The sequence below is a fragment of the Melospiza melodia genome, chromosome 22, assembly GCF_035770615.1.
Source record: "Melospiza melodia melodia isolate bMelMel2 chromosome 22, bMelMel2.pri, whole genome shotgun sequence".
Lineage (NCBI taxonomy): Eukaryota > Metazoa > Chordata > Aves > Passeriformes > Passerellidae > Melospiza > Melospiza melodia.
Window position 1 is genome coordinate 3190400 of NC_086215.1, and position 275726 is coordinate 3466125.

The 275726-nt window shown below is 54.8% G+C and overlaps 13 protein-coding genes and 1 non-coding gene across 30 annotated transcripts in view; 9 read left to right on the forward strand and 5 right to left on the reverse strand.

Moving 5' to 3' along the window:
* Positions 1-30278: 30278 nt before the first annotated feature.
* On the reverse strand, positions 30279-122473 carry RGS3 (regulator of G protein signaling 3). 5 transcript variants are annotated; one of them, XM_063174416.1, is made up of 24 exons: positions 122204-122473; positions 114840-114962; positions 106902-106952; positions 105357-105415; positions 104666-104760; positions 103807-103875; positions 103115-103175; positions 101444-101534; positions 100783-100850; positions 94802-94883; positions 93949-94054; positions 92846-93179; positions 92205-92244; positions 88346-88533; positions 86412-86495; positions 79533-79644; positions 72841-72881; positions 59212-59334; positions 42345-42992; positions 37200-37273; positions 33332-33433; positions 32418-32479; positions 31594-31760; positions 30279-31504 (listed from the first exon to the last, which is right to left on the reverse strand). In XM_063174416.1, the coding sequence occupies exons 1-24, from the start codon at positions 122214-122216 to the stop codon at positions 31319-31321; spliced, it is 2979 nt and encodes a 992-aa protein (XP_063030486.1). In that variant the 5' UTR covers positions 122217-122473; the 3' UTR covers positions 30279-31318. The 5 variants fall into 5 exon arrangements, with proteins under 5 accessions (XP_063030486.1, XP_063030482.1, XP_063030483.1 ...); XM_063174412.1 differs by lacking the exons at positions 100783-100850; positions 101444-101534; positions 103115-103175; ... (4 more) ...; positions 114840-114962; positions 122204-122473 and adding an exon at positions 98775-98926; XM_063174413.1 differs by lacking the exons at positions 94802-94883; positions 100783-100850; positions 101444-101534; ... (5 more) ...; positions 114840-114962; positions 122204-122473 and adding an exon at positions 94722-94731.
* Positions 122474-133130: 10657 nt separating this feature from the next.
* Positions 133131-136890, forward strand: POLE3 (DNA polymerase epsilon 3, accessory subunit). The gene is made up of 5 exons (XM_063174577.1): positions 133131-133161; positions 133319-133394; positions 133977-134062; positions 134724-134842; positions 135312-136890. Exons 2-5 carry the CDS (start codon positions 133329-133331, stop codon positions 135470-135472), a joined length of 432 nt encoding a protein of 143 aa, XP_063030647.1. The 5' UTR covers positions 133131-133161; positions 133319-133328; the 3' UTR covers positions 135473-136890.
* A 1436-nt stretch (positions 136891-138326) lies between these two features.
* Positions 138327-146093, forward strand: ALAD (aminolevulinate dehydratase). Of its 4 annotated transcripts, none has more exons than XM_063174667.1 (12): positions 138327-138408; positions 141522-141663; positions 141828-141878; positions 142569-142665; positions 142998-143133; positions 143530-143613; positions 143769-143857; positions 144151-144206; positions 144844-144931; positions 145564-145650; positions 145775-145904; positions 145984-146093. In XM_063174667.1, the coding sequence occupies exons 2-12, from the start codon at positions 141551-141553 to the stop codon at positions 146055-146057; spliced, it is 1005 nt and encodes a 334-aa protein (XP_063030737.1). In that variant the 5' UTR covers positions 138327-138408; positions 141522-141550; the 3' UTR covers positions 146058-146093. The 4 variants fall into 4 exon arrangements, with proteins under 4 accessions (XP_063030737.1, XP_063030738.1, XP_063030736.1 ...); XM_063174668.1 differs by lacking the exon at positions 138327-138408 and adding an exon at positions 138520-138601; XM_063174666.1 differs by lacking the exon at positions 138327-138408 and adding an exon at positions 138651-138806.
* Positions 146094-146229: 136 nt separating this feature from the next.
* HDHD3 (haloacid dehalogenase like hydrolase domain containing 3) lies at positions 146230-147577 on the forward strand. The gene has a single exon (XM_063174648.1). It carries the CDS (start codon positions 146708-146710, stop codon positions 147422-147424), a length of 717 nt encoding a protein of 238 aa, XP_063030718.1. The 5' UTR covers positions 146230-146707; the 3' UTR covers positions 147425-147577.
* Positions 147578-148859: 1282 nt separating this feature from the next.
* BSPRY (B-box and SPRY domain containing) lies at positions 148860-158373 on the reverse strand. Its single transcript, XM_063174647.1, has 6 exons — positions 158342-158373; positions 157524-157622; positions 156429-156659; positions 154816-154841; positions 153598-153722; positions 148860-149480 (listed from the first exon to the last, which is right to left on the reverse strand). The coding sequence occupies exons 1-6, from the start codon at positions 158363-158365 to the stop codon at positions 148948-148950; spliced, it is 1038 nt and encodes a 345-aa protein (XP_063030717.1). The 5' UTR covers positions 158366-158373; the 3' UTR covers positions 148860-148947.
* Positions 158374-159789: 1416 nt separating this feature from the next.
* Positions 159790-169050, forward strand: WDR31 (WD repeat domain 31). Its single transcript, XM_063174496.1, has 10 exons — positions 159790-159889; positions 161166-161260; positions 161929-162058; positions 163051-163125; positions 163996-164140; positions 164223-164323; positions 165255-165322; positions 165677-165818; positions 166748-166910; positions 168200-169050. Exons 2-10 carry the CDS (start codon positions 161214-161216, stop codon positions 168358-168360), a joined length of 1032 nt encoding a protein of 343 aa, XP_063030566.1. The 5' UTR covers positions 159790-159889; positions 161166-161213; the 3' UTR covers positions 168361-169050.
* Positions 169051-170120: 1070 nt separating this feature from the next.
* PRPF4 (pre-mRNA splicing tri-snRNP complex factor PRPF4) lies at positions 170121-180566 on the reverse strand. Its single transcript, XM_063174554.1, has 14 exons — positions 180386-180566; positions 179648-179825; positions 178120-178306; positions 177332-177419; positions 176528-176607; positions 176132-176225; positions 175203-175297; positions 174952-175010; positions 174245-174368; positions 173038-173127; positions 171822-171944; positions 170736-170843; positions 170533-170651; positions 170121-170396 (listed from the first exon to the last, which is right to left on the reverse strand). The coding sequence occupies exons 1-14, from the start codon at positions 180434-180436 to the stop codon at positions 170203-170205; spliced, it is 1590 nt and encodes a 529-aa protein (XP_063030624.1). The 5' UTR covers positions 180437-180566; the 3' UTR covers positions 170121-170202.
* A 341-nt stretch (positions 180567-180907) lies between these two features.
* CDC26 (cell division cycle 26) lies at positions 180908-181498 on the forward strand. The gene is made up of 2 exons (XM_063175017.1): positions 180908-181050; positions 181118-181498. The coding sequence occupies exons 1-2, from the start codon at positions 180970-180972 to the stop codon at positions 181295-181297; spliced, it is 261 nt and encodes an 86-aa protein (XP_063031087.1). The 5' UTR covers positions 180908-180969; the 3' UTR covers positions 181298-181498.
* A 2346-nt stretch (positions 181499-183844) lies between these two features.
* On the reverse strand, positions 183845-211297 carry SLC31A1 (solute carrier family 31 member 1). Of its 4 annotated transcripts, none has more exons than XM_063175014.1 (5): positions 211250-211297; positions 190781-190933; positions 188521-188593; positions 188014-188182; positions 183845-187444 (listed from the first exon to the last, which is right to left on the reverse strand). In XM_063175014.1, exons 2-5 carry the CDS (start codon positions 190886-190888, stop codon positions 187243-187245), a joined length of 552 nt encoding a protein of 183 aa, XP_063031084.1. In that variant the 5' UTR covers positions 190889-190933; positions 211250-211297; the 3' UTR covers positions 183845-187242. The 4 variants fall into 4 exon arrangements, with proteins under 4 accessions (XP_063031084.1, XP_063031083.1, XP_063031085.1 ...); XM_063175013.1 differs by lacking the exon at positions 211250-211297 and adding an exon at positions 204786-204899; XM_063175015.1 differs by lacking the exon at positions 211250-211297 and adding an exon at positions 195592-195967.
* Positions 211298-211531: 234 nt separating this feature from the next.
* Positions 211532-237366, forward strand: FKBP15 (FKBP prolyl isomerase family member 15). 3 transcript variants are annotated; one of them, XM_063174961.1, is made up of 31 exons: positions 211532-211627; positions 212755-212864; positions 213133-213208; positions 213714-213783; positions 215227-215301; positions 216346-216444; positions 216819-216968; positions 217667-217735; positions 218628-218771; positions 219193-219338; positions 220316-220364; positions 221297-221416; positions 221633-221726; positions 222407-222510; positions 223137-223230; positions 223911-224020; positions 225047-225157; positions 225765-225859; positions 226452-226554; positions 228260-228292; positions 229771-229942; positions 230702-230838; positions 231382-231537; positions 231950-232102; positions 232396-232488; positions 232903-233013; positions 233810-233917; positions 234102-234799; positions 235151-235247; positions 235876-235972; positions 236175-237366. In XM_063174961.1, exons 1-31 carry the CDS (start codon positions 211575-211577, stop codon positions 236183-236185), a joined length of 3738 nt encoding a protein of 1245 aa, XP_063031031.1. In that variant the 5' UTR covers positions 211532-211574; the 3' UTR covers positions 236186-237366. The 3 variants fall into 3 exon arrangements, with proteins under 3 accessions (XP_063031031.1, XP_063031029.1, XP_063031030.1); XM_063174959.1 differs by having other exon boundaries at positions 235876-237366; XM_063174960.1 differs by lacking the exon at positions 228260-228292 and having other exon boundaries at positions 235876-237366.
* Positions 237367-240629: 3263 nt separating this feature from the next.
* On the reverse strand, positions 240630-269088 carry LRSAM1 (leucine rich repeat and sterile alpha motif containing 1). 4 transcript variants are annotated; one of them, XR_010030371.1, is made up of 26 exons: positions 268670-268846; positions 264808-264978; positions 262791-262847; positions 261244-261288; positions 260715-260792; positions 260064-260132; positions 259386-259470; positions 258072-258193; positions 256342-256432; positions 254684-254814; positions 254078-254107; positions 253367-253489; positions 253142-253281; positions 252564-252608; positions 251519-251589; positions 250668-250767; positions 249301-249388; positions 248611-248685; positions 246908-246988; positions 244592-244687; positions 243988-244086; positions 242830-242961; positions 242362-242443; positions 242099-242247; positions 240818-241460; positions 240630-240719 (listed from the first exon to the last, which is right to left on the reverse strand). XR_010030371.1 is itself a non-coding variant. In XM_063174929.1 (25 exons), exons 2-25 carry the CDS (start codon positions 264901-264903, stop codon positions 241335-241337), a joined length of 2211 nt encoding a protein of 736 aa, XP_063030999.1. In that variant the 5' UTR covers positions 264904-264978; positions 269019-269088; the 3' UTR covers positions 240787-241334. The 4 variants fall into 4 exon arrangements, 3 of the variants coding, with proteins under 3 accessions (XP_063030999.1, XP_063030998.1, XP_063031000.1); XM_063174929.1 differs by lacking the exons at positions 240630-240719; positions 268670-268846 and adding an exon at positions 269019-269088 and having other exon boundaries at positions 240787-241460; XM_063174928.1 differs by lacking the exon at positions 240630-240719 and having other exon boundaries at positions 240787-241460.
* Positions 269089-269639: 551 nt separating this feature from the next.
* RPL12 (ribosomal protein L12) lies at positions 269640-272643 on the forward strand. Of its 2 annotated transcripts, XM_063174931.1 has the most exons (7): positions 269665-269786; positions 269872-269945; positions 270283-270381; positions 271024-271105; positions 271685-271771; positions 272348-272460; positions 272549-272643. In XM_063174931.1, the coding sequence occupies exons 1-7, from the start codon at positions 269750-269752 to the stop codon at positions 272552-272554; spliced, it is 498 nt and encodes a 165-aa protein (XP_063031001.1). In that variant the 5' UTR covers positions 269665-269749; the 3' UTR covers positions 272555-272643. The 2 variants fall into 2 exon arrangements, with proteins under 2 accessions (XP_063031002.1, XP_063031001.1); XM_063174932.1 differs by having other exon boundaries at positions 269640-269786; positions 272348-272643.
* On the forward strand, positions 270759-270886 carry LOC134428373 (small nucleolar RNA SNORA65). Its single transcript, XR_010030376.1, has one exon. It is a non-coding gene; the product is annotated as a small nucleolar RNA SNORA65 (small nucleolar RNA).
* A 2844-nt stretch (positions 272644-275487) lies between the features above and the next one.
* Positions 275488-275726, forward strand: part of ZMYND19 (zinc finger MYND-type containing 19) — an 11110-nt gene continuing 10871 nt past the window's right edge. The window contains exon 1 of the mRNA XM_063174650.1: positions 275488-275570. Within this exon, the coding sequence (XP_063030720.1) occupies positions 275520-275570 (51 nt within the window). The 5' untranslated portion in view covers positions 275488-275519. The remainder of the gene's footprint in view (positions 275571-275726) is intronic.

The window sequence follows — 275726 nt, forward strand, 5'->3', positions numbered from 1 at the left end:
GGGCAGTGACAGGTGACATTGCCTTGGTGACACCTTGGGGCCATCTCAGCCCTGCAGAGGGGGTTTGGGGTGTGCAGCCAAGTGTTGGAGATGCCCAAAGTGCTACAAAAGCAGCAAAACCAGCCCTGGCCTGCCCACCTGCTCTGCAGGACCAGAGATGAACCAACCCCTCCCGAGATCTCCCAAGGCTCAGGTGGAGCCACAGTGTGAGGGAGGGAGGGTGTGGGAAAGTGGATTTCAGGATCAAACCTCACCACGGGGCAGCCAAGCTGTTCTGGGAGAAAGTTTCCTGTCAGAGAGTGTGGTCATACTGGAACCAAAACTTTTCTCAAGAGCTGGCCAAAACTGAAGGAGTGATTGCTAATTTCTCCTTTGTGGCAGAGCAGCTTCATTTTGAGCTTATGGGCTGTGCATTTCAGTGCTTTAAATGAATGGTTGGATAATGATAATCATGTCCTAACTCCACAGCAGTACAGCAAATTAAATGTGATGCTCTGGGTGGAGGTTAAATAGACTTAGGATTGCATTAATGTTTATGTTTGGATGTTAACAGAACGAAATAACCTGGTGTTACTGAGTGCAAATCTGTTATCATCTGTCCTGGGGTAAATACCAGCATTTGGGGTTTTCCTTCAGAGTTAGGATTTCAGTCAAAGAAAGATGAATATAATAGAGTGGAATGGAATGGAATGGAATGGAATGGAATAGAATAGAATAGAATAGAATAGAATAGAATAGAATAGAATAGAATAGAATAGAATAGAATAGAATAGAATAGAATAGAATAGAATAGAATAGAATAGAATAGAATAGAATAGAACCTGCCTGAGCGGGACTGACCCAGATTTAAAGGCTGTTGTTAAGGGCATTGTCCAGATGTTTCTTGAGCACTGTCAGACCTGAGGCATCAAGCACCTCTCTGGGGATGCTGTTCCAGTGTTTTATCACCTTCTCACCAAAGAAATGTTCCCTCATATCAAGTGTGAAGCTCCTTGGTGCAGCTTCTCTCCACTCTAGACAAAACCAGTTCTGGGCCAGTCACCAGGGAAGGAATCAGCCAGAGGTGCCCATGTCTGTGTAAAATCACAGTCAGGGGCTCTGTGTGAGGCAAATCATAGAATCACAGAACAGTGGAATGGTTTGGGCTGGAAGGGACCTTAAAGCCCCTCCAGTTCTACCCCTGCCATGTCAGGGACACCTCCCACTGTCCCAAGCCCTGTCCAGCCTGGCCTTGTTCATATTGGCAATGATTTAAAGTTGAGGAAACACAGAGTGCTGTTGCTGAAATACATAAACATTTAGAATCTGTGCATCAACCCAACCATGGAATTACATTTACTCATTTTCAAAAGAGAGAGAGAAGATTCCCACTTCAAAAGCAGTAACAAGGCAGGGCCCTGGTAGGATATTGACTGTGGATCACTCGTTAGCACCATAAAAAGCTGTGTAATTAGACAAAAATTACAAGTAGTTTCACTGAGAGGGATGGAATACTTACTTACATCAAGAGGAAATTATTTCATGATTCCTCTTCTAGATGTTTCCCATATTTTATGGCATTATGGCTTTCATGTTGGTTTAATTGGAAGAGCAGCAGGAAATGAAAGGAGATGTACAAAACATGGTTTTGCTGCGTGTTAAAAGTTGCATTCCTGGAAACTCAGCTCAGAACATTGTCCAGAGACAATTGGCACTGAGAAAGCCTGGATCCAAAGTACCCTAGCAGGGAAGGAGGGTTTCTGTCCTATGGAGCCAGGCTGGCAGAGCTGGGGGTGCTCACCTGGAGAGGAGAAGCTCCAGGCAGAGCTCAGAACCCCTGGCAGGGCCTGAAGGGGCTCCAGGAGAGCTGGAGAGGAACTGGGGACAAGGGATGGAGGGACAGGACACAGGGAATGGCTCCCACTGCCAGAGGGCAGGGCTGGATGGGATATTGGGAATTGGGAATTGTTCCCTGTGAGGGTGGGCAGGCCCTGGCACAGGGTGCCCAGAGCAGCTGTGGCTGCCCCTGGATCCCTGGCAGTGCCCAAGGCCAGGCTGGGCAGGGCTGGGAGCACCTGGGACAGTGGGAGGTGTCCCTGCCATGGCAGGGCTGGCACTGGATGGGATTTAAGGTTCCTTCCAACACAAGTCTGTGATTCTGTTCTGTGATTCCATTCTGTGGCAGCCCAAAATCCCATGACTGCAGCACAAGCTGACAAAGCAGCTGACAAAAGGAAGGGACATCCCTGAGCTCTGCCAGGTGCTCTGTGGGAAGAGGCACAGGGGTTTCATCTACAGAACCTTTCCCAAAGCTCTGGCCCAGCACAGAGACCCAGTGAAGCCCCTTCCTCTGAGCTCAGCCCTGGCTCTGCTCCCCTGCTGCAGCACAGCTGGGGTGCTTTTATCTTTATGCTTTTCTAATTTTGGCTTATAAATTCCAGAAACTCCAGAAAAAAAGGGCTGTTTGTCATCACAACACCCACAATTGGTGCCTTGTGATACCCAACATTCACACCCTTTCCTGGGGATTACAGTGCTGATGTTTTATGGGGGAATCCTTGGCATTCATGGATTTACTGCAGCAGAGTGAGGATAGGCCAGTGCATGGCACTCACAGCTGGACCTCTCAGCACAGTGGGGTTATTTGGCTTGTGATAGCACAGAAAAACCTCTGGATCCATAGAGAAAACATCAGTGGACAGAAGTGTATCACTGCTGGAATTGTCTCCCTGCTCCCAAAATAGAAATTAAAATTACCAAAAGCATTGGAAAGTTTGCATTTTCTCTTTCCCTGTGTGTTGGATTCTATTTCTCTAAAATATCTAATCTTTTTTTACAAAACCATCCTTTAAAACTTACTTCTAGTTCAATTTCTCTCTCAACAATATTCTATAATAGATCTAAGTCCTATTCTATAATATTTCTAAGTCAACATTTCTTATCTTAAAATTTATATACAAATACACACTATATAAACCTTCCACACTATATAAACCTTCTATCAAGTTTTTAAAATTTTCCACAAATTCATTTCCCACACCTGTGCTCATGCTGCAGTGACACTAAATATTTATAGCCAGGGTCCCAGCCAGGTCCTGGTGGCCTTGCAGGGCTCTGGCCCATGTTGGGAAGCAGGGCTGTGGGGACCTGTCTGGGGCTTTGTCACACCCTCTGCCTGCTGCTGGGACATCCCCAGGCTCCCAGGGCTGGGGAGGTCCCTGCTCATCCCCATCCCTGCATTGCCTCAGCTGGATGTGGTGACAGGGGTGACACTCCTGGGTGTGACAAACCAGGGGCACTGCGCCTCCTCACCCACCCCTCCTGTGCCCCCAGCCCCAGAGCCACCCCTGGCTCAGCTCTGCCTCAGTTTCCCCACAGCTGCCAGAGCTCCAGCTCCTCTAGAGAGTGCTGGGCTCTTCTCCTGCTCATTCCTGCAGCCCTGGGCAGCCTCTGGAGCTGCTCCTGGTGCCAGGCAGGGTCAGCAAAGCAACAATTCTGTGTGCTGCAGGGATGCACCCATGGGCTCATACCTGAGCTAAAATTCTTCCAGAAGGCTTCCACACAGGAATCCAAGCTCCTGAGAGAGAGCAGAGCTCCCTGGGCCTGGCTGCTCCTCCAGGTGCTGTCCCAGCCCAGCTCTGGGCTCCCAGCTGGGCACAGCTCTGCCTCCCTGTCCACAGCCAGGCCTGCCAGGGCTGCAGGAGAGCCCAGTCCCTGACTGTGGGCATGGCTGTGCCCAGAGGGATGCAGTGACTCACAGTCTGGCAGCCAGCTGGGAAGTTCCCATGAACATAAGCCAGGCTGATGGTGCAAGCAAATATCTATTCCCAAGAGACAAACAGGAGCAACACATTCACAAGTGCTATAAAGAGACAGAAACAAAAGCAAACCAGACCTGGGCCTGCCAAGATGAGCCAAAAGCTTCTCTCATTCCCCTCTATCCCCTGGCCAAGGGTTCTGGGCAGGCTCTCTGCTCTGAAACTCACAACCACAGGGTAGAGATCACCTTGGATATCTCCCCTTCTTGGAGATGGGTCTGAAGGAACACCCAGGAACATTTACCCCCTTCTCCAAGGGGTACCACACTTCTGGATTAATTAGCAGATGTTCCCAGCATTGTTTTCCATCCCCACACACCTGGCTGGGGACTCCATCACTGCACAGACACACTGGAGATGTCCCCTCCTCCTGAGCCACCACATTCCTGCTGCTCCACCACAGACACTTCCCCACCTTCTGGAAACCCCCTTAGCTTGGCAGCCACACTCAGTGAGCTGTGCAAGACTGACCCAGCTGGCTCCTAGAGTGCTGTGACAGCCATCACCCTCCCTGGGGACACTGTGGGCACAGCCTCTGGCCCTGGGAGAGCTGCAGTGGCACAGCTGGTGTGCCCCAGCACTGCCCACCCATCACTGGGGGCTGTGCAGCTGCCAGGGACAGCCTTGTCCCCAGCTTTGGCCAGGGGACACTTTACCCCTCTGGGAGCCTGTGGGGCCAGAAGTGCAGTGTGAGAGGCTCCAAGCTCCTTCCTAGCCCAGAGGAGCACCTGTGACCGTGTTCACAGGGGTCTTATGTTGAGGGAAGAGACGAGGATCTGATTCCATTTTTCAGAAGGCTTGATTTATTATTTTATGATATATATTACATTAAAATTGTACTAAAAGAATAGAAGAAAAAGTTTCATCTCAGAAGGCTGGCTAAGAATAGAATAGGAAGGAACAAATAACAAAGGTTTGTGGCTCGGGCCCTGTGTCCAAGCCAGCTGACTGTGATTGGCCATTCATTATAAACATCCAACATGGGCCAATCACAGCTGCAACTGTTGCATCCCGCAGCAGCAGATAATCATTGTTTACATTTTGTTCCTGAGGCCTCTCAGCTTCTCAGGAGAAAAAATCCTAAGGAAAGGATTTTTCATAAAAGATGTCTGCGGCATGCACCCAACACCATCCCCCTCTGTGTGAACTCCTCAGGCTGTGCCTGTGCTCAGTGAAAAATTTCCCCTCCTTTGTTGTTAAGTTTTTTTTCCAATTATTTCCTTGCTCTCCTGTGTGAACCAGAGAGACTAGGCAATGTTGCTGTACTGACCCACCTGGATTAGAACCTCTCCAGCTTTCCCTGTGTCAAACCTCAGCCTCTTTACCTGGAGAACACCTGGAGCAGCAGCCTGGGGTGGAAGCCAGGTGCTTGGCCATGGCTCCATTGCTGTTCCAGACTCATCAGGGCAGCTGAAGCAGCCAGGACCCATCTTAGAGCTCCTGCAGACCTGGCCAGAAGGATAAAGTTGGGTAGGACCACGCAGGGGGTGTTTGTTCCAAATTGCAATGCAAGATGTTTTCCATTACCATCTGTATGGCAGATTATCTTTTGTCAAGTGGGCAGTTTGTTTTATCTCTCTCTTTGAGTGACCACAATCACACTTCCCTCAGGAGGGGTCATCTGCTGATAACAGCTATTGAATGTCACTGCATGGCTGATAAGAACTATAACATCCCATTGTGAGATGCTCTGCCCAGAGGGAGGAGCCAAGCATTGCTACCCAGATATAATCCAGAGGGTTTGAGACACCAGCACGGCTTCTTCACTGGATTCCCCAGAGGAACGGCAGCTGCCTCTCCTTCCACTGGATCTTCAGAGGAAGAATACATCCTTCTCTACAGGATCCCTGCTCCAGCAGAACCACCCCTGACACTGCAGGAGGGCTGCAGCCACATTTCCAATGGCACTGCCACCAACACCCTGACCCACAGGGTGTCAGGTTGGGTTCTGACTCTGTCAGTGTTGTTCTACTGTACTGCATTGTTTATTTCATCTGTTTTTTTTCCTTCCCTGTTAAGGAACTGTTATTTCCTGCTCCCATATTTTTGCCTGAGAGCCCCTTAATTTAAAATTTATAGCAATTCAGAGGGGTGGGGAGGGTTTACATTCTCCATTTCAGGGGAGGCTCCTGCCTTCCTTAGCAGACTCCTGGCTTTCCAAACCAAGATAGGGTCCAATGTTTCTGTGCCTTAGCCCTGTGCTAAGGCCCAGCACTGGGGCCACCAGCCCAGGCCACTGGACTGCTCAAGCCTGGAAGCTGCAGGAGGGGCAGCTGGTGGGTCCTTTGGATCCCAGGCAAGATCCTGTCAGGTCTGGGTGTTCCCTGCACATGGGGAGTGATGCCCAAGCTGTCAGCCCTCCCTGCAGATGTTTGGTGTCCATGTCATCCCCCAGCCCTCTCCCTGGCCATGGAAGTGCAGAGCATTTTCCTGTCTGCAGAGGTGGCCTTGTACCAGGCTCTCCCTGGAAGGATTTGTTACTCTGCTCCCCCAAGGACTCAGCAGTGGTAATTTTCCTATCCTGCTCCTATTTCCCACCTGGTATTTGGCATTTCTCTGCACAGCTTCCTCCTCAGCTGGGGATGAAGGTCAGCCAAGACAGCAGGAGCTGAGAGAGACGGAACAGAAACATCTCAGGGTGAGACAGACTGGCACAAGGGCACCTCCAGCACCCACATCCCCACTGAAGGCAGCACAGGAAATGCACTGTGTCCTTGTCCTCAGGGCTGTGGGTCACCCTGCAGCAGCCAGGAGGGGGCTCTGGGCAGGATGACACCAGGGCTGACACAGGAACCTCCAGGCAAGGGCTCAGAGAGCCAAAATCTGAGCGGCAGAGAGAAGGACAGAATCTGCAGAGAGAGGGACAGATCAGGCTCTCCCCACTCCCACACAGCCTCCTGAGATGCTCTGGACAGGGGACCCTGGAGCCAGGACTGGGGGACAAAGGGTCCTGGAATAGCATTGGAGCACCTGAGTCCCCACCCCAGCTCTCTGATGGGAACCAGCTCCTCTCCCAGGGCTGGGTGGCCACAGGGGCTCTCATCCCTTGGGCTCAGCCCTCTCACTCCTCCAGCCATTTTCCTGACAGTCATGGTCCCTTTGGGAGGAAAACAAGAACTTCACCTCCCTTTGGAGCCAGCCTGGCAGCTCTGGCCCAGCAGGGTCATTCCTGTGGTTGCACTGGAGGGTGGATTTGGGTTGGGTTGGAGGCAGAGTGTGGTGCTGCTGGGACCTGCAGATCCAGCAGAGCCCAGGGACAGCAGCTCTTTGTCTGCCCCATCAAAGGATGATCCCATCTGAGGATGCTTGTGGGGCATCACTTGATTGGGAATCACATCCCCAGAGCCCCAGCCGTGCTCGTCTGCCTGCCAGCTCTCCCCACCTCCTCAGAGCCCTGACCACATCTGAGGCTCCCAGAGGAGCTCAGCGCTGAGCAGATGCCAGCAGATAACAAGTCAGGCCCTGCCTGAATCCCTGGTGCTCTGTCCTGTTCCTCCAGCCCAGCTTTCCCTGGAGTTTCCACACAGACATTGTGTAGAAGAGCAGTCACAGACCCAAACAGCTCCTGGCAGGGGCAGCTCCACCAGAACATGGGAAAAGCCTGGAGAAGTTGGATGTCACCAATGGGGAATGCCCCGAGAGCTGGCCTTGAGTCTCACCAGTGAGTCTGGGGTCTGCCTTTTCCTCCAGGTGGATGCCAAGCCCATGATAAATCAGACAACTTGACCATGATCCTCTGCAGCCCAAAAAACCTTTCTGGCATGTAAATAAATGAAAAACCTGATTTTATCATCCTGTCTGGCTGCCTTGCTTGTTCCAAGGTGCATTCTTTCCCAGGAAACACCCAGGAACAGAGCTGAGGAGGAGGCTGGGTGCTGCAGAAAGTGCTCAGTGCTGCAGACATTTGAGCATCCCTCCAACTGCAGCAATCAGCTGTCAGAGCAATCAAAAGGAGCTGGGAAGCTCCTGTAGAGGGTAAATTGAGCTGTTATCACACAGTTAAGGATTGATGAGAAGACTTTGGTTTGCACTTTACCAGCCCCTTTCATCTGCCCAGCTCAGAACACTTAAAATGTTTATAAATAAGCCCATGTCTCTCCAGAGGAGACTTTATTCCCCTTTTAATGTTGGCCAAGTGCACGGGGAAGAGCTGAGCAACTCAGCAGAGATCTGAGCTTGATGCTGGGAGCAGAGACCCCTCTCCTAGGGCAAAGAGCCAAATCCTCACATCTTGATGGCAGACCCAGGGCTGACAAAAAGGACATCTCCAGAGGACTCTAACAAGCCCCCAGAACTGATGTTCCTCACCACTAAGCCCTTTTATCAGATGTCTTCATCTTGTGTTGCTGCCTGAGCCGTTCCCAGTGAGCAAACCTCCCTTGGGAGGCCCAGGGAAGGAACCCACAGCTCTCCCAAAATCTCCAGATAACCCAGGCAAGCCAGCACAGACACTGAGATGTTACCTGCCCTGAGCACAGCTGCTCTCTCATTCCCAAAGCCCATTCTGCTTCAACAGAAGTGTCCCAAAATCCTCTTCAGTGCTCAGGACACTGCTGATGGCACCAAGCTGGGGCTTTGATCCCTCAAGAGTTGGACCTGATGATCGCTGGGGATCCCTCCCAGCTCAGGGTAAGGAAATGTGGGAGCAGAGCAGGCACAGTGGGAGCAGTGGGGCTGGAGGGACAGTGGGGCAGATGGGCAGTGGGACAGGAGGGACAGTGAGACAGATGGACAGTGGGGCAGGAGGGACAGTGGGACAGGAGGACGGTGAGGTAGGAGGTCCCGGCCCCCATCAGCCCTTTCCTGGCCATTGTCCCTGTGCCACCCACAGCAGCCACCCAGCCTCCTCTGGCTCCTCTTCCTGCAGAGCCCAAACTTCCCCAGATCCCATCTGGGCCCAAACCTCTCCAAATCCATCTCAGCCCAAACCTCCCCAGATCCCATCTGAGCCCAAATCTCCCCAGATCCATCTGGGCCCAAACCTCCCCAGATCCATCTGAACCCAAACCTCCCCAGACCCCATTTGGGCCCAAATTCCTCCAGATCCCATCTGGGCCCAAACCTCCCCAGATCCATCTGGGCCTGAACCTCTCCAAGTCCCATTTGGGCCCAAACCTCCCCAGATCTCATCTGGTCCCAAACCTCCTCAGATCCATCTGAGCCCAAACCTTCCCAAATCCCATCTGGGCCCAAACCCCCCCAGATCTCATCTGGTCCCAAACCTCCTCAGATCCATCTGGGCCCAAACCTCTCCAGATCCCATCTGGGCCCAAACCTCCCCAAATCTCATCTGGGCCCAAACCTCCCCAGATCCCATCCAGGGCCAAACCTTCCCAAATCCCATCTGGGCCCAAACCTTCCCAAATCCCATCTGGGCCCAAACCTCCCCAGATCCATCTGGGTCCAACCCCCCCAGATCCCATCTGGGGACATCCCCCAACCCTCAGTGCCAAATCCCCGGGTTGGGTGGGCTCCCATCCCAGGCTCTGTGCTCTCCCAGCTGCCAGGGAGGCTGCAGCAGTGGAAGGAGCAGACCCAGGGACACAGAGGAAGCTCAGCCTCCTGTCCCTGGAGCCTTTCCTGCCCTTCCCAGAACAGCCCCGTTGTTGTGCAGCCCCTTGGCCGCCCCAGCCCGGCCCTCAGTGACTCCTCTGCTGCAGCCTCGGCAGTGCGGGGGATCAATGGGGCCATTGTTCCCCCGAGCCCTCCATGAAGGGGATTTTGTTTATTAAAAAGTCATGCTGCTGGTGAGGAGCTCCTCAGAGCCAAAAATAACTGAGGCTGCCATTGTTTGCTAGCTGCTCCCTTATCGGCTCCGGAGGAGCGGCGGGCACAGCCACAGCCCGAGCAGATGCAGCTCCTGCTAAAAATACCCTGGAGAGAGGAGCAGGGGACTCCAGCAGGGCTGCCAGGGCAGGAGCAGAGCCCTCAGACACCAAGAGGGCTCCAGATGTTTGCAGAGGGTGCCAGGATGGCACAGCCATCTATACATATCATATATATACATCTATCTATAACAGCCAGGTATGCTGTTATAGATACATAATATTGGCTTTTGGCAAATATTTAAATAGATTTTATATGTGTGATGTTAAAGTAACTAAAACTCACTTCCTTGTCAACCCAGGACACTATGTTATAAAGATACAGTTTTTATTTCTGTTGTTAATTAAGCTTAGACATAGTAGTGAAATAGCTATACTTGTATTAAAATGCCTACTTAGATGAGATAACATCCAATGAAGACACCTACTATAGATATGCCAACTATCAGCACTCACTGTCTGAAGAAAATTTAAACCAAACCAAACTAGAAGTATTAAAAAAAAAAAAAAAGAACCAAAACCATAGCCAGGAAACACACGTAGTCTAAAAAAGCAGATCCAAAGAAGAACCATGTAAAATAGTTCCTGGAATATGTAAACTAGTTTATAGATACATATAAAAGTCTAAAAATACGCAAAGGGCTGATGTAATTAAAATAATATTTCAAGAGAATCCCCGAAAATGCCAGTGTAGTCTTAGCTGAATGCCAAGATGCACCCAGCCATAATAACCTTTGCTCTATGCTCCTTGTCTCCTATTGTCCTTTATTATCTTTTTACATTTCCACAAGTGTTTTTCCCAATGGGCTGGCCATCCCTTGGCTCTGGGGTATGCACAGCCCAGCTCAGCCCCCCTGAGGTGCTCCCTGGAGATTTCCTTTGGGAGAACTGCTGAGGGAAGGGAGCAGAGGGCAGAAATCCATCGGCAGGGAGCCTCCAGAGGGGCTGGGACCAGCACAGGGTGTGCCCTGAGCCCAGCATTTCCTGCTCTCTGCTCTTGGGGATGCTCAGGGCTCCCTGCAGATGGGCAGCACAGCCCAAGGGCTCTGAGCCCCACAGCTGGGACACCCAGCCAAGCAGGCTGCACCCACCACGGCTCTGCTTGGCTCTCCCAGAGCCCTCAGCAGAAATGTTTGTGTCTTCCAGCCAGCCCAGAGGCTCTTCCTGCTGCTGGGACAGAGGGTGGGCACTGGAGGATGCACACACAGAGCCTTCCTTGTGCCACCTCTTCCACCCACCCAGCCCAGGGAATCTTTTTGCTTCCCAGAGAGTCTCTTGGCACGAGGTCCAGCGTTTCCTGAGCAGCAGCCCAACCCCAGCCCCAGCCCTCACCCTGCTGGCACCAGTGGTGGGGAGGAGCTGTGTTCCAGCCCTGCTCCATCCTGGCAGCAGGGACAGCAGGAGCCAGGTGAGCAGCAGATCCAAGCAGGTCCAGAGGTGCCCTTCACCCCCTGTCCAAGCCCAGGGAGATCCTACAAACGCTGCACACAGCAGTGACCTCCCATCAGCTCCCTGTGAACCCCCCTCCCCATTTTCCCAGCTGTTCCCTGGCATTATTTAACTGATTTAATGTAAGGCCAAAAGCCCCTGGGCTGCTCTGAGCCCTGGAGGGCAGAGCTTGCCCAGGACACGGTGCTGGTGATGCTCTGCCCATGTGCACTACCCAGAAGGGCAAGACATGAACTCTTCAGAGCAATCTGTGCCAAAAAGAGTGATTCCCCCCCTCATCTTCCCAGGCTTCTGTGGTCTACTCTGGCAGGGAAGGTGTCCTTTCCTCATGGGAGCAGCACATCAGAGCCCCTGTGGCCATCCCTGACTCCAGACACAGCTCCATGCTCCTGCTCCCTCCCAGCTGGGCTTTTACTGCAGGAACACCTCAAGGCTTGGGGTGGGAGAACCTTCCCTGAAACACCCAGCAGCTTTGGAAACTGGAAACTCTCCCTGCTGCTTTTCCAAGAGCCTGATTTTGCCTTTCTGGCTCAAACACACCACTCATTTTTCTGCAGCAATGAAGATAAACGTCAATAAATCTTCTGCAGTCGTTCCACAGGGCCAAGAGTGATCTCAGCCCTGAAGCATTTCAGTGTCCTGCAGTTCCACCCTAGCCCATCCAGCAAACTCACCCTGCTCCAGAGCCTCAAGCACACAAGTGCCTCCTTCAAGGAGGTGCCCAGGCCCTGTGAAGTCAATGACACCTCTGTGCTCCAGGGTTTGCTCCACACAAGCAGCCTGTGTGTGTGCAGCAGAGAGCCCTGGCAGTGCCAAAGCCCCTTGCAGTGCTGCTCCTGGGCTCCCAGGTGTTCTGCTGCCTCTTCTCCTCACAGCAGCCCCAGCCAGCCCCAGCAGGGTGACCCCAGGCTGGGCTGTTTGTCCACAGGCCAAGGCACATCTGTTCTCCTTTGTGCCCCTTGAACAAGGCCTTGGGACGTGGGGTGACCCCCTGTCCTCGTCTGCATGAATTCCCAGCAAATGGCCACTCCTCTGGAAATGGAAAGTCCTTTTCCAGCTGGATGGGAGCTGGGACTGGGGGGATCCTGCACTGGGCCCAGCTGGTGGGCACTTCTCAGCCAGTGGTGAGAGACAACTGCTCCCTTTGAAAATTTAAAGAGGTTTATTAAACCTTAACAAAAACATAACAAAGGACTACACAAGGAAAAAGCTGCAGCACTGGGAGCTGCCCCTTGTGCACACCATGAGGCCAGTTCATCTTCAAGATGGATGCTCAGGCTTTTATACCCCTAGGGTTGCATCAGCCAGCCCTGGTCCTTCCCAAAGTCTGTCAGTCAGCTCTTCTTTGCCATTTATCAGTGGAAACTGCTTTGTAACTGGATTGGAGGTCAGGTGTTGCCATGCCTCACCCCCTGAGCACCCCAAGCTTTTCCATTCCCACCTGCCCCAGGTAAGGGACACCTGTGCAACTTCTTTGTACCTGTCCTGGACAGCCCAGGCTGTCTGATGGCAACAATACAGGGGGAAAGGGAACTGTGGGGAGAACAGAGGACACCTGAACTACAATAACATAACTGTACATCACTAAAGCTTCTCTTAATGTTCACACAAGAGTTATCTTTTAATTGTGAGAGCAAATCTTGTAGGAGCGTCAGGGGGTAGGACGGTCGGGACAGACAGAGACCAGAGATCTCTGGAGCCAGGTCTGGAACTTGGGGTTCATTGCAAAGGGCCTGGGTGCAGGGCCCTGCTGGGAGCTGCCAAACACAGCTCAGAGCAGGCTGAGAGAAGAGAGGGGGAGAGAGGGTGAGAGGGTGAGAGAGCAAAAGCAAAAGAGAGTAAAAGGGGTAAGAGGGTGAAGTTCCCGTTACAATACAATAAATCTTCTTCTGTGTTGAATATTCTGATTCTCACTAACCAATCTAGTACAAGATACAAATCCTACAGCATTTCCATACAGCCTATAAGAATCATTACATCACCACACTGTGTTACATTATAAACCCTACAAACTCCTCTTTGGGCCCCTTCTGCCAAGCTGTAGGGTCTGCTCTGAGCCTTGGGCCTGTCTGCAAGCAGAGGGTGTTGTTCCATCAAAAGGGGATCACCTTCAGCCAGCCACACCATTGTTTTCCAGTTGTTCAGTAACTGAGGGATCTCAAAGCTTGCTTTCATTTCAATCTCACTTCTAGTCTTCATATTCTCAAAATCTTTTGCCAGGCAATCATATTTATAAGGCTTTCCTGTTTCATCATCCCCAACACAGTGGTGTTTTTCCAGCCCCTTTCAGTGGTACCACAGCCCCGTGGGTGATGCAGGGCCCTGGTGCACCCTGCTGCCTTCTGGCTTCTCCCTTCTTCTCCTCACAGACCCCCAGCCCTGGCACGAGTGCCCAGCCATGGGGTCAGTGCCCTGCCCAGCAGGAGCTGTCAGCTCCATGGGATGAGCTGGGAGGGCAGGGAGGGCTCAGCTGGGGCAGGCAGGGCACCCTGAGGGTGCTGCTGTGGGGGACAAGGGACCGAGTCCTGGACTGAGCCAGCACCCGTGGGGCTGGAGCTGGGAATGGAGTTATGGAATGGAGTTATGGAATGGAGTTATGGAATGGAGTTATGGACCTGCAGCACCTGGTGGGGAACCAGCAGCTCCCCATTCCTCCCCTGCTCAGGGAAGCAGGATTGTTCCCCTCCTGGACATGCAAAGATTGGATTTGGCCACAAAATGCAGTGGGGAGAAGGTGTTAGGGTGCAGTTTCCAGGTTCTCATCCAGCCCTAAGGCAGCAAATGTTGCTCTAATTCAGACACAGCCAGGCAGCCTTTGCTGGGCAGGGTGGGTGACCCCAACCCCTGGAGCAGAAACCCCTTCCCCTTGCAGAAGGACAGTGTGAATGTTTCATTCTGCAGTTTTACACTTTGAATTCCCTTCCTTCTCTCTGCTTTTCCTGGACCTGCCTTGTGCCTGAACTGTCATGAGCTGCAGGATCTGCAGTGCCACAGTTTCCCTAATTTCCCACCCTAATTTCAGTCTGCTCTGCCTTATTGGGGGGTGGCCCTGGCTGAACAACTTGACCTTGCACAGTACCCATGAAAACAAACTGTTTCCAACCACCCTGGGAAGGCTCTTATCAGAAAATGAGCTTAGAAATTCCTCAGCACCCAGAGTTGGTGCCAGGTCATGGCTCTTATCTTCTGCAGTTGCTGCAGTAAAGGGAACATCCAGTGTGTTCGAGGGACACACAGAATTAATTGTCCTGGAGCTGGGATGGAGCCCAAAGAAATTGAGGGTAATTTTTTTTTCCATCCTCTGAGTTTGTGATGTTCCAAATGTCTCATTGTTCCTTTGCAGTTGTTCTGCTCTGGTTCAAATGCAGGTTCACAACAAACACAAGCAGCTCTTTGAAATACAATTATTAAAAATTTGCACCCTGGGAAGGAAGGTGAAAGAAATCTGAGGGATCCTCCTCTGAAAGTGACTGTGAACAACGCTCCTGAATGTGTCCATTCCTCCCCAGGACCCCCAGGAAATCCATTTGATAGAATCCCAGATCCCAGAGTGGTTTGGGTTGGAAGGGATCTTAAAGCCCATCCCATCCCACCCTGGGACACCTCCCACTGTCCCAGGCTGCTCCCAGCCCTGCCCAGCCTGGCCTGGGGCACTGCCAGGGATCCAGGGGCAGCCACAGCTGCTCTGGGCACCCTGTGCCAGGGCCTGCCCACCCTGCCAGGGAACAATTCCCAATTCCCAATATCCCATCCAGCCCTGCCCTCTGGCAGTGGGAGCCATTCCCTGCGTTCTGTCCCTCCATCCCCTGTCCCCAGTCCCTCTCCAGCTCTCCTGGAGCCCCTTCAGGCCCTGGCAGGGGCTCTGAGCTCTCCTTGGAGCTTCTCCTCTCCAGGTGAGCACCCCCAGCTCTGCCAGCCTGGCTCCAGCCCTGGAGCATCTCAGGTGTCTCCTCTGGCCCGGCTCCAGCAGCTCCAGGTCCTGCTGCTCTTTGGGTCCCCCAAACTGGAGGCAGCTCTGCACGTGGGGTCTCACCTGAGGGGAGCAAGGGACACCCTCCCCCCTCACAGCAATCCCATTTTCAGTCCAGGGCACGCTGACATGGCCAAAGACCAGTTTGCCACCAAAATGTTGCATTTCCAATTGGTCACCTTATCCCAGGGAACCAACCTGGCCAAGCTCCATTTCCCTGGAGCAATCCCAGCGAGGTGGGGCAGGGCAGGCAGGATGGATCCCTCCTGCTCCTGCCCTCAGGGAGAGCCAGCCCATGGCAGTGCCAGGGGGGCACAAGGGTCCCTGTCCCTGCCAGGGCAATGCCATGGGGCACAGGGGGCACCATGGGGGCACAGCAGTCCCTATCCCTCTTTGGGCAATGCCATGGGGCACAGACGTCTCTGTCCCTCTTTGGGCAATGCCATGGGGCACAGGGGTCCCTGTCCTTCCCAGGGGCACCATGGGGGCACAAGGGTCCCTGTCTCTGCCAGGGCAATGCCATGGGGCACAGGGGTACCTGTCCCTGCCAGGGCAATGCCATGGGGTACAGGGGTCTCTGTCCCTCTTTGGGCAATGCCATGGGGCACAGGGGTCCCTGTCCTTCCCAGGGGCACCATGGTGGCACAGGGGTCTCTGTCCCTCTTTGGGCAATGCCATGGGGCACAGGGGTCCCTGTCCTTCCCAGGGGCACCATGGGGGCACAAGGGTCCCTGTCCCTGCCAGGGCAATGCCATGGGGCACAGGGGTACCTGCACCTCCCAGGGGCACCCTAGGGGCACAGCCAGCCCTGCCTGGTGCAGGAGCAGGGCCAGCCCCATCCCACAGCCCCAGCAGCTGGGGACAAGTGTTCTCCATCCCTCCTGTGCTGCTGGGGGCTGCTCCTGCCCTGCAGACACAGGCCAGCCTGCATTTGCTCCCTGCATTTCACAGAGGCATTTGCTGCTTGCAAACAGCCTTGGGACACTGCTGGCAGTCAGGCAACCACAGGGAATTTTCCCACAAGGTCCCAGCCACAAAGACACCCAAACTCCAGGGCTATTTCCAGCCCTCTCTCCTGCCTGAGCTGGGTGAGCATCACAGGATGCTGGGGAGCTTTGTCCTGTGGCCCAAGCCTGACTGAGCCTGCCTGCAGAGCTGGAGGTTATTCCTTTTGGAAAGTGCTGCAGAGGGAGCTTCAAGAGCCCGAAAGATTGCAAAGGAAACCCAAGAGCCTGGTGAGGGGCACTGAGTGGACAGCAGGTCCTTTATGTTCTGGCAGTGTCTGAACTGGGGCACACAGAACCCCAGAATTGTTTGGGTTGGAAAATCCTTCCTAGCCACGGAGCCCCAGCTGTGCCCAACCCTCACATTGTCCCCAGCACAGGGCACCGAGTGCCAAGTCAACCCCCCTGGGCAGTTCCAAGGCCTGAGCCTCTTTCCATGGGGAAATTCCTGCTGTGCCCACCCTGAGCCTGCCCTGGCCCACCCTGAGCCTTTCTCTCTCCTCGTGTCCCTGTTCCCTCACCCCCCCCGGCTGTCCCCTCCTGTCAGGAGCTGTGCAGAGCCACAAGGGCCCCCCTGAGCCTCCTTTGCTCCAGGCTGAGCCCCTTTCCCCTGGGATTTACCCCCTATACCCTTCAGACATCCAACCCTGTCCCACTCCCCCTCCTGTACCTGGGTGGTTACACTGAGTTCAGCCTTTACTGTAAATCCACTTTCCAGAGCCTGCTGCAGTCCTTGGGGCACACAGGGATCACATCCAAGGGCCAATTGTTGGCTCCCCAACAGGTTCCATCCCCTGAAGGGTCCCAGCAGAGCAGAGCCCCCCTGGCAGGCCCCAAGCCCACAGGTACAGCCTGGAAACAGCTGCTGGACAGATGTGCTGCAGGCAGGCAAAGGCTCTCAGCCTGCCAGGGTTGCTCTGGTAACACCCAAACACAAACTCACCTCCAAAGGCCTCCAGCCTTGCCAGCAGCACAACAGGAGACAACAAAGTGATGAAATCTCCACCCTGCAGAAACCCCCTGGAAGCACCAGCCTGGCTCAGATTTACAGGGAAAAAATGCCAAGAAACTGAGCAGGGACCAGGCAGTGGGAACAGCCCTGGGACAAATCCATGGAGTGCAGCAGGGACAGGAGAGAGGACAGAGGCAGCAGCATGCCAGCAGCAAGAGGAAGGTGGAGGAGAGAGCAGAGGGGTGGCAGGAGCAGGGGGTGACCAGAGGTGGGCTCTGCTCCCACTGGGGGCACTGGGCTCATTGGGAATTGCTCTGGAGCTGCAGAGCCAGCTCTGCCATGTCCTGCTGCAGTCCCGGGGAATGTGTCTGGAGGGACCTCTGGGATCCCCCCAGAGCAGCTGATTCCCAGACCCATCAGATCAGTGCAGTCCCACACGAGGGGTCTCCTGCAGCCCCAGTGTTACCCCCCAGCCCCACCAGGGCTCCAGGGCTGTCACCCCTGTTTGGGACTCATTCCTGTTTGGGACTCATTCCTGTTTGGGACTCAGCCCTGTGTGGAGTGGCCCCTTCCAGCAGCTCCTCCCAGAGCACAGGGCCATGGAGGGGACACAGGGGACATCCCCTGCCATCAGCTGGGCCAGCACACTACACAGCCCTTCCTGTGGAGCTGCCCACGAGGGGCTGGAAGTCCTTGGAGCAGGGACCAGGATTCTCCCACCCCACCCCTGCTGCACCCACAGGGCTGCCTCAGTGGTTTCAGCTGACCAAGCCCCAGCCCCTTTTCTCCACCTCCTGCATCAGCCCAGGGCCTGCTCTGCCAAGCCCCACCCTGTGCTCTGGCACCAGAACCCCTCAGGTTCAGGCTGGGCCCACCAGGACACTCTGTCCTGTGTCCTTCCCTGCAGGTCCAGGAGCTGGAATCACACACAACCCTGGCCTTGGCCTCAGCCCCTGCACTCCCCCTCTGCCAGGCTCCTCCCCAGTTTACAGCCCATTGTTTTAAGGAGAATCAGCCCCCAATCCAAGAGTCAGGAGCTGGCCTGGGGCTCACAGGGAGCTGCCAGTGCCCACCATGCTGCTCTGGCCATGGTTTGCTGAGCACCTGCAGCACAAGGGACACTCGTGTGCCCTGTGCCAGCCCTGCCCATGTGGCACAGGCTGGGCGCTGAATCACCCCGTGACCCTTGTGTGAGTAATGACTGCTCACTTCTAAAGTGTCAAAGGTTTATTAAACCTTAACAAAAAAAAAAAAAAAAAAAAAAAAAAAATACAACAAAAGGACTGAATAAGGAAAAATTGCAGTGCTGGGAGCCCCCATGACTACCAGGCACATGCTCCTCTACAAGATGGATGCTCTGCCTTTTATACCCTCAGCCCCCTCCCAAGGGTTTGTCAGTCAACTCTGTTGGATTAAGCCCTTTTCTGACCCAGAGATGGGGCAACTGAGAGGCCTTTTAAAAACTTTTATTCCTTTTTCAGTCTCATGTGAAGGGTGAGACAATACAGATGTTATAATTCACACCATCACAATCAGAAGTTAACTATTTCCTAATTACAATACACTATAAGTGTTTCTTGGTCTATCAGTGTTTCTTGGTCTATCAGCTTTGCCACACCATGCTGTAAATGCCTTAAAGTCAATTATCTAAAATTACCCCTCCTGGGTCCCACTACAATGCATCTTTCACAGTTCTATTTCTCCAAAGTATCCAGTATTTTTTTCAAGGCCATCCTGTGAAACTTGTTTCTAGTTCCATTGCTCTCTCAACAATGTCTGTCCTATTCCATGGCATTTTGTACAAATCCATTTCCCACAAACTCCTTCTCTGCCATCCCTTGGTGGAGATTCCCTTCCCACATATTGGTTGGAGGTCAGGTGTTGTTGTGCCACCTCTCCTGGTAACAAACCAGCCCTCTCTGAATGCCCTGAGGCTGTTATAAGGGAAAAGAAAAAGGACTTTGGGGGACATATCACTGTACATCCACAGAATCTGTGTCTTCATAGTGAGATCCAGCCATTTTATTACTCACCTGTGACCCTTGTGACTCATCCCACGGTGGCCCAGCAGGGCCTGGCCAGGCTGGCACTCCCAGCCCTGGCTGATAACAGCTCCATCTCCTTCTGACCTGGCTGTTCCAGCTTTGGAGGAGCCCTCAGCAGGGCTGGCTATCAGGGACAGGAGGGGTTGTGACAAGGCCAGGGCACAGGAAGGGCTGTGAGGAGGTCAGGGCACAGGAAGGGCTGTGACGTTCAGGGTGGAGTCGCCTCCATGGTATCCAGAGGAGCCTCATCATCACCTGGGTCAGAGTGGAGGCACTCCCCAGCCCAGCCCTTCACCCTCCACCTGCTGCCCCATCCCTGCTCTTCCCACAGCCCCTGGTGCTGCCCCACGGAGCAGGAGAGATCCTGGGCTGCAGAAATGGGGTGTGCCCAGCAGAGGATGGGGAAAGCAGGGAGGGCAGGAGGGAACAATGGGGTGAAACCACAGCACCATCACCCTTGGATGATGCCAGCCTGAGCTCCAGCTCCCAGCCCTGCTCACAGAGCCAGCTCTGGTTCCAAAAGCCCCAGCAGAGCTCAGTCCTTCCACAGGAAACCAGCACTGAAGCCCTGAGGCTCCAGTTCAGGCCATCCTGGCCAGAGGCTGGGCCTGACCCTCCTTTTCCAGGGCCTTTCTGTAGTTTATGGGAAAAGGAGCCTCAGTGGGCACTGTGAACACACCTGTGCCCGTGGGAGAACAGCCACCCCCAAGGAGAGCCCCCAGGCCCCTCTGAGGGGAGCAGCAGGAGGCCAGGAAAACATTTGTGTACAGGAATTAAAATTAAAAAAAAAAAGCCAAACAATTTGAGGGATTTCACCCAGAGGAACGAGCGCTGTGCCTGTTCCTTTTCCTGACCTGGAACATGCAGGTCTTCAGCACTCCCAAGTCCAAAACAATTCATGTGGGAATCACTGCCTGGACCAAGCGTGGATGTGCTGGGATGGAGCCCAGAACACCCCAAACCCTGCTCTGGCCACGAGTGGGGCACTGCCAACCCCAGAGACAAAGGGTTAAACCTGCAGGGATCCACCAACAACCCAGAGCTGCCAACCTCGTGCTGCCCTTGATTTGTGCCACCTCTGGGGGCTGCTCACACAGCCCTGGGACTGGGACACCCAGGAGCTGCCACAGCAGAGATTTGTCACCATCAGAGTGTGGGGCACGCCAGGAGCTCAGGAGGGTGAGACAGCCACGGGAGATTCTCCCAGAGCTTTATTTCCATTGACAGCTGCAGTTATTTTGGGAGCTTGGCACAATGGAGAGTGCAGGGGCCAGCTGGATCCAGGAAAAAAAGGAGATGTGTTTTTCTTTAAGAAAAATACAACAACATTGCAGCCTGATTGGAAAAAGACCAGGTTTTGTTTTTCTGGTTGTTATTTTTTCCCTTAGTTGGCGTTCCTCTGACTCTCTGCAGCATTTTAAGGTTTTTCCAGAGAATGAGGAGCAGCCCCAGCCCTGCCAGGAGCAGTTTCTGAGCCACCAGGGCTAAAAGAGGCAAAAGCACTGAAGGTTTCCAGAAGCCACAGCTGGAAATAACCGAGCACAGCACCACAGGAGAGCCCAGGGCAGCCAGTGGGGCTCCACACAGCCCTGCTCCAGCCCAGGGGCTTTCCATCCCTGGCTCCTCATCTTGGAGGAGTTTGGCATTTCCTGGTGACTCTGCAGCCATGGAAAAGTGAGGAACAGGAGCAGGATGGGCTCAGAGCAGAGCAAACAGGGGGGGCTCAGCTGCAGAGACTTTGAGTTTGTGGTGCCTGGGGTTGGAATCATGGAATCCAGAGTGGTTTGGGCTGGAAGGGTCCTTTCCATGGGCAGGGACACCTCCCACTGTCCCAGGCTGCTCCCAGCCCTGTCCAGCCTGGCCTTGGGCACTGCCAGGGATCCAGGGGCAGCCACAGCTGCTCTGGGCACCCTGTGCCAGGGCCTGCCCACCCTCACAGGGAACAATTCCTTCCTAAACAACATCCTAAACCTGCTCCTTCAGTCGGGAGCCATCCCCCTTGTCCTGTCACTCTGTGGGGAGCAGACCCAGGTGTTTGTTGTTCCTCCTGAGTCCCACCTGAGCCTGGCTGTGATGCTCTGAGCACAGAGCCTGTGGCAGTGGCCCAGCAGTGTCCCCAGCCAGCCCAGCTGTGTCCCCCAGATGCAAAGCCCCACTGGGAGGGCTCTGCAGCACTGCCAGGGTGAGAATTCCCCCATCTCTCACAGGAAGTCCTGGATTCACCAGCTCTTCTATACCAGGTGCAGGAGCAGAGCTCAGGAGGGGTGGGCAGGGCCAGCAGAATGTGCTGGGCAGGGTGGGGAGGTCCAGGGGTTGGAAGAGGAGCAGAAAAGCCATGGGACACCCTGCTGGGTCTCACTGCTCCTGCAGCATCACTGCACAGAGGGTTGGGTGGTGCCTCTGCCCACTACCCAGGCTGAGCCCAGTTCCAGCTGAGCCCCATTTAATCTGAGCCCAACTTCAGTTGAGCCCTCACGTGAGGGTGCCCATCCAAAGCCCCTCAGCCAGAGAAACACAGCAGAGAACAGAGAGGATGGAAGGCCATGGAGTAGGACCCACATTTGATGGGTTTCAAAATCCCACCCAAGAATGGAGCACTGGGGAGACAGGACCCCCAGGGTTAAAAAAAACAGCAGGATTCCCCAAGCCTGTCTTTATCCAGCAAGCAGGAGCTCTAGCCACCCCCAGAAACAGGAGAGATGAGCAGGACAAGAGGGTGGAACCAGAAAACCCAAGCACTAGTGGTCTTTAAAACCAGAGCCTGGAAAACACCTCCAGTGTCTGACCCACCCCAACAGGGCTCAGGCTGGCTGGGGGTGCCACCCCTGACCCCACAAACCTGTGCAGCCACAAACACAAGCAGGAACTCATCTTCCCACCCTCCTCAGGAGGCTTTGCCTCGCCAGAGCCAGGAGAAATCAAGTTTTGTCCAGGTCTGTGGGGACAAAGTGGCACATCAGGGGTCTCCTCTTCCTCCACGGGGGCAAGTCCGATCCTGGTGGGGTCTTGTGTCACAGAGGTGTCCCTGCAGCTCCCAGAGGGCTCTGCTGACAGCTCAGCTGGAGCCCAGCATGCTCTGGGTGATGGAAGGTGCCTGGATGTCAGAGCTCAGTGCATCCCTCTGGGTGTCCAGAGTTGCCAAGGACCCCGTCAGGGGGCTCAGAGACCCTGGCACACAGCCCAGAGCACCTGGGGATTTGATTTTGACCCTTGGAGCGAGTTACCAGCTTTGTATGAGGACATGAAAGTCACACAGGTTTGAATGGTGTAATAACAAAATGATCACAGGGTGAAAATGTAGATTTTAGGATTTTTGGTGTGGGGGTTACAGGGACAAGATGGAGGAACTTAAGCATGTCTGGCCTTCCTTCTTCTACTTCTTCTTGTTCTCCATTTTCTGCAGTGCTGTTGGCACTTTGGGATTGGTTTAGAGTAGAAGTGCACTGTCTAACACAGGTGATAGGTATTGGGAATTCAGTGTAAATGTGTTATAGGTAGTTTGTAGTATAAAAGGACAACACAGAGTGCCTGTGGCTGCCCTGCTGAGCAGATCTCAGCTGGGCAGAAAGAAAATTTTATAGATAAGAATTAATAAACGACCTCAAGACCGAAAAGTGAAGAGTCCAGACTCGTTCTTCAGCTGCGTGGGCTGAAGCAGAGACACCCTGCACATCTGGGGCAGCAATTACCAACAGCAACCTGAGACATGGATGAGGAGCCAGCCAGGGCAGACCCATTTCCCAGCAAACTTCCATCCCTCTAAAACATCCCTGTGGGAGGGGGCAGTGCCCCTGCAGCCTTTTCAGACACCAGGATGGACCAGGAGGACCAAGCTGAGCCCCCTCTGGCCCTGAAGCTGCTCCCGAGGCTCCTCCCTGTGCAGGAGAGCAGGGACAGGGGGGGAATGTCCCTTGGGAGGTCACTCTGCCACCTGTCACTCTGGTTTTTTAAGATTTTCTAAGCCTTCTGATGCTGACATTCTTGTAGTGAGCTTTCTCACACACTTTCCGTAAATAACTCATTGTTTTGCATTCCATTATGGAAGAGGAGAAAGTTGACACTGTTGGTTTGTCCAGTGTCATTGGAGAGGTGGCACTGTCACCCTCCAATCCACTGCCACTCTTAGAAACCTATAAATGTTGGAGTCAGAAATAAACTTCCCTTTTTCTTCACCTTAAAAACAACAGTGTGAGCTTGTGTTCTTTCATGTCCTATAACAACAGCCACCAGGCTGGGACTCCAGCAGATTCCCCACGGGGTTTGGGGACTCCAAGGTCCCCAAGGTGCCCTGAGGGAGGCAGAGCCTTGCCCTGGGTGCTGAGGGCAGCCAGGCTGTGGCAGAGCAGTGGGAGCTGCCCTGGAATCCCTTCCCTGGCCCCTGGGCACAGCAGAGCCCACCCTGCTCCGTGCCACAGCCATTCCTGGGCTGTGATGGAGCTGCAGTAACGAGTGTGGCCATAATTATCATCTCATTAATGCCGTGCCAGGGCTTCAGGAACTGCGGGTTTATGGCTCGGCCATAAAAGCTGACACTATTTAAAATGTGATTTTCAGGGGCTCCCATCCTACTTCCTTCCTCATTGTTTATTTTAGGAAGGGAAAGATTGGGTGGATCAACTTATCAGACTTCCTACCTCTGGCAACACTTGTGCTCCCTGAAAGATCATCCAGTTAATTAACTGGATTGTTTGCATACAAATGACAAATTAAATAAAACACGTGGGGCAATAGCTGCAGGAGGCATCCAGGATCCCCATCCACAGCCCAGCCTGCACAGCTCTCACTGCTGCTCAGGCCTGGGGAGGCCAAGAAAAGAGATTTTGGGAATGATCTGTAGAAAGCACAGCAATGTGGAGATCAGAATGACCAGTCAGGGAGATGAGCAGAGCAGAGATGTCACCCTGAGCTCCACAGGGACATCCCACAGCCCAACCCAGCCCAAAATCTGGCTCTCAGCTCCCATTTTTTCCCCACAACCAAACAGATTGTGAGTGCTCAGAGGGCAAAGAGAAGGATTCTTCCCTCAGCTCCAGCATTAACTCAGTGCACCCATCCTCAAGCTAAGGAATTTAATTTTTGCCTTGTAGAAAAACACAGGATTTGTCTTCACACGAGGCCTTTGGCCTCCTGCAGCTCTGCCCTGCATCTCCTGTGTGCTGGGGGACATTGCCCATGGCCGTGCCAAGCTCTGGGCTGCATCCCTGGGCTCTGTCCCCACCCTGCCACAAGCCAGGAATGTCCCCAGCACAGCTGGGACTGGGGTCAGGTCTGGTCCCCTTCCAGCAATGGGATCCCTCCTTCTCTGGGGCTGTTTCCTGTTGTGCCATGAGAGCACCTGTCCTGCTGTCCTGCTGTCCCTTGTGATGGTGTTCTCAGGGGTTCTGGGATGAGGGAAGAGACGAGGATCTGACTCCATGGTTCAGAAGGCTTGATTTATTATTTTATGATATATATTATATTAAAACGATACTAAAAGAATAGAAGAAAGGATTTCATCAGAAGGCTGGCTAAACTAAGAATAGAAAGGAATGAATAACAAAGACTCTGTCTCAGACTCTCTGCCCAAGCCAGCTGACTGTGATTGGCCATTAATTAGAAACAACCACATGAGACCAATCACAGATGCACCTGTTGCATTCCACAGCAGCAGATAATCATTGTTTGCATTTTGTTCCTGAGGCCTTTCAGCTTCTCAGGAGGAAAAATCCTAAGGAAATTATTTTCCTAAAAGATGTCTGTGACAGTCCCCAGCTCTGTGAGCTGTCACACGCTGGGCTGCTGTCCCCTTATTGTGTCACCTGGTGCTACCCTGACAACTTTGGCCCTGCTCTGAACCTTTCCTGCTGTCCTTCCCAAAGCTGTGATGCTGCTGCATCCCACCCCTCTCCTCCCTGCACCTCAGCAGCCTCTCCAGGATTCCCCCTGGTTTCCCCTCCGCCTCCTGAGCTGGCTGGAGGGCACAGAACCCACATCCAAAAGCTCCACGCCAAGCCCAGCAGCTCCATCCCAGAGCTTGTTTGGCCCTGGGATCAGCTTTCAGCCCCTTCTGCCCTGGGAGCTTTGTTTGGTGCTCTGTGACCCATCCCAGCTGTCCCCAGGCCCAGGAGCAGCAGTTTCACCTGCTTGTCTTTGTCTAGAAAATCACGTCAGGGCCAGCAGGGCTGCTCCCCCGAGGAGATGACGCAGGGCCCGTGTGGAACTTTCCATGAGAAACACGTGTGGCCCCAAGTAATTGTCCCATTAGTTCAGGAAGGGACAAGAAATTACTTGCAAATGGCTCCTGTGCAAACACTGCATCCACAGCCCCCTCCTGCTCCTGCTTGGCTCTTCTTCCTCCCTGCCAAGGGAGGGGGGCAGGGAAATGGGGGATCCCAGATTTCCCCAAGGTGGGAATCCCAAAATCAGCTTCATCCTTGCCTGTGGGAGATGGAGATTTTGGTATTTTCACCTTGCTGATTTTGGGATTCTCACCACACAAAGAGGATGCAGGTGCTGGCAGGGGTCACCCTGAGGAGCAGGTGCCCCTTGTCCCCTCCCTGTGTGCCACCCCTGCTCAGCCACAAATAAAAGCATTTTCCACCATCCTTTGCTCCATCCTCCCCCGGCTCAGGGCTGGCTGCACTCAGCATTCTCTGCTTTCCTCCCCAGCTCCAGGACATGTGTGAGCTGCATGGGCTGAGTAAAAATGACCTCATGCAGGGAAGAATCAGAAAATGAGCCATGAGAGGGCCACAACAATGCTTCCCCACTGAGCTGGAGGCACCCAGGGGACTCCAGCACCGCTGCATTTCCTGCCCTGGCCCCGGCCCAGCCAAGCTGGGTTTGTGTCCTGGACAGAAACCTCTGAGTCTGGTTTTATTTTTACCTCAGAATCCTTTTACTTTCTCTGTATTTTCTCCCTTGCATTGTTTGGGGGTGACATCGTTGATGCCACCTGCATTGGTGGGGTTGGTGGCACTGGTTCTGCCAGCCCCAGTGCAGGGGTGCTCTGGGAGGGCACCTGTGGCACCCTGGGCAGGACAATGAGCTGAGCACCCCCTCCCCAGCCCAGCCCAGCCCCAGCAGGAAGGACAAACAGACTCTGCACCCTTATCACACCCAGGGCATGCCAAAGGCCCCAGACAAAGCCAGAGCAGGGCTGGCCTCCATCCCCACCCTGCAGACAGAGGGGGGCTCTGTGGTGGGGCTCCAGACAGATCCTGGGCACCTCAGCACCCAAATTAGAGCTCAGGCTGCTCCTGATAAGCCTGAAGGGACTGTCACAGCAGCTCAGCTGGTTACTGCAGGCAGGGAATTCTTGTGTCAGTGGTTTCAGTATCAAACTGCTGAGCTGTGTTTAGTCTGTGGCTGGAAAGCAGCCTTGCTTCTATTCTGAGAACGTTTGTCTAATCAGGGGTCCAAGGAATGATTTTGCTCAGTAGAAAGTTCTGTTTATTTTATTTTAGGTTTGTCCTCCAGGATGGTGCCCTGGAAAAGTAAAGGCTGGGCAGTGCTGGAGTGTCTTGGGGCACAGGACATGCCTGCAAAAAAAGGCAAAGTTGTGTTTCTGTAGAAATAAGAGAAAAGCTTTGTGCTCCTGGCTCAGCCAGCTCTGGAATGAGAATCCTTGCAGCCCAGGTGCTCACCTGCATGGCTACATTCCCTTCTCTCCCTCCTCATTCCCTTCTCCCAATAAATCTTCATGCCAGAGGTGCTCAGCAGCTTGAGCTGCATTTGCAGCTGCCACATTCAGAGCTTCCTTTGCTTTTGTGACTCACAGGTGACCCCAGCACCCATCCCTGGCTGCCAGCCTCGTCAGACAGCTGATGCAACACTGACCTGAAGGGCACCTGCAGGGTCAAGGCCATCACCTGGGACAGGTGACACATTTTCCCACCTCTCCAAGTGCTTTTTGTTCATCCCAACCTCCTCATCCCTGAGGATGTGAGGGAACCATCACATTAAATCCAGGATCTTAGGACATTTTACCTTCTTCAAAAACATCAGATTTTGAAGCTTTCAGCTCTGTCTGGTGATAATTGCCATTTTCCCACATAAATCCCTTCCCTGGGAGCTTTGCCTTCAGCTGGGTGAGCTGTGTGCCATGGATGAACAAGGAGCACCTGGCTGGACTTTGCCCTGTTTGCACACAACAAACACGGCTGAGCTGCTGCTATTTGCAACTCAGCAACCACTAATTTTTAGCCCAGAGATAAATCCTCGTTATCTGCTGAGATAAGCTGCTCCCTGTTTTGGAAGGCACCAGTTTCCACACAAAGGAAATTCCCTTTGGCTGCAGCACCAGTGATGTCCACAGGCAGCTCTTCCCCACATCCCTGAGCCTCGGGATGAGCCCAGGACAGGCAGCAGCTCCTGTGTCACCATTCTTGGGTGGCTTCAGTGCAGGAAATGTCCCCTCTCGTCCCCCAGGGCCACCCCCAGCCAGGTGACCCCCTGATCCCAGCATTGCTGCCTTGGGAATGTCCCTGCAGCAGTGCCACTTGGGTTGTGGCTCAAATTAGGAATTAGGGATATACCTAATTCCCATTCCCTTCACACGGGCTTGTGGCATTGGCATCCATGAGTCAGGAATTTCTTCTATTGGCATGACTGGATTTTGTCCTGGATGTTTGATTTTGTGCTACAGAAGGACATTTCTCTTCCCCTTCTGTGCTGTAGGCTCAGTGTCCCTGAAAGAGCTCCTGTGTCCCCTCAGGGCAGTGGGGCTGGATCTCCATCCCAGACAATGTCCCAGAACAAACCTGGGCTGGATCTTCTTCCCAATCAATGTCCCCAGAACAAACCTGGGCTGGATCTCCATCCCAGACAATGTCCCAGAACAAACCTGGGCTGGATCTCCATCCCAGACAATGTCCCCCAACAAACCTGGGCTGGATCTCCTTCCCAATCCATGTCCCAAGCACAAACCTGGGCTGGATCTCCATCCCAGACAATGTCCCCAGAACAAACCTGGGCTGGATCTCCATCCTAACAAACCTGGGCTGGATCTCCATCCCAGACAATGTCCCCAAAACAAACCTGGGCTGGATCTCCATCCTAACAAACCTGGGCTGGATCTCCATCCTAACAAACCTGGGCTGGATCTCCATCCCAGACAATGTCCCCAAAACAAACCTGGGCTGGATCTCCATCCTAACAAACCTGGGCTGGATCTCCACCCCAACCAACATCCCCCAGCAAACCTGGGCTGGATCTCCTTCCCAAACAACATCCTCAGAACAAACCTGGGCTGGATCTCCTTCCCCCAGCAAACGTGGGCAGGATCTCCATCCCAACCAATGTCCCCCAACAACCTGGGCTGGATCTCCACCCCCACCAATGTCCCAGAACAAACCTGGGCTGGATCTCCTTCCCAAACAACATCCCCAGAACAAACCTGGGCTGGATCTCCTTCCCCCAACAAACCTGGGCTGGATCTCCACCCCAACCAATGTCCCCAGCACAAACCCCCTCCCTGGGCTCACTTCCCTCAGCAGTTCCCATGCAGATGCTCCAAGCTGTTCACACTTTCTGCTCTGCAGCACCAAGTCTTGGAGAAGCTGTCACAGCCTCTCTCCCTCAGCACAGAGAGGACAAAGCTGTGGCTTCAGTGTCACCACAGAGTCCAAGAGGAGACCTGGGTTCATGTTGAGACCTGTCCTGTGCAGGGGCAGTGGCCATCCCAGGAAAACAAGGGAAAAGCATGTGGCTCTTCCAGCTTTGCCCCAACCTGTCCTTCCAGGGAATTGTGTCCTCAGGCACGTGGGGATGGCGTGTGCCAAGTGACTCAGGCCAGCCTGGAACCAGCAATAAATTCTCTTACAGCAATAACCCAGCTCCTGCCACTCACCCAGGGCTATTTCATCTTCCCAGGGAGTCAGCCCAGGTCCTCATTCCCCCACCTTTGTACCCTGCAGGGATCAAAGCCAAACACCAGATTCCCACCCCACACACCCCATGGCAGCCCCAGCCCTCCCTGCCTCTCTGGGCTGGGATAATTCCTGGAGGGAAGGAGGTTTTAGGCTCAAAATCCAGCATTGTTATGGGGTTGGGATGCTCCTGGGCATCAGCAGCACCACGGGATGCACCAGGGGCTGCTGGGGCTGTGCTCAGGGCAGGGAGAAGGGGACAGCAGGGACTGAGCTGCCCAGTGCCCACAGAGCCCCCGAGCCCAGAGCCTCTGGGGGTGCCCCAGTGAGCCTGGGGACATGGGAAAATGGGACAGTGAAGGGACCCTGCTGTGAGTTTCCAACACTGACAGTTTGGGATGGAGAGAGGAGCTCAGGAGGGTGCAGATGGAGAGAGGAGGAGGTGCAAGAAAATCTCTCTTGAGTCCAGGCACACAGGGAAACCCTCCCAGCTGGGAAGGAGAGGAGATGAAAGCTCTGGGCAATGCCAGGAGAAAGAGGAGGGGCTGGCCTGGAGGAGCAGCTGGGAGGGTGCCCCCACCCACCGGGTGCCAGCAGCTCCTGGGGCACCACTGGGACCCCATCCATGGACCCTGGGCTGCCAGCAGCATCTCCAGGAGAGGCACCAGGAGAGGCACATCACCAACCCTGCTGGCCCAGCCAAGCCCTGAGCAGAACCCTCAGCTCTGCCTCACCTGGCAGCACCTGCTGGTGGTTTGGAGAGGGAAAACAGGCAGCTCCCCAGAGATGGTACCTGCTCGGGACAGCTGTGCTCAGGTGGGGCAGCCACACAGCCCTGGGCATCACCAGCAGCTCTGGGCAGCCACACCACAGCTCAGCACAGCCCTGGGGCACCACAGTCACACCCCTGAGCCATCCAAGGCCCACCACAACCAGCTGGCACTTCAGGTACCAAACACACCCTGAACAGCCTTTACAAAGTATTTGCATCCCACACCATCCTGCCCTTGCTGGGGAGGAGCAGCCCTGCCAAGCTGTGCACAGACCTGGGACAGCCTTTTCTTGCTGCTTTTGGTGTGTCCCAGAGGGAGCTGGAGGTGCAGGAGATCACTGGTGTGTTTGGGCATTTCCCTGCTCAGAGCTTTGTGCCCTGCTGTGTTCAACAGCGACCGCTGGCCTTGGGAACGGTCTCACTTTGGGCAAAACTCTGCTCCTACACCCAGACCTGGCCTCTGGCAGCTGCTCCATCATAAAAAACAGCTCAGAAATTCATGGAATCAGATTTTCCCTTCTTTAGGCACACAGTAACAGGATTTTACAGTCCTCAGCAAGGCGAGGGCTGCACGGTTCCACCAGTGCTGACAAACACGGCACGAACAAAAGCCAGCTACAAGAAATGATATTCTCCTTTTATTTACCTATGACCATGACAATGTAGGTTTGTTTCTAGCTGCAGAGATGCTTTGCACTGTAAACTGGGAGGCAGGCAGTGCACCCTGCCCTGCCAGGGCCAGCAGGAACCCCTGCTTCCCAACACAGCATTGTTATCCAGAGTCAGGAGAGCGGCTGCTGCTCAGAGTTGCTTTTCTGCTTTTCTCCACCACCAAACCCTCCGTCGTCAGGGCATCAGTAATTGATATTTACACCAGGCTCCCCCAGCGGCCCGCTGCCAGGGAATGGGTCTGGCACACACAACCTGCTACCTTACAAAATCTACACACCTGCAAAAAGGAAAAGGCATCCACTCCGCCGGAGACTCGGCCGCGACACAAACAAATATTGCACTTGTAACGTGGGGACGGGGAGGACACGGGGCTTTCCTAGCACACAGCAACGTGTCCAGCTACAGGAGGGCAATAAATAAACCAGGGGTGAGGGCAGGAGGGGGTGCTTGGCACCCTCCAGCACAGGGCAAGGGCCCGGCTCTCGCTGCTCCAGGGGGACCCACCACGAGCCAAGGAAGCGCCGGGCTCCTGCCAGAGGCCCCAGGAGGGAAGGAGGAGGCCCACAGGGAAGCACAGCAGCATCCTGGGGCTGCTCCAGTTCACAAGGCTTTAATCCAGGACCACATCTGTGTCGGTGCTGCTGTCCCCTCGCCAGAGCCCTGCACGAGATCCCCTCCTTGCCGAGCTGGGCTCACTCTCCACCTTCCAGCAACGCTCCTGGCTGGGGCAGGTGCTTCACAGTATCTTGTGGGAGCTTCCCTCCAGGCTAAATCCACGCCGGGGCCACCCCGAAGGCGTCGTACCAGCGATGGTGGGGCTGCAGCAGTGCCAGCCTGCCCGGCTCAGTTCCTTCAGCTGCCCCCTGTCCGTACGGCCTGGGGCACGAGCAGCACAGCGAGCTCCCACCAGCTCCTGGGAAGGCCTCCACTGCCCAATTCCATGTAAACACACAGCTCCCAGCTTGCCCCAGACAGTCCTTGGGCCTACAGCGGGGAGCTGCCCTTCTTCTGGTTGATTATGTCCAAGTAGAGGTCGGAGCGGAGGAAGCGGGGGTACGAGTCCTTCTCCATGAGCCCGTAAATCCTCTTCTGTGCCAGGTCGAAGCAGCTGCGGGTGATGTTCTGCAGGTTCTCCTTGGTGTGCTCCCGTGTGTAGGAGTCCAGGTTGACCTGTGGGCAGAGGAACCAGGGTTGGTGAGCAGCTCCCCAGGCAGGCACTGTGCCAGGAGCCGCACGCCAGCGTGGGAGCCAGCCCTCACCTCCTTGCAGGACTGGATGGCAATGTACTCAGCAAAGATCTTCTTGGCCTTGGACACCATCTTGGACTGGGATTTGATCTTCTTGAACTCCTCACAGGCCAGCCAGAACTCCAGGTTCTCCTCGCTGAACTCGGTGCGCAGGAAGGCCCTGAAGGCAGCGAGCCCGTCTGTGGGAGAAGGGACACGGTTCTACCCCTGCTCACAGCCAGGGAGCTGCCCCACAGGAGCCTCAGCCCCACAGGAGCCTCAGCCCCACAGGAGCCTCAGCTCTGGCACGGCACAGCTGCAGCCCAAACCCCCCCCCCTGCACTGCCCAAAAAAGCCCCTTGTGCAAACAGGCAGCGATGGCACTGCCAGGGCAGCACAGCCCATCCAGGAGCTGAATCCACATCCCAAGCCTGGCTGCAGCACCCAGAGCCAGAAGGGAGGCTGGGCTGGAGTGGGGACAGGGCCCCCATGCCACCCCCTGGGCTGGGTGTAGGATGGGGTGCCTGAGAAGGGCTGTCCTCCCATGCTCAGGATGTTCTAAAGCAGCTTCATGGTCCCTCTGCACAGCCCCAAACTGGGCACGGCCATGGATCCCTGCCCCCTCCTCCCCAAGCTGGGGCTGCAGCCCTGACCTGGAGCTCTCCCTGCCCCTGTCCCCAAGATCCCCCCTGGGCCTGGCAGGAGCAGGAGGGGGGCACACGAGGGAGAGGCTAATTTGGCTTTGTGCATCCCCAAACTCCGGAAGGGATTAAAGAGGAAATCCCAGCTTTATCCAGGCACGTGTCTGGATATTCCCCTGGCAGCAAACACAAGGGAAGGGATGGACACACACTCACATTTGTGCAGCAGCAGCTTCTCCAGGGAATCCCCCCATTTGAGTGCTTCCTCGGGAGTGGGCCTGTGGAGAAAGGACGGACGTTGGCAAAGCTCAGCAGCAAAAGCTGCTTGTGCTGCCTGCTAAACATTTCCAGTGGATTAAAAGCCAGGCTGTGAGCCCAGCACAGCTGCTCCCAGCTCCCAAATCAGCTCCTGCTAAATGTTTCCAGAGGATAAAGCCACGCTGTGTGCCCGAGGGGCTGGCCCTGGCTCCCACCTTGGTAGTGGACTGGCAGAGCAGCTGAAGGCAGAGCCAGGCTCTGCACAGGCAGCAACACCGAAAGGAAACCCCTGCCTTTAGGCTGGCAGGAAGAAACTCCAACCCCGGGGGTCTGTGCCACCAGCTGTGGCACTTGGAGTGTCTGAGGAAGAATTGAAGAAGCCCTGGGTGATGCAGAGCTGTGGAAAAGCGGGATTTCAGCTGCCCCATTCAAGCAGCCAGAGAAGCTGCCAGGAGCCAGAGCAGGGAGGGCTTGTCTCCAGCTGCTGGAGCATCTCCAGAGCAAAGTGGTTTTTCAAACCATCCTCTGGCCAGTTAAAGTTCCATAGGCAGGCACTGGGAGAACGCTGCTGTCAGGTAAATTTCCAGCCCGAGCTGCTGCGGCACCTCTCACCCTCCAGCAGGAGACTTTCATCCAAAAAACATTTTTAAAATGCTCCTCTAGACACAAACACTTTGTCCACAGCTTCCCTAAACGGGGTGAGCACAGCTTCCCTGGAGGTGAGGAGCTCCAGAGCACAGCTTGTCCTCAAGTCCGCAAGGTCCCCAAACCCCCACGGTCCCCATCCCCATCCCCGCGGTCCCCAAACCCCCACGGTCCCCATCCCCATCCCCGCGGTCCCCGAGCCCGCACCGCCCGCTCGCAGCACCTACTTGAGCGATTTGAGCACTTTGTCCAGCTTGCCGGAGGGGTTGGCTCCGGGGGACTCGTTCCGCCGCCGAAAAATCCCCAGGCGGTTCTTCATGTCCTTGGCTCTAGGGACAAGAGCGAGTGTGAGCGGGGCGGGCGAGGGGACCCGCGGCTCCCTGCGGCCCCTCGCCCACCAGCACCTACTCCTTCATGGTGTGCCGGCGCTGCAGGCTGCCCGTGTGCGGCCGCTGCACCGCCAGCAGCATCTCGGCGTGGAACTCCAGCGGCTGCGGCTTGGACAGGTCGCGGAAGAAGGGCATGGCAGCGGGGACAGCGGCGGGGACGGCAGCGGGGACGGCAGCGGGGACGGCAGCGGGGACAGCGGCGGGGACGGCAGCGGGGACAGCGGCGGGGACGGCAGCGGGGACGGCAGCGGGGACGGCAGCGGGGACGCTGTGCCGGCCCAGCCGCGCTCCTGCCGCGCTCCAGCGCGAACGGGAAGTGGGAGGGCGCAGCACGGGCAGCTTTAAATGCGCCGCGGGGCGGCCCGGGAGTGTGAGAGAGTGAGTGAGTAAAGGCTGTGTCAGCCCCGCCGCTGGCTCGGACGGCTCTGCCGTTGCTGGGGAAACTTGAGGAAAGGTGGAAAAATCAGCGCCGAGGCGGATAGTGGGGCCTTTCAAGAGACGGCGGGGAAAAATAATCACGGCGAGGATTTATGAGGGTTATTTATAGAGCGCGGGGAAGGCAGCGGGGCCGGCGGCGGGGCGGAGCGGGCTGAGAGCACTGGGGACCTCGCTGCCCCGTGTCCCCGCTGCGTGGGCACCCACACACGGTGCGGTGCCAGCCCGGGCGGGACACGGCCTGGCGACATTTCCCTAAGGGGTGGCCGGGATTGGCAGCGCAGGGCATTGGGCAAAGACGCCCCACTTTGTCACCCGCGCAGCTCCGGCATCCCTGGACAGACAGACTGAGGGACACACGGCCGTGGGGGTCGCGGTTACCCCCGGGAGCTGCAGGCACACAAATCCGTGCGGATTTCGGATTTTTGGGAAGCGCCGTGGGAAAAGGAGCCCCCCCCCCCCCCCCCCCCCCCCATTCAGGAGCAGGGATGGGACGGGCGGTGCTGCCCCCGCGTGGCATCGCGCGGTCACTGCACCCGGACACGGCGGGGACGGCGAACAAACACCGCCAAAAACCCCCCAAACCCCAAAAACCCCAAAAATGCACCAAGGACAATTCTAGCGCTTGGGCCTTGCTTCTCACTCCCTTTTCTGGCAGTCTTCTCCCAATGGCACTGATCTGTCACTCATTAAAAAGCAAGTATATTGCTATCTTAATTACATGTGGCTGGAACGCTTATAACTGGAAAGAATTACAGCTTCCATCTGTGTTTTTAATTTCTTCCACTTAAAATACCTCTCCTCGATCTCATCATAAAGTGCACATAGACAGTGTTTCACTGCTTGTGGGTGTAATTTATTTATCAAAACTTAAGAGCATCACTCTTTTCTCAACACAGGTGGACTCTGCCCCCTAAATCTGAAGCTCCTTATCTGACATCTCATTAGACAAGCGACTTCAGTTTCCACTTCCTGCTCTTTCTGATTCTGCAAATTTAACGTTACAGGATCTGCCACAGGTCGCACAGCAAGGATGCTCAGAGAAGCCACCTCTACCTGGCCAAGCCATGCCCAGGGACACGAGGGGGACAGGAGGAGTTCAGGGCACGGATGCACCACCCCACCCCAGGTGATGTTCTCCAGACCCACAGCTCTCTCCAGTCCCAGGAGGGTAAAATAAAAGGTGCAACAACCCCAGGGCTCAGTCCAATGAGCCACAGAATGATTGTAGAGGGCAATCACTCCCCCAGTCCCCGGTGCCATCCATACCCTCAAGGACAGTTTCACTGCCTTCACACCCCCTGGGCTGTGATCCCAGCAGGACGCACGTCAGGCACCGGCTAATGTGGGAAAAGCAGATCCAAACACGGAGCCTCACGCTCCAAACCCCATCTGCCTCCCATTGCTGCGCCGCCAGCGCCGCCGGCAGCCGGGAACCCGCCAGCACACGGGAGCAGCCATCCACAGCCCCGAGCAGCGATCCCAGCAGGGCTCCCCGTTCAGCAGGGCAGCAGCTCCCAGCTGTTCCCAGCAGTGCCAGTTTAGCAGGGCAGCATTCGGGCTGGCAGAGCTCTGAACACCCCTTGTGTGACACAGGAGGGTCACCCTCACAGCACAACCCTCGGCACTGGGCCAGCTGGAACACACCAGGCAGGTGATCCTGGCCCCTGGGTGGATTTCCCAGCTGGAACACACCAGGCAGGTGATCCTGGCCCCTGGGTGGATTTCCCAGCTAGAACACACCAGGCAGGTGATCCTGGCTCCTGGGTGGATTTCCCAGCTGGAACACACCAGGCAGGTGATCCTGGCCCCTGGGTGGATTTCCCAGCTGGAACACACCAGGCAAACACCTCCTAAGGAAGCTCCCCAACTTCCACATGCCGCTCCTCTTGCACACCCTTGCACAGAAGGAGTGGCACCGACCCAGGCTGTGACAGCCATGGGCAGCACAGCCTCCAGCTGCGGCCACACTGCACAATAAATGCCCCAGCAAAAGTAATTCCACAAAATAATTGCTGATTTCACTGCGGAGTTGCCTCTATAAATCGATCTGCCCCAGCACCCCAGCATGACCACGAGGCCCAGCACATCACCCTGCGCGGTTTCCAAACCATCCCCGGGGCAGCACATCCCCGTTCCTCACAGGACGCTGGCTGTCCTACCTTTCCAGGTATTTTTCGGAGAAGTCCACCATGGCGTGGCACATGGAGGCCGGGAGAGGAGCAGCGCGGAGCGCGGCCCCCGCCCCATAAATAGTCCCGGGGCCGGCGGGGACGGGCGGCGCAGCCAATGGCGCTGCCAGCGCTCCCCGGAGCATCCCCCGAGCATCCCCCGCCGCTCAAGGTGAGCGGAGCCCTCTCCTGACCGGGGGGGGGGGCCCAGCCTCCCCCCGCGGCCGCGGGGACGTCCCTGCTCCAAGGGCTTTGCTTTCATTTCCACTGTTGGGGGGTGGAAATAATAAGAGCCAAAAATAGGCGGCAGCGCTGCGGCAGCGCGGGCCCACAGTGCCGCTCGCTGGCACCGCGGCGTGCGCAGCCCCCTCGCAGCCCGGGCCGCTCCGAACACGTGTGTCGGCTCCGTTTGCCCGCACAGGGCGCAGGGTGGTTGGGCAGCGAGCAGGGCAGCGGGCACACGTGGCACACGGCCCGGGCACCCCCGGCCGGATCCTCGCTCTGCAGAGTTCGCTCCCGCGCATCCTCACCCGTGCCTCTGCCCCCCTCAGCTGCAGCTGTGTTTGAGGGCAGCAAAGGCCACGGCTGCCTTGTCCTTGCTCGCACCCACTTTTTGGCACCCCGAAGCCTTACCGGGGGCAGCAGAGAGCTGCCGGTGTCCCCGGGGGTCCCCGCGGTCCCCGCTCCCACCGCGCTGCCGCGGATGTGCGGCGAGGGCTGAGCCTGACCCTCCCCATCCCACCTCCCCATTCCCCTCCCGGCATGGGGCCAGCGGGAAGGAGGCCCCAGCTCAGATTTCAGCGCTTCCATGTCCTCTCCCTGAACCCGGGCACGCTGTTTCTCCCCAGAGCCCGTGTCCTCGCCCTGCCCGGGCTCGCTGGGATGGGGGCTCCCAGCTGGGCTGGGCAGTGCCCCAGCACACCCCGCACCCTCCCTGGAAACAATTCCCTCTGAACTGAGACCCCAGAGTGTGGCTTTGCTGCTGGAAAAAGTCACGGGGAAGACAGGGATCCTGAGGGCTCCAGCAGGGACAGGCCGAGGTGTCTGATCCCACAGACAGCCCTGGCACCCCCTGGTGCCACCCCCAGTGTGACACTTACAGGCTCTTGCTGCGCTTCTTGCGGGAGGTCTCGTCCCCTTCGTCACAGCTGCACTCGGGGTCTGCTCCACTCAGCTGGGGGAACAGAAGAACAGTGTCTGTCATCACACCAGGACGTGCCCACGGTGTCACTCTGTGTCACCAGCCAGCAGGGCCAGCATCCCCACAGCACCCACAGCACCCAGCCCAGACCCACAGCACCCAGCCCAGACCCACAGCACCCACAGCACCCACAGCACCCAGCCCAGACCCACAGCACCCACAGCACCCACAGCACCCAGCCCAGACCCACAGCACCCACAGCACCCACAGCACCCACAGCACCCAGCCCAGACCCACAGCACCCACAGGGCCCCTTCCCAGGATGGCAGTGACACAGGACAAGCTCCTGACACAGGAACCTCCCTGCCCTCATTCATCCTCTGCCAATTCAGCCCATGGTGCTCCTGGAGCATCCAAGGAGACCCCAGGGCCACAGCCCAGGTACCCTCCAGGCTCAAGGTGCTGACAGTGGAACCTCCTACAGGGAGAGCATTCAATCCCCATTCCTGGTGCTCCTACTCCTGAGGGGGGCACAGGGATCCTGCCTCTGCCCACAGAGCCCCCCAGAACCAGGCTGGGCACCTAAAATCAATCAGGAGTTCCCAGCAGTCCCCAGGCAGGAGAAATCAGAGCAGGTCAACTACAATTGAATCATATCATTGCAGTTTACAATTGTCCTCTCTGACCACTGCTCCAGGGCAGCCTGGACAAACCAAGGGGATCTGGGATGTGCCAAGAGCTCAGGGCAGCACCAGCACAGCCACAAAGGCTGGCACCAGGCAGGGAGACCCACGGGATCACCGTGGCCCAGGGGATTTAGCATTCCATCCATCCCTGCACGCTGCAGATGCTCATGGCCAGCATCCTGATCCCTGGGAGGAACCATGCTGGGGCAACTGGGGTGACTGGGAATGAGTGAGGTCCTCCTGGGGGCAACTGGGATATACTGGGAATGAGTGAGGTCCTCCTGGGGGCAACTGCAACCATACTGGGGAAACTGGGGTGACTGGGAATGAGCATGCTGGGGGCAACTGGGATGTACTGGGAGTGTCTGTAACCATACTGGAGGGGACAACACTGGGAACAGCTGGGACCATACTGGGGGCAACCTGGAGCAACTGGGAGTGACTGTGTCTATACTGGGGGCCACTGAGATCATACTGGCAGCGAGAGGGACTGTACTAGGGGTGACTGGGTGCAACTGGGATCATACTGAGTGGAACTGGGATGACACTAGGGGGACTGGGATCATACAGGGAGTGACCAGGAGCATGCTGAGGGCAGTTTGGACCATGCTGGGGAAAACTGGGATATACTGGGAGCAACTGGAACTGCACTGATGGTGACTCTGAGTAGCTGCGGGCAACTGGAATCATGCTGGAAGCAACTGGGAGGAAGTGGGAGTGACTGGGAGCATGCTGGGGGCAACTGGGATATACTGAGTGAGACTGGGGGTCACTGGGGTCATACTGGGAGTGACTGGAACCAGGGCAATGGCCTGGGCTGGGTGCTGTGGGGCCTCAGGGAGCGCAGGGAGCACTGTGACACTGCGGGGCCTGATGGACCCAAGGGGACACGGTGACACTCGGGGCCCGCCCTGGCCGTGGGGTGTTTCAGAGCCCCGGGGGCTGTGTGTCCCTGCCGGGCGCTTTCCAGGCTCATCCCCCGCGGCCGGGCCGTGGGAACCCAGCGCTCAGCCCCGCAGCCCCGGGCCTGGGGTTCCGGACATTTCCTTCCATTCTGGCCCCGCTTTCCGGAGTTTATCGGCCCGAACAATGCGGCCCCGGCCGCTGCAGCCCCGGCAGACGGGCTGGCCGCGCCTTCCTGCCATTGTCCGCACAGGCTCCGGCCTCGGGGACAAAAGGCAGCGGCAGAGCTCTCCCGAGGAGCCCCAGGCTCCCCACCGTGCCCATAGAACATCCAGCTCCAAACCCCACCGCAGGAAGGAGGATGGGGAGGGACACCGGGCACGATGGGGTTAAAGGAGGCTGTGGGATGAGCCCCTCTGGAACACTCCCAGATGGGAAAATAACCAAGGCTGAGGGATGTGATGGCCCTGCAGCAAGGCCCTGCAGCTGGGTGCAGGTGTTGCCAGTGCTCGATCCTTGGTGGGGAATTCCCTGTGGGAATTGTGCATCAGTGGCCTGCTCCAAAAAGCTGGGAGGTTTTCATTGAACTATTCAAGGGCACAGAGCAATGAAAGTGTTTCAGAAGTGTAGGCAGGGGCTACAATCCCACAGCGGCTCAGCCCCGTGTCTGCCTTCCCTGACTGCTGCACTCCCTCCACAGGCAGCTGGAGAGGCAGGGCCAGGGGAACGGGACAGTGGGAGCACGGTGGGAATGGAGCAGTGGGAATGGGGAATGGGGCAGTGGGAATGGGGAATGGGAATGGGGAATAGGGCAAGGGGAATGGGGCAGTGGGAATAGGGCAAGGGGAATGGGGCAGTGGGAATAGGGCAAGGGGAATGGGGCAGTGGGAATAGGGCAGGGGGAATGGGGAATGGGAACAGGGGAATGGGAACAGGGGAATGGGAAAAGGGCAAGGGGAATAGGGCACTGTGAATGGGGAATGGGAATGGGGCAGTGGGAATGGGGAATGGAAACAGGGGAATGGGAAAAGGGCAGTGGGAATGGGGCAGTGGGAATAGAGCAAGGGGAATGGGACAGTGGGAGCATGGCGGGAATGGGGCAGTGGGGACAGGGCAATGGGAACAGGGCAGTGAGAATGGGGCAGTAGGAATAGGGCAATGGGTATGGAGCAGTGGGAATGGGGCAATGGGAACAGGGCAGTGGGAATGGGGAATAGGAACAGGGGAATGGGAACAGGGCAGTGGGAATGGGGCAGTGGGAATGGGAATGGGGCAGTGGAGACAGGGCAAGGGGAATGGGACAGTGAGAATGGGGCAGTAGGAATAGGGCAATGGGTATGGAGCAGTGGGAATGGGGCAGTGGGAATGGGGCAAGGGGAACGGGACAGTGGGAGCACGGCGGGAATGGGGCAGTGAGAATAGAGCAGTGGGGACAGGGCAATGGGAACAAGGCAGTGGGAATGGGGAATAGGAACAGGGGAATGGGAACAGGGCAATGGAAACAGGGCAGTGGGAATGGGGCAGTGGGAATGGGGCAGTGGGGATGGGGCGGTGGGGATGGGGCGGTGGGAACAGGGGAATAGGAACAGGGCAATGGGAGTGGGGTAGTGGGAACAGGGGAATGGGAATGGGATGATGGGAGCAGGGTAATGGGAGCAGAGCAGTGAGAATGGGGCAGTGGGAATAGGGCAATGGGAATGGGGTGGTGGGAGCAGAGCAATGGGAGCAGAGCAGAGGGAGCAGAGCAGAGGAAATGGGGCAGTGGGAGCAGAGCAGAGGGAGCAGGGTGATGTGAGCAGGGAGCAGGGCAGCAGGAACAGGCAGGGATGCCCAGCAGAACACATGGGCAGGGATTTAGGCTCCAGGCAGCCAGAGCTCCTGCAGGCTTGGAAATGGGAGCTGCAGGAGGTGCAGCCACCACACTGCCCTCTCCACCGGCACAGGCTGCCAGTCCCTGCCCCAAAAATCCCAGTCTAACGTGCACCTTCAGAACAGTTTAACGCAGGAGGAGCTGCGTTCACCTCTCGGGAAAATGTCTCCCCAGGTGAGAGCAGGAAGAGCAGAGGGCGCTCCCCGGGGCAGGGGGAGCACAGCCGGGGTACCCGGCAGGGACACAGAGCCCACCCGGCCCGGGCAGCGCTGCAGGGATGCAGAGATGCAGGGATGCAGGATTGCAGGCTCAGGGCTGCAGGGATGCAGGGTTTCAGGGCTGCAGGGATGCAGGGTTTCAGGGCTGCAGGGATGCAGAGTTTCAGGGCTGCAGGGATGCAGGATTGCAGGGATGCAGGGCTGCAGGGATGCACGGATGCAGGGTTTCAGGGCTGCAGGCTCGGGGCTGCACACACAGCGGCACTGTGAGCTCTCCTTCAGGGCACCGCTCACGGGACGCTCCCAGCCGGCGCTGGCGCTGTCGCTGTCACCGCCTCCCCCGCAAGTGTGACAGGCAGCGACCGCGTCCCTGACACAAGGGTGGCTTTTCTTTATCGGGGATAGGGCGGGTCTGAACCCTCCATCGCCTCCCGCACACAATTAATTGTTGGCCTCAGTCTCCAGGAGAGTTTGGGCTCCCCTGCAGACAGCAGCCCCATCCCAGCAGTCTGTAACCCTGGGAAGGGCTCTCACCAACTGAGCCCAAAATTTCCTCCAGGAAACAGCATCAGGGTGGCTTTTCAAGCAGCGTGGCAGGAAAAGGGTTAACCCAGCCTGGGTTTAACCCCAGGGTCTGCAGCAGCCTCTCCTGCCAAGGAGCCATGGCTCTGGAGCAGAATGTGCCTCTGCAAGGAGCTCCCAAGTAGCAGGGATGGTCCTGGGCTGGGAGCACACCCTGAGCACTGAACTGCAGCCCTGTGCTGAGCACCAGAGCCCTGAGCAGCACCCAGAGCTGGGGATGGGGCAGAGCAGGGTTTGGGGCCACTCTCAGCACCCTGCCAGTGCCACCTGGGGAGGATGGGGACAGCAGCACTCCCATGAATGATCTCTGCACTGGCAGCTCACTCCTGCACCATGCAGCCAGGCCAGCTCTGCTCTGGGGGCTCAGGAGCACCCCAGACCCTGGGACTGCACTGGCCAGTCCTGGGCAGAGCTGCCTCAGCACAGCCTCTGCTGCTCCTCCTGCAGCACAGGGGGTCACACATCCCTGCTGAGCACAGCTTCTGCATGAGATGGACCCACAGTGGCCAAAGCCCTGCAGAAGGCAGCTGGGGCAGAGGGTCCCACTGCTCCTGCACGCTGGGGACTGTCACCAGGGACTCTCCCCTGTGCATTCCCAGATCCCCAGGGGCACTCAGCCACCAGCATCCCAGCAGACAGCGCTGCCCAGGCCATGGGTGCAGCAGTGGCAGTGCCACCCACGGCCCCAGCGCGCTGCTGTGTGTGCCATGCCTGGGTGCTGGCACCTCCAGAGCTGCTGCCAGGGGCAGGGACCCTCAGAAGGGAGCTTTGCCATGGCAATGGAGACAGGGCCCACATGGCAGGACTTCTCCAGCCCAGGAGCTGTCCCTGCACCACGTCCGTACCTTCCTGTGGCCCGAGAAGAGCATGGTCAGCTGGTGGATGGAGCCGCCGTTCTTGACCAGCTCCTTCTTGAGGGTCCTGGGGGAGGGCAGGGCCCAGCGAGCGGCGGTGCCCTGGCTGTCGGGGCAGTGCAGGGTGGTGTCGGAGGTGAAGCAGTGGCCCTTGCTCTCCTGCAGGAGGCTGCCCTCGCTGTGCGTGCGGCGCCGCAGCGAGCCCTGCACGCTCAGGGTGTAGCCGGCCTGCCCGCCCGTCTCGATCATGCTGCTGCGCTTCAGCTCGTTCCTCTCCAGGTACTGCTCGTCGCTGTCCTCCTCCTCCTCCTCCTCGTCCTCCTCGTCCTCATCTTCCTCCTCATCCTCCTCCTCGTCCTCGCCGTCCGTGGCGCCGCTCGTGCCCGCGGCGCTCTGGCTGAAGGTGCTGTCCAGCCGCAGCTCGGGGATCACAAAGGCGGGCAGGGGGCCGGGCTGCTCCTCTCCCTTTGCCGTGGCCACCGGCTGCTTCTCCGCCGGGAGAGGAGCCTGGGTGGCCCCCAGAGCGTCCCAGGGCTCGGCCAGAGCCGCTGCCTTGGCGGCCAGAGGGGCATCACCCACTGCTGCCTTCCCATCCTCCGAGGGCATCTGCCCCGGCTTCTCGGCGTCCGTCTCCAGCATCTGCCACAGGAGAAGATAGAGAAGGATGAAACCAGAAGCACCCCAAATCCCCAGATCTCTCTGGCACCTTCCTGGGGAGCCTTTCACCTCCTCACACCCCACCTACAAGGCTGGCACCGATTTGTACAACGCTAGCAGTGCCCTGCGGGGTGGGATGGCATTGTCCCCGCGTCCCCAGGTGGTGCCAAGTCACCCATTGCTGCCAGCAGCCAGCGCTGCTCCCGAGCCCTGGAACACCAGGTGCCCCGGCTGGCAGGAGCGGGATGGTGGCACTCAGCTCCCACTGAGGGGGTTCTGAGGAATCCCAGGGCACCAGCTGGGCTCCAGCCACAGAGGCAGAGCCATGGCAGCATCCTCACCCCGATGTCTGCTGGAGCTGCTGCCCTGCCGGGATCCCCCAGGGCTGCAGAGAAACCCAGCAGCTCCTCGGCAGCTCTGGCCCCTCCTGCACCGCGTTATCATCAAAGGCCGAGGGGAAGCGCCGGGCTCTGCCCATCCCTGCATTGCCCCAGCTCAGCCCGAGCTCTGGGCAAGCCCCACAAAACCACAGCTGCTCCTGCCAGCCCCTGCCGGGGTTTGTGCCTTTGGGGATGGGTTTCCAGGTCTCTTTGCCTTTTGGGGAAGGCCTGAGCAAGCTCTGTCCTTTCAAAGGGAAAAATCCAAGGGAAAGAACCTCCAAGGTCGTTTTTGTGAGCAGGGGGAGCCTCTGATGAGCCCTCTCTTGCCAGAGCAGGGTCCTGTGTGATTTTTGTGTCTAAGCCAAAGGGGCAAAACCAGCCCAGCAGGGGAAAAAAGACCAAAGGAGAGAAAATCCTCTCTCTAAGAAGCAATTCCCTCCTTCACAGGTCCTGGGGCAGGGACTATTCCACAGCACCACCCCCAGCTAACAAACCACCCAGAAAAGAAGTCACTGTATCCCCAGCTGAGATCCAAGCATTTTCACAAACCCAGTGACACCAGAAAGCTGGAGTTAACAAAAACACCCCTGACTTCAGCTTCAAAAGGGACAGCAGCCCCAGGAGTCAGCCCATCCAGCCACACATCCCATTGGGAAGAGTCACACACAGAGTGGAGGTCCCAGCCTGTGACAGCACCCCAGGGAGAGCCACCCTGCAGGGGACACCCCTCATTCCCCCAAGCACAAAAAGGAGGGATAACCACCCTGGACATCCCCAGCAGCTGTGTGCAGATGTTGGGCTGCAGAACTGCTGTCACCTCCAGGAAACACCAGGGGTGGGGGGTGTGAGCCCCCTGTGCCCAGAGGGGACAGCACAGACACCCCCCCAGCCTGGGCTCAGGGGGCAAAGAGCTGGGTGGGTTTCCAGGAAGATGCTGGAGCTCAGTGCCACAGCCCACATGTGTCCAGCTGTGCCCTGTCCCGGTTTATCACACCCAAAGGGTCCCTGTGTCACCTGCAGCACAGAGAGCAGCAGCTCTGTCCCACCCAGCCTGGCTCACCCAGCAGAGATTCAGCATCACCTGAACTCCCCCAGAGAGTCAGAACACAAATTCAGAGACCACGTTGTGCTTGGTGCATCCATGGCATCGCTCTGCCCATGAAACAGCTGGATTTGGTGTCAGGGACAAAGCAAATGCTCCCTCACCCACCCTTGGGGTGAAATTGCACATTAATTCCCTGTAAGAAGGGAATGTTCCAGCCCTGCCCTGCCAGGCTGCCCATTTGCACCAGAGCTGCCTCAATGATGCTGCTGATGTTTTATTTGTCTTGCAATCACTGTCATCATTATCTCATGAAATAATTAGAGGAAAAACCCACACAGCCCTGGAGTCAGTGCCCACAAAGCCCTCCCCCAACACTGCCTCTCTGCCCAGTCCTGCTCACAGTGCTGGGTGCCTGCATCTGATAAGGTCCTAGAAGGAAATGAACAGGCTCCTTTAAAATGAGAGACATTTGGGGATTAAATTAAATCCTTGCACTAATTCAATCAGAGCCTCTGCTGCTCTTCTCTGGCATGGAGGGGATGAGCAGCAGCCTCACCATGAGCCAGGGTCGGTTCCATGTTGGGCTGAGAGCATCAGCAGGGCTGTGAAATGCTGTCTGCACAGGGCTGAGCTCTGCTCAGCATCACCTGGGCTGGGGAGAGGCAGCAATGCCATCACTGCCAGCCCACGGAGCTGCTCCTGGCTGGGGCTGCATCAGCACCAGGGATTTCATCAGCTCTTCATCAGCCAAGGCCACCTTGCTGCCCAAAGCTGATTGGGACCTCAAGGATGGGGATGTGACCAGGTTTCACAGGCTCACAGGATGGTTTGGGTTGGAAGGGACCTAAAGCCCATCTTAACCCACCTCCTTCCATGGGGTTCACTGCCCCAGGCTGCTCCAAGCCACAGCCAACCTGGCCTTGGGCACTGCCAGGGATCCAGGGGCAGCCACAGCTGCTCTGGGCACCCTGTGCCAGGGCCTGCCCACCCTCACAGGGAACAATTCCCAATTCCCAATATCCCATCCAGCCCTGCCCTCTGGCAGTGGGAGCCATTCCCTGTGTCCTGGCACTCCAGGCCCTTGCCCAAATTCCCTCCCCAGCTCTCCTGGAGCCCTTTAGGCCCTGGAGCCACTGAGCAGCTTCTCCAGTACCTGAGGGGGGCTGACACCTTCTCACCCCTTCATGTGGCCAAGGGGCTGCTGGAGGAGCAGCAGTGGAGGCAGAGCTGGTGCTGTCTGAGGGAGCTGCTGTCCTTCCCCCTCACAGACTCACCCAAACATCCCCTGCTCTCCCTGCAGCAGCTCAGGAGCCAGCAGCCAACATCTGGACTTCTCCATTCCCAATGCCTTGGTCTCACTGCTCTCAGCATCTGGCTGTCCCTGAGGTCCACATGCAGATTTCCCTTTTTTCACCACCTGCATCCTCCCCTGCACCCAACAAAGTGGTTTTGCCATGCCCAGCCTCTGGGTTTCCCTGTCTGCATCGGGGCAGGGCTGAGGGGATTTACTCCATCCTCCCTGGAGGGTCTCACACTTCACTCCTCCAGTTTCTGTCTCAGACCCAGAGGCCAAGGCAGCATTTCCTGAGAAGGGGAAGAGAAAGCAGAAGCAAGAGCTGCCTCCAAAGCCCAGGATGGCTCTCTGGGGTCATTTTAGGGAAGGAGGATAATAGGTCTGAGAGCAGAGCAACAGCAATAGAGTTCCTGAGAATTATCTCCCCATTAAGCAAATATCAACACACTCCAAAAAAAGCCAACACTGCCCTGCCTGCTTCAACATCCTCAAACCTTGCACCTGTTACCCACTCTCTGGGTTCTCTTTGCCATCAAGGATCACTCACTATCTCAAAAATTAGGGTTTCTTTCAAGTTTTTAAAGTTTTATTGAAACCAAGGCAGGGCAGAAGAACTGCAAACCCTCTGCTCCTTGGTCTGTATTTCAAACTCAGGTTTTTCTGAGCTGCTGCTCACATCCAGGACAGTTCCAGCTCACCAGCAGAGAAAATTTCAATAAGTGCCATCACAACCTTGACTTCTCCAGCATTTCTTTTAATAATGTGGCCTTGCTGCTGGGGAAACCCCAGCCATGGAGACAGCACACTGAGAGCTGGAGCCTGCCCTGCCCTTGCCCTGGTGCTGCCAGAAGTTCTGGCACAGGTGGCATTGCCTGGAATCCCCAGCAAGGGGAGGTCAGGGATTTTTGGGGTTTGAGGCTTTCAGCTTCTCATTTCAAAGCCTCTGCTCCTCTCAGTCATGGAGCCACTGTGGCTCAAGAAATACCTGGCCATGGGGATATTTAATTTATTATTTTTAATATTTAATAATTTTAGTACTTAATTGAGCCTTTCCTGGCTCCTGATGGGGATGCTCAGGTTTTCTCTTTCTTTTATGGAGGCAAAACTCAGCTCAGAGAGCTGCCCTGCACCCAGGTACCTCCTCAGCTAAAACCAGGGGTTGGGAAAAACAGGGAAGTCCCTGCAGCTGTTGGACATGGATGTAGCAGGAGAGCAAGGGATGTGCTCTCACCCAGGTGGGTGGATGGACCTCCAGGGACTCTGCAGGAGGAGCCAATCTTGTGGCTGTCCCCAACCATGGCAGCTCCATCCTCCCTGTGTCCCTCTGTGGCTCCTGTTGCCCTTCAAGGACCTTTGCTCTGAGAGGCCTCACCTGTCCCCAAAAGCATTTAACTGCATGGGAATGAGACCAAGGTTATCTAGGGAGAGCTGCAGACAGCAGTGGGTTCCCTGTGCTGGAGGCAACATCCCACCCCACCCCAGCTGGATTGCAGCTGATGCAAAAAAGAGTACCCACATCATCCAGGAAAACCGATCTTTCCAAAGTAGATCTCTCCTAAAGCAGAAGGAAAATATTTTTCAATTTGGGTTCTTAGCATGGGACAAACTGTGCCCAGATCCACCAGATTGGAAACTTCTGTGGAAGGCTGTTGAGCACCTCAGGATTTCAAAGTGACTTCTGAGAACCCAGGAAGCTCCCAGCTACAGGGAACAGCATCTAAAGCACAGCACGGGGCTGAGGGGAAGAAAGCAGAGCCAGAAATGCAAAGCAGAACTACCAAAACTTGAGAAAATCTTGGTGGGAGTCATTGTGAAAGTGCTCACAAGGAGCACTGCCCGAGCTCTGCTCCTCACCCAGCGAGGCCGGCCGGAGCCCAGGGCTCGCTGCTCAGCCGGGTTCTCTACCCTCGCCCTGCTTCATTACTGCACAATGAATAATTGATCCCGGGCAATTAGCGGAACAGCAAACGGGCGCGGGTGTCTGAGCCGAGCAGCAGAGCTGGCAGTGCCCGGGGCAGGGCAGGGCAGGGCAGGGCAGGGCAGGGCAGGGAGGGTGGAGGTGCAGATGGGAGATGGGGGGGGTGTTTGTACCGCGAAGCCGGGCAGGAGAAGCCCTCGGGGGGGAAGCACGGGGGGATCCCTGCCTGTAGGAGCATCGGGACAGACGGAGACCAGAGATCTCTGGAGCCAGGTCTGGAACTTGGGGTTTATTGCAAAGGGCCTGGGTGCAGGGCCCTGCTGGGAGCTGCCAAACACAGCTCAGAGCAGGACTGAGAGAAGAGAGGGGGAGAGAGGGTGAGAGGGTGAGAGAGTGAGAGGGCAAGAGAGCAAAAGCGTAATAGAGCAAGTTTCCTGTTACAATACAATAAATCTTCTTTTGTGTTGAATATTCTAATTCTCACTAACCAATCTAGTACAATCCTCTAGCATTTCCATACAGCCTATAAGAATCATTACATTACCATACTGTGTTACATTTTAAACCCTAAAAACTCCTCTTTGGGGCCCTTCTGCCAAGCTGTAGGGTCTGCTCTGACCCTTGGGCCTGTCTGCAAGCAGAGGGTGTTGTTCCATCAAAAGGGGATCACCTTCAGCTGGCCACACCATTGTTTTCCAGTTTTTCAGTATTAAGGTACCTCAAAGCTTGCTGTCAGTTCATAGTTTCACTTATAGTTTCCATATTCTCAAAATCTTTTGCTAGGCAATCATATTTATAAGGCTTTCCTGTTTCATCTTCCCCAACACCTGCCCAAATCCCGATCCCCATCCCTGCATTCCCGGGGGTCGCTGCTCACAGGGCTCTGCCCAGCCCCAGCCCTGCGGCCCCGGGGCCGCTCCGTGGAGCCCACCCGACGGCAGCAGCCCCGTGCCCGGGGAGAGGAGCTCGGCTGCAGGCTCGGCTCCCACCCCGCATCTCGGTGTCAGCTCACGGTGCCAGCCCCAAATCGGGACCGACCCTCCCCACGCCGCCACCAGGGGCTCGACACCGCCCCGAGCCGCCAGCCCCGACCCGCAGCCCCAGCTCCGCATCGCAGCCCATCCATCCCCAGCGAGACTCCGAGCATGCCACGGCTGCAATTCCAGCCTGAACCTGCTGGTTGGTCCCTAGTGCCAGTCCAGAGACGGTATCTAAAGGCTGCAAAAGTCCCGGAGCAGAAAATCCACATTGTGGGCACATTGCAATGCTGATCCCACAGTAAGAGCCAGCTGGGGCCGACGGCACAGCCGAGCACAGCCCGGATTTGAAGGGGAACCTCAAAACATCCCCGCAGTACAAATGCCCGTTTGCTCTCCCTCAAGCCCAGCCTGGTGGCAGATGAGCCGTGCAGGAGCCACAGTTTCCCAGGAGAGAGCAGGGCAGGGAGAGGAGCTTGGATCCCCAAGGACACCAGCGCTGCTGGCACCCCGTGCGGCTCCCTCAGCCTGAGCCGGATCCTGCCCAGCCCCGGCTCCGGCCCTCAGCTGCCTCCTGGGCTTGTAGCACCTACCAACCGCGGCCCCTGAGCTGCATCCTGGGCTTGTAGCACCTACCAACCGCGGCCCCTGAGCTGCATCCTGGGCTTGTAGCACCTACCAACCGCGGCCCCTGAGCTGCCTCCTGGGCTTGTAGCACCTACCAACCGCGGCCCCCGAGCTGCATCCCCCGGGCCGGGCGAGCGGCTCCTCCGCCGGCTGCAGCCCCCATGTGCCCGCGGCGGCGCTCGGCTGCTGCTGCTGCTGCTGGCTCCGGCTCTGCCCCGCTGTTATTAATGGCCGTGTCAAGCGGCGGCTGAAACCGCCCCAGCCTCCCCCAGACGCGGCTCACTCGTGCCCCCCGTGCTATTTCTGGCTCTGGCGGCTGTCCCCGGAGGTGCTGGTACCTGCTGACAGCAGCGCACGGCCGCTGTGCCCTGAGGAAGGGCCATGCATCACCCTCTGCTCCTTCTGCCCTGTCCTGCCCCCGGCGACACCGAGCAGATATCCCGGTGCTTCCTGCTTAAGGAAATTCTGCTGCAAGTTCGCTGATCGTGGGGTTTTTTTCCCAGACTGTTTTCTGTGGCAAAGTGACGGCTCTGGAGTGGGGGATGCTCTGCAATGGGGAGCTCTGCCCTTGGCATCTCAACCTCTGTGAGCAGCTCGACCCCAACGGGCAGGGACAGGGAGAATAAACAGGCAGGATGGTGGATGGTGGACGGTGGATGGTGGATGGTGTCCATCCAGGGGACAGCCCACGGTGACCATCTGCCCCCTCCCTCTGCTCCTGCAAGGCCAGGGCCTCTCGTGGCACCCCCATGCACATGGGGCTGGGGACCCGACCCCAGTCTGGGCATTTCTCCTGCTGGGATTCCACTTCACTGACAGAGACAGTCAAGTGTTCTAATGGTTCCAGAGAGACAGCAGAGTGAGGGCTGTGTGCACAGCCACTCCCAGACACATGCTGGTTTTATTTGCCCCACAGCCACCCCTCACTGGTGGGTCCTCACCGCTTCCTGCTTAAGGAAATTCTGCTGCAAGTTCGCTGTTCACAGGTTTTTTTTCCCAGACTGTTTTCTGTGGCAAAGTGACGACTCTGGATTGGGGGATGCTCTACAATGGGGAGCTCTGCCCTTGGCATCCCAACCTCTGTGAGCAGCTCGACCCCAATGGGCAGGGACAGGGAGAATAAACAGGCAGGATGGTGGATGGTGGACGGTGGATGGAGTCCATCCAGGGGACAGCCCATGTGTGACCATCTGCCCCCCCTCTGCTCCTACAAGGCCAGTCCCTCTCGAGGCACCCCCATGCACACCGGGCTGGGGACCCGACCCCAGGCTGGGCATTCCACCTCACTGACAGAGACAGGAGTGTCCTGATGGTTCCAGAGAGAGCACAGTGAGGTGTGTGTGCACAGCCACTCCCAGACACGTGCTGGTTTTATCTGCCCCACAGCCACCCCTACTGCTCCAGTGACAGCCTGAGCTCAGCTCTGCCCCAGCACAGACTTTGGGCACACACACGTCCCCTGCTCAGCCAGCTGCAGCCACCTGAATGCTCCTGGGATGAGCAGGACTGTGCTGCCTGTTCTGCCTCACAGGCAGCCACAGCTTTGCAGTGGCACAGGAAATGTGGAAGCTCCCTGGTGTCACTGGACACAGAGCTGAGCTCAGCTACACGTGGTCACCATGGACAGCAGTGACTTGGCACAGCCACCCCCACAGCTGTGCCCAGCTCCCATCCTGCCTGCACTGCTGAAGGGAGATGGGCCTGGGGGGTTTGTGCTGTTCCCCCTCTGAGGCCACCTGGCTGGCTGCAGGAGTGTGGGACACAGGATGTCACCACACTGCGGGGGCCTGGATGTCCCTGAGACTTTGAGCACCCCAGTCCCCGGGGCCTCTCAATGAGGAATGACCCAGCCACCAGCCCAGCCTGCCCACACCCACTGCTCTGTCCCCACTGTGGGGGGATACAGCTCCTGAGCAGGCTCCAGCTGCTGCCTGCAGCCTCATCACTGCAGGGCAGGTGCCGGGGGACCCAGAGCTGTGAGATGATGTCTGGGTCATAAATATCCCTGGCAGTAAAAATCCAGAGTGGTGGGAAAGGGGGAGGAAGGAGCAGATCCTCTCACTGCCATCAGCCCACAGAACCCTTTCCCTTCAGTGCTGCTCAGCAGGAGAACCTGCAGCTCTGTGGGCAGGGCAGAGCTCTGTCCCCTGGGCAGGGTGAGGGGGGTGACAACCACAGCCTGATGCATTCAGTCACTGCAGATCCACTGGGAAGGGCTCATCCCAACACCACTTACACAGGACCAGAGGCTTGTGCTGGAAGCTGTTCCTGTGCTAGCAGAGACCCCTGGAAGGAAACATCCACCGGGAGGAGAGGACCTGGCAGAGCAGCTCTGCTGTGACTGCCTCCAACAGGACCATGGCCAGAGCCACACACAGCAGGGAGGAATCCCAAATGGTCCCAAACCCAACTCTGGTGGCTCCAAAGGCACACACAACCCTCATGCAGTGCTGCTGGCAGGCCTTGCCCTGCTGCTGCATAGGAAGGTGCTCGTTCAGGGCAGGACACCAAGCCTGGTGGAGGGCCAGGGTGCCACAGGGACAGGATGAAGCTGTGCCTACCAGTCCCACACCACTCTGGGCATCACCACCCAAAGCCCCCTGAAATTTTGAATAAATCCTTTAACTCTGCAGAGATATCAGGGTTTGGATAACTTTTGCATGAAGTTATTTCAACTTGGCTTCAGAGTCTGCCCAGTCACACACTCACAGTACTCTGCCATGCCCGGGGGGAAGAGAAGGAGCAGCCACCCGAGGCAGGAGGGGTTTGGGCACAGGCAGGAGGGGTTTGGGCATAGGCAGGAGGGGTTTGGGCACAGAAGAACAGGGCTCCAGGCTGGCAGGCTGCAAGAAGCACTTGCAGCACCTCCATTAAATCACAGCAGCTCTGGCTCAGAGCACTCAGCTCTGCCCACCCTTGCAGATGATCTCACCCTGCTCAGGCGCCGCTGCTGCCAGCACTTTCCCCTTCCCAGCCCTTCTGGGGATGGCCAGGAGCAGCCCTTCAGGGTTTGACACTGCCTCTGGCCATGATGGAAGCGCTGGCAGCTGCTCCTGCCCAGCTGCCCTGAGCCTTGTGCTGCTGCTGGGGGTGAGGGGTGTGGGCTGGCCAGGAGAGATCTGCCCCAGGAACCTCTGGGACAGGGGACAGCCCTGCTCTGCTCATGGCTCAGGAGCACAGCCAAGCAAAGGAACAATCCCAGGGGAGCTGTGGCTCTGGGCCCCTCTGCTCCCTTCCTCCTGCCCCTGCCTCGGGCACTGGGGCCACTCAGTGCCACCAGGAACGGCACCAGGGCTGGCAGCAAGGCCAAGGGGGCCAGGGCTCAGTGACCCAGGGCTCAGGGAAGTGATAAACAGATCAGCACCCAGCCCAGCATCCCATCCAGCCCACAGGCACAGCCCAGCTCCCTGGGGCCTTGGGACGTGTCCTTGCTATGGAGGCTAGAAGCCAACTGATGTGCAGCTGCTCAGCCTGGAGTAGAGAAGGTTCTGGGGAGAACTTAGAACCCCTTCCTGTGTTTAAAGGGGTTCCAGGAGAGCTGGAGAGGGACTTTGGACAAGGGCCTGAAGTGACAGGACAAAGGGAATGGCCTTAAGATGAAGGATGGCAGGGTTAGGTCAGATATTAGGAAAAAATTCTTTACTATAGAGGTGGGCAGGCCCTGGCACACGGTGCCCAGAACAGCTGTGGCTGCCCCTGGATCCCTGGAAGTGTCCCAGGCCAGGCTGTATGGGGCTGGAGTAACTTGGGATAGTGGAAGGTGTCTCTGTCCACGGCAGACGATTTTAAAGATTCTTTCCAACCCAAACCAGTCTGTAGCTCCATGACTGTTTAAGGAGGGACAGACTCCTCCAGATTTTAAGTGGACAGAGCTGCACTGGAGCCTGACTCAGAGAGGAAGAGCATCTCTGGTCCCACATCCTCACAGATCCACGGAGCCTTTGGCTGTCCTTAGCAATGAGTTTCCCCAGTCCAGGATGAGAGCTGCTGTTGGAACAGTGGAACAAGACTTTGTTTTGTTTTTGTGACCTGGCTGCACGTGCTGCCAGCTGATCCTTTGTCCCTCACTGGGGCAGAATCACCCTCAAGGTTTCTCCCCTCTTTGAGCCCCCTGACAGCACAGTTAGGTGCTCAGAGGGTATGGCCAGGTTCAGGTTGGCCCTCCAGGTGCTGCTGTGCTGTGCTCAGCCTTGGCCAGCCTCTCGTGTTGGTGTGTGGCAGGAAAGGCTCTGGTGAAGCTCCAGTTTTCCTGCACCCTTGGCCATGTCCTGCCCCACAGCAGCAGATGAGCAGAACCCCCTGGAGCAGATGGCACCCATGGGGCAGCAGGTTCTCAGCCCAAAATGAGAAGACTTTGGCCAGAAACAAAATCAGAAGGTACAAAATCCTCCCCTCCTTCCCCATCAAAGAGCTGATCACACTCTAGCTAAACTGCTCAGAGACACAGGGAGGAACGGGGCTGTCCACACTTGTCCCCAAGTGTTTGTCACACCCCAGAGCCTGGTGCTGGACTGTGCACTGAGGGCCAGGAGATGCCCCAGTGCAAGGAGAAGGGATTTACTGGGACAGGGGGTGCCCAGGAGCAGGGATTGTGGGGGGACAGCAGGGTGGGGTGCTCGGGATGAGGAGGAGGAGGCAGGGGGTGGGACAGGAGAGGGGTGACCCCCACTGAAGCAGCCGCAGGTGCCCTCCCAGCCCTGGTTTCAATCAGCCCTCCATCACACACTGTTTGCTTTTGCCGACAGCTCATTTACTCGCACTTGTCAAGCACGTTGTAAATAAGTGAGAGAAACAGCCCTGCCCTTCCTGAGCAAGGCACGGCCAGGAAGGGGCCGGTCCCCCCGCCGCTCATTCCCAGCACCGGAGCCAGCGCTGCCAGGAGGGGCCGGGTCATCCACGCTGCTCCCAGCAGGGCTGGGAAAGCGCTGAGCATCCACCACCGCCCTCGGGAAACAAGGGGAGCACCCGTCCTGGACTCCCAAAGTCCACGCCACCGAGTGTCCGTAATTATTTAGCTTAAGGATAATCTGCATCTCTCAGATACAGCCAGCCATCATCTCCGAGGTAATCTCAGGTCACGGAGCCAGAAGGGAAGAGTAATCAGCCGTTCTGAGTGTGGAAGACACAAAGAAACAAGCAGTGAGAATCAGACGGTGGCAGCAGGTCCGTCACACACAGGGGGGGTTGTGCTGTGTGTGGAGCTTTACTATCACACACAGGGGGGGTTTGCTGTGTATGGAGCTTTACTATCACACACAGGGGTTTGCTGTGTGTGGAGCTTTTCCATCACACACAGGGGGGGTTTGCTGTGTGTGGAGCTTTACTATCACACACAGGGGTTTGCTGTGTGTGGAGCTTTACTATCACACACAGGGGTTTGCTGTGTGTGGAGCTTTACTATCATACACAGGGGTTTGCTGTGTGTGGAGCTTTACTATCACACACAGGGGTTTGCTGTGTGTGGAGCTTTTCCATCACACACAGGGGTTTGGTGTGTGTGGAGCTTTTCCATCACACACAGGGGTTTGCTGTGTGTGGAGCTTTTCCATCACACACAGGGGTTTGGTGTATGTGGAGCTTTACTATCACACATAGGGGGTGTTTGCTGTGTGTGGAGCTTTTCCATCACACACAGGGGGGGTTTGCTGTGTGTGGAGCTTTTCCCTGGCAGCCACAGCAGCTGGAGCAGCCCCAGCCCAGTGCCTGCCCTGCCCCTGCTCTCTGCATTTGCCCTCTCTCCCTTCAGCCAGGCTGAATTTCCCCAGCTGGTGCAGCAATGTGAGGGGAGCCCAGCGCTGATGGTCAGCACCCGAGCCAGGGTTAACGCAGTTAAAGCACAAAGCTGCTCCTCTGTAATCTCATTGCCGAGGCTGTGGTTCCTGGCAGCCCCAGACAGCCTCCAGGCTCCTCACAGCCCCAGAGGGGAAGGTTTGCTCCAAGATGGGGATGTGTTTTAGAGGGACTCGCTCAGCACAGTCACAGGGCAGGGGCAGCATCCAGAGCAGACCTGGGCACAAGGATGACAGGGGGAAGGCTCTGCAGGTGCAGAAAATCCCCACAGGGCAATTCCTGAGCTGCCGCAGCCACCTGGGTGGGTTTGCAGCTCAGGGGAGTCCAGCCAAGTCTTACAGTGAAAGCAGAGCCCCATTTGCAGCACATCCCTGACACTGACATCTGACACCAGGGACAGACAGCTGGACCACAACAACAGCCACGCTGTCCCCAGAGCTCCCCCCGCCCTGACTCTGGCAGGAAAAGCCCACTGGGAGCAGGGCTGGACTATCACAGCTGCATCCCTCATGGATGTCCCTTCCTCCATCTCCAGAAGCAGATGCTGCATTTGCTCAAGTCCCCCAGAAATCAACAGCTTTGCTCCAAACCCAGCTCTGACAGCAGCACTGCCAACACAGCCCCTGCAGGGCTCATCCTCCTGGCCTGACACCATCCTCCCTGGGGACACTGCCAGGGGCACTGCCAGAGGCACCGACAGCTCTGCAGAGCCTGGCCCTGAGCCACCTCCCTGCCCTTAGTGCTGCCCTGCCCAGGAGAGCTCAGGGGGGCCTTGAAAAACAGGAGGCACCACCCCAAAGCCCCAAATCTGTCTGATATCTGCACAGCTTGAAGGCTGCAGCCATGGAGGCTCCTGAGGAGCTGCTCTGTGCTCGGACAGTGTCCCTTTTCCTGCCTCCAGCACACAGCTGGCACATGGCACATGGGCTGTGCTGGCCCTTCATCCCCACCCCACAGCAAAGCCCACATCCCCTTGGCCAGACTGTGGCCACAGCAAAATGAGCTGCCTCTTGCTGAGCTGCAGCAGTTTTGAAGGCTTTGCAAATCAGATTCCTGGCCAGGCTGATATTTCCAGCTTAATTTGTCTGTTCACAGAGCACAGACACTGGGCTTTTTCCCTGAATAGCCCTAGTATCAAATGACCGGTAAGCCAAGCTAATGGATCAGTTCTCCCTTGCAAGAAGCAGCTGATTTTCCCAGCTCCTGTCTCCCACTGCTCTGGCATCCCCAGAGAGGTCTATCCTGAGAAACCAGCCTGGACACAGCCCCAGCTGCAGCTCTCCCAGCTCAGGCTCCTGCCCAGCCCTGTGTGCCCACCCTGCCCCAAGCACCCTCCCTGTCCCCTCAGGATCTCCTTCCTGCACTTCACTGCTCCTTCTTGCATTTTATACCAGGTTTGCTTTAAAATTGCATCCTGGGCTCTTTACACCTTGCTGGGACGGAAATGATGTTTAAACTCAATTTACAGTGCCTGGTAGTTGCTGTCACACTCCTCTTCTCCCTCCTGGCCCCACACCCCAGCAGTGGGATTTCCATCAGCTTTGGCAAGCCAAGACAAACACCCTTTGTCACGACTTTGGAGGGCCCATGATGGCTCTCCACAGCACCCAAAGAACACCCTCCTGGCTACTGAGGCACAGAAAAGCTTTTGAAAGAGATGTGATGTCCTCTGGAGCACTTTTTCACCTGCCCAGTGGCCAGGCTCCTTCCAGAGCTCAGGGAGCAGAGGCTCCAGGGCTTTGCTGTGAGCACAGCCCCACACCCTGCCATGGGCTGGGCAGGGCAAACAGCCCCATGCCCTGAAAGCCCCAGAGCCCAGAGCCCCTGCCAGGACGGAGCCCCCAGATGCCCCTTTGAGATGCTCAGATTGGAAATGTCCCTGCACAGCTCCACCCTGGCTGGTCCCCAGCCCGAGGCAGGATCACAGCCAGCCCAGCACAGAGCTGGAATCAGTGGGTTCCAGCAGGGCCCAGTGCCAGCCGGGTGCCCCAGGGCCAGCAGAGGTGGCCGAGCTGTCACCTGTGTGCACCAGCGGCCCGGGGCACCCGCAGAGCGGGAGCTTGGGCTGCTAACGAGGTTCTCAGGCTTTGTGCGCTGCTGTTGCTATTTTAGTCTGCCTGAAACGTGCAGGAAAAGGAATCCGGAGGCTGTGTCTCCTGCGGAGCTGTTTGTGCTGACCCACTTTGGGAGCTGCGGAGCCGCAGCCACAGCGCCGGGAGCGGGGCCGGGCAGCGCCGGGAGCGGGGCCGGGCAGCGCCGGCCGGGCCGGGCCGCGGCGGCGGGAGGAGCCACCGGCCTGGGCCGGCAGGGGACAGCGACCCACACCGGGAGGGGACAGCCACCCACACGGGGACAGCAGGGGACAGCCACCAACATGGGGACAGGGACCCACACGGGGACAGCCACCCGGCCTGGGCCGGCAGGGGACAGACACCAACATGGGGACAGGGACCCACACGGGGACAGCCACCCGGCCTGGGCCGGCAGGGGACAGACACCAACACGGGGACAGCAGGGGACAGCCACCAACATGGGGACAGGGACCCACACGGGGACAGCCACCCGGCCTGGGCCGGCAGGGGACAGACACCAACACGGGGACAGGGACCCGGCCTGGGCCTGCAGGGGACAGACACCAACACGGGGACAGCAGGGGACAGCCACCAACATGGGGACAGGGACCCACACAGGGACAGCAGGGGACAGCCACCAACATGGGGACAGGGACCCACACGGGGACAGCCACCCGGCCTGGGCCAGCAGGGGACAGACACCAACACAGGGAGGCGACAGGCACCCACCCACACGGGGACAGCCACCTGGCCTGGGTCGGCAGGGAACAGGGACTCACAAGGGGACAGGGACCCGGCCTGGGCCGGCAGGGGACAGGAACCCACACGGGGACAGCACCAACACGGGGACAGGGACCCACAGGGGGACAGCCACCGGCCTGGGCCGGCAGGGGACAGCCACCAACACAGGGACCCACACAGGGACAGAGAACCACACAGAGACAGCCACCAACACGGGGACAGAGACCCACACGGGGACAGCCACCTGCCCTGGGCCAGCAAGGGACAGCCACCATACGGGGACAGGGACTTACACAGGGACAGGCACTCACATGGGGACAGGCACCCACCCACATGGGGACAGGCACCCACACAGGGACAGGAACATGGGCCAGAAGCTGCTCCACCACCCTACACCAGCCAAGGGAGGGATCCGGGCATTTTACCCCCAAAATCTTCATCTGCAGCACTTAAAGCTCCTCAAACACCCCACACAGAGGTTTCTCCTCTCCCAGAGCAGTGTCACCCTCCAGGGGTTTCTCCTTTCCTAGAGCAGTGTCACCCTCTAGGGGTTTCTCCTTTCCCAGAGCAGTGTCACCCTCCAGGGGTTTCTCCTCTCCCACAGCAGTGTCGCTCTCCAGCAATCCAAACCCAGCCCCCAGGACACAACAGGACCCAGCAGAGAGTGCCACTGTCCCACACAGCTCCGTGGGGCAGCCCTGGCCCCAGAGGAAGTGGTTTAGGGTGTTCACTGCACCCACAGAGGGCAGGCAGAGCCTCGGAGCCCTGCTCACACACATTTCTGTGCCAGAGCTGCTGAGACAGCGCTCCCGGGCCAGGCTGAAGCTCCTCAGTGTGGGAAAAGTGCTGGGGCTGCCTTGCTGGGCATGAAAAACAGCACTGCCCAAACAAGCCCTCTGTGCATGGAGCACATCTGTGGGGTCAGAATCAAACACCTGAGCCCACCCAAGGGCACAGAAGGGGCAAATCTCTGCCCCAGTGCCCCCATCACCTCAGCCTTTACATCAGCACCCAGAGATCCCAGCTCAAACCTCTCCCTCTGTTCTCCATCCTGCCCCAGAGGCGAGCTCTCAGAGCAGGCTGGAGCCTCAGCTGTCCAAATATCCAAATGCAGATGCTGGGAGGTGTCAGCCCAGCCTGCCTCAGCTCCAGCCAGCAGATGCAATTGCAGCCACTGCTCCCCAGGCAGGGCAGGAAGCTGCAGACACAGCAGTGCCTGAACACAAACTCCCTGCTCACCTGGCAAACAAAGAGCCTCCTGCACACCCTCCTGGCAGGAGCATCCCTGGCAAAGCCCCCCAGAGGCAGAGCCTGCCGTGCTCCAGGCAGGAATCCCCAGCTCCCGTGGCTCTCTTACCTTGCTCTCCGTAGGAGCCGCTGCCGGATGTTGCTGCTTGGTGATGTTCTCAGCCAGACACCAGCAGATCCTCTTCTTCTGCTCCTGGGAGTAAGCCTCCAAACTTAATAAGCACTCCGACTTCTGACGTAAAGGAAACACAGGCAGGGAGAAGGTCATTAGCTGTGTGTCACAGGCCCTGCAAACTCCTCTGTCCCCACACAGCACGGCAGAGCAGGGGACAGCTCTGAGCCCTGTCCTGCGCCCTGGGCACAGGAGAGGCAAAGGCACTGGAGATCAGCTCCCTCCAGGGACAGGGAGAGTGCTGCAGGGGAGCTTCCATGGGCAGAGCACAGGCAGTCCTGCACCCTGTGCCACTGCAGGGGAAACCGAGGGTGGAAATTGCTCTTTGCCATATGCAAACATTAATGAGGCACCAGAGCATGAACTGGTGAGAACGAGAGCCTTTGGGCTGGGTGGGGCTGGGAGGAAGAGCTCAGGGAAGCTCCAGAGCAGCCTCACTGTCCTGCTGCTCACTGAACACCAGGATGAATCTGGGGATAAACGTCAGAGCAGCCCCCATCCTATTCCTCGTTTAACATCAGGATGAATTTGGGGATAAAATCCAGAGCAGCCTTGCTGTCCTGCTCCTCACTGAACACCAGGATCAATTTGGGGGTACACTTCACCGCATCCTCCCCATCCTGCTCCTCACTAAACACCAGGATGAATTTGGGGATAAACTCCAGAGCAGCCTCCCCATCCTACTCCTCATGAACACCAGGATCAGAATTTGGGGATAAACTCTAGAGCAGTCCCCCATCCTACTCCTCATTTAACATCAGGATGAATTTGGGGATAAACTTCAGAGCAGCCTCCATCCTATTCCTCATTTAACATCAGGATGAATTTGGGGATAAAATCCAGAGCAGCCTTGCTGTCCTGCTCCTCACTGAACAGGACGAATTTGGGGATAAACTCCAGAGCAGCCTCCCCATCCTACTCCTCATTTAACATCAGGATGAATTTGGGGATAAACTCCAGAGCAGCCTCCCCATCCTGCTCCTCACTGAACAGGATGAATTTGGGAATAAATTTCACAGCATCTTCCCCATCCTGCTCCTCACTGAACACCAGGACCACAATTTAGGGATAAACTTCACAGCAGCCTCCCCATCCTGCTCCTCACTGAACACCAGGATGAACCTGGGGATAAACTCCAGCCTCCCTGTCCTGTTCCTCACCAGGATGAATGTGGGGATGAAGCTCCAGCTCTGGTCACACACTGTCTGTTAGCAACATGCAACAAGGAAGGAATTAAGAGAAATGATGATAAGTCATCCCAGCTGAGTCCACCTCCTCTTGTGCCCTTCCCTGCACACACCTTCTGTTCCTCTTGGACAGGTTTTCTTTGGGCCAAATCTCACTCACTTAAGGAACTTTCTGACCAAGTCCCTTCAGCAGCTGTCTCCCAGCCCTTCAACTGCTTATCTCTCATGCTAAAAATTAAGCATTATAACATCTGCTGCCTGCTGGGATTTTGCACGTTTCACTTTATAAAGGGTCCAGAAATGCCCAAGGTTGGATCATCTCCTTAAGTGGCCAGAGGGGAAAAGAAAAAAAAAAAAATCAAAGCACAACTTTAGGACAGACTGCAAAGAAAGGAAAAAGAATCGTTCACTAAGGGCCATAAAAAAGACCTTTCCTTTCCCCCCAGAATTTCCTTCCAGAAGGGCAGGTCCCCAGTAGCTGGTTTTTCCCAGAAAGGTCAGAGAGAACCTGCAGCTTTGTGACTCCAGAGACATAACACAGCCAGAAGGGGAAATGCTCTTTAGTCACACCATTTAAATCAGTGTTTGCATTGGATGGGAATTCATTCATGTTCCATCCAAAATCCCCTGAAGTGGTAAATAAACCAAGCTCCCACATCACCTCCTGGGAAAGAGGGCTCTGGCTCAGTCCTTGCCCCTGCAAGGAGACTTCCATGAAGGAAAAAAGTTTGAGCTTTCTTATGCCTGGACATCCCCACACTTATTCCTACTGGTTTTAACACTGAAAATTCCTTCTCAGGCTTCCTGAGCACAATGGGAATGAGCAGAGGTTTGGGATTCAGGGACAGGAAGTGGTGGGGCTCCCCCTTGCCCCCAGATCCTGGGTGGCAGTGATGCTCAGAGCATCCCTGGAGTGTCACAGTGAGTTTTCCCCATCCTGGATGTCCCAGTCTGTCCCAGTCCCACACCAGCAGGTCACCAGGCTGCACCACTGTGACACCCACTCATCCCTAGGAATCATTCCCACTTTAGAGGGGAGGATGGGCACCCTTTGCTGGGATGGAATCCAGGCTGGCACTCCCCTGCCCCACACCTGTGGTCAGAAGAGAACAAAGCAGGAGCTCAGCAGAGCCCCAAAGCCCTGGGGAGCTGTGAGGAGCCCACCCTGGTGCTGGAATTGCTGCACACCCCCAGCCCTGCCAAGCTCCCGTGGCTCCCCTGCAGCCAGGCTCGAAGCAGCTCCAAGGACATCTCTGTGCCCTGGCTGTGACAGACACAGAGCTCACCTAGCCCAGCCCTGAGCCCCTCCCTGATTCAATTACAGCCCATCTCTTTGATTGAATTTAGCACTCAGCCACGCTCAGCTCCTGCTGGCTGCTGGGAGCAAAGTGTCCCCTGCTCCCCCTGAGCTGCTGCAGGCTCCCCAGCCTCGGCCACCCAGGAGTGGCACAGCCAGGAGAGCACAATTCCCTCTGCTCCAGAGCTCAGGGAAAGGCAACCAGCCCAAAGTGTGTGCCAGGTACTGTGGGCAAGGCTGAGGGGGCACATGAACAGCCAAAACTGCATTTGTCCTACATAAATGCACCACAGTGACATTTAACCTCTCCAATGTGCATTTCCCAAGGAAAGAGCTCTGGTTTTCCCTCTCCCATCAACCTGCTTGCCCAAAAGCTTCACCTGGACTGGGGAAAGCCCAACCTGCAGGGGCTGAGCACCCACAGCTGCCTCCAAACCCAGGCAAAGCCCTTTGGGATGCAGCCAGATGAAGGGTTGGGTGTTATTTGGGATAAAACTCGTGTCCCTGGAGCCTGGTCCAGGCTGGGTGCTGAGCTGCCCACCCAGGGGAGGCTGGGGAGGGCTCAGGGAGCTGTGCCTGCACACGCTGCCCTGGGAGCTGGGAACAGCCTCCCCTGATTGTTTTCCTTCAGGGAGGCTGCTGCTGGCCTGCCAATATTTACAGAGAGAAAACAGGGTTTGATCTCCAGGGCTGGGAAAGGAGGATGCAGATGGTGTGAAGGGGGCCTTTGCCACCAGATAAAGGCAGCGACTGGAGTGGCTGCCAGTGGCTTTCTGCCTGCCTTCCCACAGTGACAAACATGTTATTGCAGGTGCTGTGTGCTCAGGGCAGTCTCAGCACCCCACACTGCCCGAGGGAGAGCAGCAGAACACAGCAGGTACTGCAGAGAGTGGCCCAAGCCAGCACCAGCCCCAGCCAGGCCCTGCCACAGCCAAGGAGAAGTTCCTCCTGCTCCATGGGAACAGCTCCTCCAGGCTGGGACCCAACCCCACAGCAGCCAGGGACAGGTCTGGCCATGCAGAGCTCCTGCCTACCCCAGCAGACAGCACACAAGGAGGGGCTGAGCACTCTGCAGCCCATAAATCATGAGAGGAGCCCCAGAGAATGGCAGGAGCCCCCAGACCCCACACCCCGAGCCCCTGACTGCAGACAGCCCTCTGTGCAGGGCCCAGCACACACTGGGGCTCTGTGTGACACTGCAAAGCTGAGACACCACAGGGAGGAGGAGCCAGACTCAGTCTGACACCTCTGGTGCCCTGAGCTCAGTGCCCAGCAGAGCCCAGGGCTGTTCTCACACCACTGTCTGTCCTGGCTGAGTGAGGGACACATTCCCAGGCTGGCAGGGAGGGGTGATGTCACACAATCACTGACTGGTTTGAGGTGCAAGGGGCCCTAAAGCCCACCCAGTGCCACCCCTGCCATGGCAGGGACACCTCCCACTGTCCCAGGCTGCTCCCAGCCCTGCCCAGCCTGGCCTTGGGCACTGCCAGGGATCCAGGGGCAGCCCCAGCTGCTCACAGCTGCAGGGATGCTCTGGTGCTCCTTCCCCGGGCTCTGTCCCCAGGCTGGTGGCAGGGTGCTTTGGGGACAGGCTCCCAGCCCAGCCCTGCCCTCCAAGGCTCAGGGTTGGGTCCTGGCCAAGGGCAGCAGAGATCCCAGAGGGGAAGTACCTCGGAAACTGCTCCAGACTACAATGGCTCCAAATCACAGAGCAAACCTTCCCAGGGAGAAACAGCCAGCCCTGGGAATATCCTGTGCACAAAACAGGCACTGCTGCCTGCTGACTTCATGCTCCACCAACCAAGGGCTGCTGAGAAAGTTCTGTTTGCTCCCTGCTGGGAGAGTGGGGGGGACCAGGGCTCTTCCTGTGCATTTTGGACTGCTGGGCACACTGGTGAGGCCCAAAAAACAAACCCTGGCACTAACAGCAGGGGCCCTGCCAGAGCTAGGATGCCCAAAAGGTGCCAGAGGTGCTGCAGGAGAGGATGTGCATGGAGATAACACTGGCAGGACACAGCAGTCCCTGCAGTCTCAGCAGTCTCCCCATGCATCTCATGCTCTGGGTCTTGTTTCTGGGAGCACTGATGATGGCACAGCCTGGGGGTGTGGATGCCACATCCCTGGAAGTGTCCAAGGCCAGGCTGGACAGGACCCTGAACAACCTGACCCAGGGAGAGGCATCCTGGCCATGGCAGGGCTGGAACAAGATGAGCTCTGAGGTCCAGCCCAAACCATTCTGTTACTCTGGGGTTCTCTGTTAAACCTCCAAGAGGAAAAGCAGCCTGAAGAACCTTTTCCACCCCCTGTGGAGCAGCCAGTGAGGACACAGGGCTGTTTTCCTGGCCAGGCAGTTGTCTTCACGTGGCTCATCAGGTAAAAGCCTTCCCAGGAACCCCTGAGAGGAGCCAGGCACGGAGCTCCCGCTGCAAACACAGCAAACAGAGAGCAGGGCCAGCACCTTCCTGCTCTGCAGACATCCTTTCCTCTCAGAGCTGAGTGGCCCCAGCAGCACCAACCTCACCCACCCAGGGCCAGCACAGCCCCAGAGCTTCCCCAGAGCTTTCCCTGCCTCTTCCCTGGCACAGCCCCATGGGCAGAGAGCTCCAGCCTGTGCAAACAGCCCCAGGGCCCTCTGGAATCCTCAGCCCGTGCTGTCTGGGCCTTTTAAAAATCTCTCTAGCACTGTAACTGCACCATATTAACTCTTCTTTTTGCCAATACCTGGGAAATTACCCCAAAATTAAAGCTGGGGGGGAAAAACTCCTGGTTTTTTATTTGTTATCTCAACACTCAGGGTCAGGCTGAGCTGTGTGAAGATGCACAAAACCAGGAGAGCAGAGTGTCCCTGTTTATCTGCTCCTCCAGCTGGGACACCAGCACTCCCTGCTCTGCTGAGGAGCCCTGAGCTGGGAGCTGGCAGTGCCCAGGAGCTGGCAGTGCCCAGGCTCTGGGTTGTGCCAGCCTGGGGTTTCTGCCATGGTGTCACCCAACATCTGAGCCAGGGAAAGCCCCCAGGCCAAGAGGGGAGCCCAGGGTCTGTCTGCACAGAGCAGCAGCCTGGCCCCAGCTCCAGAGCCACTGCCATGGCTGTCCCAGCTCCAGAGCCACTGCCATGTCCCAGCTCCAGAGCCACTGCCATGGTGTCCCAGCTCCAGTGCCACTGCCATGTCCCAGCTCCAGAGCCACTGCCATGGGTGTCCCAGCTCCAGAGCCACTGCCATGGCTGTCCCAGCTCCAGAGCCACTGCCATGGTGTCCCAGCTCCAGAGCCACTGCCATGTCCCAGCTCCAGAGCCACTGCCATGTCCCAGCTCCAGAGCCACTGCCATGGGTGTCCCAGCTCCAGGGACATCCCAGGAGACAGCAGGGCCAGGGGGACATTGCACTGGAACCTGGGGCTGCCATGGGATGCTGGGCTGGGCACTTTGGGAACACCTCAGCATCTGGGGCAATCTGCACGTGGGCTCATGTCACAGCATCCCCAGAGGGGCTTCTCCACAGGCTGGAACTGCTCTGACCTTGCCTCCCTGCAGCTGCAGCTGGGACTGCTCAGCACCACCCAGACAAATGCAGGGGCTGGGACCTGAGGGCCTTTGGAGGGGGAAATGGAAAGCTCAGTTCAGGAAAGAGTTAAGCTGCTGCTGTGAGTGTGACATGGCAGAGGGACTCAGTGTCCAGCTCTCAGGGGTGGCTCAAGGCTTGGGGAACCTCTCCAGCACCCCAGAAAGGAGCCATGGAGGAAACAAAGGCAATGCCAGAGAGCAGGAAAGGATTTTTCATTGGGTGACATCTCCTGGCCACCAGCAGCAGAATGGAGCACAGGGAGTCCCCCTTCCCCTGAACAGGATGGGAACAGAGGTGCACAATTCTGTTCTCTCACAATATTCATGTCACAGAAGTGGTGAGAGCAAGGAGTCCCCAGGCTGTCTCTGGCCTGGGAATGATCCCAGCCCCTGCAGCCCTGCCTGAGTGATCCCAGCCCTGCTTGCAGTGCCTCCCCCACAGCCCAGGGGATCCTTCCCCTGTGCAGGACAAGCTGATCACACAGATAACAGCCACAAACCTGACAAGCATCCTCTCCTGTCCTCTTGTGAGTGAGAGGAAACTGAGATACAATTCCAGCAGAGCACACAGCCCATTTCCCACACAAAGGCTCACCTCCACTCCCTTCTCACTGAACAAATTCACAGAATCACAAAATCACAGAAATTCAAGGCTGGAAGAGACCTATAAGATCATCAAGTCCAACCCATCCAAATTCCCCTCAGCTTGGGCTCCTAGCTTTGATGTCACCCCAGCCCTGCCCTTTTGCCCTCTCCCTATCACCAAACCATCTGCCCAAGTGCCCTCTAGGTCTGCCCAGACAGTGCCCAAAATGCTCCTTGCAAACTCTGCTGATGATGTGTCCAGAACAGCCAGCTCCAAATTACCCAGGTGTTTAAAATCTGCCAGAGTGTCCCTGAGACTCGTCCTCGGTGCCATCAGTAAATTGCTTTTCCCAGCATTCAGATTTGCTGTTTGGGGACAGAACCTGGGCTCTCCCTGACTCCTCCCTTTGGGACAATGCCACATCCCAAAGGGCACCCAGTGAGCAGAGAACACCTTGGGAAATGAATGCTGCTGTGGAATCAGCTGGGCCATGGATGGAGAGAGGCACAGTACACAGGCTCCAGCATTCTGTGATCCATTTGTCCAAAGCATCCCCTGGGCACAGCTGAGGGTGGGAACAGGAGCAGGGATGTGCCCACACAGAGCCAGGCTGCTGAGCAGCTGTGGATCCCTTGCAGTGTCCAAGCCTGCCCAGTGAGTGCCATCCATGGCCATGGCAGGGCTGGGACAAGATGATCTTTAAAGTCCCTCCCAAGCCAAACCAGTGTGGGATTCTCTGATGGCCAAGGTGGGGGACAGTGGCATTTCACTGGCACTTGTCCAGAGGCTCTCCCATGCAGGATGGGCATGTCCAAGGCAAAGCCAGCTCAGGCACAGAGTCACAGCATCAATTTGCTCAGCTCTGGACGAGTGCTCACCACAGCAGCACAAGGAGTTGCTGCTGGAAGGATTTTCTGTTTCCCAAGACAAACTCCTGTGTCTGCAGATGAAAACTTCCAGAGGAAAAAAAAAAAAAAAAAAAAAAAGATCAAAATTGCCAGTGCTTTTCAAAGGAAAAACTTACTGAGCTGTTTGGTTTTAAGTCGATTTGGTCTGAACATGTTGGGCTGGAATCAAACACTTGTAACAATGCATTAAACCCCTGACCTGCAGTTTCCTCTCAGCAGGATATTTCCGGAGCAGGGAAGGGTGTGAATGCAGCCCTAGAGCACACTCACAGCTCCACACAGCTCCCTCTGAGGCTGCCCATTCCCAGCAGGCAGCAAACATTCCCTGCTGACAGCTTGTACACATCCCATGAGGGGTGTGTGTCCTGCAGGGAATGGGGAAAATGCAGACAAACTCCCACATCCCAAATCCTGTGGGGTGCAGAAATGTGGGTCCACACTGAATCCCAGAAACACAGACTGGTTTGGGTTGGAAAGGACCTTAAAGCTCATCCTATTCCACCCCCTGCCACGGCAGGGACACCTCCCACTGTCCCAGGTTGTTCCAAGCCCCATCCAACTTGGGCATTGCCAGGGATGCGGGGGCAGCCACAGCTGCTCTGGGCACCCCTGTGCCAGGTCTTGCAGTGCCCAAATCAGCCAGAGGCTGTCACAGGCAGGGGCTGTTCAGCTTCAGACTGTGCTCTTTGGATTTGAAATCCTGAAAAGAAAGATGGCCCAGGGCAGGCCTCAGTGCTCTGCCAGGAGTTTTTAACATTTCAGCTGGCAAATAGAAAATTAGAGGAGCTGTAATGGCCATAAACTGAAACACCAGGAGTTCCACCCAACATGAGGAAGAGCAATTCTCCATGAGGGTGGCAGAGCTCTGGAACAGCTGCCCAGGGAGGGTGTGGGGTGTCCCTCTCTGGAGACATCCCAAACCCACCTGGACACCTTCCTGTGCCACCTGCTCCAGGTGCCCCTGCCTTGGCTGTTCTGGGACTCTGTGATCCCAGGTACACACTCAGGCATTCCTGAGATGTAAAGGTGCCACCTCCACCTCCAAAATCCTGGCTCATGTCTGTGCTGAGGCCATGACAGCCACCAGAAGGAACCAAACCCCACAGGGGACAGCTCAGTGCAGAGCCTCCCTCTGCTCTCACATCCTTTCCAATCCCATTCTACATTCAGCCTTTCCAGGATGCCAAGTGCCCCTCCAGAACCGGGTCCATGTTCACTCAGGATCTCCAAACCCTGCAGTTCTCACCTTGCAGAGGCTGTAAAACAAACACCCTTCATGCTGGAACCCACAGCAGGCTCTGCAGCTCCTGCTAGCTCTGCCTGCAAACAGCCACACTGCCCAGGGTTCCAACTCTGTGCAGTGATTTATTACACACAATTAGACAGGATGAGCAGCAGAAGCTTTTTTTGTGACACTTCCTGAAGGTTGGAATTTTCTCTCTTGTTTATAATAAATTAAGGAACTCACAGGTATTAGAACATACTTTCGTTTTGTAATGTGTCAGATCCAAATGCAAATCTGTGACCTTATGGGTCAGAATATTACTCAGAAACCCTCAAGATGAGCAATAGCAGGAGGCTGCAGCTCAAGGCTTCAGCAGAGAGTTCTTCCTGCAGCAAAGGCAGTGGCAGCCCTGCCCCGTGGGCTCCTCTCAGCTCTCAGCATCACTAAACCCATTAGTGCTCATTGCAGATGATTTGTGGGCAACAAACAGCAGCTCAAGAGCTTCCTCCGACCTCCCAGCCCATCACAGCAGCACAATGGATGTGTCTGCCCAGCCCAGGGCGACAGGAGCCCAGCTGAGAGCGGCCACAAACCCCCCTGGGCCGCCAGCAGCAGGGACAGAGCCAGGAGAGGCTCAGGGCACACAGAGCCAGGGATGGAGCAGGTCACGATGGGGAGAGACCCCTGAGGGTGACACGGCGCCAAAATGCCATGAGAGCTCACACATCCTGCCCCTATCCATCCTCATCCCTTCCAGCTGCCACGGGCTGGGCAGCCAGGATGTCCTGACCCCCCCTCAGGAGCCTGAACATGTCCCCAGAGCACAGCCAGCCCCTCTGCAGGGCAATCCCTGTCCCCAGAGCACAGCCAGCCCCTCTGCAGGGCAATCCCTGTCCCCAGGGCACAGCCAGCCCCTCTGCAGGGCAATCCCTGTCCCCAGGGCACAGCCAGCCCCTCTGCAGGGCAATCCCTGTCCCCAGAGCACAGCCAGTCCCCCTCAGGGCAATCCCTGTCCCCAGAGCACAGCCAGCCCCTCTGCAGGGCAATCCCTGTCCTCAGAGCACAGCCAGCCCCTCTCAAAGGGAATCCCTGTCCCCAGAGCACAGCCAGCCCCTCTGCAGGGCAATCCCTGTCCCCAGAGCACAGCCAGTCCCCCTTAGGGCAATCCCTGTCCCCAGAGCACAGCCAGCCCCTCTCAAAGGGAATCCCTGTCCCCAGAGCACAGCCAGCCCCTCTCAAAGGGAATCCCTGTCCCCAGAGCACAGCCAGCCCCTCTGCAGGGCAATCCCTGTCCCCAGGGCACAGCCAGCCCCTCTGCAGGGCAATCCCTGTCCCCAGAGCACAGCCAGCCCCTCTGCAGGGCAATCCCTGTCCCCAGGGCACAGCCAGCCCCTCTCAGGGCAATCCCTGTCCCCAGGGCACAGCCAGCCCCTCTGCAGGGCAATCCCTGTCCTCAGAGCACAGCCAGCCCCTCTCAGGGCAATCCCTGTCCCCAGAGCACAACCAGCCCCTCTCAGGGCAATCCCTGTCCCCAGAGCACAACCAGCCCCTCTCAGGGCAATCCCTGTCCCCAGGGCACAGCCAGCCCCTCTCAGGGCAATCCCTGTCCCCAGAGCACAGCCAGCCCCTCTCAAAGGGAATCCCTGTCCCCAGGGCACAGCCAGTCCCCCTCAGGGCAATCCCTGTCCCCAGGGCACAGCCAGCCCCTCTCAAAGGCAATCCCTGTCCCCAGGGCACAGTTAGCCCACTCTCTGGGGCAATCCCTGTCCCCAGGGCACAGCCAGACCCTCAGGGGAGCCCATCCTTGCAGAGGCTGTTCCCACAGCCAGGAAGGAGGCTGAGCTTTTCAGCAGGGCAGAAGAAGGTGCCACAAGCAGAGTGTGGCACCCACTGGACACCAGAGCTGCCAGGTGCTGGGGAGAGCTGCACTGGGATGGCCCAAGGACTGCTGCAAGTGCCACTTTCCAGCCCCAGCCCCAGCCCTCATCTGAGAGCAGGCCCACTGCAAAAATCACCTTATCACACAAACCCAGCCTCCCACCAGGCCAGAGAGGGACCCACAGCCTCCCCACTGTCCCCCTGCAGTGTTTCTGTGAGAGCCAGCCTGCAGGGACGCCTCTGAGGGGACTGTCCCCTCCCAAGCCTGCCGGTGACACCCCACAGGCCTGTAAGCAAAGATCTGCTCCCAAAATGTGAATGCCAAAAAGAAAAGAGAGATAACCTGAAGGAAATGCTCTTCCTGGCTTCCCTGCAGCAATCAGATGCTGGAATGTTCCCATCCTTTCACTCTCCACCTGGGGCCAAGGGCACAGCCCCTGTGCTGCACATCTGGGGGGTTCCTGCTCTCCTGCCCCATCCCCAGCCCTGCAGCCCTGTCCGCCCTCCCTGTGGCTCCTGGGGAGGTGACCTGCAGCTCACAGGTCACTGCTTCCCAGAAGACACGTCTGAGAGCAGTGTGCTGGGAGAGCCCCATGCTGCCCAGGCTCACTGCTGACTCACAGACACATCCCCACCTTGTTCCCCTTTCAAACCCCAATTTCTCATTGCTGGAGAGCCCCAGGGCACCCACAGCTGGCAGGTTCCTGTCCCCTCCACCTTGGAGCCAGCTGCTCCCTCTGGCCAGGACACAGCAGCAGCCTTGTGTTAGGAAGGATGAAAGTTTGACAAGAAAGTCTCACAGATATGGATGCTTGGCAGAAAGATTTTTAAACGTAGAATCTGAAGAAGGAATAGAGATGGAAGCAAGTTTTGATATAGAAGAAAAGAATTGCTAAGCCAGTCTCACTGCATAACCAAGGAGGCAAAGGGTGTGTGAGTTAGAAGGGGTTTTTATGGCTTAGAGCAAAGGATAAACCCACCCCAAACAAGATGTTTTTACCAAGCAGAAAGAGAGCACAGGCAAACAAGCCTGCTGATGTAGCAAGTAGAAAAAAGGTCTCAGAATTTTCCACTGCAAGAAAACTGAAAAACAACTTCTAGCTTAAACTGTAATGTACTAACTTTTAGTGATTGGAGAACAGTAACATGAATATGGTAATTACAGTAGTTATGATGGGCTATAGATAATAGTTAAGGTATAGATTGGTTCTGCTGTATTCAGATGCTCAGCAAAGAAAAGTCTGTAATGCATTGTAACCAAAACCACAAAAAAGGGTCTCCAGGCCTGCCTGCAGCTGGAGCTGACAGCTGTGGGCACAGCTCTGTCACCCACCACCCTGGACTGCTGTAACCTCTTGGATGGAATACACTGCATTTTGTATACAATAAACTGCATTTTGGATACAATAAACTGCATTTTGGAGAGCCCCTGGAGTTCCACATCTCTCATTTCAGCTCTTACAGCCATGGGGCTGGGAGGGAAGGGTGGCACAGGGCACACGCTGCTTGGCCAGGTGCTGTCCCCAAGCCAGGGCTGCCCAGTGTCACCTCAGAGCTGGGCTGGCAGTGCAGGGGGGATCACCCAGCCCTGGGGTCCAGCACGTGGCAGAGCTGCTGGGAGTGCCCCAAAGCAGCCCAGGAGGAGCAGCCAGGGTTTGCAGAGTCCCACAGCGTGGCCACTCCAGAACTGTTGAAATCTGTGGGGGAACAGGAGGTGGGAAAGCAAAAACCTCACATTTTCTATCCAAGTGCTCCACTCCAGCCACTGCAATGCCAGGGATCTCCATCACCAGAGCTCTCACAGCCAATTAGGCCCTCAGAAGAGAGCCCAGCCCTTCATTACAGCCTGACAAAGACACTCTTCACATCTCAGGATCTCATGAAACACAGCCAGCTCTGTTTTGGTCACTTCTACTTAGGGGCACTAAGCTTCTAAACCAAACATCAGGCTCTGAGTGCATTTTTCCAAGTGCCGGAGAAATGCAGGAGAGGCTCATCCAAGCACCCAGCCCAGCCTGGCTGAGTCACAGCCCAGCTGTCCCCAGCCCAGGGTGACATTGCCTGGGACACACACTGAGCAAAGCCAGGGGAGGCTCAGCCCCTGCCACAGAGCACAGAGCAGACAAGGAAGGAAGGAACAGGAGAGGAGTGCAGGATTCTGCAGTGACTCGTGCCCTGGCCCAGCTCCAGCCTCTCAAGGTGAACAACTTCCACCCTGAGCATTTGCACCCAGCCCTCACAATGGCTCATTATTGCACTCAGCAGTGTTTGCCTTTCTCCTCTGTGCCCTGGGGAGCTTTCCCAGACCCACCTTCCCACCTCAGAGAGTGCAAGGCCTTGAAAGCAGGAACACAGCAAAGTCAAAAGCAAAAAAAAAAAAACCCCGTGGCCTTCAATGGTTAGGGAGGTGCAGTGAGAACCAACTCTGCACAGTCCTTGATTTGACAAAAGGGACTGTGCCAAAGCCTTGGTGACTCCAAAGCTGCTTAGAGCACTCAGCTACATGTGGGTTCACAGCTGTGATTTTGCTTTCACACTGGGCTTCCTTATTTTATTTGAGGGCTCCAAACCTGGATGTTTGAAGACAAGAAAAGCAAGGTGCCTAAAAATAATGACAAAACACTTGGCAAAGAAATCTGCCCCCAGAGGTAAGAATCCTAAGAGAAAACAAAAGTGAGATGTCTCAAGAAAGATCCACAGGGAGAAGGGAAAAAGAAACCTGTCCTAGTGCTGCCCAAGCTCCTTTTAGCAGCTTCTTATTCACATATTCTACAGTCATTACATTTCTTTTCCAGGTTTCTGGCAAATTCATTTAAAGAGAAGTTAAAATCAGTTTTTTCAGTGCTCCTTGCCCAAGGATCAGAGCTGTCAGTACCTGCCCAGCTCTCACTGGAAGGTTAAAGTGGAAATCAGCAGCACTCACCTCTGCCAGGTAAAGGATGCAGAACTTGCGATCTTCTGAACCTGCAGGGAAGAAAAACCAGGATCAGGGCGAAGCTGCAGCTGCATTTCTGCAAGAGGAGCCACTGGCAGAGGAACTGGCTGAGAGACAGCCCTGAATGAGTGCTTGTTGTTGTCCCCAGTACCAGGCTGTGAGCTGGGTGATGTATGTGGCATCTGCCAGGGCCGGGCACGGCGGGGCCCTGCGGGGACTCAGTGCCCTGGCAGGGATCCTCCCGGGGTTCCTCCTTTGGAAAGGGTTTGCTGCATTCAGAGGCACTGCAGGCCCTGCTGCCCAGCCTGCCTTGGCACCTGCAGCCTGTGGGAGCGTCCCAGGGGCTGCACAGGTCCTGCAGCACCCACACAGCCACCCTGGGAATCAGGCATGGGTGTCTCCATCCTATCCCTGGGGGCACTTTGCTCCCAGGAGGACTCACAGAGAAACTCCTGTTCCTGCATCTCATTCCCAGCTTCTTGCCCCAAGTCCTGGTGGTCCTGGGGGTCCTGGTGGTCCTGCTGTCTGTCCCAGCCTCTCCCAGTGCCAGCAGCTGGGGCACTGCCTCTGCAAGGGCATGGAGCCAAATCCCAGAGCAATGGGAAGCAGCAGGATGGGGCAGGGGCAGGAGCTCATCCTGCTCCTTTGGGCTGAGGACAAACTGCCCAGCATGGGGACACCAAGGAGACCCAGCCAAGGGACCCTGGAGGTCCAGTCTTCCCTGCACCCAACCAAAAGGCATTCCTGAGGATTTACCTGGCCTTGGTGTGTCCCCATCCTCGAGGGAAGCCAGCTCCAGGCACACACCAACCCACAGGAGCACATGGAACTGCCCAGGACAGGGTCACCTCAGCTCTGGGCAGGACAGCCCATCTCCAGAGCAGGACAGCCCATCTCCAGAGCAGGACATCCCATTTCTAGAGCAGGATATCCCATCTCCAGAGCAGGACAGCCCATCTCCAGAGCAGGACAGCCCATCTCCAGAGCAGGACAGCTCATCTCCAGAGCAGGATCTCTAGGGCAGGACAGCCCATCTCCAGAGCAGGACATCCCATCTCCAGAGCAGGATATCCCTCCTCCAGGACATCCCATCCCATCTCCAGAGCAGGACATCCCATCACCAGGGCAGAACATCCCATCTCCAGAGCAGAACATCCCATCTCCAGACCAGGACATCCCATCTCCAGAGCAGAACATCCCATCCCATCTCCAGAGCAGGACATCCCTTCTCCAGGAGCTGGCTGGCCCCTCCACAGCAGCTCTGCTCTTGGCAGCACCGTGGGGCTGCTGCTTCCCTGACCCTCCTAATGCCATTGTCTGTGCCAGGAGCTCAGGGCTGCAGCCTGGGCATGGCTACAGATCCCACTGCCAGTGGTGTCAGCACAAGCTCTGCTTCATTTCAGCAGCCTGAGCTGCTGGATGGGAACAGGCTCTGCACAGGGCTGGAAACACCCTGTTCCCTGGAGGAAAACAATTCTCCTGCTGCAGGCAGCAGCCCAAATGTCCAGATAAGAGCTGTGACCCGCTGAGGGACTCGTGTGCCTCTTGAGTCACTCCCCGGGCCACGTGAAACCCAGGAAGAACTGGCCTGGAGCCCTTTGCTGGGTGTCCATTCCAGCTGTCCTTTGTGGGGTCACAGCTCTGCCTCCACTGCCAGCTTCAGTTTTAATGCATTTTGCAGGATTTGGGCTGGAAAATCCCTACAGGGACACCAGGACACTGTGTGACAGTGGCTGCTGGAGGCAGCACCACTGGGAGTGCTGCTGTGGCCCTCTCAGGTGCTCCCAAAATCCTCCCTGTGCTCCCCCAGGGCTGCCCCTCCAAATCCTCATTCCCAGGAGGGGAGGGTGCTGGATCCTGGCAGCAGGAGCAGCTGGGCCTGGCTGGGAGCCCAGCCCTCACCCCTGCACACAGACAAACACCCACTGCCCCCATGGCAGTGCCTGAGTGCTCCCAGCCCCTCTCCCACCACTCCCAGCAGGACCATCAGCAGCATTTCCCTATGGAGCCCTTTGGAGCCCCTCACCCTGTGCTCTTTCCCTTGGGAAAGGCAGAGTTTGGAAGCAGGATCTGTGCCTGTTGCTGGCACACCACGAGCCCACCATCCTCTCCTGCTTCTCCTGAGCTGGGCCCTGCTCTGCCCTGCCCCAGGACCCCTCCAGGCTGACTGGCACAGCAGGTCACAGCACATCCCAGCTGTGTTTCTTCAGGAGCTTTAGCCAGGTTTTCCCTGATGATGTTGCTATAAATACATATTAAAATATTGGCTTTTTGCAAATATTAAAATGGATTTTATATCAGTAGTGTTAAAGTAACTTTGTTATAAATATACAGTTTTTATTTCTGTTGTTAATTAAGCTTAGACATACTAGTGAAATAGCTATACTTGTATTAAACTGCCTTCTTAGATGAGATAACATTCAATAAACACATGAAGAAGACACCTCCTACAGATGTGCCAACTATCAGCACTCACCATAGAGTGTCACAGTGTGGACCAAGGCCCAAAACCTAGAAATAATAAAAATAGACTAAAACCACGACCAAAAAATACACATACTCTTAAAAAACAGATTAGAGGAGCAGATATGCTAAACAATTCTTAGAATATGTAAACTAATTTAAGGAAAAGTTTACTATGCATAAGAGTCTGTGAATATGCAATAGGCTGATGTAATTAAAAGGTATTTAAGGGGTATTCCCAAAGATAACACTTAGGTGCCAAGATGCACCCAGCCTTAATAACCTTTGCTCCATGGTCCTTGTCTCCTATTGTCCTTTATTAAACTTTTTACATTTTCACAGGAGAATGAACGTGCTTTTCATAGTGTGAGGATCCTCATAAAGAAATGTCCTGTTGGAGTGTGCCAGCCCAGGGAATGACCCTGCTCCCCTTGGGCCTCGGGGGATTCTTTCTGCAGTAACAGGTGATCCTGACAAGGTGCAAACCCACCAGAATTAAGTTCCCTTTCAAATTCCTCTCCCCTGAGCTGTGAATCCTGGCACCAGCAGCCTCCAGAGCCAGCAGCTGCTGTTCCTGTCCCTCCAGGACTCACTGCCACACACGGCCCAGCAGGACACACAAAGCAGGGGGCCAGTCTGGGCTAAGGAATGGCTCAAATCCCATTTTTTCCAGCCTTTAGGGAGAACTTCAGTAATGCACTGGCTGCCCATCCCAGCAGCTGGGCTGAGGCAGGGCTGATCCCTGGCAGGGCACAGGGGGAGGCTGGAGGGCAATGGCAGAGCCAGGCAGGGCTGACCTGGGTGCAGATTTCACCACAAACCAGGTTTGCCAGGATTCCTTCCATGTCTCTGGAGGGTCAGGGTGGAGCAGCAGAGCCTGATGTGCCCAGAGCCCAGAAATACACAGGAGAAGCACAAGCTGGCACTGAAGAGGTGGCAGATACCTGGGATGATCCCCAGCTCTGCTCTCGTGACAGCAGCACAGCACATTCCCTCAGCCAAAGTCAGGGAAATGCTAAGAAGAAATAAGCAGGAGGAAAAAGCTCACTTGGAGGTATTTCCTTCTCTTCCTGATGTGCTGAGCTGGGGCTGGTTTGCCTTCCAGAGTGACGTGAACTGAGCCTGTGCCAGGCTGGGCACAAGAATCAGTGGGAGCTCTGTGGGGACACATCCCCTGTCCAGCAAAGCCCTGTCCTGCACACCCACACTGCACAGCAGCTCCTCTCTGCCTCTGCCACTTCCCTGAGCAGCCCATGGACAGCACCTGCTGCTCTCAGGATCTGGGGGTGCATGGCTGGTGTTGGGTCAGAAAGATGGGCAAAGAGGGAAGCTGGTGCTGCGGCTGTGGCAGTGCCCTGCTGAGGGCAGGCACCCCGAGCCCAAACCCTCAGCTCTGCTCAGCCAGGCTGGGACTGCAGCCAGCAGCCAGGACAAGGTGCTGCCAGGCCCTGGTGTGTGGGATATGCTGCTGAGCACATCCAAACCCAGCTGCAGGAGGGGACAAGCTCATGCACTGGGGAGTGTGGCAGGGCAAGCCCTGGGTGCTCTCCAGCATCCCAAGGAAGAACAGCAGGCCCTTAAATCCCACTTTGGCCCCTTGAGCATCTTGGGGCTGCACAACACAGAAGTTGGCATGTCAAGAAGCCCCTGTTTGCAGGATCCCAGAGTGGGGATAAAGGAAAACTCCTCTCTGTCCCAAAGCTGAGCACACCCACTGGGGGGGAACCAGGATCCCAGTGTGTCGCAGACATTTCTCCACAGAAATCCTTTCTTTCAGATTCTTTCATTTCTCCACAGAAATCCTTTCTTTCCAGAGGCCTCCGAAGAGAAGGTAAACAATTATTATCAGCTGCTGTGGAATGCAACAGGAACACCTTGATTGGCTCATTTCTTATGTTTATAATTAAGGGCCAATCACCAGTGCAAGCTAGGGGACTGAGTCCTTGAACACAACTTTGTTGTAGATTTCTTTTCTATCTATTCTTAGCTTAGCTAGCAGCTCTGCAAACCTCTCTCTATATTCTATTAGTATAGCCATAATGTATTATATATAATATCTTAATAAATCAGCCTTCTGATTCAAGAAACAAGATTCACCGTCTCTCTATCACCAGCTGCGACCCACTCAGGCGCGGTAATACTGGTGTGTGGAAATTCCCACAGTGGCTGCTGAGGAAGCCAGCCCTGTGTCACTGCAGCCAGCTCATCAGCCCGTGCTGGGCTGTGAAGCAGGAAGAGGCAGCATTGTGAGGCAGATCAGACTGATTTGCTTTCGCACAGAGCAGGAACAGGAAACAGCACAATGGCCCTGAGCGCACCGGAGATGTCTCAATTGTTGGAGGCAGCCACACGCCTGTTCCTATTCGTGGGCCTCTCAGTCATTCAGGAGAGCAGCAGCAAACCCCTGCCAAGAGGGACAGACAGCTCCCAGCTCCCTCCAGCCGCCTTTGAGGCAGCCCTGCCCCAAGCAGGAGGGTCTGAGCTGCCTGAACAGCAGCTGGGCTGGATTCCCAGTGCACGGGGGGTAGCTCAGGGCTGCAGGGACCCCATCTCCTTTGGAGAGCCTTGGGAAGCTGTTCCAGACAGGATCCAGCCGAGTTATTATGGCAACAAGGAAATAAGTGGCAGAAAACTGCCCATAAATCCCCCATGCCCGAGGTGAGGAGGCACAATCCTGGGCAGAGCCAGGAGCAGCAGCAGGGATGCTGATTTCTCCAAGCAGAGCTATTCCCCAGCCTTTGGGAGCAGCCAGAGGCAGCACACAGTCCAGGAGCTGACCAAAAGCACTTTAACAAGGAACAATTTCTTTTGGCCCTTTCTTAGAAATAAGCAGTGCTGAGAACACACTCAGCAAAGCCCAGGGAGGCTTCAATGGCTTTTCTCAGTGGCTCGTGGCTGTGGTGCCCCATCTCCCTCCCCCGTGCTTCTGCTCCCACCAAATAGGTCAGGGAATTCATCTGGAAACAGAAACGTTGCTGGAAATGGGAAATAACAAGTGACAGGCAGCCTGTGGTGTCCAGCACTGAGCTCAGAGCAACGTGATGCATGTGGAGAGACACAGCCCATCCACAGGGCTCGTGGCTCAGCTGGGGAAAGTCATGGCAAGCAGCAAAATTCACCCAGAAAAGGATCCCTTTGGAGAAGCAGCCCAGATCTGGATTCATTCCTTTTGGTCAGGCCACAGGACTGCATAAAACATTGCTCATCACTTCCAGGGTAATTTGGGTTCTAAGGGGCCTCTCTGGTGGCTCTGGAGTCCAATCCCTGACCAAGCACCCAGAGCAGGGCACTCAGGAGTCCTGAATGCCTCCAGGACTGGAGATCACAACACTTCTCTGGGCCACTCAATATCTGACCAACCTCATGACAGGAAAGTTTCTCCTTCAATCTCATCCTGATTCTCCCTGTGGGGTCCCAGGGCAGCTGCCTGGGCTGCAGGAGGAGCTGTGGCACACTCAGGTAACTGCACATAAAACAAGCCCATACCCAAAAGCAACCACAGCACACAAGGAATAAGGTGAAACTGGGCCCAGGGCCAACAAGTGGCTCCACCATAGCAAATAGGATGTGGTAGAGCAATTCCCTTATTCCTCTTTAGACCACGAGGAGCTAAAGGCAGTCTTTTGTACAGCCTGAATTAACCCATTTCCAGTCACCCCAGCCCTCTCTGAGCCCTCAGCTGACACAAAAGGTGTCAGCCAAAGTGCAGGGTGAGGGCAAGGTCCCCAGCCCTGCTCTGAGGGTTTGCTCTTTCCTCCCCTGAGGGGTGAGCAGGGGGATGGATGTGAGCAACAGGGAAACCGTGGGCAGCTCAAGAGAGAAGTAGCAAAGTCAAGGTCATCAGAGCTTGGCCAGCCACGCTTGGAGCCAATCTCTGAACTCCCTCGAGGCATCATGGGGGAAACCTCAAGGCTTCAGTTCCCTTTCCCAGCCTTGGCCAGTCCCTGCTGTGACAGTGTGACACCAATTGGGGAATGCCAGCCGAGATCCTGAGCCATGCACCCAGAAAGGCTGGAAAGGGCAGGCCCTGGGTGCTCCTGAGGTGTCCCGGGAGATGGAGCTCCCAGGTAAATGCAGGGACAGCAGGGGTGCTGCTGGCACCCCAGCAAGGATCACCTGGAAGCACCACGACAGCAGGGTGCTGCTGGCCAGAAACCTCTGCAGCCAGCAGCCAGAAAAACCCCAAAATGCCTCCAGCTGCTGCTGCAAACACTCACCCTCCTGGAGCTTGACACTGTGCAGGTACAGAGGGTTCCTCAGCACGTTGCAGCGCCCGGGCTCGTCCTCCTTGGTGAAGAGCAGCAGGTCGGAGTAGACAAAGAGAGTCACCTGGAAGCACAGGAGCAGCACAGCAGGAGCTATAGGGAGCTCATCTCTTGGCACTGAGTGTCCTGGAAATGTCCCCTGCCCCGGGGAGAGGCACCAGGGAGCCCAGAGAGCCCTTCCCAAGGGGCTGCTGCACCCAGCGAGCTTTGGATGAGGCTCCCCTCACTTGGCAGCCGCTTCCTGAGGCTGGTGAGTGCTGTGACAGGAGGGATAAACCTGCCTGGCAGTTCCACACCACACAAACACACCCTCTCTGCTCCCTCCTGTCACTTCCCACTTACACCAGTCACAAATCACAGCAGGAGGAGGGAAGAAGTTGCCGACTAATCCCAGCACTCTGCAGAAGTTGCAGCCTGAAAGCAAATCTGATCCCTCTGATCGCCCTCGCTGCTCTCAGTGAGAAAGTAAAGTTTGGTTTTTACAAGAGCAGGACCACAGAGAGCAGCTGCAGGGGACAAACCTGACGCCTCAAACCACTGTGGGGGTGGACAGGAAACACCACCCAAGAGTCTCCCAGAGCTGTGCCCCAGCAGAGCCTTGGGTGTCCCAGGGGCTGGGGGCTCCTCCAGGCCAGGGACAGTAAATGCTGTCCCTGCATTTACTTGCCTGAGGTCCCCAGTGAATCAGTTCAGATTAATGGACCTTGAAAATAAGAATGGGTTTCTCCACTGCACTGGAGATCCTGGACCCAGAAGCCCCCCAGGGATGAGAAGCTTGGTGTGAGCCTGTTCTGGCCTCCAGGAGCTGGGGCACACAGAGAGCCTCAAAGATCACAGAATCATGGAATCACAGAATGTCCTCAGCTGGAGGGACCCCAAGGATCCCCCAGCCCAGCCCCTGTCCCTGCCCAGCACCCCCAGCAGCCCCAGCCTGGGCACCCCTGGCAGCGCTGCCCAAAGGCTCCTGGAGCTCTGGCAGCCTCGGGGCCGTGCCCATTCCCTGGGCAGCCTGGGCAGTGCCAGCACCCTCTGGGGGCAGAGCCTTGCCCTGAGCTCCAGCCTGAGCTGCCCTGGCCCAGCCCCAGCCATGCCCTGGTCACCAGAGAAGCCAGGGAGCAGCTGCAAGGTGGCACTGGCACAGTGGCACAGTGGGTGCCAGACCTGCTCAGGGTGAGGCACTTGCAGTGCCCCCCAAACCTCCCACAACAAAGGGAAAGTTTTGCAACACTGAGCCACAGCAATGAAGGGTTTGTGGTCTTTTAGCAAAAGGAGACAACACCCAGAGCCCCAGAGAGGTGGGAGGGGGCACAGAGAGGTGACTCTGCTCAGCTGACAGCACAGTTTGTGTCTGTGGCTGATGGACACATCCTGAGGAGGACAAGCTGGGTAACAGTTGTCACATGCTGGGGAGTCTCACCTCAGGGAAGAGCATCTGGCTCCAAATCCAAAACCAAGCCCTTGCCACAAGAATTCTCCTTGCAGTGCAAGTTCATTTTTGTGGCATTCTCAGTAAGTACAAAGCTGCTGGTGGAGCTTTAATTGACAGTGAAACCAGGGAGGGGATGTTCTTGTCTGTGTTATTTGGAAAATCCCTTCCTCTGCTCTCAACACTCTGCTGGCCTTGTGCCCACATCCACCCTCTTCATTCCTTCTGATCTTGTTGGTAACACAAGGAATAACCTGGCAGAAACTGCACTACAACCCTCAGCCCATGCCCACCTTGTGCCAAAGCTGTGCCATGCTCTGGGACATGTCTGGTGCCATCTCAGGCCCCTCAACCCCAAAGAAGAGATGCTGAAGGGATTTTGGGAACAGCAACCCAAAGTGAAGGAGATAAAAGCATGATCAGCTAACAGTCACACAGAAATGGAGGAAAGAAACTGAAAACCTACTGCCTCTGGAAGTTTAAAGGGTAGAAAAAAAGAGTGGGAGCAGCAAGAAAATCACTTCAAAGCCAAGCAAGTTTCAATAGGGAATCTTGGAAATGGAATTACATGGCTAAGAATTTACAGGTATTGAACTTTTACAGGAAAATTGGACAGATTGTATTCAGGATGTAGAAGGTAAAAGCACAAAAGTGCAGGTTCTGTAGGAGAGTCTCTGTCAGAGGCTGCTTCCAGGAAGACAATTGATCTGAGAGCAGTTGATAGAGGTGCCTCTGCTCCTCCAGGCTGTTGGGAGGAAAAATAAAAGTGCCCCTTCCATCTGTAGAGGCAGAGACAGGGACGGGGCAGAGGCAGGAACAGGGACAGGGACAGAGGCAGGGACAGCCCAGCACTGTGGGCCTGGGGCTCTGGCAGACCCAGAGATTAGACCTGGACACCTGAGAGCTGAGGAGGGGCCTCAGGGATGAGCCCAGGGCAGCAGGGGTAAGGGCAGACTGGAGGAGTAACATGGAGCTCTGCCCTGGGCTGCCATCCCCCTCTCACAGGCTGTGACCTGTCTGTAACAGCCCTTGGCAAACACATCTACCCTCAGAAACCACAGGGCTCCTAAAAGCCAAGAGCAAACAAACAACAAACACAACGTCTGGGCTCACCCAGGCAAGTCACAGAATTCACCAGAATTGCTCCCTGCAGGGTCAAAGTAGCTTTGGGTATTTAGCAGAATTTCCTAGCCCAGAGTCAGAATTCCAGGAGCTGCCAGGACAGAAGGACTCTCTGAAGACAGGGATGGGCACCCTGGGTCATTGCTGCAGTGGCTGAGGCCAATGGCCATTGTCATGTGGACTTTTAGGGGGGTCTGAACAGATTTTACAGGGGGGAAAGGTTCACAGAGCTGACCCTGATGTCCCCACACTGTTCATCTGGGTGTGCTCTGCACCACAAACAGCAAAGCTCTTCTGCTGAGGGACCTGAGCAGCTACAGGACATGATTGGCAAAGCACTGGCACAGGAGACAGGGACACATTTAAAGAGGGAAATGAGGAGAAACCGAAAGCCAAGAGGGAAGGCAGGAGCAATGGGTCAGTGTGCTGCCCAAGGGGGATAACCTGGGACTGCCACTGAGCCCTGCCCGGGGCAGAAGGGAGCCAAAATCACACCTTGGGAAGAAAAAGGTGGCAACAAAATCACTGTGAAAAGGTGCCCAGAAATGCAGCCTTGGAGAGAGAAAGAGGAGAAAGAGGAGAAAGAGGAGAAAGAGGAGAAAGAGGAGAAAGAGGAGAAAGCCTCCTGCTCTAGAGAGGAGAATTAACCCAGCCAAGCCCACCCACGAGGCTGCAGGACTCAGAAGGAAAGGCTTCTACACAGTTTATCCATCCATCCTGACCTGCAGACCCTGCCAGAGTGGCAGAAAGGAGGGATGAGGAGGGCAGGAGCATGGCCCACACTGAGCAGACACCTCAGGGCTTTGGGAGAACTCCAGGTCCACTGGAGATGGATGGACAAGGCCAGAGGCCACCTTGGACACCCCGTGGGCCATCCCCCGCTGGCTCCTCTGGCACTCCAGGGGCTGGAGGGATTTCAGGAGGCCAGAAAATGGGAATTGCAGCAAAGTCTAGACAGGATGTGATTAAGGCCTGAATGAGGATTGCCCCAGAGGTAAGGTCAGGGAAAGGACAGACCCTGGCAAGCCTCCAGAGAGATAGGTTGACTCCTTCAGGAGATGGGAGAGAGTTTGCTCAGGGACAAGGATGCAGTGCCTGATGTGGAAACTGCCACAGGGAAAAGATTCTGGGGGTTTGGGAAAGAAAGAAAGAAAGGAGCAGGAGCTGCAGCTCTGGTCCTTGCACCCAGGCCCTCCTGTCTTGAGCCTCTCAGGCAAAACAGATTAATAACACACAGAGAACAATCCTGCAAAGCACAGGAGCCCAGCTGGAGAGAGGCTGTGTGGGAAGAGCAGTGGGCAAACAGAAAACCTCATGGAGCAAGGAAGGGAGGAATGGTTGGACACAAGGCAGCCTCTGCCCAGGCATCAGAGAGGGAAAGAACTCAAGCCCAGCAAAGAGAGGAGCCAGAGCCCTCCTGCACCTGTGGTGTCCAGGCTGTTTTAGGCCTTGCTGGCTGCAGAGGTTCAGGTTCTCTCCCCTCACAGCCCAGCAGGACCAAAGCAGAGCCTGGCACTCCAGAGAGACCTGCACAAGCTCCACAAAGCCTTCCATGGCTGTGCCACACACTGGGACAGGACAGAGCCCTTCCCAAGGGCCACAGGTGACATCCCAGCCCTGCTCTCTCCACTGTCCCTGTCAGCCTGGACTCAGCACCACGGGCTGTTCCCTTCAGCACTGCTCATTCCTCACCCACTGACTCAGCCCTGCCCCTGTGCCAGCTCACCCAGACAGCACAGCCACAGGGCAGCAGCATTCCCAAACACTGCCTCACACCCCTGGCCTGCACCCTGCCCTACCCTGGCACCAGCTCCAGCTGGAAATCCTCTCCTGTCAGAGCTCAGTGCATCCCTCCGGGTGTCCAGAGTTGCTGAGGACCCTGCCAGGGGGCTCAGAGACCCTGGCACACAGCCCAGAGCACCTGGGGATTTGATTTTGACCCTTGGAGCAAGTTGTCAGCTTTGTATGAGGACATGAAAGTCACACAGGTTTGAATAGTGTAATAATAAAATGATCACAGGGTGAAAATGTAGATTTTAGGATTTTTGGTATGGCGGTTATGGGGACAAGATGGAGGAATCTGGGCATGTCCAGCCTTTCTTCTCCTTCTTCTCCTTCTCCATTTTCTGCAGTGCTGTTGGCACTTTGGGATTGGTTTAGAGTAGAAGTGCACTGTCTAACACAGGTGATGGGTATTGGGAATTCAGTGTAAATATGTTATATGTAGTTTGTAGTATAAAAGGACAGCACAGAGTGCCTGTGGCTGCCCTGCTGAGCAGATCTCAGCTGGGCAGAAAGAAAATTTTATAGATAAGAATTAATAAACGACCTCAAGACCGAAAAGTGAAGAGCCCAGACTTGTTCTTCAGCTGTGCAGGCTGAAGCAGAGACACCCTGCACATCTGGGGCAGCAATTACCAACAGCAACCTGAGACTCTCCCAGCTCCAGCTCATCCCAAGAGCATCATAAGCAGAGTCCTTTCCCTGAGACATTTTCCTCCTCACCCTGCCCACAGTGGGGTCTCTGCTCCTCCAAACACACCTGCCCTGGGGTTCTTCATCCCCCCCATGTGCACAAATACCCCACCCAGACTGCAAACAGCATTAATTATCCATAAATATTCCAGATGTGGCTGCTGCTCCAAATATCTGTGTCTGGCCTGAAGGCAGGTCAACCAACCCAGCCAGGAGGAGCTCCCTGCCTTCAGCTGCACCCTCAAGCCACCCAGCACAGCTGTGCCACACAACCAGCAGTTTTCCTGAGTTTCAGTCCTGCAGGTGCCCACAAGACCCTGAGCAGCACAGGACAGCAGGGCAGACAGGGAAAGGGGTTTAGTTAAAAGTTAGTACCATGTTTTCCAATCAATCATGGAAATTTTGATGTGCTTTGATGTATTTTCATGTACTTTTGGGCAGAAAAAAAGGAAAAGTTGTTCAAGTCAAAGCAAAGGATGAATTACACAATGAAAACCAGAAAGAGAGAGGAGTCACTTAGCACAACCCTCTGCTGGTTTGTACTGGCCAGTGGTGGGACTTGGCTCAGGCCTTCTGCTGTTGGCCACCCAGAAACTCAAACCAGTGAAGCAGAACTTTCTCTAAGATCTGTGGAGATGACACATTGTTCACTCCTGCTGAATTCAACCCCAGATTACTCTGTGAGATCCTCTGAAATTGCCCCAGAAGAAATGTTTCTGGTTAGCAGTGCACGAGTGGGCTCTGCCTCCCTCCCACATTCCAAGGCTTTGCAGACTTTGCAGTTGGATGCAAGTGAAGCCAGCAGCAAACATGATCAACACATCCAAACCCTGCCAGTTTGGTAAGAGCTGTCTCATCCCCAGGGTGCCAAAGTCCTGTTGTGCCCCAGAGTTCCACCAGCTCTCCAACAACATGGCAGGAAAGTTGAAGTAAGAAGAACCAGAGGAATTTGGGCAGGACACGTGAGCTGTTTCAGGAACTGAAATTCTGAGAACATCTGCAGCAAGTTCTCTGTCTGTTTCTAGTTCTAGTAGATTCTCCTTCCCTAGAGATGCTGCAAAGCCATTTGGACACAACCCTGAGTGACTTCAGGGGATCCTGAACAAGGGGATGGGGCTGGATGACCTTCCCTGGTGCCTTTCAGCCTGAACCACTCTGTGCTTCTCTAACCTGGCACAAAATATCTCAAACCCCCTCCTCCTGAGCCTCAGGGCTGTCACTGATGTGCATTTGCCACCCACAGTTTCCTCTCTGAGCCCAAAGGCAACAGGAACAACAGTTGATTTCTAGCACAAAAGAGTTTTGATATTTAGTTTTTCCCACAATAAACTGTCCAGAATTCTTTCCAAATATCATATCAATATAATCACTGCACAATGAAACATTTCCCTTCTCAATGTAATGAGGAATCCCTTCCAGTCCCTCCAGTGCCTAAAGGGGCTCCAGGAGAGCTGGAGACAAGAATAAGGCTGTGGAATGCCAGGACAGAGGGAATGGCTCCCACTGCCAGAGGGCAGGGCTGGATGGGATATTGGGAGTTAGGAATTGTTCCCTGTGAGGGTGGGCAGGCCCTGGCACAGGTGCCCAGAGCAGCTGTGGCTGCCCCTGGATCCCTGGCAGTGCCCAAGGCCAGGCTGGGCAGGGCTGGGAGCACCTGGGACAGTGGGAGGTGTCCCTGCCCATGGAATGGGACAGGATGAGCATTAAGGTCCCTTCCAACCCAAAGCAGGTGATTCTACAATTCAATCCTCTATATAAGACAGCAGAGCAGCAGGTTTGGAGACCCCAGACAAAGTGAAGAGTTTTACCTGTGTGGTTCTGTTCCTGCTCTCGAGAAGGAGCAGCTCCTCCGACAGCAGCAGAGTCCGGGCTGGGTTGCAAAGATCCAGGGGCTACATTTGGATGGGAAAATAATAAAAAAAAAAAGGAAACAAAAGAAACAGTCACACCTTCCAGTGACAGTGTGGTTAGTGAGATACACTTTCCACCCACCAAACCCTCTTTGTCTCACTTTGAGCTGTAACTCACACGGGGAGACGCCACCCCTCGCTGCGCTCAGAAGGACACAGAGTCTGCAGTCCAGTGAGGGGAGAAAACAGAGCCTTGCACTCACACCTCCAGCAGCCCAGCTGTGAAAAGAGCAGCAGCTGACAGGGGCTGCTCTCAGGGGGGTGATGGGTGTTTGTCAGCAGGAAGCACAACCACAGGGCTGGCAGGCAGGTTCCCACGTCCCTCAGGCACCAGCACTGTACCTGATGGTGTGCATCACTCCTAAAGCAACTTTTAGGAATTCCTGTCCCTTCCCGTGCCACACCCAGCTCAGTGCTGGAGAATGGGACAGGTTCAGGTGTCCTGAGTGCACAACAAACCCTGCAGCAGCAGCAGAGTGGGAGCAGGAGGGATCTGCACAAGGCCCTGCAGGGTGACACTGCAGAGGGACAAAGCAGCTCCTGAAGGGGCAGAATCCCAGGCACAACCCAGGATGAGCTTTGGGAGTAAGGAGGCAGAAAGTTCCAGTTGTGTTCCTGCCAACACAAGCTGAGGGCTCAGCCAGGGGCCATAGGGAGGAGGGGGTGATCAGACACCAGCCCCAGCTCCAGCCCAGCCCACACTGCCCTCAGAGAGGAGGGACAGGGAATGGGGACCATGGCTTCAGGCTGGGCTGAGGTGGCAGTGACACTGCCACTGGCACAGGAGGACAAAGGGCTCCCCACAGGCTCAGAAAGGAAGGGATTCATCAGCAATGTGCTAAAATACATGGAGCAGATGAGATTTTTGGGGTTCTGGCCACATGAAGGACACAGAGGGAGTTAGAGCTACCACCACCAAATTCAAGGCTGTTCTTTTAAAACAGCTCATGGACCTGCAGAGGCAGAATATCCCCTGTGGAGCCATTACTGCTCTGAATCCTTGTCCTCTGCTCTGGAGCCAGGCTGGCAGAGCTGGGGGTGCTCACCTGCAGAGGAGAAGCTCCAGGGAGAGCTCAGAGCCCCTGCCAGGGCCTGAAGGGGCTCCAGGAGAGCTGGAGAGGGACTGGGGACAAGGGATGGAGGGACAGGACACAGGGAATGGCTCCCACTGCCAGAGGGCAGGGCTGGATGGGATACTGGGGAGAAACCCTTCCCTGTGAGGATGGTGAGGCCCTGGCTGCCCAAATTTTAATGTGACCACAGCTAAATTAAAACCCCTTTGCACACACTGACAGCACAAAGAACCATCAAGAAGAACCACACTGATCTGCAATTCCAAAGTTATCTCTGAAACCCAAAAGCTGGGACACCTCTCTTGACCCAAACAATTACCAAGGGCCACATTTGAAAGCTGAAAAGGAGAAACAAAAATCCAACAGAGAATTGCTTGGGCAGGACACAATTCCCTTTGAGACAGCCCCCAGCACTGTCCAGTCTGGTCAGCCCAGCACTGTGCCAAGTGCAGCCAGCTCCAGAGGAGAGCTGAGCATGGCAGGGATTCTGCTAGGAGGGAGATCCTGGCATGGATGCCCAGCTGGACACTCCCTGGAGCTGGGATTGGGCCCTGAGGCTGCACTGACCTGCACAAAGATGGGGAACACCAGCACTTTGGGGTGAGATTGGGCACTGAGCACACCCACTGACCTGCACAAAGATGGGGAACACCAGCACTTTGGGGTGAGATTGGGCACTGAGCACACCCACTGACCTGCACAAAGATGGGGAACACCAGCACTTTGGGGTGAGATTGGGCACTGAGCACACCCACTGACCTGCACAAAGATGGGGAACACCAGCACTTTGGGGGCCAGGGTCACGTAGGTGCCGTAGGAATGGGGGATGTGAGGCCTCACGATGGTGCAGTTCTGGTAGTTCCCAGAGCTCTTCATGCTCTGCACAGTCTTCATCAGCCTGGATTTCCTCCCAGAGCCCGTGTGGGATTTCCCTTTGGAGCCATTCCCTGGATGGACACAGGAGGCAGAAGGAAACACAGGATGAGGAGGGAGCTCCAGCTCTGTCACTCCAGCTCAGTCCTGCTCTCCCAGGCTGGAGCAGGGCTTGGGAACCCTGGGGAGATGCTGGGGCCAGGAGCTGCAGGGACAGGCAGCACTCAGCTACCCAGGAGTCCCAGGGATTCAAGGAATAACAGCACTGATCCATTGTTTCTAATGGCAAACTGTCGCAGACAACTTTTATAAAAAATCCTTTCCTTAAGATTTTTCCTCCTGAGAAGCTGAAAGGCCTCAGGAACAAAATGTAAACAATGATTATCTGCTGCTGTGGAATGCAACAGGTGCATCTGGGATTGGTCTCATGTGGTTGTTTCTAATTAATGGGCAATCACAGTCAGCTGGCTTGGACACAGAGCCTGAGCCACAAACCTTTGTTATCATTCTTTTCTATTCTTAGCCAGCCTTCTGATGAAATCCTTTCTTCTACTCTTTTAGTATAGTTTTAAGGTAATATATATCATAAAATAATAAATCAGCCTTCTGAAACACGGAGTCAGATCCTCATCTCTTCCTCATCCAAGAACCCCTGAGAACACTGTCACAGCAAACAAGAGGCCCCTGGGTGGGTTTGTTCCAGGGCTGTTTGCTTGGTGGCTTGAGGACTCCAGTGGGTGCCACCAGCAGCACAGACACAGCTGGGAAGGTACAAACAGACCCCAGGGAGGGCACAGCAAGCTCTGCTTCAGGCCAGCACATCCCACCAGGGCTCTGCCCTCCGAGTCTGCCCCTGCAGGGCTCTGTCCCACCCTGGGGTCCCAGCCCAGCAAGGACCTGGAGCTGCTGGATGAGTCCAGAGGAGACATCTGAGATGCTCCAAGGGCTGGAGCCTCTGCTCTGGAGCCAGGCTGGCAGAGCTGGGGGTGCTCACCTGGAGAGGAGAAGCTCCAGGGAGAGCTCAGAGCCCCTGCCAGGGCCTAAAGGGGCTCCAAGAGAGGAACTTCAACATTTTTATCCACACAAGCCCTGCCTGCTCTGCATTGTGGGCATGGAATTAGCAAAGTGCAGGAATGCCATGCCATGGGGCAGTGGGTTAATGACAGCTCTCAGGAGATGCTGGGATTGGAGGTGTCAGAGAAAGAGGCAGGAGTCACAAACACTCATGGCTGGATCAATCCCTGCTGCTGCCAGCAGTGGCTCCTCAGACATTGGGTGTATTTATAAAGGATGAGCTCACTGTTCATGAGGCTGGCATCACATCATCCTCTGTTTGTCAGCATTACATTCTGGGCTGGAAAAGGCCCAAGCAGCCTCACTGGCTTTCAGTCTGTCCCTCTTCCCTGAGGAGAGTTATCCTCACCCAAAGGAGGATTACAGGAGCCTTCCTCCTGCACCCTCCCACCCCAGACCAGTAACCTAAAACTGCCCTAAAACTCACAGGCAACAGATCCAACAGGAGCTGCATGGCTCTCTAACCAAAATTCACACCTTCAGAAGGAGCCCCACTGAAAAATCAACCAATATTTCCTTCCTCCCTCCTCCTGTAGCTGATGAACTGAGCCAGCCTGGGGCTGCAGGCAGAGCTCTCCCCTGGGATTGAACACATCCAGGTGAGGAGCTGGAGCATTCTCCTTCTCCCCCACAGGGATGTCCCAGGAACAGGAATGAGCATCCCTCCTGCAGCTCCCTGGGGACCCCAGCACCTCTCCTTCCCTCCCTGCAGCCACCCCAGAGCTCCTGCTCCCACCACAGAGCTTCTGGAGCTGCTGCTCCCACCCTGGAGCTTCTGGAGCTCCTGCTCCCAGCACAGAGCTTCTGGAGCTCCTGCTCCCACCATAGAGCCTTTGGAGCTCCTTTTACCACCACAGAGCCTTTGGAGCTCCTGCTCCCACCACAGAGCCTTTGGAGCTCCTTTTACCACCACAGAGCCTTTGGAGCTCCTGCTCCCACCCCAGAGCTTCTGGAGCTCCTTTTACCACCACAGAGCTTTTTGGAGCTCCTGCTCCCACCACAGAGCTTCTGGTCCCACCCCAGAGCTTCTGGAGCTCCTGCTCCCACCCAGAGCCTTTACCCTGGCACAGTGAGGGATGCCCAGCACCTTCCCAGGCAGAAATGAGCCAAAACACTCCTGACTGTGGCCCAGGGCAGATAAGGTCTGGTCCAAAGCAAACACACAAAGCTGCCCAGCATTACATATTCCATTAAGCATTAGGAAATAGCACATTTACTCCCAGATAAAGGCAGCAGAGCAGCCAGTCTGGGCTGGGAAGCCAGCTTGGCTGTTTACTGCTGGCTGGAGCAGCTGCCTCTGCTGGGGGCACCCTCATGACCTCAGAGCTTGTTTCCACCTCTAAGTGCATTAACCCTGACATTTTCCCTTTTCCCTTTTTCCTGGTTGCACTGGCAGATAACATCAAAGCTCAAGAGACAGCTCAGCACAGGCCAGATAAGATCTGTCTGGGCTGTTCAGGATTTGCTTTTGCTCTTATCCCTAAATCACCTCGTTCTATCAGAGGAAACAATCACCTGCACAGGTCCTGGCACAGAAACACACCCAAATGTCAGCTCTGTGCTGCCACACTTCATCCCTGCTCAGGCTAACTGATACCTCCCTCCCTCTGAACTTAACATTAAATAATTAAAAACAAATCCATAAAAATCCAAAATTTGCTACAGGAAGAAGCCCAAGCCTTTCAAATCCCACCCCACTGTAAGAACAAGTCCCCGTGGTCCAGCTCATCTTTTCACAGGACCCACAAACAGCAGGAAAGAGCTGCAATTATCCACAGAACAAAACATCCCCTGCAGCTGAGAGTGGAAAATTCTCCTGGTGCAGAGCTCCAGGGCTGGGAGCTCCCAAGGCAGGGGGGCCTGGCTCTCAGTGCTCCCTCCTGCCCCCCAGCACTGCCCCATGGCTCTGCCAGCCCCACTCTGGGCTGTCTCTGGACACAGCCCCACCTCAGAGACAGCACCAAGTTTGCCAGACAGGGAATGCTGAGGGGTTCACATCCTCCAGGAGCTCAGCTCATCCTGAGGGCACCCAGCCAGGCCAGGGCGAGCACAGCCTCCCAAAGCTCCCAAATCCATCAGCAGACAGGGGGGATTTCCACATGGACCTGGATTCCTGCAGTGCCCAGCCCTGCCACCACCTCAGGCCACTCTTCCCACAGTCCAACCATCCCCAGGGAGCTCCCACACACACCTCTCACAGCTGTGGTTTGTGTTATGAGCCTATGTTTCAAAGGTTTTTTGAGGAGAGCTGGCCCAGAGACTTTGCAGCATCCCTGGGCTTGAATATTCCCCAAATATGGCACAGCTGCTGGCACTGATGTGAGGCACAGCCACCCTTACTCCTGGGGCACTGCAGGAGCCTCAGAGCAGGGGATCAGCTCTCCCAGCAAGGCCTCATGGACGAGGAGAACACGTGGGAAGCAGGATGTTCAGAGCTCTCACCCTGCCCTGGGAGATCCCCACCATCAGAACCCTCTGAGAGCTCCCCCAACCCCTCATGTGAGGCTCACCCCGTGCCCAGCTCCCCTCTGATTCTGGGTTCAGTGATCCCAAAGCCCCTGGGCTGCTCCTGCCCTCAAGCCCAGCTCTGCAGGGCTGGCACAGGGAGCTGGTGGTGCCAGGAGGCCCAGCTGGGTGCCCTGAGCAGCTGTCCCAGCCCAGGCACACTCACCCACAGCGGTGCTGTCCTCCTGGTACACGGGCCTCAGCAGCTGTGGGGACAGAGACAGGGACACGGTCAGGCCCCAGGGACAGTGACACAACAGCTACAGAGGGTAACGTGCCAAACTCAGCCAGCCAAAGCACTTCAGAAAGGGGAAAAAATAATTTTTGCAGCAGAAAATGAGAGCAGTGAAGGACAGTATGGTCTCATGCAGTGGGAACACGGTCACCTGCAGCAGGCCTCAGGGACAGTGACACAGCCAGAACAGAGGTAAATGCCAAACCCAGCCAAGCCAAAGCAATTCAGAGAGGGGGGGAAATCATTTTTGCAGCAGAAAATGAGAGCAGTGACTGACAGTGTGGTCTTGTGAAGTGGGAACAAAACAGTGGGCTGTGACTGTGAGCCCCACAGGTAATGGATGGAAGGGGTGCTAAAGGCAGTGCCAGATGGAGCCAAGGCTCTCTGGAACACTCCCCACACCCCTGGGTGAGCCCTGAGGGGAGGCAGCAGGAAAATGCTTTAGGAAAACAGTGAAAGGGGACAGAGGTGTGGCTTGTAAAACGGGCAAGCATTTAGAGCTGATGCTGGATAAGGCTGAAGCAAGCCCAGCAGAGGCTGCAACCCCGGGCCTTGCACAGCCCCAGCCGTACCTGGCTGCCGGGGTTCAGCGGCGCCAGGATGATGTAGTTCTGGTCGGCAGCCGAGGGCACCCGGGACAGGGCGGGCAGGGTGTTCGGGCCCCGCTTGCCCAGCTCCGTGTACCTGTCCCAGGTGTGCAGCCCCAGCCCCTCGGTGCCATCGTACAGGATGTGGCAGCTGCGGCGCTGCTCGGCCTGCGCGGGGCCGCTCTTCTCCCGCTTCTGCGGCGGGGACTGCAGGTCGTAGGCGGATTTGCAGGAGGAGCGGCGGGGCATGGCCTCGTGGGCCGGCTTCACCTGCGGCACCAGCCTCCACACCAGCAGGATGATCTCCGAGGGACAGTTCCTGCCACAGATGGGTGGGGAAATCAGGGCTGGAGCCCCGTGTGCTGCACCCAGCCCTGCAGCTTCCTCCCTCCAAAGCCCCTGCCCCTCTCCCGTGCTCCCCAGCCTCTCCTTCCTTCCCCTCCAGGGAATCCTGTCCTGCGTCCTTCCTTCCTTTCCAGGGAATCCTTTCCTGCATCCTTCCTTCTCCAGGGAATCCTTTCCTGCATCCTTCCCCCTCCAGGGAATCCTTTCCTGCATCCTTCCTTCTCCTCCAACAAATCCTTTCCTGCATCCTTCCTTCTCCAGGGAATCCTTTCCTGCATCCTTCCCCCTCCAGGGAATCCTTTACTGCATCCTTCCCCCTCCAGGGAATCCTTTCCTGCATCCTTCCTTCTCCTCCAAGAAATCCTTTCCTGCATCCTTCCTTCTCCTCCAAGAAATCCTTTCCTGCATCCTTCCTTCTCCTCCAGGGAATCCTTTCCTGCATCCTTCCCCCTCCAGGGAATCCTTTCCTGCATCCTTCCCCCTCCAGGGAATCCTTTCCTGCATCCTTCTTTCTCCTCCAGGGAATCCTTTTCTGCATCCTTCCTTCTCCAGGGAATCTTTTCCTGCATCCTTCCTTCTGCAGGGAATCCTTTACTGCATCCTTCCTTTCCAATGAATCCTTTCCTGTATCCTTCCTTCTCCTCCAGGGAATCCTTTCCCAGTGTCCTGCATCCCTCAGATCTTTCCCCTTCCCTCAGTCCCTCAGTGCTCTCCCTGCCCTGGGGTTTTTGGGGAGCACTCACCGGATTTCATGTGCCAGCTCCACACATTTCCAGTGCTCCACAGGCTGCTCGTTCAGCTGCAGCACCGTGTCCAGCTGCTGCAGCCCTGCCTTCTCTGCTGGGCCACCTGAGAGGGACAAATTCCAGTCACTGCCAGGCAGGAGGGTGATGGGAGGGGAAGGAGAAGCCCTGGAGACCCCCAGAGAGCCCTACAGCTTGCAGCCCTCACTGCCCCAAACCCCATCTGACACCCACACCCGAAAATGAAATGGGGTCAGCCAACCTGGAGCTTCACCTTGGAGCACATCCACACACAGAGCACCAGGACAGAGCCAGCAGTGCTCCCTCAGAGCTACTGCATGCAATCCCCATGTTTCCTGGGGTGCAATGGGGAGCAGCAGAGCACACTGGAGACACCAGTCCATCCCACAGGTCCACAGCAAGAGGTTCTGTTCAGGGAACTGAGGATTCCCACAGTCCTGATCCCCTCTGACCTGTTTTCCTCTCAAATGATTTCTGAAGGTCACCCACCCAGACAGTTCTCAGGTTGGAGAGGGAAGGTAACAAAATCTCTGCAAATTACTGCAAAACATTGCCAAAATAGTGACACACTGCTAACCCAGGGGCCTCTGACCTCATTAGAGGCAACAGAGAATTCATCTAATGAAGTTTCTTGGAGGTACCCAGAGTCCTGCGAGGCGTGGGAGCTCCAGAATCACAACCAGCTCTGGGAAGCAAAAAAGGAGCAAGAACTCATTCAAATCAAGAGGGATGGAAAAGATCCAGTCTCTTACCAGAGTCCACAGCCTGGGAAGCAAAAAAGGAGCAAGAATTGATTCAGATCAAGAGGGATGGAAAGGATCCAGTCTCTTACCAGAGTCCACAGCCTGCACACGGACTGGGGCATCGCAGCAGATGGTGAAGCCAAAGCCGTCAGTGCCCCGAGGGATGGTGATCTGCAGGGAGACACCTGTCAGGTGGGAGAGCAGCCACTGGCTGTGATCATCCCTCCCACACTGCCCCACAGCCCTGGCAATGCTGGCACATGGCATTGGAGACGGGGAAGGGCTGTCCCTGACACCCCCAGGGTGGAATGGGGGCTAAAGGCAGTGCCAGATGGAGCCAAGGCTCTCTGGAACACCACAGGAGTGTTTGTTTAGCACACACTCTGCTCCCAGCCCTCCCAAGTGTAAGGAAAGGTCTGAGGAGCCATTGGAAAGGAAAACCTGGCAGTCTGGCCCTGACACTGACTTCTCTAAGCAAATCACTTAAACATTTCATTTCCTGTTGGAGAATACAGAAATAGCAGCACTCCCCTGCTCCGGAGGGAGCTCAGCACGCTCCTGTCCTCCAGACATCTGTGTGCATCACCCCTTCCCTGGGCTGAGAGTGTTTTCCCTCACTGAGTTTGCAGAGGATAGATGCTGAGTTGATTTAGGCTCATTTCTCCCCCTGATTCGAGGAGCATTGAGCTTATTAATAAAATTATCCTTATTTTTTGATGTTGGCTTCCAGCAGCAGCTCAGCGTGACAGATCCTCTAAATACCTGATTAGCCCCCAAGACATCAGTCAAGATGCTTGTTTTACTGACAGAGCAAAGAAAATTACAAATCCTACATCTGACCTGTATTATTTTGAGAACAAACAGGCAGAAGGAAGATGAGGACTTCAGCAGAAGTTGCCAAGGGGGTGATATTGTTCCTCACTCCTTTCATTTCCCTGCACCTTGTCCCTGTGTGATTGCTCAGCACAAAATCAGGCTTCAAAAGAGAAACTGGCTTGCCCTGGCAGGACCAAACACAGATCCAGTCCCATTGCACTATTTTTCTCTCTGGAGTTTGCTGGTTCCTCAACGAGGTGGCACTGCACCTTTGAATGAACCAGGACTCCGTGGTCCCTGTGAGTCCCTTCCAGCTCAGGATATTCCAGATCCTACAATTTCATCTCCAACACCTCAGGAGCCAGCCCAGCATCTCTCCCACCACAGAGACTCCACAGGCATTTCCCAGCCCAAGGTTTTCCCTGTGTCAGATCTCCCACTCCTCCCTGAGCTGGCTGACCTTGCCCCCCACCTGCCCTGTGCCACTTCTCCCTGCTGATGCTCCTCACCTCCCACCACCACGGCTATCACAGGCAGTCATTGCTCATTTTTTGCCCATTTTTGCCCATTTTTGCTGCCATGCACAGAAACTAAAGAACTATGAGCATCTGCCACGAGCTGGGAGGTGGCTGGGGAGGCTTGATGTACCCAAACTTTGCCAAAAAACGCAGAGGAAATTTTCCAAATAAAGACTTAAGGAGCTCTAAGAGACAAGGCAGAGTCAGTTGTTATCCAGCCAAGGCAGAGCAGCTTTCCTGCACCAGATGGTCACCACAGCCCTGGCAAGGAGGGGGCAGTTGGGTTTGGAATTCTGCAGCTTTTGTAATTCCCAGTGTTTGCTGTCCCCCACAGCAGCTTTGGAATAACCTGAACCATGAGCTCAGGAGCACAGGGAGAAGCTGACCCTGAGCTGGGAATCCCAGTCCAGACCACAGAGAGAATATTTATTTGAAATGCAGGAGAATGGGACCTGCACATGGAAAAGCAGCAGCTGGCATTGTGCACTGGGAGAACTGGAACCAGCACAGTGAGCTACTCACAGGAAACAAGTGCTGGGGGCTCCCAAAAACACTAAAATAATTTTAAAAGAGCTTCTGCTTCTTCTCTAATAAGGGGGAAATTAAGACAATACCTTGCAGCTCACCACTGTTACCGTCAGCATGCTACCTGCAAGCTGTACAATAAATTTATTTTTATATTTGCATGTATTTCTATATTTTAATAATTTATATATATTTAAAAAGCACCCCTCCCTGCCCATTTCTCCACTGCAGCAACAAGCAGAGATGAGCCACAGGCACCCATGTGAAGATGCTTTCCTTCTACCCTCACTGTAATTTACAAATTGTAACAATATCAAGTCAACGCCTCACAAACAGCACCCACAGAGTCCATTTGTCAGGTTATGCCCTTTTCTGACCCAGAGATGGGGCAATTGAGAGGCATTTTAAAAACTTTTATTCCATTTTCAGTCTCATGTGAAGGGTGAGACAATAGAGATGTTATAATACACACCATCACAAACAGAAGCTAATTATTTCTTAATTACAATACATTATAAGTGTTTCTTGGCCTATCAACTTTTTGCCACACCATGCTGTAAATGCCTCAAAGCCAATTATCTAAAATTATCCTTCATGGGCCCCACTACAATGCATCTTTCATAGTTCTATTTCTCCAAAGTATCCAGTCTTATTTACAAGGCCATGCTTTGAAACTTATTTCTAGCTCCATTCCTCTCACAACGTCTGTCCTATTCCATGACATTTCTACACCAGCATTTCTTATCTCTAAGTTTATATACTATGTGAGCTTTCTGTCAAGCTTTAAGGATCCTCTACAAATCCATTCCCCATATCCAGCCACAGAAATGCATTCCCCACATGCAGCCCTACAAATCCATTGCCCACATCCAGCCCTACAAATCCATTCACCACATGCAGCCCTACAAATCCATTTGCCACATGCAGCCCTACATAATCCATTCTCCATATCCAGCCCTACAGACCCATTCCCGACATCCAGCCATAGAAATCCATTCCCCACATCCAGCCCTACAAACCCATTGGCTACATCCAGCCCTACAGATTCACTCCTCACATCCAGCCCTACAAATCCATTCCCCACGTGCAGCCCTACAAATCCATTCCCCACATCCAGCCCTACAAATCCATTTGCCACATCCAGCACTACAAATCCACTCCCTATATCCAGCCCTACAATTTCATTCCCTATATCCAGCCCTATAAATCCATTCCTCACATCCAGCCATTAAAAATCCATTCCCCATATCCAACCGTACAAATCCATTCCCCACATCCAGCCATAGAAATCCATTCCCCACATCCAGCCCTACAAATGCATTGGCCACATCCAGCCCTACAAATCCATTCCCTATATCCAGCCCTACAAATCCACTCCCCACATCCAGCCCTACAAACCCATTGGCTACATCCAGCCCTACAGATTCACTCCTCACATCCAGCCCTACAAATCCATTGCCCACATCCAGCCCTACAAATCCATTCCCCACATCCAGCCATAGAAATCCATTTGCCACATCCAGCACTACAAATCCATTCCCTATATCCAGCCCTACAATTCCATTCCCTATATCCAGCCCTACAAATCCATTGCCTGCCCACATCCAGCCATAGAAATCCACTCCCTATATCCAACCATACAAATCCATTCCCCACATCCAGCCCTACAATTCCATTCCCCACATCCAGCCCTACAAATCCATTCCCCATATCCAGCCCTACAAATGCATTGGCCACATCCAGCCCTACAAATCTATTCCCTATATCCAGCCCTACAAATCCATTCACCACATCCAGCCCCTACAAATCCACTCCCTATATCCAACCATACAAATCCATTCCCCACATCCAGCCCTACAATTCCATTCCCCACATCCAGCCCTACAAATCCATTCCCCATATCCAGCCCTACAAATCCATTCACCACATCCAGCCCCTACAAATCCATTCCCTATATCCAACCCTACAAATCCATTGCTCACATCCAGCCATGGCAAGAGAGCTGCCAGGCTCTCAGGGATCTGCCAGGCTCTCAGGGATCTGCCAGGCTCTCAGGGATCTCCCAGGCTGGCAGGGATCTCTCAGGCTCTCAGGGATCTGCCAGGTTCTCAGGGATCTGCCAGGCTCTCAGGGACCTCCCAGGCTCTCAGGGATCTGCCAGGCTCTCAGGGATCAGCCCCAGGGTGGGTGCAGGGATACAGACCTGCCGGTACCGCGGCTCCGAGCACACCTTGCAGAGCCCATGGAAGCGGTTCATGGCTGTGCCCCCCGAGCCCATGAAAACCCCGCAGCTCCCGCGGCTCTCCCGGACTGCTGGCTCTGGAAGGAGCCCCAGTCACGCTGGCATGACCGCCCATGGGAACCCAGCTCCCGAGAAGAATGGCAGGAAGCCACCTTTCACCTCCCCGGCCCCTGCGAGCGCTGTATGCCGCTCCACGATAAGCCAGAGGCTTCCTGAAAGCCCTCACTGACGAGGAAGGGAGAGAGTTTTATATTAAAATTCCTGTCAACTCTTTAGTATTCCCCAGTCCCAGCTCTGTTGATGTGGCTTTTGTTCCCGTGGCATTCTTGGGGCGCACGGAGCGCTTTGTTATTGCGACGTTCTCACAAACACTTGGAGGATGTTTGAGCGGCGTTTCACAGGACTGGCTGTGAGAGCCTCACTCCATGAAGGACATGACTCCACACTCATAAAAAAATCAGAGGTTTGGGTTAGTAGAAGCAAAAAAAAAAAAAACCAAGAAAAAGTTTGTTTTTGAAAGCACAGACCCAGAGGATATGCACGTCCCTGTGCTTTGTGCTCACAAAGTCACCGAGGGGGAAGCACCGAGGTCAACTGAGCTGCATCCATGGTGGAATTTGGGAATTAAAGGCCAAGAGGAGCTCTGAGCACAGGCAGCAGCAGGGCTCAGCTGCCCCTCTGCCAGAGTTGGGAGATGGGGTTCCAACAGGAGAGAACACCTTCCACACTCCTACAGGGGGATGATAAAGGAGGGAAGGCTGGAGGGAACCCAAAATCCAGGTTCTCCTGCACAGTAACCAGGGTGGCAGGGCCAGGCAGGGAGCTGAGGAGCCTCAGCACTGCCAGGAGAGCCATGGTGGCAGAGCCATCAGAGCATTGTCAGGGCAGCCACAGTGCCAGGCTGGGGCTGGAGGAGGAGGAGCAGCTTTCCTTCCCAGCCAGCTCTGCTCAAGCCAGAGGCGACTGCCGGAGAGGAAGGGAGGAGAGGGGCGCTGGCTTTGTTTGTCTTGCTCAGCCCTGCGCTGTAAAACAAATAACTGCAAATGCAGCTGAGGGAAGCGCGGGGAAGGGCGGAATTCGGCACAGATAAATCACGGGGCCGCCCGAGCCCCGTTTCCGATGCAAACCATGTGTTTGTGTTCCCATTTCCCATCCTTGCCTCTCCTATAAATCACCCAGGCTCCACCGTGGGCCTTTCCCTTCCCAGAGCACACGGTCCTGGAAGGAGGAGAGGAGCAGACGTGTCCAAGGAGCCACAGAACCGGGCAGGGCCCGTGGGATGGGGCAGGAGCCTGCCAGCCCAGCCCTGCCAGCCCAGGCACTGCTGGGGCTTTGGCTGGAGTGGGAATACTCTGGAAAACAGGAGATCCCTGGGGCAATGGGGGTCAGCACCCAAATCACCAGCTGGGGCCTGGCAGGGGTAACAAATTGCCTGTGACAGCCATGGTGTGACAGGGAGGTGACAGAGCTCCCTCATCCCAGCATCAACCCCACTAAAACACTGTCCCTTGGTGTAGCCAGGATGTTTTCTGAAAAATCTTTTCCTTAGGATTTTTCCTCCTGAGAAGCTGAAAGGCCTCAGGAACAAAATGTAAACAATGGTTATCTGCTGCTGTGGAATGCAACAGGTGCATCTGGGATTGGTCTCATGTGGTTGTTTCTAATTAATGGCCAATCACAGTCAGCTGGCTTGGACACAGAGCCCGAGCCACAAGCCTTTGTTATCATTCTTTTTCTATTCTTAGCCAGCCTTCTGATGAAATCCTTTCTTCTATTCTTTTAGTATAGTTTTAATATATCATAAAATAATAAATCAAGCCTTCTGAAACATGGAGTCAACATTCTCATCTCTTCCCTCAACCTGGGACCCCAGTGCACACCACCACACCTTGGTTCCCTGAAAACCCCTCAGGCAGGCACTGACCCCACATGTTCCCCATGCTGTGGGTCACAGCCCTGTCACACCCACCTTCAGCTGCTGCAGGCTCACAGCGTCCTGGCTCTCCTGGGCTGCACCTTGACTTCCTGGCTTGACTTCTGAAATGATTTTTAAAACATTTTTTTAAAAAGGAAAAGTCCCCATGAGTGTGACAGCACATCTGACAAGCCCACACTGCACATGGACCTTTACATGGCATGGGCACATCCCCCCAGGCACACCTGGGACAGGCACTGCTGCCCACCCTGACCTGTGCCAGCCTCTGGTCCTCCATCCCTGGCAAGACCAAGGCAGCAGAAAAAGCCCCCAAACATCCAGCCCAGACCCCAGGGACAAAGAGAGAGTGGCCACAGCAATGAGCCCCAAGTCTGAGAGGCAGGAGGCAGCATGAGGACAAGCCAAGCAAGAGAGAGAGGGACATGGCTGCAGGGCTGGGGTGCCCAAAGAGCTCCAGAAGTGAGGCTGAATGGGAGAGCAGGGACTGCTGAACCAGCCAAAATCCCCACCCCACAAAGATTTTGGGATGCCAGGGCCCACTGAGCACCACAGGGCAGAGCAGTGCCCACAGGGCAGAGCAGAGCCCACAGGGTGAATGGGGCTGGGGCTGCTCCACACACGGGCTCAGACACAGCAGTGACTGCTCCTGCAAGCCTTGCCAACACCCCTGGGACATTCCTGTGCTGGGACACACCTGAGCTCTGCTTCAGCCTCCTCATGGCCACCTTCAGGTGCTTGGTCCTGCCCAGGTCCTCCCCGAGGAGATAATACCAGCCACTGATCTCCTGTGGGGAGGGAAGCAGCTGTGCATCAGGGCAGATGTGCTTCAGAGCAGATGTGCTTCAGAGCAGATGTGCATGCAGGGCAGATGTGCATGCAGGGCAGCTGCTCTGCCCCCTGCACCCATCCAGGGCAGGAGCTGCCCCAGCTACAGCCCCAGAGGTGCCCAGATTTGCTCACACACACACAGCCCACAGTCCTGCTCAGCCACTGCCAAAATTCCATCCTCCCTGAAAGGGGGAATGAGCAACACTGAAGCACCAAGACTCCAGGATCTTACTGAAGCACCAAGATTTCAGGTTTTTAGAGGGATATCCAGCAGATTCCAGGTTTTTAGAGGAATATCCAGCAGATTCCAGGTTTTTAGAGGGATATCCAGCAGATTCCAGGTTTTCAGAGGGATATCCAGCAGGATCATGCAGCAGCCAGGGCACAGGACCTCATCTCAGCCGTGCTGAGACCCTGTGAGCACCAAACTTTTTAAAAAGCTGCACCTCATTTGTCCAAATTTCAGAGGAGGTCATGCTTCACCCACCTCTCAGGAGACCACCACCAGCTCCTTTTTGTGTCCTGCTATGCAGAAAACATCCACACCTCAGCTTTGAAACTTTAAAAAATCAGGGAGCTTTTGGACAACGCCGTCAGGCACTGGGTGGGATTGTCTGTGCAGGAGCTGGACTTAATGATCCCCGTGGAGATAATCTGTGACTCTGTGAGCTCAGGGGATGTATTAATGCTTCCATGAAACCCCTGCAGCCTGCTGAGACATTCTGCTGCCCAGGGACAGAACTGGGCACTGGGATGGAGCATTCCCATGGGCTGGAGCATTTCCTTGGGATGAAGAGCTCCCATAGGATGAAGAGTTCCCTTAGGATGGAGCATTCCCCCGGGATGGAGCATTCCTCTAGGATGAAGAGCTCCCTTAGGATGGAGCATTCCCCCGGGATGGAGCATTCCTCTAGGATGAAGAGCTCCCTTAGGATGGAGCATTCCCCCGGGATGGAGCGTTCCCAGGCTGCGGCGCTCGCTGTGAGCCCTGCCCGGGCAGCAGAGCCGGCTGTACTGACCAGCAGCAGCCAGGCTGGGGCAGCAGCACTGTGACCAAACCCTCGGCAGCAGGGCCGGGGATTCTGGCACAGAACTCCTGCAGGAACAGCCATAAAAACCTCTGTGGCTGCCCTGTGCCCATCAGCACACTGCTGGGAATCGGGCAGACTCCTGAGTGTGTCCCACGGGTCACATGTGACCCGTGCCAGCCTGGCCCCATGTCCTGTGTCCCCCCCCTGCAAACTGGGGGGGAGGGACAGCTCTGTGCACCCCCAGTCGCTGCCACTCTGTGCCCCTGCCAAAGGGATTGACACCCCCTGTGCCAGGATCCCTGCTTGAACAGCCTCCCCATCACCCCGGCACCCACACCAGCCCCAGCCTCACACTGGGAATGGGAGCAGGGAACTCCCCAGGCACCTTCTCCCACCATGGGAAAAGCCTTTTCATCCACCCAGAGAGCCCCGAGAGCCCCAAGAGCCCTGGCCCAGCCCCACAGCCCTGCCCCAGCCCCACAGCCTGCACTGGGACACGGAGGTACCTTCTCCGGGGACAGGAGGGACTTCACACCAAAGCTCATGCAGCCAATGAGTTCACTCTGCCTGCAGGACAAACCAGAGTTCAGGGACTGTCAGCAAACGCCTGTTGGAGCACCAGATCCCCCCTGGCATCCCGTTTCATCCCAACCATCCCTGCCCATGCTGGTGCCAGGCAGTGCCCAGGACATGCCCCTGGTGTGAGCACACCTGCAGGGCAAGGAGGAGCTGGGCTGGAGCCCCTGGTCACCTCCAGCCCACCTGGTGCTGGCAGGAGCTTGGCCAAGGTGGCATTGCTGGGCTGGCAGCACAGCCTGCAAGGTGCCAGCCCCCTGTGCCCCCCCTGCACTGTCCCCACAGGGAGGGCAGGTCCCAGGCCACCCCAGCCCCACCTGGCTTTGGCCAACAGTGCAGGCACGAGTGGCCACAGGGGTTTAAATGCTGGAGGCCACCAGGCAGCACCAGCAGAGTGCCAAGGGCAGGGTTTGCTGCCCGTGATGCTCCCCAGCACTGGCTGCCCACGAGTGTGACCAGCTGGGACATCCCAGGCCCAAGGCCTTGAGCAGAGCAGCCCTGAGGTCAGGGCCAGCCCTCAGGCCCTGGAGGAGCTCACACGGGGTGACCAGGGCAGGGGACAGGGTCTCTGCCACAGCAGCCCCAGCTGAAAAGGATCCTGTGACAGCTGGCAGCCCCTTACCTGGAATTGCTCTCTCTGTTCCAGACTGTGACCAGGAGCCGCTTCTGCTCATCCTCCTCCTTCACGGGGCTGTAACAGGAGGGCACAGCCCATCAGCCCCCCCAGGAGCACCCAGAAAGGGCTGCTCTCACAGCCACAGCCTCCTCACAGCCAGGTGTCCTCCCCCAGTCCCTGCACAGAGCCCTGCAGCACCTCCCCAAGGAGCAATCTGCTCACCCTGACAGCTGCAAGGGGATGGGACCCCTCCTGGGCAGGTGTGGGGACACCACTCACGTGGCTTCAGCGGGAAATAATCTTGCAGGAAGACACATCCAGCACCAAAGGGTAAATAAATGCAAGGAACAAGCCCCAATTCATGCAGTGAGAGCAGCACCCTGTGCCAAACCCAGCCCTGCATGGGTCAGAGGGCTGGCACAGCCCCTGTCACCAGCAGGGACAAGCTCTACTCAAACACTAAGCCATGCACTCTTCCCCATGCAGAGACGTGCTGGAGCTGTAGGAAACCCTTTTACCTTCCTCAGTCACACCACTGCAGGTGCCAGGTTTGGAAATGCAGTGTGTTTGTCCAACTCCTGCACAGCAAGAAGGTCAGAGCATGCAGGAGCAGCAGTGCCATGCTGGGTGTGCTGAGAGCTCTGCCCAAAAGTTCAAGGCACTCCAGCCACAAAAAGCAGCAGAATAATGTCTGTCACTCCTCATCTCAGCAGCAGGGCTGCTCAGGCGTGCTCAGTGTTTATTAGAGATCACAAAGCAGAAGCAAACACAGGGCTGTGGCGTGGGGAGGGAGCCCTGGGACAGTGGCACGGGCTCTGTGTGACACGGGGATGGCCCAGAGCTGCCCCTGCCCTGCCATACTCACAACACAAAGTGCTCATGGAACACAGGGTTTTTGCTGTCTGGCACTGTCTTCGTCTTCTGCCTGCACTTGCAGCCAGCATCTGGCACAATGGACATCTTTGGGAGGAAAACAAGCAGGGTTAACATTCCCAGAGCACACCCCAGCTGCCCTGGCAGGACACTGGCACAGGCACTGGGATGGATGGCTGAGCTCAAAGATCCTGCTGAGCCCATGCTAAGGCTGGCTGGGATCACCCCACCCTTCTCCTGCCAGGTAATTGCATTTCAAACCCCTCGGGGCAGGGGAGGGAGGGAACAGAGCAGAACAATCAGGAGTGATGCACACGAGTGTGGCTGGCTGGGTCTGACCCACAGCCCTGTCAGGAGCTGCCTCCTGCACTGTGCCCATCCCAGCATCACCCACCCTGTGCCAGCAGACACCCCCAGCAAGCCTGGGGCACCCTCTGGGGGGTTCTTGCAAGGAATGGTTGGCACAGCCCTCAGCAGGGTCCTGCCCTCCCCTTTTCTGCTTCACCCAGACACTGCCAACAAAACCCACGAGCTGTCCCTGCATGCTGGGGATGCTCTTCCAGAGCAGGATGGAGAAAGGAGGGGAAGGGAAGAACAGTGCAGAGCAAGCTTGGAGGAACCAACCCCAAAATTGTCCCCCAAAAAGCACAAAGGTCCCTGAGCAAAGCCCCAGGAGCACCCACCTTCACATAGGAGTTGCACACACGGCACTCTGCTCCCATCAGAGCTTTGGCTTCCATGACTGCAAAGGAAATGAAATGTTCACATCCCAGAGCAGCAGGGGAGGCATCTCCTGCCCCACAGCCCTCTGCTGCCCAGGCTGGTCCCTCACACAGGGGCAGGGGTTGATGGTTTCCCTCTAACCCACCCGTGCTATAAATGCACCCGGGCTGAGCTGGGGCAGAGCAGTTCAGCATCCGGGTGGCACAAACTGCAATTCCCCGTGCCCGACCTCCCCTGGAGCCAAACACATCCCCCAGTTAAACACCAATGGCCCTTCCTGGCACTGCCCTGGCACTGCCCTGGCACGGCTGTGACACTGCCCTGGCGCTGACACTGCCTTGGCACTGCACTGCCACTGCCTTGGCACTGCCCCACGCTGCTTGGCCCCGCTGCCTCAGCCCCACTGCTGGGACCCTGGGGCAAGGCGTGTGCCAGGGATGTGCCAGGATGTGCCAGGGGCATGCCAGGGATGTGCATGGGATGTGCCAGGGATGGGCTAGGATGTGCCAGGATGTGCAAGGGATGTGCCAGGGGTGTGCCAGGGATGTGTTGGGATATGGCAGGGATGTGTATGGGATGTGCCAGGGGCGTGCCAAGGATGTGTATGGGATGTGTCAGGGATGTACCAGGGATGTTGCCAGGGATGTGCCAGGGGCATGCCAGGGATGTGTTAGGGCTGTGTCAGGGATGTACCAGGGTTGTGCCAGGATATGCAAGAGATGTGCAAGGGATGTACCAGGGATGTGCCAGGGGTGTGCCAGGGGTGTGTCGGGATATGGCAGGGATGTGTTGGGATGTGCCAGGGGCGTGCCAAGGATGTGTATGGGATGTGCCAGGCCTGTGCCCAGGATGTGCCAGGGGCATGCCCGGGATGTGCCAGGGATGTGTTAGGGCTGTGTCAGGGATGTACCAGGGATGTGTCGGGATGTGCCAGGGATGTACCAGGGATGTGCCAGGGGTGTGCCAAGGATGTGCCAGGGATGTGTTGGAAAGTGTTGGGATGTGCCAGGACAAGACCCCACCACTCACACCCAGCTCACATTGGGGCTCCTCCAGATGGAGGGATTTGGGGTAAAGCCTGTGCCAGACCCCCAGACAGGTTTCCCAAAAAAAAAAAAAAGAGATAATTCTGACACTCCCATTGGCCTCTCTGACAATCACCATCAAAACACCTTTATTGAAGAAACACTGCTGGTGTTAAAAATGCAGCATTTGGAGGCAACAGAAGAGTTTGGAAATCCTGGCAAATATGGCAAAAGAGTTCTGGCAGAGACAAAGCATTCCAGACTTTCCTTTCCTTTGTATTTGCCTTTTTTCTCTTCATGTGGAATAAAAGTAATTTATACACATAGGTGGAAACACACGAAAGAAATTTCAGTTTGGTCTCTTAATCAGAGATCTCCCAGTTGTGCCACTGCACCACAGGGCTGTTCCCACCAGGACCAAGAAGGAGGAGCGTGCAGTGCTGTCCCACCCCAGCCCAGGGATGCCCAGGGCACACTCACCGTGCAGCGCCAGCGCCCGGCCCCGCGCCTCGATGGACAGCTTCAGCTGGCCTGGGGACACAGGGGACACAGGGGACAGGCTGAGGCATGGACAGCTTCAGCTGGCCTGGGGACACAGGGGACACAGGGGACAGGCTGAGGCATGGACAGCTTCAGCTGGCCTGGGGACACAGGGGACACAGGGGACACAGGGGACACAGGGGACACAGGGGACACAAGGGACACAGGGGACACAGGGGACAGACTGAGGGATGGACAGCTTCAGCTGACCTGGGGACACAGGGGACACAGGGGACACAGGGGACACAGGGGACAGGCTGAGGGATGGGCAGCTTCAGCTGGCCTGGGGACACAGGGGACACAGGGGACACAGGGGACACAGGGGACAGGCTGAGGGGCACGCTGAGGGACCCAGCCACCCCTCAGCTGCAGGGCTCACACAGGGCCAGGCACATCCTGCCCTCCCCCAGCTCACAGAGGCTCAGGCTGGAGATCAGCACTGCCAGCCCTGGGCAGGAGAGCAGAGTGTGCCCTGCTGGGCGAGGGCACAGCACCCAGGGCACTGCTCTGCCAGCCTGCTCACACCCATCCCCTCGCTTTTCCATGCACTGGCAGCTCTGCATCGGCCCAGAAATCCCCCCAAAGGCCCAGACTGACAGAGGGCTCAGCCCAGGGTGACTTCAGGGTTGGGGTGTGATGGTTACAGGGTGTGATGGTTATGGGGTGTGATGGTTATGGGGTGCAGGGTGAGCTCCTCCCCTCTGGGTGTGATGGTTATGGGGTGTGATGGTTATGGGGTGTGATAGCTATGGGGTGTGATGGTTATGGGGTGTGATGGTTATGGGGTGTGATGGCTATGGGGTGTGATGGCTATGGGGTGTGATGGCTATGGGGTGTGATGGTTATGGGGTGTGATGGTTATGGGGTGTGATGGTTACAGGGTGTGATGGCTATGGGGTGTGATGGTTACGGGGTGCAGGATAAGCTGCTTCCCCTCTGGGTGTCCTCCCTGAAGGCTCCCCGGGAGCTGGGCCTGCCAGCCTCCAACAGGATGTGCAGATTTTAATGGCACTGAAAGGTCTCTAGTCATGTAACTGTTCTAGATCGACCCAAAATTAAACATTTCCCAACACCCCTGGAGAATCCAAGGACTGAAAACATCATTGCCACAATGTTTCCCTTAGTCCAAAGCAAAGATCCTATTTTTGTCTCTTCCCCAGTTTACAAAACACAGCAAACAAGTGAGTAAACATCATTTGCAGGCGAGTAAACATAACGTACAGACACATAAACACCTTGCAAGTTAAAACCCAACATTTCATTTTGTCAAAGACACACCCAAGGGCTTGGGCTTGCTTGGGAGGGGATATCTGATGGGATTGTTTAACCTGAAACAATTCAGAGAACACATTTTTCACTCAAAATAAAAAAAAAAGGTCCAAGCTCTGAGCAGTGCACGTGTGCATGGACACGTGGAAATGGTGTGTGTGTGCATTTGCACAAGGGAAAGGTGAGGGAGCAAAGGGAGGAGTGGAACCCCTCTGCCTCCTGCAGACCTCTGGGGCTGTGGGAACCCTCTGGGGACAGCTCTGTGCAGCCCCAATCGCTGCCACTCTGTGCCCCTGTGCCAGGATCCCTCCTGTGACAGCCTCCCCACCACCCCGGCACCCACACCAGCCCCAGCCTCACACTGCCCATCTGTTGTGGTGTGCTGTAATGCCCCATTTTGGCCTTCCAGGTCATTCCCCCAGGTGTGCCTGTGCCTCTCTCCCTTCCCCCTTGCCCCCATGCTGAGTGAGTCCTGTCAATCAGGCTGAACATTCCAGCAAGGCCTCGTGTGCTTGGTCAAGTTCAAAGGATGCCCCTATGCCCAGGGGTCATTGGCCTTTCTGGGTGTCATCTTCCCCTGAGACCCTGCCCCTCTCACCTGGTTGGTGGCTCACCTGTACCTCCCCTCCCCCTGTCCCTGAGCTTAAAAAGGTGATCAGACCATGCGGCCGAGGTTCTGTTGGAGCAGGTCCTCACGTTCAGACCTCTGTGACCATGGAATAAACCTCTGGACATTAAACCCTCCAGCAGAATCCTCTCCTTTTTCTCTTCACCATCACCTGAAGCCATTCCTCCTGAGGTAAACGGGGTTCCTAACAAGCCTGGACTTGTTCAGTGCCCAGCTGCAATCTCCAGCAAGCCAAGGTGTCTCTGGGGTGACACACCGCAGTTGCTGCCTTTGGCCCAGCAGCGAGGGTCAGACTGGCCCAGGCACAATCTAACTGGGAATATTGGGAGCCTTATTCCAATACCCATCCACACTGGGAATGGGAGCAGGGACCTCCCTAGGAACCCTCTCCCACCATGGGAAAAGCCTTTTCATCCACCCAGAGAGCCCCGAGAGCCCAGGGAGCCCTGCCCCAGCCCCACAGCCTGCACTGGGACACGGAGGTTCCTTGTCCAGGGACAGGAGGGACTTCACACCAAAGCCCTGCCCCAGCCCCACAGCCCTGCTGCTCTGCTGTCAGCACACCACAGATGTCACAGCACAAAGGAAACTGCCCCAGTGCAGCCCAGTGAGGAGGAGTCAGGGGAATGAAGGGAGAGGGGAAGGAGAAGGGAAGTTTTTGTGCTGGTTAATCTGGGGGGTGCCAGTTTGGGGACTGTCCTGTCCTGTCCTGTCCTGGGGTGGCTGGGGCTGCTCCTGGGGAGCTCAGGGGCCAAGGGTTGGCACAGAGAGGGATGGGGTCACCCTGCCCCCTGTGTGTGTCACTGCTGTGGGGACAGAGTCCCTGGCACAAGGACAGGAGAGCAGGGAGAAGAGGGGCAGCTCTGCCTTTTTGGGGAGAAACACAAATTGGCCATGGTAGGGTTTGGGATTTTAGGTGCTCTCCCCTCTGTGAGGAACAGAGGATGTTTCTCTCTTAATCCATTTGCTCCTGAGTGCCTCCCAAGCACATGAAGGGACAAATCAGAGCCCCCAGCACACCCCAGCCCCTGCCTGGCCCCAGGCACTCAGGATCAGAGAGGGAAGCTGCTCTGGGAGCAATGATCCAGCCAAAGCTGGTGTCAGGGATGTGCTGTGCCAGGGCCTGTGCTCAGACAGAGCTGGGCACTCTGCCAGAGGAGCAGAGCAGGGACCTGGTGCCACACCTGGGTGGGCAGGAGCACAAACCCTGCCAAGGCAGGTCCATGGGCTGCATTCCCACCTCAATCTGATGCAGAGGGTCAGGAAAACCTTTCCCCCTGGTTTATCTCCTGATACATCCCCAACAAGAACTGAGGGAAACAAGCCCCAGCAGAGAGTCCCTGACACAGCTTGCCCAGGCCCTCTCTGTGAAATAAAGGTTAATGCAAATTAAAATAAGTGCAGAAGAAGGGCAGAGGGAGAAGCCACATGCAGGTCCAGGGTGAGCATCCCATCACAGAGCTCAGCCAGGCTTGCAGAGCACAGAGAGCTCCCAGCCCCATCCACCTGCACCCACAGGGCCAGGAGAGGCAATGCCTGCCAAGGAACAAAGCTGGCACAAGGAGAACAGGGCATGAAAATGGGCATGAACAAGCACAAGATGGTAATCAAACAGGTTCCCACCCATGAGAGAAGTTTGCCAGGCTAAGGGAGGGGACAGGGCAACCTTCTATGGGAGCAGAAAAGCAGGGAAACCTGTTCCTTACTGATGGTCTCTGACAAATGGAAAATTTGGGGTTCTTCATAAATGCTTTTCTGGTTTACTGTAGGAAAAACACAGCGTTGGGCCTGGCTGGGACAGCCAAGAGCATCTATCAAATGCCAGAGGGGATCCTGCCAGAGGACACAGTGCCAGATCTGCCTGGGTGGGAGGTCCCCATGGGCACAAGGCACCCCAAAATAACCAACTGCAGTCTCTGCCCTGGCACAGCCCTTTGGGAGACTCTCTCCTGGTCACCCTCAGTGAGAGGGCAGTGCTGGCCCTGCCCTGCCAGGCTCTGCAGCCCAGAACAGAGCTCCACATCTCAGCAGTGATGCTCAGCCCATGAGGGGAACTGTGGCTGCAGAGATGATGTTTGGCCTGCATTTGGTACCAGAGCCAGGAGGCACCACAGAACACACATCATTTGCCCTTTATCCTACAGACAGAGACAGGAGGATTTCAGCTTCCAGGCACTTTGGTACTCAGAAGGACAAAAGGGGAAGGTGCAGCATCCCTGGGAAGGGACAACATCCCTAGGGAGGAGCTCAGTGCATGCTCACCTGCTCTGCTCACGAGAGCAAGAGGAGCTTTGAAAGCAGCACCCAGAAGGGGCACCCAGCTGCCTGTGTGTGACACTGCTGCCAGGACAGTCCTGACACAGTGTGACCGTGTTCACAGGGGTCTGAGCATGAGGGAAGAGATGAGGATCTGACTCCATGTTTCAGAAGGCTTGATTTATTATTTTATTATATATATTATAGTAAAATTACACTAAAAGAATAGAAGAAAGGATTTCATCAGAAGGCTAGCTAAAAACAGAAAAAGAAAGAATGATCACAAAGGTTTGTGATTCGGACAGAGAGTCTGAGCCAGCTGACTGTGATTGGCCATTAATTAGAAACAACCCCATGAGACCAATCCCAGATGCACCTGTTGCATTCCACAGCAGCAGATAATCAATGTTCACATTTTGTTCCTGAGGCCTTTCAGCTTCTCAGGAGGAAAAATCCTAAGGAAAGGTTTTTTCATAAAAGATGTCTGTGACAACACAGCGGCCAGGACATCCACAAGACATCCACAAATTCCAGGACATCCACAAGACATCCAGATTCCCCTGGGGCCCGCAGCTGAACGAGGGTCGGGCCAGCTCCGCCCGCAGAGCCAGCGCTGCCCGGGGCCACCAAACCCACCCTGCACACCTGAGGCAGCCACAGAGAGACCCCGAGGAGAGGAAAGGAAAGCGGGGCTCTGTCCGGACGGGGCACAGCTCCAGGCAGCCCTGCCCCAGCCCGTGTCCATGCAGGCAGATCGGGCTGGGTTTGGGACACCGGGAGCGCTCCAGCTCCGGCACTGCCGCCGCTCAGCGGGGCAGGAGCTGCTGCCCGGCCCCGGCTCCTGCGAGGAGCAGCTGTCGCAGACATCTTTTCAGGAAAGATCCTTTCCTGAGGATTTTTCCTCCTGAGAAGCTGAAAGGCCTCAGGAACAAAATGTAAACAATGATTATCTGCTGCTGTGGAATGCAACAGGTGCATCTGGGATTGGTCTCATGGGGTTGTTTCTAATTAATGGCCAATCACAGTCAGCTGGCTCGGACAGAGAGTCTGAGACACAAACCTTAGTTATCGTTCCTTCCTTTCTATACTTAGCCTAACCTTCTGATGAAACCTTTTTTTCTACTCTTTTAGTATAGTTTTAATGTAATATATATCATAAAATAATAAACCAAGCGTTCTGAAACATGGAACCAACATTCTCGTCTCTTCCCTCATCCAAGAACCCCTGTGAACACCGTCCCAAGCAGCTCCCGAGCCGCTCCCCGGCCGGGCTGGCACCCCCGGCTTGGGGCTCCGCGCTTACCGAACGTGCTGAGGCAGAAGGACGAGCCCGGGACGGGAGCGGCCCGGCGGGAGCAGAGCGAGACCCCGCTGGCATCCATGGCACGGCACGGCACGGCACGGCACGGCACGGCAGCGCTAATCGGAGCCGCGGTGGTTGGAGCCGGCCTTGCCACGGGACGCGGAACAACCGCCGCGGTTTGAACGGAGCGGCTCCCATCGGCCCCGGGGTGGAACGGGAGCGCACCTGGGACACGTGCCAGGGCGGGACAGTGCCAGGGACAGGGCGGGACAGTGCCAGGGTAGGATAGTGCCTGGATCGGGACAGTGCCAGGGGCAGGGCGGGACAGTGCCAGGATAGGATCTTGCCTGGATGGGGACAGTGCCAGTGCCAGGGCGGGACAGTGCCAGGGACAGGGCAGGGACAGTGCCGGGATCGGGACAGTGCCAGGACAGGATAGTGCCTGGATGGGGACAGTCCTGGATGGGGATATTGATATGGTGGGGACAGTGCCAGTGCCAAGGCGGGAACAGTGCCTGGATCGGGACAGTGCCGGGATCAGGACAGTGCCAGGGTAGGATAGTGCCTGGATGGGGACAGTGCCAGTGCCAGGGCGGGGACAGTGGCAGGGTAGGATAATGCCTGGATGGGGACAGTCCTGGATGGGGATATTGCTACGGTGGGGACAGTGCCAGTGCCAAGGCGGGGACAGTGCCTGGATTGGGACAGTGCCGGGATCAGGACAGTGCCAGGGTAGGATAGTGCCTGGATGGGGACAGTGCCAGTGCCAAGGCGGGGACAGTGCCTGGATCGGGACAGTGTCCTTCCCCACCTGTGGCAGTGCGGGGCTAGTGCCTGGATGGGGACAGTGCCAGGGCTGGGACAATGCCAGGAAGGGGACAGTGCCTGGATCGGGACAGTGCCAGGGCGGGGAAAGTGCCAGTGCCAGGTTCGGGACAGTGCCTGGATGGGGAGAGTGCTGGGGTGGAGACAGTGCCCTTCCCCACCTGTGGCAGCATGGGGACAGTGCCTGGATGGGGAGAGTACCAGGGAGGGGACAGTGCCTGGATGGGGACAGTGCCGGGGTGGGGACAGTGCCACGATGGGGGCAGTGCCAAAGTGGGGACAGTGCCCTTCCCTACCTGTGGCAGTGCGGGGACAGTGCCAGGGTGGGACAGTGCCAGGACAGGGACAGTGCCACGATGGGGACAGCGCCATAGTGGGGACAGTGCCCTGCCCACCCCCGTGGACCCCGGAGCCACCCTGCCAATGGTGCCCCAGGAATGAGCTGCAGGGCAAAGAGAAGACCCTCGCTGGTGTCAGCAGCCCCTCGGCCTGCCGGTGCTGGCACATCTCAGCTGCTCAGCACGGGGCGGGAGCCAGCACAGCGCCCTGGGGACATTGCTGCAGCAGAACTGCTCTGGGACAATGAGCTGAAGCAGGGGATGGCAGGGCATGGGTGACATGCTTGGCTCTCATGTGGCAGGGGAAGAGCCTCACAGCACCCCAGGTTTATGGGGTCACCCTGCAAGAGCCCAGAGCAGCCCATCCCATCACCCGGGAGCTGGGTGCACCCATCAGCTCTGGGTGCTGCAGCACAGCTCAGTGGGGGTACCAGGGCTCAGCTCCAGCTCCAGAGGGTGTGGAGGAATGGTGGAGATGGTTCCTGGGAGAAAAAACCCTCCCTAAGAGCTGGGGATCCCAGATCTCTCTGGGATGGAAAAGAACGAGATCTCCATGCAGCCCAGGCTGCTGAGCACACACACACCCCAATCCTGCCCACGGTGACCCCTCCACAGAGCCCTGGCCAGGGATGAGCCCAGAGCCCCCCTGCAGGAGTGAAGGGGGTAGGATGGTTGGGATGGACAGAGATGAGAGATTTCTGAAGTCTGGGTTTGGAACTGCGGCCTATTGCAAAGGGCCTGGGGGCAGGGCCCTGCTGGGAGCAGGCCTGAGAGAGGCAGGCAGAGTGATGAAGAGAAAGAAGGCAAGAGTGCAGTAAAGAGGATGAGAGAGAGCGAGGTTCTTGTTACAATACCATAAATCTTCTTCTGTGTTGAATATTCTGATTCTCACTAACCAATCTAGTACAAGATACAAATCCTACAGCATTTACATACAGTCTATAAGAATCATTACATCACCATACTGTGTTACATTTTAAACCCTAAAAACTCCTCTTTGGGCCCCTTCTGCCAAGCTGTAGGGTCTGCTCTGAGCCTTGGGCCTGTCTGCAAGCAGAGGGTGTTGTTCCATCAAAAGGGGATCACCTTCAGCTGGCCACACCATTGTTTTCCAGTTGTTCAGTAACTGAGGTATCTCAAAGCTTGCTTTCATTTCAATCCCACTTAGTTTCCATATTCTCAGAATCTCTTGCCAGACAATCATATTTATAAGGCTTTCCTGTCTCATCTCCCACAACACCCTGACACCCCTCACTCACCTTTCCCTCTCACTCGGGCACGGCTGATCCTCCTCCTGCTCCCCGGGGCTCCCGGCTGCCCGGCCCGCTGTGGCCCCCTGGATGATGGGAGAGGCTCCAGCACCGCGGGGCTCTGCCCTGGACCTGCCGGGAGAGAGGAGATGAGAGCAGGGAAGGGGGCAGGGACAGCAGGGAGCTCACAGGCTCTGCTGCAGCCTCAGCTTTCTCTGCCCCGGGGGTTTGTGCCCACCTTGGCCCAGCCTTCCCTGTGAGCACAGAGGAGAGGAGCGATGGCAATGCACTCGATGCAGTGGCACAGAGGGGACAGAGCCACCTTCAGAGGGACTCACCCCAGCAGGAGCCCCAGCTGCAGCCTTGGCCCATGGCCCTTCCCATCCCACACTCCAAGTGCATCCCAAGGCTCTGCTCAGCAGTTTCATTTTATTTAGAACAGATGACCAGCCCTGTCAGATCTTTATTAATGTGTAAGCTGCTGTCCAGGACACTGGAGATGCTGCCCTGAACTGGGTGTTCAGGACAGGCTGAGAATCACAGAATGGTCTGGGTTGGAAGAGAACTTAAAGACCATCCAGTTCCATGTCTGCTTCAGCTATCCCAGGTGCTCCCAGCCCTGCCCAGCCTGGCCTTGGGCACTGCCAGGGATCCAGGGGCAGCCACAGCTGCTCTGGGCATCCTGTGCCAGGGCCTGCCCACCCTCACAGGGAACAATTCCCAATTCCCAATATCCCATCCAGCCCTGCCCTCTGGCAGTGGGAGCCATTCCCTGGGTCCTGTCCCTCCATCCCCTGTCCCCAGTCCCTCTCCAGCTCTCCTGGAGCCCCTTCAGGCCCTGCAAGGGGCTCTGAGCTCTGCCTGGAGCTTCTCCTCTCCAGGTGAGCACCCCCAGCTCTGCCAGCCTGGCTCCAGCCCTGGAGCAGCTCCGTGGCCTCCTCTGGACTCATCCAGCAGCTCCAGGTCCTGCTGTGGGTGGCCCCAGAGCTGGACACTCCTGCAGGACTCTGGCTCAGAGCCAGCTCCAGCCCAGCCCTGCTGATGTTTTGAGGCTCAGAGGAGGCTCCACAAGGGGGAATTGGATGCTTTCCTAATGTCCAGCACCCTGACAAAGCCCCAGCAGCCCCAGCCTGGCCCTCCTCACTCACAGCCATCCCAACCTGCCACAGGATCTGATGCTGAGACAGACAAAAGTGCTCAGACCCAGAACTGGGGGCCTTGGAGGAGAGATCTCCCAGCCCAGCACAGCCCAGGAACATCTGCCCAGGACCAGGAACATCTGCCCAGGCTTGTCCACAGGGACGAGCAGGGTGGCACTGGTGAGGCTGAGCTGTTTTACACTGCCCTGAACACAGGGTAGCTGTGGAGCCCCAGACAGGGGGTCTGCAGTTCTGAACCCCAGAACTCCCTGGAGGGGCAGAGGGGCAGAGCAGTCCCTCAGCCCTGGTGGAGCCACTCTCACAGCAGCTGTAAAGGCAAAAGAGCCTCAGATGGGATTTTAGTGTCCCTCAGCCCTGTGCCAGTGTGCACCAGGATGGACAGATGGACAGCACCCACCACACCCTGCCCAGTGCCTCCAGTACCCCAAAATATCTCTAAAAAATAGATCCATCCCCACAGCCCCTGGACAGAGGCAGCAGCTTGGAGAGGCTCTTTGCTCACTGGAAAAGCTGATTTTTCTCCCAAAGGCTGCCAGGGGCACTGGTTTGATTCAGCTGAACTTCCACCAGCAAAACTGCCTCAAACTGAAGGAAAAGCAGCAGGAGGGACACAGAGCAAACAAGGGAGGGAAGGAGGGAGGAATGCTCTGCACAGCTCAATCCATCACTGCCACGGACACCTATTGTACCACTGCCATAAATCCAGGCCCCTTTGGGCACTGCTGGGGACAAAAACCACCCCAGCAGCTTCCAAAGCCTCCAGACAAAGAGCAGAGCTCTGCCTGTGCCCGCAGTGCCAGCCTGGCCCTGGCACCCTGCAGGAGCCCAGAGCAGCCAGCACTGCCCAGGCCTGGGGGTGCTCACAGCTGGGGAGGGCCTGGCAGGGATTCTGCTCCTGCTCCCACCCCAAACTCCTGCTGAGGGCCTGGCAGGGATACTGCTCCAGCTCCCACCCCAAACTCCTGCTGAGGGCCTGGCAGGGATTCTGCTCCAGCTCCCACCCCAAACTCCTGCTGAGGGCCTGGCAGGGATTCTGCTCCTGCTCCAACCCCAAACTCCTGCTGAGGGCCTGGCAGGGATTCTGCTCCAGCTCCCACACCAAACTCCTGCTGAGGGCCTGGCAGGGATTCTGCTCCAGCTCCCACACCAAGCTCCTGCTTTCCTGCTGGAGAGGGGCAGGAGCCTCCTCTTCCCTCCTCCCCACAGCACAGCAATGAGGCACCAGCCAGGATGGGAGCAGGGCAATGTGCAGCTCAGGAACCAGTGGGGTGGGAAAGGCCCAGAGCTGGGTCCCCTTGGGCTGTGAGAGTCCCTCTGCAGCCCTGGGAAGCACCCAGAACTGTTGGGGGAGATGAAACAGGAAAGCCTTATCAATATGATTGCCTGGCAAAAGATTTTGAGAATATGGAAACTATAAGCGAGATTGAAATGAAAGCAAGCTTTGAGATCCCTCAGTTACTGAACAACTGGAAAACAATGGTGTGGCCAGCTGAAGGTGATCCCCTTTTGATGGAACAACACCCTCTGCCTGCAGACAGGCCCAAGGGTCAGAGCAGACCCTACAGCTTGGCAGAAGGGGCCCAAAGAGGAGTTTTTAGGGTTTAAAATGTAACACAGTATGGTGATGTAATGATTCTTATAGGCTGTATGGAAATGCTATAGGATTTGTATCTTGTACTAGATTGGTTAGTGAGAATGAGAATATTCAACACAGAGGATGATTTATTGTATTGTAACGAGAACCTCACTCTCTTATGCTTTTACTCTCTCACCCTCTCACCCTCTCTCCCCTCTCTTCTCTCATTCCTGCTCTGAGCTGTGTTTGGCAGCTCCCAGCAGGGCCCTGCACCCAGGCCCTTTGCAATGAACCCCAAATTCCAGACCTGGCTGCAGAGATCTCTGCTCTCCATCCATCCCCACCATCCTACCCCCAACACTCCTACACAGAACCATGGCCATGGCTGCTGTGCTGCTGGAGCCCCTGCACACACAGCCCAGGGCAGAGGCACATCTGGGGGCACAGCTGGGCTGCTCAGCACTCCTCAGCTCCCCATCCCCTCCTGTGCCCCCAGCCTCGGGATCCAGGGCTCAGGGAGGGCTGAGGAACAGAAATGTGATTTATTCTGTAATTGCTGATTTATAAATGTGATTTATTCTGTAATTGCTGAGTGTCTGTGCAGCACAGCAGGGCCTTTGCTGCCCCCATCACAGGGCAGGGGGTGCACAGGCAGGGCAGGGAGCAGGAGCAGCTGTGAGACAGCACCAGGAGCTCCTCAGCAGCCCCAGCACGTCTGGCTGCTCCCACAGCACATCTGGCTGCCCTCACAGCACATCTGGCTGCCCCCACAGCACATCTGGCTGCCCCCACAGCACATCTGGCTGGAGCCCAGGAGAAGCTGGATCCCCTTTCCCAGCTGGCAGTGCCAGAGGTGTGGGAGGTGAGCAGAAGGTGCAGCCTGGTCAAACTGATCCCTGCAAGTCTGGGCCACCACCTAAATTCTCCTGTCTGCCTGGCATCCCCAAAGCTCCCAGAGGTGCCCTGCAGCCCCTGGAATCCTTCAGGGGCCAGGAACACCCAGGGCAGCCACAGCTGCTGCCTCCCCACCAGCAAGCCCAGGGTGAGCTCTGGTGGAATGTGGGGACACAGGAGGGGAGAGGCTGCTCCAGCTGCTCTGCCAGAACAAAACCTGCTCCCCACATCTGGCACAGCTGCTTTGCAGGTCCTTGAGGAAGGGATTCATGCAGTCATCTGTGGGAACTCAGTGCATCCCTCCAGATGTCCAGAGTTGCTGAGGACCCCATTGGGGGGCTCAGAGACCCTGGCATGCTGCTCAGAACACCTGGGGATTTGATTTTGATCCTTCTAAAAAATTGCCAGCTTGGCATGGGGATGTGAAAGCCACACAAGTTTGAATGGTGTTGTAATAAAGTATTCACAGGGTGAAAATGTAGATTTTAGGATTTTTGGTATAAGGGTTATGGGGACAAGATGGAGGAATCAGGGTGTGTCTAGTCCTTCTTCTTTCTTCTTCTTGTTCTCCATTTCCTGCAGTGCTGTTGGCACTTTGGGATTGGTTTAGAGTAGAAGTGCACTGTCTAACACAGGTGATAGGTATTGGGAATTCAGTGTAAATATGTTATAGGTAGTTTGTAGTATAAAAGGACAACACAGAGTGCCTGTGGCTGCCCTGCTGAGCAGATCTCGGCTGGGCAGAAAGAAAATTTTATAGATAAGAATTAATAAACGACCTCAAGACCGAAAAGTGAAGAGCCCAGACTCATTCTTAAAAGCGCAGGCTGCCACAGAACCACCATCCCACACATCTCAGGGCAGAGAACAGAGAGCCAACCCAAGAGTCATCAAAACCCAGAAGCTCAAGGAGGGGAGCACAGAGAGGGAAGGGGCCCTTTTCCAGCGGGCAGGAGCAATCCTGCATCCCAGGCAGCTCTCCAGCCAGGAGCCAACCTGGCCAGGCACACAGCCAGTGCCACAGCATCCCCCAGGGATGTCCCAGCTGCCCAGGTTGATATTTGCACCCTGGCATTCCCAAACACATCCCATGGCTGCTCCAGGCTCTCCCTGCAGATGGGGAAACAGCCAGGGGAGCAGCTCTGGCTCTCCCAGGAGCAAACCCTGAGCTCCAGCACAGCTCCAACATCAGAGCTGCTCCCAAATATCACAGGCTGGCACTGGGGGGGTTACATCCTCTGCACATCTTGCTGAAAGACAAGAGAGCCCAGGATACAGAGCTGGGGTGGGGATGGACCCTTTAATCCCACCTTCATTTTCATCCCACCCTCAACAGGCAGTGCTGGGGAGGAACTGAAGTGTGTTTATGTTACAGAATGTTCCAAGAGCTCTCCTGTCCTGCCCACGGGGAGGGTCTGGGGGCCCCTCATCATCCCAGCCCTAGGGTCTGCAGAAAAACCCCACAAAGGCTCAAACTCCCTCTCTCATGGGTGTGTTTGTAATGCAGAGGAGAGGCCCTGGGCTGCCTGGGGTCACAGTCAGTGCTGCTGTCACCTCCTGCACAGGAGGGCTGAAGGACAACCCTGCCACAGCCCCCTCTGTCCCTCTGCTGATGCCAGAGCCCCACAGACACAGACAAATGGCACCAAAGCTCTGACCTGGACAGGCAGGAGCCAGCAAACAGCTGGGGTGGCCCTGCTCAGGGATCCAGGTCATTCCTAAGGCACTTCTGAGTGTTCCTCCTTTCAGGATAATCAAAACTCTTCATTTGCTCAGCTGAATCCATTTGCTAACATTCCCAGTGATCTCCATGTGCCACCCAGCAAAATTAAAGCTTTTTCCCAGCAACTTTATTTGCACCTGGGAAATACCAAACCAATCTGGGATTGCAACTGGGAGAAACCAAACCAAACCAAACCAACCAAACCAAACCAAACCAAACCCAACCCAACCCAATCTGGGATTGCACCTGGGAAAAACCAAACCAAATCAAACCAAACCAATCTGGGATTGCACCTGGGAGAAACCAAACCAAATCAAACCAAGCCAAACCAATCTGGGATTGCACCTGGGAAAAACCAAACCAAATCAAACCAAACCAAACCAAACCCAATCTGGGATTGCACCTGGGAAAAACCAAACCAAACCAAACCAATCTGGGATTGCACCTGGGAAAAACCAAACCACACCAAACCAATCTGGGATTGCACCTGGGAAAAACCAAATCAAACCAAGCCAAACCAATCTGGGATTGCACCTGGGAAAAACCAAACCAAATCAAACCAAACCAATCCAATCTGGGATTGCACCTGGGAAAAACCAAACCAAACCAAACCAATCTGGGATTGCACCTGGGAGAAACCAAACCAAACCAAACCAATCTGGGATTGCACCTGGGAAAAACCAAACCAAACCAAACCAAACCAAACCAAACCAAACCAAACCAAACCAAACCAAACCCAATCTGGGATTGCACCTGGGAAAAACCAAACCAAACCAATCTGGGATTGCACCTGGGAGAAAACCAAACCAAACCAACCCAAACCCAATCTGGGATTGCACCTGGGAGAAAACCAAACCAAACCAATACGGATTTTTCACTGCACAGCTCAGCCCACAGGACAGGCATCACCAAGCAGCTTCCTGAGCAAGCATCAAACAATTCCCTCCACAATCCCAGGCATCCTGAACCTCTGGGATGGGGCAGGGTTTGTACCTGCCCAGCCCTGAGTGTCCTGGTCCCTGTGGCAGCCCCAGCACCGTGGTTTGTGTGGCTCCTCTCAGCAGCTCTCCCAGCACTCAGAGCTGTTTATTTACACTCCCCTGTCTCCCAGGAGCTCCCCAGGCTCACACAAAGCCTCCTCTCTCTCTTTCTCATTGCAAAAGGCTTTTAAGAGGCAAACAGAGCAGTAATAAATGCTCTGTCTGTCCAGCTAAAGCACAGCTTGGGGTGAAAGTCCCAGGGGACAGGGCTTTCAAACTAATAATAAATAAATTATAGTAAAGGGTCTCTGTGGGGCTCCCAGGCCCAGAGCTTCCCCTGCCCTGCTCCCAGAGGGTTTGAGGCTCTCTGGCTGCAGAAATCACTCCTAACACACAACCCCAGTGGATTCAAATCCCCTCTGTCCTGCAGCACAGAGAGCCCTGAGATCAAACACGATCCCACGGGAAGCTGGGCATCTCCAGCCCCCCATAACAGGAACAGGGCAGACACAGACCCTCATCTCCTCCAGGCTCCAGATCTGGCTGCCATGAGCAGCCACCCACAGAGCCACCACCCATCTGTGCCCGTGCTCACAGGGGTCAGAGGATGAGGGAAGAGATGAGGATCTGACTCCATGTTTCAGAAGGCTTGATTTATTATTTTATGATATATATTATATTAAAACTATACTAAAAGAATAGAAGAAAGAATTTCATCAGAAGGCTGGCTAAGGATAGAAAAAGAAAGAATGATAACAAAGGTTTGTGTCTCAGACTCTCTGTCCAAGCCAGTTGACTGTGTTTCTGATTAATGGCCATTAATTAGAAACAACCCCATGAGACCAATCCCAGATGCACCTGTTGCATTCCACAGCAGCAGATAATAAATGTTTACATTTTGTTCCTGAGGCCTTTCAGCTTCTCGGGAGGAAAACTCCTAAGGAAAGGATTTTTCATAAGAGATGCCTGCACACCCATCCATCCCCCTGCTCCCCAGGGAACGAGCAGTGCTCAAAGGCAGAGGAACCCCCAGCACTCACGGGGCTGCTCCATGGCTCCCTCGCAGGTCAGATCCTCTCCAGCTGAGGAGATTCAGCTCCCAGAGCCTCTGCTCGTGGTACCACTGCAAGGGGAGGGGGAAATCCCAATCCAAACCAGTATAAAAATGTCCCAAGGGAGCAGAGATCCAGCTGGGGAGGTACAAATTAAACTGTGAGCTGGGGGAGATGGTGGTCCTGCAACAGCTCTGTTCTCTCCTGGCTCCCAACAGCAAAAATCAACTCCTCCTGACTTCCCCCCTCACATTCCAGCCTGGGTCTGACCTTAACCTGCAGTTCTCTTGGAGTCCCCAGCAAACTGCCCATTCAGCTGGTTGGCCTGGGAGTTAATGACTTTCTTTTAAAATTTAACACCGTTCTCCATCACAGATTCCAGCCTGCCAGCACCAGGGTCTGCCTTTGGCTGGATATTCAAATCCAAACACGTGCTTAGACAGTTATTCCAGGCAAAAGGGCAACATATGCACACAGAAAACCCACAGGCTTGGGGCTGCCTTTGGAACTAGAGAAACTCAATCAGGCTGGGAAAAATTATCTGGCTGCCCAGATGGTAAGAGGATTGCAGGAAGGAGGGTTTGGGCTATTTCAGGGCAATCCTGAGGGCAGATTTCTGGGATTAGGAGAGCCTGGCATATAGGGCAGGCACAGAAACCATTCCAGCAGTGGGAACAGTGCAGCCCCTCTTCCCCAGGGCCCAGCTGAGGTGCTGCTGTCCCTGGCACCACCTCTGCACAGGCACAGCTCAGCTTCTCCCTGGAAAACTCCAGTTAGGAGCCCAACAAAGAGGCAGACTGGCACATTGCAAATCCTTTTCCAGTCTGAGGCACAAAAAAGGTTTCTCCTCCTTCCAGGGTATTTTAGGTACACCACCCCTTCTCTGCCCACATCCCAGGGTGTGAGCATCCTGTTGGAGCCCAGATCTGAGCCAGAGCAGCAGCAACATCCCCAGCGTGGTCTCTGCTGCTGCCTTTGCTGTCCTGCAGCTCCCTTGTCTCCTCCTTTCCAGGCTGATGCACTCAGGACTCCACACTCCTGGAAAATGGAGCTGGGAGAGGACAGAGCCCTGGGTGTCAAACCAGCACTGCCCCAGCCTCATGGGCTGCTCCTGCTCACAGAACCATCCATCCCCTTCCACGGGGTCCCCACAGCCAGCACAGGATCCCAGCACAGCACTCAGCTCAGCTGCTGCAACATATCAGAGTCCTGGCAACATCCAGAGTCTGACACAAACTGTGTCCCTGCCTCTCCACAGCACTTCATGTGTTTGGCCTTTTGCACCCATCATTTAGGGTAACAAGTTTATGCTTTGGCTGATCTCTTTTCTAAACCTCCCTCTGTGCCCCTTCCCTATGAAATGCAGACTCTGAACATGCAAAGGGAGCAGCCACAGCCCTGCCTGGGCTCTGAGGGGTGTCTGCAGGAGCTCAGGATGGGAGCACAGAGCATTTCTAGGGCAGTCTGTGACAAACCCCACGTGAGCAGGAGCTGGCACAGCCCCTGGTGCCTCCCCAGGGATGCAGAGCACAAAACAGTCTCCATGCACAACCACTTGTGCTGTGCTCATCCTCCAACAGGGCCAGGCTTGCTGGAAACAGTTCATCTTGTCCCTTTGCCATTGCCAAACTGGCTGAAACCAAGGCAGCTGTGAGCACAGCATGGTTTGTGTAAGAGCTGCTCCATAAACCAGCTCCTGTCCAGGAGGAGAGCAGCAGGGAAAAGATGGGAGAGCAAGAAACTCTTGTTTTATTTCAGTTCAGGTTTTCACCCATCTGAACACTGTAAACCTGCAGAAACTGCCTGGCTTCTTCCCCTGCTGCCCTGGGGCTGGTTAGGGAGATATCCAGCTGGAATTCAGGAGAGGGATCCCTTTGAGCACAGGGATGCTCCCTGATCCCTCCAGACACATCCTGTACAGAGCATCTCCTCTGGGCTGGAGGAGCCTCCACCGTGAGGAGCAGCAATCACAGGGAGCAGCAGCCACCAGAGCACCACAGGCTGCCTGTGTGGGGTGGGTTCCCATCCTTGGCCAGGCTGGGCAGGGCTGGGAGCCCCTGGCACAGGGGGAGGTGTCCCTGCCATGGCAGGGGTGGCACTGGATGGGCTTTAGGGTCCCTTCCACCCCAAAGCAGGCTGGGGTTCCATGATTCTCTCCCCATTAAAGGCACACAGCTCAGTCTGATTGCAGGCTGAGAGGCTGCTCTCACTAATGGGGCATCATAAACTATTCTTTTGTTCTTTTTTTTCATCCTTTTTCCCCTTTTTCATCCTTTTCCCCTTTTGCCATGCCTAGCCGGCAGAATAACAGTGGGTTGGGCCCACACCTGACAATTTTCCCAGCTCAAGGCTTTGTCCTTGCTTTTGCATTTCCCTGGGGCAGTGGGAATTCCTCAGGCCAGGTGTTTAACACACACCTGTCTTGCACCTTAACCTGATTAAAAACCCAGTGAATTACAGCAGCACATCAGCTCACATCAGCACCATTCTCCTGCACTCTGAACCCTCAGTGACACACAAGAGCAGCACCATGAGACATTCCAGGTCTCTTAGAGGATGTCTGATCTGAGCATCCAGTCCTGCTGCAGCATTTTGACAAATGCTGAGTATTAATCCATTGTTGATTTATTTTAATGCAATAAAAACAATGTAATAACCAAGCTGGGTCTTTAGTGACCCTTCTCATAAAAGAGATCAGTTTCAATATAGCAAAAGGTCTCTTGGGAATTATGCTTTTGGCCTTAGAATGGTCAAATGGATCAAAGTAATGAAGTTAAAACAGCTTAGGAAGTTATTGCCTGTCACCTGAGCTGAACTGCAGTCTGGAGCTGCAGGAAATCGCTGAGCTCTCCTCTCAGGTACCTCTGCTCCCCAGCTCTGACACTGCTCTGCCTCCCAGTGAGCCAGGTTAGCTCACTGATTTCACAGAAAATCAAATATTTCTGGCATTTGGCACCCAAACAGATTTGGCATGTGATGGGGAGAGACAGATCAAATGCCAGAACTCTTAGACTGGTTTGGGATGGGAGAGACCTTAAAGCCCATCCAGTGCCACCCCTGCCATGGCAGGGACACCTCCCACTGTCCCAGGTGCTCCCAGCCCTGCCCAGCCTGGCCTTGGGCACTGCCAGGGATCCAGGGGCAGCCACAGCTGCTCTGGGCACCCTGTGCCAGGGCCTGCCCACCCTGCCAGGGAACAATTCCTCCCCAATATCTAACTAAGTGTATCCTCCTTCAGTTTAAAGCCATTGTCCTTTGTCCTGGGGCACAACAGAAGGGAAAAGTTGCCCTTTCTCTTGACAGAGATCTCCTTTGTCATCTGGATCATCATTATCTTCCCCATTGCCAGGCTGGACAGAGTAAACCAAGGGTCTCTGACATTTTTCTGTTCAGTTAAGCTGGTGTTAGAGTGAAGCTGCTGCTCCAAGGGCAGCTGCCTCATTTCTCCCCCAGAACTCTGATCCTGACTCCCCCCTTCAGCCCAGGCATGGGAACAGGCACACAGAGTCTCTCCAGCTGCAAGGGATCATAGCCCCACTCCCTTGCAGGACTAGAATGAAACCCTGTCACTCATCACATCCTCCAGATGTCCTAGGAGCTCTGGCAGCCTTGGTGCCGCACCACTTCCCCAGGGAGCCTGTGCCAGTGACCACCACCCTCCCAGTGAGGAGTCTTTACAAGAATATTTAAGGAGAAAGGATATTCAAGAATATTAAAGAAAATAAAAGCAGGGTCTGACAAAGCTCCTGTTTCATGTCAGAAGGTGATGTCTAGGGGAGAACACAACAGAGCAGGCACAAGACATTTTCCAAAATAGCTGCCCAGCCCTAAGCCACTTTCAATTCAAGGACTTTCCACTCCTGTAGGGTCAACTTTAATGTGCATTTGGCAGACATAGGAGGAGCTGGATCCCATTTTGTAGTGGCACACTACACCATTAGCCCACCTTACTGGGGCACCTTTAAGCCACTCTGTGGATTAATTGTTATGCTGGATCAATTAGCTGAGCACAACCTGATTATTGCCCATATTGTTTGAGTGTGATCCCATTACCCAGAATCAGGAAGGCATTCCCTTCCCTGCTCTCAGGTTGCTGTTGGTAATTGCTGCCCCAGATGTGCAGGGTGTCTCTGCTTCAGCCCACACAGCTGAGGAACGAGTCTGGACTCTTCACTTTTCGGTCTTGAGGTTGTTTATTAATTCTTATCTATAAAATTTTCTTTCTGCCCCGCTGAGATCTGCTCAGCAGGGCAGCCACAGGCACTCTGTGTTGTCCTTTTATACTACAAACTACATATAACATATTTACACTGAATTCCCAATACCTATCACCTATGTTAGACAGTGCACTTCCACTCTGAACCAATCCCAAAGTGCCAACAGCACTGCAGAAAATGGAGAACAAGAAGAAGGAGGAGGAGAAGGAGGAGAAGGAGGAGAAGGAAGAGGAGGAGGAGAAGAAGGAGGAGAAGGAGAAGGAGGAGGAGGAGGAGAAGGAGAAGGAGAAGGAGAAGCAGAAGAAGCAGAAGAAGAAGCAGAAGAAGAAGCAGAAGAAGAAGCAGAAGAAGAAGCAGAAGCAGAAGAAGAAGAAGAAGAAGAAGAAGCAGAAGCAGAAGCAGAAGAAGCAGAAGCAGAAGAAGCAGAAGAAGAAGCAGAAGAAGCAGAAGCAGAAGAAGAAGAAGAAGAAGAAGAAGAAGAAGAAGAAGAAGAAGAAGAAGAAGAAGAAGAAGAAAGGCTGGACATGCCCAGATTCCTCCATCTTGTCCCCATAACCCCCACACCAAAAATCCTAAAATCTACATTTTCACCCTGTGATCATTTTGTTTTTACACCATTCAAACCTGTGTGACTTTCATGTCCTCATACAAAGCTGGTAACTTGCTCCAAGGATCAGAATCAAATCCCCAGGTGTTCTGGGCTCTGTGCCAGGGTCTCTGAGCCCCCTGACGGGGTCCTTGGCAACTCTGGACACCCAGAGGGATGCACTGAGCTCTGACACCCGGGGAGCTGGGAGCACTCACTGTCCCTGTGTTACTGCAGAGCACCAGGATGGTCTGTGCAGGTGAGAGCACAGATGTCTGACCCTGCTGCAGAGCCCTGGCTGGAGCAGGGCACAAACAGAGCAAGATTCATGGTGCCACAAACCCGAGTGAACACCACCAGAGGTGACACAGAGGTCACCCTACAGCTTCCCTTCCCAAAGCACTTTCCAAAGGGAGTAACAAAGTTACAGTTAATGCAATAGTCCATCCACGCAGCTGAAAATAGCTCCTGACCTGGAACACAGGATTTGTCCAAGTCTCTGGCTTAGGTCACATAGGAAGGTCCACTCAATCAGCAGAATTTCAGGCTGGCACTTTTTTGACAGCTGAAACTGCTGAATTAGTTTACGGCTAAAAAAAGAATGCCAGGAAGATATTTTGAAAAGTGCTGCACTCGGAGGCCTTCATCAGAGGTGAGCTAAACTTAGAGGGGCTGAGGTAGGAAGAGAAGAGTGTGAGTGACACCTCTGAGGGACAGCTCCATCCTCTGGGGACCGGGCTCCTGCCTGCAGTGCCTGGCCTGTCCTGAGGGGAAGGAAAAATGGGATCATTCCAGGCACCAGCTCTGTTAGAGCCCTGATGCACTTAAACATTTAGAGATTATAATGACCAAGCAAAACCTTGTTTCCTTTTAAAAAGGATACTGCCAAGTGTTTCACATTCATTCTTCTTCCATAGCCAAAAGGAAAATGAATTTTAAAAACGGAGCAGTCGTAGACAGTCTCCCAAGGAAATTTAAATTGGGAAGTGCAAACCATCCAACAGCAGTTTGGGATGAGTCCTTGTGTCTCTGAGTTATCCAACATCAGTTTGGGATGTGTCCCTGTGTCTCTGAGTTATCCAACACCAGTTTGGGATGTGTCCCTGTGTCTCTTCCTTCATCCACACCACTTTTGGGATGTGTCTCTGTGTCCCAGCCTTCATCCAACATCAGTCAGGGATGTGTCCCTGTGTCCCTGCATTATCCAATCCCAGTTTGGGATGAGTCCCTGTGTCCCTGCATCATCCAACACCAGTTTGGGATGTGTCCCTGCATCACCCAACACCAGTTTGGGATGTGTTCTTGTGTCCCTGAGTTATCCAACACCAGTTTGGGATGTGTCCCTGTGTCTCTTCCTTCATCCAACACCAATTTGGGATGAATCCCTATGTCCTTGCATCCTCCAACACCAGTTTGGGATGTGTCCCTGTGTCCCTGAGTCATCCAACAGCAGTTTGGGATGTGTCCCTATGTCCCTGCAGCATCCAACACCAGTTTGGGATGAGTCCCTGTGTCCCAGCCTTCATCCAACATCAGTCTGGGATGTGTCCCTGTGTCCCTGCATTATCCAATCCCAGTTTGGGACATGTTCCTGTGTCCCTGCATCATCCAACACCAGTTTGGGATGTGTCCCTGTGTCCCTGCATCACCCAACACCAGTTTGGGATGTGTCCCTGTGTCCCTGCATCACCCAACACCAGTTTGGGACATGTTCCTGTGTCCCTGCATCACCCAACACCAGTTTGGGATGTGTCCCTGTGTCTCTTCCTTCATCCAACACCAGTTTGGGACAAGTCCCTGTGTCCCTGGGTTATCCAACACCAGTCTGGGATGTGTTCCTGCATCACCCAACACCAGTTTGGGATGTGTCCCTGTGTCCCTGCCGTGTGTCCCCTGTGTCCCCTGCTGTTGGCTGTGCCTCCTAAGGGCTGTCCTGTCCCCCTGAGTCACCCGAGCCCCGGCTCCGTTCAGCACTAACGAGGGCAGAGGTGTGAAGTGACTCAGGGCACAGGAAGGCACTGAACGCTTCTCAGGCCCTCACAGTGAATCCTGCAGCCCCAAAACATTCTGAGCAGAGCAGGCAGAGCCCAGAGGGAAGGGTTTGCTCCCATGTCCTGGCACATCTCATCCCTGATTCTACAAGAGGAAGAGTTACTGCATCAGCAGCCTCTTATTTACAGGGCTTGGATGGCTCCCATCCAAACAGGGCTTCAGGAGTGCTGGAAACAATTCAGGTGTTCCACCATGACTGTTCTACATCAGAATACTCTGTATTTTTGTAGTAATATTTTTTCTTTGGCCAAGATAATACTGAAGTGTCATTTTCACAGAAGTCAAGTGAGATTCAAGCCCCTCTGTGCTAACAGTGGGTTCTGAGGAGTACAAACACTGCTGGGTCAGCTCTTTGCCTGCAGCTAAACCATAAATGTCACATTTTCGTGCAATTTTGTGAAAAACAAGGAGGTTAAAGGAGTGCCCACCCTCACTGCAGGCTTAAAACTCACAGCGTTCATCTACTGACACCAGTGCAGAGGCATTGAACAGAATCACAGAATCACAGAACGTGGAAGAGACCTTGAAGATCCTCTCATTCCACCCCTGCCATGGCAGGGACACCTCCCACTGCCCCAGGCTGCTCCCAGCCCTGCCCAGCCTGGCCTTGGGCACTGCCAGGGATCCAGGGGCAGCCACAGCTGCTCTGGGCACCCTGTGCCAGGGCCTGCCCACCCTCACAGGGTGTTTTCTTAATATCTAACTCAAAGCATTTAAATCTAAATCTGTTATAGCCTTTCCCTGGGGTACAGAAGGACAATATTGATTGTCCCATGGTTTTGCTTTCCCTCTCAGGCTGGGCTGAGCTGCTGCTCCTCTGTCACTGTATTTATACCTGTGCTATGTGCAACAACATTTTTGTTCCAGTGTAAAATGTGACTCACAGCAGTAAATTTGAGCACTGCATGCTCAACATCCTCTGTGTTTTACACATGACAGTGAAACAAGACTAGAAAGCTGATTTAATATAAAGGCTCTGGACCTACAGGATATAAGGCCAGGATGGATGGCTGCCCCCGGATCCCTGGAAATGTCCCTGGAAGTGTCCCAGGCCAGGCTGGACTGGGCTGGGAGCAGCCTGGGACAGTGGGAGGTGTCCCTGCCATGGAATGGGCTTCAATGTCCCTTCCTGGGACTCAATGTACCAACCTCCAGACATTGTCATTAAAAACAAATACAGACTCACACCAGGGGCCAGGGAGGAGAGCCTGCTGTGTCCAGAGGACTCACAGAGCTGGATGAATGGAGCAGCTTTGGGTTGAATCCCTGGATTTGAGCAGCCCCCATTCCTGGCTCTGCTCCATCCCACCCCTTCCCCAGGCATTCCCACACCACCACCTCGCTTGGTTCTCAGTTCATGGACAAAAACACCTCATGCTCTAAAAAAGCTTCTTTTTCTAAGAAACCAAAATGAGCAGCAGTGGCTCCCAAGGGCTCTGAGCCACCCTCCCTGTGTGGCATTCACATCCTCTGATGAAATCCCTTCACCCAAGATTTTTCTCCTGGGAAACTGAGAAGCCTCAGAGAAAAGGAAAACAATTCTTATCTCATTTGCTTCTCCTGTGCTGTGCTCATGTGCAATGTGTTTGGAGATTGTTTACCCACAGGTGATTGTTCCATTGCATTCTGCTGGGAGTTGTTTTCACTCTTTGGCCAATCAGGGCCAAACTGTGCTAGGACTCTGAAAAGAGTCATGAGTTTTCATTATCTTCTTAGCATTCTGTAAGTATTCTTTCTGTATTCTTTAGTATAGTATTCTTTCATAGAATATAGTATATTCTTCAATAGAATATAGTATTATATATAATTAATATATAATTATATCAACATATTATATTAAAATATATTAAATATATTCTTTAACATAATATAGTATTATAAAGTAATAAATTAGCCTTCTGAGAACATGGAGTCAGATGCATCATTCCTGCCTTCATTGGGGCATTCCCAACAAATACAAAACCCCTGTCCAGGATCTGAGTCTGCCATGGGCACTGTCACAATAGGACACAAAATGAACACTCACATGCTGAGATGTCCAAGGCAAAAAAGGTGCATTTATTTCCAGACCTCACTATTTATAGAATTCCAAAAGTGACCATGGATTAGAGGATGAGATCGCCACCTCTCCGACCACACTGGTCAAACCAACAGTCCAATTCTCTCCTCCTCCAGAAAGGACTGCAAAACAATCATTATTTACATGAAAAGTCAGTGAGAAACTCTATTTTAAAAATGTAAACATCAGAAGGCTTAGAAGAACTTCAGAACAGGGTGACAGTCGCTGTCACAGCAGCTCAGTGTGCCATGGTCACAGCCTCAGTGTGCCACTGTCACAGCAGCTCAGTCTGCTGCCTGTGAATGTCCCTCCCCAGTGCCAGCACTGCCCCACCAAACAGGTGGGGAGCAACAGAGCACATGGAAAGGAGCTAAAACCAAAATGTACACACCGTTTGTACAGCAGGGATGGAGTTTATTAATCCAGTGGAACTGGAACATTTGTGCTCAGTGTGTGCTTCCCACAGCACAGCGTTATGTCCACCACTGTTGCCTTCACCTGGGCTCACAAGCTTCTGTCAACTCTCCCTGCAACAGAAACGCTGCCCTTGATAACAGGGAATTCCCATTTCCCATGGAAAAGAGCTCTGCCGTCAATCACTGCTCACAATTTCAAGTATCACAGCATTAATCTGCTTTCTTGCACTCTGAGCTTATTTAATTACCTGGTCAGGTTATCAACAGGGATAAAGTCTCGTGGAATTACAGGGTTTAGGCCAGGCATGGGGTCAGTGGGGCAGGGATGGAGGAGCTCACAGCCCTGTGCCCTCACACAGCAACAAGGGAAGAGGCCAGACACCAGTGTGGGGTAAAACAGCTGTTATTTCCCATTGGAAATGATGCAACTTTCCGAACTAATTGTTTTAATTAATTGCAACCAGTGCCCACTTTCAGCTAGCACTATTTAAGTTTCTTCACAGGCTCTTACAATTTCTTTGATCACTAAATAACCAAAACCTCAAGTTTGCTAAAAGTAACCCTGCCAAGCTTCAATAAACAAAGCCAAAGGGAGTTGGAGATTGGACATCTGGGATCTTAAATTTATGACCCTTCAAGGGTGTTGAAGCAAGCAGAAAATGCAGATGAGATTAAGGCCTGGAAAACTGGAGATTCCCTGACTGAGAAAAAGATTATAAAAGTAATAAAGTATGGGGACCAGATTAGCGTGAAGTGTGAGAAATTAACAACCAAGAGCAGAGAAAACGGTAACTAATGAAGAGAATTATGTAACCTAGAGCCAATGAACACTAATTTGTTTGCTAAAAATATATAAATAAATTGAAAAGGTTTGTATTAGTGTTGGTGCAGAGGCTGGAGCTTTGTCAGCCACGCACAAGGATACAGTAATGCCTTAGTCACTAACAGTGTCACACAGCCTTGGAGCGAGCCTTACTGATCCCAGGGACTTTGGGGCACCTTGGGAACAATCCCAGAGGCACCAGCTCTGCCCAGGGCTGCCCCAGCTCTGCCCCAGGCTGTGCCTGTGCCTGGCCCTGCTCCGAGCCCTGACAGCCCCTCAGGGACAGCGGTGTGACCACCTGAGCCTGTCCCTGCACCTGAACCTGTCCTGTACCTGCACCTGTCCTGTCCTGTACCTGTCCCTTCACCTATAGCTGAACCTGCCCCTGCACCTGTCCTGTCCCTGCACCTGAACCTGTCCTGCACCTGAACCTGTCCCTTCACCTACAGCTGAACCTGCCCCTGCACCTGTCCTGTACCTGCACCTGAATCTGTCCTTGTTCCTTCACCTGAACTTGTCCCGCACCTGTCCCTGTCCCCTCACCATCACCTGGCCTTACACCTACACTTGTACCTACACCTATAGCTATGCCTGTCCCTATCCCTGCCTTTATCTTGTTCCTATTCCTGCTTCTCCTCCTTGTCCTTCTCCCTCTCTTTCTTTTCCCTTTCCTTTCCCTTTCTCTTTCCCTTCCCGCTGCCCGCCCCTCAGGCGCCGCCGCCATTTCCCGCCGTGTGGGCAGGGCCGCGGTGCGCGCCGGGAGCGGGCGGGGCGGCGGCGGAGCGCGGGCTGGGTACGGCCGGGCCGAGAGCGCCGAGTCCCGAGGGGATCCCCCTGTCCTGAGGGGAAAGCGCCTGTCCCACCGCGATCCCCCTGTCCTGAGGGGATCCCGCCTGTCCCACCGCGATCCCGCCCATCCCCGCGCCCCTGACGCCGCGTTTGCCTTGCAGGAGGCCCAGGATGGCGGAGAGACCGGAGGACCTGAACCTGCCCAACGCCGTCATCACCCGCATCATCAAGGAGGCGGTGGGTGCCGGGCCCCGCGGCCCAGCGGAGCCCCGGGAGATCCCGGCCCTGGAGGCCCCGGCCCCGGCCCGTGCTGTGTCCCCGCCCGCGGGCCTCTGCCCTGGGCTGTCCCCCTGGGGTACCGGGGCTGCGGCCCCCTCACTGCAGCTGTACCGGTGCAGCTCCCGCAGTGGCACTGTGAGAACCAGGCCCCCTAAAACTTCAGCACACAAGTCCGTGTCTATATAAAAATCCAGAATAATTCCCAGTGGTTAGTTTACTTGGTTTGGTCTGGAGCTGTGAGGTGTTGCTGGGTGGGCCTGGGCCTGGCAGGCATGTCAGGAGCTGGGCAGTCACAGGATGAGTTACCTGCAGACAGCGGCCAGACCCCAAATGCCAGAGTCACTGGCTTCTGCTCAGCTCTGTACCTTTGGGGGACACATTCCCACTGCCCTGGGCTTCCACTGGGAGCAGAGCTCCTGTGACAGCACCCCAGAGCAGTTCCCAGTTCTTCTGAGCCCTCTGAGTGCCTTAACACACTGGCACTTCAGTTTTGGAGTTTGTTTTATGCAGCTGCTGATAAAAGTTGTATTTGTTTTTCAGCTTCCTGATGGAGTCAATATTTCCAAAGAAGCCCGGAGCGCGATCTCCCGAGCAGCGAGCGTGTTTGTGCTCTATGCAACATCATGGTAAGGACTTGGTGCAGCAATCACTGGGGCACTTGATTGATAATTCATCTCTGCTGGCCTGAGGACTCTTTCCCAGTGTTGTTTTTCTGTATTTTCTGTTTATATAAATAAACCAGTCTGCCAGGCTGCAGCAGGTGGGTTGGACTGCTCAGAGCAGCCCGTGGGAAGGTAGCTGGGCTCTGAACACAGCCATGTCCCAAAAAGAGGGGTCCCAAACTGCCATTAGCCTTAGAATGTGGCTGCACAGCCTTCCTGGCAAAGGCAGGGGCACTTGACTCACTGTCAGGCTCTTCATCATGAAGCTGTGTTAGGGCAAGAGCTGCCACAGAGGGCACAGTCACATTTTGGGGTGGTTTGGCATAATCTCTGCAGGCAGTCACTTCTCTTGTGGCAGGTGCTTCTAGGGCTGTGTGGAACTGTCACAGTCAAGGTTCAGGCTTTCTCCTGCTCATAGAAAAGGTCTGTGCAAGCAGAAACTAACACTGTGAGAAAGCACAGACAGCCAGTGTAAACAAAAATGTCTCAAACCTTCTTTAGTAAATGATAAAAAAACCCTAAATGTTTTGTGGATGGCTTCTTTAAGTTGCTTATGACTTGATTATTAAAGTCAAGATGGAATTGCTAACAGTTCCCTATTACCTCTCTTTTTGGTTCTCCCTAGTGCAAATAACTTTGCCATGAAGGGGAAGAGGAAAACCCTGAATGCTGGGGACGTGCTCTCTGCCATGGAGGAGATGGAGTTCCAGAGATTCGTGGCCCCTCTGAAGGAATCCCTGGAAGGTACCGTGCTCCATGGGTGCCCAGGGACTCTGAGGCACTGAGTCCTGTTTCCTCCAACGCTGGACAAGCAACACTTATTGCCTGTCTTGTTTCTCTTCTCTTTGCCCAGCATCCTACACTGCAGTTTGCCTGGGGAGTAACTAATGTGCACCTTAACGGGACTGGGATAACATTATTGCACAACTGATGAGGATTGAGAAAGTCTCATCTGCTCTCACTCCCCTATTATGTTATCTAAGGAAAGCCGTAGGTGCTGCCTGTAAATGTGACCTCCTGCATCCTTTTCAGCATTTTTCTGCTGAAATTTAACCTGATTTCCTATGGAGCTGCTCAGCACAGCTCAGCTCGTAGGGTGAGTTGTGCTCTGAGTCCCCTGCTCCCCTCCAAAGCCAGGAGAGCAAGTGGATGTTGGATCTCAGCCACTGACCTGTCTGTGCTGTGCCAAGCCCTCACTGTTCTCTCTCCTCAGTTTACAGGCGGGAGCAGAAAGGAAAGAAAGAGGCCAGGAAAGATAAAGACAAGAAGGCAGACTCGGAGGAGCAAGATAAGAGCCGAGAGGAGGACAATGATGATGATGATGAAAGGATGGAGGAGGAAGAACCAAACGATGAGGAAGAGGTGGACAACTGAGCTGGCTCGTGGGCAGGGGCTGGGGTGTGTTCAGAGGGATGTAAAGGCTGTAAATCGACCTTGCTGCATCCCCTTTAGAGCTTTGCACTGCCCCTCTGTGGCCTGTCCCTTTTGGCTGGAATTTGTACATAAAGGACTGTGCTGAAGCTTTTCCCTGGCACGGTGGCTCCTCCCTGTGCCTGGTGGGCTTTGGCTCTCCCCAGGCTATGGGCAGGCACTTCCTGGGCTTTTGATGCTGGGCTGGCTCTGAAAGAGAGGAAAAAAGCAGTGGTGGGTGCTCAGTGCAGAAACTGGCCAGGAGAACATGAGAGTCTTGAAGATGAGGGGCTGACTCCATTCACAGATCACTTCTGGGGTGTAGAATGTAGGTGATGATGTCCAGAGGCTTGGGAGCTGCACATTGAAGCTTTTGATCCAGTTGAGTTGTTTGTTTCCCTTTGTTTCCTTGCATCCTGGCTGAGCCTCCTCTGCCTGCTGTGCTGTGACAGTGACACTGTGTCCTCCAGCCTCAGGGTGGCTGCACAGGGACCACGAGTTCACTCACTGACTCACCCAAACTAACCCAAATCTGAAAAACACGGGGTAAACTGTGCAGTGACAGTGCATTGAGAGACAAAGAGGAGATGATTCAAAATGTGGAGCACAAGGAGGGCTCAGATGAGGAGCAGGGCTGAAAACAGGTGGCTTTGTGCCATGCTGGGGGTGTGACAGCTCAGTGCCACACTGGGGTCTGGTGGTCTCACCTGCAGCAAGCTGAGATGTGCTGGAGCAGAGTGGGGAATTGTGGTTGTCTTTTCCCCTTTTCCCAGTTGGGATGGGCTAATTCCATCCCAGGGGTGCCTCAGGGAGGGCAGCGGGGCAGGGGCTGTGTGCCCACCCAGGGGCCCTTGTGGCTTCACAAAAGGCCCCTGCAGGAAGGAAGGGTTGAGAGAAGCTCTTGGTGTCCCTTGTGCTGGTGTAGGTTTGTGCTTTTCCACTTGAACTCTTAGTTCTGATGCCTTTTCTCCCTCAGGAAGTTTTAGATACATTTAAAACCCCCAGGTTTTGATGATGTGCAGTTTTGAAATAGCACTTGTGAGGAATCCTGGATCCTTTCCACCAAAAAATGGTGGCAGCTGCCCACAAGAACCACCCTGCCCTCCTGCTTTTCTGGCTCACTAGATTTTGACACGCACACAAGCCCAGCTTCTGAAAAGAACTGAACCAACACAGATTTTCTGCTGTCTAGTTTCTGCTGGCATCCAGTCAGGCTGTTCAAAGCCTGAGCTGATGATGTGTTCCCTGATGATTTATTCTGATAAACACCCACCTTCCAGCTCTTTTCCTCTTTTTTTATTTTTTTCTCTTCAGCACATATCTGGGGTGCATATTCTGGAAGGGAATGAGATCTAAATAAAACCAGCTTTTTTTTACAGAAATGGGTGTCTCATATTTTGGTCAGTTATAAAATGAGCAGGTTGTGGTTGCATCAGTGGGATGGGAGCAGGAAATGCTCTGGTTTCTGGAGCAACCGACATGGAGGAGGATGAAGGGACGATGAAGGCTGCTGCAGCCTGGCCTGTGTGAGAGGAGGAGGGACTGTGGAAAGGAGGAGGGGATTTCCAGGTCGCTGATGTTTGCTGGGGGAAGGAGCTGTCAGCTCCAGGGAGAGGCTCCAGGCTGGGGGGATCATCCAGGATCTGGATCCAGGGTTTCTGCACCGGAGTGAGCCAGGGAATGGTGCTTTGGTGGGGGAGCTGCAGAATTCCTGCACTAAACCTGATCCTGGCATCTCCCCTGCTCTGAGAGACCAAGGCAGGGCTCTGGGCTTCCCCCAGCACCCCAAACCCTGCTCCAGGTGCCTCTGCAGCACCCCAAACCCTGCTCCACACCACCACAGCCTCTCAGCCATGCTCCTTAAACCAAACACTGCAGCACTCCAAACCCTCACAGCAGCCCAACGCCCTGTCCCAGCCACTCCAGAATCCTAAAACCTGGCTCCAGGTCCTCCCACAGCACCCTAGAACTGGACTGCATAGCCCTCCAGCACCCCAAAACCCTGCTCCATGTCCCCCTCAGCACTCAAAACCTAGCTCTGGGTCCTGCAGCACCCCAGAACTTTGCTCCAGCCTCCATGAACCCCCAAAACCTGCCTTCTTCCCCCCATCATCATCCCAAAAGCCCTGTTCCGTGTCCTCCAGAACACCAAAACCTGGCTGTGAGTCCCCCTGCAGCACCCCCAAACCTGGCTCCAGGTGCACCCCGGGACTGGATTGCTTGGCCCCAGCACCCAGAGCTGCCCCCGCAGCACCCCGAGGCCGTGCCCCGTGCCCCCCCTCCGGGCCCATCCCTGTCCTAGACCCCAAATCCCGGCCCCAGACCCCCAAATCCCGGCCCCAGACCCAAATCCCGGCCGCAAACCCCCAAATCCCAGCCCCAGACCCCCAAATCCCGGCCCCAGACCCCCAAATTCCAGCCCCAGACCCCAAATCCCAGCCCCAGACCCCCCAAATCCCGGCCCCAGACCCCAAATCCCGGCTGCAGACCCCAAATCCCAGCCCCAGACCCCCAAATCGCGGCCCCAGACCCCAAATCGCGGCCCCAGACCCCAAATCCCGGCCCCAGACCCAAATCCCGGCCGCAAACCCCCAAATCCCGGCCGCAGACCCCAAATCCCGGCCCCAGACCCCCAAATTCCAGCCCCAGACCCCAAATCCCAGACCCAGACCCCAAATCCCGGCCGCAGACCCCAAATCCCGGCCCCAGACCCCCAAATTCCAGCCCCAGACCCCACATCCCGGCTCCGCCGCCGCCCCCGTCCCCCCGCGCCGCCTTTCCCGCGCTCCGCCGCGAGACTTCCCGCCAGCCCCTCCGCGGGGGGCGGGGCTATGCTGATTGTGGGCGTGGTTATGCAAATCACGGACACTGTCGCACGGCCGCAGAGGACGCGCTGATCGGTGAGTGCCGGGACCGGCACCGGGAACCGGACCGGGAGCGGGGCTGGGAGTGGGCACCGGAGCTGGGGCCGGGGCGTCCGCGCCTCCTCCGCTCCCCGAGCTCGGCCCCTTGCAGGGCTGCCGGAAAATGACTGCAGGGACGGGGCCCGGCCGTGCTTGGGTGCAGGCAGGAAGCGCAGCCCCGGGTAACGCAGTAAGGACAGCCCGGGTTTTGCTCCGTTTTTGCTCCGTTTTTGCTCCGTAACCGTGGCAACGGCGGGGCACGCACCGAGCAGCGTGTGATGCTGCGAGCTGGCGTCGGTCCGGAGATCCCTCTTGTCCTGGGGTGTAATTCCAGACCCCGGAGCATCCCCGCTCCCGTCCTGGAGCGAGAAACCTGCCCTAACAGCTTCACCTTCGTAGGTAGCTCTTAATTAACCCTGTAACAGCTTGGCCTTCATTAGTGGCTGTTAATTAACCCACGGCTCCGTTTTGTGCCTGGGGAGCTCCACTTTCCTAGAAACACTCCAGTCCGTCCCCAGCCCAGCTGGGATTTTGGGATCCTGCATGTCCGTGGGATTTAGCTAAATAATTGTGCTGACGTCTGAGGCCACGCGTGCTTGTGTGTCCTGAAATGCTGGGACACCTCTTGCTGCCAGGATGAGGGGAGAGGAGGGAACGAACCCTGCCAGCTCCTGGGAGCCGGAGCAGCGCCGGCTCTGTCTCCAGCCCGTCCGAGGGCCGGCGTGTGCCGGGTTCTCCCGTTGGGAAGGCGCTTCCCGTCCCTGGAGAGCAGCGAGGAACCGGGGCAGTGCCGCGGGCACGGGCCGGGCACGGGCTGGGCACCGCTGCGGGTTCGGCTGCTGCGGCTTTGGACCGGCCCCAGTGGAAGGAGCAAAGGTGAAGCCGCTCTGCTGCCGACCTGTCCCTGAACTCCTCCGGTGTGCGCGGAGCAAAGAGCTTTAGAAAGTCCGGTTTGGGCCCTGGGTGTTGGGGAAAGGTTAATTTGCTCTGCCGGGATCTCGGGAGGGGCAGCCCCAGCCCAGGGTGGCGCAATGTCCCCGTGGCCGTGCCCTCCTTCCCCGCTGTGCCCCCTGGTCCCGCCGGGTGCCCTGGGTGGGCAGCAGCTCGTCCTGGCCGTGGGGCTGGGAAGGAGGACCCGGGACCCGCCCGTGCCGCTCTTATCTCGGCCCTGCAATCCCGGCCGGCGCCGTCTCCTCCTCCTCCCGAGCGCGGTTTCGGCAGCTGTGGCCTCTATCTGTCCCATGCAGTCAGGTGCCGCTGGTCCCACCCGGCCCCCTCCCCTCCCTCGGCTGGGATTAACTGTTTAAAGCATTTTTTGGATTCTCGAGGTGGGTTTTGTTCACTGAGCCCTTTGTTTGCCATTGCCGGGAGCCCTGCCTGGAGCCAGGCGCCTGCTGGAGCTGCCAGCTCCGGTTCACCCGAGGGCTGTCCCCTTCCCTGGAGCAAGCAGCGTTCCAAGGGCTAAAAATGGCTTGCCAAGGGATGCCATGACGCTGCCAGGTTCCTGTCAGCTGCTCTGTATCCCCCATGAGCACCACCTGATGTTTTTATTGGGGTTTTTATACGTGTAAGCCTCTAACCAAGAGGGGCCTTTCCTCATCCCCAAGCAGAAGCGATTCCCTGGGGTATGAGAGGCTCGATTCCAGCCCTGGACTGAACACAATTCCCCTTTGTTCCAAGTGTCCTGTGCACTGGGCTGCTCTGACAGAGTTTGGCTCCACATTAGAACATCTTAAGGGTTTTGAGTGTGTAAAATAGGTGAAACACTTCATATTAATGGTTTTCCAGAAGAACTGAGCCATCTCCCAGCTCTGTTACTGGCTGATGTCGTGAGTGCTGGTGTAAAACTTTGTGTCCTGGATTCTGTGCTGGGAGCTGGAGCTGTGCCTCCAGGGGCACTCTGATCGCACTCTGTTCTCCAGGGACAGTTTGGACACAGGCTGGGCGTCAGAGAGGTTTAATGACCCCTCCTGGGATGGACCAAGGCTGCTCCATCTCCCTAGGGAGGCCCTGCCCTGCCCAGGACCCTCACAGGAACCCACCTGCTCTTTCAGAATCCCATCTCAGCTCCCTCAGGCTCAGCTCCCCAAACCCCACACTGTCCAGCAGGCACTTTGCTTTGTCTCCCAGGGCACCCCAGCTCCTCTGCACGGGGCATTCAGGGGATGTGGCCCTGTGTGAGCAGCCAGCAGTCCCTGGAGCTGCTCTGCACAAACAATCCCTTGCTGGGGTCGTGCAGCTGCTGCTCTGCACTGCAGCCAAACACCTCGTCCCAGGAGAGCTCCCTTCCCACGGCCCTCCCACCACATCCACCAGCAGCCTGGTGGGGGGAATTGAGCCCTCATGGAAATGTAATTCTTAATGGGCTGATCACAGAATTATTACTAGATCTGCTGGAGAGTAAAACATTGCTACAAAAGAAGCTTCAGCCATGAGATAACTAATGATCAATTTATGTGTGAATTTTGTTATCTCTGAAATCAGCTTTGCCTAACTCCATGGTTTTCTTTATCCAGCAGTAAGTGGCCATTGGAGTTGTTTAACTGTGAGAGTTGTGTGAGAGCTTTAGAGCCCTGGATGGTCCCGTGCCTCCAGTGCCCCTGCTCTTCTGGAACTGCCCCTTCACACTGCAGCCATAAATACGTGGTGCTGCACAGAATCATGGAATGGTTTGGGTTGGAAGGGACCTTAAAGATGACCCAGAGCAGCTCTGTATCCTTCCCATACAAAACCACAATTCCTCAGCACTAAGGAAAAGTGAAATGAATGAAGAATGACCCTCTTGGGGCTCAAGGAAAGGAACCTGCAGAGGGTGAACGTGGTTCTGCTAGGGGGGTTGTCAGTGGCTGGAAATGGGGGTTTCATACACAGAACTGGGGGGTTTGTAGGGAGGAGTCAGTGACACCCCTGTTAATGGGAAGGGCTGTGACTGCTGATGGCCGTCCTGCAGCACCCAGAGTGCCCGGGGTAGGTGGGGCTGCCTGGGCTGCAGCTCATGGCCTGGCACGGGACAGGGCCAGTCCTGCAGGGCTGCCTGGATCCCAGCCCCTCCTCACGTGTGCCAAGAGCAGCAGCTCACCAGGGCCCCTCTGTTTGTTTTGGCGTTTCAGAGTCTCCCTCCCTGACAGCAGAGCCCACCATGCAGGCAGACTCTGTTCTCCACAGTGGCTACTTCCACCCCGTGCTGCGCTCCTGGCAGGGCACAGCCACCACCTTTGATGCCTCCAACCTCATCTACCCCATCTTTGTCACGTGAGTGAGCCCCAGCTCTGGGGGCAGGGGTGGACCTGGCTCAGGGGGTCTGGCTGGGCCCATCCCTGCACGCCCTGAGCTCCTAAACAGGTGCAGAGCTGCTGTGGACAAGTCTGGGGGAGAGGCTTCCTTCTCACATCTCTGTCCCATCCACCTCCCCACAGTGACAGCCCTGATGCCGTGGAGCAAATTCCCAGCCTTCCTGGACAAGCCAGGTATGAATCCAGCCCCCCAGTCACTGCTGTGCTGTGTCTGGGGAGGGTACATTTATGCCCTGAGCATGAGCCAGGGGGAGGCTCCCAACCCTCTGGTTCCTGCTTTGGAGATCCCCACATCAGGCAAGGTGGGAATGTTCATCCACTGAGGGAGTGGAGGGAATCATGCAGGGAATGCTGGCAAAGTGTCAGTGCTGGGAGGGACAGCACCAGGGGCTGGCTGTGTCCCAGAGCACTCCCAGGCTGTGTGGGCTGGGCACACAGGGAGGCTGGAAGGGTTTCCAGCAGCAGCCAGAAAAGCTCTGCAAGGATGTGGGGTCTGGTCCTGCACTGGATCCCACTGGACTGGCAGCTCCCTCTGCATCTGCTGAACATGGCAGGGCTGTGGGCAGGGGAGCTGGGATGGGAAAGGGGCCTGGAGCTGCACCAGGGCCACCAAGATAAGGGATCCAAGGGCAGGGTATGCCCATCCCTCCAGAGCAGTGTCCCTGCTGGGCTGATAGCATTCCTGGAGCCCCAGATAAGGGCTCAGATTGTTCCTCCCAGTGTTCAGGCAACACCTCCCCTGTAGCTGCAGGCACTGCCTGGAGATGCTGGATTGCTCCCAGGGCAGCAGCATCCCAGTGCCAGGGCAGCTGTCCCCACGGGGCAGCTCTGGGTGCCTGGCAGCTGCTGCCCTCTGCCCTGCAGGTATGGAGTGAACAAGCTGGAGGGGATGCTGCGGCCCCTGGTCGAAGACGGCCTCAAGTGTGTGCTCATCTTTGGGGTGCCCAGCAAGGTGCACAAGGTCAGTGCATGGTGTGGGGGTGCTGGGAGAGCCACAGGGCTGTCAGAGCAATGGGGGCTGGGTGGGAGTGGTCTCCTGATCAAACAGGAGCAGTTCAGGGTCTCTGGCTGTGATATGATAGGATATTATCACACCCAGAAAGTCCCCAGAGCTCTGCAGGTGACCCCAAAACCTGCCCTAGCTGCCCATCACCCTTTTCCCTCAGTGGAGTCCCACCATCCAGCCTTACAGCGTCCCACAGTTCAGGAAATGCTTCCTGGGCAGAGCTTCTGCCATGGAGGAGCCAGTGGGAAGTGTCAGCTGTGCATGCTGAGGTGTTTGTGTCCTCACAGGATGAGAGAGGCTCTGCTGCTGATGCCGAGGGCACTCCTGCCATCCAGGCCATCAGGAAGATCCACTCCACCTTCCCAGAGCTGCTGATTGCCTGTGATGTCTGCCTGTGCCCTTACACTTCACATGGGCACTGTGGTGAGCAGGGGCCTGTGAGAGCCTCTGGGATTTGCCATTTTCTGCTGAGGGTCTGGCCAGCTCCTGCTCCAAGACTTGGCTTCCCTGTACTGCTGTAGTTGAGTCTGGGTGACCTCTCCTGGGTTTTGACCACAGCATGGGAGGCATGGGTGGTTCAGACCCTCCCTTAGGCCATGAGTCTGAGCACCTCTCCATGTGCCCCATCTCTGCCTTCCCTTCCCTGAAGCATCCACATGCTGTGTCCAGTCCCCAGCAGGCTCCTGGTCCTTATCCACCTCTCTGAACACAGCAGGTTCCCCACTGCTGCTCTGAGCATCTCCTCAGCTTGTCCCCAGAGCCCCACTCCCCTGGGGAGTGAGCTGTCCCTGCACTGTGTAACCCAGGTTTGTCTCCCAGGCATCCTGCGTGAGGATGGCACCATCCAGAACGAGCTCAGCTGCCAGCGCCTGGCCGAGGTGGCACTGGCTTATGCCAAAGCAGGTGGGGAGCCCTGGCGGTGACACCCCAGAGTGGCTCTCAGAGCTGGCCCTCTCTGCTTTGGGCAGATCCAAAAGCAGCCTGGGCCTGGCTCCAGCTGGGAGTGCTCCCCTGCAGGGTGTGAGCCTCCAACAGCCCTGTGCTGTCTGTCCCTGCAGGCTGCCACATCGTGGCCCCCTCGGACATGATGGACGGGCGCATTGCAGCCATAAAGCAGGCACTGATCTCCAACGACCTGGGCAACAAGGTGAGCCAGGGTTCTGTGTGTGCCACAGGCACCAACCACCCCCATGGAGGCTGCAGCACAGCGGGACAGGGCAGGGGGCAGGAGGGACAAACCCCCCTTGGTGCCACGGGCACTGCCCTGCCCTGGCACGCACAGAACAGGAATGTCCTTGGCTGGGGGGGAGTGCCCAGGCATGGTGAGGTGCCAGACGTGTGGCAGGGGGAGGGTGAAGCTGTGGGAGGGAATCTCTCCTGTCCCAGCACTGGGATGTGGCCCTGAGCTCCCTGCCCTCACAGCCCCTCTCTGCCCTGCAGGTCTCGGTGATGAGCTACAGTGCCAAGTTTGCTTCGTGCTTCTACGGCCCCTTCAGGTGGGTCTGTGTGTCCAGCTGGGGCCAGGCTGGCTGGGAGTGCATTCCCAGGTAGTTATTTGGGAAAGGGGCTTGCCAAGAGCCTGGGCTGTACTTGGGGCACACTGGTCACTTTGCAGCACCCTACTCCTACTTCTCCATGCAAAAGGACTTGCCCAGAAGAGGCTGGCTGGCAGCAAGGTCACTGAAGGGTGATCTTCCATCCCAACCCTTCACCTGCTTGGGTGCTGGTGGCAAGGCAGGCAGAGGGAGCTGCCTGCAGCTTCCAGGAGCAGTCAGGAGTCAGCAGTCAGTGCTGCCCCACAGGGTGACTTCAGGGACAAGCCTCAGCTGAGTCAGCTGTTAGACCTTGTCCCAAGAACAGCCTGACCCTGGCTGGGTATTTCCAAGGAATCTACCTTGGAAAAGAGCCTGACATAATTTTACCCAGATTCTGTGCATGAGGGGGGCAGTGGGTGTTGAAACAGCTCCCAGGGCCAGCCTGGGCCTGTAGGACCTCCCAGAGCAATCCCTGGGTGCTGAGCTATGTTGGGAGTGCCCCTTGCTCTGGCTCAGTGGCTCAGAGCTTGTCCCGGCCTGTCCTGGTGGTTCTGGAGCTGTGGGAGCCAGGGGTTCCTCACCCTCTGCCCCTCTGCAGGGACGCGGCACTGTCCAAACCGGCCTTTGGGGACCGGCGCTGTTACCAACTGCCCCCGGGCGCCCGCGGGCTGGCCCTGCGCGCTGTGGTGAGTGTGGGGTGAGACACCCTCAGTGGAGCGAGTGTGGGGTTATAGCTGTGGGGTGGGACACCCTCAGTGGGGTGAGTGTAGGCTGTGAGGTGGGACACCCTCAGTGGGGTGAGTGTAGGCGGTGGGGTGGGACACCCTCAGTGGGGTGAGTGTAGGCGGTGGGGTGGGACACCCTCAGTGGGGTGAGTGTAGGCGGTGGGGTGGGACACCCTCAGTGGGGTGAGTGTAGGCAGGGGGGTTATGCCTGTGGGGTGGGACACTCTCACATAGGGCCTGGGTGATCGCACCTGCAGGGCTTGGGGCGAGCAAGAGGTTGGGAGGCAAATGGTGAATGGTGTTCCCCTTCATGAGCCAAAGAAACACGAGGCCCACCAGCCTGGCAGAGCTGGTCCCACTGTGTGCCCAAGGGCTGAGTTGCTGTCCCCATGCCCTCCTTGGCTGGGGGTGTCAGGTGCAGGCACACAAAGCCACCAGCTCTCCCCAGGCACCACGTGTGTGGTGAGGGGAGCTCCAGCCACCTTGGCCATGAGGGGCTCACAGCCTCCTGTGATCCCTCCTGGGGAAAACCACCACGGCTCCAAACTCCTGGGCAAAACCAAGCTGTTCTTGTCCCCGCGCTGCCGTGGCAGGACCGGGACGTGAGGGAGGGCGCGGACACGCTGATGGTGAAGCCGGGGATGCCCTACCTGGACCTCGTGAGGGACGTCAAGGCTCGGGTGAGGCCTGCGGGGCAGGGAGGGCTCTGGCTGGGGCTGTGGGTTCTGTGCGGGGAGGGCGCTGGAGCACCGGGGTGTGCGGAGGGCAGTTCGGGCTGTCCCCGGCACTGACCCGCTCCCGCAGCACCCCACGCACCCGCTGGCCGTGTACCACGTCTCGGGGGAGTTCGCCATGCTGTGGCACGGGGCGCAGGCCGGCGCCTTCAGCCTGGAGGCGGCGGTGCAGGAGGCGATCACGGCCTTCAGGCGCGCAGGTGAGGCTGCAACACCCGTGGCTCCCTCTCTATCCCCCGTGTGCCCCCGGGCTGGCTCCAGCGTCTCGTCTCTCCGCAGGGGCCGACATCATCATCACCTATTTCACACCGCAGCTTCTGCGCTGGCTGCGGGAGGCGGCGGGCCGGCACTGAGCGCGGCCATTGCGGCCGGGGCGGGTTCTCCGGGAGGGGCGGGAATTCCGGGATGGGAGGGAATTCCGGGATGGGAGGGAATTCCGGTAGGGGCGGGTTCTCCGCTAGGGGCCGGTTCACCGCTAGGGGCCTGTTCACCGCTAGGGGCGGCCCTTCCGGGCAGCGGCGCAGGTGGGTCCCGGCAGTGCGCGCCCCCCCAGCCCGCAGCCCCCGTGCACCGGGAGCTCGGCCCGGTGAGCGCCGGCACCGCCCCGCACCTCCGGGACCCGCGGGGACACCGTGAGCCCGCACCTGCGCCCCAGCGGTGCTCCCGCCCCCGACACCCCGGCTGTGCCCCGCACACCCTCCCCAGACAGCCCGGCCGTGCCCCTGACCCCCAGCCCCTGTCCAGCCCCGGTGCCCCAGTTCGCCCCGTCTGCGGCACCCACGTGGCGAGTGTCGCTGTCCCGGCCTGGGAGAATTTGCCCCTGGCACTCGGAGCAGGGTTTGCCCTCCCTGCCGTGTCTCCGTGCTGACCCCAGAGTGCCCCTGAGCCCCGCCGGAGGGACACCGACGCTCGTCCTGGGGCGGACAGAAGGCCGGTGTGCCCGCAGCCCTCGGATGCGAGTGGCACCGCGGGCTCGGCGGTGTCTCCGGGCGCTGCCGAGGCCATGCTCAGGCTGCGCCTGCTGACCTGGGACGTGAAGGACACGCTGCTGCGGCTGCGGCAGCCCGTGGGCCAGAGCTACGCGGCCGAGGCCCGGGCCCAGGGGCTGCAGGTGCAGCCCGAGGCTCTGGGGCGCTCCTTCCGCGAGGTGTACGGAGCCCAGAGCCGGCGCTTCCCCAACTACGGCCACGGCCAGGGGCTCAGCTCCCGGCAGTGGTGGCTGGACGTTGTCAAACAGAGCTTCAAGCTCTCGGGCGTGCAGGACGAGGCAGCCCTGACGAAGCTGGCAGAGAAGCTCTACCGCGACTACTGCAGCTCCAACAACTGGGAGCTGCTGCCGGGAGCGGCCGAGACCCTGAGCCGGTGCCGCCAGCTCGGCTTCCGCATGGGAGTGGTGTCCAACTTCGACGGGCGGCTGGAAGCCATCCTCTCGAACTGCAACCTGCGGCACCACTTCGAGTTCGTGCTCACCTCCGAGGCCGCGGGCTTCGCCAAGCCGGACGGGAGGATCTTCGAGCAGGCGCTGCGGCTCGGCGGGGCGCGGCCCGAGCAGGCGGCTCACATCGGCGATGACTACAGCCGCGATTACCGGGCGGCCCGGGCCGCGGGCATGCACAGCTTCCTGCTGCGGGCGGCCGGGCACGCCGAGGGGCCCGAGGTGCCCCCCGAGCACGTCCTGCCCACGCTCAGCCACCTCCTGGCTCGCATCGAGAAGGAGTAGCTGCGGTTCAGAGGGGTCCAGTGCTGCTGCCAGTGCTGAACTGTCCTGACAGGAGATTTCTTTCTGCCAGGTGGGCAGGGAAGAGCAGCAAGTCTGAGCTGCCTATGGAGCAGGAGGAGTGTCCATGCAATAAAACATTTCTGATGCCCAGCAGCAGAGCAAATGTGTTTCATGGCTCTAACACCACCACAGAAGGTCAGCTGTGGTGTCTCCCCCTAACAGGGCTGCGACTGGGTCACTGCAGAGGATCATTCGGCAGATACTGAGGTTTATCCCTTCTCACTCACCCCGGGGACAGGCCTAAACATCCCCCAGTGCAAGTGGTGGCCCTGTCCCAGGGAAGCTTTGCCCACACAGAACACCCAGGGCAGCCATGCCCAGGCTCTGCACCCTCAGTGTACCCCAGCTCTGCCATCTCACCAACATCCCCCCCTTCCCAACAGCGGTAGGCAGCCAGGAGGTGCCTGCAGGTCTCCTGCTGTGGGCAAAACAGCCTGGAGCTGGGCAATTTCACTTATTGAATTGCTAATTAACAAACTTTACTGATTCAGGTAATGAAATAAAGATGACCCTTTAAAGATGATTTTAAACCCCTTTCTCTGGCTCAACTCCAGGCCTACACCTCTCCTTCCTCCCTGCCTGCTGCCATCAGCTCCCCATGTTTACACCACGTTACACTCAAACCCCACTGCCTTGGGACACTCAGTTTTGGCTTCTTTCTGCTGGTCTTTGCTCATTCCTCTGCCTGGACATGGCCACAGCCCCTCAGCAGTGCCCCTGTGCCAGCATGGTTCCCCCACAGGGGACAGCCCCCTGTGCTGTCCCTGCTCTGCAGTGGGGTAGCTCCTCCCAAAAGTGTCTCCAGCTGTGTCCCAGTCAGGGAATCATAGATTAATTTAGGTTGGAAAATACCTCGAGGATGGAGTCCAGCTGTTCTCCCAACACTGCCTAGGCCACCATTAAACCATGTCATCAAGTGCCACATCCATAATGCCTCTTAAACCCCTCCAGGGTTAGTGACTCCATCACTGCCTTGGGCAGCCTGTGCCAGGGCCTGACCACCGTTCCAGAGAAGGAATTTTCTCCACAATCCAACCTGAACCTCTCGTGGCACACCTTGAAGCCATTTCCTCTTGTGTTGCTTGGGAGCAGAGCCTGACCCTCCCTGGCTCCTCCCTCTGCCAAGGAGTTGTAGAGCACACTGTGTCCCTTTCCATGGGCCTCCTCCCTGCCACTTCTCCACAAATATCTCTCACTATTTCTCCTCTTTTTTCCAGCCCACCAGCAGACTGGAAAGCTGCCTTTGGTGGGGCAGAAAGCACACAATTCACCTAGGAGCAGCTGGCCAGGCAGGCATTGCCAGACCCCTCACCCCAGCACAGGGTGTAGGCTGTGGGACGAGAGGAAAGCTGCAGAGAACACAGGAGGACAGGTGTAGTGTGAAGGCAGGTGTTGTCTGAAGGGCCCTGGACACAGCCCCCAGCCCTGCCCCAGCTCCCTTCCCCCGGGCACTGCACACACAGTCACGCACGGGGGCCCAGCGAGATGCTCTGGTGTGCCACGGCAAAGACGGGGAACACGGGCTCCAGGAAGGGCTGCCGGTGGGAGAAGAGGATGGCGCAGGAGTCGGGGTCGTAGAAGAGCAGCTCCCCCCCTGCAAAGTCCAGCAGGACCCCGATCTCTGCGGGGGCCTTGATCAGCTCCACGGGCTGGGGCTGCCCCGCGTGCAGGAACCGGAATTCTTTGTCGTAGCGTGAGAACACCCAGGAGGCGGCGTTGAAGCCCAGGCGGCCCTCGTTGGCAGAGCCCTTCCTGGGCACGGAGCTGTAGCACACTCCCAGCTTGTAGGCACAGCTCTGCTCCACGCTGACCTTCCAGGCACACACCCCCGAGTGGAAAGGGGCAGTGGCCAAAGCGTTGGGCCAGTGGTCAAAGCGCTCGGGGCAGCCCGAGTCCACCTTTGCTTTCTTGGGGCTGAAGGTCAGGGTTCTCTTGTCTTCTGACAGGCTGAGGTGGGGGCTCAGGGTTTTCTCATCGATGTGAATCTCCTGTGAGCCTGCAAGAGAAGCCACGTGATGAGCACTGATGCAGTGGCCACCACCTGAAGCACCTGAGGTGGTCATGGCTGTGAGAAACACAAGCACAAGCAGCCTCTCCTCACACACTGCTCCTGGGGGTGACAGTGCTGGGCTCAGGCTGGGTGCCACAGCTTCTCCTCTCAGCCAGGGCCAGAACAAGGCAGAGACTTGCCAAAGCCCAGACTCACCAGACACCTCTCCAGCTTGCTCATCTTCCTCTGACCCTGGCCTGACTCCCACAGAACAGAACTCAGCAGCTTTGGCTCACCCCACTTTTGGGAGAGATCCAAACCTAGCTCCTGTCCTTTCCCACCCCCACGGTGGGTGAGCAGGACCTGGCTGCTCCTCCCCCAGCCAGGAAAGCCGAGAGCCTGGCAAGCCTGGGAGGGCTGTGTGCAGAAAACCTGCAAAGCTGGAAAAACAGGACTGGAGAGGGCCTGGCAGGGAAATCTCTTTCCTGCTACAAAGCCCCAGGTGTTGATCAACCCGCCCTGAGGTGCTGGGAGCTGGCACCAGGCTTAGAGCTGAGCATGGCTGTGACTGGGTCTGGCTTAGCTGTGAAAGAAGAGGTGCCCAGCTGCACAAACCCAGCCAGAAGCAGCCCAGGCTGGCCAGAGGACACAGCACCCACTGTGGGTCTGCACCACTTCCAAGTCAAGGAAGCACAGGACTGTAGAGATTGGAAAAGATCTCTGAGATCATGGTGCCCTGCCATGGCTGCATGCTCCCCCTGAGACCCCTCTGTGGGTGTGCAGCTGTGGAACTGCAGAAGTGTGTCCCTCAGTCTCTAAATTGGTGAAACAGGGGTGAGGCTGATGCTCAGCAGACTCACCTGCTCTTGAGGAGACCCAGGTCCTTCCAGCAGGTGCCCTTCCTTGCCCTGCCTTCCCCCACCCTCACTTTATTCATTTTAGGTCTTAAACCACCATGGAAAGAGGGCTGGAGGGGTGACTCAGTGGCTCTGCCATCCCTGCCAGCAGCTCTACCCCATCATGGCAGTGCCAGCCATTGCCCAACACCTTCTACTCAGCATCCAGAGCACAGCATGATGAGAACCTTAAAGAACCAAAGGATGAAGGAAGGACCAAAGGATGAAGAACCAAAGGATGACCTCAACAGGGTCATCCCAGAGCCCAGCCTGCTCCAGGACCCAGGTCAGAATCCCTCCAGTAGCAAACACCACCAGCAATGCTCCAGGGTTCCCTCAGGCTGCACCTGCCCAGGTGCTCCCTGGCAGATGAACAGAGGCTGAATTATCCCTTTGCAAATCAGTGCCATGCACCTGTGCACGTTAGGCAGGAATTATTGCAAGAGTGAGCCCAAAGAGGAGCTGAAGCCAGCACTTCCTTCAGCAGGAGCTGCCAGCCTCATTCATCTGATGATTTATTTCCCCACACAGCAGCCAAGGCTGAGCTCTCCACAGGGCTCTGGGCTGCCCACGCTGCTGCTGCTGTGCAGGGTGGCTTTCCAGGAAGCCAGAGCTGCTCTGAATTCATAAAAAACACAGCAGCACCAGACTTTAGCTTCCTCTGGCAGAAGGAGGGCACTAAAACCTCCTGTTGTGTCACACACAGCTGACACAGGCTGCATCCTGGTGGTCCATGTGGGGAAACACCACCCCAGTGACAGTGACACCCACCCTGCTCTGATGTGGAGCTGCAGTTCCAGGGGAGCATCTGAGGGAGGGGAAGTGCTGGCAAAGTAACAGCACAGGAATTCAGATCAGCAAATTCTGCCCCTCACACAAGTGTTTTGTCATGATTAAATCTGGATTTTCACGTATAATTCTGATGAATGACTCCACTGGGAATTCATCTTGCCCCCAAGTCTATTTTCTCTGTGTCCTGTATCCATCAGGGTGGCCTTGGGACATGAGGGACACTGGGACAATAAATTCCCATGGTTAACAGCTCTGGGCAGCACATTTGTGTGAGCTGCAGCACATCTGGCTGCTGATAAAAATCCAAGTTCCCATGAACTGAGATCCCTCCCAAAACGGTGCCAGGAGATTTACATCACCCTGTGGTGCAAGGAAGAAGCTGCCAACCCCAAACAGAAGTGATGCAGAAGGCTGGATGCCAGGTGAAGGCATCAAAGGAATGATGTTTATTTTTGAGAGTGACATAGAGGCCCTTTTGCAGCTGCTTTCCAAGTACTTTAGAGGTTATGGAGTGAGCCATCAAGGCTTGGAATTTTCTGTTTTCAAGCAAATAAACAAGACAGCCACCTGCTCACTTGCTTTTGGGAGAAAGGACCACAGAGTGACACTTCACATTACTGAGTCTTAAGACAAGCTCAGACCACTGCTGTTTAATATTAAATCTCTAAGGCTTAGTCCAGAGTGGCCTGGTGACTGATGAGATCCACAAGGATACACCAGGCATCCTCAGCATGCAGTAATGACATGTGAAATGTAACCACACACTCAAAAAAACCCCAAAGAGAATGAAATTCCTGTGTAATAAGTGCATCAGCACACCCACCACAAGAATCAAATGCCCTAAAGTCATTACATTTCACAAGGATACTGTTGGGAGAGGAATCCTTACAAAAATTCTGTCCCAGCAAAGGAAATTAGGGAAAGGCTTCCTGCTTGACTCCACAGCTCTGAACATTGAGAAGCTGCTTGACTGATTCTTTCAGGAAGAATTTCTTCACTGAATGGGCTGTTAAATACTGGAAGGGACTGCCCAGGGAGGTGGTGGAATGACCATCCCTGGAGGTGGCCAAGGCACAGCTGGACCTGGCAGTCAGTGCTCTGGGCTGGGTGACAAGATGGTGATCACAGGTTGGACTGGATGGTCTTAGAGGTCTTTTCCAACCTGAACAATTCTGGGATTCTGTGACACTGTCAAGGCACCACTGCAGGGGCTGGCACAGGATTCTGTGACACTGTCAATGCACAACTGCAGGGACTGGCACAGAATCACAGAGTGATTTGGGCTGGAAGGGACCCTAAAGATCACCTAGTGCCAACCCCTGCAGGGACACTTTCCTCAACTGCCAGCACTCACAGATTCCAAAGAGGGAAATTAATCACAAAGGGAAAGCAACACCAGAGTTTGCAGCAGGTAAACACATGATGGTACTGCTTGATAGGCACAGACTCTCAAGCTAATACTTCAAACCATGACAGCAATAAAAGCCTGAAGTGCAGAGTTTGGAGATGGGCCTGGAAACAGGGAAAAACTGAAAACAGCTCATCAAAATCACAGCAAGATGAGCAGAAATCAGAAGTTTGTACAGCAGCTTTGGAAAAACACGCTAGGGATTGTTCACAAGGCAAATTATGAAGGATACTGCCATCTCTGAGAAACAAAAAGTGCATTTGAAATACTCTAACAACAGACTGAAACCAGAGTAAAAGCAAACATTTCACAACCAGCCATTCAAGCACATCACAGCCAGAGGAAAAAAGTCTTTCCCTGCTTAACACAGCCAGGACCAACCAGGTAAACCAGTCCCAGAGCCTGTCAGTGGCCTGGCCAATGCCTCCAGTGCAGCCTCAGCTGCACACAGGGGCTGAGCCAGAGCACAAACACCTCCAGAACCAGCAGCTCATGCACAGCCACCACCTCAGCCTGTGATCAGAACACTGCTCATCTACTCACTGCCCCTGCACTGGGCAGCATCACAGACACCCCCCAGATGAAATCACCCTCTCAAAGTCCCCAGCAGCCCAGTGCTAAACGTTGTGAACAGAGATTTCTGTGCCAGAGATTCCCACAGCAGCATCAGCTTCACTGCTGTCACCCAGAGACTCAGGAAACAGCAAAAGAAACCACACAATGTTAAAGCCACAGAGCTGGTAGTACACACAATCTTTTCAAACTCCAGTTCTTCCTGGAGCCACAAGTGCTTGGAGCCACCCCCTACATCTGCCACAGCTGCTGCTGCCTCCCTGAATGGGCTCCAAGAAACAAGGGCTAGGAGAGCAGAGGGGCAGGACACAGGGTGAGGAAGTTTGGACACAGGGTGAGAAGTTTGGACACAGGGTGAGAAGTCTGGACACAGCACCAGGGAGTTTCTGTGGGCACAACACAAGAGAGGATGCAGGAATCCCTGGAGCATGAGAGATCTGAGCAAGGCACTGACCTGTGAGGCAGCAGAGCACAGCACAGGCCCACAGTCGATGCAGCAGTGGACTCTGAACACAGCTCTGATTAAAGTTTAACTTCAGGGACTCCTGGGGCTCCAAGATTCCCTCTGCCAGCTCTGTCCTAGCAAAGGAAAAGAGGAGCTGTTTCAAAATACAATGATTTATTGTGCTGGAAGGTGTTTAAAAGATTACAAGGAGGTATGGCAGAGGTTAAAGAGGAGCTCTGGCTGCAGAGACCACAGCAGGGGTGTCTGGGCCAACTCTCACCCCCAGTGATACTTTGGGTTGGCTCTGCCCACAGTTCCTGGTGAAAGGGCTGCAGTGTTGTAAAACACATCCCAGCAGCCTGAGCCAACAGCTCCTCACTCAGCAGACACAGGGTAAATAAATGTGTCTGTGAGCAGCCATCAGGGTACAGGGGAGCACAATGAACAGGCAGAGAATCAGATTTCCCTCCATTGCCACAGCCCCACAGTCTGGGCACAGAGCAAGCCAGGACAGCAGGTTCCACCCAGCACAGAGCCAGGGCTTTGCTGGCTCCTGTGGCCTGCAGAACTCCTGGTTGTGAGGACAGGCTGTGGCACAGCTGCTGGGGATGTGCTGGGGCACATTCCATACTCTCCACAGGCACAAATACCCCCAACAGGTGCTCTGGGCAGCATCCTCACAGCAGCCACAGAAATAAATGACTCAAATAAAATGAAATAGATTAATAAAAACCACCACCACCAAGGTGCTTCCTCAGGAAGGGCAGCCCAGTGTCACTGATAGGGCTGTTGGGGACACTGGGACCTGCAGCTGGCTCTCCCTGCCCATGCAGAGCTGGGCAGATGCTGTGCCAGCCACCCCCTACATGGAGCAGAGACCATCCCAGCTGCTGCCAACAGCCTGGCACAGGCCTGCTCCATCCCCCAGCAAGCCCTGGGCTTTCCTGAGGAGCTGCAGAAGTTCTCCCATAAGCAAGGACTGCTGATCTGGGAGAGCACATGGAGCATGTCCAGGTGCAGCACAGCACAAGGAGCAGAGATAAGAGGCCACGCTGACATCTCTGTGCTTTTATCCACAACAAAAGCAGCACGAGGGATAAAAGAGATGTCATGGGGTGCCTGAGTCATGGCACACAGCACAGGAGCTGTGGGGATGCAGGTGTGGAGCAGGAGCAGGGAAAGCTTGGAGCAGGAGCAGGGAAAGGAGCAGAGCAGCCAGGTACTGACCTCTCGAAGATCTCTTGCTCTGCACGCTGGGGACAAGGAGAGAAAGAGTCATCAGAGCTTAAACCCCCACAGAAGACACCCCAAACACAGCAAGCCCAGGACCTGGGGAGCAGTGTTCCCCTTCCTGACCCAGAGAAGCCACCCCTCACCCCAACCCCAGCCCTGGGCAGCAGCAGGAGCATCCAACATCCATTTTCTTCACTTGCAGCATTCCCAGCTCTGAAAATGAGTGGGAATGGCTGAAGGCAACACACTGCACGTGTGGCTGGGACACTGCCTGCTGTTCCCTCTCTGTCCTCACCCCACTAGAGCAGGCTGCAGGAACAGCCTGTGCTCCCAGCAAACAACCCCAGGGCTTCCAGCAAAGGAGGGACACTGCAGAGGGACAAAGCCAAGAGTCAGGTGACCTCATGGTCAGTCCCCTTGTTTCTGTACCTGCTGGCCATGAGGCACTCTCAAGGTACAGCAGAGTGATAAGGAAATACTTGATCCCTGCTCAAATCCAAGCAGTGCATTCTGCATGCCTTCAGCTTTCCTGTGGCATGCCATGAGCTGATTCCAGATAGGCACAAGTACCAACACTGACAGCCCAGGGTGGAGAACACATGAACCCCTAATTCCCTTCCAAAGGAGAAACTGAGGGTGTGGCTGCTCTCTGCCACAGGCAGTGATGGATCCAGGTCTCCAACCTCTCCTCTTTATGGTGCAGCTACAGGATAGGAACTGCCTTTCCCACCAAAGGAGCATCTGCCCTCTTTCCATGGGATGGGGTCTGTTTTCCAAGCCAAACTGCTGCTCCTCTCCTGACAAATTTACACGTGGTAAGCAGAGGCTGAGCATGGTGGTGGCAAGGCAGAGGTCCTGCTCACATCTAAAATGAGAGGAATCACTTGGGTGAACCCAGATGATTCAATAACCAGGGAAGGAACTGAGCAAGGGGAAGCACAGGCTGCTCTGCATGACAAATCTCCCTAACAGGGCTAAGCCAGGCAACACAGGGGACTTCCCAGAAGAGCTGCAGGTGTTCCCAAGGGTCAGTTTTGATTAAACCAGACACTAGAAAACTGATGGCACAACTGTTGTAAGAGTAGCTCACAACCCAGAGCTGTCCTGGCTGTCCAGCCTAAGGGCAACTACAAGCCCAGAGCTTGGAGACCTGAACGTGGGTGGTTCTGGACCTCACTGCAAGCAAGAGCAGGATCAGGCAGAGCAGATGCTCTAGGAACCACCAGAAACCACAGGGGCTTATCAGGATCAGGTCAAGGAGGTTCCATGAGCCAGACCTGAAAAATGTCTGCAAATGGCCAGCCTGGGGACGTGGTGGAGTCCCCATCCCTGGGTGTGTTTAACAAAGCCTGGATGTGGCACTGGGTGCCAGGGTTTAGTTGAGGTGTTAGGGCATGGGTTGGACTCGATGATCTTTAAAGTCTCTTCAACCCAGTGATTCTTTGTGATTTCTGTGTGTGATCCCTCACCTGTGAATTCTGTGAATTCTTGATGTCCTGCCCACCTCTGCCTCCCTGCTGGCAGCACAGCAGCTGCTGAACTCTGCATTCAAGTCCCAGAACACGACGTGCAGGTCAGCTCTGGGCTGCCTGACTCACAGCACTCACCAGCAGGCCCTGGTCATCCAGGCTGGTGATCATGTCCACCAGGTAGGTGCGGAGGGCACCCAGCTTGTGCAGAGCCTCTGTCCAGTGCACCTGCTGGGTGAGGATGCTCTGGTGTGCCCTCTCCTCCTCGGCGTGCACCCTCTCCAGCAGCCGCTGCTCCTCGTTCTCGCAGGCCTTGCCCACCAGGAGCAGCCTCTGCACCACCAGCTCCCGCGCCGCGCTGGCCGCGCTCTGCCGGGCAAGGACACAGCGGGGCATCAGCCCTGCCCCAGCCCCGGGGGCATCAGCCCTGCCCCAGCCCCGGGGGCATCAGCCCTGCCCCAGCCCCGAGGGCATCAGCCCTGCCCCAGCAGCTCTGCCTGTGCCCCTGGGGCTCAGCCATTGGTGCTACTCTGTAAACTGAGCCCACATCAGCCCAAACCTGCCCACTGCCTCCTCAGCCAGCCCCGGTACCCAAGTGACAACAGGCACAGAGTTCTGTCCTCAGCAAATCTCCAGAGATTCACTCTGGGTGAGAAACAGAACAGGCTGAGACAGCTGGGGTGCTCAGCCTGAAGGAAGGATGCCAGGGAGAACTTACAGCCCCTTCCAGTGCCTAAAAGGGGCTCCAGGACAGCTGGAGAGGGACTTGGGACAAGAGCCTGGAGAGACAGGACTAAGAGGGATTGGCTTCCCACAGCCAGAGGATATTGGGAAGCAATTTTCCTTGCAAGGGTGGTGAGGTGCACAGGGTGCCCAGAGAAGCTGTGGCTGCCCCTGCAAGTGTCCAAGGCCAGGCTGGATGGAACTTGGTGCAGCCTGGCTTACTGGGATGTGTCCCTGCCTATAGTTGAGGGTTGAAACAGTAGTTTTTAAGGTTCCTTCCAACTCAAACCAGTCTGGGATTCTATGATTCTATCACTGTCCTTTGTCCTCATCCTCAATGGCAACAAGGAACAAATAAAATAAACCTAGGAATTCTAAGGCACTGATCCTAGTAGGATGTTTGATTGTTGTACCCTCACACCACTGTCTGTGCACATTTTCTAGGCAAATGAAGCAGGAATTCCAGGCACACCCGAGCAGGGAGCAGGCAGGGCCAGCCCCGGGACTCACCTGGACGTCCTGGTCTTTGGCTGGCAGCACCTCGTCCACGTGCCGGGCGATGGCCGCGCTCTGCAGCTGGATCCGCTCGCAGCGCTCCACGAGCTTGTTCTGGGGCGCGGAGCAGCGCGGGGATGGCTGCGGGGCTGGAGGGGCCCCGAGCCCACACCCACACCCGCCCGGTGCCCCGCACCACCCCACAGAGAGCGCCCATCCCCACGGGGGACCCCGAACCGCCCCACACCCGCCAGGGCCCCACAGCTCCCACACTGCCGGGAGCCCCTCGCAGAGCGCCCGTCCCCATCCCTGGGTGATTCCACACCCGCCAGGGGCTCCTTCAAAGCACCCAGCTCCGCGTGGCAACCACCGGCATGGCCCCACGCCCTGCCAGGGACCCTACACAGCCCCAGGGACCCCAGACCCAGTCTGGGACTCCACACCCTGCCAGGGACCGCCGCGGCCCCACACAGCCCAGGGACCCCACACCCGGTTTGGGACACCCGCGGCCCCACACAGCCCAGGAACCCCACATCCCGTCCGGCACCTCCCACCCCGTCAGGGATCCCTGTGGCCCCATACCCCCACTGGGACCCCCATACACACCCAGCGAGCCCCATAATACCCCCAGGGAGCCCCATATTCCGCCAGGGACGCTCGTACCCCCCCAGGAGCCCTTACACTCCCCGCACGCCCGCCCGGACCCCCCGTCCCGCCGGAACTCCCCAGCTCCGCACGGCCCCTCTGCCCCGCCCAGCCCAGCCCAGCCCAGCCCAGCCCAGCCCCGCGCTCCCCTCAGCCGGCCCGGCCCGGCCCGGGGTCCCGGCGCTCACCCGCAGCCGCTCGGCCCGGGCCATGCTGTGCCCGCACCTGCCGCGGGGGCGGCGGCCCCGCCCGGCCGCGCTCGGCGCTCCCGGCTCGGCTCCGCCCCGGCCCGGCCCCGCCGGGAGCCGGCAGCGGGCGGCGGCACGGGCGGGACGGCGCCGGGGCTGCTGAGGGTGAGTGAGGGTGAGTGCGCGCCGGGGCCGGGCCGGGCCGGGCCGCGGGGCTGCCCCAGCGCAGGGACGCGGCTCTTCACAAACCTTTCCTCACAAACCTTTCCTCACAAACCTTTCCTCACAACCCTTTCCCGAGGGCTGCCCCGCCTCGCCCCTGCCAGCGGCACATGGCACTTGAGGGGCTCCCTCGGAATGCTCCCATTGAACCCCTCAGGGTCACCCCCATCACAGGGACACCCCCATCCATAGAAACCCAGAATGCTCCTATTTAATCCCACAGGGACACCCCCACCACAGGGACCCAGAATGCTTCCATCGAACCCCACAGGGACACCTCCATCACAGGGATACCCCCACCACAGGGACCCGGAATGCTCCCATTTAACCCCACAGAAACACCCCCATCACAGGGGACCCAGGATGCTCCCATTTAACCCCACAGAAACACCCCCATCACAGGGGACCCAGGATGCTCCCATTTAACCCCACAGAAACACCCCCATCACAGGGGACCCAGGATGCTCCCATTTAACCCCACAGAAACACCCCCATCACAGGGGACCCAGGATGCTCCCATTTAACCCCACAGAAACACCCCCATCACAGGGGACCCGGAATGCTCCCATTTAACCCCACAGAAACACCCCCATCACAGGGGACCCAGGATGCTCCCACTGACCCTGACAAGGCCACCCCCATCCATAGAGACCCAGGATGTTCCCATTTAACCCCACAGGGTCACCCCCATGCACAGAGACCTGCCAGCACCACTGTGGGGTCACACCCAGCTCCAGGAACCCAGGAACATCCTGGGTTCAGTCAGACCGACACCCCCGTTCTCCCCAAAGCCAAACACTCTCCTCGAAGGAATGCTTATTCCCCGATGAGGATGGGGCAGCTCCTCTGGGGTCCCTGTGCTGCTGCTGTGCTTGTTGACATTCCTTATCCCAGGGCACAGGGTTCACTGCAGAGCCTGGACAGGTGGAGGCAGCAGCATGGCTTATTTTTCTAAAGCAATTCAGCAAAAAATGCATTTGATTTGTGTCAAGTGATGGATCTGGGGGGAAGGGAGGATAACGGCATCCTCCAGCATGAAACTCAGGCTGCTGGAGGTGAAGCTTGGTGTGGATCAGTTGTTGTAGGATCTCTGAGTTTTTAGAGCTTTGTGGTGGAGCAGCTGATGGATAAACGTGTGTTGGGATACAGACAGCAAAACCTTGGATTAACATCCTGCCTGAGCTCTGTTCTCATCCAGGATGCAGAGAAATCTGCTCTTTCTTGCAGTGAGGAAGAGGCAGGAGAACAGTGAGACACAGGACAAGGCTCCCACCTTCCCTGCAGCCTCCCCTGGCCTTGGGCAGCTCCCTGTGAGTAGATGTGCAGGTAGGGATGAACATGAACTAGCTGCTGGTTGGAAACAGTAATCATCATTAAAAAACTCAGAATTCCCCCCTCAGATTTTCCTAGAGTCTTGTTTTCCAACTTCCAGACTTCTCCCACTGTCACAGAAAAATCACATTCCTGATGGACTGAAATGATTGGGGCACTCAGTCTGATTGAAAGAATAAATTGCCAAATTAACACAGCCCCTCAGCTGTGAGATTGATCATTCCTCACATCTTTGGAACATGCAAACTCATGGACAGAACAGCAGGAGATTAACTGGGTATTACTAATTGCTAATCACAAAGGATGTCAGGGTAAAATTAGAAAGGGAATTTTGTAGAAACCTTTTGCTCAGTGCTTCCAGGATTTGGTTTTCACTTTTTTTTTTTTTTGTTGTGGGCAGAACCTTCAAGCAGTTTTTTGCTGAAAAAAGCAGATTGGGTTTTGTGTCCCTGATTTTGATTAGCAAAATGCTGCAGCCGTGGAAGATGGGCATACCAGCAGACTAAATCCAATTAGTGTGCCTTGAGCTAAGCTGCAGGGCAGTTATTGTCTGTGACAATTCACTGTCACTGAGACTGCTTTCTGCTGGCTCTGTGGGGACCTGGGGCAGGTGCTGCTCCTCACCTGGCTGGGTCTGCAGCTCTGCCTGTGCTGTCCCCTCTGGGCAGGGACCAGCCTGGCCCCAGCCTGGCCAGCAGCTGTTTGCTGAGTGCATCTGGATTATCCACATGCTCTTGCCATGCCTGCAACTGGTGTATGGACGTGGAAACTCTTCCCAAAGTGTTCCTCAGCTCATGGAAAGATCACTTCAAGCATTGCCAGGCTGCCTCACTTGAGCTGGGGCTGCCTGTGCCTGCACTTGGTCCTGCCAGTTGCTGCACAGCTTCAGTCTGAAGGTGTTTGCCTTCACCAAGCCAAACACTGGGATCTCCAGGATGTGTGGAAGTCCAGACCAGATCCAGGAGCAACAGGAGGTGTAAAGAGTGCCAGGCAGCAGCTCCATGTCAGTTGTGGCCTCACCGAGCTTGGGCATTTCTAAGCTCAGTGCGAGGTCCCAGTGAGCTCACCGTGCTGCTGGCTCTGCTCAAAGCTAAAGGTTCCACTCAGGACCTCCAGATGTCCCTTCTTTGAGGTTTTCTCCTTAATCAGAATGGAGTTAGGATGTAGATAATACATTACCAGCACCTTATCCTGTATGTGTGACAAACAGAAACCCCTCTGGATCCCTGGTGGTGCCGTGTCCCCTCACCCACAGGTCCTGTCCCCACAGCAGGTGCCCGAGGTGCTGATGTGACACCCACCACTGGTTGCCAGAACAATGGGGAAACTGCAGAGTAAAATCAGCTTCAACACCACCAAATACAGGTAAAGCAACGCTGGGAGATCAGGTCTTGTCAATAAACCAGGTGTGAGAGGGAAGAGAGCACAAAGTTTCATTATTGGATGTTTGAACCAGATTTTCATTTCTAATCCTCACTTTTAAAAGTCTGCTCAGCTTCTTTGGGGGGCTGAAATCCCAAGTGTCACTCACAGGAATGGCAAAGCACAAAACCATGGCAGTGGTTGTGCTCTGTGATGGCTGAGGCAGAGCTCTGAAGGGCAACAGCTCCAAATACCCAAACAGTTTTGTTGTGTCCTCAGAGCCTGTCACCAGCCTTCATGGCCAAGATGAAATAATTCAGTCCCCGACAGCAGGGAGAGGGTTCTGTGCCTGGAGAGCAGCACAGGGTGGCAGGGGGGGACTCATGGCCTGGGAGGTGTCACAGCAAAGAGCAGCAGAGCCTGACCCATGTGAGGACTGTGGAGGCTGGTGAGGTCAAAATCTCTTTTCTTTGCACCAGCACAGAGTGAGGGACAATTAAATATTCAGCAGCTCTGGAGCTGGGATAGGTCTGCTCCATCTCACTCACAGCCTCTGTCTGGCTTTCCAAGACAGATGTTGTCGTGTCAGGAGATGCCAGAGGTGCCAGGGGATGGCACCTGGCCTCTCCTCCAGCCCCTGCACTCCCACTGCTGTCCCTGTCCCTCTGCAGGGCCGAGGGCTCCGTGGGACAGACGGGACCTGCTGGTGCCTCCTGGCAGCACAGCCCTGCTCACACTGATGCTGTCACCTCTGTGGCTGCCCTCAAACCAGACCTGTGCGTGTCAGGAGGAAGGGATAAGGTGAGGTATCCCCTGGGACAGGATAATACATCAACAGCTTCACAAGTAAGGTTGGAATGTGAGCTTTGAACATTTCTGTGGATGGTGGCTGTGCCGGTGCCTGGATTTAGAAAGGAAAAATGAGCTTAGGGTGAGGGCACACCCTGAAGCACATGGAATCAAATTTTGTAACCTCTCCAGAGCTCATATCACATCAAATCCTCCCACCCAGGCTTGGGATCGCCAACTGACTCTGACATCACCTGCCTTTAAGGACAGCTGTACATGCTGTAGTATTGGAAAAAACTGGTTCCAATATTCCCAGTTAGATTGTGCCTGGGCCAGTCTGACCCTCGCTGCTGGGCCAAAGGCAGCAACTGCGGTGTGTCACCCCAGAGATACCTTGGCTTGCTGGAGATTGCAGCTGGGCACTGAACAAGTCCAGGCTTGTTAGGAACCCCGTTTACCTCAGGAGGAATGGCTTCAGGCGATGGTGAAGAGAAAAAGGAGAGGATTCTGCTGGAGGGTTTAATGTCCAGAGGTTTATTCCATGGTTACAGAGGTCTGAACGTGAGCAACTGCTCCAACAGAACCTCGGCCGCATGGTCTGATCACCTTTTAAGCTGAGGGACAGGGGGAGGGGAGGTACAGGTGAGCCACCCACCAGGTGAGAGGGGCAGGGTCTCAGGGGAAGATGACACCCAGACAGGCCAATGACCTCTGGGCATAGGGGCATCCTTTGAACTTGACCAACCACACGAAGACGCCTTGCTGGAATGTTCAGCCTGATTGACAGGACTCACTCAGCATGGGGGCAAGGGGGAAGGGAGAGAGGTATAGGCACACCTGGGGGAATGACCTGGAAGGCCAAAATGGGACATTACAGCACACCACAACACTGTAGGAGCTGAAAACCAGAGGAGCCTGTTCCCTGTGCTGTGGACTGTGCACAAGCCTTGGTGTGACATCCTCCCTGCCCTGCTCTGTGCTGACCCCTGTCCCTGTCCCTGCAGAGTGTGGCTGTGTCCAGCTGGAGGTCTGGGGCTGCCCTGCGCCGCTTCACCGGCCACGAGCGCGAGGTCACCAAGGTGAGAGCTGGGGAGCCAGGGGTGATGGAGCACTGGTTTGTGCTCCAATAGAGGTGGGATCAGGGTATTCCTGGTGTCCAGCTGGGGATGGTTGAGCTGGATGACCTTAAAGGTCTTTTCCAAACTTAATGATTCGTGATTCTGTGATCAGAACACGTTAGGTTTTTCCCAAGGTCCCAACAGGTACTTTTGGAAGCAGCATGGAGTGTTGCATTCAGAATAAACAGGGCTGCAGGAGGTCTGGATGTGAGCTTGTCTTCCCCTCCAAGAGATTGTATAGCAGAAGCTCAGGATAAATTATGAGGTCAAGCTTTTGATGCAGAGATGCCATTCACTTTTCTTCAGGCCTCATTCTGCTAGACCTGACATTATTCCACAAATCAGCCATGCCTGGCTGAGACATTCTGGGAATACCCATGCCATGTGCCATAGCTGGAATATTCTGGGAATAGCAGGGCTTTAATTTCCTTTCTGGAATTGGGATGATAAAGCCAAGCAGGTTTCTGGAGAGCAGAGGGGCTGTAGCTGTGTGTGGTGTGGCCAGTGCACATCCACAGGGGACAGCCCCAGTGGGTACTGCAAAGACAAAGGGGGCTTTTTGTTCACCTCAGTGCTCAAAACAGCTGTGCACTGGGCTCATGTGGGTTTGCAAGGACATTTTTCCTATGAAAGGAATGGTTCCTAAGAACAAGACCTGAGAGCACCCATGCACCATCCCTGGCTCTCAGGGGATACGGGACAGAGTTGGGAGGCCAGACTTTGGGAGTCATGTTCCTGCCTGTGTTGAGCTGTGGCAGGACAGCAGCAGAGTTTTCCTCTCCCTGTGAGCTGGGTGTGAGGATGAGCAGCTTCTCCTTCTGTCCTTGGCAGGTCACCTCAGCCCTCGACTCCAGCAGAGTCTTCAGCGCGTCCCGGGACAAGACAGTGCTGATGTGGGAGCTGCACGGGACTGAGGGGCCAAGGCAGCACTTCCCAGGACATGACCTGGTTGTTACTGGGCTGGCTGTGAGCCCAGGTGAGGGACATTACACTCCCAGTCCCCAGGGACTGACTGACAGTGTTTCCTGCCCTGGTTTGGATGTTAATTGTGGTTGCAGACGCCTCCCAGCTGTGCACGGGCTCCCGGGACAACACCGTGTGCAAGTGGGACACTGAGACCGGGGAGTGTCTGGGCAGAGCTGCAATCTCCAGGAACCTGGTAGGATCTGCTGGTTCCTCCAATCCCATCCCATCATCCATCCCCCCTCCCTGCCTACATTGTTATTTCACATGTGGGGCTGTGCAGAGAGGATTTTCTGGGAGCTTGGTGCCAAAGGGAGCCCTTGGGACACTGTGCACCTGGGCAGGCTCAGCTTGAGGCTGGTTATTCTTCTCCAGGTAACAACAAACCCAGGAGCACAGAGGTACCAAGGGACTTGTGGCAATTTATCAATGCTCTAACTCAGAGCTGTTTGGAAGCACACAGAGTCATGGAATCACTGAGGTTGGAAAAGACCTCTGAGACAGAGTTCAGCCATTCCCCCAGCACTGCCACGGCCACCACTAACTCATGTCCCCAAGTGCCACATCAGCATGGCTTTTAAATCCCTCCAGGGATGGTCACTCCACCACTGCCCTGGGCAGCCTGTGCCAATGCCTAACCACCCTTTCAGCAAAGAAATTTTCCCCAGTATCCAATCTAAATCTCCTCTGGCACAACCTGAGGCAATTTCTTCTTATTGCTTGTTCCCTGGGAGCAAAACCTGACCCCTACCTGTCTGCACCCCCTGTCAGGGAGTTGTGGAGGGCCAGAAGATCCCCCTGGGTCTCCTTTTCTCCTGGCTGAACAAGGCCTGTGCAGTGGGGCTGCATTCCCTCCTGTACCAGCCCAGAGCTGGGGTGGGTGCCAGCCCTGGTGCCTGTGCTGTCCCTGCTCCCATGGCTCTCTGTCCTGCTGCTGCCACCTCCCAGCCTCCATCACCACTGGGACTAGACCTGGCAGAGGAGCAGAAAATGTCCTCATCCAACACTTCCAGCTTCCAATCCAGGAGGAGGAGGGACAGGATGGGAGCTCAGTGGTTCCATCCTCAGGCAGGCACAGCCTGGGCTGCACACAGAGGTGGCTCCTGCTCATCCTTCCCTTTCCACAGGTCACACACCTGTGCTGGGTTCCTGGGGAGCCTTATGTCATCCAGACCTCAGAGGATAAAACCACCAGGTAAATTTAAAACTACCAGGTAAATTCTCCCCGTGGCCAGAGAGCAGGGAGGTACAGCCCGAGGCTGTTGTGGGGGTTGGTTGTTGTGACCCCTGCTGGTGTGGCTAAAAGTCACCTGCCAGCTCACCTGGGCCTTGGAGTATGACCTGCAGCCAGGACAGGCTGGGAGCAGCACTGGGTGGTGACTGCAGGTGAAAAGGAGAATTTGTGAGAGAGAGCTGGAGAGCAATGCAGCACGGATAAATGCAGGGAGAGCTTGGGAGCAGCTGTGGGCACAGCCGGGGTGTGCAGGAGGGCTCAGAGGGAAGCCACGGTGGTGATGATGCCTCAGGGTCCCCCTGCTGTTCCCTGCAGGGTGTGGGACAGCCGGGAGCTGCAGGTGGCCCACACGTTCCCAGCCAAGCAGCACATCCAGACGTGCTGTGACGTGAGCCAGGACGGGCGGTACTGCCTCAGCAGCAGCAGCGGCTCCGGCGGCCACGGCGCCGAGGCCACCGTGAGTGCCCCGGGCAGCCCCGGGCTCCTCCTCCATCCCCTCCCACCCCGTGGCACACAGAGAGAGCAGCACAGCACTGCTTTAGGGAGCCAGCCCTGGGCTCTGCTCCCTGCCCTCCCACATCCACTGCAAACAGGGAGAGCAGCACAGCACTGCTCAAGGCAGCCAGCCCTGGGCTCTGCTCCCTCCCAGACAGGGAGAGCAGCACAGCACTGCTCAAGGCAGCCAGCCCTGGGCTCTGCTCCCTTCCCTCCCACATCCATGGCACACACGGAGAGCTGCACAAGGGTCTGAGTGCTCCCACTGCCTTGGCCTTGGTGTCCTCCTGCCTGTCCCGTTTTGCTTGGGGAATAGCAGCAGTTGATCCTCCTGATTAAACCTCTGGGATTTGCCCCATCCCTGGAAGTGTCCAAGGCCAGGTTGGATGGGGCTTGGAGCATCCTGATCTAGTGAGTGGCATCTGTGAGTTGAAACTCTTGAAGCTTAAGGTTCCTTCCACCCCAAACCAGTCTGGAATTTCATTTCATTTCAGTAAAACTCACAGGGAAAAAACAATGGATGCCATTGAGGAACACAAGGTTCTTGCAGAAATCTTGTAAGGGATCCTTTGCTTCAGGTGTTTCCAAACCAGGGATTCAGTCCTGCAGATTTTCAGCCCTTTGTGTGAGGATCAAGAGGATGAAACTATCCCATCCCAGGGTGGGCAGGGCTGAGGATGGGAGCAGGCTGGACACTTCTTATCTGCCTGCACAGTCTTAGCTTGTTGGCTGTAATGGGTGTGGCCATGTCCTCAGTCACCTGTTGAAAATCCTTTGGGCTTTGATGTTCTCCAGACTGTGAGCATGAAGGGCAGTAGCCTTTTATCCCAACCCACCTTCCTGTCTCGGTAATACAACTCCCTGGGGCTCTACCACTGCCTGTTTCTGCAGCTCTGGGACCTGAGGCAGACCAGGGGCCGGGTGTGTGAGTACAAAGGGCATTTCCAGACCACCACCTCGTGTGTCTTCCTGCCCCGGGGCCCCACGCTCGCCCCCAGCATTGCCACATCCTCCAGCGACAGCACAGTGAAGCTCTGGGACCAAGGCACTGCAGGTAGGGGAGGCTCCTGCCCACTCTGCTCCTTTCTCCTGGATAACAAACCCACCTTCCCCAGGTCTGTCTCCTCGTGGTGCTGGGCAGGGTGACTCTGCAATCTCTGGAGTTCACTCCGAGCCTGCAGGGCAGGGTGGAGAAATGCCCGGAGCAAACCCAGGGCTCACAAACATGAAGGAGCTGCATGTCTCAGATTACAGGGATCTTCTCTCAGCTGAAAGAATTACCAGGGAACTTTTAAAGGTACATCAGAGTTAAGCCCTGAAAGGACAAATTATAAAAAGAAAAAAAAGAGCAGGGGAACTCCAGAGATTTCTGCAGGTACAAGTAGAAAGGTGTAAGGAATAGAATTTGTACTGGGGGACAGAGGGCTGGTCAGCCAACACTCTCATTTTGGTTGTCCTCCTTAAGAGGAATCGTGGGCATTTTGGGGTTAAACCTGGTGGTGAGGGTGAGTCCCTCCCGAGTTGGACACAAAGGGGTTTGTTTGCCTGCCAAGCCCTGCCATGGCAGCAGGTTCTCAGTAACCCTTGTGCTGCAGGCAGACCTCTTGGGAGCTGTTCAGCTTCACAGCATTAGACACTCCCCAGGGCTAAGCCCCTCTCCAAGGGAACTCATTTAAGATGGGATGAAAATAGAAACCTGAGGCTCTCCTGCAGAGAAGGACCTTCTGTTCCCTTACCTGTTCCTTTCCTGTGCACCCAGGTTGGCTGTGGGCTGGCAGCAGCTTTGATCCTCTTGCCTTCCCAGCTGGGTGAGCCATGATCCAGCTGCTCTGGAAGGGTGCAGGTCCCAGGAGAGGCTCCAGGCCAAGGGCAGCTCTGTTTGCAGCTCAGCCTGGCCCTGGGGTCTCTGCACAAACTGTCTCAGGGAGTTTAATAACAAACAGAAAGGCTCCTGTGTAAATCTTATTTCTCTTTCCCTCTTGGAGATTCATCAAAACTGTGTGGTGAGTGTAGCACAGTCCTTAGGAGAACTGTGAGAAATTTGGGAGAAAAAGGGATGTTGGAAATGGCTCCAGGCACATCCTGCAGCTCTGCCCAGTGGGGGCTGTAGGTCCATCCAGCCCTGCTTCCCCCCCAGGAAGGGGCAGAGCCTGAGCCCAGTGTGGATCCCTGTCAGCCTGGGCAGAGCACAGGGGTGGTTCTCTGTACCAGGGGCACACCCCAGGGTGTTCAATGTGGGTCCAGGCAGCACTCACCCACCTGAGGCGAGCAGAGCCTGGAGGTCGGTGTGGCCGTGCCCCATCCCAGCCAACCCAGCCTCCCTCCCTTGTCCTTCCCTTGCAGCCTGCCTGGCCACGCTGTGCCTCGAGGGCTCGGGCCCGCTGGCCTCGCTGGCCGCCTGCGACAGCCGCACCCTGCTCTGCGCCAGCTCCAACTCCGGCATCCACGTGCTGCGAGTGAGGGGCGGAGCGGAGCCGAGCCTGGAGGAGGTGGCGGCGTTCTGAGCACCGGGACCCCGTCAGACACTGTCCCTGGAGGAGGTGGCAGCGTTCTGAGCACTGAAACCCTGTCAGACACTGTCCCTGGAGGAGATGGCCGCGTTCTGAGCACTGAAACCCTGTCAGACACTGTCCCTGGAGGAGGTGGCAGCGTTCTGAGCACTGGAACCCCCAGATTGTCCCAGGAGGGGATGTGACCCCCAAGAGCTGCCCTGACGGTGGGCAGCAGGGACTCTGTGCCTGTGGGGCACGGCAGCAGGGCTGGGGAGTTGCTGGTTGGTTTGTGGGTGACAGGGAAGCATTCAGAGCTGTCCAGGAGAAAAGCCAAACCCTGGGAGCCTTCAGGCCAAGCCCTTGCTCCTGAGTGAGCCTCCCTGCAGCCAGAGAGAGGCACAGGACGGGCAGAGGGAGGAGATGAGACAGCAGGACCAAGGCACAGATACTTGAGCACCAGGCTGAGCACACACAGCTGGACCTGGGCTTGGACCAGAGGAGACTGCAATGAAATAATTCTCTGTTAGTTGCTGGCCTCTCATTCCATTGTATTTTCCCTGGAAGGAACTGTGCTCACATTCCCAAGGAACAGAGAGAGCTGCTCTCCAGCTGACAGCAGGGAGGTGAATCTGTCTTCTCTTTACTCCTGAAAGTTTCCATCTGAGCTGGAAGGGACCCACCAGGATCCCCCAGCCCAGCCCCTGTCCCTGCCCAGCCCCCCCAGCAGCCCCAGCCTGGGCACCCCTGGCAGCGCTGCCCAAAGGCTCCTGGAGCTCTGGCAGCCTCGGGGCCGTGCCCATTCCCTGGGCAGCCTGGGCAGTGCCAGCACCCTCTGGGGGCAGAGCCTTGCCCTGAGCTCCAGCCTGAGCTGCCCTGGCCCAGCCCCAGCCGTGCCCTGGCTCCTGTCCCTGTCACAGGGATCAGAGATCAGAGCTGCCCCTCAGAGGAAGCTGCAGACCCTGAGCCTCCCCTCAGCCTCCCCTGCTCCAGACTGAACAAACCCAATACCCTCACCCCTCCTTCTTACACCATCAGAAATCAAACTGTGCATTGTGAAATTCCTGTAATTTCTCCATTCCTTGTGAGACCCAGAGCCCAGGATACACATTCAAAACCTCTTTAGATCTTCCAGGGCACATTATTTGCAAAACCTCAATTTAAACAACAAATAAGTACAAAAGCTCTCCCCAGGGCAGGGCAGAACAAGACAATCCTACACTGAGTGACCTCACACAGCAAACCCCAAACAGGAGATGCTGAAATGGATTTGCAACACTCAGTCCATGGGACAACTCATGGAGGAGGACACAAGGTGGTACCTGGAAAAGAAGAGATTCCCTGGCCTTGGACATCTACTGTAAGTGAATCCAGGGGGATGCAGATCTCCATCCAATGTGGAGGCAGGGAAAGGACAGCACCACATGCCTCTCCCTCTGGGCTCTCTCCCTAAATGCAAATCCAGTCTGAAGTCACACTCCTACCAAAAAGGAAGGTGAGAAGGGCAGTAACAGAAGCTGAACCACACCCCAAACCTGAGATGCTCTGTGGTTACTGCAAATGCTTGGAGGACACCTGGGAGATGAACTTGGAAGGGAGGGTAGAAGTACATGGATCAAAAATACAGCAGAAAGTGGTACCTGCAGTATAAAACCAGTCCAAAATGTGGGAAAACTCCCAAAACTTGACAACAACCAAGCCCAGGCCAACAGTGGTGCTTCAAACACACCCAAACTCCAGAGCAGCCATGACTGCAGCTGCTATAACACACTGGATCCCTGTTTTGTTTTTTTAATATAAAAAAGCAGCCAAAAGTCCTGAATGTCCCTGTCCCAGTCCATAACCTGTCCCTCTGAGCTACTCAGCTGTCCAGAGCTTGAAGGTTCTGTCGTAGGAGCAGGTGGCAATGAGCTGCCCATCCAGGGAGATGTCCAGGCCCATCACCTTCCCCTCGTGCCCCGCCAGTGTCTTCAGGGGGGACCAGCCAGGGTGGGTCCAGATCTTGGCCGTGTTGTCGTAGGCGCCCGTGAGCAGGAAATTCCCGTGGTTGGCTGCACAGGAGGAGAAAGGGGAGAAGTGAGGCTTGCAATGAACACATGACACCCCTGCTCACAAACAGGCCTTGCTGAGCTGCAGGTGTGCGTGGGAGCTGCCAGAGGGGAGGGACGGGGAGCAGCAGGGACTCACGTTCAAACCTGACGCCGGTGACCAGGTTCTGGTGGGCGGGGATGGTGTAGATGCATTTCCTCTGCCGCAGGTCCCACACCTTGCAGGTGTTGTCCCCACTGCCCGTGGCCACGTGGTACCTGCCAAGGAGGGGAGGCAGAGCAGTGCTCAGGGAGTGCAGTTTACACTCAGAGCCCCCACATCAGTGCCAGCTCCCTCCTTACCCGTTTGGGGAGAAGTTGATTCCGTAGATCTCCTTCAGGTGCCCTTCCAGGAACATGATACAGCGGCCTGTGCGCAGGTCCCACACCCGGCCAAAGGCATCCAGGCCTCTGCAAGCACAGCATTGTTGGATTCTTGTTGTATTCATATTTCTCAAGTCCCACACTGTACCAAGGTGTTCTTCTCTGCAGCACAGTTCTTCATATGTCTTCTCAGGGGCTCCTCCTGGGCTCTCTACCCACCCCTATTCATTCCAGTTACCTTCACAAGCTACAGCTGCTGCCCAACTGAGGACTTCACAGCTGTGGCTCGTTTGGAGTAACCGGGACCCACTTATTTAATACATAGAGTAACAGGGACTCTCTCCATAAGGACCCACTTATTTAATACACAGATCTTAACAGGGACTCTCTCCATAACAATACATATATTCAGGCCCCCACACAGCATCACACACTGGGCTGGGCTGGGTGGGACCCTACAGATCACCCCTGCCATGGCAGGGACACCTCCCACTGTCCCAGGTGCTCCCAGCCCTGCCCAGCTGCTGCCAGGAGCTGCCCAGGCCCCTCGGGCTGTTTGCTCAGGGACACAAAGGGAGGATCTGGCTCACACAGGGGAGGGGGGGTCTGGATGTGCCTGGTGAGGACAGGGCAAGGTGACAGATCACCTGGATGATGGAAACCCCACAAAGAGAAATCAATGCAGAACATGCACAGAGAGTGGGAAGATGCCATAAAATGAAATCAGGGGGTGCTGGGGTAATGGAGGATCTGAGCAGGCCCAGGGTGTTCAGAGAATGCCAGACTGGTTTGGGTTGGGAGGGACCTTAAATCCCACCCAGTGCCACCCCTGCCATGGCAGGGACACCTCCCACTGTCCCAGGTGCTCCCAGCCCTGCCCAGCCTGGCCTTGGGCACTGCCAGGGATCCAGGGGCAGCCACAGCTGCTCTGGGCCTCCCCTCCTCCCAGGGAACAATTCCTAATTGCCACTATCCCCTCCATGCCTGCCCTGTGGCAGTGGGAGCCACTCCCCAGCACTGTCCCTGGTGCCAGGAAAGGCCCTGGTGCAGGGGGCACTCACTCACCCGGTGCCAGCCAGGGAGCCGTCGGTGTGGAAGGCGATGTCGTAGACGCCCTTGCTGTGCCCCTCCTGGTGCAGGATCTCCTCCTGCGCCTCCAGGTCCCACAGGCGCCACGAGTGGTCGTAGCTGAGGAACAAAGCTCTCCTTGGTCACAGTCACTGAGGCTGCAAAAGCCCTCCAGGACCCTGGAGTCCAGCTGTTAACCCAGCACCACCACATTCACCACGAACCAACATCCCCAGGTGCCACCTCTGGGTGTTTTGTGACCACTCCCAGGATGGTGACTCCACCCCTGGGCAGCCCGTGCCAGTGCCTGGCCATCCTTTGTGTGAGGATGTTTTTTCCCCAATATCCAACCTAAACCTTCCCTGGTGTAACTTGAGGCTATTTCCCCTGGTCTCCATGTAACTCCAGGGAGAACAACAGGATATTTCACCAACCCTGGGAGCATTTTATTCCCAGTGTCTCACACAGGGACAGGGAAAGGAATCCCAACGACCTGCTGTCCCTGACACTGCAGCAGCCCAGCTGTGCTCACAATAGCCAAGCCCTGCCCAGCTGCTGTGGACAAGCCCTGACACCAGGGCCACCAGCTGGGCAGCCCATGGTCACTTCTGGAAGCCATGGTCACTGGAAGCCATGGTCACCAGCCCATGGTCACCTTTGGAAGCCATGGTCACCAGCCCATGGTCACCTCTGGAAGCCATGGTCACTTCTGGAAGCCATGGTCACGTCTGGAAGCCATGGTCACCAGCCCATGGTCACTTCTGGAAGCCATGGTCACCTCTGGAAGCCATGGTCACGTCTGGAAGCCATGGTCACCAGCCCATGGTCACTTCTGGAAGCCATGGTCACCTCTGGAAGCCATGGTCACCAGCCCATGGTCACCTCTGGAAGCCATGGTCACTGGAAGCCATGGTCACCAGCCCATGGTCACCTTTGGAAGCCATGGTCACTTCTGGAAGCCATGGTCACCAGACCATGGTCACCTTTGGAAGCCATGGTCACTGGAAGCCATGGTCACCAGCCCATGGTCACTTCTGGAAGGCATGGTCATCAGCCCATGGTCACCTTTGGAAGCCATGGTCACTTCTGGAAGCCATGGTCACCAGCCCATGGTCACTTCTGGAAGCCATGGTCACCAGCCCATGGTCACCTCTGGAAGCCATGGTCACCAGCCCATGGTCACCTCTGGATGCCAGTGCCCAGGTGTCCGTACCAGGTGGTGCCCAGGAACCTCCCTGAGGGGTGCCACATCACTCGGGCCACTCTCATGCTGTGTCCCTCGATGTCTGCCACGGGCTCATCACTGAAACACAGAACAAACCATTGGCCTGGGCTCTGGCTCGAGCCAGGCCTTGCTCACACACTGTGATGGCAGCAGCAGCTCTGCTGAGGAAATCAAACCAGGCAGGGACAGCAGAGCTGTTGCCAATGACTCTGAACTCTGCCACGCTCCAAGCTCTGAGTGAAACCCTTTCTCCACACCTCCTGTTGGCTGTAAAGCATCATCCTGGGATGATGATGATGATTAATGAAAATTAACAAGGCCCTTGTCATTAGCACTTCTGGAAGTACAGAAACAAACCTGAACTGCAGGAAGTTCTGAGAACACAACATCCTGAACTGCAGCAGCTCCTGCTGTTCTGCAGGATGCAGGGAACATTTATTCTCCCAGAATGACAGGCAGCAGGTCAGGAGCACTCACACACCCTCTGAACAGCACTGCAGCTTCTTTCCAACAGGTTAATTAAGAGGTGTGGTCACATGAGCCTAACAACCCCCTGTCCCTTTGCCCAGGGGCACTTTTGCTGTTTCAAACTGTGATTTCAGCTGAGGATAAACAGCTGTGCCTCTGGAGCTGCCTGCCCTCCCCAGGAGCCCTGAGGCTCCAGTTCTCAAGCAGGTGAGGCTGAGGCTCAGTACCTGAACCCTTCTCCTCTCCCAGGCCTGAGGGAGGTGCTGCCCATCTGCCAGAGCTCCTCTGTGCACTGGCAGTCATTTCTTTGCAGCACAGGCAGAACTTTTTGTGTCTGTTTGTGCATTTATTTGGTCAATCCCTCTCCAAATCCCGGTGCTTTCCAACCACTCAAAAATTCATTTCTTAATATCCAAGAGGGGCAATTTTCTCCCTAGTGAGCTGTTAGAATGAAACAGTCCCCAGACTTTCCATCCATCACCCCCAGCAGCTGAGCAATGCCCAACAGCAATTCTGCCTCAGCCCCTCTCAGACCATCTCCCTCACCTGGGCTCCCTAATCAGGCTGATCTCTCTTCCTGCTGAACAGGGTGGCACATACTGAGGCCAGGGAGGGCACTGGGGCAGCTACAAGGAAAGGTCACATTGGCAGGAATGTCTGCAGGAACATGGAATATGAACCCCAGCACAGCAAGGCTGCAGCTGTGCACATCTGGAACAGTTCTGACCTTTCCAGGTTCCAGAGTTTGACAGAGCCATCAGCTGCACACGAGGCCAGGCTCACGTCCTTCTTGTCCAGGGACACCGTGGCCTTGGGGTGGAACACGATGGCCCCCACGTTGGTGCTGTGTCCTGAAGGGAAAAAAAAGCAAAATTCAGAATCTGCCACAGGATCCTGGCCAGTTCTTCAGAAAAGCAGCATTTCCTTGGCACTGGGGAGGGAGGTGGCATTGCCCTGTCACCCCCAGCCAAACTGCACTTCCAGGAGCACCCAAGGCAGAGCATCCAAAATGAAGGTTTGGAACCCTCAAAAATTCAACATGTGAATCAAAGGATTTGTCCTCACATCTGTATTTAGTCTAAGTTGTGACCACTACTCAAAGAACCTCACTGTGGTCAAGTGAGCTGCCCAAAACTGCAGCTGTTTGTTACTCAAGTAACTCAAACCAGGTTTGGAAACCAAACCAAATTGTTCAGAAACAGCAAACTTGGAGCTGAGGTTTGAGCTGAAGGCCAGGTCTGAGGTTTGAGCTGAAGGCCAGGTCTCCCTTCTCATTATATGACACATTCCCATGCTCCCAAGCCAAGGGATGCTCTCAATAAGACAGAAACCTGCCTGAACACAACATTTTAAACCACAAAGCAATTCAGATGTGGGAGCTCAGCACAGAGAGAAACAAAAGAAGCAGAAGCCTCAGTGAGAGCCCCTGAGTACCTCGTAAGGTGTGAACCAGGTTGCAGTCAGGCACAGACCAGAGCTTGCACAGCCCACTCCTGTGAACACAAGGAATGGATGTCAGTGGAGAAGGACAGCAAGGAACACATCAATGTTCTTGATCAATCAATCTCTGCTCAGCTCTAAATGAGCTGATGAGAGCTCAGAGCAGCCTCTCACAATTCCCAAGGCTCCAAAACCATTCCTGGCTCCCCCAGCCCCCAGGGCAGGTGCTGCCAAGGCAGGCTCACCAGCAGGCTGTGGCCAGCAGTTTGGAGTTGGGGCTGAAGTGGCAGTAGGACAGCGGGCGATCGTCCCCGATCTGGCTGCAGAAGTTATTCAAGGACTGTAAGAAACACAAAGAAAATCATCAATAAATGACTGAAGCACAGCCAGCCCAGAGCTATCCCCAGCCAAAGCTTGAGGTGAGGGAGGCAAACGTGCACAGGAGGAGGCAGAGGCCCTCGGGAAGTCACTTTCAAAGGGAGATGCTGCCTCAGAGCCACCCCAGCTCCAGGCAGGAGGGCCAGGACAAGCCTGGGGGCACAGCTCAGCCCCCCAGGAACACCCATGGTGTGTGCCCCCAGCCCCAGAGCTCTGCAGCTGCAGCTCTGACACAGAGCTGGCTGGAGTTTGGCATCTGCCCACAGATCATCCAAAGAATCCAACCAGACAGACAGGGCAGAGGGGAGAACAAATCCTCTGGAGTAAACAGGATTAGGGGGGCAGCACACTCTGCCTGAGCCTCTCTGTTTGGTTAAGCTGGGAATCTGGCTTAGCACGCTCACAAAGGGCATCTCAGAGTCATCCCAACCATGCTCAGCAGCCAGAGTTGGTATTTCCCTGGCATTCCTGGGCTCCCCAGCCAGAGGGAGGAATACATTCCTTCAGCCTCACAGGTGAGTGGCAAGGCAGGACAGGGATGTCTCTGCACCCTCTGCCATGCCAGGGACAAATTACATCTCCCTGGAGAGAAATTACATCTCCTCCTTCCTTCTCTGAAGGAGTCAGAAAAGGCTTCAGAGACACAGGGAAAGAGGAAAAGCAGAACTTCCCAAGACTGCACAGACTGATGTGCATGTGGACAGCACCTCAGGCAGCTCAATTCCTGCTGGGCTCTCAGAGGATCAGCCAAACCTCGTGAGCACAGCAGTGGAGCAGCTGCCAAAGCCAAACCTACCCTCAGGGATTTGTGCAGCTCCTGCCTCTGGGATGTCCTGGTGGCCTCAGGGATCTCCTTGAGCAGCCGAGCCTCCTCCAGCCTCTTTGCTGCCCTGGGGAGAGCAAAGGTGGGGTGGGAGCCCCCAGAACTGCCCCTTCCCTGCCCCTGGAAATGCCTTTGCTCTGCTCTTCCCCCAGACATCCCCTCCTGCCCCTTCCCTGCCCCTGGAAATGCCTTTGCTCTGCTCTTCCCCTTAAACTTCCCCCCCTGCCCCTGGAAATGCCTTTGCTCTGCTCTTCCCTGGATCAGTCCCTGAGAGCTCCAGCTCTGGGCTCACTGGACCTGCCCCCCACTCCCTGCTTTTCCCATGCTCCCCCCAGCAGGATTTGCCCAATGTTTTGTGTTTTCTCTCACCTGGGGAGGGAGTAGTTGGCCAGCCACAGCCTGGCTGTTTTCAGACTGCGTGGGCCCTCGTGGTACCAGGTTTGCTGATACTGTAAAAAAGGAATAAAAGTGATGGAAAAGCCCTGGTGCTGCTGCCCCTGTGTTCATTCCCCTCAGCTCCTCCCAGCAGCACCTGCCCCAAACCCTGCTGTGCTCTGGCCTCTTTTGAAGGGCTTTCTGCACAATTAAGCCCCAGGAAAAGGATTTGGGGAGATAAATCAAATTCTCTGCCCTACAGATCCAATCCTGACATGCTGCCACTTCACACAACATTTCAGTTGAACCCTGACTCATCTGCACTTACTGACATGTAACTCCCTCCTTGTTTACACATTACTCAGTAAAGAGAGAGAGCTGCAGAAATTATTTCTTACAGTACAGCTCAAAAATAGTAAGGCAAAAGAGACTCAGAAGAGATACAGAAACAGAAGGAGTAATCAAAGGCAGAGACAGATGCAGCAGCAGGAACATATTTTTTTCTTCCCAAGTGTGAAGGAAAGTAAGGGGCTTGCTGCAGTGGGTAAGAGCCCACACACCTGCTCTCCTGGTCTGCACAGTGAGAGCAGCACAGAGCAGGGTCTGTGAGTAAAAACCACACTTGGTGCTCCTCACTGTGACCAAACATTGCCACAGATTTGCTGAAATGGGCAACACAGAAAAAGTCTGAAGGGATGGCATGAGAATCCAGAGGCTGGCCAAAGGCAGAGTCCTGGATATATCAGAGCTGGATACACCATCCCTCCCTCAGCACTGAGGGACAGGAGACACCCTCACCTCTTCTTTGGACTTTTTGGACCTGTCATCGTCTTTCCTGGTCTTCTTTAATGCATCTGTGCCAACCACTGAGAGGATGTTCCTTAACCTGGGAGGGAAATCATGAAGCTCCATTTAGTCAAGAAATTCTCAGCTGTCCTAACAAATGTCACTGTGAGATTCCCTCTGCCTTGGGGTCCTTAGAACAGAAATCCCAGACTGGTTTGGAGTGGGAGGGACTTTAAAGCCCATCCAGTGCCACCCCTGCCATGGCAGGGACACTTCCCACTGTCCCAGGCTGCTCCCAGCCCTGCCCAGTGCCCTGCGGCACTGCCAGGGATGGAGCAGCCCCTGGACATTGAGGATTTTGCCTGAAGGCCAAAGCTCAAAAGTAAAATGCCACATGAAATTGCTGAAATCAGGCAATGTTGGGTCCCTATTATTTATATATAAATAAAAGGGAGGGGTATATTTTAAAAAAGATTTAGAACCCAGAGCTTTTCCTGGGCACTGCCAGGGATCCAGGGGCAGCCACAGCTGCTCTGGGCACCCTGTGCCAGGGCCTACCCACCCTGCCAGGGAACAATTCCCAATTCCCAATATCCCACCCAGCCCTGCCCTCTGGCAGTGGGAGCCATTCCCTGTGTCTGTCCCTCCATCCCTTCAGGCCCTGGCAGGGACTCTCAACTCTCCCAGGTGAGCCCGCCCAGCTCTCGCAGCTGCCCTGTGGCACAGGGCTCTGTGCAGCCCAGCCGCCAGGAGGAGCTCTGTGCTGTGCCAGCTGTCCCCTCCCCGTGCAGGCCCAGCACCTCTCCCTGCGCTCCGCAGGGCCCTCTCCGAAGAGCGTGATGGGCTCCCCCAGGGCCCTCAGGCACGCCTTGACCTCGCAGTCGTCCGTGGACACGTTGATCTGCCGCGCGCGCTTGCGCCGCTCGAACTCCGCCAGCACCTCGGCCTGCCGCTCGCTCATGTGGTCCTCGAGGTCAAACACCTCCCCTGGGCACACGCACAGCCTCAGCACGGGCAGCCAGCACGGCCCGGGGCACGGCTGGGGCTGCCAGGGCTCTCTGCAGGGCACCCAGAGTGCGCCCGGCCCCGGCAGGGCCACCCCCAGCAGGAACACGGGAGGGTTTGGGATGTGAGCAGGGAGGGACACGGCACAGCTGCCTCAGCTCTCCCTGAGCTCCTCAGCCCCTGGATCCCTCCCTCAGCTCTCCCAGAGCCCCTGGATCCCTCCCTCAGCCCCTGGATCCCTCCCTCAGTGGTTCCAGAGCCCCTGGATCCCTCCCTCAGTGGTTCCAGAGCCCCTGGACTCTCCCTCAGCCCCTGGACTCTCCCTCAGCCCCTGGATCCCTCCCTCAGCCCCTGGATCCCTCCCTCAGCCCCTGGACTCTCCCTCAGCCCCTGGATCCCTCCCTCAGCCCCTGGATCCCTCCCTCAGCCCCTGGATCCCTCCCTCAGTGGTTCCAGAGCCCCTGGACTCTCCCTCAGCCCCTGGACTCTCCCTCAGCCCCTGGACTCTCCCTCAGCCCCTGGACTCTCCCTCAGCCCCTGGATCCCTCCCTCAGTGGTTCCAGAGCCCCTGGATCCCTACCTCAGCTGTCCCAGAGCCTCTCAGCCCCTGGATCCCTCCCTCAGCTCCTGGATCCCTCCCTCAGCTCTCCCAGAGGGCCTGGATCCCTCCCTCAGCCCCTGGATCCCTCCCTCAGTGGTCCCAGAGTCCCTCAGCCCCTGGATCCCTTCCTCAACTCTTCCAGAGGCCCTGGACCCCTCCCTCAGCTGTCCCAGAGCCCCTGGATCCCTCCCTCAGCCCCTGGATCCCTCCCTCAGTGGTCCCAGAGCCCCTGGATTCCTACCTCAGCTGTCCCAGAGCCTCTCAAGCCCCTAGATCCCTCCCTCAGCTCTCCCAGAGCTCCTCAACCCCAGGATCCCTCCCTCAGTGGTCCCAGAGCCCCTCTGCCCTTGGATCCCTCACTCAACTGTCCCAGAGCCCCTGGACCCCTCCCTCAGCTCTCTCAGAGTTCTGGATCCCTCCCTCAGCTCTCCCAGAGCCTCTCAGCACCTGGATCCCTCCCCCAGAGCCCCTGGATCCCTCTCCCTCAGTTCCTGGATCCCTCCCTCAGCTCTCTCAAAGCCCCTCTGCCCATGGATCCCTCCCAGAGCCCCTGGGTGCTGGGAGCTGTCCCAGATCCCCCCTGCCCTGGATGCCTCTGGAATTGGAAGATCCAAGCAGGGAGCCGCCCACCCCTGAGTGCTTTGAGGTGATGCCCACAGAGACATTTGGAAGTTGTCACATCCGCAGGGAGGGGACAACAAAGGGTGTTTGCACGCGCTCACCAGTGCTGATGTTGATGTTGCCAGCCTCCATGGCTGCCTTCATGCCCTCCTTGCCCAGCAGCCCGGCCTCGCCCTTGGCCAGGCGCTCGCGCTCCTTCTCCTCCAGGCTCCCGTAGAAGATGGGCGCCCGCTTGGCCGGGGGAGCCTCGGCCTCCTCGGCTGCCTTGGCCTTGGGGGGCTGGGGAGAGACACAGGGGGCACAGAGTGAGGGACAGGGTGCACAGAGCGTGGGGGGACAGACACACAGAGCGTGGGGACAGACACACAGCAAACAGCCTGCCTGGGCCAGGACAACAGGGCTGGGCAAAGACCTCAGAACCCCAGCTTGGTTTGAGTGGAAGGGCACTGAAGCCCATTGCTGGAATCAGGCAATATTGGGCCCCTTTTAATTATTATCTACAGAGGTATTTTTGGAGCAAGCTTTAGAACACGGAGCTTTTCCTCCTCCTGCACCAGCACGGCCAGGAGCGATGCCATGCCCCAGCCCCAGCTCCCTGCCCGGAATGCTGAGGAGTGAGCGGTGCCCGGCTCCGTCCCCCCGGAGAGGCCTCACACGAACCGCCCGAGCGAGCAACCAGGACTGGGCACAAGTGCGGGAAACACGGGAGCCTGCGGGCTCCTTTAGAGCTCCGCTGTCACCGGGGCACCGTAAACCCCGCACAGCATCAGCAGCCGCGATTCCCGCGGCCTCTCCCGCTCCTGCGGGCCCGGAGCCGCCCCCATCTCCCGGACACTCACCTCGGGGGGCCGGGCCCCGCCGCGAGCCGCCGGTGCCCGCGCGGTGGCCATGGCGGGAGCGGGACCGGGAACAAGCCCAGGAACGGATAAGAAGCCGGGAACGGGAACGGGAACCAGAGAGCGGGAACGGGGCGAGACTCGCGGCGCTCGGGCTCCGGCGCCTCACGGCCACTTCCGGGTCATGCAGGGCATGCCGGGAACTGCATCGCCCTTTAAGGGAGGAACACGCGAGGCACGCCGGGAGATGTAGTGCCCGCTAATGGTAGTACGCGCAGGGCACGCCGGGAGATGCAGTGCCCGCTAAGGGCGGTACGCGCGGGGCACGGCGGGAGATGCAGTGCCCGCTAATGGCAGTACGCGCAGGGCACACCGGGAGATGCAGTGCCCGCTAAGGGCGGTACGCGCGGGGCACGGCGGGAGATGCAGTGCCCGTTAATGGCAGTACGCGCCGGGCACGCCGGGAGATGCAGTGCCCGCTGAGGGCGGTACGCGCAGGGCACGCCGGGAGTTGTGGCGGGCCGGGCGGGGCCCGCTGAGGGCGGGAGCGCTCGGTCGTGCCGCCGGTCGCGGTGCCGCCGGTCGCGATGCTCCGTCGGAAGCCGACGCGGCTGGAGCTGAAGCTGGACGACATCGAGGAGTTCGAGAGCGTCCGGAAGGAGCTGGAGGTGCGCGCGGGGCCGGGCGCGGGGGGCTCGGCCCGCCCCCGGCCCTGACCGGCCCGTTCGCCCGCAGAGCCGCAGGAAGCAGCGCGACGAGGCCGAGGCGGCGGCGGGCGGAGAGGAGGCGGCGGCGATCGGAGCGCTGGGCACGGAGCACAAGAGCCGCGAGCAGCTCATCCATGAACGCATCGGGTACAAACCGCAGCCCAAGGCCGGCGGCCGCACCGCGCACTTCGGCACCTTCGAGTTCTGAGCGGGGCAGCCCCGGTACCCCCGGCAGCCCCGGCCCTCTCAGCCGGACGGGCCGCTCCGGGCGGGCCTCGCTGTCTCCTCTCCGAGCTGTTCCATTTTTGTTTTTTAAGTTTGGTTAACACGGCCGTGAAGGCCCCTTTGCCGAGTGTTTTGTTTTAAATAAACACTTATTTTTTATAATAAAGTGATGATAATCCCACGAGCTGCTGTAAACGGCTGCAGTGACCGGTGGGGGTGGAAACACCCGGACCCCCCGTTCCGTGCGGTGAGCAGGGGGATGAAACACCCCGGGAGGATCCTCTGGGAAAGTGATCTGGTGATCTTAAAGCAGACTGGAGTGGCCACCTGAACCTCCTGAGAGAATCAATCTTATTATTTAATGTTAGATCTAGCAAACCCACAGGTTTCTCTTGCTTTTCTTTCTCCCCCTCCATTTTTCTAGTAATTTGTATTTCACAGAGCTCACCTATGAGCTGGGTCACAGAATTGTTTGCAACAGCATTTGGAAGTGTCTGAAAGGAGATCTCGATTTTAGAACTCATTTCTTCTCCTTTTCCTTTCCTTCTGTTCTTTCCTCTCTATTCTGCTAAATGCATCAGAAAAATGTAAAGAACTCTTGAAAATGCAATCTTTAAATGATAACAAACACCAGCTTTTCAAGTTGCTTTCAGTTTCATCCACATGTCTGCTCACATTAGGCTCATGTGGATAGCACACACATACACAAAATTCCCATCAATAATTTTTAATCTTTTGAATCCTCTCTCAATCCTCTGTCATTTTGGGAAGTTTGTCAAATCTGTTTTAGCTCAAAGTTGTTTGTATTTACATGGCAATCTGGCTGTTGCTATTTGTATTTTTTTTACTACCTTTGGGAAAAATCCTTTTGCTGTAACATCAAAAGTACTGGGGTGTGTGATGGTGTTCACAGGGGTCCCAGGATGAGGGAAGAGATGAGGATCTGACTCCATATTTCAGAAGGCTGATTTATTATTTTATGATATATATTATATTAAAACTATACTAAAAGAATAGAAGAAAGGATTTCATCAGAAGGCTGGCTAAGAATAGAAAAAGAAAGAATGATAACAAAGGTTTGTGGCTCAGACAGAGAGTCTGAGCCAGCTGACTGTGATTGGCCATTAATTAGAAACAACCACACGAGACCAATCCCAGATGCACCTGTTGCATTCCACAGCAGCAGATAATCATTGTTTACATTTTGTTCCTGAGGCCTTTCAGCTTCTCAGGAGGAAAAATCCTAAGGAAAGGATTTTTCAGAAAATACCATGGCTACACTGGGGTTGAAATAGTTATTTGCCCATAACCAGCAAGCTTTATTTCAGTCAAATCACAAGGGAAATAGACACCACAGACACCCTACCGTGGTGGACCCACTGAGGAGAAGGTTCTGGAAGTGTCTGGTGAGTGTTTTGGGATAAAGGTGCCACAGCTCTGGGTGCCAGATCCCAAATACATCCCAGAGCTGCTTCATTCAGTCAGTGTCACCTGGGCCCTGGGCCTGGATCATGGGCTGGCCTCATGGATGGGGTCTGAGAGCCCAGATCTTCTGACTGAGCAGCTTTTCCTTTACCCTTCCCTGCTCCACCTCCATCCAGCTCTGCCCTGGTTTGGCACCCCTGGAGTGGAGCTCAGGGCTCTTTGCTGCTTGGAGCAAAGGCCACCAAACAGTTCCTTGTAGCTGGTGGCACCTGGAAACACCAAGGGCACGTGGATTTCTTCAGCAGGTCCTTGGATTTACCCTCCTGAGGTGCTGAGCAGGGTGAGGTCAGATTTGATTTAGGTTTTGATTTGATTTAGGTGAGTTTTGGGGCAGAGCCCACTCAGGAGCGGTCTGGCACACACTGGGGTGAGTTGAAGGAAGCAACTTAAAATCCTGAGCAGTTTCTTGGTGCTCAGGAATCTGCTCCCTGCAGCCTGGGCCAGGAGCAGGGCAGGCTGCCACAGCCCTGGGCCTCAATTCAGGAGCTGGAGGCTCCCCTGCCCCTGGCCAGGGCTGTTTCCAACCATCTCCAGCACAATGACCAGGGCTGGTTTTTCAGCATTCCTCCAAAGCAGACTTCAGTTAAATTCAGGCTTCCTGTGTTGTAGGTGCATCAAATTCCAGGTCAGGCTGGGGAAATGTACAGAACTCCAAACTTTTCCAACTGGAAGGAGCCCCAGGCTGGCCTAGCAAAAAGCTGCATTCTGTCTAACACCAATACACTGATCAGGGGCTGCTCTGCTGGGCTGCCATTCCAGCTCTCAGAGGACACCTCAGAGGTTGTTACAGCTCCATAAAACTCCTCTCCAGGGCAGGCAGATCTGGGAGGCACCAATTCCTCTTCCCATCCCTCCCTACAAAGTGTGACTGAGCTGGAACAAAGATTTCTCAGTGAATCCCCATTGCAGCAGCTCCAGGGAGCTGGGGAGGTTCAGGGGGTGCTGCTGCTCACCCACCCCCAGCACCTGAACAGGAACCCTGGGCCCTGCTGCTCCCTCCCAGGGTTGCACCAAGGACTGTTCCCAAAACACAGCCCCACCAGGGTAAAATGCAATCTATTTTATTGGTTAATTATGTACATGAGATTTTTGATATTCACAGTAACATCAGACAAGTTACCACCACAAAGAGCAAGAATAAAAACAAACCTGACAGTCCACTGTAAACAAAACTAGAAATCCTGCTGGATTGGGTGGGACTGGCTCCAGACAAACTCAAAAGGCACTCAAAGAAAAGCAACAAAAGCCCTCTGAGGGACCGGGCCAGCTGCTCTGAGCTCCCTCCTCGGTCACACTGCGTGTGCAGGGCACAGAGACGGGCACAGGGTGTCAGCCCCGAGCAGGACACGGGGGGCATCCTTGGAGCCCTCCCCGTGGTGCCAGGACAAACCTGAACTCAGCCGAGGGGCTGGGGCTGTCCCAGAGCTGCCGATCCCGCCAGAGGGAGCTCAGGCTTTGCTCAGGCGTTGCTCAGGCTGTGCTCAGGCTGTGCTCAGGCGTTGCTCAGGCTGTGCCACAGCACGCAGCAGCCCGGCTGAGGACACACCGTGCTGCCATGGTGGCAGGGCAGGCTGGGACAGGGAGGCCGATGGCTGCTCTGGATTGTCACACTGAACTGGGAAAGCACAGCCACGGCAGGAGGAGCAGCCCTTCTCCAGCTGAGCCCCAGGAGCTGAGAGCAGAGGGGACACAGCACAGGGGACACAGCACAGGGGACACAGCCTCAGCACAGGGGACACAGCATCAGCACAGGGGACACAGCCTCAGCACAAGGGACACAGCACAGGAGACACAGCCTCAGCACAGGGGACACAGCCTCACCTGCCCTCCTCAGCCACCTCCCCTCTCACCTTCCCAAACCTCCCCTCGTGCCCTGCCAGGGCAGTGTCCCCTCCCTGGGCATGCTGCAGAAAGCTCTGTGCCCTCTCTGGGGACAGCACGGGCAGAGAGAAGCTCATTCTGGGGGAAACAATTCCAGGGCACAGGTGGTACAAACAGAAAAGCTGAACAAGAACCAGACTGACACTGAAGAGCCACAGCCTGATCTCCAAATCATCCCTCAGAGAATTCAAGTCTGGCCACTTGGATACACAGAAAAGTGGCTAAAAGGTGACAGCAAGATCAGGCCAAGAAGCTTCTGTTCCAAAGAAAGACACAGCAAGAGGTATATGAGGTGACCAGTGCCACCACACAGCCACTCCTCACTCCAGCCTGTCATTGTGATGGCAACAGTTCCAGCCCCTTCCAGAAAAACCAACGGCAGCAGTGGCAGTGTCACCCTGAGCTCCTCCAGGGTGCAAACCTCCCCCATCAACCATCACCTCCAGCTTTTAACAGCTCCAGTTCTCTCTGACCAACACTCAGATTTCCTCTCAGTTCCAGCAGCAGTGGGAAGGGATTGTCCATTTTCCCTGTCCAACACTAACATTCCTCCCAGCTCTCCAGGGATGGGGAGGGTGAGGTTTCCCCTCCATGGCAGCCTGGAGGGCACAGCAAAGTTTTACCTTAATGACAGGTGCAGAGAGGGCACAGGAGGCTCTGTCACAGACAGAATCCCTTCAAAGACCAGACTGGGGAAGGAAGCACTTTAGCACTTTTCCTGTCCCTCAGCAGGAGGTGGCTAGAACTTTTCCATGAAAAGAACTTCGCCTCTCTCACCCAGATGTGAATTTGCTACAGAAAGCAGCTACATAGGAACCTAAGCCTGCTTTTAACTCAGTTCCTTTTATTCTCTAGTTGCACTGTCCAGAGCAAACAAGATGTCCAAACAAACACTTGGCATCAGCCCAGGAGGGCTCTCAGGAGGTGCAGCTCAAGCCCTGGTAGCAGCAGTTGTGATTTCCTTACAGAGTGTGGGCTCTGGGCAGGGACAGCAGCACCACGGAGCACCAGGTACACAGGGATGATGGCCTCACCCTCTAAGGCTCAGGGGCTAAAAAATCATTCCAAGATCAGTTTGCCTCACACAGCTGCTGCCACAAGTCACCAGCAGCATCTTCAGGGGAAAAAACCCTTCCTGTGTGTGCCCAGAGGCTTTACCCAGCAGGGTTCCCTGTTCTCATGGCCTTTCCCAGACACCAGTCCCAGCCTGACAGCGCTGCCTGTTCTCAGTGCCCTTCCCAAATTCCCACTGTCTTCCCTTCCAGCCAGTTCCAGGCACAAACTGGGCAATCTGGGCAGAGGGAAGACTCCAGCTTTCACCACCACCTCCAGCTCTGCACAAGCTTTTTAACATCCAGGTGCTAAAGCAGGGCTGCTCCCCAAGCCTGGCCTGGCAGGAGGGTGGTTCTGCCCCCTCACAGCCTGGGCACAGCCCACAGCACTGACTGAGTTCCCTCACTGCACTGAGATCCTGCACATCCAGCATGGGCACACTGTGATTATTCACACAAAGAGGAGCCATCTGGGTCAGGAATAGTTTTTGATTGGCCCACACTGCTCCAAATTTCACCTGAGAAGATGCTGAAAGCTGTTGTAGTCCTGTATTTTCCTTCTCCTCTTCCCCAGATCTCTCCTTTACAGGAATGTGGTTGTTTTCCCTCTTCACCTCCAGCCAGGAATACCCTCCAGCCATTTTCACTTTAGTGTCATGAAATCATTACTTAGCTCTTGCCTCATTCACAGAACCAGTTGTAGTAACCCAAAGCTTGGCCCTAGTTCCATCCAGGTGCAGCTCCACATGAAGCACCTGTGGCTTCAATGCTTTATTGGGAATCTTTCTGCCCTGTAAATACAGAACCATTCAAGGGAAAGCAGCCCAACTCAAGTGTTCTCCCTGGGGGCTGAGTAAAGCTGCTGGATACACCAGATTAACAACACTCATCATCTCTGGTGGGCTTGGAGGGCAATTTCATCCAATCCCTGAAGCACACAGCTCACATCCTTGGGTCAAAGTCCTCCCTTGCCAGGACACACCTGAATGTGTCTGATGTGCAGCACCAAATCTTCCTCTGAGGCTGAGTCCTACAGCAAAAGGTGTCATTGGCCCCAAAAGCCACAATGCCAGGGCAATCTCCTCCCCTGGCATTATGTACACATTGAAAAAAAAAAAAAATCAAAATTAAAACAGCCATTCACACATTATTGGCAACTGATCTTTTCCTACTGTTCATTAAACCCTCACTGATGAGCATTTACAATTTAAAAATAAAATGGTTTTGTTTTCCTTTTAAAATAATTTCTACAGTTCTGTCAGCCAACTAATTTCAATCACAGCATAATCTAAGAATAAAACAAATCCTGGCCAGGAATGGCTGCCATGGACTCTCAGGAGTCAAGGGGAGCAGCGTGTCCCAGCTCCTCACATCCCTGCACCCCTCCAGGAACCTGTAGTGAACTCCAGTTGATTTTCTTTATCATGATTCTCTTGGCAGCTTAGGAATGCTCCAGTCCTCGTGTGGCTGCACTGGCAGGGAGCAGAGGGGTGGAGAGGCACCCCCAGTGCTAGTGGCAGTGCTCTGTGATGTCCACCACCACTGCCTTCTTCCAGCTGAAGAAGAAGTACCCGGTGCCCGCTCCGGCGGCCACGGCGATGCACAGGTACCCGTTGTAGGTCATGAAGATGAGCATGAGGAAGTAGCTGACCACCACCTGGATGATGTGCAGCACAGTCTGCAGCAGGTGGGGCAAGCTCAGCATCTGCTGCCTGGGAACACAAACCCAAACAAGTCAGCAAAAGGAACAGGTGGGAAATGCTCATCCCCAAAGAGAAAGCGGCCAGGGCAGCAAGGAGGGTGTGGGGTGGCACAGAAGGTGACACCAGCCTGGGCAGGGACTCCTGGCACCTGGAGCTGTGGTTTTGCATGCAGCTTGCTGGGAGGACACACTTTTAGCTGAGAAACAGAGTTTGCCAAGCTTCTTGTACTCCCCCACCCCATTCAAAAGCTGACTGGCTCCTGTGCTGCACACAACTACCTGTCAACAAAAGGACTCTCAGTGTTTTCTGTCAGAGTCACTGGATGTAACATCCAAACTTCCTCAGAACTCCCCCAGATGTGTTCATTACAAAAACCCCAAGCCCATCTGGCTCCTTGCTGCTTTCCTCCTTTTTCCCCCATCCTTGAGGGTGCCCAGGTGTCCCCCATCCTCCAGAGCCACGCAGCACCCCAGTCTGGAGCCAGGACGCTCTCCAGAGATCAAAACTGGCTGCACAAAGTTCCTTCTGTGCCAGTTCCAGCTGCAGAGCCCTGCTTTAGGATGAAGTGCAGCCCTTACCCCACAGTTTTGTGTGTCTCCATCAGGATGGTGCCATTGGGGCCGGGCACTGGCATGGAGTTGTAGCGGATGCTGACTTGGGATTTCCGGAGCAGACACTCCCGGGCGATCTTCAGCCCTTCATAAAACATGGCCAGGAAGAAGACAGCCACAAAAGCACCAGCCATTTCTGACAAGAGAGGAAACACCATTGTCTCTGGGCAGGAGAATGGCAGCAGAGCCACTGTGTGATTGAACTGTGCTGCACAGGCCACGGCCAGGCTCCCTGTGCATGCACAGATAGGAGGGAAATGGGAATTTCATCCACACTCTCACTGCAAAAGCAGCAATCACTTTTGCTAATAAAACCAAATTCTTGAACTCTAAAAATTTTTCTTTCACCCCACAGATGTCATTTAGACCAGATTCAACACAGCATGTCCACAGACTTTTAGCAGGAGTAACAAATTCCTGAAACATGGATCCTGCAAACCTTCTGTTTGGACTGCACAAGACAGTGTTACTAACCTCCAGGAGAATTGATTGTAAGTCCAGAGAACAGCAATGGCACATTCTCACAGCTGAAGTGGAAAGTCATGGCCTGCCCAAAACACAAAGAACACCAAGATGAGCGTGAAGAGCTCATCCCAAGGAGCTCAAGCAAAGTGTGGCAATGGGGTTTGTATCAGAACAAGAACTCATATTTGTTTGTTTGGTCAGCACCTAAACTCCAAGGAACTCTGCAGCAGATCTGGTGTAACACACACAAGTGAGGCAGGGATGAGATGCTCCAGGCGCCAGTTCCAGCTCCTCAGGCAGCCCTGGGCAGGAGGCCCTGTCCTTCACAGGACTCCAGGGAAGTGCCTTCTCCTTGCCTTTGGAGCCCCTTGTCCCACAGCATCAGCAGTGCTCAGGGACTGGGGATGTCTCCATGGAGCTCCTCCTTGGCTCCCCATCCCCTCAGGAACTGGGTACAGGGCACTTTTCCCTCCCCACTTGGACCTTGTCTGGATGATACAGGTGAGGTTGCACAGATGAGTCCTCTGGTCCCCTCCTGCACTGTGCCAGTTGTTGTCTCCCCATGGAATTCCCAATATCCTGAGGCAAACAGAGGCCTAAGCACAGCTACACAGGGAGCTAAAGCCACTTCACAGCTACCCTGGGTGAAAACAAGGGCTCCTGAGCCTGCACAGTGAATGCTGTGGGAAGGGGAAACAGCAAAGATCCCCAGAGCAGCTGGAGGTGATACAAACTAGGTAAAAACAGCTTGGCATGTCTTGGGCACAGCTGCACACAGGGTTTTCACATGGGAAGTCCTGACCAAGCAAGAGGAACTTCTCTTTGAACTTCCCTCGTTGCTTAATTAAGGTTATTTGCTGAAGCTCAGAATTATGATTCATTTCAGCATCTATAAGAATCAGCTCATTTTCCCCAGAGCAGAATTTACTGTAAAACACCTTTTAGAGAGTACTTTCATCTCTTCAATGAATTGAACATATTTACATTTAAAACAAAACCCACATAAAGCAAAGAACTTCAGGTGAACCTGAGCCTGGTACCAGTGAGGATTGGGAAAACACACATTAAATGTGCTCAGTCTGTTATCTAAGATGCTCCACCTATGTACTGCCTTGCCTGACAGATTTATTTGCAATATGAATTCAAAATCTGGTGCAATTACTCACAGTTTTCAGCTGCAGGGCAGGGCAGGGTCCTGTAACTATCCAGTGAACACTTGACATTTGTAAAATAATGACATTTACATGGAAAGTAATGGCCCAGGGATGCCAAAACTGAGCTGAGATGATGGGAAGAGCTCACAAGCTGAGATGATGGGAAGAGCTCACAAGTGCTGGACTGAGAGCCCCACGTGGGCCATGCCCACCAAGGCTGTTCTGGTGCTATCCTCTCCTGCTCTGACACTGGTTGCAATAGAAATAGAAGCAGAGATTCTTGGTTCTCTCCTCAGGCACAGAGCTGGCAAACAAACCCCAACTGATGGTTTGCAAAATCCACTCCTGAGAACACTCACATGAAATAGAAATGTGCCCTCTCTCCCCTCCTTTTGAAATTTCATCATAAACAGGCATGTTTTAATAATCTGAAACTCACTCCAGAAGTATTTAGGAAAAGGAGAAAAAGCTGAAAAAGTTCCTAGAACTGGCTACACACAAACACTGACCCTCCAGCCACCTCCATGGAAACTCTGCCAGGATCTCTGAAAGCCTCAGTGATGCCAGAATGCACAAGTCTGAACCTGCTGCAATCAAAGCCAGCTGGAGCAGCAGGAGTCAGGACCAATGCAGCCTTAATGCCAACATGGCAAATGCCCTGGCACTGCTGTGCTCCCAGCAGTGTGCTCTGAGGGTTCAGGAGGGAAGAGCACAGCTCAGCACAGCACAGCCCCTCACACTGCTGGGCAACCCCCTCAGGGCTGCCTGGGGCTCCCCCTGCCAGCCTGGAGAACTCCATCCATCTGTTTTCTGCAGGAAAAAATCTTGCTTTGCATTTCTGCCCTTAGCTGGCTGCAGAGCAGACACCAGGCTGGCTGCTGGAAAGGTTTTTTCCAAGAAAAGATAATTTTGCCAAAGGATCTCCAGCTGTGAAATCCATTCCTGCTCTGTATCCTTCATCCAGAAGACCCACAATGGGATCTGGGGTTAACCTGGATGAATTCCTGCCTTCCAAAGCTCAGCTTCATTTGCAGCTCTCCAGAGCACAGTGTTTAAGAGGACAGGTTACTCTGCACACAGACAAGGAGAAGCTCTCTGGTGAATTCCACACTCACCATCATCATCATGTCGTGGCCCCCATGGCCTGAGGCTGTGCTGGTGGGGTGCTGGTGCTCAGGAGGATGTGAGGTTGGCAGTGTGGAGCTGTTCATGTGGTGAGACATCTTGAGCACAGAGAGATTCACAAAGGCACATAGAAAAGTGGGACCCTGAAAAACAAACAAACAATGAAGCCCTTTTCTGAACAGAATGAGGTTTCTCTACTGCTGCTGCATGAGAAGATATTCCAAGGCACTGGGAGCTGCTGCCTCTGGACAACTCCTGGAGCTCCCTCATGGTCCTGCTCTGGCTACAGAGAGCACACAGCAGGACACTTCAGAGGAGGTTTGTCCCTCTGCAGCCTCATTTGATTGAGATCAGCATAAAGGAACATTTCTTATCTACATGAGGAAAAAACCAGAGCCCCTTCCCAAAAGCAGTGTTGCAAGAGGCAAAAACATCACAAGCACCACTTTAAATTGCATATACTAAAGGAGCAGATTACAGGATTTCTCTTAATTGACAGATAAGCATTTTATTGGGAACATGTTTAACACAGAAATTGTGTTAGTTGGAACAAGACCTACTGTCAGGCAAAGGTCTGCAACAGCTACAGGCAATCCAATTTCATTTCCATGAGCTTCACATTGCCACATCTCCCCTGCAATCACATTACCCACAGTGAGAGAAACACTCAAGAGGCTGCCAGTCCCAATCCTTAATCTGGTTACCACAAATCAGGGATGTCTGGACACACTAAAAATAAATAAATAAAAATACCCTCTCTGGTCACCTGTGGGCATGGCTGCTGCAGCCTGGCCCAGCACTGCCTGGGCTGGCAATTGCTGGTGGGAAATGAAAATCATCAGGTTCATACAGCAACAGGAGAGAAAATAACCTGGGAATACCAGTCAGTCCTGAAAGCACAGCATCTGTCCTACTGGAGTAAAACCAAGGGAAATAAAAAACAAAGCTTGGACACTTCATCAAATTAAAGTTTAAAAAGAAATGAGATACAGACTTCTTTCCACATAAACCATCAGGAGAATATACAAGTGTGGTTTTTCAGTTTTTTAAGCTAAAATGAGCATGGTGTTTGAACAGGTAGGCATGGCTATATTTAGACTGAAGAGAGGAAATGAGACTCTAGAAGAGCTTTCTGAACTGGAAGTAGCAAATAAAGCCCTGAAAGGCACCTGGTGGTGGAGCTGGCTCAGTGTGTGACAGTGACACTGTGCAGGGGCCACTGGTGGCCCAGAGCAGCAGGGCCAGGGCAGCCCCATGACAGGGACATCCAAGGACTCTGGGGTTAAACTGGAGTGAGCAATGAGAGAAATTAAAGATTTGGGAAGGTAAGGAAACAAAGTCAGCAGTGACAGGGAGGAAGTGGAGAAAGACAGAAGTAATACCCTGCAAATACAGAAATTAAATAATGCAGGGAAGCACCAAGAAGGGACACCAGGTACCCACAGCTCAGGTGTGTTCTCCATCTCTGTGCAGAAGTTTGTAGCCCATCTCTTATTTCATCAGACAACCTCACAATACTCCCCTGGACAGTAACTTGGAATCATGGAATCCAATGGCACTGGCTAAAGCAGAATGAATTCCCTGCCCATATTTCTGCTAATATTTTTTAGCTCACTTTGTCCCTGATTTGTGCTTAAATATTGAGACCAGAAAAAAGTTCACTAGGAGATAAATAGGAGAGAGAATAATGCAAGCAGGAGCTCAGCTGACACAGAAAAACTTCACCAAGGGAATGGAATGCCCATGGAACACCAATGCAGAATGCCCAGTGTGCTTTCCACATGGCACAGCTTGGAAGATTATCCTGTTCAAGAGCTGAAATGTTCAGGCTCTAGAACTGCAGTCCCAAAACACTTGGGAAAAGAATCCTCTGCCAAAACACACAAACTTCAAATTGTCTTTTGCATCAGGGAAGGAAGAAGAATGGCCCAAGTGCTTTACCCTGAGGATCAAAGGTAAATGTGCTGGGAGAGGAAAGACGTAACAAGAACTTCCCCTCTCCTGCAGCCAAAATCTCCTGGAATCACAGAGCCCACAGAATATCCTGAGAATATCCTGAGCTGGAGGGACCCCCCAGGATCCCCCAGCCCAGCCCCTGTCCCTGCCCAGCCCCCCCAGCAGCCCCAGCCTGGGCACCCCTGGCAGCGCTGCCCAAAGGCTCCTGGAGCTCTGGCAGCCTCGGGGCCGTGCCCATTCCCTGGGCAGCCTGGGCAGTGCCAGCACCCTCTGGGGGCAGAGCCTTGCCCTGAGCTCCAGCCTGAGCTGCCCTGGCCCAGCCCCAGCCGTGCCCTGGCTCCTGTCCCTGGCCCAGAGCAGAGATGGGAGCTGTCCCTGTCTCCTCCCTCTTCTCTCAATTGACTGATACATTGCTTTTCCTTTGAATACAACATCCTCACCAGCTTCTGTCCAATGATTATTTATTCCTTTTAGGATTTCACATTCCTGCCAAGCTCAGCAGGTTCCAAAATGCTCCACAGAAGCCCTGGCTGGTTACCAGGTAAAACTGCCCTCGTGGCTGGGCTGTGTCCAGCTTTCCACTCCTTTCCTTCTCACTAATCATCATTTGTCTGCAGAAAGGGAGAAACAGTGGATGTGTTTCAGGATATTTACTCTGGAGGAACAAAGAACATGCTCAGGTGCTCAGGAGTGGCTGCCTGTGCCTTGGTACAGGTTACAAAGGGCAAACCTGACCCTCACCCAGGTATCTCCTTCCCACTCTGCCATCCCAGTGCTCCAACACCAAATCCAAGCCCTTGCTGCAGTCACCCAATGCTGAAGGACATTTTATGAGAACCTGAAAGGATGGGGTATTAAGTAGCTTAAGAGTAAATAACCTCATCTGAGCCACTTCAGCTGTGTTTTGTGTCACTGAAGGTAAATGGATAAATTTCTGTTTAAAAATAAATCCTTTCCAGTGGACAATCAGACTCTGATTTACAACCTGGGAGAGCCCTACCTAAGTCTCAAGGTAAAAAACAATATATAGGGCAGCAGCAGCAGCAGGTTAATGGGTGTGTGATATTCCAAGCTGCAAATCCCTGGTTGGTTTGCACAGCTCCTAAGAAATAAGCTGACAGATGTGGAGCTCTGTGTGTCACAAGAAAGTGGTGCTTTAACAAGGCTGACTCCATACCTGAACGAAAAAAATCCACCCCCCACAAGCTTCTATTATTGTAAATTCTTTAAATAGGCTTAGCCTTGGACAAAGGCAGCCTTTCAGCAGGTATTTCTGTCTGAATGGGTGACTGATCTGGGGCTGCTGCCTGCTCCATATGTTTGCCCTGGGAGGGAGAGGCACTGGAGCAGATTCCTGAGCATGGAGCCCTGGAGAGGGAGCTGCCACAGCCCCTGGCTGCCTCAGGCTCAGGTACCCTAACACCTGAAGGGGACAGACCCCAGGGTGTGCCTACCACAAGGGACACACACACACAGTGATTTCTGTGCTCTGCAGTAACCCACTGCCTAAGAAAACAAACAGGGTGGAACAGGAGAGAGGAATGAGGAAATTCTCCTGCAGGGCTTCTTTCTTTGCCTCTCAGTGCTGTCACCCCAGGTGAGAGAAGCCACAGCCTCCATTTCACAACTCCTCAGATTTTGAGGGAAAACTGCAAGACTCAGAGCTGCACACAGGACACTTCTCTTTCTTTAAGCAGGAGCTCAGGCAGGCCCTGCTCCCTCTGAGGTTTCTGTGCCAGCCCTGCCACCATGGCAGCTCTGCACACCAGGCTGGCTCAGCACAGGTGCAGCAGGATCTGGCAGCAGCAAAATGTCAGCACCAGGACTCACCCTCACCCTCACCCCAGCCAGCAGCAAAGCAGTGCTGCCTCACCTCAGACACACCAGGAGCCACAGAGAAGGGGAGGACAGGCAGGAGGTGCCAGGGTACACACGGGTGCAGGTAAAGGTGCTGGATCAGATGAGATGTCAAAGCCAGAGCAGAGTCCTCTCAGGCAGGTCTCAGCCAAAGATCCCTGCCATTCACATAACCCCCTCCACAGCTTCCCAATCTATTCCTTCTGCTGTGTTCAGCCAGAGTCCCACAAAATTCACAGCAAATCACAGTTTTTCCTGTGCAAATCCCAAGGAAAATACACCTTCCAATGCAGAAACACAGGACATGCAGAAACAGGACACACTATGGGAAGGATCCAGTAAGCTCCCAGGAAGTACTTTACAATCAGCTCAGTGTCAAACAGATCTTCCTTGAAGTCCCAAAGGGAATGAAGCCCCTTTCCAAATCAGAAATCCAACAGGATTTACACTGGAGCCCTAAATCAATGCCCATTACAGCATCAACTCTGCCCTTCTGAATACTGCCTCAGCTTTCCTAAACCAGATCAGAAAACCCAAGAAATAAAATTCCACTGGCTCTGCCCAAAAGGACCAGAGCCTAAAAACCCCTGTGTGCAGTGTCCTTTGGAGCAGTTGTTGTCCCACAGAGAGGGTGCTGCTGCAGTGGCCAGCACAGGACTGGCTCCTGCTCAGAACCCTCCTGACTCCTCTCAGAACAGCTGGAATAATTCATACCCAAAGTCTCTCCACCAACACTTCTGATAGCAAGAACAGGTCAGGAGCTCCCTCTCTTCTGAACAAGTGAGAAACACTTGGCAATATTTACTAAGAATTAAAATCAAAGTTCCTGAGAGAAAGCCAAGGGGAAATTATTAAAAACAGCAAGCTGGAAAAGCAAAGACCTGTTGCTTACATTATCCCATATGGCTCAGTGCTGCATGACACAAAGGAATGCTGCAGAAAAAGCACAGAAGGAATGGAAAAGGCACCCAGGAGTTGCTCTACTTACAGCAGTGCTGCTGGCAGCCCCAGCTCCTCTGGCTCCCAGCTCGTGGTCCCCAGCCCAGTCCCTTTTCTGTTCAGCAGTGCTGTCAATGGAGTGGGAGGGCAGCAGCAGCCTGCAGACACTGCAGCTCTGTTCACTGCTCTGGGCTCCACTGAGCTCCTCATCAGGAGACCTCAGCACTGCTTTTAGTTTATTCAATTTCCTGGCAAACTTTTCCACTTTAACTGCTTCCTTTCCAAATGGGTGGACTTGTGATTCTTGCAGGATGCCAGGCAGAGCTGCAGGGCTGCTTAAAGGCACAGCTGAGGGACACAGCAATGCCACCAGGCTGTAAAGACACACTTTAAAGAGCCAGGCAACAAACACCACATTCCTCAGTAATGCAGCACAACACGTGTTACAGATACACTCTGCTGTTTCCCAGTGTGAAAATTCTCCCTGGAACCCTCCCAGGCAGCTCCAGCAACCCCAGGCTGGCACTGAGACACAGGGAGGGACTGTGCTGTGCCCAGCACATTTAATTGCACACCTCTGGTTTTCCCTTGCACAATTCCTGAAGAAGGAGCTCTTAGAGCTATTTTAAGAACTCAAGGAATGTTTGTGAGCTCACAGCAGAACTGTGGCTTGCCCTGGTACTGCCTCACCACCTTGGAGTCTCATCCTAAAGCTTCTTCCAGAAGTTTAAGGCTTCACAAAAGCTCAACACACCAGAAGGGGTTTATATAATAAATAGAACAAATCAATATAATAATATATTATTATATATATAATAAATATAATATAATAAATATAATATAATAAATATAATATAATAAAATATAATAAATATAATATAATATAATATAATATAATATAATATATAATGTACAATATCATGTACAATATCATGTACAATATCATGTACAATATCATGTACAATATAATGTGTAATATGTGCAATATCATGTACAATATAATGTACAATATAATGTGCAATATCATGTACAATATAATGTACAATATGTGCAATATCATGTGCAATATAATGTGCAATATAATGTGCAATATCATGTATAGAATAGATAATTTTTATTCCCTTTATAGAATAAAGAGAAAGAGAGGGCACAGCTCCAGAGCTCCAATACACACTAAGGGTGAGGCTGGACAAATTTGGATTTCCTGGGGCTTGTCCCTGATCATGGAAGGTTGCTGGATTCAAACTGGATCAGCAGAGCCCACAGTGTGACACAGTGTGATTCTCCCTGTCTACCTGAGAGCAGGCTGAGCTATCCCCACCCACAGGTTTCAGGAGTTCTGAAGGATGACAGGCACTCTGGAGAATGTCCAGCCAGAGATGCCAGAGGCTGCAGTGCAGGGAGTGGAGAATAATGGGCAAAGAAAGAGCTGAGCAGGGCTGCAGACAGCATCTTGTGTTCAGGTTCAAAAGGAGACAATGGCTGGGCAGCCTCTGAGGAAGGAATGCCAGGATGGAAGCAGAGAGCAGGGACAGGCAGCCAAGCTGGGAGCAGCCAGAGCCCAGCTCTCCCAGCACAGGCAAAGAATGGGCTTTGAAATGATGTGCAGGGCTTCCATGTTCTGGGAGGGAAGAAACCCACACAGATCCTTCACCTCCACTGAGGATCCCAGCTGGAACCATGACAGCACTGCTGTGGATGCTGGAGACAATGACAAAGTTTTGGCACCTCAAAACCACTCTGCAGTCCATGAGCCATGCCCACAGCTGATGGGATTTGCCCAGGATGAGACACACCCTTATTAAGGAGATCCTGACAAACCCCACAGGCAGGATGTGGGAGGAGAATGAAGCAAACCCACAGCAGCCACCCAGGGAGCTTTGGGGGTGATGCTTTAAGGCAGAGTTGAGCTCAGCTTCTCTGCAGCACAGGCAGAATCACTCCCTGCAGTTCCTGCTCCTCCAAACACCCATCCCCAGGCCTCCTGCTGCCATCATTTGCTTATTTTATTATTACCAAATCCTTGTGTTTCTTGTACCAATGTGTTTGTCCCTCTCTTTACCATGTTGCTGTGTCCCCAAGGCTCAGCCTGCCCCTTCCATATGGAGCCATCACTGTCACAGACAGCTTTTTATGAAAAATCCTTTCCTTAGGATTTTTCCTCCTGAGAAGCTGAAAGGCCTCAGGAACAAAATGTAAACAATGATTATCTGCTGCTGTGGAATGCAACAGGGGCATCTGGGATTGGTCTCATGTGGTTGTTTCTAATTAATGGCCAATCACACTCTGCTGGCTTGGACAGAGAGTGTGAGACAGAGCCTTTGTTATCATTCTTTCCTTTTCCATTCTTAGCCAGCCTTCTGATAAAACCTTTTCTTCTATTCTGTTAGTATAGTTTTAATGTAATATATATCATAAAATAATAAATCAGCCTTCTGAAACATGGAGTCAGATCCTCATCTGAGACCCCTGTGAGCACGGTCACACCACACAGCACCCACAGACATGGCAAACACCCCAAACAGTGCCCCAGTTCCACACCATGGATTCCAGCTGGGATGCTGGCTCACACAAGCTTCCTGACTCTGCACCACATCATTTGGCAGCTTGATGCAGTTCTATGTATTAATTAATGTTTAATTAAAATGAAGATTAAAACAAGATGATGAAGTATCAGCATATGTTCAATCCTTAAAGTCCTGTCCTCTGCTTTGAATCAAAGCATTCCTCAGCTGTACAACTCCAGCAAAGCTGGTCACAGGCACTCAGCACAGCCCCCATTACTTGAGGAGGGGCCAGAGCTTTTCCTCTCAGCATGGCTACAATAATGGCCCTTTGATGGAGTTTGTTTTTACAGCAAACCTGTCTGATCACCCTCTGTTAGAGGCTTTGCTAGAAGGGGATGGTCATTCCTAATTTCCCAACTTCTGCAGACGCCTCAGGAAATCTGTAATCTTTGAACAAGAAGTAAAAATAACCCAGGACAGATTGTTCTTTACAGGACAATATACTGAACTTCTTTAAGTGAAGCACACACCATGTTGTTAACCACAGGCCCAGTGGAGTGAAAGGAGCTGAAAACAACCCTGCAGAGCACAAGACCTCAGATTCTAAGCATGGTAACATCACAGGAAAGGCTGAGAAATGCTGGCAAGAGCTGTGTAAAGGTGACAAAATAATGGGGAGTCAGGCTGAGCCTCCCCTGTGGTCAAGCATTCTCCTCAGCCATACAGAAACTGCAGGAGACAGCAGAGCACTCAAAGGATCCTTGTGAGAAGCAAAACTGAGGAGTCCTTGCCAACCCCTCCTGGCTGTGGACTCATTTCTGCAGAGAAGTCTGACCCAGCCCAGGAGCAAACACCTGGAATGCACCCAGAGCTCTGCATGGAGATCCAACAGTGATCCTCTGCTGCCTCCATCGAGCTGAGACCAGGCAGTTCCACCAGATGATTACTGAAGGTACCTTCCAACTCAACATTCCTACTCCTCTTCTATCCTACTCTACCCTCCAACACCCCTCTGCTTGTGCTGGCCACCTCTCAACCCCTGCCTTGGCAGCACAGATAAGATCCCTTCCACAAGGGATCTTTAGCAACAGGTGACAGAACCAGCACTGTCACACCTCAGTCTGGCCCTCACAAATCCAGCAATTCAGGGGGTAGAAGCTCCCCTCATCTTCACGGGAATCCCACACACCCCAGTGAATGTTTTCCTTTGAAAGAAGCACTGCAATCTCAAACTGATCTGTGCCCCCAACTGTTGGGCCAAATCTTGGGGTCCCCATGTGCAGGTGCTCCCCAGGGCACCCCACTCTTGGCAGGACATGGGACAGCAGCAGCAGCACAGCTCCCTGCCCTCTGCTGTGGTGACAATGGTCTGGAGCTCAGGCTTTGGGGCTCAGAGTCCAGCACTGGGTACATGTGACTGGATCATTGCCATGCCTCTGCAAATGCAGCACACTCCTTGCCCTGCCCAGTGCACAGCAGAAGGAAGGACATGACACCAGGAATTCCACTGGGATTGGGTCTGGCAGCTGCTGTGAATGCCACGGGCTGCAGGATTACAAAACAGTCTGTTTGGCAGATGTTGCTCAGGGCACATCTGTCACAGAAGCCTGGCTCAAGGGAGGGAGCTCTGGGTGCCAGACAGATGCTGGGGGCTGTCACAGGGCTGAGGACACTTATCCACACAAGGGACACTTCTCCACACAAGGGACACTTCTCCACACAAGGGACACTTCTCCACACAAGGGACAACCAGGCAGAGCACAGCGAAATCATTCTGGAGAAGTTGACATCAAGAATGCCCTGACCTGAAGTTTTCAGCAACAACCTGCTCCCATTCTGGTAAAACACAAATACTTTCAACCTGCATGAGCCCAAATTAACCTCAAGTCCCCAGTGGGACACTTCCCAAGGGTCAGAGCACATTCCAGCCTTGGCTGTGTTGAAGAACCCCAGCCAGGGACTGTAACAAACCAAGCAAACCCAAAGTGGAGCTCAGGGAAGAAAGCAGAGCTCACTTGGCCTGGAGTCACCTGTGCACTGGCCAGGAACAGACATGTCAACCACAGGTTGCTTTTATTGCCAATAAATGGCAACCAGGATTGTATTCATAAAGGGAACTGCTGTATCAGCAGGCACTGAAGAGGAATAGTGACAAGGTGCCAATTAAAAGGTGATTGGATCTCTCACACACTTCAGTTTCCCTGTTCATCTGCCACAAAACTTCCCCCTTTTCCATGTCACTTCTCCAAGAGAACAGCCCCAGCCAGCTCTGCCCTCTGGGCAAAACCAGCAAGGACAGCAACGTCAGTGGGATGTCAAAGCCAGAGCACATCCACTCTGCACTCAGGAGTGCCTTGTCCTGCTCAAGCCCACCAAGAGCACAATTTCCTCCATTCTGTACATGGACAGTGGTTTTCCATCCCATTTTCATTTCCTCCACCATCAGCCTTTTGGATCCCTTATTTGCCCCATGCTGTCCTTTGTTCCCCTTTCTGTCTGGGTGGATGAGGCACCTGTCCCCTTTCTGGCACACAAGAGCTCAGACATTTCTGGACAGTGGCAGAATTGAGGCACCTCAGGACATGCAAGAGCTGAGGTGCCATTCCCACAGCTGCCAAAGCAGAGATGCTGTACCACAGTGATTCTGTGCACAGCACAGCACCAGAGACACCAAAACTGGCACAGGATGCCACACTGTGGTGTTACATTTTAGCCCAGACCAACTGCTACACCACATTACAATTTCTTTATGAAACACCCAGGATAGAAGGCATGGCAAACACCAAAATTCCTCACAGCCAAGGCCAGCATGAATTCAGAGCTAGGACTGACAAGTTTCCATCAAAGGCAATCCTCAGGAGCATCTCCAGGAGCACTTCAGAGCCTTCTGAAGCTGCCAGCCCAGGTCTGCAGAGCAGCAGGCCACACCAGCAGAGCTTCACCTCCCTTCCTCACATCATCAGGGGCACAGCAACACAAATCCAGGTCACAAATCCCCAGGATTCAGCACCCAGGGAGCAGAAATCTGGCAGGAAGGGAGGGAGTTTAGGCAGAGATAAGGCAGAATGGCTCAAAGGCCAGGGGAGTGAGAGCTGTGCTGAGATGGAGGAGCAGGAGGGTGGGTGAGGCTCAGTCAGGAGCCACCTGGGAAGCTCCTGCTGAAAACTCTCAGCACTCACTCCTCAGCTGAGGACAACCAAGGATCCTGAGCAGGGAGGAGACACAGGACAGCAGCAGGAAGTGGAGAGAGAAAAGCAGGGCCATGTGACCAATTTTTTCCAAGATTACATAATTCCTGAATAAACAGATACTCCCTTATCCTCAGTGGTGGTTTTTGCTCAGATGTTACACAACCAAACACAGGAATGGTGACCAGGGAGATGTGATCCATATGCCCAGAGAGCAGGAACCATCCTGCTGAGAACAAATGGGACAGTCCTGAGCCTTGTGATACTCTTCAAAAACTCTTAAATATAAAAATATATTAATATTTGGAACCCCTTGCAAGATGTGTGTTCTGTAAGATTAGACAACTTCTGCTTCCTTAGAAAAACCAGGCCTAGCAGAGAATTTCACTTCCTATTTCATGTGCCCTAATCAAGAACAGCTTCTAGCTTGTATTCCTCTACCTACAACAGGCACTTGTTAAATGAAGGGAGAAGTTTTCTCTCCAAATGAAACAAAAACAAAACCCCTCACCATTTGCATACAAGGTTCTTTATCATGCCCACTAATTCAGCATCCAGATTCCTGCACATTCAACACCTCCTGCACCATTTGTACCCATGGAAAGGAACCTGTCTCCCACAAAAACGTGTCTGTCCACAGGATGAAGACACAAATTGTTGTTTGTGGCTCTTCAGGCTCTTCACTCCACCTCCAAGGAATGATAGATATGTCAGGATGCAAGACAGAGAACTACTTGTAAGTTGATCCTAACAAACCATTGCTCCATGCTTGGCTGGAGTGAGAACACACCAGGTTACAGAGCATAAACAGCTCTGGCCAGATTGATTTCATGGTGTCTTTGAGCCTTAAACCCTGTGAAACTGTAAAATAATCTCAGGAGACACAAAATGAAATCAGAGTCAAAAAGTGCATTCCCAAGAAGGGAAGCACAAGTTTCATCAGAGCTAAAATAATTCAATGTGTCCTAGAAGTGCATTAGTGGGCCTTTAATACAGGGGAAGGATCACACACAGAAATCACACACAGAATCACTGGGTTAGAAGAGACCTTAAAGATCATTGAGTCCAACCCAGCCCCAGCCCCTCAACTCAGCCCTGGCACCCAGTGCCACATCCAGGCTTTGTTAAACACACCCAGGGATGGGGACTGCACCACCTCCCTGGGCAGCCATTCCACAACTTTATCACCCTTTCTGTAAAAAATTCTCCCTGATATCCAGCCTGAATTTCCCTTGGCACAGCTTGAGGCTGTGTGCTCTGGGTGTGTCAGTGCTGCTGCAGACAGAGCCCAGCCCCAGCTGAGCACAGGCACCTTTCAGGAGCTGTGCAGTGATGGGGGCAGCCCTGAGTCTCCTTTTCTCCAGGCTGAGCACCCCCAGCTCCCTCAGGGCTTCCTCACAGGGTTTGTGTTCCCAGCCCCTCTCCAGCCTCGTTGTCCCCTCTGGATGCTCTCATCTCAATGTCCTTCCCAAGCTGAGGGGCCAGAGCTGGGCACAGCACTCAGGGTGTGCACAGGGCTTCCAAGGGTTTTTCAGGGTGAAGAGAGAGGCGAGAATGTTGACTTCATGTTTAGAAGGCTTGATTTATTATTTTATGCTAAATGTTACATTATTACTATGCTAATAGGAATAGAGAGAAAAGTTCTTAGAAGCTTCCTAAGCTAAGAATAGAAAAGGAATGAATTACAAAGTTCTGTGTCCAGGCAGAAAGCAAGAACAGCTCTGCTGGGAGTGGTCAGTAAATTTAAACATTCACTTAAGACCAATCACAGATCTACCTGTTGCATTCCACAGCAGCAGATAACCATTGTTCACATTTTGTTGCTGAAGCTACAGCTTCTCAGACAGGAAAAATCCTAAAGAAAGGATTTTTATGAAAAGATGTCCGTGACAAGGGTGTGCCCAGCACAGGGGCACAATGACCTCCCTGCTCCTGCTGGCCACCCCATCCCTGACCCAGGACCCCCAGGGCACTCTGCTGGCTCATGGTCAGTCACTGCTGGCCAGCACCCCCAGGTCAGGTAATTACAGATGTTATCTGTTATTGCCTCTTTACAGATGTTATCTTGCAACAGCATAAATACCTTTGTCCCATGCAGGTAAAATAAACCTGAGGGTCATAAATGGACGGCACTGGTTTATTAGAGGCCTCATAAAAGGGAGTCCAGCACAGGTGATTCACTGGAGATTCCCAGATCTTACCTTACTTGCCATGTTCACACAGTTCATTTGCCCTCTCTGGCTGCTTTTCAACATTATAATCTGACTTAGCCCAGAAAAGACAACACTTGTACAAGTTCTGAAGCGACTTTTAGGTGTTTTGAGAATCTGAATAACAAGCAAACCACACTCCAAAACTCCTGGTTATTTTTTACAAGCCCATTCCACACATATGACATGACACATACTGGTTTAAGCAATCCACACACGTTTCTCCATGTCCAGTACAGCCACACACATGGGAAAGTGTCCTTGCAGAGCAATTCCCTTTCACTCCTTTCTTTTCATATTGAGGCAGGTGTTGGTCTGTAATTACCCTCAGAAACATGTCCATGTGCACACACAGCATTTTAAGGTGGCCACTCAACCATTCCCTTCCCTGCAGCTGCCACCTTCCAGCCTGTGTCAAACCTTTCCTCAACAGCCACTGTTGAGGTCAGCTCCTGCTGGGACACCCTGGGATTTCCAGCTCCTGTCAGGGTCACCTCTGAAATGCAGGCTTTGACTAAAGACCTAAGAGCTCTCAAGACTGACTTTTAGAAAAAAACCTTTTCTTGCAGAGGAAAAATGGATGTGTGTTCATTGCAGCACCATCCACGAGTGTCCCTGACACAAGAACCTGTTCTACCACAGCCAAGAATCAAATTCTCTGTGCCTCCACCAGTTGTTTTGAGAAGCCTCAAGCTGTTCCTGGGCAAAATGCAAGGTAGAACTCAGGTCACAAGCAGCAAAATCCATTCCAGTGGGTTTTTAATTAAGGCCAGGAAGTCAACCTCTGTTTTGGCAGATGGTTAAGGGCAAATATCCATCACCAGAGGCACCTTCCTACTCTTGATCCATGATCTTGGTAAACAGCAAGTGGATGGCACAGTGATATATAAACAGCTTCCAGGCAATAATGCAAATACTTGTAAGGGTTCAGAGAAAAGATTCATAGCCCCAGTCCATAGAACAGAGCATTCTCCCTTTGAAAATGCAACTGAACTATTGGAGGTTTTATTAAAATTACTGAGTCACTGAAAATACAATCTCAGCAAGGTAGATCTCCAGTATCAAGAAGAGGAAAAGAGCAATCAACTCAATTCTCTGGAAAGGAACTTATCTCTGAAAGAGCCTTGGCCTCGTGACACTCTTCTGACAGGAAGAGCCATGACTGTAGGCATGGCAAGCCAGAACAAAAGCCATCAACAATTTTTCTATGAGTGACAAAACACTCTGGGAAAGAGCTTTGAATGCTGGCTTTTTCAGCATTTTCAAACCCCTGGACAGCCACAAAGCTGCTAATCCAAAGCAGAAATGATTCAGAGCTAAAAAATGCTGAGTACTTACTCTTCCAGAGACAGGTTTTCCATCTACCAACTCCAGCAGAGCTTTTTTCTCCAGAGAGGCAACAAGTCTGACAGTGATCAAAGTTTCTCAACCCTCACATAATGCTGACAAGCACATCATTATCTCTATCAAAGGCTAATCATTAACTACTGCTCACATTAGCTTAGGACCAGACCAAGCACTTGGATGCTCACACAGAGATCCACAGAGCAGCAGAAGCAGCTCCTGAGTCTCCCTCAAGAGATCTTTGCACAAATGCAAAGAGATTTTAGAACTCTCTGATTAAGTGCATTGCAGAGATTACTTTCCAACACATTAATCAAAACACATTTCAAACATTCAAGTCTCTATCAGATAAATTAGTGGTTTGCTTCCTTCTGGATATTGCAACAAACCAAGCTTAGTTTATTTTAGTATTTAAGTATTGTGGTAGTCAAACTGAGAGAGAGCAGGTTTACATAAGATATTAGGAAGAAATTATTCCCTGTGAGGGTGGGCAGGCCCTGGCACAGGGTGCCCAGAGCAGCTGTGGCTGCCCCTGCATCCCTGGCAGTGCCCAAGGCCAGGCTGGGCAGGGCTGGGAGCACCTGGGACAGTGGGAGGTGTCCCATGGCAGGGGAGGGAACAAGATGAGCTTTAGGGTCCCTTCCACCCCAAATCACCCTGTGACTCCATTTGCCCCATCATGAAGAAATGTTTTCAAAGCTATCAGACAGATTTTAGGAGCATTGGGAAGTGAGAAAAAAAAATCCAAGGCAAATAAATAACCAATTGTGCAGAAATTCTTCAACACTTTTTATACGGGACAAACCTTGGCAGTGTCCTGGCTCTGGGACCCCTCTGCTTGGAAAGCTGGAGCCAACAACAGCTATGGAAAATAAAAAGGGCAAAGCAGAAAAAGTGCAAGAAGAGCAGCTGTGCTGTGGGCTGCAACACAAGGGGCCTCGTGGTGGGGGCTGTGGTTTCAAGCAAGAGTTACACAAAATGGGATCAACTGACAAGCAGGGCACATGATCCTGCTGTGATGTCCTGGAGGGTTTTACTTGAGGAATTCAGAAAATTAAGGAAAGTCAGGCTGCTGCCAAAAGGTTTTTAAACTAGAAGCAAAATAATCAGAATTAAGTGTATTAGGCTTTACCACCCCTACAGAAGGATATCCCACATACTGCTCTGTGCCTTTTATGAAAAGAGCACAAAAATGGCTGTACAAGTATAACCAAGCCTATAACAGGAAGATGAGGGCAGCTGTGAAACTCCCAGCTAACTTTGTTTGCAGCTGTTCAGGTTTCAGCCTTACAGGATCTGTAACATGCTCCTCCAGCACAGGTCAGCCTCACGTGACACCACCTGAAACACTAAAGTTCAGAATCCTCTTGAGATAATGTCTTATCCCAAGTTAATGAAGGGCACCAAAGCCAGTGGTAATTTGATTTGTATAAAACTCACCTGGCAGTGAACCCAGAAATCATGACTCAGTCTCTTGTCAAATCCATTAGTCCAGGAGCTCAGACAAACACGGGATCCAAGAAAACCAGACTGCAACACTGACTGCATTTCACCTGCACTGCACCCCGAGGCTGGGCGTGTTCCTCTGGAGCTTGTGCTCCCCCTTCCCTTATCACTGATGTCCAAGGGTTGATTTACCCACTGGAGATGCCCTCCCATGGAGCCACACTGATGGCAGCACTGCAGTGACCTCCCCAGGCTGCAGGAGAGTGAGCTGGGATGGCTCCAATGGGAGCTTTGACTCTGCTCCACGTTTGTGTTTCTCCTTCCCAAGTAAAAGCTAAAAATGCAGTGCAGCTGTGCCAGTGAGCTGTCTGAGCCTCTTTAGTGGGAGGCTTTTGGAGCAGGGAAGGTTAATGGGGAAGCCAGTGAGTGGTGGGGTCTCTGCTCCCAGCCCAGCCAGGGTGACAAGAGCTGCTGTCACTGTCCCAGCACGGTGCAGCCACCCATCAGAGGCAGCAGACAAGGAGCAGCTGGGTCCCAGGGCTGAGCCTCTCCCTGAGGAGGCTGGAGCTGTTTCCCTCTCCAGGAGCTCCTTTCCCAGCTCTCTGGAGCAGGCCAGCCAGTCTGCTCACACCATTAGCTCAGGATGAGCACTGCACTTCACAGGTGGCCTCAAAGCACTTCTTAATCCTACAGAGCCAGGGCCAATTATATTCTGTCTAATGTGAAACAAGTCTGAAAGTGCATCTGCCAGGCACTCCTTCCCCCAAGAGATGCAGAGCTTAGGCACAAAAACCAGCCAAGACTGCCAGGGTTCTCCTTATCCTGGTTAGCCAGAAGATCAGCTAAATATATCACAAAGCTCATATTCCAAGCTCTCATCAGAGAAAGAGATCTGAACCCATGATAACTAATGAGTAAGTGTGGGAAAAGAAGCTTTATGGGAGTGAAGTGGCTCTTCCAGAGTCTCAGGAGAGCTTGGGGCACTCACTGTGAGCTCCATGCCTGAACACCTCCACTCTGCTCCCAGTCTTCTCCCAGTTTTCTGAGAGAGATTTTTGTGAATCTCTCTCAGGATTCACAGCAAGCATTGAGAACAGAAGAGCCTCAACCACTCAGAGCATTTGGCCTGTGCTCCAGAGCCACCATGGACTGCTCTAGTCACTTAGGTAAAAGGAAAAGATCACAACTTTTGTAATCTTGTACAACTTTTTTAGCAGTTGATAAATGCTGTTTACATCTGTGATACAGCAAATGTGAGATTTTTCTAAGGTTATACCCACAGAGAGGAAAAGAGCAGGAAGCAAAGCCATTGTTCTGGCTGAAGTCACATTGTTGAAGTGCCACTGGAAATCAGCTGGAGACCCTTGTAGATATGAACTGATAGCACAGGGAAGAAAAGAGAATGGGAAATGACATTAAAAACTTGGAAATAAAAAAGGAAAACTGAAAAGGAGCTATTTCATCACAACCTCCCACTTCTAGATTGGTTTCTAAACCAGGAAAATCTAATTCCAGGACCAACAAATGAAAGGCTTTAGAAAGTACACAAAATAGGAGTTTAATTTGTTTACAATAACTAGTCCCATTATTCTCTGCATTAACAGATTCCAGCTTTCAGATGAAAAAAAGGTTAATGAAAAATCCACTGGCATCATGTTCTCCAGGACCTGATTGGGAACATTTCCAGAAAATTAGATTGAAACAAAAGGCAATGGAGTGGATTAACTAAGATTGGATTTCCAGAGAAAAACAAGATAAACTAGACTGAGTCTTTTTCATCCTTCCCTAAGGCAAAATTGCCAAGACTCCCAGTGATTTCCTGGCAGAGCTGTGGAGAAAGAAGCTCATGCTGGCAATGTCCTTCAGCCCAAAACTTCCCAAAATTCTGCTGCAGGCTTCTGCTAACTTTGAGGTGACCTTCAGGCCAGAGCAGGGAAGGCAGCTCTGCAGAGCCATGGAGCTTTCTCTTGGGTAGAGGGGTCTGCACAGCAAACAGAGAAACCAAGGAGGAAAGCAGAAAATAGTTCATTTAGTTCAAAGAACAAAAAGTTCTGTCTTCTCTTGGGCCTAATGGCTGACTGGAAAACAAGCCAGCTGAAAGGAAACTCCTCATGGCCCTGCTCAAAACTCACCCTGTGAACATGGCAGATTTTGTCATTTATTTGTAATGTAAAACTGGCAAAGATTATTCTCAATGCCCTCCCTTCTCAGGCATTAAGCTTTGGTTCAGGGATACAGGGTCTCACTAATCCAAATCTTGAAGTTACATTGGGAAGGGAAAAGTGAAGTGAAAAATCCTCCCAAACCTCTTTCCAAAACAAAAAAAAAAAAAAAACCCACAAACTTTGTCCTTGTACCATTGCAAGTCAGAGTCAGTGTCAGGGATGATAGCTTTAAAATAAAAAAGCAAACATGCAAAAGTGCCTGGAGAGGTGATTTAACTCCTCCTCTCTACTGGCAGAAATTATCCTAATTCTCAGCTTGGTTACCAACCTGGCCTAGATGAGAAATCTGATATGAAAAGCAGCCAAATCTGAGTAGGAAGTGGTTGTAAAAAATTCCTCCATTCTCAACCCAAAGTTGTGTGGGAGCCTGCAACTCCTGCCAGTTCTTATATTTTCAGTACCTTGTTTTTTTTGGGGGGGGGGAGAACAAAAGGAGCAAAATCCTGCTTATTGCAACAATTTTTGTGTTTGCAGCAAAAAGCATCACTTTAATTTTGTAATGTACAGCAGAGCAGTCACCAATAAATCCTGAGATACAAAACCAATCTTCATTTAAACAGCAACATTCACACATTATTCCCAGGGCCCCCTTTTTAATGAAGGATGTGAAAAATTAATGCAGAGTCCAAAGGCTGGTGAAAGCCTCAGGAAACATTACATCATAAATGACAGGATTTGGGATTATTCATTTGAATGTTAACTTACCCTGTAAGATCCCATATTGTTACTCATGAAAAATCCTGCAAAAGCTTTGCTGACCTCAGGCTCAAGCAGAGGCAAGTTAAGATCAAACAGACTGAAAAATCAACTTAATAAACACTTGTGAGGAGCGTTTCATCCACCTGGGCACAAAAAGCAGGACTAGTAAGCATTATGGAGCTTGGAGTTTGAGCACCAACAGGAAGAATTGGCCTCTGCCTGGGAACTGAGTGGAACCACAAGCCCACTGCACACTTAAATACAAATGAGGACTATAAACAAAGCATACATTAAAAAAGGGCAAGTGGCTGAGATGTGATGCTTGCTGAGTGTTGCAGGTTTTGCTGCTACAGCCTCTTTCCCACAATGGCATTAAAACTGGCCAGTGCTGAATCCTAGTAGAAAAAAAAAAAAAGGAAATATACACAGGTATAACACTGGGCTAGGAAGGTGGTGAAGAGTCTGAAAGGGCCACACCAGGAGCAGCTGAGGGCACTGGGATTGTTCATCCTGAAGGGGAAACTGAGGGCAGAAATCAGCAGGGGCTGCAGCTCCCACTCAGGGGCAGCTCCAGGCTCTGCTCTGTCCTGAGGGAGTGGCCTCAGTTAACCCAGGGCAGCTCAGGCTGAGCTCAGGGCAAGGCTCTGCCCCCAGAGGGTGCTGGCACTGCCCAGGCTGCCCAGGGAATGGGCACGGCCCCGAGGCTGCCAGAGCTCCAGGAGCCTTTGGGCAGCGCTGCCAGGGGTGCCCAGGGTGGGGCTGCTGGCGGGGCTGGGCAGGGACAGGGATGATCCTGGTGGGTCCCTCCAGCTCAGGATATTCTGTGATTCCTGTACCTAAAAAATGTAAATTGAAGTACCACACCAGGACTGAGCCACATGGGTCTTCAGCACTTAAAAAACAAAACTACATTAACAACCATCCAGATAGAAATACAGGAGCCAAAGCAACAAACTGCCTTCATCCAAGGGAGCACATTTCCCATTGGAAGGAAATTCATGCCCACCTGCCTGAAAACAATCTACTCCCACTGGGAATTTACACCAAATTATTGTGGGTTTGGCTTTTGGTTTTCTTTAACAGAAATAAGATGCTGACCCTTTTAAGGTTTCATTCTAAATTCATCACGCATTCTGCAATATAAAAGGAGATAACAATACCCTGCTTAACAATATCATTTATCGTCTTCATTTAGAAGTGGAATCATTGATATCTCAATCATTGCAATAAACTCCTGAATTACTGCAAACTCTGCTCCACAACAGACCTGGCAACTTCCTGCTAAGACTCAAACATCCAGTCAGTAACTGACAGCACAAACTTCCAACCAGTGCCAGCAAACACCCAAAGCCAGGAAATATCAGCCCTTATTGCCATTCTGACCTCCTGCACATTGTTCTTCTGCATTTCAACATCATTTGTGTCTAAGGTGAAATTAAAGCCAGCCGGTCTCACAAAGCACATAGAGATATCAGCTCTCCAAGAGGGGGAAAACCACAACAGACTACAAAAAATTCATTAAGCAAACCAACAATAAGGTGTATTTATCAAGGTGCGAGAGAAACGTGGGAAACTGCTTCAGAGGGGCGGCTCAGAGGCAAGGAACTATTGGGATGTAAAGAACGCAGCGCATGGCTGGTGCCCTTGGGTACCCAGAGACAGAACCAGAGCACAGCAGCGCCCGGGCGTCCCCAGCCCTCCGGCCGAGCCCCGCGGACCCACCGGGCCCTGAGCGGAGCCGTGCGGGCCCTGCGGCTCAGCCCGGAGCCCGGCGGGTCACGGCTCCCTCACGGCTCCCTCACGGCAAGGGCAGCCCGGGCCCGCTGTCACCTTGGGAACCGCAGGGCCGGCCTGAGCGCCTCCCCCGGAGCGCGGGGAGCGCTGCCGGCACCCACACCGAGCTCACCCCGCACCTCCACCCTCACGTCCCAGGGCTGCCCATCCCCTCGGACCCCCGGCGGCCCCGGCCCGAGCTCCCCGGTCCCGGCCTGAGGAGAGGGAGGGGGGGGCGGCCATGGAGCCCCTCAGCCGGGATGGGGTGGGGGACGGGGGGGGCACGAGACCTCCCCGAGCCCGCCCGTCACTCACCGCGCGAGCGCCACGAGCCGCGGCCTTGCTCCGCCCCCGCCGCCAAACCCCGCCCCCTCCGCGGACCCATAACCCCCCCAAGTTCCCGCCCTCGGCCGTGCCCACGGAGCCCCGCCCCTTTCCGAGTGTCCATCAAAACTCCGCCGATGACGTATAACACAAGCCACGCCCCTCGGTGCTGTTGAGCCACGCCTCCGCCCCGCGCTGTTGATGAGGCCCCGCCCCCTGTGACGTTCCCGCCCAAGCCCCGCCCCGCCCGTGCCGGTGCCGCCGGCCGTAAAGCGCCGCCGCCGCCCGCCCGTCCCCGCCCCGGCGCTCGCTGGCCATGTTCGCGGCGGCCGAGGAGGACGACGCCGATTTCCTGTCCCCGGCCAGCGGGTGAGCGCCGGGGGCGCGGCGGGACTCCCTCCCCGCCGCCAGGTGGGCGCGGCGGCTCGGACAGGCCGCGGGGCCGTGGCCCCGGTGAAGGCCCGCGGCCGTGAGGGCGGGCAGGCCGTCCTCTGTGCAGCCGGGCCGGGGCTGCCCTCCTGTGACCGAGGCTGCGCCCTACGGGCAGCCCGGGACGGGTCCGGCTGTGCCCGGGGCGGGCTCTGGGGGTTGAGACCCCGCTGGGCTCGGGGACCCTCCCGCAGGGGGAGGCGGAGCCGCTCCGGGGTCCCGGGGCACAGCGCTCGGTGTTCGCAGTTCAGCGAGCAGCGGCGGGCAGTGCTGGCGGAGCCGCTCCGGGGCCGTGCCCGGGGCTGGCTCCTCCCAGGCCGCTCCCGGGACCCCCCCCGGGTCGGGGCTGTGTGCGGCTCATCCCGGGTTTGGATCGCTGACTTGTTCCTGCTCCAAGAGCTGCAGTTCCACTCCACACCCCCTTCCAGGAGCTTCTCTTATAAACTAATCCTCTCTATAGGAAGTTTAGTTATTTTTTTAAAGGACATTCACTGGCAGTGGTGTCATCTTTTGGTTTTTTATTCCCTTGCCCCGTGATATCAGCAATAGATTGAGTAGAACTGGCCTTGAAGCAGTGAAATTGCAAACAACGTGTCCTGACGGAACCTCCAGCATTAAACCCTCTGCCCGTAGCTGGGAGAGCTTCTGCCATTTTAAAACTTAATGGAAGAATCTGTTTCCTGGACATTTAAAGACAAAAAACTCCAGGAGGTGAATGGTGGTTTCTCTGTCACTTATTATTTTGGCTATTGTAAGAATCAGCTATTTTATGTCAAGCTAGTTCTAGTCATTGCTTCAAAGTAACTTCTATTTTTTTGTGCAGTTTCAGTTCTTACACCTTCAGTTGATTTTTGAGGAAATGAAACATAACTTAGCTACTTTCCCAGCATCTTCATATACAAGTTCTGCCTATTCAAAATTAAATGGTTAATTAGCATAAAGCAACTTAACCTGCAGCCCCAAAGTGATGGCAAACACTTTGTATTTGATCAAACTTCTAGTTAAGGGTGTGCATTATGTATAATGCCCTGTTAAATAAGGTTTAATGGTTTTATTTCCCTTTCTAGAGCCAGATTAGCCTCTCTCTTTGGCCTGGATCAAACAGTCTCAAGCCAGGGAAATGATTTCTTCCAGTTCACTGCACCAAAGCAGCCCAAGAAGGGTCAGACAGCAGCTGGTGAGTAGCTGGGCTTGAGCATGGGGAGCACACGCAGCAGCACGTGTGTGTGTGGGGAGAACCCTTGTGAGGAGCAGCAGAGCAAACAATTCCCTGAGCTTCCTTCAGGGGTGTTTTCCTCCTGCACCTGGGTGATTTGGAACTCAAGTTTTTATTTCTCTGTACTTCCCACTGGGGTTGTTTCTCCTGGTGGGCAGGAGCATGCTGTGCTGGTGTCCCCAGCCCGTGCTGTGCCTCTGAGAGCTGTCCCTGGTCTCTGTCCCCACAGGGCAGCCCCAGAAGGCGCCGGCAGCCTCGGGAGCCCCCTCGGTGCTGGCGGCCACGGCCGTGCTCGCCTATCGATAGTAAGTGACTGCTGCTGCAGCCTGTCCCTGGTCCCAGAGGGGAGTGTTCCTGCATTAATGGGAAGAGACACTGGTTTTCAGCCCGTTCTGCATGGTGGGAATGCTGCAAGGCACTGAAGTTGCTGCTCAAGAGCAGTTTCAGTTGCTGTGCTGCAGCTCTGGTGGGGCAGTTCTGAGGTAAAGAGCGAGCTCTGGGTCTGGCTGGGCCTGGGAGCTCTGTCCTGGCTGCTGGGCTGGGATCCTGCTCTGTCAGATGCCTGTGGTTCATGCACTTGAGAACTGAGGCATGAGCAGAGTGAGAACACTAAAACTGTTTGATGGAGAAACATTTCTGCCCAGGATCTGTGAGAGGAGTTTTCAGCTCACTCTTGCCTGAGGGCAAGCAGGAATGTCCCTAAGCTAAGCAAGACTGCCTGACATTTTATACCTGGGAAAAGGGATCTGAACTCTAAAGAATTCTGATTTAGGGGCAGTTGTGCCACTGAATGTCTCCCTTATCTTCCAGTACAAATGGGCAGTACTTGAAGCAAGGCAAGTATGGAGCAGCTGTAGTGGGGAACCACACCACCAAAGAGGTGAGAGACACTTCCTTCCCTGGCTCTGCCCTGCTGAGGGCTCACTGCTGTGAGATGGTGTTTTGGTGAGCTCTCAGGTGTTTTGCTTTTGGTGTTGTTCTCCTGCTGCCTTTCTGCCCCCTGGGTTTTCCTGGGGCTCAGCCACCCACCATGGTGACATCTTTCTTTCCTGCAGTCTGAGAGTTTGTAAGATCTCTTACACCTCGTGCCTGAAATAGTTTGCAGTGTTTCTGGCAGTCATTTTGGTATTTATTCAGAATGTCTTTTACAGCTGGATCATGCATTTGTACACATGGAAATGGATATAAAGGAAAGTTCTGTCCAGCAGTACAGAGATGCTTTGCTTAAGTTTTGTTCATTTAGTATCAAAAGCATCTTTCTTTCCCAAGTGTCCCTTGAAGAACAGAGAACTGAGGTGCCCAGTAACTTGGTGTGTTTGAAACCTACTTTGAAAACTCTCACCCCTCCCTGGTGTTGGTATTTGGGATGTTTCATACCCCCCAAGTCCTCATTCATGTCTCACTAAGTTTCTTCTTGGGCAAGAACAAAATAAATCTTAGTTTGGTAACTGAATTCCTGAGTCAGTGATGTGGGAAGTGTTGAGCTGTTGTTCTGGGGGGGACAGGCAGTGCAGGAGGAAGCTGAACCAGCTTTCCTCAGGCTGCCTGTGGGGTCTCACATCCAGCTGGGAGCAGTCACTGGGTCACTCCCAGCTCACCACTGAGCTGTGTGCCGTGCAGGTGCACAAAGGTAAACACATTTCCATAATAATTATGTTTAGTAGAGCCAAATATGTCAATAAATCTCATATCTGTGTTGTTTAGTACTTGGAAAATTCCTTCCAACTCAGTGTGTTGTGTCAATAGGTTGATGCAAAGATAAAAGATTTCACACACAAACCTCTTGAGGGAAAATGCCTTTCCCAAAAGGGTGGTCAGGGTCTGGCACAGCTGCCCAGGGCAGTGGTGGGGTCCCCATCCCTGGAGGGGTTTAAAAGCCCTGTGGATGTGGCACTGGGGGACATGGGTCAGTGGTGACCTTGGCAGGGCTGGGGGGGTGATCTTGGATCATTCAGTCTCTTCCAACTTAAATGACTCTGGTGGTTTGATGCCATGTGTGGTGAGTTCTGTGTCTGGAAGGGTTAGTGCACCCTCTTTTTCCACTGTAACTGTGAAAAATATGGAATTAGTTAAAGCACGTTGTTTATTATAAAACAATGAGTTTTGCTTGCTTGCTTGCTTGCTGCAGCTGAATAAAACCCTTGAGAATAAATCAGTTTTAATAAGTGTCACAGAACTGTATGAAGTATTTTTGCTGTGATATACTTGACAAATAAATACTGAGCCTTAGGCTCTGTGTGTGTGACAAAGCATCTTAGAATTGGAGAGGTTTTGAGCTCCTGTTTTTCTTCTTTTTCCTTGTGTCATTCCTTGTGGAATCCAGTACAGGATCCTCCTTTACATCAGCCAGCAGCAGCAGATCACCTCTGCAAGGATCCACCCAGGCTTTGTGCTCACGGTGAGACTCTGGCTTGGAAAAGCCTTTTTTGATCACACCAAACACAAGTTTGGCTCTAAAATTCTTCCTTAAGCTTTGGCTTGTAACCTTTGAGATCAAACATGTGAGTGACAGAGCAGGAGGTGTCCCAGTGTGACTGTTCCCCTCATGTATTGCACAAGAGGCTGTGACAGTTCCATTTGGCTGACACCTCCTCAGGAGATTTCCAAACCAAGGCTCCTGTAAGAGGTAAATTATTACCTGTGCTCACAGAGATGTTTGGGGGTTGCAGCCCTGGATAAAACCAGCACAATTCCTTTTGCTGAGAATTTGGAGTTAAGTGTCTGAGAGAAGTGAGTAAGCAGAAGGAAATGACAGCAAGGAAATGTTTTCTCTTAGAAAATTTGCACTCAGCATTTTCCTGCTGTTGAGAACAATCTGGAGATTGTGAGCTCTAAAATGGAATCTCTCAGGAAGTTGGTTTCTGCCAGTTTTACAGAAAATTGATGTGATGGTTTACTGTTCTTAGCTTGTCATCAGATGGCATCAAATTTCTTTGTATGAGAGATAGAAATTTCACTCTAAAACAATGCAATTTCTGTCCCAGCTTAGACCTTGCTCTCTAGTTTTTTATAAGCACATTCTTGAAAAATTAATGGGTTTTATAGTCACTTCTGATACATGGGCTTAGAAGTGAGGAGGAAGTGATTTCTCCAGCTGATTCAGGAAGCCTAAATACAATAAACTATGACATGTAAATTACTCTCACTTAAAAATTCTCAGTACATATCAAAGAACCAGGCTTCAAGGGAGGTTCTGAAATCTTTCACCTTCATGTGTGAACTGCAGCATGTAGGCAGCACTTAATATTTGCTCACATATTTGAGTTATAATAATTCTTCCATGATAAAGAGCACATAAATAAAGGCTAATTTTTTGAACTTGGGCAGTAAACAGCAGTGTTCTTCCTGCCTTATTTCAGTAGCTCTTATTTTTAAGCTTCTTTTGGATGTGGGTTTTGAGTTCATTTAATGTCTAAGATGGAACTGATTTGCTCTCCCACAGGTTCAGCCCAACAATTACAGCACGTTCTATGATGATCAGAGGCAGAACTGGTCCATCATGTTTGAGTCAGAAAAGGCAGCAGTGGATTTCAGTAAGCAGGTAACTGCTCCCCTCTGGGCCAGCCAGTTCTGATGGTGCTTTACAGCAGGGGTAAATCAAGCTTTGTTTTCACTGGAGTTCAGCCTTGAGTGCATAACTGAGATGGAGACAGATCCGAGAGCAGCCTGCCCTGAGTTTTGTTCATTAAAACAAATCTCTGTGAGGCTGGGAGCCTGTTGCTTCTCAGGATTCCCAAGTGCTGCATATCAATGGTTCTGTAGAGCAGAGGGTGTTCATTCAGCACAAGGAGATTTGTGTGTTTCTGGGAGTGCATTTCTAATGTGGGCTGGATCAGCACAGCAAGGAATGCATCAGATTGATGAGTGGGACTTGTCATGAAAGGCCAGAGACACTGCCAGGCTTTCCTTCTGCAGGTGTGCATTGCCAAGTGCAACAGCTCTCCAGCCCTGGACTCAGTCCTCTGCCAGGATCTCCTCCTGGGAGAAGGGCAGGGGGTGGAAGGAGGAGACTCCCTGGAGGTTGCCTATACAGGATGGCTGTTCCAGAACAACGGCCTTGGACAGGTAAGGACACCTCTGCCACCTCCCACTGCTGAGTGGGACAGTCCTGGCAGGAGCCTGCTCATCCACCATAGTACTGGGGTTGATGTTAAAGTGTGCTCTGGGCATTTGGGGCACTGTAAGTGGGGTCATCTGTACTGCCTATAGAATATCAAGGGATTCTGGTATATTACAAAAAATATTCCTCACTGAAAGGGTTGTTGAGCATTGGCACAGGCTGCCCAGGGCAGCAGTGGAGTCACATCCCTGGAAGTGCTCAAAAAATATCTGGATGTGGTGCTTGAGACATGGTGTGGTGGTGAACAGGGCAGCACTGACGGAATGGTTGGCCTTGGTAATCTTAGAGGGCTTTTCCAACCTTAACGTTTCTATTATTCTGTTATGTTCAGGGGAAAGTGTTTGAAATGCTTTAAAACTTCTGTGGGCACTCTCACACATGAATATTTAATGCTGTGCTTTGCTTGACCCAGCCCTGTCCTAAAGCAAATCTGAGTCTCCAGTTATCATTCACTTCATGAAATTGTACTTCAGGAAATGGACTAAAGCTCACTCTTATGGCTGGGAATTAATTTTGGTAGCAGTGGGATGGGAAATAGCATTTAGCCAGAGGTTCTAGGAGTTTATGGAATGTGTAAAGCAGCATTCAGAATCTTGAAGCAGTTGGGAAATCCATGTGTTTTGTGTTCTTGTTCAACTCTCAGGTGTTTGACTCTAATGTTAACAAAGACAAGCTGCTGCGGCTGAAGCTGGGCTCTGGAAAGGTCATCAAGGTACAACTTCTGGCACTTTCATCACAATAATTCAAGCCTCAGAGCTTTGTATTACTGCAGATCTTGTTCAGGATTCATACTTGCTGTTTCTGTTTCACTTATTGGCAAACACTGTGACAGTGACTCACTCAAGCTTTGCACAATAGAGCCCAGTCTCCTTTTCAACAGTGTTAGACAGGAGTTGCTCTCTTTAGTTAAAAGGAAACTTCTGTTTTCAGGAGCTGGGGTTTTATTGTCTTTGTTTTTCCTAGAAGTCATTTCATCCATTCCCTTGTTCTTGGGGAACCCTGTTTCTAAAGGAAACAATTTTTCATCCAGGTGTTGTGATACTCCCTTATGTTATCCCATAAAATCAGGGTTTGAGTCAGAGATGCTTTTGTTCAGGTCACTTCCATGACCTGAGTAATTCATGTATGACCTGTATAATTCAAGTATGACCTATTACAAGTTGTCTTTTATTGAAGGTGTGCTATTTGTCTACTTTGTTTTATCGTGTTCTTACTAATTTTGCCTGGCTGTTTGAGCCATCCTGTTCAGTGCTGGCATCCCTTGGGCAGTTTGCATTGCTCTGACTTCATGTCCCTCATTACAACTATATTCTTTGGTTGCCTTGTAAGTCTAACCAGAGCAATTCAGATCTCTTTGGAGTCCAGTTCTTCCCCAGAATACTGAGTGAGTTTGCCACTTTGTGCTGCAGCTGCATCTTTACTCTCAAGTTAACACTGGGATTTACAACTGGCTGCCAGGATTTGTGGCAAGACAAAGGTTTAGTGCTGCACATTGAAAATAAACAGGATTTTGCAAGAATCTCTATGTATTTTGGAACCTGTGGGGTAAATAATGTCACTGATTGAAATGTTGCTCTCTCTTCTGTTTCCTGTGCACACCAAAGGGCTGGGAAGAAGGAATGCTGGGCATGAAGAAAGGAGGGCGAAGGTTCCTCATCATTCCTCCAGCCTGGGCCTATGGGGCTCAGGGTGTGGCTGCTCGAGTGCCCCCAGACTCCACTCTGGTGTTTGAGGTGGAGCTCAGGAGGGTGAGTGTTTCCTGCCACATGTTTGGTTTCCATCTGCTTTGTGTCTGCAAGGGGGCAGCCTGCTGGTGGTGTGAGAACTCCAGCTCAGAAGCTGTTAGAAACCTCAGCAAGATGTGTATCTTTAATTCAAACAAACAAACCCAAAAAAGAGCCCTAAACCCAGAAAATCCCTCAAGGCTGTTTGTCTGTTTTAACTGTCTTGGGATCTTTTAGCTGTCTGATTTGTGAGTCACTTGGGAAAACAGAATATTGTGGGAGGAGTGAGAGGATGTAAAGACTCAGCTTCCCCAGCTCTGAATCAATTGGCTGCTTTTCCTTGAAGTGCAGGAGCTCCACAGGCAGTGGCATCACAAATAAATTGATGGCAATTTTTACAGGAACCCAGAAAACAAAAATCTTTTTTTACTTCATGCTTTTTAAGGTGAAGCTGGCAAAGGAGAGCTCTGGTTCAGATGGGCTGAGTGTCAGTTCAAGGGATTCTCCTGCACCTTCTCCAGTTCCCAGCTCAGATGGCTTCTCCTCAGACTCTGCTTTAGTGCCTCCCTCCACCATCCCTCCAAAGCCTGGGTAAGAGGCAGCATGGCCTGAACAGCTTTCTGTGTTAATGCTGGTGGTGCCCACCAGCACTGATACATCATTTGGCAAATGTGGGGTCCCTGTGCCAGCTCAGTGCCCTCCATGTGGCAGAGCAGAGCTTGCTAACAGGACTTGCTGGAATTTTCTGCCTGAGTGCTGACTTCCAAATTAAAGCAGTTGGGATGGGCTCCAGTGAAGGAAATCATTCCAGCATTCCTGAGATCCAGTGGGATTGAGGTGTGTGGGTGCTGCTCTAGCAGTGTCTCAGCTGATATCATTGGCATCAGTTTGGACCTTCTCAGTCTCCACAACTCCCTGAAAAGAAGGTGTAGCCAGGTGGGGTTGGGTTCTTTTCTCAGGTAATTTACTGGGGAAAGGAAATCACCTCTTAAGTTACTCCAGGAGAGGTTTATGGTGGATATTAGGAAAACCTCCACTGATAGAATGGTCAGGCATTGGCACAGGTTGCCCAGGGTGGAGCTAACATCCCTGGAGGTGTTCAAAGAATGCAAATGTGGCACTTGGGGATGGGGTTTAGTGCTGAACATGCTGGGGCTGGGTTAGTGGTTGGTGACTCAAGCTTAGATGTATTTTCCAACCTTAATAATTCTATGTTCTGTTCCTGAAATTAAAGGGGTCAGTCACCCTTTTTAGGGAGTCCAAGTGCTCTTGTTGCCATAAGTAGTTCATTGGACTTGGTTAAAATTATTTATACCAGAACATGGTTGTTAAAGCAATCAACAAAATTATCTTGCTATAATCAGCTGTTCCAAGGGGCCACAGTGGTGTCCTGAGCTTATCTACAGATAACACTGCAAAGGCTGTTCCAGAAGTGTGGGCTAAAGGAAATGCTCATGGTGTGAGAAAGCAGCTTCCCTAGGGAGAGGTGTATTTAACAGTGTTTATAAATCCAGAGTGTTGGCTCCTGAATTGCTCCTGGCTGATCTCCCCTCCTGTTGGCTTTGCAGGGAGCCAGCTGTCCGGGCCAAGTCCAACTCCATCAGTGAGCAGCTTGCAGTAAGTGCTGCCTTCTCCTGACTTGAAGCCTGAGTAGAGAAGTTTATTTGCACTTTAAGCATTGGGTACTGCTGAAGATAAAGTGAGCATCATGCAAGACACTGGAATGTTCACCTTACAGCAGCTTAGGCCCTTGATTTTGTAGGAATTAATGGTTGGACTCCATGACCTTAAAGGTTTTTTCCAGCCTTTCTGATTCTGTGATTACCAGGACCTGAGGACCCCCAGCCCCAGTTCCTACTCTTAAATGAAAGTGACTTTGACCATGTGGATGCTCACAAGGCTGGTTGTCTTTCAAGATAAATGGATAAATTTAAAATAGATAACAAAGGCATTGGGATATTCATTAGGATATTCATCCCAAAGGCATTGGGATACTCGACCCTGTGTCGAGTACAAGTCTAACAAACAACTTTTTTCACTTTGCTCCCTGTGCTGATGCTTTTCCTTTAGTTTCTGGTCATTCTGCAACAGCAGTCATGGACAATCATCTTTCCCAGAGCTGCATACAGTCATCTGAGTTGCTTTAAGTGATCATTTGAGACCATCTCCCACCTCAGACCATTGCCTGTCCTCCTTTCACGCTCCCAGCCCCTAACCAGCCAGTCCCTCCCTCTGTCCAGACAGTTTATAGAGCTGCATGAGAAGACTTTGTGCCTCCAGACAGAAAAAGCTGCTGAGCAGCTTCCTGAGCTCACACATTTTCTTGGTGTTTTGTGCAGGGATAGATTTTCCTCTGTAGTGACAGCACTGTCATCCCAGAAAGAGGATGTATAAAACAAGCCAGATTAACAATCCTGGTCCTTGAAGACCAGATTTTCACACAGCCATTGAAAAATTGAGTCAAAATTCAGTCTGAGATTTAGAAGTGTTTGTAATACCCCAAAAGCCTGGGCTGAGACAAAGGGAGAGTAACTAAATGTTTCTTGTAGAACCCAGATGTGGCAAAGGCAAAGCTGATTTCTCGGATGGCCAGAATGGGACAGCCCATGCTGCCTTTCCTTGCTGGGACAGCAGGGAGCCAGCTGGACTCCAGTGACTCAGAAATAGAGGTACCAGCCACAGCAGGGTGACTCCTTCACTCCTTTTCCTGCACTGGGGGTTGCTTGAAGTGGGATCTGGAGCAGTGGCTCTGCCCTTGTCCAGGGAAATGTGCTCTGGTTCTGTGACAGAAAGGTCCCACTTGGGTTCCTGGGGTAGCACCTTGTCTCAAGTGACCTTGGGCCTTGTTCTTTGGTGTTTCTTGTAACATGCAGAAATGTTTTTAGGATCCCAATACTCTGAGAGGGACATCACAACCAGTGGCTTCAACCAGACCCTCCCAGCCAGCCCAGGCAGTGCTGCCCACAGTTTCCACACAAGGTAACGTGCTGGGGAGCTGCTGCACTCCCTTTCCACTCCTGGGGGGCTGGGGGAACAGAGGATTCCTTCCAGGAGCTGAAATACCAGCTGGAAGCTTCTGATAAGGCTTGCTGAGCCACTGGAGCACAAGAGAATCCTTGGAGTGTTTCTTCCTTGTGGTCCTGTGCTTGAAGAAGAGCCTGAGCTGTCCTGTCACTGGCCACTGAGATTGGCTATGGGATTGCAAATGGAATGTTATGAATCCTCTCCCAGTGAACAGTACTTGTAGGAATGATGGAAATCCAAGTGGAGGAAGGGCAGCATGGGGCTGGATGTGCCTTCCCATGATGGAATGGTCACATCAGCTGCTGGTCAGCTGAGCAGCCCTCAGAGTCAGTCTGAGTCACACCTTGTGTCAGTGAACTTCAGAGCTCTCTCTGTTGGAATGAAAAGAGGTTGTTTAAGTGGAGCCAGAAGTGGGATTTCTGTGAAAGTTACTCTTTTCTTGACCCATTATCATTTGCTTGACTGGATTTAATTTTCACAAGGTTGCAGACGGGCTTTTGTTAAACTTTTATCTATTCAGTGGTTTGGTTGTTGATGGTTTTTTTTTTTTTTTTTTTTGCCATTTCACACTGTGTGAATTAAATTCTTTTGAGCTGTTTTATTGAGCATTGATGAATTTATTTCTTCCCTTTCAGTACCTCAAGCATCTGGTGCTGCACCTTCAGTATCTTCTGCTGCTTTAATTCCTGCAACGATCCAGCCCCATTCAGCTCTGCCTGGAGGAGCACAAGGCTTTCAGGTACTAAAAATGAAATCAAGGAGAATATTGGCACTTCTGTCCTTTCTCCTGAGTCTTCTCCGTTGCTGGGAGCAAGGACTTCAAAATAAGGGTGAGAATTCCAGGCTGTTTCCTGTGACTCTTGGGCATTCTCAGGTTTTCACCATATGCCTCTTAAAATTTATTCCAAAAGGGCTTATTTTCTGTTTGTGATGGGTTCTTAAACTAAGGATGAACCAGGCTTTGTTAATACCTGGTTTTGTAGTGGATACAAATGAAACTTTCAAGTTCCTCAGCAATGAGCAGTAAAGTTGCACTCAAATTGTGCTGTGCTTTTTGAGCCCTTTTAAGGAAATAACCTTGTGTTCAAATTAACATCAGAGGGAGCTGTTCACATGCTGATCTGACTCTCACAAATGTAGGATGACAGTTTTGCTGAAATTTGAGTGAAGGTGGGAACTAACCCTCAAAAGAAGTGTTATTTTCCTTTCACAATGACTCCTGTGTATTTTGACTTTCACACTCCTTAATTCTTGGATTTTTTTCTTTCCAAACATCATCCTTGCTCTTGGGCTTCAAAAAATATGAAACTGTGAGGACATGGGGAAACAGCAAAACATTCTAACCTCTTGAACTTGTCCTGCCAGGCATATCCAGGAGTGGCATTTGCTTACCCCCAAACTGCTGCATCTGCCTCTCAACTGCAGCCTGTGGGTCAGATGTATCCTGCTCCTTACCAAGGTATGTTTTAAAGGGTATCTGCTTCTCAGAGGGCTGCAGCTCCTGCATAAACAGCTGGTGATGATGATTTATGGTTGTGGTACCACTCTGCTGTTTCACAAATACTTATTTTTTAATACCAAATAGGGGCAAGCACTTCCCAATAAACACTCATCTCTTTCTTACCTTGAAGAGCTTTGTGCAGTGTGAAAGGGGCTGGAATTTGTGTCTTCCTAAGGCTGGGTATTACTAAAGGAATTTGGTAGATGGTGCTTCCAGTTATAATTAAAACTACCAGCCAGGGAGAGAATTGAACTGGAAAAGGCAAAACCTAGGAAGGACCAAAGGTATTTAAAGAACCATTAAGTCATCCCAGTTGGTGAAGTCTTGAGTGAACTGAGCCTTCTTGGAGCCTGTTTTTGCAGAAGCTGACCTTCACTGCTGTGGTTTGATTGTCCCTCTGCTGCTCTGGTGTGTCTGGGGGCTTTGCTGTTGAGCTGAGCTGTCACATGGCTCAAGAATTTCCTGTACTCAAACCTGCCTGAGTTTATTTGGGAAATACCTACATTATTCATTTTCCAGATACCATGTCCTTTTAATTTCTGGGCTTTGCTGGTGGCAGGCTTCATGCTAGCCAGCTTTTGCTGTGTCCCTGCAGGTATTTCCCCTTGTCACTATAAATTCTCTCCTTTCCCTTCAAGCCCCTGGAGATGTCACTTCCTTTTTGATGACAGAAGCTCGGCAGCACAACACTGAAATCCGACTGGCTGTGAGCAAAGTCGTGGATAAAATGGATCACCTGGCTGCCCAGGTATGGATCAGATGGGTAAAATGGATCACCTGGCTGCCCAGGTATGGATCAGATGGGTAAAATGGATCACCTGGCTGCCCAGGTATGGATTAAATGGATCAGCTGGGCAAAATGGATCACCTGGCTGACCAGGGATGGATCAAATGGATCACCTGGCTGCCCAGGTATGGGTAAAATGGATCAGATGGGTAAAATGGATCACCTGGCTGCCCAGGTATGGATAAAATGGATCACCTGGGTAAAATGGATCACCTGGCTGCCCAGGTATGGGTAAAATGGGTCAGATGGATAAAATTGATCACCTGGCTGCCCAGGTATGGATAAAATTGATCAGATGGGTAAAATGGATCACCTGGCTGCCCAGGGATGGGTAAAATGAATCAGATGGATAAAATGGATCACCTGGCTGCCCAGGTATGGATCAAATGGATCAGCTGGGCAAAATGGATCACCTGGCTGCCCAGGAATGGATAAAATGGATCACCTGGCTGCCCAGGTATGGATCAGATGGGTTAAATGGGTCACCTGGCTGCCCAGGTATGGATAAAATGGATCAGATGGGCAAAATGGATCACCTGGCTGCCCAGGGATGGATCAGATGGATAAAATGGATCACCTGGCTGCCCAGGTATGGATAAAATTGATCAGATGGGTAAAATGGATCACCTGGCTGCCCAGGACATTTCTACTCTCCAGGTGTGCTGAGAGCAGTTGGCTCTATTTAAATGCCTGCATACAGTAAATGAGTAAAATTCCAATATTATCACACCTTCAAGTGGCAGCAGTTCAGCTGCTGTGTAAAAACAAAGCTTAGGCTTGGGGAAAAGTGCTGCCTTAATGTCTTGAATATCATGTGGTGCATAGCTTGGGGGATTCCCTGTCCTCTGGGAGGTGTCACACTTGGTTCAGTGCCTGTTCCCTACAGCTGAGCAGAAGGAAGAGTGAAATGCCTCTTTGCACATGTCTGACTCTCACCTGCACCCATAAATTGATTCCAAATGGCTTAAGAATGGTTTCTCCCTGCAGGTGGAGGAGCTGAAGAAGCAAAGCAGTGCTAGCAGCTCCCTGCTGCCTGGCATCTCCTCTGTCACCATGGAGGCCTCCATGATCATGAGCAACATCCAGCGCATCATCCAGGTGAGCATGGGCAGCTGCTGCCACTGCCATCAGCACCTGGGGCTCTCATTATCCCTAAGGAGAGCAAATTCCAGCCTCCCATGGCTTCTGGTTTTGTGTGGTCAGAATGAGGATGAGACTTAGAATGATTTCCATCCCTCTTTCCCCCTCCAAAAAGCTCCTCTCAGCATTTTGGGGTTTGGGTGTTTTCTGAGTCAGAGTTGTGGGTATTTAATGGGCTTTGACAAAAGGTTTGTGTAGGAGAAGTTCAGCTTCTCAAGCCACTATGGATTTAGCCCCCAGCCTTCAGCTGAAGTTCACATTGTAGAAACCACCTGCTTCTGCTATTCACCATTTAATTTTATGCTTTGAAGCCTTCCTAAGCAGCAGCCTTAAAAACTTGAGGTTTGTGGGTAAAGAAGTCAACCAGACACAATATTTTCCAGAATGTGATTTGGCAGCCACTGTCCTGTGCCAGGATTCTGCTGAATGTGGCAGGTGCCTCCCTGGGCTGCTCCCACAGAAGGGATGAGCCTCACCACTGTCCTGCCTCTGTGCAAATAAAGGTCTAGGAGCTGCTGCAAGGAAATCTGAGTGAGCTGAATATTGATGCTGAGCTGTGCTTTAGGAGAATGAGAGACTGAAGCAGGAGATCTTTGAGAAGAGCAGTCGGATTGAGGAGCAGAATGAGAAGATCAGTGAGTTGATTGAACGTAACCAGAGGTAAGGGCTGGGAGCCTCATTGCATTCCAGACTCTGCAGCTGACACTTGGGCATAACTGAGGGGGATTTGTTAGGAGACAGCCATATTCTGATATTTTGATTTTTTTTTCTAATGTATTTAAAGTGTGGTATTCCTCCCACCTTCTCTGCAGGGCTTATCCCCAAAATTCTGGTGTATAGTAAATATGAATGTGTAAAAGGGGAACAAAATCCCTTTTTCTTTTCCCTCATGTGTCTGTGAGCACACTTGCCCTGCTTCTGGGAGTTACTTTATTTTTGCTGGCTTTTTAGTGAGGTGAAGAAATTGTAGGGGTTGTGGTGCCCTTTGTGAAGTTCAGGTGCTACCAAGTTACCAAAACTCTTGGAACATGAAACATTTTCAGAGAGGTGAAGCACTTACCCCAGCTGATAAAAGCTCTGCTGTGCCAGGCACAGCCCTCCCACCCCTCTGGGATCAGCACTTCAGATTGTCTGGGACTTGTCATGAATTCAGCACAGACCTCCTGTGCTTTGGGATGTCTCCTTTGCTGTGTGAGCCCTTGGCTCCTGGCCCTGTGCTTGCAGCAATCCCACAGAGTCTCCCTGTTCACAGGTATGTGGAGCAGAGTAACCTGCTGATGGAGCAGAGGAACCACTCCCTGCAGACCACAAACGAGAGCACACAGGCAAGAGTGTTGCATGCAGAGCAGGAGAAGGTAACAGTGCCATGAACAAAGCCAGGGTTCTGCATTAAAACAAGCTGAGGCCTTGTTAGTCAAGGCAGTTTTCTTAGAAGGCAGCTGCAGTTCTGAATTTTGTTTTGAGGAAAAAAAAAAAGGATGTTTTGATGGCTTTCATGACCAAAGCATCACAGAGATGTAACCATTTTGTGCTGTCATAACTTTAATGTTGTTACTTTGTAGGAGAGTGTCTGATTTATTGTTAACTGTGTAGACATGTGGCCAGTGTGTTGTGGAATTTTGTATCACAGGGCTTTTCAGGGCTTTTGAGTTGGAAATACTTCAGTTATATAGTTGCAGAAGAATTTTATTCCTTTTATATAACACAGAGTGAATATGGATACAAGAAAAAATGTATTTCCTACTGGAGTTTCTTCATTGCACTTTTGTGATTTTTTTTTTTTTTTTTATGCTAATCAGAAGCTGTTTGTTTCTCCCAGTAACACTCTGTGCTTTTATGACAAGAGCTGTTGGGAAATAGCTTTTAAAGCAGTGAAATGCATTTCTGCATGGCTGCATACCCTGAACCATCCCTGCAGGCCAGCCTAGCCCAGGAGTGCTGCTCTGGCTCTGCCATTGCATGGTGCCTGCTCTGCTTCCTCAAGCATTGGTTTCTTAAATTGCACCAAGTCCAGTCTTGCTCTGTGCTCTGCTGCTGAGCTGGCTCTCTGCAGCTGAAATGTGAGGTGACAAATGCTGAAATGTGAGGTGACAAATGCTTCCTCTGTGTGAGAACCACAGCTTGGTGCACCTAAAGCTGAGCAGAACTGCAGCTTTCCAAAGGGTGGTCAAGAGTAGAGCAGGGAAGGGCTGACAGTGCTGAGAGCAGGCAGGGAAGGAGCTGCTTTTCCACCCCAGACCCACAATATGTAGGAGTGTCAGAGATTCTAACCAGGAATAAGTCAGACTGAAATAATAAATTGAATTCCCTCCTCAGTGAGGACATCATCCTGCTGGTACAATGAAACTTGGGGAGGAGTCATCTTTTGGAAGTACAAGATCCTCAGGAGTCTTTTGGGCCTCACCTTGAGCAGGACCCCCCTGGCTGAGCAGCCAGTGCCCAGGGATGATGTTCCATGGACAGGCTTCAGGCCAGGAAAGCCCTGCCCTGCACTGGGAGATTCCCCCTGCTTCTGTGGGAGTACTGACTGGAAATATGAAGGCTGGTGTTCCTTCCTCTTCCCTTTGTCTAACCCAGCTTGCCCTGGGCCTGCAGTCCCTGATTCCCATGGGAAGAGGATTGATTGGAAGCTGTTTGCCCATTGTTTACACACTGATTTACTCACCATTTATTTGGTTGTACCTGGGGTCACTGAGGTGTTGGTTACTCACTGCTTTAGGTTGTGGATCTTTGGCCCTGGCAGAGCAAGTCACAGCTTTAGGTGAGGGTTTGTGACCCATAAGTAATTCCCCAGCTCTCCAGTGCAGGTCACAGCCAGGACTGCTCCCAGCTCTGCAGTGTGACATACCCTAAGGATACCTTTAGTGTCTCTCTTTTTACATCAGGCTTCACTCCTTTTCCTGTCTAAGCTTTTACAGTCCTTGGAGTAATTTAAAGGCTTCTCTGGCATGCCTTAGGCTCCTGTTATGAAGCATTTTGCTTTTTTGCTGATGAATGCCTCTGCCTTTCCAGCTGTGTTGTTAACCCTTCCTGTTTCCTGTTGCTGCTTTCTCTTCCCAGCACATGCTGCCAGTGGATCGGGGCTGGGACCAGGTGAGGCAGTGTCTGTGACTGTGTAGCTGCTACATGGGTGTGCCCTGGGCAGTGCCAGCCCAGCTTCCTCTTGAGCTAGAAACTGATTGGCACGGAAAGAATTGTCTCAGAGCTCGAGTGAGCACAGATCCCTCACTGGAAAAGGGCTTTAGAACTGGCAGTGTCTCCCCACTGGCCCCCTCTTTCTCAGGGAGCCTTTTCCAAGAGTTCTCTCCCATTGCTGCTTGTTCCCTCCCCATGGAGAGCAGGATCACTGGCAGAGCAGGTACAGGCCACCCAGGACTCCTGAAAGCTGGAGCTGAGCTGTGGACTTGAAGCATCCTCTGTAGAAACTTCTGTCTAGTAACACTTCCTGCCACAGGATCTCCTCATTTTGTTTTCTTTATTTGCCATTAAAGACAGAGGCCAGGGTTAAAATAACCTTCAGGTGTCCTTAGCTGGGCCATGGGGTTTGGTTTTAGCCAGGATTCAGTGTAGCAGGGGAACATTTATGGAAGCACAGGAGGAAAGCAGATCTGGTTTTGGCCACTCTCTGAAATGCTGCCTCCTCTGTAGAATGAGTGCTGGGGTATCCCAGCCCTCCAGGTCAGCACATCCTCATCATCACCATTGCTGGAACAATTTGCTCACAGTTCTTCTGTGCCAGAAGGTGTTGGTCCTCATGTGGAGGGAATTCTCTGAGGGGAATAAAGCAGAGAGAAAATCCAGTTCTCCTGACCTTACCTGTTTCAAGAATATGAAAAATCTGTTGGGAATCTCAAAATAGGCAGAGGTGTGGAAGGTGTTTAGGGATTCCCTGTGCAAATTCTCTTTGCAGAGCATCCTCTGAAGTTTGTGTGTCACTCAGCAGGATTGGGAATGGGACTTTGTGTCTGTCTTGATGCCTTGAGCCCCTGCTAACATTGTTTACAAGTTGTCTGACAAGCTGTGCTAGTGCCTGGTTTTGGGTGAATCACTGACTCTCAGCAATCCTAAACCTAAACAGGTCCCCAAATGACTGAGAGCTGTGCTGGGAAATGCCAGCCTTGCCCATGGGCAGCCAAGGTGACCTCGTGCTGTGTGCTCTGGGGACAGGCTGCTCTCCTGGCTGGGACCAGCCTGTGTTTAAGTGGCTCTTCAGTGATTTGTAAGCTTATGGAAGACAATTATATGTGGGAGCCCAGACTTTTTACTCAAATAGATGTTTTCATAGCCTGAAAACTGAGCAGAGCCACCAGGCACTGGTACCAGGCTTAAACCTATTTAACCTTTTCAGAAAAACTCACTGGGTTTAGCTGATGTGGTGGTGAGGTTGTTGGTGGCCTTGTGCAGCTTTCTAGTCAGCCTGGACAAAACTGCCATGGCAGAAGAGTCACTGTTGCCTCCTCACTCTGGAGATGTCCTTGATATCCAGCTCTTCCTGAGAGAACAATTCTGCTGCTTCCTCACACATCCCTTTTCTTCCCTCCTCCCTTTTCCTGCTCCATTTTGTGCTCCAGGCCAAAGTTGCAGAGGAGCTGGCAGCTGCCACAGCCCAAGTTTCCCAGCTGCAGCTGGAGCTCACTGCCCACCAGAAGAAGGAGATGGACCTGAGGAAGCAGCTGTCCTGTGCTGTGCAGGATGCAGAGAGACAGGAGGCACAGCTCAACAAGCTGCAGGCACAGGTGGCAGGTGGGAGCTCCTTCATGGCTCTTTTCTTTGATAAGTTGTAGTTTTTTCCTGTCTTCTGGGGTATATTCCTGCTTTCCCTAGGATCAGGCACAGGGGATGGAAGGATATGGGTGCATTGAAATATCTGAGGGATGTGCAACCTTGTCACCACTGAAGGCAAAGTGGGATGACTCAACAAACAAAATCATCCTGTTCCAGGGATGCCTTTTGTAGAACAATCTCTTGGCTTTTCTGTCCAACATCCTGTAGAGCAGCCAGAGATGCTGAGATAAACATGAGGTGTTCATTCCTCTGTGCTGGGCACTGCTGTGGCCCCACCCTGAACCTTGGGGTCACTTCTGGACCCCACATGATGAGAAGGACATTGAGGAGCTGGAGCCCCAGGAGAGGGGGCAGGGGCTCAGTCTGGAGCAAAGGAGGCTCAGGGGGGCTCTTGTGGCTCTGCACAGCTCCTGCCAGGAGGGCACAGCTGGGAGGGTCAGGTTCTGCTCCCAGGGAACAGAGGAGGAGGAGAGGGAACAGCTCAGGCTGTGCCAGTGGGAATTTAGGTTGCATATTGGGAAAAATGTCTTCACAGAAATGGTTGCAAAGCTCTGGAACAGGCTGCTCTTGATAAACCCCAGTCCCCACTGCAGGCACAAGTGGAGTTGCTGACTGCACTGTGCAGGAGACCCTGTTCCTCCCCATCAGCCCCCAGAATGTGCTCCCCTGCAGTGGGGTTTGCACCAAGCTCACAGGGAAATGGGGGTTTGTTTGCAGAGCTGCAGGAAGCCTCTCAGGACACTCAGAGCAGGTTCAAGGCTGAGAAGCAGAGCCGCAAACAGCTGGATATGAAAATTGCAGCACTGGAGGAAGAGCTGGCAGACCTGAGGGTGGAAAAGGAGACTCTGGAAAGGGTATGTCCAGTGCCAGCAGCACAGTTTCAGTTGTTTACTGAAGGTTAACCCAAAACCCAAAGGTTCTTGCTATTAAATATGTATGTTAAGTAAATCTTAACTCATCTGCTGGTTGGTGGAGCCTTTGTGGTTATGTTAATTCATTTTTTAAAAACTATTGATTATTATTTTTATTAGTAATTATTATTTATTTAAATTGAATAATTATTTACCTATTGATTATTATTTTGCTCTTTTTATTATTACTTTTTGATTTATTATTTACTTATTGCTTATTGTTTATTTTATTAGTCATTATTTAATTTTTTATTTACTTTTTAAAAAATTATTTATTTATGTATTTAATGTCTTACCCAGTAATGTGTCAACCTTCCTTACCTCTGAGATAGCCTCAGCTTGATTTCAAATGATGAAGTTCCCTGTCCAAAGGGAATTGGACAGAATTCTCCCTTTTCTCCCTCAGGCAGAATTCTCCTTCTGCCTGAGGGAGAAAAGCTGCTTTGGTGCAGTCTGGCCTGTTGTGTGTCATGTTCTGTGCTGCAGAATCTTGCAGAGAGGAAGAAGAAATCGCTGTCAGAGAGAGCCCAGGCAGAGGAGGAGATGGAGGAGATTCGCAGGTCGTACCAGCAGGAGCTGGACAAGCTCAGGCAGCTCCTGAAAAAGGCCAGGACCTCGACTGACCAGGCAGCAGCAGAGCAGGTGGGGAGCCAGGGAGCTGCTGCTCCAGGTCTGGAGGGCTTGTGGGAGCCTTCAGGTAGGAAATAATGTGAAAGTGCTCAGCTAGGGGAAGAATTAAAGGATTGCCTGCTTGAATTCTTGGGTTAGTGTCAAACTGGGGAAAGCAGAGGCACCAAATTGAGATTGTAGTAGAGAGAAGAATGTGGGACTTGTGAGGAGTGAAAGGTTGTTTAGAATTGTGCCAAGAGGTCTGAGATCTGAGCCAGACCATCTGGCCTGCCTGGGGGGTTGTGGCTGGAGCTGAAGTGGGAGGTGTGGGTGTGAGCTGGTGGCTGCACTCTGTCTGTGGGTGTCCAGCCCTGGCTCTCACCTCCTGTGCAAACACAGATCTGTGTGTGTGTGTGTTCCTGATGGTCTCTTGTACCTTGGGCAGCTGTCAGTGATCCAGGCAGAGCTGGAGTCCCAGTGTGAGGCCAAGTGGGAGCGTGCCCTGGCCTCAGCCAAGGAGCAGCACGCCCGGCAGTGCCAGGAGCTGTGTGAGCAGAGGGACTCCCTGCAGCACCAGCTGGCCCAGCTGGAAGAGAAGGTAAAGATCTGTTCTTCGTTGCTGTAATGGGCACTAAACACCAGCAGCTGGAACCAGCAGTCTTCTCCCACCGAACTGGGGCTTGACTTTAACTCCCTGCCTGTTGTGGAGCTTGATCTTGGCCATGTGCAGGGGTTGGGTTGGGTTTATGATGGTGGAGGGAGAGCCAAGGTGCTGATAGTGCTGAACTGCAGCAACAGCTACAACTTCCACTTCCTTGCACTGTCCTGAGTGGCTGCTTGGAGTGGGTGACACTGCCAGGGGCTGGACCTGCTCTGCTTCTTGTGTTTCAGCTCACAGCTCTCAAACACTCAAAAAAAGCAGAGGAGCAAAAATTGTCTGAGGCTCAGCAACGTTTGGAGGAGCTGGAGCCTATCCAAGAGAAGGTAAAGGAATAACACAGCAGCTGGATGGGAACTGGAGTGCAGGGAACAGCAACCTCAGGCTAGTCCAGAATAATGAGGATGGGAGTTCCAGAATATGGTGGGGAAGGAATAATTTTGTGGGGAAGGAATAATTTTGAATAAGAACAGGCCCAGCCTTTATCTCACTGGGATCTCAGTGATGCTGCACCCACCTATTCTTGGTGGCATTTGAGGAGCTGATGACACAACTGTGACTCTCCAGGGCTGGCTTGGCTGTCCTTATTTTGGTGCTGTTGCTTTCAGCCAAATCTTTTGTGCCATGCTTAAAGCCCCTCTCAGAGTTAGTGCCTCACTGCAGCCCTTGCCAGGTGAGCCTGGGTGGGGCTGTGCTGTGGGGGCAGCTCTGAGGGTGCCTCTCTCCCTCTCCCCTGGCAGTTCTCAGCCCTGCAGGCAGACATGGGGGCACTGAGGGCTCGCTACGAGGAACGGCTCCGAGAGCTGCACCAGGATCAGGATGGATCCTCCCCTGCAGACTACACTGAGCAAGTGAGCTGGGCCCTCCAGGACTTCTCCTTCCTCAGCAAATGCATTTACCTTGAATTATTTCTCTTTGAACTGACATAAGAAGGAAAAACTTCATTTTCTCCACAGAGCACTGTGCTTGTAGTAACAGTCCACAGAGGAAGAAGGGGTGGGATCTTATCCTAGAGTCATGGGCACACAGAATGGTTTGGGTTGGAGACCTTAATGCTCATCAATTCCATCCCCTCCCATGGCAGGGACACCTCCCACTGTCCCAGATTCCTCCCAGCCCTGCCCAGCCTGGCCTTGGGCACTGCCAGGGATCCAGGGGCAGCCACAGCTGCTCTGGGCACCCTGTGCCAGGGCCTGCCCACCCTCACAGGGAACAATTCCCAATTCCCAATATCCCATCCATCCCTGCCCTCTGGCAGTGGGAGCCATTCCCTGAGTCCTGTCTCTCCATCCCTTGTAAAGCCTTAGTCCATCTTCCTGCAGCCCACTTTGTTGCCTAGATTATATTTCTTATTAAAACTCTACATTTGAGGCTTAGATTTAAAAATTTAAATAAGAAAGAAGTGCAAGTCTGCCTTGGCTTTGTGCAGCCTGCCTCAGTTTGGGGGGATAAGTTTGGGTCACATAGAGTGGTCTGGGTTAAGGTGGCCTGATGTGGTGAGGGATTTCTGGTTTGGAAAGTCAATTATTTGAAAAACTAATTGTGTGTGTTTGGATTTATTGTTCCTTCCCTTGGAGAAGTGCCTGGTGTTGAGTGCTTCATGTGCTAATGAGTTGTATCTGTGTTTCCTGTCATGCTGTTTTGCAGGTAAAGAAGATCATGAATGGTGTATTTCAGTCTCTTCGGGGTGAATTTGAGCTGGATGAGATGTACAGTGGCAGGACAGTCCTGGGGGTGGTCATGAACACTATCAAGGTATGGCAGTGGTGAGAGGAGAGAGAGCCTTGGGCTGAAACCTCCCATCTGTGCTGTGAGACTGAAATAACTGAAGGAGGATTTGTTGTGGGTGGCAGAGCAGCCTGGTAGGAGGAGGTGATTCAGGGATCTGGGATGGTTTGTATTTAGGGTGTAATTGTGTTCTCTCTACTCCCTTTTCCAGACTGTGACACTGCAGCTGCTCAACAGGCAGCAGGAGAAACCAGAGCATGGCAGTGAAAATGAGGAATGTGGCACAGGAGCAGGGAGACAGGAGGGATCACCTGGAGCAAGGACTGAGCACAGAGAGGCCCTGCAGCACAGCCCAGCCCAGAGCCCTGCAGCCCCAGCTGACCCTGGGGGGGTGACCAGAGGCTCCCTGCAGCCAGGCCAGGCTGCTCCTCACCCTGCTGGGCCCAGAGCTCCTGAGGAGACACTCAGCAGTGGGGGGGCAGAGGAGGAGAAGGCTCAGGAGGAGCATCTGCCTCCCACAGCTGGTTCCAGCCTGGATGCTGAGAAGGAGCCTGTGCTTGCAGGACAGCCTGTTCCTGGGCTGGAGCAGGGGCTGGACAGTGTTCCCATCAGGAGGGCTGGCCCAGAACAGGATCCCTCTGCTGTGCCTTCTGTTCCAGGAGCCAAGCCAGGAGAGGGGGATGAGGCAGCACCTCCAGCTGTGGAGCAGAAGGCAGAGGAGGCTGGGGGAGGTTTAGAACCTCCTCCCTTTAATGGGGAGGAGGAGAATGGCACAGACCCATGGGATGGAGCTGACTCTGAGCAGGAACCTGCCTCAGTGTCCAGCAGAGCAGAGCCAGGCTCAGCTGTCCAGGGAAAAGCTGCAGGATCTCAGGAACTGGGCTCCAATCCCAGGCACACAAATTCCAGGTGAGGAGGGGTGCTGGGTGCCAGGGTCAGCTGGGGCTGGGACAGCACAGGCTGGGGCTGCAGCCCCCTCATGGGGCTGGCACTGGGTGGCACAGACCAGGCTGCCCAGGGCACACCCCCAGAGCAGCCTGCAGTCTGCTGGAGGCAGTGGAGAACATTCCCAGGGGTTGTGCAGTTCCTCTGCAGTGATCCTGGTGCCTGCCAGGGCCCAGAGTTGCCCTGCACTGCTGAGCAGTACCTGCCACAAAGGCTTCCCTCAGTGCCAAAGCTTTGTCATCTTTCAGCAACAGAACTTGTAAAAGCAAATGCCATCCTCTGAGAGCCAGCTGCTCATTCTTTATCTCATTGCAGCCTCTTTGAGGATGACAACTTTGAAACAGCATCTCCTGAACCACTGGAGCGTCTGGTTGCTGAGGAGGAGGAAGAGGAGGATATTGATATGGTGGTGGTATGTATTTGGGTGTTTGCTCTGACCTGTAACATCCTCCCTGTGGCAGTGGGGGCCTGGCTGAGCCCAGGGCTCCCCATGCATTCCCTGTGTAAATCAGGAGTATCTGGGGTGGGTGACTGAGCTGGGAGGGGCTGGCTTGGCTGAGGCAGTGCTGGCATGAAATCTGTGGGATCTTGCCAGGTTAATTGAAGGCTTTTAGTGTTTGGCCCCTCTCCAGTCCTTTTTAGCCTGGAATCATAAAACCACAGAATCCTCAAGGTTGCAAAAGACCTTTAAGATCATCAAGTCCAGCCATCCTTGTAGCACCATTCACCATTGAACCATGTCCTCAAGTACCACATCAACCCACTTTTTGAACACTGCCAGGGCTGGTGACTCCATACTGCCCTGAGCAGCCTGTGCCAATGCTTTACATTCCTTCCCATCAAGAATTTTTTCCTGCTATCTAATCTAAACCTAATCTGAACAGCAAACCATCACATGAGAAATAAAAACTTGGGTAATGAGGCTTCTTGTTCCCAGCTCTCCTCAGAGCTGGCCGAGATTGCAGAGCAGTTTGTGTGGTGATAAGGAAATGCCAGGACGCTGCTGGGGCTGAGCAGTTTCCCTCTGCTGTGCCTTGCAGAGCATGAAGGGGCGTCCCCCTCCCCTGCCGCTCTTCGGTGATGATGATGAAGATGACCTGGCAGCAGGGGGCTCTTCGGCCACTCGTGGGTGTGCAGGTGACCTGGCAGCAGGGGGCTCCTCTGCCACTCGTGGTTGTGCAGGGGACCTGGCAGCAGAGGGCTCTTCCTCCACCAGTGCGTGCTCAGACGTGTCACGCTGAGCTGCCGAACACTCTGGGCTTGGGCTGAGTGCAGGAGCCACCCCCTGTCCCCCTCCCCTGAGCCCTGGATTCATTAATCTCAAACCTTTTGCAAATAGGAACTTGGTGAAGAGCTTCAGCAGAGCAAGTCTGGCAGGAGCCTGCAGTGGCAACACCCTGTTCAAAAATCAGACTAAAATCTCCTTCCCCAGTGATGAAGTCTTTGGATGTTTCTCAGTCCCCAGGTGGCTCCCAGGACTCTGCACCCTCTCCCCACTGTCTGAGCCATGTGCCACTGGAGGTTCCCCCAGGAATCCCAGTCAGGTGTTCCTGTGAGCCCCTGGGGGCTGAGGTGGTTCAGGGGGGCTCTGCCTCAGCTGTGGCACAGGAGCTGTGATGGTACAAGGAGCTCAGTCCCTGCTGTGTGTCAGACACAGCTCAGCTCCTCCTGAGCCCAGAGCTGAGGAGGCTTTTGCTGGCTGTGTTTCCCTGTGGGAGCAGCCCCCCAGCTCTGGGCTGGGCTGTGCTGTGTGGTTGGGAAGTCCTTCCCCACAGCCCAGCCCCTCTCCTGTGCCTTTGGCTGTGCTGCTGTTCAAGTGTGACCATCCCAGCAGCAGTCAGGCTGTACAGAGGGGCTGGGCTGGCCAGGCTGGGGTCTCCCTGCACTCTGAGGGGACCAGGAGGGGAAAGGAGTGAGGACAGAGGTGGGCAAACAGCCTGGGGCTCTCACAGCACTTTGATTCTCCATTCATGGGCACTAACACAACTTCATCCCAGAAGTCTTTACAATAAACCCCTGCATAAAATCAAAGGACTTAAACTAACTCTACTAATTCTATGGTTTCATTTCTACACCTGCCTTTAAAGTCTCTGACTGGAATCAGATCTCTGTCCCCCTAAAGATTATTTCTTGGGAGGAAAACACCCAAAAGAACACTGGCTGTTGCTGTTGGGGTGTGGCAGGTCCCTGTGCCCCATCCTCAGTACCACAAATTGCCAAATGCAGCTGAAATTGGGGCAGAGACCAAAGCCTGTGACAGCCACCCTGCTGCTGTGCAGGGTGACCTGAGCTGGGCCTTCCTGGGCATCACTCAGTGCTCAATGTGAGGGTGTTTGGAACTGGATTTTGGGGGTGCTTGTGCTGCTCTGAGTGTCAGTGCCCCTCATGTGGCCTCTGGACCCATCCATGCAGGGTCCCAGGGGTGATCATTGCTCATAATAACAACTTCCACTTCTCATTCCCCATTACAGATAGACACCCTGAGGGATTTGCATTTCACTTCTTGGACAATAAAGTGCAATTAAACCTGATTTTTTTGCTTGTGGTGGCTTTACTTTAGTCTGGCTTCATCTACCACCTGAAAACTGACTTTGCTCTGACTTAAATTGGGCATAATTTTATTTAGAAGCTGATCTCTGCTCTTGTTGTTGAAACCCTCTCCTGGGAAAGGAGAAAAGGTCCCTTTCTGTTGTGGCTCCTTGGGCTCTCACATTGGATTGGGTTGGGGTGAGAAGCTGGAGCACAAAGAACTTTGATGGTCACAGAGGGCACTTGCCTGGTTCCCCTCACATTTTAGGGGAGGGGATCTTGGGCATCTCCGGGGCTTTGCAGAGCCCAGTCCCTGCTGAGCTGCTCTGGGGCTGCAGAAGGGTTCAGCTCCTCTGTGCCTGGGAGCTCTGAGCAGGGATCGGGGTGCGAGAGTTGGGATTGAAACTCGTTTCCCCCACACCCCATTGGGGCCCAGCAGGTACCACACCCCCTTCCCCACCCCGGCCTGGACTCGGGATCGAAATTAACCCTGTCTGTGCCTGCGGGCGCACCTGCCTGGGGTGCAGGGGGCAGCTCTGGGTTTCCAGAGGCAGAGCAGCCCCGGGGAAGGAGGGATGTGCCAGGGCCCAGGAGGACGATGCTGCCTGAGGGGCTGTGCTGGGGCTGACCCTGGTCCCAGCGGAGTTCCGGCCTGAGGTGGCTGAACCGCAGAGAACTTTTTGAGGACGTGCCCAGAACTTTGCTGAGGACCGGGAAGGAGAGGAGCCCCCCGCTCCATCCTGGTGCTCAGCCCCTGCCCTGCCTGCCGAGGCTCAAGGACTCACAGAGAAGCTGCGGACGCGGCGCTGGACCCATGGCTGGCTTTAATGTCTGGTGTGTCTGAGGGGCCGAGCCCGTTCCCGGCTGTCTCATCCTGGAGCTCGTCCCCGGCTGCCTCCTCGCTCTGCGGGCACGCTCCGGGCTCTCTCCTCCCTGCAAAGGCCTTGGAGTGGCCTTGGAACAGCTTCGGCCCCGGGCAGCGCTGCCCGCGGGACCCTCCCGCCCCTCACGGCGCCTCCCGCCGAGCGGGCCCGGGGCCTTCGGGACGGAGCGAGAGCACGGCCGGGCCCCGGGGCAGGAAAGCGCTGTGTTAAGTTAATTTTTAAAGAGTCTGATGGCCGGGGGCTCTCGTGCGGGGCAGCCGAGCGTCCTGCGGGCCCCAGGGCTGGATCCAGGCGGGTGCTGAGCCGTGGCCGCGGCCCGAGCAGTCCCTGACCCATCACCGGCTCCATCCACTGGGCTGGGAGCCCCGCTGCGCCATGCGGACCTACTTGAGGAAGACGAGCAGGAAGAAGGTGGAGACGATGAGCACGAGGATGCCGGCGGCGAAGCCGAGGCGCAGGTTCTCCATGGAGGCCAGCGGGGGCTGCGTGTCCAGCAGCAGCCCCCGGCCCAGCAGCCCCAGCACGAAGGCGTGAGGGGCCTCGGAGCCGCGGCGGAGGCCGCAGGGGGACACCGAGCTGCTCACGGCGAACACGGGGGCGTGGGACGAGCACAGCGCGGCCACCGAGCGCGACGAGCCCTGGCCGGGCTCCGGGGGGGCACCGCCGCTCTCCGGTTGCCGCTCTCCCGGCTCCGCCGCGGCGGCCGGGGCCGGCTCGGGCAGCAGCGTCACCATCCTGCAGAAGGGGCAGCTGACGAAGGCCACGCTGGCGGCGCGGCACACGAGCCTGCGGAGGCAGCGCTGGCACAGCGAGTGGCGGCACGGCAGCTGCTGCGGGCCCCCCCCGGGCCCCCAGTACGCCTCGTAGCAGATGCCGCACTCCCGGCCGGGCTCGGCCTCGGGCCCCGCTGCCATCGCGCTCCGCGGGCACGGCCCGACCCCGCCGCTTTTGAAGGCGGGGGGCGGCGATGGCCGAGCCCGGGGAGGGCTGAGGGGGCCGGGGCCACTGCCCCCCCCGAACTTCAGCCTGGCCCCAGGGTGCTCGGCGGGCGCTGGAGCGGCACCGGGAACAGGGAACGCTCCTCCTCCACCGCAGAGCTGCTGCTGCCCCTAAACACCTGCTGCTCTTTCCCTTCTCCCGTTCCAAATCCATTATGTTATTACCACTTCCCAAGCACGGATTCTGTCGCTGTTAATGAACTTCAGGACCAACTGAGCCCTGGGTGCAGCAGCTTTAGCACCCATTTCCCACCAACCCTGGCGTCTGTTTGTCACCCGGTGTAGGAGGCGGCCCCGGCCACCGGCACCGCCACCTCAGGGCTCCAGGGATAGACGGGGCTGCAGCCCCCGACTGCCCGGCACTGCAACCCCCGACTGCCCGGCACTGCTGGGGCTGGCTGGGGCCGAAGGGAGCTTTTAAAATTATTATTTTACTTTCCCCCGCAGTCTCAGAAAGTGCCCCGTGATGCTCCAGATGTTTGTGAGCCCCGTGGCTGAGCGGGGCTGTCCCTGCAGTGGGGCCGTGCTGGCCCTGCCCATGAAGCACAGCCCGGCTCGGGAAGCGCTGGCTCCTCTTCACTGTCCCCTTGAGCTCCTGTCAGCCCCCGCCACCCCCGGCACGGCCCGGCGGCCCCCGGGAGGGATGGAGGGGGTGCTGCAGCCTCGCTGCTGCCGGCCGGGTGTCGGGGCAGCCCTCGGGACTCTCCCTGCTCTCCGGCCGGACCTGTGGGACCCCCGTGTGGTCTCTGGCTGCCCCTGGGGAGGGAGCGCAGCGGGGGCTGGATCCTCTCTCCCTGCCTCTCCCTCAGGCCAGGGCTGGTGACCCTCTCCTCCTCCCCGACCCCAGGGAATGCCGAGGGAGGGGGAGCCTGGAGGGGTGAGGGTGCTCCATGAGCCTCCCTGCCCTCATTCGGGCACCGCCCAGGGCTCCCCTCCTCCATCCCAGCCCCAGCCGCTCCTGGTGCAGCCCTTGTCCCTCCCCAAGGACCTGCCTGCTCTGATGGGCAGCAGCGGCAGAAAAACGTGAAAACAGAGGCTGGAAAAACATCCCCAGGGTGTTCCCAAGGCGCCGGCCCTGGTGCTGTGGCACGTCCCCAGGACACCTCCACGAGGCCACACACGTGTCCCACAGGGATGTTCTGCATGGGGCAGCTCATGTGAGGCAAGCCAAGCGCAGGGTCCAAGGTCTCCCCTGCCTGGACATCCCTGGGGCAGCTCCACGATGAGCAACACCCTGGGAGGAGGCCCAGAGGCTCAAATTCTTCTCTGACAAGGAGACGAGAAGGAGGAGGTGACACTGGGACAGCGGGGCATGGGGTGGTGGCCCTGTCCCTGCTCCAGCCACCCCCCCTGCAGAAGGAAAGAGTGAGCAAACACCCCCAGCAGAAACCAGCTGCATTTAATGGCTGCTCCTGGGGAAGGCTGTGGTGGGGCAAGGCTCGTGGCAGCATTTTTATATTTCAGGGTCAAGAGCTGAGGGCAGACAGGAATTGTTACTGATCAATGACAATGGCGCAGCCCCCACTCCCCAGTGCAGCCCTGCCCCAGTGGCAGCAGCACTTTCTGCCCACCTGGTTTGTGGATGAGGGACCCCCACGGGCTCCCCTGGCCAGGGCAGGTCCCTCCAGTCCCGGGGGTGTTGCAGGAACCGGGGCCTGGGGAGTTCCTAAGGCTCGGACCCAGACAGCTTCCGTGGGGCTCCAGAGCCGAAGCCCCAGACCTTTGGCATGACAGAGGTGCACGGCACTGTGAGCACACTAAGAACGGCATGTCCTGACCGAATGATCCCACGGGAAATTCCCCTCCCTCCGTGCAGCACTGCTGGAAGCGCTCCCCGTGTCCCTGCGAGCCCCCGGGGCCTTTCTGACAGCAAACACCTCCGCCAGAGAGGAGGAGCCGCAGCTGCGCCCGGTTTGTCACCCAGGCACGGGGACCAAGGGCGAAGGGATTCACTGCAGGAGCCCCGGGGAGCTGCGAGGGGGATGCAGGGGCTCCCAGCGTGGGGAGGGCAGTGCCAGCCGCGGGCTGTTCCGGGGACAGGAGCGGCAGCGGGAACAGCCCGAGCGGGGCCGGGGCCTCCGGGCCGCCCTAGGCGCTGTGGAAGATGCGGACGCGCTGCGCGATGTCCTGGCGGCACAGCGGGCACGAGAGCAGCCGCTCGCAGCAGCCCTGGCAGCAGCAGACGTGGCCACAGGGCAGGAAAATCATCTGGGGCTGGGGGAGAGACACAGAGGGGACACGGAGAGTGCTGCTGGCCCTGAACACCGCTCCCGGCACGGGGAGCACCCGCGGGGGCTCAGCGTGGGGAGAGAGCCCCACACCCCGATCTCTGTCCCCCCTGGGTGTGCGGGGCAGGGCTGCGCCCAGCAGGACACGATGGGATAGGGGGAAGGACACGATGGGACACGAGGAAGGACAGACACCATGGGACACGGGGCAGGACGCGATGAGACATGGGGAAGGACACCGTAGGACATAGGGTAGGACGCGATGGGACACGGGGTGGACACCATGGGACACGGGGCAGGACACAATGGGATACGAGGAAGGACAGACACCATGTGACACAGGGTAGGATGCAATGGGACACGGGGCGGGACACGGCGGGGCTGAGCTGAGCTGAGCAGCCCCGTGAGCTCAGCGAGCTCCTGCCCAAGCCCGCACGGAGCCCGGTCCGTCCCTGCCCGGCCCTGTCCATCCCTGCCCCGCCCTTCTCTCCCCCGTCCCCGCTGCCGTGCCCAGCCCGGCCGTGCCCGGATCTGGCGGGATCAGCACCCGGGCACTGCCAGGGCCGGGCAGAGCTGGGGCAGCGCTGGATCCCGCCCTCCCTCCCGGGCGGTGGCGGCTCTCACCTCCCGCTCCATGCACACAACGCACTCCGACTGCCGCTCGTCCCCCGGCAGCGCCGGGGCCGTGGGGGCCGCGGGGCCCGGGGGCTCCTCCAGGGGAGCGCTGGGCTCGGGGCCCGCAGGGGCCTCGCTCTCCTCTGCCCTCCGCAGCTCTGCAAGCACAGCCAGCTGAGTGCCCTGAGCGCTGCCATCGCCCCCGCAGCCCTCCTGCCCTCCTCACACACCCACGGCAGGTGTAAAACGTGGCAGAAAACAACTGGAGGTACCTGGGATGGTCGTGGCCACAGCCAGGATCTCCCGAGCCCGCCTGAGGATGGCATGCTGCAGCCCAGCCTCTGTCACACCGAGCTGTGGGGAAAGAGGAGCGTGTTGGCTCCAGAGGGACAGACAGCAGGCTGATGTCCCCAAGGGAACACTGAAAACTCCTGGGCATCACTGGCAAAATGTGGCCATGCCAAGGACAGCCCCCTCTGCCAGGCACCAGGAATTCCTTGGTGCTATTTCTACTACAGAGAGAGCACCTGGAGGATGGTGGAAGAGGGAGCCAGGCTGCAGCTCACCATGCAGGTCTCTGGGAGAGCCACTGCCCACAGGGACAGACAGAGCAGCACAGGCACCTGTCCCTGTGGGGAGGTGACACAGCAGAGCATGCAGTCAGGCACAGCTGGATTCTGAGCAGGGACAGGGACAATCCCAGCTGGTGCTGCCCCACACTGTGGCTCTCTGTCTCGTACCTTCTCCAGGTCACTGGCACTCATGGTGCCCAGCGTGTCCAGGGATATTCGGTGGTGAGCGAAGATGGGCACGTACTGCTCAGCAGAGAGCTCCAGCAGCAGGGCCACCAGCTGCTGCTCCAAACCCTTCTCCTGCAAAACATGGAATGAGCTCCCAGATGTGCCCCTGGGGCCAGGCAGCAGCAGGGCTGGGGCTGTGCCCATCCCTGGCCTGCCCTGCTCCAGCTCTGCTGCATCCAAACACAGCAAAGCCTGGAAATCCAACAGCTGGAGCAGCTCTGGCCCCAGGGGTTTTATGGGCACAGTTCAAACTGTTGAGGTCTGGGAATCACAGAATATCCTGAGCTGAAGGGACCCCCCAGGATCCCCCAGCCCAGCCCCCCCCAGCAGCCCCAGCCTGGGCACCCCTGGCAGCGCTGCCCAAAGGCTCCTGGAGCTCTGGCAGCCTCGGGGCCGTGCCCATTCCCTGGGCAGCCTGGGCAGTGCCAGCACCCTCTGGGGGCAGAGCCTTGCCCTGAGCTCAGCCTGAGCTGCCCTGTCCCAGCCCCAGCCGTGCCCTGGCTCCTGTCCCTGGCCCAGAGCAGAGGTGGGAGCTGCCCCTCGGGAGGAGCTGCAGCCCCGGGGAGCTCTGCCCTCACACATGAAACACCACCCTTGGCAATGCATGTCTGCAGCAGCCCCTGCTTTGCCAGCTCAGGCCAATCTACAGCACAGGCAGAGCTCAGATCAGCTCCTTGTGCCCACCCTGAGGGGACTTGACCAGCATAAAGTCCTGGCTCAGGCCATGAGGTGCAGGAATGGGCAGGAGTTGCTGCACTCAGTCGTGTTTGAAGGGAATTTGGGGAGCCAAGCAGAGCCCTTTGGGTGCTCAGCCGGAACAAGAAGCCGTGCCTGGATGGTACTCAAGAGTTTGCTGTTCCTGACCAGCAGTCTGGGGCTGGGACAGCAGCTCCTGCTGGAACAGCTGAGGTGTTGGCACCACAGGGACCTGGGCAGCTCCACCCCTCCCCAGGCAGGAATGAGGGAGCTCAGAGCACCATGGGCAGCACTGGATCTGTGTGAGGGCTCTGTGACCTGCTCCCAGCCTCAGCTCAGGAGGCTCCTTGCTCCCCCCAGAGCAAAGCAGAGCCACAGTGGCAGCAGGAACAGCAGCAGCACCTGGAGCTTCAGGGACAGGGGCTTCTGGTTCAGCAGGCGCTGGTACTGGATCAGCCAATAGTTCTCCTGCTTGGTTTCGCTCTTTGCCTCCATTTCCAGCTGAAAAAAAACTCCATTCATTCAGCACCCGAGGGAACACGGCCTGAGGGGTTCAGGGATGGGTGTGAGGAGGGAACCCCCAGCCTGGGCACTGCAGGGCCCAGCCAGAGCCCTGTGATGGGGTCAGACAGAATTTCTGCCTCCTGCAGGCTGGCCCCACTTTGACCCCACATGGGGCTGTGCATTTCACTGCTCCCTTTGCCCCAGCCCTGTGGCCTGATCTCCTGAGGCTCAGAGCACAACTCCCATCCCTTGTGCTCATCCTGCTGCCCCCTCCCTTCCCAGCAGGGTCACTGGGGGTGATGATGGTGCCCACGCTGCCCCAGGCAGTGCTGGCTGTGCCCCCCAGGTTCGTGTTACAACTCCCTGGGACTAAACTGGCTTCTGGACCTGGACACAGCCCTGCCCTGCTCCCCCCCTTCACTCCCACACCGAGCCATGGGCTCTCCCTGCAGCCAACCCAGATCCTTCCTCACCCACAGCTCTGCATGAGGGGCTTCATTACCAGGATTTGCTGCAGTTCCTCCTCCCTTTGCTTCTTCTCCTTGAGCAGCTGCTGCAGGAGGGAGCCGAGTGCCCGGCGCTGCTCCGTGATTGCCTCCTGCAAGGGGAGAGCTCTGGCAGCCCCAGCCCCACACTGCAGCCCCACAATGCAGCCCCAGCCCCACTCTGCAGCCCCAGCCCCAGCCCCACACTGCAGCCCCAGCCCCACACTGCAGCCCCAGCCCCAGCCCCAGTCCCACTCTGCAGCCCCAGCCCCACTCTGTAGCCCCAGCCCCACTCTGCTGTCCCAGCCCCAGCCCCATTCTGCTGTCCCAGCCCCAGCCCCATTCTGCTGTCCCAGCCCCACTCTGCAGCCCCAGCCCCACACTGCTGCCTCCACTGCTCCCAGCAAAGCCCCTGCCAGCCCCACAGCAGCCCCTGTGGCTGTGCAATCCCTGTGCCCCACAGCTCAGATCCTCTCCAGCTGAAGCTGCTCCCTCAGCCCTGCACTGCTCTGTCAGCCCCAGCCCACCCTGGCTGCAGCTGCTCCTTCTCGCTCCATCAGGAGCTCAGCCAAAGGTATCCCTGGTACCCCTCCTCAGAATCATGGAATCCCAGCCTGGTTTGGGTTGGAAGGGACCTTAAAGCCCATCCAGTGCCACCCCTGCCATGGGCAGGGACACCTCCCACTGTCCCAGGTTGCTCCAAGCCCTGTCCAGCTGAGAAAAGACCACCTGAAAGCAGGTCTGGAGTCCTGCAGGTTACCAGGACAGTGAGGTCCCCTTGCCCTTGGGATGCTTCCTTGCCCTGGGGTCTCACCCCAAGCACACCAGGGCAAGGCCAGGCATCCCTGCAGCCACTCCCTGGCATTGCAGAGTTAATTGGCTCAGGAATGTCCCATCATGGCCCCTCTGCAGCTTCAGTCCCACCTCACCTATCTCTGAGCAGAGGCCATCAGGGACAAGGATTCTGTTACACCCTGGAGTTTGGGGACACCTTCATTGATCACAGAACTCCAGACTAGTTTGGTTGGAAGAGACCTTAAAACCCATCTTGTCCCACCCCCTACCACAGGCAGGGACATTGTCCTCTGTCCCAGGGGGCTGCCAGCCTGTCCAGCCTGGGATCAGCACCTGGAGCCTGCACAGGGACAAGCAGAGGAGCAGCTGCCCCTCCCAGGCCAGCCCCACCTCCAGGGGACCACAGAGGCAGCAGCACCAGCACCTCCAGGGAGGGACAGGGACAACAGATGACAGGAGGAGCTGCCCAGCCCAGCAGGGACCCTGTGGGGGGCACAGCACCAAGGGCAGGGGGATCAGGCAGACCCAGGTGCTCAGGGCTCGTTCCTCAGCCCCTGGTGCAGAGCTCTGCTCCCTGCACTGCCCTGCAGCTCCTGTGCTCACACCTGGGCTGCCCTGCAGGAACTCTGGGTGGTCCCTCCAAGAGCACAGAGTGACACAGAGGAGCTGAGTGAGTCCAGGCAGCACAACCCAAACCTGGCACCTGAAGGATCCAGGACAGGCACTGCTGCCTGGAGCCACTTCCCACTCTCTGTCACTGCCCTGGCTGTTTGTCACTAATTGTGGGCTGAATAAACAGGTGACCTGACCTGGCACATGGCACACAGAAGAAAAGTACTGATGCAAATCATCACAAAACAAAATTTAAAGCCAAGCTGCTGAGGCTAAACCTGGCATTCCTCAATGTGTGACTGCTGATGATGCCAAAACCAAAACAGAACACAATGCAAGAGGACATGCAATGCACAGCAGGCAGGTGGTTTTCACAGAATCACAGAAATTCAAGGCTGGAAGAGACCTGTAAGATCATCAAGTCCAACCCATGTTCTAACAATTCAACTAGATCATGGCAGCAAGTGCCACATCCAGTCTTTTTTTGGGACAGCCAACAACTGGATTGCAAAATCCTTCCCCACCCAGCACACCTGGAACTGCCCATTCCTATCAGGGCTCCTCTGTCTCTCTGCTGAGAATGCCTGAGGGTGTTTGGGAGCAGCAGTGATGTCCCACGTTGCCAGGACACACAGGGGTTGGTGTCCCACATTGCCAGGACACACAGGGGTTGGTGTCCCACATTGCCAGGACACACAGGGGTTGGTGTCCCACATCCTCAGGACACACAGGGGTTGGTGCCCCACATCCTCAGGACACACAGGGGTTGGTGTCCCACATTGCCAGGACACACAGGGGTTGGTGTCCTGTGCAGAAGAACCTCCTGACTGAGCATAAACCCATCTGGAAAGTGCCAGGAGCAAGGGAAGCAGGTGGAGCAACCCCAGAGCAGGGAGGGTGGGGGGCAGCCCCAGAGCCCCACGTACCTGCAGTGTCTCTGTGTCCAGTTCTTGCCTCTTTACCTCCAGCTGTGTCAGCTGCAATAACTCTGTTTCTATTAATTTAATCTAAACAGAAGATGAAACATTTTTTACTGACATTTAAAATGACTTTGATTTATGCTCTTTTTAAATGAGGTCTCACTGGCAAGGGCAGCACTGCAGAGCACCCAGAGGTGCTGCTTGTGCCCTTTGGTGATGTGTGTGCTGAGGGTCCCTCTTCTTTTACCTGAGGAGCTGTGTCCCCCCACTCCAGCTGTCTCTCTACTCTGAACACTTCTGCTCAGGTCTGGAGCTGACACTGCCATCAGTTTGTGCACCCAAACCTTTGGCAGCCACCCTGGAATGCAGAGCAAAGGCCCTCCCAGCTCAGACTCCTGGGACAGTTCTCTGCTTTCCAGGTGCTCCAGCAAGCCCAGAACAACAGCTGCTCTTTCAGGTGGGACAACTGAGACACAGAGAGGTGAAGGTCCAGGGTCCCACAGTAAAGCCCAAGATGAAGGTCCAAGGTCCCACAGCAAAGCCAAGATGAGAGCCCAGCTCACCCCTCTGCCAGGCCACCAACTGTCCCCAGGCCACGCTGCTCCTGCTGACCCCAGGGCTCTGCCCCTGCAGCACAGGGTGGGAGGGGTCCCAAGGGTGAAAGGTCCAGCCTTGGCATCAAGGAACAAACCCCCTTTGTTCACAGAGGAAGAGGGAGCAAAATGCAGGGCCCTTATGGTGAAGCCAGGCAATGATGGGAGCTGTCAGACAGGGCTCAGGCTTCCAGCAGAGATTGGTCACTGGGGCACTCAAAATATCCAAGTCCTCAAGTCTATCCACCAAATCCTGAACTGAGACTTTTACTCTGTGTCCAGTCAGGAGAGGGAAGATTCTGGAGCAGTGTCAGAAACCAGCAACCCTCCTTCCTGCATCCACCACTGCTGCCTTCCCACCTTCCTGCATCATCCTCTGCCACTTTTCCACCTTCCTGCATCATGCCCTGCCTCTTTTCCATCATCCTGCATCATCCTCTGCCACTCTTCCATCATCCTGCATCATCCCCTGCCAATTTTCCATCATCCTGCATCATCCTCTGCCACTTTTCCATCATCCTGCATCATCCCCTGCCACATTTCCATCATCCTGCATCATCCCCTGCCACTTTTCCACCTTCCTGCATCATCCCCTGCCACTTTTCCATCGTCCTGCATCATGCCCTGCCACTTTTCCACCTTCCTGCATCATCCACCCCTAATTTCTCCACCAGCACTTGCTCTTCCCCCCACCTACATCACTGCACCTCCTGTGGAATGGAGCTCAGAAAGGCATGGAGCTGAGAATGGGAAAGAAAAGGTGAACTGATGGCTCAAGGTGCAGCTCTGATGTGCTGGATGGAGATGCAGTGGGCTCACGTGGAAGCAGCAGCCCTGCCAAGTACACAGCCTGAAGGAAATCTGAGGTGCAACTGCAGGTCACCCCCAGAGCAGTGCAGGTCACTGAAGGAGTGGCAATGCCACCACCTCCTGAAGCCAAAACCTGCTTTGACACTGCCTCCCTCAGAGCTGGAGTGCAACCATCACTGTCCAAGAGCTCTCCATGTCCTCAGACCCTGCTCTGTGCTCACAGCACTTTGTTCTTCCTCCCAGGGTCTCAGCAAACAGCAGCATGAGCTGAGGGGCTGGTTGCTCTTTCCTCTGTTGCTGACTCACCTGGTTCCTGATCTGCCTGTGCATAAGATCCTTCTTCACCTGGAGAGCTTCAAAGGCAGTTTTCTGCATCTCAACCTGAGGGACAGGCAAAACCCTGCTTAGTGAGGTGCTTGGTGCAGCTGCTGCTGATGGGCTCAGAAGCTGCTGCCTGGCAGGGATTCAGGAACAAGTCCCTGACTGGTGCTTGATCTGAGCAACAACATCCTGAAACACAGCTGAGAGCCCAACAGGTAAAGCCCAGCCTGGAGACACACAGAGAAATATTAATGTCATTCAAACATTCATCTGGAATGCTCTGTGTGAGCCCAGCTCTCCTTTTCAGCAGCACTGAGCAGCCAGGCTGTGCTGCAGGGCACAGCTGCCCAGCATTTCTGAGAACAAACTTTGAAAATGCTTGTCCCAAGTCCCACAGGAAACCTGCCGAAAGACAGCACTTCTGTCTCAAAATCCCCTCTTAATCATTGTGTCAGTTGTGCTTCTGTCCTTTCTGCAAATTTGCTGGCTAGATAAAAAATAATTTTTATTTCAACCACCCAAGTTAGTTTGGCAGAATAGGAAATATTTTCAAAGTTTAGCATGTAGTGTTAAATAAAATCACTTCTGCATGCAGCCCAGCCCCTGCTGCTCCTGTGACCCACTCTGGATCCTGCTCTCCTCCATCCCCCATGAGCAGTTTGCTCCCTTGCCTACCTGCTGCAAGATCTCACTGACAGCTTTGCTCTGGTCCAGCTGCTGCCAAGCCAGGATCTGCTGGAACTTCTGATCCATCTCAGCCAGGCTGCAAGGAGATGGATGTGCCATGGGGTTAATGCTGGGGCTGGGACTCAGAGGAAAGCAGGAGGAGGAATTTCTTAATGAACAGGGGAAGTGGCACTGCACAGCTGAAGGCCACAAATTTAACATCTCCTTCCCTACACCCAAACCAAACCTGCACAGGCTCCTGTGGCCCTGCTGAGCAGGTCACAGGCTCACAAGGCTGGTTTTGGTCAGTGCCAGATGTTGCCAGATTAAAATTTCTCATCTTGTTGTAAACAGTGAGGCAGGATGCTCAGCAACACTCATGTACTCCTTATGCTCACACAGCACCCCTGAGGCAGCCTGGGAGCTGAGGGGAGCAGCTCTGGGCCACAGTTTGGCACTGAAGTGCCTCAGAAAACAGGAATACAACTGGTCTAACTCCACCCTCCATATTTAGCAGAATGTATAAGGCAAAATAAACAGTGCAAAAAAATGACAGTTCCCCCAAAGTGTGATTAACAAGATGCAAACTGTGGTGGTTAGAAGGTGGTTCATTTAAGGCAGTCTGACAGTTTAATTTGCACTGTCCTGGGCTGTTACAGCTGTCCTGCTGCATTCCAGCAGCTCCAGGAGTTCCTGGTGTACTTATGGGAATTACTATTGGAAAAAGGCTCCCAATATTCCCAGTTAGATTGTGCCTGGGCCAGTCTGACCCTCGCTGCTGGGCCAAAGGCAGCAACTGCGGTGTGTCACCCCAGAGATACCTTGGCTTGCTGGAGATTGCAGCTGGGCACTGAACAAGTCCAGGCTTGTTAGGAACCCCGTTTACCTCAGGAGGAATGGCTTCAGGCGATGGTGAAGAGAAAAAGGAGAGGATTCTGCTGGAGGGTTTAATGTCCAGAGGTTTATTCCATGGTTACAGAGGTCTGAACGTGAGCAACTGCTCCAACAGAACCTCGGCCGCATGGTCTGATCACCTTTTTAAGCTCAGGGACAGGGGGAGGGGAGGGACAGGTGAGCCACCAACCAGGTGAGAGGGGCAGGGTCTCAGGGGAAGGTGACACCCAGACAGGCCAATGACCTCTGGGCCTGAGGGGCATCCTTTGAACTTGACCAAGCACACGACGCCTTGCTGGAGTGTTCAGCCTGATTGACAGGACTCACTCAGCATGGGGGCAAGGGGGAAGGGAGAGAGGCATAGGCACACCTGGGGGAATGACCTGGAAGGCCAAAATGGGACATTACAGCACACCACAACAAATTACATTCCTGAAAGAAAGGGATTTCACAGCACCACCAGCCCCAGAGAGCCCCTGCACCTGGAGCAGGCCTGGCTGACGAGGTCCTGCCGGCGAGACTCCGAGGTCATTTGGAGGAGTTTGTTCTTGTAGGTCTCAGCCAGCATCTGCTGCATGGCAGCTGGGGACAGAGGGGACAGAGGGGCTGTCAGTGCCTGCCTGGCCTGGGTGTGCAGAGCAGGACTCACCCACCACTGCTGCTGCAGTCACTGCAACCAACAGTGGCTCCTTTCTCATTGCTCTTCCCACCTCTCTGATTCCAGAGCACACCCACCCACCTGTGGCTCTTCATTGGGAAAAGAGCTCAGCAAACTCCACCCTGCCTCTGCCTGCACCTCTGCAGTGCTAAGAGAAGCCCAGTCCCTGCCTACCAACCTTGAGATCCCAGAATCTGCTGGGAAGTAGGAAGGGACCCCAAGGATCCCCCAGCCCCTGTCCCTGCCCACCCCACCCTGGGCACCCCTGGCAGCGCTGCCCAAAGGCTCCTGGAGCTCTGGCAGCCTCGGGGCCGTGCCCATTCCCTGGGCAGCCTGGGCAGTGCCAGCACCCTCTGGGGGCAGAGCCTTGCCCTGAGCTCCAGCCTGAGCTGCCCTGGCCCAGCCCCAGCCGTGCCCTGGCTCCTGTCCCTGGCCCAGAGCAGGGGTTGGGCTCTGCCAGTCCTGGGGGCACTTGAGGCTGTTTCCTCTTCTCTTGCCCCTTGTTCCCCGGGAGCAGAGCTTGACCCCCATTTGGATTCACCCTTGTTTCATTCAGGGAGTTGTAGAGAGTGAGAAAGTCTCCCCAGAGCCTCTTCCTCTTGAGGCTGAGCCCCCTCAGCTGCTCCTGGTGCCCCAGCCCCTTCACCCCTCTCCCAAAGCCCTGGCTGGACTCACAGGCCACTTCCCTCCTGCGCAGCTGCTCCGTCTCCTCCTGGGTTATTGCCATCAGCTGCTCCATCCTGATTCTGCCAACAAACAACACTTCAGCCACTCCTGCAAAAGATCCCTTTTCCTTTACCCACCCAGCTCAGAGCCTCAAGGCTGGGCAGGTTCACCCTGCTCAGGAAAGTTGGGCTTATCAGAGACACCAAAGCTCAGTGATTTTTTGGTGAAGACCCTCTAAGTTTTATGGGAGACAACATTTGCTCAAAAGCACAGAGACAGTAGCTTTAGACAGGGAAATTGATTTTTCTGGAGACAGAACATCAACACAACGTGCACATGCTCTCCCCAAACAGTGCCAGGCCCTTCCCTGGCTCTCCTTTCTGCTGAGCTGGATGAGCCCTGCAGAGCTGGCCCAAGTGAGCAGTGCCACTGCAGGCAGCAGCCTGGCCTCCCTCCCCACCACCCCTGCCCTTGTTCCAGCACATTCCCCCCACCATTGACCAGGTCAGGAGCTGGTGTGGCTGGGGAACAGCCTGACAAACAACTGGATGATGTTCACCCAGTTTACTGGGCCACAGCCCAGCTGGCTGAAGGGAGGGGGCGGCTCACAGGCAGGGCAGAGCTGGGGACAGTCACTTTTGGTGCAGAGTTAGCTCACAGTGTTGGCTCAATGGCAGATTTGCTTCCCACCTGCTCCTCCCAGCCTGAACACATTGCTGGAACACACTCATACCTGCCTTGCTTGCCAGCAGATGGAGGATCTCTGCTGGTCTCTGATATTGGAATAGAGTTTTGTTCCCAAACTCATTATTTAGGACCATCCAGAGATGAAAAAGAGGTAAAATCACTCTGTGACTGGGTGTGCCAGACTGGGTAGGACCAGCCACTCTGAGTCCAGTGTTCTTGCCTCCAACAGTAACCAGAGCCAGCTGTAGGTGTGAGAGGAACCTCACCTGGCTTAGGGTGGATTCAGACTGTGACTCTGACAGGAAGCTCCCAGCTCTCTTCCCAGCTTCTAACCCCTTTTCCAGACAAGTTTGTTTCAGAGACTCACCTCTCATTCTCCAGGGACTTCAAAATGTCTGAACTTCGTTTTTGCCTTAAAAAAGATAAAACAAAAGGTTTTCATCAAGCTGAGTAGAACATCCTGAGTAGAACATTCTGCCCAGAGGGCAGAATCAGAGTCACAGAATCCTGACTCAGAAGGGACCCACAAGGATCATCCAACTCCAGGCCCTGCACAGGACAACCCCAACAATCCCCCCATGTGCCTGAGAGAAAACAACTTTGCTGTCATGCACAGCACAGCAGCTTTCAGCAGGCTGGGAACCTCCCATCAGCACCAGCTCACATGGACACCCAGCAGACACAGGCAGGGGCAACTTAACACTTCAAATTTGCACTTTCCATGAGGAATTCAAATTTCTTCCATAGCACTGAAAAATCCCAACATCACACATCTGTTAAACAGTTTTTATAAGCTGCAGATTCCATGTGCTTGAAATGGGTCTTTGGCAGTGCAGGAGCTAAGGCAGCTCCTCCAGACATCGATCCTGACCAGGTCCAAAACACTCAGAGATGAAATCAACTGCCCAAAACAACATGACAAAACAAAATCAGAGTAAGACCCACCTCTGGTTGTCCTCCAGCAGCTTCTGGATCCGGCTGGCAATGCCCTGCTCTGTGTCCTTCAGCTGCTGCAGCAGCTTCAGCCTCTCCTCCTCCAAACAGCGCTGGTGCCTCGACAGCCCCTGCTCCAGCCTCTGCTGCTCCTGCCCAGAGCAGGGAAACCAGGAGGAGGTGCTGGGCTTGGGGAAGGCACTGGGTGCCCTGGAAGGGCCTGCCCAGCACACCCACCTCTCTCACTGTCTGCAGGATCTCATCCTTGTGGCTGTTGAGCTGCTGCACCAGCAGGGCCTGCTCTCGCTGCCCCACGTTCAGGCGCCGCTCAAACTCCAGCTTCTCCTGAGTTTTTCTTTCCTGAGAGGAATCAGAAGAAAGATGAAGGACAGGAATCTCCTTCCCCAGCAAGAACATAACCAGGCAAAAAGGTAAAGCAAGGGATAGAAGCCCTTTGAAGAGGAGAAGGGAAGCTAAATGGCAAACAGGAGGCTTGTCTAGGGGAGGGGAATGTTCTCTCCTTAGGAACCCAAAAACTGGAAAGCAGAAGCTGCTGCTCCCTTCACAATGATCTCTAAACTGTTTCATGTCATGGAGCTGAATTCCCTGGGCATTGACTGATACCAAACCAGCCAATATAAACACGTGCAGGGAAGCCCAAAATGCAGGTTGGGCTCAGCTCCCCATGGCACAGGACCCCCCAGTCTGAAGGGAGCAGCCAGCTCTGAGCAACTCGAGCAAAAATCACTGGGGACTGTAAGGCAGGAGCTTCTGGCTATTTCAAAGTGAGCCATGCACAGGGGAAGAGACAGAGACCAGGGAAACAAAAAGAACAAACTAAAAGTGCAGCCAGGTGAGGGGAATGAGAAACAAAATAAAAGGATGGAAAACAAAAAGCAGAAGCAGACCCATGCTGCAGACAAAGCAGTTGCAGGAGTTGATCCTTACCTTCCTCTTCTCATAATCCAAGAATTTGTTCTGAAAAATAAGCAATACCAGCAGACATTTATTCCCAGAAGTACTTTTGTGTAGATATTATTATTCCACAGTACAGTCTCCCCATACTGAGTGAAGACATCAACCAAAGGCACAGCAACACAAACCCCAAGTCCAGTCCCTCAGGCTTCTCCAGGGGCAAAGGCAATGACTCTGCACTTGCCAAAGAGCACAGGAATTACCACAATTATTGGCCCAGCCTCCCCTTTCCCAGGTAGGGCTGAACATGTCTAGCACTTGGCTGGGAAGCACAAGGTTCTGCAGTTTGCTGTCCCCCCAAAAACACACTGCATACTCTATGTCCCCCTGTCACCCCTGTCCCTTGGCTCCATCACTGCTTTCAAGGATGGGGACAGTTCCTTGGGAGGCGTCTTCAGGAGTAAGTGTGGTGACACCAGCCCAGCTGAGGAAGGATGAGCCACCCTTGCTACTCCCTCAATCCCAAAAGACACAACCCATGGAGGAGAAGGTGATGAGGGATGATGAGCCAAGTGCTGTGAGAAGCTTTGGCAGAGCACAGAGACAAATCCCAAACCCTCTGGTACAGGAGAGCCTCACCTGCCACTCACTCTCCTCCTCCAGGTACTTCTCCACTGTGCTGTCCACCCCATCCACTGAAGTTCCTCCTCCATCGCTCTCCAGCGTGGGGGGCAGGTGCTGTGAGGGAGGGGAGTATGCAATTCCACACTCTGCAAGGCACCAGACACAAAATAACATTTGAGGCTTGTTGTGGTGTGCTGTAATGTCCCATTTTGGCCTTCCAGGTCATTCCCCCAGGTGTGCCTATGCCTCTCTCCCTTCCCCCTTGCCCCCATGCTGAGTGAGTCCTGTCAATCAGGCTGAACATTCCAGCAAGGCGTCTTCGTGTGCTTGGTCAAGTTCAAAGGATGCCCCTATGCCCAGGGGTCATTGGCCTGTCTGGGTGTCATCTTCCCCTGAGACCCTGCCCCTCTCACCTGGTTGGTGCTCACCTGTCCCTCCCCTCCCCCTGTCCCTGAGCTTAAAAAGGTGATCAGACCATGCGGCCGAGGTTCTGTTGGAGCAGTTGCTCACGTTCAGACCTCTGTAACCATGGAATAAACCTCTGGACATTAAACCCTCCAGCAGAATCCTCTCCTTTTTCTCTTCACCATCGCCTGAAGCCATTCCTCCTGAGGTAAACGGGGTTCCTAACAAGCCTGGACTTGTTCAGTGCCCAGCTGCAATCTCCAGCAAGCCAAGGTATCTCTGGGGTGACACACCGCAGTTGCTGCCTTTGGCCCGGCAGCGAGGGTCAGACTGGCCCAGGCACAATCTAACTGGGAATATTGGGAGCCTTTTTCCAATAGAGGCTCAAAGACCACCTTGGCACCATGGCTGTGAGCTGGCTGCTGTGTGGGGCTGCTTCCAGCTGTGCCCACACATCAGGGAGTGCCTGGCAGAGCTCCTCCAGCTTGGGCTCATTTTGCCTTTAATGATGGCAAAAAAATGATGGAGCTGTGGGGCCACTTCATTCCCACCAGGATTCAGCTCAGGCAGGATGGACAGGGAGCTCTGGGGGGAGCTGGGGCCACTCCATCCCCACCAGGACAAGCATCTGCTCAGACAGAAACACACTCTGCACACAGGTGCAGCTTGGTGACTTCTGCAGGGCTGAAGACCAAAATAAGTTCTGACTGTCCTGTTTTTTCAGGGAATATCCCAATGGCTGGCAAGGCTTTTCCCCTGCATAAAACCTTCACCAAAACTCCCTGTCTGTATTAAACACAGTGACTGCAAACTCCCAGTATATTATCTATGAGTTTGAGTTCTCCATCTGTTTTCACCTCTCTCCAAACAACCTGCAGGGCCCAGGTCCTTCCTCAGACAAAATGAGAGCAGCGGGGACTTTGAGTGACTCCTGAGTGTCTCTCCTTGTCCCGAGGCAGTGACAGCTGACAATGGCCAATCCTCCCACAGCAGAAAACCCAAATAACCACGGGAGGTGCACTGACCTCTTATGGCCACTGGGACAGCCTGAGCCAGCCACTGTGATTGTTAACAAACCACTCTGCAGGCCAGTGTGGCAGGGCTCAGGGAAGGACTCAGGGCTCAGGGAAGGATTCTGTTGTGCTGTTTGCCATCACAGACAGGTAACCAGATGTGCAGGGCATCACCAACCACCCCAAGCAGGCTCACACCATGTCTGTCCCCCAGAAATGCCATCTCTGGGCACAGCCCAGCTGCTCCTGGCTTACCTGTGCAGAGGAACTGCTGGATGGCCTCTGTGCCTGCACTGCAGATCTCAGGGGGTGGGTAGGTCATGGCAGAGGCATCCAGGGTCAGAGTCTCCAAAACAGAACACACAGAGCTCCAGGTTATTCTGAGTCCAGACAGAGGCCAGCTGCAGTTCTCCTTGCAGGTCCCCAAAATCTTACTTCATGTTACCCTAAATCCTAACATAAATGTGAGGCTGTATTGAATCCTGTGGCAGTACCAGTCTCTGGTTTTTCTGGCTCTGGATTGAAGGCACTTGAGACAGGAATTCATGTTGGGACTCAAGTGTTTATTATTTCTGATCAGTTAAACTGTCTCACTGCTGTGAGTTGGGCAGCTTTTCATTAGAAGGCACAAAATGGCCAACAATCTCTGGTTACAAGGTATTTTAAGACTAAACTACTCAATTAAGAGCTGACACCTGGATTATTTCCCCTTTTAACCCAATAACTGATCCCAAAGAGCCCCCAATGCAGACTTTCCTGCCCAATTACAAAATGCCACCCAAACCCATGGAGAAGGAGGAAGAAGAAGTAAGAAGGAGAAACCAAGGATGACACCCTGTGCCCTCCATCTTGCTCCCATCCACAACATACCAAAAATAAAAAAATCCAAATTTCTCACCAAGTGATACACCTACACTGCTCTATATAATCTATTTCACACTTTTGTGGGTTCCAGTCTATCTTGAAGTCTAGGAAACTTTCTCCATGAATGAGGGTCAAGGTCAGTGCTCCCCTGGGGGTCAGGGCACCCCAGAACAGACAGAGAAATATTCCCTGTGCTCTGGGTTCCCACAGAATCCCTGCTGGGTGTCTGGCACCTTTCAGAGGTGACTCCACTGCCCCTTATTTGGAAGTTTCTGAGCTGGCCATCCACTGAACATTCCCCTCATGCAGGCACTGGCATTTCATTTAGGTACCAGAGGTCAGAGCACTTCTCAGCTCAGACATTCCCTATCCATGTCAGGAGTTCAGCATGGAAATGGGGTGATACCAGGGCATGGAGAGGAGTCCCATAAAGAAAGAGGGGAAGAGCCACTTCTTTTGTCCTGCTTTGGCCACCAAAGGACCCAATGGTGCCTTGTGCAGGGAAGGGCACAGCAGGAAAGGAACCACTTTATCAAGCACAGGGGGCAAATCTGCACAGATGCCTCAACTCAGGCTGTGCTCATGAGAAGTGAAGCAAAATGTTGTGTGAGACAGGAGAGCATTTATTCACACCTTCCTGCTGGTGTCTGAGGCAGCCCTGCTGCCTCACACTTGCAGCATTTAGCACTGACAGGTTTGGCAGCCAGAAGGAACAGATCCATGAAAATCCTGCTGCTTTTCCCATTCTGAATGTGCACTTCAGAGAGCCATAAACATATCAAAGCTGATAACAAGTTGGAGATCTGCCAGGGTGACAGAAGCACGATTTGTGCTCTTAAAGACAGCCCTGGCAGGTAAAATCTAGGGGTTCACTCTCTGGGGATCGCTTTGGTCATGATTAAATGACAAAATGATCAGATAAAATGGTAAAAATGATCAGAAAAGACCAGAGCAGATACATAAAAGCAATTTTGGACGGTGTGAACAGCCCTGTTACAATCCTGCCCAGACCCTAAACATTCCCCTCGTGGGCTGGATTAATTCCCAGCTGAGGGAAGCAGGGTGGGAAGGGAAGCAGGGTGGGAAGGGAAGCAGGGTGGGAAGGGCTGGCCCCAGGGTACCTGCAGGCTGCGGGCGTGGGCCAGCCCCCGGGGCAGCTCCTGCAGCTCGTTCCCGCTGACATCCAGAGCCCGCAGGCTCCGCAGGCCGCTCACGCTCCCGGGCAGCGCCCTCAGCTGGTTCCCTGCAGGGACAGAAAGGCAGCTGGAACCATGGAACCACAGGATTCACAGAATCGCAGAATCCACACCATTCACAGAATTCACAGAATCACTGGGTTGGAAGAGACCTTCAAGACCATCGAGTCCAACCCAGCCCCAACCCCTCAACTCAACCCTGGCACCCAGTGCCACATCCAGGCTTTGTTAAACACACCCAGGGATGGGGACACCACCTCCCTGGGCAGCCATTCCACAACTTTATCACTCTTTCTGTGAAAAATTCTTCCTGATATCCAACCTGAATTTCCCTTGGCACAGCTTGAGGCTGTGTGCTCTGGCTGTGTCAGTGCTGCTGCAGACAGAGCCCAGCCCCAGCTGAGCACAGGCACCTTTCAGGAGCTGTGCAGTGATGGGGGCAGCCCTGAGTCTCCTTTTCCAGCCTTCCCAAACCAGGGGCCAAGCTCATCTGTTGCAGCACCAATCCATAACCACACACATGAGGCTGTGCCAGGTCACACAGGGACTCAAAGGATGGCACTGCCCACCAAGGGCAATTTGGGATCCAGATCTCCTCCTCAGCTGAGGTCACTGCTGCAGGCTGGATCTGTGCTCTTTATCAGGTGAATATTTGTAACATGGGATGTTCTTCCCTTGGCTTAAGCCCCAGGGATGGGAGGAAGGGGACTGAGTGTGAGATTGCACACCTCAGGCTCAGAGCCCAGGTGCTGCAGACAGACAGACAGACAGGCAATGATCTGAGCTGCCCTTCCAAGCTCCTCACCCTCCACTGCCTTCCCTGTTTCAGCAACAGCTCCACATAACTAAATCTCCTTTTTCTCCCTGATTTATGGCACTGCATAGCTGGAGAATGTCCAGGAGTCTGGAAAAGAGGTGTGACTTTTGTGCCTGGGCTGTGCAAACCTATGGAGACACACAGGAGCCAGCTCTGGGGCTTGGGGGACCCAACTGTAATCCAGTTTACCTGGCTGAGTGCTATGCTTGCTTTACTGGAGGGCCTGAGGCTGACACATTTTCTGCTTAGATCATTTCTCCTGCCTTGCCAACTATTTGAATTCAAACCTTCCTTGTGCTCCTTCTCAGCACTCTGAGTGTAAACCATGTGCTGTTTGCCTTGATTGAAAGGAATAATTGCTAATGCAGCTCACCATGACCAGATAACAAATGTGCTTTGTCCAGAGCAATCCCATTCCATACCTTTCACATTGAGGACCTGGAGCTGTGCAAGGTCTCCTATAGATTGTGGAAGGCTTTTTAAAAGATTCCTTTCAAGGTTTAGGACCTAAGGTATTAACAGAAGAGATATTCAAAATATTCATCCAAGTCTCATGTCTTCTACACATCTGTGCTGCTGGGACTTTCAGACAACTTGAAATTGGTTGTAGATAGCACTTTCAGGGTTAAAAAAAATGTATTTTCCATATAAATAAATATGGATATCCCATGGATAAGTATGGATATCCCATGGATAAAGGGCATGCCAAGTTACCAGGGGCAGTGAGAAACTCTGCTCACCACCAACATCTGGTGCAGGATCCAGATGCAGGAACTGGGAATTGGAGTGTCCAGGGCAGCCCTCCCCAATTCCAGCTCTCACCTAAAGCTCTCCCTGAGCAGAGAGACCCTGAGTGTGCCCTCAGACACTGCTCTGGGTTCTCAACATAACCACCCCAAGGAGAACAGCAAAACCTGAATGTCTGGGGAGATCAGCAGGACTCTTCTTGCTCAGAGCATCTGCCTGGCCATGGGAGCCACCTGGGCTGCACCAAGCTGGAGAACACAACCAAGCCTGGCTTCTCCTGCTCTTCTCCTGCTCCTTTCTCCCTTTTTCCATGCCCTGTACAGACACCTGGGATGCAGCCTCAAATCTTTTACCTGAAGAGCTGTCAGCTGACCAATATCAGCAGGAAGTGATGCCAGCTGGTTGTCATGCAGATCCAGAACCTGGAAAAGCAGATGATGTCACCAAACAGGGTTGGGAACCAAAGTCATGAATTATCTCACAATGAAAATTACTTTGCTTCCAATGGGGACTTTGAAAAGCAGCTCAAGTTTTGCAGGGGACATGGATACTTCATTCTTGGAGGTCTTTTGGAAATTCAGGCATCAGTAACAAACAAGGGACAAGGGAGAGCAGTGACACTGAGGGAGCTGTCCCACAGAACTGGAGGAGCCACCTGGATAAATCATCCCCTTGGGACCAGGCTGGCAGCAGGAATTTTTGCAGGATCAATGAGCTGAACTGCTGCAACAGCAGTGCAGGGAGAGGGTGGGACAAGACCTGGAGCCCTCCCTCCCTCCTGAGGGGGAAACTGTGGGATTCTGAAGGGGATAAATGAGTTGTGGGACTGATGGTGATGTGCCACAAACCCCTCAGTGAGTGCTGTCTGCCAGCCTGGAGCTGAACCCAGAAAAGGTAGGAGTCAGCCTGGTACTGATCCCTGAGCCAGCCAGAAGGGATTTACTTGGGCTGGTGTGCTTTAGTGCAGCTCAAATCAAGGAAAATAGGAAAAGAATCACAATTACCTTCACAGTTATAAGACTCAGGAGGCTGCAGGACTTTGGAACTAAGGATGTCAGATTATTGGTATGAATAATCAGCACCTGGGAAGGAAAAACCTCATTGTCACATAAACATGAGACACCAGAACAAGCAATTTTGTTGGGATTGAACTGGGGAGGCTGTACAAGAACTCAGTTTCATATAAAACATTGCAGTAGGAAATGGATTGTCAGAGAAGGTCAAACATTTCACATGAGATCTAAACCAGAGCCCAGTTCCTCACATGAGAAATCTCCTTAGATGGGCTAAGACAGGAATAACCACTTGCTCTTTCCTGGCAGAAATTAACTGTAAAAAACACAAACAGGATTGATCTGACTCAAACTGCTCTCTATTGTAATTTCACACAGGTGGACAAATTCCTGACAAGAAAATTCCTTCTGGGCCACCATAAAACAACCCCACACAGTCATATCAAACATGACAACAATAGTTAGGCATATTAATAGAATTATTTAATAATTATTTAATTATTTCTGATTAAAACATTACCTTTTTTTGCAAGACCTTGCAAGTTGCAAAAGCCCCATAAGGAACCTAAAAACAATAAAAAATAGTCATGTCAGACTTCTCTTTTAAGCAGTTCTACATTGTCCACCTGTAAGGTGTGAACAGCTTGACTGGAAATTAAAAGTGATGCCTAAAATCACTGCCCTGTGATTTGGGCCCAGTATTTCCCAGGGAGTTTCCATTTAAACAGCTCCCAGTGGCTCTCCAAGACACAGCAGTGGCACAGAACAGGCTGAGGCTCAGGCAGGAGTTCAGGCTTTGTGTGATTTAATATTCATTGTGCAGATGAGTCAGGCAAAGGTTCAGCTTTCTCATCACAGAAATGCATTCTGTGCTTTGGCAACCTCACAACCACTCTGCAGTGTGCTGAGAGAGAGAGGGGAGCACCAGGCAGGACAGGGTGACCCTGGTGTGCCAGGACAGGGACAGCAGACCAAGGAGGTGCCAGTTCAGCCCCTGGCAGGCACAGCTGGGCACTGTGACCTTCCCTGCAGCACAGAACCAGCAGCAGGCAGAACCCTGTCCATGGTTAATTGTAAAACCAAAGTGATGTCTCATTCCATTTATTGAAACAACAATGAAAATGAACAGCAAGACAGTTTAACCAGATTAGCTGTGGCCCTGAGTGGGGCTGGATGGGTGGATCCTCTGTCTGCCACCCCCAGGCTGTCCCACACACCTGCAAACCCACACAGAGCTGCTGGTGGCTCCTGAGCTTGGAACAAAACATCCCAAAGGCTCAGCAAAGCCATCTCACACTGCACAGCAGGCAGCTCTCCTCTCCAGGATGGTGTCACATCCCCACACTTTGCTTGGCAAGGGCATCCTGTGTTCAGGATCAACATTTTGGAAGCATGAGACAAGGAATAAAAATGAAAAGCGAGATAGAAATGAGTTTCTGCCTGAGGAAAAGCTGTGCCTGGCACTCTGTCACTGCCTGCCCACACACCAGAAAATTGTTTCTCATTTAGTTGATTACAATAAAAGAAGCCAAGCTGGGGTGAGACTTCCATCCTTAAATCCTTACCCAGCAACTTGGAAGCAGGATTGGGATTTTCACTTACACAGGAAAACAACCATGGGTGGCAGAATGTGTAGCTCTAAGATCAGAAATACTCAACCTCTGGCAAACCAATTCCCTCAGGAGCAGCAAAATTAAGCCATGAGGTCCCAAACTAGGGTCAAACAAGGTGGAGGGTATGAGACCACTCTGCCCTTCTAAAGGATTCCCAGGAAATGGTGTTGAAGCATGAGACAGAACAGGCAAATTCCCACCAAAACAAAACAAAACCACCAAACCAACCCAGAACAAACAAAAAAACCAAAACCAAACCAAAACAAAACAAAACAAAACAAATAAAAAAAACAAACAAACAAAAAAAAAAAAAAAAAAAAACAGGAAAGAAGTCCTCCAGAACTCAGGAGATAAAGGAAAAGGTGGACCAGCAACAATTTCTGTCTCAAGGCTCAGAGGCATGAGAGTAAGTCTGACAGTTGTGAGTGAAGGCTGGAAGGTGTAGAGGCCATACCTCTGAGAGCTCACATCTGGATATGTCAAGGGTGTCATCAGCACCAGCTTCTTTTGCCTGGAGAGGGAACAAACACATCCAGAGAGTCAGACCATGCACAAATCCAGCACCTCTTGCCCAGAGAGTTTGTGGGTTCCCATCCCTGGCAGTGCCCAAGGCCAGGCTGGACAGGGCTGGGAGCAGCCTGGGACAGTGGGAGGTGTCCCTGCCATGGCAGGGGTGGCACTGGATGGGCTTTAAGGTCTCTTCCATCCAAACCAGTCTCTGTTTCTGTGGTTCTGTTCCAAAGTATTTTCCATGTTCAAATCAAGTCCATGCAATGCAGCTGCTAACAGCAATGGACCTGGGCAGACACCACTCACCCATGTCCCCAAAGCCACATCTACACATCTCTGGGTCACTGCCAGGCATGGTGACCCCACCACTGTCCTGGGCAGTCTGTTGCAATGTCTGAAAATGCTTTATTCAGGAAAAAAATGTCCCAATATCCACCCAGAGCCTCCCCTGGCCCAGCCTGAGCCATTTCCTCTGCTCCTGTCCCTGTTCCCTGGAGCACAGCCCAACCCCCCCGGCTGTCCCCTCCTGTCAGGAGCTGTGCAGAGCCACAAGGGCCCCCCTGAGCCTCCTTTGCTCCAGGCTGAGCCCCTGCCCAGCTCCCTCAGCCTCTCCTCATCCCTTCCCCAGGAGATTCCCTGGGCCAGAGCACCCTGGTGAAATCCTACTGCAAGAAAACAAACAGCAACATCCAATGAGTTAATCCTCAGAGTGACAGAAGATCAGAATAATGGGAAGCAAAAGAGAGGCACAAGGCAAGGCAGATGTGATGGGAAGTCAGAGGTTCCCTTTAATGAAAAGCAAACTGGGAGATCTGTGAGGGCAAAGGGGCATGGAGGAGAAAGGGGAGCTGGGGTCCCACCTGCAGGCTGGCAGGAGATGGGGTGGGGTGGGGGATACTCCACAGAGAGGGGTGGAAGGGGCACCAAGGGGATGTGAGGGCAGGAGGGCAAAGGCAGAAATTCCCTGAGGTGCATTAGGAAGAAAACCTGCTACCTTAGTGGGATCAGGAACACAATTACTGCTCATGGAACATGGTCACTGGTCATGCAGGGATGCACCAAATCACACAGAGCCAGGATCAGGCATGGAGAACAGAAATGACCCTGGCAGGCACATCTGGTAGCCAAGGACCAGGCACAGAGGACAGAAATGACCCTTGTCACAGACATCTTTTATGAAATATCCTTTCCTTTGGATTTTTCCTCCTGAGAAGCTGAAAGGCCTCAGGAACAAAATGTAAACATTCATTATCTGCTGCTGTGGAATGCAACAGGTGCATCTGGGATTGGTCTCATGTGGTTGTTTTTAATTAATGGCCAATCACAGTCAGCTGGCTTGGGCAGAGAGTCTGACACAGCTGCCTTTGTTATCATTCCTTCCTATTCTATCCTTAGCCAGCCTTCTGATGAAATCCTTTCTTCTATTCTTTTAGTATAGTTTTAATATAATATATATCATAAAATAATAAATCAAGCCTTCTGAAACATGGAGTCAGATCCTCATCTCTTCCCTCATCCAAGAACCCCTGTGAACACCATCACAGACCCTGGCAGTGCTGAGCAGGCACAGAGGACAGAAATGACCCTGGCAGTGCCTACCAGGCACATTTGGCACCCAAGGACGAGGCACAGAGGACAGAAATGACCCTGGCAGTGCCTACCAGACACATTTGGCACCCAAGGACCAGACTTTCAGGACAGAAATGACCCTGGCGGTGCTTACCAGGCACAGAGGACACAAATGACCCTGGCAGTGCTGAGCAGGCACAGGGGACAGAAATGACCCTGGCAGTGCTTACCAGGCACATTTGGCACCCAAGGACGAGGCACAGGGGACAGAAATGACCCTGGCAATGCTGAGCAAGCACAGAGGACACAAATGACCCCAGCAGTGCTTACCAGGCACATTTGGCACCCAAGGACCAGGCACAGGGGACAGAAATGACCCTGGCAGTGCTTACCAGGCACATTTGGTACTCGAGGCGTTTCCGAGCATCTTCGCTGGGTTTCTTCTTCCTGGAGAACAGAGGCATCTTCAGCCCTGCCCAGGGGCACATGTGGTCACTGCAGAGAAAGGCTGAGGGATCCTGGGCTCTGTGCTTGCTGGGGAGCCTGGGCTGCACAACTGGGACCTAATGAGTTGGGGGGAAAATTAAAAAGAAAACAATTGTGTCAGTGAAGGTCTTTGTTTAGCTGGACAGGCAGTTCCAGCACAGGGAAGTACAAACATGAGGCACTCAAGCCCTGCTGAGGTCTGAGAGGGGTTGGTTGTCTGGGTCAGCCCTGGGATAGGCACAGAAAGGTTGCTGAGGGATCAGAGAAATGTAGGGTCCACTCCAGGAATTAAAAATTAAAAAGCTGTATCAAGAAATCAAGTACCAGGGATGAAACCCAAATTATTTCAACTCAAAGTCAATTCTGGCACAAAGGACTGAGAGCAAGGATTCCAGGGAAGAGAAGTTGAACCTGAGAGAGGAAAGGTGCAGGAAGATGCCAAAAGGTGGAATCAGGGGTGCAGGTGGCTGAGGGGCACAGACACCAGGCAGCTCTGGGACAGGCTCTGACCCAGCAGTGGGGAAAAGGAGCTGCTGGCAGAGTTTGAGGGAAAGGCAGAAAGCTGTGGCTGCACAGGGAATGGGGAGAGCAGCTGGGAAGGAGGTGGCACCAGTGGAGATGAAGGAAAGAGATGGGGCAATGAAATCAAGGAGAAAAGGAGTTTTATTTTCTATTTATTGTGGCTGCACAGGACCAGGGGGCACAAATGGGCAAAGCACAAAGAGCCTGAGCTGGGGCTGCAGCTGAAAGGGGCTCCCAGAGGGACCTGGCAGGGGGCTAAGGCTGGGAGCGAGCCCTGAACACCTTAAACACTTTCAGTGACTTTTTAAACACTAAAAATTCCTAAACAATTAAAACCCAGCACAGAAGAGGCACTGCTTCACCAGTGGGGCACAGCTGCTCAGCTCAGGGCTCAGTGGAGTCAGTGCTGCACACCAAGTGCTGATCTCTGCCAGCTCTGGGTCTGCCAGCTGCCCCCAAGGGCTCCTGGGGAGCAGCTCCTCACAGCACCCAGCCAGGGAGGTGCCCTGAGCAGGGAGAGCTCTGCCAAAACCTCTGTCAAATCTTTACAGAGATAAATCCTCGCTGTAAAAGTAAAATAATTCTGTGTAATTTATCCCTCTTCCTTTCAGTGCAGGAGCAAGGAGGCAGAGACACCCCGAGTCACTGTCCTGCTGCCACAGCAAACTCATTTCCAGCAGTTCTGTGGCTCCTTCCCTGCCACCCCAATTTCTGCCTCTCTAACCAGCTCAGATGACTGAAATGCTGCTCAGAGCCAGCTCCCAGGAGAACTCAGAGCACTGAGCAGGAAGGGAAGCTGGCTGGCAGGGAAATGCAGGGCAGAGCCAAGGGCAAGACATAAGAGGCACAAACAAAATGATTTCAAGATGAGAAAGCAGAAGGCAAAGGTGCCTGCAACAGGATATCCTTGAATTGGTGACCATGTTCAATCCTGCTGAGCATTTCTGCATGTCCCTGTCCCACCTCACCCTTCCCCATTCCAGCCAGACCTCACTGGTCATGGGGACAGTGGGAAATCTTCAGTTTTCACCCAAGAAAATGGATCAAGGCATGAAGGGCAGACAGGGAACAGGAAAAGAATCATAGCAGGGCTCACAAGATGAAGGATCAGAGATTTGTTACATAGATTGAACAGCTCTCAAAAGTGGAAATTTGCTTTAGTGAAGACACAGGAGTGAAAAAAGCCCTGGGCATGTGACCATTTAATGATGTGATTTTTATTTATTAAATTACTGAAAGAACTGCCTGTAAGTGCCCAGGCCAGCACCCACCCTGCAAGCACTGAGCACCCAGAGACACCAAACCCTGATCCCTGCAAGCACTGAGCACCCAGGGACACCAAACCCTGATCCCTGCAGGCACTGAGCACCCACAGACACCAAACCCTGATCCCTGCAAGCACTGAGCACCCAGACACACCAAACCCTGATCCCTGCAGGCAGTGAGCACCCAGGGACACCAAACCCTGATCCCTGCAGGCACTGAGCACCCACAGACACCAAACCCTGATCCCTGCAGGCACTGAGCACCCACAGACACCAAACCCTGATCCCTGCAGGCACTGAGCACCCAGGGACACCAAACCCTGATCCCTGCAGGCACTGAGCACCCAGGGACACCAAACCCTGATCCCTGCAGGCACTGAGCACCCAGGGACACCAAACCCTGATCCCTGCAGGCACTGAGCACCCAGGGACACCAAACCCTGATCCCTGCAGGCACTGAGCACCCACAGACACCAAACCCTGATCCCTGCAGGCACTGAGCACCCACAGACACCAAACCCTGATCCCTGCAGGCACTGAGCACCCACAGACACCAAACCCTGATCCCTGCAGGCACTGAGCACCCAGGGACACCAAACCCTGATCCCTGCAGGCAGTGAGCACCCACAGACACCAAACCCTGATCCCTGCAGGCACTGAGCACCCACAGACACCAAACCCTGATCCCTGCAGGCAGTGAGCACCTACAGACACCAAACCCTGATCCCACTGATCCCTGCTCTGCCTGAGGAGCAGCCACACACTCAGGAAGGGCACAGAATGTTTTCTGGCTGTTTCCCAGTCTGTAGCTGTTTGGATGATGACAGCAAAATAAAACCAAATATTTCATTTTACTAACAACTGTAAATCAAACACAGCAGCACAGCTCTGGGAGAAGCCCCAGTTTTCAAAAACTTCTGGACACAATAAACCCATCTGGGGACTGCAGTGAGACAAGGTGAGGGTGTGGAAAGAAAAGATGTTTTATTTACTCTGGGAAAACACACTCAGGAGTGAGGCAGCAGTGAGCCAGGGTCTGGGTGGGCTCCTGGAGATGCTGCTGGCCCTGGGGGACAGAGATGTCACCAGCAGGCACAGGCTGCTCTGGCTGTCACAGAGGTGTCACCAGCAGGCACAGGCTGCCCTGGCTGTCTCAGGGTGTCACCAGCAGGCACAGGCTGCTCTGGCTGTCTCAGGGTATCACCAGCAGGCACAGGCTGCCCTGGCTGTCTGACAGGTGTCACCAGCAGGCACAGGCTGCTCTGGCTGTCTCAGGGTGTCACCAGCAGGCACAGGCTGCCCTGGCTGTCTGACAGGTGTCACCAGCAGGCACAGGCTGCTCTGGCTGTCACAGAGGTGTCACCAGCAGGCACAGGCTGCTCTGGCTGTCTCAGAGTGTCACCAGCAGGCACAGGCTGCTCTGGCTGTCTGACAGGGTATCACCAGCAGGCACAGGCTGCCCTGGCTGTCTCAGGGTGTCACCAGCAGGCACAGGCTGCCCTGGCTGTCTGACAGGGTATCACCAGCAGGCACAGGCTGCTCTGGCTGTCACAGAGGTGTCACCAGGCAGGCACAGGCTGCTCTGGCTGTCACAGAGGTGTCACCAGCAGGCACAGGCTGCTCTGGCTGTCACAGAGGTGTCACCAGCAGGCACAGGCTGCTCTGGCTGTCACAGAGGTGTCACCAGCAGGCACAGGCTGCCCTGGCTGTCTGACAGGGTATCACCAGCAGGCACAGGCTGCCCTGGCTGTCTGACAGGTGTCACCAGCAGGCACAGGCTGCCCTGGCTGTCTGACAGGTATCACCAGCCAGCCCTGCAGGCCCTGGAACAGGCCCAGAGGAGGCAGCAGCCGAAGTGCAGCTCAGGCGCTCGCTGTCCTGCATCGTTTGCTCTCTGTGCTGGAGCTGCCACAGCCTGAGCCTGCCCTGGAACAAATCTCCCCTCGTCTTCTCCGCTCTCTCAGCCCTTCCTTTCCCTCACCATCACTATTCTTCTCTCTGCGGCTCCCCCTTCCAGGCTCACACAGCTTCCAAGCTCCTCGCCTTCTTTACCCTTCCCTCATCCAGAACAGCGCCGTTCTGTGCCCGAGGGCCCAGAGCCTCGGAACGATGAAGGACCGAGCCGGGATTGCGGCTCGCAGCCCTCGGGCACCGACACCTGAGGGGAGCAGGACAGTGAGCGAGGCGGACACCGCGCAGCTCCGGGCACCGCCTGCTCCGGACCCTTCCGAGGGGCACCCCCGAGGCGCGGTGCCCGGTGCCGGCCGGCGCAACCCCAGTGTCCCACAGCGGGTCCCTCAGCCGGGTCCCACCCACCCAACCCCGCTCACCGCTCGGCGCCGCCATCGCCGCCTCAGCGCCGGCTCAGGCGATCAGCGGCACCGCCCATAGCGCCCCGCCCCGCCCGGAGCGCCCCGCCCTGCCCAGAGCGCCCTGCCCGCAGCGCCCTGCGCCCCCTGGCGGCCGGAGGACCGCCCCGCCCGGCCGCGGGATCCCGCAGTTGTCCGGGACGGGAACGATCCCCCGGGATCACCGAGTGCAGCCCGGGACTGATCCCCGCCTCGTCCCCTGCGCAGAGCGCTGAGCGCCATGGCCAGGCCTTCCTTGGACACCTCCAGGGCGGGGACTCCACCGGTGCCCTGGGCAGCCCCTGCCAGTGCCTCACCACCCTTCCACACAATCCACGTTTTGCAACACAGCGATCTATCTATCTATCTATCTATCTATCTATCTATCTATCTATCTATCTATCTATCTATCTATCTATCTATCTATCTATCTATCTATCTATCTATCTATCTATCTATCTATCTCTATACCTCTATATATATATATATATTATATCGAAATACAAATACACATCTATAGAGATTCCGCCACGGTCCTATCTTCGCCTCTCGCGAGATCTCGACTAAGTCCCCTGTCATCTCGCGAGATCTCTGCGGGTATATCACAGGCCCGCGCCGCCCACGCTGTCTTTTCGCAGCCCCCGGAAGGCCTCGGTCGGCCCTCCGGTTCCATCCGCCTCCATCCGCCTCCATCCCGGCCATCCGCCGCCGCAATGCCGCCCAAGTTCGATCCCAACGAGATCAAAGTCGGTAGGTGGCGGGCAGCGGGGCAGGAGGAGGCGGGCGGGGACCGCGGGGCCCGGCGGGCACGGTTAACGCGGCGCTGTCCCCGCAGTTTACCTGCGCTGCACCGGCGGCGAGGTCGGAGCCACGTCCGCGCTGGCCCCCAAGATCGGACCCCTGGGGCTGGTACGTACCGGGGACCGGGGGCGCGGGGATGGAGGCCGGGGCAGCGGGGCTGGGAGGGGAGGGAGGGGTGAGACATGTGCCGGGCGCTGTGGGAAGCGTGCCTTGCTGGGGAACAAGAGAGTCCCGGGGGGAATTTAAGGGTAAATTTAAATTAAATTCCATTTAAATTTAAGCGGGTGGGATCCAGCGCGTTCCGCAGGCGCTGGGGAGCCGCTGGCGGTGCTGCTCCGTCCCGGAGCGCTGCGCGCAGCAGGGCCGCACTCGGAGCAGCAGCCCGGGCCCTCAGGGGCTCTCGGCTCTGACCCCAGCCCGTGTGACCTCCACGTTCGTCCCTCAGTCCCCCAAGAAGGTGGGCGATGACATCGCCAAGGCCACGGGCGACTGGAAGGGGCTGCGGATCACGGTGAAGCTGACGATCCAGAACAGGCAAGCGCAGGTACCGCACGCCGCAGGGACCGGCCCGTGCTGCAGGCGTGGAGCCCAAGCGGGCTCCGCCTGCTCCAGGCACCGGCCCGGATCCCGGCAGGGTCCACTCAGCCCTTCATCCTTCCGAGGTGGATAAAATGAGTGCCACACAAGGGGTGTGTGGGGGTCTTCTGGGAAGACCTTAAAGCGTGGGTGGGGGGGATGCATGTGGAGCCTGGGACCTGCCAGGCTGGAGGATCCCGAGGAGAGATCCTCATCTGCCAAGATGCAACTCTCATCCTGTTGCAGATAAATTGTTCTTTCTACAGAACTTGGAACCGGCAAAAAGGCCTTACTTAAAGCAGCATAGAAATAAATAATTTAAAATGTTGCCAACTCCTGTAGCCACCCGCCACTGTACCTGTTCTGCTGTCCGTGGCTGGTACATTCCAGTGGTGAGCTGAGAGGAAGCCCCAGGCAGGAAGCAGTCCTCTCCTGCTGGTGGGGAGGCCTGTGCCGAAAACCTGGGAACAGATCTCTGCAGAACAATAAACCCGGAGCATGAGGGAGCTGATCAATCCCACACTGCTCTGGCAATTACCTTTGCTGAAATAATTAATAGGTTAATTGAGTAGCTTCGAATGGGGGGGGAAATTAATTTCTTTGTATTTAGATAGAGGTTGTTCCTTCTGCCTCTGCTCTGATTATCAAAGCTCTGAAGGAGCCACCTCGTGACAGGAAGAAGCAGAAGAACAGTAAGTGTTCCCCTGGACTTGGTTCTCAATATTTTGGGGCTAAAAGAGGGGAAATACCAGTACCTTCCTCTGGGGTTATTCAGCACAAACTGGTAAATGGGACACAAGGCTGGTTTTGGGCGTCCCTGAAGTGCCAAGGTACCAACAGATGCACATCAGCAGAGCTCTGTGTTTGAGGAAATTATGGAGTCATGGACTGGTTTGGTTTGGGAGGGGCTTAAAAGTTCGTCAGTGCCACCCCTGCCATGGCAGGGACACCTCCCACTGTCCCAGGCTGCTCCCAGCCCTGCCCAGCCTGGCCTTGGGCACTGCCAGGGATGCAGGGGCAGCCACAGCTGCTCTGGGCACAGCTGGGGTAGAGCAGCCCCTGCCCTGTATCACACAGTTGGCACAGGGCCTGGCACAGCCCGGGGAGCTGACACAAATGCCAGCTTGGAAAGAGGAGTTGGGGATAATCTGGGAGCAGCAGCCCTGCTGGAGCTGCAGACCCCCAGCTCTCTGTGGCCTGGGAATGGCTCTCCCAGAGGGAACAGGGGCTGGCAGTGCCCAGGTGCCCTCAGTGCTGCTCTTCCCTCCCAGTTAAGCACAGCGGCAGCGTCACCTTCGACGAGATCGTCAACATCGCGCGGCAGATGCGGCACCGCTCGCTGGCCCGGGAGCTCTCGGGTGAGTCTGGGGCACAGGGGATGAATAATCCATGGCCTGGGGGGCACAGGGAGTGCCCCATGGCCTGGGGGGCACAGGGGATGAATGCCCCGTGGCCTGGGGGGCACAGGGGATGAATGCCCCGTGGCCTGGGGGGCACAGGGGATGAATGCTCCATGGCCTGGGGGGCACAGGGGATGAATGCTCCATGGCCTGGGGGGCACAGGGAATGCCCCGTGGCCTGGCAGAGAGGGCTCCCAGCTGAGCTGTGCTGCCTGGGAACAGGCAGCCCCAACACCTGGGGAGGGAGGGGCACAAGGAGTTTGCAGTGTGTGCCTGGAGGAGGCCAGGGCGTGAGATCTGGATAAGAGAATTAAAGATCCCTGGTGAGCCCTGAGGCTCAGCCTGCAAACCCCTGAGGAAACAGGGACAGCTGAGAGCTGTGAGCTGTCAGAATCCACGTTTGTGTTGGGAGGGACCTTAAAGCTCGTTGAGTTCCACTCCTTGCCATGGACAGGGACACCTTCCCCTAGCCCAGGCTGGCCCAGGTAAGCTCCTCAGAGGTGAAGCACTGACAGGCTGTGTCTGCTGCTGCAGGGACCATCAAGGAGATCCTTGGCACTGCCCAGTCCGTGGGCTGCAGCATTGATGGGAGACATCCCCACGACATCATCGATGACATCAACAGTGGTGCCATCGAGTGCCCAGCTGTGAGTACCCAGCTCTGACCAAAAATGATGTACAACATCTAATTACTGAAAAACTCCACTAATGAGCTGTGTTTGCTTCTTCCAACAGAGCTGAGACTGCAGAAAAGGAAGGTGCCACATGAAGGTTCCTTCAGTTTTTTGTAGCACTTTAATTATTAAAATAAAGACCCAGTTGTCTGCAAACATTTCTTGGTGTGATTTGTCCCTGTCCCATGCTGGGAATTTTCCTTTGGGGAAACTCTGAAATACAGCACCTTTGGTGGGATGTGTCCATGCCCATTCTGGATGGATTGGGGCAGGGATGGAAGTGTGGCTGTTCAGAAATGGAGTGAGGAATGAGAGCAGAAGGTTTAGCCTTGCTTATTCAAAACAAGATCCATTTGAGTCCTTTGCTCCCTGATATTTGGGTCACTGCCCTGGTGACTTAAGGGCCGCAGAACCTGAAGTGGGGCTGTAGTGACAGAGGGAAAGGTGATGGAAAAACCCCATTTTTATCAAATCCATGAGCCTTGGCAGACACCAATTGTCCAGGACATGCTGTGGAGTCCCTGTCAGTGTGGAGGGGAGCTGCACCCTCCTAAAGCAAAACTGAGCGAAGCCTGACCTGGGTGTCCCCAGCCATGGGAAAAGCCCCAGAGCTCAGTGCTGTGTCTGTCCCTGCCTGGTGTGGCTGTGCCTTGGACAGCTCTGCCCGGGCTCCAGGCCTGTGCTGGGCCCTCTCTCCCTGTCCCCAGCTCCACATGCAGCTGGTGGAGCCAAAACCAGCAGAGTTTGTGGCTTTATTGTAGGGCCTTGCTCTGAAGCAGCCAGGAAAAAAAATACAGCTGAAATTCCAGGGATTTGCGATGCTGAGGGAATGGCTGGAGCTCGGGGCAAGGCTCTGCCCCCAGAGGGTGCTGGCACTGCCCAGGCTGCCCAGGGAATGGGCACGGCCCCGAGGCTGCCAGAGCTCCAGGAGCCTTTGGGCAGCGCTGCCAGGGGTGCCCAGGGTGGGGCTGGGCAGGGACAGGGGCTGGGCTGGGGGGTCCTGGTGGGTCCCTCCCAGCTGAGGATTTTCCAGGATTCTATCTGGTTCCTTTGTTGGATTGACCATGTTACCATGTTTCAAACAGGGAATAATTTGTATGCTGTCAGAATAGGTCAGGTGTGGCTCCTGGTGCTCTGTAACCAGTCCCATCTCTCCAAGGGTTTGTGTGGCACAAATTCTGATAAGGTACAGGGGCAGAAAACCTTTGTGTGGAGTGGCCACAGGCTGAGGGAGTGCAGAGGTTGGGGGATCCCATCCTCACCCGGCCCAGCCTGGCTGCCCTGCCAGGGGAGGGTTGGGTCCCTTCCATGCAGGGGTTCCCCGAAAATCCTCCCAAACCCCTTCAGCCCTTCAGCAGCAGCTCTGCCTTAAACTCTGTTAAAATCTTTGTGCCCCTGGTGTGGAAACCCACTCTGGAGCGAGCCCTGAGAGCCTCAGGAGCTGTTCAGCCTCCTGTTGGGGTGTCCTGTGTGGGGTTCCCTCCACTTGGCAGTGCTGCACACAGTTGGAAAAATTACTCCTTTTCCTTCAGGGAGTCCTCCTGGGACAGGACCTGTAGCCTTTCCTGTCCCCTGCTGCCTGAGGGCACGGGCTATGGTAGGAGCAGAGCAGGGCTTGGAAGGAGGGCTTGCCCTGCCAATAATTGATTTTTTCCAAATCATGCTCTTCAAAAGGAGGCAGAGGGTTCCAAAGATAACAACCTACATTAACATCACATTTAAACCCATCTTCCTAATTAATAATTTAATTTAGTACCTTTATTAATGACATAGATGAAGGGATCAAGTGCAACCTCAGCAGGCTGGCAGGTGACACCAAGCTGAGGGTGAAGTCACAAATCTGAGGGATGTGATGCCATCCAGAGGGACTTGGAAAAGCTCAAGGAAGCTCCACAACCTCATGGGAACCTCATGAGGTTTGACCAGGCCCTGTGCTGGAACTGCACCTGGGTCTGGGCAACTCTGGGATGAATCCAGGCTGGGGATAAGCAGATGGAGCAGCCCTGGGAGAAGGATTCCACAAATCTTGCGGGTGTTTTGAAGAAATGAAGATGTGGAGGATACTTTGGGCTGAAATCGGAAGCAAAAAATTGCTATGACACCCTCAGAGGTGCTGAAGTAAACCCCAGTGCTGGAATGGCTGGAAGTTCTGGCAGTAACGGCGCTGGTGGGGAGGCTCTTGGGGCGACCCCACAACAGCTCTGGGGTGTTGTGCCGCTGTCCCCGGGCGGGGCACAGCCCCGCAGCTGGATCCGCTGTCCCCAAGCAGGGCACGGCCCCGCAACGGGGCTCTCGCAGCGCATCGCGGCTCTCGGGGCGGCACCGGGAGCTCGGGAATGCCGCGCTGTCCTGGGCCGGGCTGTCCTGGGCCGGGCTGGGAGCTGCACCCCGTGATCCCGGTGGGCGTCCCCAGCTCCGGACCCCCTGATCCCTGCCCGATTTCCCCGCCCGGCTCCCCCCGCAGGGCCCGCCGTGGCAGCGCGGGGTGGCCGGGCCGGGCAGAGCCGGCGCAGCCACGCGGCGGGGCCGCCGCCGCCATGTGCTACAGGCACGCCAGCCGGGGCTCCTCGGCCCTGGGGGTGTCCCCGTTCCCTCCCTGGGGTTCCGGGGGTGTCCCCGGCCCTGCTCCCGTTCCCGCTGTCCCCGTTCGGCCCCGTGGGGGGTGTGCGGTCCCTTTAAGCGCGGCCGCGCCCCCGCCGGGCCGGCACGGAGCTTCCCGCGAACGTGACGTCACCGCCCGCGCCTCCCGCGCCCGCGCCGCCCGCGCCCGCGCGCGGGGCCCCGTCCCACGTGACCCGGGCCGCGGCGCGCCGCGCGCACATTGGCCGCGGCGGCGGCGTTCGCGGGAGTGACGCGAGGGCGGCGCGGGCTCCCATTGGTCCGCCGGGCGCGGGTGGGCGGTGGCGCGGGCCGCCATTGGCCGAGGGGCGGCGGGGGGGCGGTGGCGCGGCGGCCCCGCCCCCCGGGTGTGCGCGAGGCGGCGGCGCGTGGCAGCGGCGCGGGGCGAGCGGCGGCCCCGGCCCGGCCCCGCCATGACCGACTTCAAACTGGGCATCGTCCGGCTGGGCCGCGTGGCCGGCAAGGTGAGCGCGGGCACGGCGCGACCGGGCCGGGGGGCGGCGGGGCCGGGCCGGGCTGTGCATTGCCGGGGCCACGCTGGGGCCGTGGCGGGGCCGTGCGGAGCCGCGGCCGCACCGTGCTCTCCCGGGCCTTGCCCAGCCGCGCCGCGGCCGCGCTGA

Coding starts and splice junctions, on each gene's coding strand:
- RGS3 (XM_063174416.1), bottom strand. Junction 94,884..100,782: donor TGAGCCTGCAGCAGCTGAAG/GTGGGTGTGACA, acceptor GTCTCCCTGCAG/ATCACCATCCCTCGGGGCAC. Junction 79,645..86,411: donor GCAGGAACAGAACCACACAG/GTAAAACTCTTC, acceptor CTGTGCTTCCAG/GTGACTCTCTTTGTCTACTC.
- POLE3 (XM_063174577.1), top strand. CDS start 133,329: ATGGCGGAGAGACCGGAGGACCTGAACCTGCCCAACGCCGTCATCACC. Junction 133,395..133,976: donor CCCGCATCATCAAGGAGGCG/GTGGGTGCCGGG, acceptor TTTGTTTTTCAG/CTTCCTGATGGAGTCAATAT. Junction 134,843..135,311: donor TCTGAAGGAATCCCTGGAAG/GTACCGTGCTCC, acceptor CTCTCTCCTCAG/TTTACAGGCGGGAGCAGAAA.
- ALAD (XM_063174667.1), top strand. CDS start 141,551: ATGCAGGCAGACTCTGTTCTCCACAGTGGCTACTTCCACCCCGTGCTG. Junction 142,666..142,997: donor TGCCCAGCAAGGTGCACAAG/GTCAGTGCATGG, acceptor GTGTCCTCACAG/GATGAGAGAGGCTCTGCTGC. Junction 144,207..144,843: donor TGCTTCTACGGCCCCTTCAG/GTGGGTCTGTGT, acceptor GCCCCTCTGCAG/GGACGCGGCACTGTCCAAAC.
- HDHD3 (XM_063174648.1), top strand. CDS start 146,708: ATGCTCAGGCTGCGCCTGCTGACCTGGGACGTGAAGGACACGCTGCTG.
- BSPRY (XM_063174647.1), bottom strand. CDS start 158,365: ATGGCCCGGGCCGAGCGGCTGCGG. Junction 154,842..156,428: donor TGGATGACCAGGGCCTGCTG/GTGAGTGCTGTG, acceptor CCTTGTCCCCAG/CGTGCAGAGCAAGAGATCTT. Junction 153,723..154,815: donor GAGCAAGAGATCTTCGAGAG/GTCAGTACCTGG, acceptor TTCCTTTGCTAG/GACAGAGCTGGCAGAGGGAA.
- WDR31 (XM_063174496.1), top strand. CDS start 161,214: ATGGGGAAACTGCAGAGTAAAATCAGCTTCAACACCACCAAATACAG. Junction 165,323..165,676: donor TCAGAGGATAAAACCACCAG/GTAAATTTAAAA, acceptor TGTTCCCTGCAG/GGTGTGGGACAGCCGGGAGC. Junction 165,819..166,747: donor GCCACGGCGCCGAGGCCACC/GTGAGTGCCCCG, acceptor CTGTTTCTGCAG/CTCTGGGACCTGAGGCAGAC.
- PRPF4 (XM_063174554.1), bottom strand. CDS start 180,436: ATGGCCACCGCGCGGGCACCGGCGGCTCGCGGCGGGGCCCGGCCCCCC. Junction 174,369..174,951: donor CCTGGTTCACACCTTACGAG/GTACTCAGGGGC, acceptor TTTTCCCTTCAG/GACACAGCACCAACGTGGGG. Junction 173,128..174,244: donor AAACTCTGGAACCTGGAAAG/GTCAGAACTGTT, acceptor TCTGTGTTTCAG/TGATGAGCCCGTGGCAGACA.
- CDC26 (XM_063175017.1), top strand. CDS start 180,970: ATGCTCCGTCGGAAGCCGACGCGGCTGGAGCTGAAGCTGGACGACATC. Junction 181,051..181,117: donor GCGTCCGGAAGGAGCTGGAG/GTGCGCGCGGGG, acceptor GTTCGCCCGCAG/AGCCGCAGGAAGCAGCGCGA.
- SLC31A1 (XM_063175012.1), bottom strand. CDS start 191,419: ATGTGGCAATGTGAAGCTCATGGAAATGAAATTGGATTGCCTGTAGCT. Junction 190,934..191,350: donor TTGCAGACCTTTGCCTGACA/GTAGGTCTTGTT, acceptor TTTGTTTTTCAG/GGTCCCACTTTTCTATGTGC. Junction 188,594..190,780: donor GCCACGACATGATGATGATG/GTGAGTGTGGAA, acceptor TGTTTTGGGCAG/GCCATGACTTTCCACTTCAG.
- FKBP15 (XM_063174959.1), top strand. CDS start 211,575: ATGTTCGCGGCGGCCGAGGAGGACGACGCCGATTTCCTGTCCCCGGCC. Junction 215,302..216,345: donor ACCCAGGCTTTGTGCTCACG/GTGAGACTCTGG, acceptor GCTCTCCCACAG/GTTCAGCCCAACAATTACAG. Junction 232,103..232,395: donor TGGCCCAGCTGGAAGAGAAG/GTAAAGATCTGT, acceptor CTTGTGTTTCAG/CTCACAGCTCTCAAACACTC.
- LRSAM1 (XM_063174928.1), bottom strand. Junction 260,133..260,714: donor TGAGTCTTATAACTGTGAAG/GTAATTGTGATT, acceptor CTGCTTTTCCAG/GTTCTGGATCTGCATGACAA. Junction 254,108..254,683: donor AGGAGGAGAGTGAGTGGCAG/GTGAGGCTCTCC, acceptor CTTATTTTTCAG/AACAAATTCTTGGATTATGA.
- RPL12 (XM_063174932.1), top strand. CDS start 269,750: ATGCCGCCCAAGTTCGATCCCAACGAGATCAAAGTCG. Junction 269,787..269,871: donor TCCCAACGAGATCAAAGTCG/GTAGGTGGCGGG, acceptor CTGTCCCCGCAG/TTTACCTGCGCTGCACCGGC. Junction 271,772..272,347: donor GCTGGCCCGGGAGCTCTCGG/GTGAGTCTGGGG, acceptor CTGCTGCTGCAG/GGACCATCAAGGAGATCCTT.